Here is a 284,141-nt window from a genome sequence, read left to right as displayed (position 1 = left end):
ACTGCGGTACTTAAAAGACAAAAAAGAGCAAACCTTCTTTTCCTTCCTTTTCGATTTTAAATGGAGGGGACTTTAAAACAGATTTATGGGTCAGTTAAATATAGTAGGCAAAACTGATTCCCTAACCAACCATCCCTCCTCTAACTCCCTCCATCCCTCCCTTGTATTACTGCCACCCTCCCCCAGTTCCTTTCCCTTTGGACTTTTATAAAATGATATATCTCTTAAAAGGGATGGAACAGTTTCCCCAGTGGAATGCTCAAACTCAAATTGACAATTCGGGCCTTGTGATTTAATAGGCCCCGCCTTCCCCCCTTTCTTCCAATCACCTCCTCTCGCTGATGTCTTTCCTGTCTGATTTTCCTGACCAACAAGGACTTATTAAATGAAGCCTTAACTAAATCTCAGTTAATGAATTATTCTAACACCTACCATGTGATTATTGTAATTAATGAGCCTCGGCGTAGCTCCGGTACCTTCACACCAGGTTCCTTAAGTGATCATCTTGCACAGACTTAATGTGTTTGCTTTTGACACAGATTTAAAACTTCCTCCCCATCCCTTTCTACCACAAGCCCAAATGCATTGTGGGAATGGAAATCTGGGTCTCAAATTAATTTCTCTTAAGAGAGAGGGAAAAAATACCCATGAGTATTTATGATAGACTTTTATGCAATTAACAATGTTAGCGTGTAATACGACAGGACTGTTTGACCTCAAGTCGTTGTTTTGGGGTGCATATCTTGTCATGTTTGTTTTGTTCCTCGTTAAATATTCTCTCTCGTGTCCAAAGTGTTTTACTACAAATGTGTTTACCTCAACAGCCTGAGAGTTGTAAATGCAACGGTTAGCAGGTTTTCAGGCGCGTGCATGGAGGTGCAAATCTCTCTCCTCACCACAAGGCAGCCTCCAGCCAGCTCACAGACATGCACATGTACTTTTTTTGCACACACACACGTATACACACACTGGCTGGCTGGCTGACTGCTGCCTTCTGCTAATCCACAGCTCCAGCGCAATCCACTTTCAGGGCTGCAAGTGCGCCAAACAGGCCACAAGTTTGGTTCCGTATCCAAGATACACAGTTCCGAGCCATGTTTGAGATTGTGTTTCAGAAGCAAACACACAGGCAAGAAGTGTTCAAAGTTCGACTTGTAAAAAAACAGAAGCAGATCATTCCACAGAAAGGAGTAAAAAAAGCTTAGTGGTGTAAGCGCAAGTTCCTAAACCTTGGCCAAGCCTTTCATCCTGAAGCCAATGTATATGGGGCAAATATTTAAGTGGGCTTTGCATCTGTACCACTTAAGAAGATTCAGCCATATTTAATCCAGTTGCTCAGCTGAATTTCCCTCCAAGCTGGTAATTATATTTGAATGTAGCGCTAGCACGTTGGAAGTGTTGCTGTTGTTACAGATCTCATAGTAAGTCTTTAAATTTCCAATATGTTCATATTTTAATTCCAATGATTGGCCTGAAAGACATTCAGTATGAAACACTAGGAATTTTGTAAAAAATCACTCTAAAAACATTCAAATCTGGAAAAAATTAATACAATATTGCACCGACTTAATTCTAGTGAAGTGTATGCGCACACACTGCACGTGAATGTTCTATGTACCGAAGCAGAACATGTTTTTTTTTTTTGTTTTTTTCCTTGTCTTGTCCCTGCCAGCAGTGGACCCTCTCCAAGGTATCCTCTTTTGTGTAAAGATGTGAGGGCTACAAAGTTGACCTATGCAGAACTTCTGCCAGCCTGTGCACTCTGTGCCTGAAGCTCAAGGCAGCCCGGCCGGCGCTGATGAGAATCCCTATAATTGGCCCAAACCAGCGCACATGGCCTGAAGCTCCTCCATCACGTTGCCAATTGAGAGATTGGAGGATATATATGGAGAGCGAGCGTGAAACAGTGAAAAGCCAGCCGACCCGGCTCAAAGTGTTGCTACTTAATGCTTGCTCTAAAACGATTTAGTGTGGGTTCACTAAATTTGACTTGTGATGACTGGAGATGAAGCAGCTTACCCCCCACCCCCTTGAAGAATGTTATTTTAACAGGCGCGTTATTCTAAGGCTTGTTTATTTTCTCCACTGTTTGCCCTGCAGAGGTGATATGTATTTTCTCTTACGTGTGGGTATGCATCGAGGGTAGGATTAGGATTGTGCAAAATAAATTGACGGTCAGTTCCCCAACAAACTTGGAATGTTGCGCTCTTCTATTTCAAACATAAACTTGTCACTTGCCTTTGATCCCATGGTCAATCTGAAGGTCGCCATTAACTCATTCAGCGCCATTGACGGTTATCAAAGATATTAATTGGGTTGGCAGTGAATGAGTTCATTTTGGCAACAATGAGCTGAGTCGAGTGATTTATTGCCTCTATTCGAATGATAAAATATCATTCGACAGCCGACTGAAGGAATCACCACACCATCGGCCACGTTTTTGTTTTTCCCTTTTGTTATTTCCTTCACTTGTGCTTCTGAGCTTCATGAATTACTCAGTGCTCTTGTTTTTGCTTTCACTGTGTCTGAATGAATGACCGGGTTGCATAGTCTGCTATCTCCTAGCCACACTTCTGGGCCTGGCAGTAGGATCCGACATCCTGAGGGCGCTAACGTCCGTCCCTCCACGCTCGCCAAGCCTCCTCTGGTTTCTCTCGCCCCCTGTTTGTTAGCCATCCAAAAAAATGTCATTCATGGACTGGACGATTTCCATGCTGCCCCTTTCTGCCGTCCTCTGCCTCTTCCTTCATTCACCCTGCTTTCATTTTTCCACTCCAATCATGACACTGCATACTTTTGTCCCGAATTTCCCCTGCATGCGTGCTCGCTTCCTCTTATTGGCCTTTGGCAGTCACCCGCTGCATCGTGGTTTGGTGCAGAATGCGGGTTGACGCCATGTTGACACGTTGGCGGCTTGTTTTGGACCCCATGGGGACGAAAGACGCTGGCTCATAATGTAGTATATTAAGGTCGCAATTGATCATCCTGAAAAGGGACTCATTATCTCTTCAATACGTGTGGCTTTAACATAACAGAATACTCAAGAGTCAGTCCACAGTAAACTAAAAAAATACCTTGTTTGACTAAAATAATCGTGAAATCATGCAGAGTGGGGGGAAAAAGTCATCCTAAATTTCCCCTTCCAGTATAAATTAATAACACTTTTTATGGTTAAAAAGTCTAAATAATAGCCTTATTCGTGTGAAAAATGGCCTTAAAGGGGCCATAAAAGTTTTCAATGTAGTTTAACAGGTTGTACGTGGCTGCTACAGGTCCAACCCGTGGAGAATTATCACCTGACTCGGATGTTCCCCTCAGCTTTACGGAGTTTGAAGGAAGTCTGAGCTCATTGTTTTTGGACTCCAGCTGTGACTGTACTGTCTTAATGTGCGTTTAATTGTTTCGAGGTCACAGCAGGCAACTGTAACAAGCTGTAGACAAGCCTGCAGTTCCCTACCTGCACCGTATGCATTGAAGAAGAAGAAAAAAAAACACACACAGTATGTTTAATGTTGTGTGATGGTGGTTAAAAAAAAAAAAAAGTTATGCTGCTATCGGTGTCACAGTAAGGAGCGGAAATAACAATCAAAGAAATAAGGACAAACATGACCCAAGAGATTAGGATAAGAAACTTTATCCATCAAGATAATTCTTGTTTTATATTCAGGTCGTGTTTCAGTCCAATATCTTCCCCGTGCATGCAAACATAGCGAGCATAGTCAGTGGGATGGACAGACCCATGTTGTTATTGACTTTTATTGATGAGCTGTGTATGAGGATTGACAGCATGTGCATGCTAACAAATTGGGAAGAAAAACAACAGCTACAGTAGCGGGACCTCCTTGGAAAGTCCTGATTAATGCAAGCTCCTGCAGGCGAAGGAAGGAGGGATGGATGGATGGATGGATGCTAAAGAGGAAAGCCTGGCAGCTAGCTCCTAATGCTACAGGGAGAGTGGCAAGAGAGGGAGGGAGGGAGGAGAAGGATAGAGGATAACCGGGGGCAGGCGTGCAGGAGCAAAATACAAACACACTGCACACACGTGGGGAGGATTTTGACTCTTTAATCTTGCCCTGTGTTGCTTTGATAAGGAGCAAAATCCTCCCCTTACAATAAAGATAGAGCCGTTCTCCTTTTGTCTTAAAAGTTACGGGCATATTTATGCATGAGCTGTTTATTTGTGTCAGGCTTACAAATTAATTTCCTCCCCCCAAAAAAAGTGTCTGCCTAAGTTATGTCTGACTTTGCAGAGTTTGGAGACCAAACAGGCCAGTGTTTATTTGAATGGATCAATTTAATGAGAATGTAAATTACAACCTCTGCTTCAACTATGAGCGATGATACAATCTTTCTATCTGCCAATTGGGAGTCTTTGCAAAATTGCATGAAAAACGTCCACCCGCCCCATCGCGGGGAAAAAAAAAAAGCTTTTTCTGTTTCGAGCCTTCATGTGGGTTGTTTTTATTTTGTCAAAAATCCCTTTAATTCAAAATGTGGCCTTGACATAAGTCACAAAACACACAGGTACTCATGCTTGGGGTTTATGTTTACACAAGCCTTATAAAGCTGTCAGAGGTGCAGAACAGCATTTTTGAAGTGTGTGACCTTTTGGTCTAGCTCGTCACACGCAGACGTCCAACCGGACTGTCGAGTTGCCATTGCCTTTCTGCCACATTCCGCCGTGACTGCACACACAATGACATTTCTTACAATCACTTGTGTGGATTAGGAAGTCACTTTAAGCTTAGAACATGCAAGTGAGGGAACCGCAGCTCAGTCGAAACATATCTATGTCCGGATGGAAAGATCAATAAAGTTTCTATTGGGAGGATGTATGCAGGGTTGTGAGAGTAGAAGGAATATACGACTTTGTTGTGGGATTCTGTTGATGAATCTCCATTTCCAGTCATTAGTCATATTTTTCAAAGACTTTATAGTAGACATGTCTTTTTTTTTTCTCCCATCCGGAACCTCAAATTTCCTTACGAACCGCGATGAAACAATAAGACAGATTTTTCTCTAAACCAAAATCAGGTGTTGTGTTTGATCCTAACATTTATGGACACTATTAGGCAATAGAGATACAATAATATCTTTTTATTTGTTGCATTTGCTCTTACACAGTTACTCATGGTTGTAATTTATGGCTCACCTGCACTTTGTGTGATGTTTGGACCTACGTGGCTGTGTGGTAACTGTGCACAGTGGTGCTGTGGTTGAAAGAATGTTACTCGAGTTGAGTCACCTGATGATTATTCTCTTACCTTGTGATCAGCACAGTGGGAAGATCGCAGATACATCGAGAAGCACATCCACATATGCACGCATTCGGTAGAAAGGTGATGAGTCATGGAATGGGAGCTTTTTATTTCAAGGGCATAACATCTCCTGTTGATACAAATGTCATGTTATTAGGAGAACCGGAAGATGTTTAAAAAAACTGGGGGTGCTTATTAGAAAGAAAAAAAAATGAGTGGGCCCTTCATTCTAAATAATGATGTGTTCCTCCATGTTTGAGCAGTAGATGATTGGTCCTCATGAGACCTGTAACATAGACACCCTCAAAATAGTAAAAAAAAAAATAAAAATCCAACATCTTTCCATCACTCTTAGCGTCCGTTTCATTCACACATGCGTTTTGTTTGTTCACTGGTCTTGCACTCTCAACTGTCAAATTTGTTCAGTTGAACTGAGAGAACACAAGCCACGCTTTGAGTTCACAAACCAGATTATGCCATAATTATCTGGAGCAATATTCAGAAGATGCACATATTTGCACAGTTAACTGCTTGCCTTATAAATCGGCTTACCAACCAATGGCATCATACAAATATGCAAAATACAAATTGATTTTATTTACTGTATGATTTGAAAAGCTGCTGTTATGTCTGCTGGGCGTGGGCAGAAGTCAAGCCATGTGTTTGTGATCAGCAGCAACACATGGTGCAAGCGTGAGATCCTGAAGAGAAATAAGTGGAAAGAAGGGCCATACGTATTGGCAAGAAGAATGGCTCCAAAAGACCAAACAGATCCCATCTTTATGAGCAGGACTTATGTGTCTTTTTGGGGGATCAGGTTTGTCTTACAAAGCAAAAAAAAAATACTATATATGGTTGCCATTCTGTCACAGGCCTTGTGTGACAATGGAGCAAAAATCATTTCAACACCAGCTGTTCATGATTCCAGGTGAAATTTCACAAACCGTAAAATGAGAGAATCTCAAATTAGGTTTGTCGATGCTTACTCTATAAAACCTACCGTCCATTCTTGGATGATGTTTAATGCTATTGTATCATTTTAAATGACATGCTTGCGCTCACTCTGTTCGGTGGTAAAGTATTAAGAGGTGTAAAAAAAATAAAAATAAAATAAAATGCACCCAAAATCGGATGCATAAAGAAAGTAATTTTTAAATTCAAAATTTAAAAGCCACACCTAAAACATTTTGATTACAACCATGTCAAGAATTAACATCAAAAACTTTTCTCTTTGCTCAACTCTTTTGAGAAAACAAGAATTCCAGTAAATCCCCCCCAAACTCTTGCCTCTCCCTCATGTGTTTTTTTTACCATGTTTGCCAACATATGGCTATGTTTAATTAAAGTTATACAGCCACCATAAATGAAGTTGCCATTATGGATAAAGACACTTTATGGGAAGTTAAAAAATTAAGCTTTGAAGTATGAACCATATCATGACGACAAACAGTAAAATGCATTGAAATGATGTCCCCTTTTTTTTTTCCCTGTAAAACACCTGGGTTTGATGTTAAACTTTATTGTCCTAGTATATGTATTAATTGGTTACTATACAGGCTTACGTGGAAGTTTTACAAACTAAAAAGCACATTGGTAGCATATGTGTGTGACTTCAAGTATGAGAGTGTGACACGGTGCAACGGATTGCGAAATGGAAACAGCCTGAACTACTTTGAGTTCACTTGCCTGATTTTAAGGAAAGATGCTGTAAAACCAAAAACGGAGCGTCTGGCTGAGACAAAGCCTTTACAGCCCGCTCAGTGTGCGCCCATGTATTGAAAATGTCAGCCTAATACTGACATTGCCTTACACTGAAATGTGCACACACAATATTATGTAACATGTAAACCGTCACGCTAGGAAAAAAAAAAATGCAATAAAAATAACATCAGCGCTGAGCTGTGACTCTTGCAGTCTGCACTCCAGCGCTGAAGGCTTTGTTGTGGAGCCGGAGCCACAAAAAAAAAACATCCTTGCACCAGACTGCACATTGGCCACCAGTGCTCCCGCAAACATGCGTTCATTCATCAAATCAATGCATTCCCCCTCCCTCCCATTCACAGAGATCTCCTCCAGCATAGCAGAGTGCAAGCAGCAAACTGGAAATGTCTGTTGGAGACTTCATGATGGTTCAGCAGGCAAACACACTTCCCTTAAGGCCCTTGGGATAAACAACACAGCAGAAACACAGGGAGGGACTCACAGAGAGCGCTCGCTTCTATTTGTGGGATGTCTGTCTCATTGTCTATTTATTTTTGTGGACCTCCAAAAAGAAAACTAATCCCCGCTGATTTCATTTGTAGTCAAATAATTGCATTTATACTTTTTGATAAGCTTTTCTATGACACTTATGTAATATGCTACTGACAAATAAGCGCTGACGTACATTCGCTCATAGAATGATGGTGTCATCCTAGGTTGGCTGAGTGAGCAGACATTATCGTGGGGGAAGCTTTGGTGTATATATAGTCCTTCGACATCCTTTGAAATTCCAACTAGTGCTTATAGCAAAATATTTGTACGAGTACCGCTGTTTTTTGTAAACTACCGTATGCCATTCCCGAGTGTCAGAGTAGTTTAAAGAGAAGTTGGCCATTATAAAATAAAACTGAAAAAAAGTCAAGCAATTCATGCTTGGAAAGGAATGTCAGATATGTCATGGAAGCTGCATGGAAGTGTTACCAGGCAAATTATATAAATATATATTTAAAAAAAAAAAAAAAAGAAGATTTTACTTTATTTTTTATTCAAACTTTTTCCCCATTTTGCTGATTTGTCATTTAAATGAACAAGTCCTGTAGGGATCAATTATCTTTTCCTTGTTGATAACTTAATTATACAACACTGCAGCAACTACTATAGAGGCGATGAAATGAAGCAGAGTTATCTTTGGACGGAAGGACATCTTTTTCCAATGAATCAGTTCAATTTAATCTGGGCACTGCTTCGCACCGTCATGTTTTTGTTGCCGTATCAATAAATGAAAGAACTAACCACAGACTGAAGGTGCATCCGTCCCAGTCGTGGTGAATCAACTTCCCCAGAATGTCAGATTCCAAAGTGGATCCCCTGTCCAGCCCTTCCCCGGGCCGCAGATAAGAAAGTCATCCATCATCCGGCGGGGCCGCATTAATATTTAACTCTGGTTACCGAGTGTGGCCATTCAAACTTTTATCTCAAACCTTCTTTATCTTCTTTTCATTAAGTTCTCAAGCACTAATAGCCCTGCAAGTCTCCGCTGGGGTAAGGATGATGTTCTGAATAATGAAAGCTCATTATTTCTCCACAGAATGCTTGTTAATTCAAATGATGATATTAAAACTATAGTAGCCCTCAGCAGTTGGGTGATTTCTAGCATACTTTATCATGTATCAATATATACTCTGTTTGTCAAAACTGCCCCAAGCCTGGGCTGACATTCTCCTCCCGAGGAGTGGAGTGCTTCAGCGGGGTCTATAATACTCTAAGGTGACAACTGCCAGAGTTTGTGCCTTTAGGAAAGCGGGGGAAGGAGGTATGAAGACAGTGATGGAAAGAGGGATGAAACTCAGCGAGCCAGCTTCCATGTCTAGTTGACATTTTTCCATCATGTACACATGAATCCCCAACACTCCCCCTCTTCTTCTTCTTCCCATGCACCAATACACTCACATCTGTCATCCTCATCTGTCTGGCCTGATATTTCAGCATATTCACTTAAACACACACACACACACACCAATATAATGTCCAAGTGCACACACGTGAATATGAACATCCGTGGCTATTAACCTTTGAATATACCACTGTAGCATTTTTATCTTCAGGGCATGCCTTCTGCTCAAGGATGTTCGGAAAATCATTGGAAATTAATTAACATTAATATCTCGCTATTTTCTGCTGATCTGAAGGATTGCATCCACAAGGTGATGCGGCTTGTTAGAGCCTAAGTACTAAATACTCTCATGTTGGCTTATTATTTTTAATCATCAATAAAATAACGATTTTAGCAGAGAGTTTTTCAAAAATGTGTTTGGCAAGATTTTCAAAATGCTCCTCGGTGAAAAATGAATTTGAAAGGAACATTTGAATGTCACATTTGAAAAATGTAACTGGGTTAAATTAATACATAAAAGTGGTGCCAAAATATTTGTAGTGCTTGTGAAACTTTATGAACATCGATCTTCATCTCAAAACAAATATATCGTCATAATGTGACAAATTTCCTCCCTTAAGAAATCCTTTTTTGTGTGTGCGTGTGTAGCTAATTCATCTACACTCACGACACCCTTGTCAAGCCTGTCACTTAAAAGTTCTGAAGGAAATCTGTGCGGTGTGGGAACCAAAGACCAAAATTACACATGCAAATACACATTCAAATGAGCCCATAAAAGAAAAGAATAGAAAAGCAGTGTTTCAATTCCAATGAGGAGCTTGCTGGTCTAAATATATCCGTCTTATTCCATTACCTGAAGCGCAGCATTTATGTTTTGGCATCTCCTAAAAAAAAAGAAATGCCTGTGGTTCTTTGCTTGAATTGCATATCTGGGGGGTGTATGTAATGACAATATGTGTCAAATAGTGTGGAGGGCATATTTAGTCTGTGTTCCTTAAGACAACAAAACAAGTGAGAGAGGAAAAAAAAGGCCTTGGGTGTTGCACATGACATGCTTTCATAGGTGTGATTCTGGACACGCCTTGTTAACACTTGGCTGGATACAAGCAAAAGCTTATATCATCAGGAGTATCATCGCATTTGTGCATTCATTCAGTCATCTGCATTTGTGCGTCTTACTTTAGGCTAGTTGTGGTCCTATGAGCAAAGGGCCATGAAGCCCAAAACCAAAAAACATACAACACAACAAGAAGTCACGCAAGCCTAACTGGTTTAGTTGCCACTACAATCCGCCCGTAGGCCGACCCGACCCAACCCGACTATCTGTGAGCTTGTGCTCTGGGCGTCAGGTTTCAAAAGGAAACGCCTCAAGCATAATGTCACCAAGCCACAGGCCCTCAAGGCCTTGAGAGTATCTGCAACAAACATGACATGCATAGGAACATTTTGCCTTCAAATTCAACCACTCGTTTTGATACGTACATTTTGAGAAAACTGTTTTGAGACGTCCATGATATAGCACATCCCTTCAAATCAGTCTCCAAACAATGGATACTACCAGATCACCTCATGTCCCAAGTCTTTTAAAGATGCGTAGTGAGTACGGAGATACAGAAGTAGGCGTGCGGCCAAGCAGAGTGGACCTGCAGGCTAGACTGCATTAGCCTGGAATTAGATACACTCAAGCTTAGACTGGCACACTCACCATTGCTGCCACTACACAGGACTGGTCTGAAATGCGTGTGTGGACAGGGGGGGGCGAAAAGAGACGGATAGCTAGAGATACAATGTGGTTGTACGTTATTTTTATCGGCAAAATGAACTCTTTCCTTGTTTGAGACTTTGGATATGCCGCGTCTGCACACATTTACACCATGCCTCATGCCAGTCTTGCACAGGGCACAGAATAGTGGCCGTTATATATGATAAGTAACTGTACTTTAGTGGTGTAAAAAAAGATCGTCAACATTTTCATAATATTTTGTAAAAATGTTGGTACAGCTCATAATCACAGGCCGCCGCCCCCATCCTTCCTCATCCTTTTTCCCTTCCAGTTTGGAAACTGTTGTCCTACCTGATAATGGATTTGGTGCCCCCCCTGCAGGCATACACCGTTGGCAGTTCCTGAATACGACTGCCAGATCAATGGGAGGACAGAAAGGGAGAGCGTTATAAAGCAAGAGGGTGGCGGGCGGTGATGGTGGTGGTGGCGGTGGGGGGGTACTTTGTCGACACAAGATGAAGAAGGGATGGGACAGATAAAGCGGAAATCCCGTACGGTCTCCCGTTTGCGAGTGGGATAGCGTAAAGCCTCAGCCGTAATCTGTTGTCAAGACACAAGGCTGCTGTAATGTCTTCCATCAGCAAGTGGATTATGTGCAGGGGAATTGTAATTTACACCGGCTTCACTTTTATGTGTGGCTCAGCTTAGAACTTAATAGCATTTAGCGCAACAATGGAGCAGCCTGGTGGAGCCCAGACTGCAATGTAGCGCTCCACAAGTGAGCTTCCATTGAGGTGGAGTTGTCCCCAACCAGCAGACAATGAGATGTTCCCACTGAGCTAATTAGCTGACGCCTGCCTATCTATCTCCACACCACACATGTCCATTGTTGCTGTCGCTGCACAAATCTCTGCCCTGCTCTATCTGCACAAGCTATTGTTTGTGCAGGTTTCCTTCAATAATCCTATGTAACGCCTGCGTCTTTTGGCTTTGGCTTGCTTGCTTGCTTGCTTGCTTGCTTGCTTGGATCTGAGACCTGAAGTGACATGACCAGACAAGGCTTTAAAGAGAACAAGACGGTATTTAACTTCCTATAAATTCCTACATTGTCTTTTGTCTTCAAGGAATTATGGGCCTGAAGAAAGAAAGCAAGCTTCGTGTACGGAACTTCACTTTCTGCAAATACATACTTAAAAGAAAAATATCAGGAGGATTTAAAATTCACCATATCTTTAAGCTATTTCTAAAAGACTGTTTCTTCTCAAATCAAGCAGTGAAAAGCCTGTTTGGTTTTCCAAACTACGCCTTTTCATATTCAACCCAAACATTCTTTTTTGTAAAATCCCACACACAGATTCACAGTTACGAGACTGTTCAACTGTAGTCGTTAGCTCGCATTCCAACGTAAAGACGGAACAAACGCACCACCTCCAGTTAAAGAATAAAGGAGCGTGAGTGTAGCTTCCCTCCGATAATTTCCCAAACCGCATCGCCTTGGGGAATGCAGGTGTGATGGTCGGAGGTGTCCTGTGTTCTCTCAGGAAACAGGTGAGAGAAGGTTTGGAAGTGTGTGAGGGGGGGGTTGTTGGGTGATAGTTGAGATATTATACAAGATAATATGAGTTATGCATTTGAGACTCTGCGAAAACCAACCATGCACCTGGGAATTGCACGATAGACAGACAGACCATCTCCTGAAAGAAAATTGGCATTTTACATGAATTTCTTTGAGTAATTTATGACTCCGAGAAACCCAGAGAGAAGACAAAAGGCCTTCTCATTGCCAGACCACCCTCAATGTCTTCAACCGTGTTGAAAAATTGCATATCACGAAAAGTCACCGTAAGCTCGTAAATGATGGTGAGCGGCTTTATTAGAATTGTCATTAAAAAAAGAGCTGCTCCAGATTTTGCTGATTGGCTAGTATTGAATGCGACAGTCCAATCAAGTTGTCTTTTTTTTCTTTTGAAACGCCTTCCATCAGCTCTTTCCGAATAGATTTGTGAAACATTCCTATAACTCCACTCACTGCACTTCATTGGCCCGATGCTTTTTGTGCAATCTTTCCCAGTGATGTTTGGGAATGTTACAACGCCGCTCAGTTGCCAAGTGTACTTTGAGTCGGTAGCGGCTACTGGTATGATCATGTACGCCGCCTGCCACACCCCGAACCTAATATACTATCAAGGTATATGAGACGAATAAGTGCAGTGTTGAATAAGTAAAACTCCATTTCAGCCCTCTGCTCCATTATTAATACCAAGCAGGCTGAACTTTGATTAAACTACTCAAGTGTTCTTCCTGTGTGGGATTTTGATTAAGACTAGATTGTCTTGCAGCAGGAGAACATAGAGCTCTCCCTCTCTCTCTCTCCCTCTCTCTCTCTCGCTCTCTCAGAAAACACGAGCGAGAGAATGTGTTGCTCTCGATTCCTTTCCATCTTAAACTGGTTGGCCAATGGTTGAAATGTCTACAACAGCCACTTCCCTCTCTCTTGTATGTACCGTAATTTTCGGACGATAAGTCGCGTTTTTTTTCATAGTTTGGGTGACTTATACTCAGGAGCGACTTTTATACATATATATGTTTTATTCCACTTTTTTGGGCATTTTATGGCTGGTGCGATTTATACTCCGGTGCAATTTATAGTCCGAAAATTACGGTATGTATTTAATTTGAAAGTGACAGGATGACATAATTCAAACAATTTGGGACTATTTCTGATTTTCTGCTTGTGTTCAGACTGTCATGACCAGGAAGCTGCCTGATAACATACAAATGGAAATATCAAGAAACATCCAAAGTCAAAGTCAAAGTCAGCTTTATTGTCAATCTCTCCACACGTCACAACACACAAAGAGACCGAAATTACGTTTTTCTCTATCCCACGGTGACGAGACACATAACACGATAGACATACATGTACGCGACACAATATAAAAACAAGAAGGCAAAAATTCAAACAATCAATAGTAAGAGTGATGAATAAATAATAAATAAACAGATAACACAATAAATAACGGAGCCAGCAAGCATAGCGCAAAAGTAAAAAACATCATAAACAAAAAGGCACAAACAATAAATAAGAGTAATAACAAATAATAAATAATAAGAGCCAGTGTGCATTCAGACAGTTCAGACAGTAAAAGTACAGGACGCTACGCAGAACGGGGGAGCGAGTGATTTTTGTTCCGCTTTGGTAGAGGTGCGCGCTCTGCTGAGTGCCATGATAGCAATTTTTAAACTCAATGACTTTCCACAAATACACTTTAGCATTTTCAGAGGCAATCTTTGCAGGTGTCATCGTTACGGCGCCAAAGTCAACAAGGCTTCTTGTCACGTCCTTATCTTGAATCAGTCAACTTGATTAGAAACTGAAGTGTTTGACTTTCGAGTGTCGGTTTCTTGTTTAAACATACACTGTTGCTGAACGATCTTGATCTGTTTCACAAAGATAAACTGCTGTTTGTTTTGTGGTAGGAGCACAGTCCTATAGAAAGATTTTGCTGTCAAGAAGTAGCGTACATTTCAGCATTTTTACTTTAATTCAGTTTCATTCTTGTTATTTGATAGCAAATAATCTAAATATTTTTCCCTCTCTCAGTGTCAATGGAAATAAGCAGTATGTTTCCTCCTCTTGCTCTTCTTGAGATGAAACTATATCGAGACGGCAAAAGATTATATGTATGCATATCCCACATTTGTGCTTAGAAAGCAAGCAAGCATAAGAGTTTCCCTACAAGCATGATTTTTCTTCAGCTCTCTTGCCAAAGTCTCTTGACATCCAATGTTGCATCTTTGGTTAATTTCAACGGCCTGTTTGTCGCGCTAAGCCACCAGATCAATCCCCCCCTTATGTAGTGCACAAGTGGGGCGAGATGTCAACTTCTTTTTTTTCTTCTCTCTTCCTCGAGGTGCTTTGAACCACAACGTAGCCCTGCTCTTCCTCTATCCTCTCACACCCATTTTTTTTTTTCTCCCATGATCGCTTTATGAACACCTCCTCACGCAAAGCATCCTTCTCCACTTGGGGCTACTTCTGTTCCATTATGCATGGTGGCAGGATTAAAACTGTAGATGCAATGGTTTCCCCCCTTTTGGCGTCACGTGCACTGTAGGCACCGGGCGGCCAATGGCGTGCGAGCGTGGCGTGCAACAGGGCACCCTGCTTGGCCACCCACACATATAGAGGGGCACAGTATCAAACAAGGAACATCTGTGGCCACTGGGCTGTGAAGACCGGGAACAATGGTGGCCCTGGGGCAGCCGCAGAGTCCTGGCCCGTGCCGCAAAGGCTAGGCACAGGCTAGGGAGCCAATCGTGTACAAACACATGCACGCAAACGTTGTGGGATAACCAATGCACACACAAGGAAACAAATAGACTGGTTTGAATTTAGGACTAAAACAAAAACATTTGGGATGGCAGGAAGGAAAAAAGTTGCGGGGTAGGATTCTAAAAAGGACAAGGTGGATTTAAATGGAACAAACAAGTTAGTGGTCAAATAGGGAGCATTACAGGACATGCAATTTTAGTTTTCAAAAGAGTGGATCTAACTGTCCAAGTGTCCTTAACGTGCCCAAAAATAAGTATTTTATTGCAATATAGGACATCATGAGCGGATGGATTTGAAGTTGGACCAAAATAATGCTTGTCCAGTGCATGCTGAGGGAACATGGAGATTATTTTAAACTAAAATATAGTTGCATGTGCTTAATACGTTTTCAAATAAATGAATGTGTGTTTATTAAAAAGATTCTGAGCAACGTATGATTTTCCGCTAAATGCCGACGCGCACACACACATCCACGAAGACTACAGGTATGACTCACAAAAGCAGAGGTTCAAAGGTCCGCTGCGTGTGAGTGAGCAATGTTAAGATTCACCATGCGTCATGTGTCTGTAATGAGGAAGATGAAAAGAACAGAAGGCAGGTGAAAAAAAAGGCCTCTAAAGGCTGATATTAAAAGTGGTCAGGAGGGACAAGCTTTCACTTGACTTACGCTATTTACTGTATGAGGCAGCGAGGTTATTATCGTTACTTGAAGCGGCTTTCTGAGTGTGTGTGATGTGTTCCGCCGAGAGTCACTCATTGCGACATTGCAGTAAATGTCGAGAGGTAAACGCTGAGCTCGAAACTCCCCACAGAGACATATCCACGCCATTTATTCCTGCAAACTGAGATGATAGCATGTGCACAAACAAGCCTATTAATGCTGTGAAAAACACACACACACAATTTGAATAACATATTCCACAGCTGCCGCCACTCTCAATGGCCTCCCGTGTGGCTTTTGTGTGTCGACACGTGTGTGGACACGGAAACAGACGCACGTTCTCACAGCAGATCTCTTCACGTTATGACGTCACCTTGGAGATCTGCCCGACCTCCACCTTGTCATGTTGTGGTATCCCATGTCCACGATGAAATGCCCACTGACATGAATTATGACATGGGAGGTGTGCGTCTGGTGTGTGTAATATGGACCCAGGTGTTGGCGCTGCCATTAGGGATCTGTAGGCAGGTGGTAGTCTCTCTCCAGCTTGCTAGTGCGTCAACAAACACACATTGTGAGTCGATGGATTTGTTGGTGAGTGTAGGACCTTCAGAATAATTGGCAGTTGAAGGGTAGGAAATATCAAATAAAAACAACAACTCAAAGGATGAGAAGTGGCGTAGAAAATGGATGGATGACATTGTCAGCTGATGACTAGCAAAAATCTGCATATGATTGACGCCCATTGGAATGAATTTCAAAAATCAACCTCATGTCAATTGAATGAATGCATGACGTCCCTCAGAAGAGTGAAGGTTTTTCAGTGATGTCATGCCTTGTTGTTTGATGAAGTCCAAATTGGTCCCTCTGTTTCAAACGAGTGAATTCTCCCCACACTCTGAGCCGTGTGTTATTATTAGCCGCACACGGCCGCACTTTGACAGGGTGATTCATTTCAGCGGGAGACAGCCATACTGGCTACAAGTCATTTATTTGCACAAAGTTTTACATTTCACACTTTATCCTTGATCACGCACCCACACGCAAAGACACTTCCACATACAGCACGGTAAAGTCATCCATATATATTCTTTCTTTCTTTCCTGCAAAGTGATCCCTTCCTGTATCATCCGGCCAACAGTAAATCTTGATCCACCAGATAGTGGTGAGAACTACATCAAGAGACAACTAAAGAACATGCAATGACTCAAATCCATCACTTGATATTTGCTTGTCGGTGCTCTATTTCACTTAGTCACACACTGATACGGTTAGTCGCGTCCAACGGAACATCTAAGATCAGACAATTGGTTCCAGGACACCGGTCGACCATTGCCTTGTCCGAACATACGTATAAACGGGCAAAACATTTCATTGCATAATAATTTTTATCTACTCAACATCAAACTGTGGAGGCTCTTGAAGAAAAGCTGCTGGTGGACTTCTATGCAGTAAATAAGCCAGCTAGCATAGTTGATTTGATTCAACTTGGGTCTCCAGCTGACTGACATTTGACTTATGTCGTGTCTCCTTTGCCTTCCCTCCACATTAATCCTACTACCTTGGGCTAAATTCAATTCTGCCCAGTTCATTTATAGTTTTCATCCATGGCCCAGCGCCAATATTTCCTAGATTTGAAAAATAACAACAGAATGTCACTCAACTAGTCATTCTTTGACATCTCATAATACACGCCTCACCCGGAGAGTGACAAAAGCATGATGGATCGACTTACTGATCCACGCATACATACACTTTAGGGAGACATGGAAAGAGGCTGAAAGAAATGGGAGAGGGAGGAAAATAAAACCAGAGTGATTTGAGTGACAGAGTTTGGATATTTCTGTGGTGGTACGCTTGTAAGCTCAGGCACTTTCTTCCCTCCGAGGGACAGGATCTGTTAAGTAGCTCTCTAGTGCCTATAGTGCAGCCGGTACAGAACTAATTTAATCAAAGGTTACAAAATATTGTGGCGATTGCACCAAAGAAGGAATGTGGAGGGAGGGAGGGAAGGAGGGATGTGTCATTTCACCAGCCGAGCGAGCGAGCGAGCGAGCGAGGCATAGGCACGCTGCTTTATCTCAACAGAGTCTCCCAAGTCTGCTACTAACACATATTTCCATTTTAGCTGGCGGGTGTGCGAGCTAGGCCCAGATTGTGTGACTGACCGATCGGCGAGATGAGTGACAGCCTGCCGTGTCTCCAATGCACTGATCTAATTAGATACAAGATTGATCTGAACTGATTGAACAATCTGTGTATTATTGGAGTTGTACAAATACATTATACAAAGTAGTTACATATATTTCCTGTATTAAACGACCCAAGAGAGCAGAGGAAATGGATACAGGTCTTGTATTTATACTCAAATGAACTACTGTATGCCATCATGCTTTTAGGGGTAAAGTGGATTGTTACCAGCTGACAGTGGCAGCCATTGACGGAGAATCTGTAACTCTTAAAAAGGGTGTATTCAAAATTTTAAATGTAATTAAGACATGATGGACTATATGGTGTAATTATATTGCAGATTTTCATCAACAGACTGTATAATCCGTCGGGCCTAGATTCTCCCAGTACAGTACAAAATAAAAAAATCTGTATTTAGTGGCATACGGGTGCTAGCTTGCAATAAAAATCCAGACCATGCAAATAATACAATATCCCCAGTTAGCTTACACCTCATTTACCCATTTCGTTGGCGACACTCCTAAACTGATTAGTATTAAATCCTGATTTCCAATTCCCCAAAATGACACTAAATAGAACTGGAACATTTCTCACCGTATTTATATGGAAAGCTGCTCACCAAAGTGACGTTTGTATCAGCAGCCAATATTGCGTCTAGAGACTAAATAAATACAATTGATACATTACAGGATTAGGCTTGACACATCAGGGTTGAAATACCTCTCATTTTATAGCCAATGTGATTTGTCACTAATCATTCTTTATGTGAAATGGAATATTAGTTATATTTGGCCTGGGTTGCATCATTCCATCCATGCTGGCTGTTTCTGGGCAACTGTGGAAAGAAAAGAAGGAGGCGATGGGGGATTATCTTGTGTAGGGAATAAAAGGAGTCTTAGCAAAAGGGTCTAAATAAACTGCTGAAATTCACAACAAATATTCATATAATTGACCAAAATAGCATGACTTATACACTACGGAATACAGCATACACCTTGACGAATGATCTCTTGGCCCGGCTTGACAGTGATGTCGGGCTTTGCGCGGTGGTGGTGGTGGTGGTGGGGGAGGTTGAGTCGGGGTGGGCGTGTTTGGGGCTTACAGCCTATCAAAAAGGAATCAGCTCGCCTGCTCTGTGGGTGCAAAAAGGCGCATCTCGCCGGCTTTCACAGACCAAGATTGCTTTCACCTGCATTCCCCGGGGCAACGCGCAAAACACAGGCCTCAGCCGGCCGGCCTGCCAGTCACACACACACACGCACGCTCATATATTAGCAGACGCACATACAGTATGTCTTCCCCGACTACTCCAGTCATTCTCTATGACTCCCCAAAGATAAAAAGAGGGTGTCGTGTAAAATCACAATTATACGGACACGTCAGCGGACAAAGTTTGCGAGCGGCGCATGTGCGCGAGCTGATAGCTCGTGTGAGATAGTGTGAAAGCTGCATTCGCTTGATCTTCCAGGAGGTGGAAAAATGATGTCAAAAAGGCAAATCTGTATTTACCGGCAGACAGGTATCCTTGACGTGACAGCTATACAGTCATTATCTGCCTGTCATGTGTCGCCCGGGGCCACCCTGTCTTCTAGCGAAAGCCCGCGGTTCCCATGCATGAGACGCAGCCCTATTAGCTTACCTGTTTCCGATTCAAAGGGGCATCGCCGAGGCAAGAGACGCCAGAAGGACAAAACAAGGTGTCATATTTATGAATGTGTCAGCACGGGCCCTCCTGAAAGCCGGCGCGCACCATGAGCAATGAGACTGACAAGTTTTCCCGTCGTGAGAAATGATACCTTCAAAAACCATGAGGGATAAGAAACTAGAACCTGCCTTTGGGAGGGGTTGCTCGTAAAAGGCCTCGCTGCGTATAATTCAGCCCTAATTAGAGGAAACTCAACCTGTAACGCGGAGTAGTCGACAGCGAATATCAAATGGTGGATAATGACTGGATGAATTATCAAGGTGGAAGAGAAGAAGGTGTGTATGTGGAGGGTAGGGCTGTGACAGTAGTTATTACCTCAGCGCTGCTGACTCTTCAGGTGTGCTTTCAGGTGCGTGCACGTCCTGGGAAGTTGACAAGTCGCGAGCATAACCAGGTGCAGGATGTGCTCGGCTATATCTGTCTCCACCGCGGCTGCTGCTGCTGAACGGCTGCATAATTGTTGACAGTTGGCTTATCCAATTACAGATAAGAGCCCTGCATGTTCTGCCAAGGAGCCCTAATTAGATCAAGACTAAAGTGTGCCGTTTTAGCTGCTAAGAGTTTGACATTAGTCGCCAATAGAAAACCACCGTCGAACAAATAACGACACATGAAAGGGGGAGCGTGACTGGATGCTTAACTGGACAAAATGATGTTAATATTGGAGTAGTTAGCGATGGCAATCAGAAATGAGTTCCCAGTCATTCGATTCCGAGCAATTGTTAATTCATTTGGTTTGATTGAAGTTATGAATTAGCAGACCGACAATATGATTTTTTTTTTTTCCTCATTTGCCCAACATCTCTGCAGACTTCACAAAAGCCAAAAGCACTGCAGCCGGATCAATACAGACTAGCCGCTCAGAATTTATATCATCGGCCGTGGCATTGATCTTCATCAGCAGTTAAAAGTTTCTGGAGCAAAAATAGGGCAGCTGTCTCTTGTTTGCTTCTTCAATTTCTCCGAGCGCCGCGATCGATGCGCAGACGTTTAATGACCGAGCGTGTGGGAGTGAAATCTTGCTCCATCTTCATGCGGCTGCCATTCAGTAACCAAAAGTGCTATTTGATCTTCCCACATGCTCATTTTATAAAGGTACTACTTTGGTAAGAAAGACAAGAGGGGAAAATGTTTGTTTACTTACGTTGCAAGATGCTGTTGAATAAAAAAGAAATCAGATGGCAGGTGTTCTGGTCCACTTCTGTAGCCTAAAAGCCAAGCAGCTGGTAGGAACCTCAGGGCAGTGTATGTGTGCGCTCTTGTCTTTTAACCGTTGACATCTGACCTTTACTGTTTGGACATTTTGGCGAGTCCGCACTAAAAAAAAAAATAGGATGAGCTCATTTCACCCATGTATACAAACAGAAATAATTCCATTGATTGATTTATTTTTGATCTTGTGGTCCACTCCGATATTTACCGTAATTCCTTGCTCAGTTGTGAGCAACACGCTGTCGCCGCCGTAAGCTGTTCGCCTCAAGGACAATAGACCGAGTGACGAGTCCACAGCTTGAATGGGGATGTGCAAATGTCACTGAATCAGTGTGAATTATCCAGCGTAAAGATCAAAACACAATTAATGAATAAAATGCTGATTTTAATTGCGAGAGAGTTTTTTTTTTCATTTCTTTTAATTAAAATTAGATGATCTAATTGTGCAAAAACTTGCAGGATTGGTAGTGGAAGTAGTTTTAGGTGAACATGTTCATGAGCAAATCCATAAGGTCACTTTTGAGTCGCAGAACAATTTTGTTTGCGTGTGAATAAATACTGCAAAGCCATTGCTTATTATTTTTGTGATTACTTGAACTGCCTGCTGCAGTGTTTGTGTTGACTGTGGAGCTTGTTATTCGTGCCAAATAATGCGCTTTGTTGAAATTTTAATCACCTGCAAGTGCAAAACAAGAGCAATGCAATCAAGACCTAATTAGCTGAGCAATTAACACTTCTCACACCGGCGAGTGTGCCAAAGCTCACACGTTCAGCTTGTGTGATTGCACTTTCTTTTCTCACCCAGATTGGAAGGAATATGGTTTATTTAGCAGTAAATATTTGTTTCTTGTGGCCACACTAAACCACAGCCTGTCTTCCCATTGGATGATTATGGGTAACATTTCTCTTCGCCCCACAGAAAGGGCAAGCTTCACATGGAAACTTTGTTGGCCTTAGCAACAGTAACTCAGAGGCTGCGGGTCTGAATAAAAAGGTCAAGTAGACACTTGAGTCCTTAATTCTGACATGCTATTTATCAGTCTGCTGCGTATTTAGCAAAATGTTTATTCTCACATTTACACAATAAATCCCACAAACAACACCAGATAGTTGCAGCCATGTAAAAATGCTTACAGCCTCAGTTTGTGTCTTTGAGTTGAAGTGTCAGCCAAGTGGATGAGGTCACTGATGACTATTGATCAGCCAGCGAGCCTGCTCCGTCATGTAGGGAACAGCCATAGATTTGTGTGTCACTGTCTGTCTGACTGTGGGCCTCCAGGGGGGAGTGTTAGAGTGTGTGTGTGTGTGTGTGTGTGTGTGTGTGTGTGTGTGTGTGTGTGTGTGTGTGTGTGTGTGTGTGTGTGTGTGTGTGTGTGTGTGTGTGTGTGTGTGTGTGTGTGTGTGTGTGTGTGTGTGTGTGTGCGTGCTGCACGTTGGCCTCACCGGACTATCCATTACAGTCCAAAAACCAATACACTTCACTTCTACCTGAAAAATATGAACTTTATTCCCTGCATGGGGAGCTAATTATGACTGCGGCCCAAACCAACAATGACAGTGTCAGCTCAGTCACAATGTCAACAGTTAATCAATACATCAAGCTACAAAGATGACGGAGGGAGAGTTTGGGCTCATTTGTCCAAAGCCAGCAGCCTGCATGTTATTCATTAAACAGCAGATGCTTGTCTAAAATTATAATGCTTTTTATTCTAAGCAGATCCCGACAGAGCTGCCCACTAAATCCATTCCTTTCTCCAAAACAGATACAAAAGTCAGGAATCAAAAGAAGAATAGAAAAGGACTGTATATGTCCTGAGCTTGCAGCGAAATGTTCAAATTGATTATATCCTTATTGTTTTGGTGCATGCAAGTGGGTGCCCACACAAAAGACAGTCTGCGACCCATTTACAAAAGACGTCTTTCATACTTGGACTCGATATTAAACCCAAGCCACATCCGTGGTGGTAGTTCTGGTTAGGGTGGAATATTTGGCATGTACCAGGGAGCCATATATCTGGTCTGATTCAAATACGTTTGTAGTTTGCCACAATGACATCACCACACGCTCCAAGTTGTTGACATATGTGTCATCAACCTCATTTTGCGGAACTCCACAGAAGATCTTTTGTGGTGTGGTTGTGTGTGTTTGGGTCATAATCATACCTTCTGTCATGTGATCTCCTGGCAACAGGCACAATTGACTACAGGTTTTCCGATTAGCCCTCGACGAATGTTTGTCGCATTCTCTGTCGATGACAAATAATCACGTTTGAATGTACTAAACTATTTGACAACATGAAAACTGTCTAATATTTTGCTTAGCTCAATTAGCTGCATGGGAGAATCAAATATTTGGAATATATTTGATTCGACATAAGAACCAAACCACAGTATAATCAATACCTCTCAAGATGCCTGCTGTATAATTGTCGTCCAATAAAACATTTGGAAGTCTTCTTCTATTCTCATTAGGCCTTTGGAAGAATTGTCTGATGAGTGTTCCATTCTGTAGCCAAAGCTCTGATTAAAACTGCTGTCGTTCTCATATTTCTTTTTAATACCAAATCCATCAGATCAGGAGCTAAGACACGGGGACCTCTTTTTGGTTTTAATTTGGAGCATACTTGCACTGGGGAAATCATACTTTTTTATCTTGCGCTCACTTTCTCTTGAGATCTAGCAACTGGCTTCTGAGTTTACTCACAGCGCTTGGGCCTGCAAAGATGGCAGAGGAATCAAATATGCCTTTCTTGTCATATTGGCACAGCTTTCCCCAAAAATATGGCTATATATTTCAACATTTAGCTTCTCTTCAAGCCCCCCATCGTTTCCAGTGAAACGCCGCATCAGCTAATATCCAAGCTTGGTGAATTTGGATTTAAAGATGGAGTATTGCCCAGAGACAAAATTATTCTACGAGGGGGGAAGAAAAATGTTGGCAGAGAAAACTTGGTGCCATCTTTTTGTGTGCCTGAGCAGGCTGTAATTTACATGAACATACATGTCATTAGAATATTTATGATTTACAAATCTGCACCCACAAAAATATTGGAGTTTCGTACAATGAGTTTACATTCAAGGAAAGGAATGTGTGACGTCCATTTAAGATGTTTCCACCCCACCCCTCCTTTTGCTCTCTTCCCCTCTCACCATTGGAGGCAGGTAATTAGGAGTGAGCACACAGGGGTCGGAATTTGGGGGGTCGGGGGTGGGGGGTCTCTTATAATCTTTTGCTGAGGAGGCAGCTTGTCCTCTCCCCTGTTTATAACATCATCAAAGTTGTGCCTTGGAGGGGCCGCCAGCTTGGTTAATAATTTAGGTGTGTTGCCGGCCTGCCCGGCCGGCTCTGAGAGGAAGCTCGTACTTATTGAGTTTGTAAACCATCTGATGATTTACATGAACACCTTTCATGCTCATCACGTGACGGGAATTAAAACCCTCTGCCGTTGTCCACCTCTCGCTCTCTTCATCACTTAGGGTAGACGATGCTTTCTTTTCATTGGAGTAGGACGAAACTAAGAGAGAGGAAGCATCAAGGAAATATAACAAGTCCAAGTCGAACAAAATCCAGCCATAGTTGTTCGGGGGGGAAAAAAAAACCTTGGAAACGATTCTGATTTCATTATCAATACTATATCCGATTCTTTATTCTTTCTCTTTGTGGTTTTTAATCAATACAAACGGTATAGGTGTGCCCTCTGGTGTTTTTATTGGTAGTGCTCCGATTAACAAGCGTGTCTGCCCGGCAACACGTGGTTGTGTGCTAAAATAGAGTGAGCATTGGACACCAAGTCTGAATATTGAACTTCCACCCGGCAGCTCGCTTGGACATGCTGTTGGGAGGTAAACGTTAGACGCTCACGCCACTGACCCCAATACTGGGCATTTCAACAGCTGCCGGAGTTGATTAGAATTCAGCAGAGCAGGATCTGGAGCCGAGGGAAGCGCCCACCTAAATGGAACGTGGAATCTATGGCTTTTAAAGAGTAGTTTGGCCCTGTGCGGAAAGACCCATTTGAAGGGTGGACATGCTTGAAGTATATTTCAAGCCGTCTCTTCATTAGGGACAGAATAATCCGGTGCCATCAATAACAGATAGACACTAACTAAAAAGTGAACATTATCTTTGTACTCTGAGGTTTTGATTTCCATCTTTGTCATCTTGGTAGATTTGTATGTTTGCCAGTCCAATTAACAGCATTTCCTCCTGCCCTGGAAGCAACCTTGCCAATGAATGCAAATACATCCCCGGAAATGTGCAGGGTAAACAAAGTTTGTCGCCACATTTTTCTCGCTAGGCTTCTTCTGTCACCAGAGTTTTTTCTCTCCACTCTGTGTGGATTTAGATGGTGTCACTCTAATGGCTTTTACAGTTTTTAAAGAGATTATACTTTGGGATTACTACCTGAGCAGGAGGGGCTTGGAAAAATTCAGCAATGCCTTTGATGTGCCGGAGCGTAAACACAACCTGAGGCTACCTAGCGAGGAGGGGCCCCCTGCTTTGTCATTCAGAGCCCCGGCCGGCCGGCCGGCCGCCGGGCCCTTAATTGTGGCGCTTGGGACAAAAGAGAGGGGAGAAAAAGGTAACATTTTTCAGGGGAGGGCTTTTGCGGCACTTTTACATAATTGTCTAAATAAGAGGCGTAGATGTCAAAGGAGTAGACCACGTTTGCTCTTCCCTACGTCTGGATTCCAAAGAGCAACAACAACATTCCGAATTACAAAGAGAGCTCATTTACACTGTTAGTATAGTGTTTTAAATCATCCAGAACAAGCCATTGTGGGGGACCCATTACTTGTTCTGTAAAAGAGTCAGGCAAGATTCAATGCTCAGCTTCCCAGCGAAAAAATATTTAAAGCAACGGCTCCACTGGGCCTAAGCACAGAAACGTGGAGCTCTGTTAGCATTATGGCCCATGCAAATAAGCCTTAATGTGTCCACAAGGCCCTCTAAAGGCAAATACCTCCAGTCTGAGTCAAAGAGATGAGCTTCCTTCTGCTGCAGGCAGCCCTGAGCACCACACTAATGTCAATTAGCATTTAGGTTAATGCTTGTTAACTGAAACTTTGCTTACATTTGCTGATTGGATTGTTTCGTCCTGAAATTATATTTACTAATACTCATTTGACCCATTAAAGTTCATCAGCAACTCATTCACACGTCTAGTTGCACGTCCTGAGATTGGGTGTAAAAACTTTGTGTGACACCGGCTGTTGGGTATGGGTCCAAACTTTATAATTGACAATGCGAGAGACAAAGACATAGAGCGAGAGACCAAGACGTAAAACAGCCTGTCGCAACGGTTTTAGTCCCCATTACCTGGACTGCGAGTGGCTATCTTTCCCTGTCAAAAAAAGAAGAGGCAAATCAATATTGTCATTCACAAGTTCAGATTAAACTCCTCTTGCTTTTACTGCTGCCGTGTTCTTTTTCCGGGCCATTCAATCTGCCGTAACAGTGACAAATGCATCTCAATCGATTGTTGGCGGGATCAGCAAATTAACAAGTAGAATGTTTTTTCCCTTTCTCTCACTCCATCCTTTGTGATTTTCTTCCCCCTCCGAAACGGAGCAGGGAACAAAGCGATGGAGCAAAACACATAAAAAGACGGCAGTCATCAACAAACACAATAAAATCCTGATCTAGAAACTCTGTTTGCGAGACGAGGGACTATTGCCGCGCAAATGTTTTTGCAATTTAGACTCGGTTTCCACAAACCACTAAATGCCCTTAAATAGTATTGCGCACTTAAGGATTTCAACGGGGAAGTCGTTTAAACCAGTGCTTTATGTAGCCAGCAAATGATTTAAATATACCTCGATATGTTAAAAACAGCCTTGGAGATTCCTGCCGACGTTCACATATCGACAATGGGCTTCAGATGTAGACACAAGTATGTCGTGTATTTGCACGGCATGGACTCGCCGCATGTTTTCATAGCAAATGAAGGGAGCGAAAGTACCGCTAATGCTTGTGCAAAGACGCACCGACCACATTTGGCATAGACGGGAAAACCAGGATATACTATGTTGATTTTGACATCCTAACCAATTTGTACAAGGCCAGGAATACATTGGATTACTCTTCTGGAGAGAACCAACAAAAAGGCAGGGGTGGGAGTCGGTCATGCACCAAGTAAATCTCGAGCCGTAACCTTCGGGTCTCATGCAAGAACGGGAAAAACATAATCAAGTCGAGTCACTGCCAAAGTCACATCGTTATATTGTTTGTAACTTTTGTTGTGTACCCCAAATAAGTAGTGAATGTATCATGGGATTGTTTGGAGAGAGCCAATGCAACTTTTTGGTTGCAAGAGGTCCGGCTTGTGGGTCACGGGTTCACATTCTGACTGGATCAGCATCATGGCACGCTCAAGTGTTGCGGTAAGTCTCTGCTCCCATCTGCTTGAGACCGGTAGAGACAGAGGGAGATACCCAAATCCTCCTCCTCACCGCTATCTTATTGTCCGCAAACCCAAGCTGCATCTGCACATCTTAGAGAGGACTAGAAGTGTTTTGTTGTTGGATACAAGCTGATGACTGCAGCTTTGAGGAAGTCTTGCAAAAGCTTTAAAGGATAAGTCCTGGTCTTTTTTTGCATGACCTGCGATAGGTCAAAGGACCAGGACCAAAACTGTGTAGTGTTGAAAATGTACTTTTAGGAAATTCACTAATCGCCCAGGTCATGGAATGAACCCCACTGAGGGATCAATGTGTTAATAATATATTAAAATGGCATTTACAATCATGAAATGATCAATTTAATGATAAATATACCGTATTTATTCAAATGAACTTACAAAAGTAAAATTCTCAATTATGAGCATAATATGCTTTATTATGCAAACACCGTGTTTTTGTGCTACAATATTTACAAAATAAAGCTAAAGTTACTTTTTTTAAAGTACTTTATTGCAAGATTGGATGATTTGAGTATTAGGGGGAACGTGTGACACGTTCTTAGTCCCTCCGAGCGCTAATCTCCTCTTCCATCAAGGAACTGTGGTCTTGAATTAGAAAGGTCAGTGTCTCAAGAACCTGCCCGGGCCTGCTTTTCTGGATTTGGACACTTAGCAAGGGATGAACAATGAAAGCTTTGGATTTTACCAACAGGACAAATGCAGTAGCATAACACGCTAGCAAACCACTTACAAAAAAATATATTTGCCCTACCACACTATGTAGTCAGAAGCAGCCAAAAGTATTTGAAAGCCTGCTTTTTTTTTGTTATTGAACCTAGCCAGTGGAAAAACATTGTACTCCCACCGCGGTGCTGCCCGGTATCACCAGTCATGCCCTGCTCACAGCTGGAGCACAATGGAGGGAGGTGAAGTGTCTTGGCAAAGGCAGAAACTTGTTAAGAAAGAATAATGAAGGCGTTTCATTGACTTCCATCTATTTATCAAGCCTCAATATTGCAAGTGAAAAACATCAAGCTTCGGTGCGGTCCCGCACGGAACAGAATTGGGTTGACATGGCAAAGGTGAATTTGAAAAAATGCTGTCTGTGGTGTACGTTATGTCCCTTTGTTGATATCACGGTTACAGTTTGAGGCCGCGGATGAAGCTCATGCCAAAAACAAAAGTAGTCAGTTATAGGATCAAGACAAGTCTCCGACATGCTTTCTTCACACGCACGCACGCACAATGAGGTGTGTCCCCTTTTCAGTCACGTTAAGGCAGTCAGGTATTTACGCTACTGCTCGGCTTATCAGATTTCAGGAGCTCCCCGGAGGCGCTGTAACACAAAAAGATAGATAGTCATCCAGGCATGACCTCAGACATTGACACAACACACACTCACACATGGCAGATAAACGACGAACCATGCATAACATCACAAATGATGAACCTTTTTTATTCTTTTTATTAAACATCATCAGCAAACGCTGTGACTTTGGAGATTGGTGTGTGCATTGCTTTTGTTTTGTCCCCCGTGAAGAAAGCTGAGCTTCCACTTTTTGAATTCTATTTAGAAATACATACTTATTTGCTGCCTTGCCGGTTCTAATTGTATTATGGTTGTTATGGCAGGTGAGTGTGGCCAGCTTCACCTGGCTGACTGTTATTTCACATCAGCTCTGCCTGAGGGCTCGGACGCTTTTTATTCACTTCTAATCATTTGAAGGCATCTTTACCTCACTGCCTTCACTAGAAGGTAGACTGAGAGAGAGAGAGAACAGAAACGTGAGCCAGAGAAAAAGATGCATAACTGGAAAGGTGTGTTAAATCGTCTTTGGTGACATTTCAGTTTTCATCAGGACATGTTTTTTAAAGCTCCAAATAGTTTAGACTTACAACAAACTGGGGCAATAATATGATGATTGGCTCGGTGAAGGGTCAAAGGTGAAGTAATGTAGGTGACAGCTTGCACTTTGAAGTTTTGCATGCAGGTTCCCCCGCCTTTGTCATCCTCCCCGAGGCGCTCTGTTGTTCTCTTGGCTTTGCAGTCCCACCCTTTCTCTTTCACTGTCTTTTTCTTTCTTCACGCTTCTCTCCCTTTGCTAAATCTGTCTGCGGAGCCATGCGTTGCTCAGGGGAACGTGATTTAGGATGCCACATTTTATGCACCCTAATCTAAAATATTTTTATTTTATTGAATTATTATTATTATTCATTCTTTTTTTTTTTTTACACAAGGGTTACAATGTCAATGAGAAATAGATAATTAGAATTGATGTGTGCACGGGCCCCCTGCAGTCACTTCAAGGTGCACTTCAGCGTGGAAGCATGTGTACACAATACACACCTGCATGGTCGACACAATATACTCGAAGGTACATGCAGATATCTCCGACATGACCTGTCTCATGACGAGCTGCCAGTGTAGCGCATGTAGTTTCCCCAGAGCGCCACTACTTCATATTTGTCCCCGTTTATGATGTGATGAAGCGCTACCAGCACTTTCAGTATCGCTCCCCGGGTGGGAGACGAGAGAAGAGACACAAAGAGAACCGCGCAGCATGCAGACAGAGGGAGACAGAGGAAGGGAGAAGAAGACACTCCACCAGTGAGCAAAAATATGTTCGTGTTGGTCAAAATGTCAGATAACTGCAAACTTTGTGGTCATACAAGTGTGAAAAGAAGTTCACCACTTTCTAAGTTCTATTATCAAATGATGAAAACGCTTAACTTTTGTAAAGTGCGTGAATGGAGCTCTCATTTGATACACTACGAAACCCCTTTGAGTTTTTTTTAAATGAAAATTTAGATTGAATTGTGCCTTTAGCAGTTAAATTGCATTGATTCAATTTAAATAGTAGCAGTATCGTCATATCATTTGTCCTCTGGGGTTATTTTGGTGTGGAGTCAGAGGGGCTTTTTAGGGTCATAGCCGAGGGGTCATAGGCATTTTTCGCCCCGGGCTCTTCTCTTTAGCTTGAAAAGCATTTTTTGGTTACCTTCACAAATGCTTTTAAAGTTGTGTACCCTTGACACTTGTACAGGGTGGGAGGGTGCGCCTAAAAATGGCCTGCATCCCTGTATGATGCCCGACAGGTTTTTCCAATGAGACCAATTGTTATGGGCTTCCCATTCGTCATCCCTGCTCATGTCCCACCAACTTGTCTGACCTCTCGCTCTCATTCATGTGTTTCAAGTTGCCCACACATTGGACCACTAATGGATCCTCCGTCCCCCCCTCACTCACATGCTGTGCTCTCGCTAATGGACAGATGGCATCCCATTGTTTACTGAGCCAAGGTACAATGCCTTATCGGCCATAGCAGCGGAAACTGGGCTAGCGTTTATGCTTGACCCAGCTTAAATCTGCCACCAAAAAAAAAAAGGAGCAGGCGAAGGAAAGCGGAGAAAAGAATAACCAATGGAGATTGCTTTAAAAAAAAAAAAAAAAGCTCTCACTCCTGCAATATGATTTTTAGCTCTGTGCTTTCACCTCTTTGACCCTGGATAGTGTGTGTGTTGCGATGGTCAACCGACCCCCCCCCCATCCCCTCGCCCTCCGTTCCCTTCCTCGCCCAGCGCCCAATAATCGAGTGAACTGTGACAGCCGCCATCATATATAGCCACACAAGCACACATAAGCCTGGAGGCTACCACTTGATTTCTTGGCGATGGGATGCAATCAGCTCAGAGCCAATCAGTAATGAGGGTTAATCAGCTGATCGATCAGAGGAGAAGAAGAGAGGCTCTCTCTGCGGCCTCATTCATTCACCGCTGCAATTTCTTTTACTATAAAGTGACACTGACAAATGCCACGCTACTAAAATGAGACACTATGTATAGCTGAATGTCTCTCTCTGTGAATATACCATGGAAAAACACCAGCGAAGTCATTTTTTTCCATTTTTAATAATTACTGTATTTTCCACCCTATAAGGCGCACCTAAAAACCTAAAATGTTCTCAAAAACCAACAGTGCGCCTTATAGTCCGGTGCGCCTTATATATGGACCAAATTCCTAAATTTAAACTGGCCCAAAGCATTGTGTCATGAAATCAATCATAAATGGCCCGCTGAAGAGTATGAATCATGACTCAAAAAGACTATGGATCATTATTTTATGATTATAAAGTAATTTGTTCTGTCTGAAGTTGAAATAAAAAAAATAAAATGGAGAATGATTTGATTTGGATTAAAAATCGGACACGATGCATTAATGGTGCGCCTTATAGTCCGGTGCGCCTTATATAAGGATAAAGTTTTAAAATGGGCCATTCATTGCAGGTGCGCCTTATAGTCCAGTGCGCCTTATAGGCCGGAAAATACGGTACTGTTTGACTTTTTATTGGATGCAGGATGCTTATTTATTTGATTCTTTCCTTATCTGCAGCGGGTTATAGATATATCCGATATTTACCGTCATGCAGTCCAGATATTTTTCTCCCAATTTTTAACTAAGCATGGTGCCGTTTTTGTTGGCTACGCTACACACGTGTCCTCTCTGTAATCTAGCTCGAAAAAATGAAAACTTGCATTTCTCATCTCACATGTAGCAGTTGGTCTTAATTTGTCCAACGACCATTTGGAACACATTTTTTCGAGAGGGGGGTGGTCTGAATCGGAGGTCACTTGTACTCCTTCGGCACCCTGAAAGGACACTACATCACCACTACTGAGCATCCCTGTGTCAGCCCTTCCAACCCCCAGCTCCTCCCTTCCTCTCAGCCCCCGAGGGCCCGAGACCTGGGGAACCTTTAATTACCCACAGCCGCAGCTATGCTCATCGCCCACCACCGAATGGTCAGCAGGCTTTACTACTTTCCAAGCCATCAGAGTCTGAATAGGAAGCAGTGTCGGCGTGCAAGGAAACATCTCCGAGGGGGGGCACACAGAGAACGATAGGGGTATCATTGAGTGAGCCTGTTGGTTAATAAGCCCTGCGTCAGGAGAACTCACCCACCCCCCCCCCTGATGCCAAAAATGGCCATCAGGCATTATCTGTGGCCGCCTAATTTGTATGGTCTTTTGCAGACTGCACAGACAAGGTTGTTAAGCAGCATGGAGGGCATATGGTGGCACCATTGAAAACATGCTCTTGTCACTCATTGACAGAGAAGAAAAAAGACAAGTTTTAATGTCCGTGCAAGAGGCGGAGATCAGAGATGTTTGGCTCCAGCTGCTTGTTAGTCAAACACGATGATTTGGTCATCGACTCAATGGGAGGCCAAACTCGTACGGCCTGGGCTTACTTTTGTTCTTGACTCTTAAAGAAGAGCATTCAGTCAGTTCTCTCACCCCTTTGGTGTCATTTCTTTCAAGAACATTGAAAATAAGCTCAACTGAACAAGGAAAGCACTGCAGGTATTTTTTTAATCTCCTTTTGCTATTCAACTCAAGATTGTGCAGAATACATAATTGGAGTTTTTTAAATCATCATCATTATTAATCATCTATGCAGTTATTCATCTAGCTTCATCTTCATCACATTTCCCCCCCCCCCCCTTCCCCCCCATCATACTGTGGCTGAACAAGCCTGAGGCAAGAGAAGCAGCTCCTACTTTTGTTCTGTGTCCTATGACCAGTTATTTTTATCAAAAGTCACCCAAACAGCTCATTTTCCACCCCAGTCTTTTTCCGTTCCATTAACCGTTATGGTTAATTAGAACATGTACATCGGCTCATGAGTACAACTTTTCTGCAATCAATCATGATTGTAATGAACTTTTTCACCCCCCCAAAACTTATCTTATATATTATTATAAATAAATGATTTATTCTGTAAATGTTATGACGGAAATGAGCGTCTATCTGCCCATACCTTTGTACAAAAGTCGAAAAGTAAGCCCAACCGACTGGCAAAAGTTGAGTCTAAAAACATTCCTCTTCAGACACACGAGTTGACAACTTCCAAGAAAGAAAAAGGCTGCATTTAGGAACCCAAATCAGCAGTCCTGCTTCAAATACTGAACATCGCTACAGGGGATTCCCACACACCAAGCCTGCCTTGCGTAATATGCGGCGACAGGCTCACAAATGAGCCGATGAAGCCTTCGAAACTACCCCGCCTCAAAACAGCACCTTGCTTCTCTTTTTCATTATTCTATCTGTCAAGTATGATTTTTCTTTTTTTTTCTTTTTTGCAATGGCAGTTACTAAAAAAATGACAGAGTAGAGTGGACAAACTTTCTTTGGTACTCATCGTGTCCCATTATTCTGGGATGGAATTGACTGAAACAAGTGCAGAGCTCCCACTTGCCCCAACAACAAATTTTAATATTTTCTTTTTATTGTTAGCTTGCATTTCTTTGAAAACATGACTTTGTTTGAAACCGTTGGGAAACGCTGACCGCACACAATCATCTGTCCTCGATAAGAGATAATCATAAATAATCCATTCGTACAGTACGAATTTAATAATTAAACCTACTAGAATAATAGCGTGAGTCATATAGCGCAACTGTTAATTCCTTAAAATTACTGTTATTATCCATCCAATGTTATTTTCGGATTTTCGGCCGACTTATAAGTGTGGGAAAAGAACATGCGGTTGTCCAGTCCAAGCTCGGCCACAATGGTCGGCTTTGTCGGGCCTCACCTCCCTTCTGCGACATGTTGGGCGCCACATAGGGTTGGCATTGTGCTTAATAAAGTTACAGTGGCCCTAGGACGTCTCGACTTTCCTGGCTAGCACAAGCTTGGCACCGCCGAGGCGTGACAAGTTTAGACAAAAGGTCTTAATTGCCGCTTTTCTACAGGCCAAATATGTCGAGTGAGGTTATAGCCTACCGAGCACGAGCTGCGCTATTGTTTCAAGAGATTATTATTTACAAGAAGTCCCCAGGGCAGATCTTTGAAGTGGCTAATGATTTAGCCCAGTCTGGAACCACACCAACTTGCTGATTTATTCCGCCGTTTTTCCACCCTTCCTGTCGCGACGTTAGCCTGCAGTGCCGTTGATTTGGGTGGGAGGAGGGATACCTGCAGAGATCCTACCATGTCTTACTGGATGTTTTGATGGACGAGTGATCTCCAGCATTCCAGGAATTCGGGGCAGTGATGCTCCTTCTTTTAAATGACCCCAAGTTCTGGTCATTGGAGGAAAGGGCAATGAAGGCGTGGAGCGGTGATGAAGACTGACCGATGAGTTAAACATTCACCACAACTTAAAGAGTATTGTCAATTTAAAATGTATTTATTCAATTGGGATTCAATGTCTTAAAAAAGATTCATTTAAGGATTCAACATTTTTTGCTCACATAGGTTCATGATGTATTGAAGTTGCAAGTCGTTAATACTTACAACTTGCAGCATGTGCAAGTAGGAAACGGACAATTTGAAATGTATTTAAAAATATGATCCTTACAAATATTATTATTAAATATAATTATTTAAATCAATCAATTTGATTTCATTGATTGAAAATAACCTAAAACCTCCTCAGTTCTGCGCCTTCTAAATAACTGCATCCGCTTTGTTAGCTCTTGAAAGGCACAACAGTAAGCACATGGACGTGGCTTGACTGATGGCATGCTCTTTCCCCAAAGCTGCCGCGTCCTGTGTGTCTTACTCCCCCCTGCCGCTGTAACCCTCCCCAAGGGTCTCCACGACGGGTTGTGTATATGTGTGCAACTGAGTGTGCACGCACGCTGCATCTCCCTTGGGTGGGAGGCCAACTGCGACAGCTCAGTGTACAGGTAATATTCCGGTGGCTAAAAGAAGAATTCCCTAGAGAGGTTTGACACTTTGCTAAGGTTTTCTCCCACCGACAACGAGAACAGTTAAAAAAAATAAAGGTTTTTATTTTGAATGCTCTAGCAGCAATGTGTGCAGATAGGAGACTAGATTCAAATCCAAAAACCCTTAACTGTGAGATAGACCAGCTAATCACGTCAATGACTGTTAATTGCATTGATGTTTTGAACCTATTTGGAATGTCTGGCAGGATAGCACTCAGACAAAAAGCAGTATTAGTCAAATGGCTTGTCATTTGGGTTAAGGGGAGTTAGTTTGATGAGCTTCCATTTAAACCAGTGGAGTGAAGAATCAGTCTGAGGCAGCTAAGCAGCTATCCATCCCGTCGTTGTCTATATTGCCTCTTCTTGTATATAAACACAATTGAAATTGGCGAAAAGGGTAGACTGGCTAAAAGAAGCTTTTATTCATTCCCAAAAGTTCTGCGTCGACAGGTGGCGGTTTGATCGACGTAGCCAACTGCAGAGAATTATAGCAGGTGTTTTGGGGACTTTTAATAACCGCCATGTGTTTGAACATGCCCCGCTTTCCATGAGAGTAAGTGTGCATTCAGAGGACGGATCAAGGTGGATTTGCAAGCACGATCTTTGAATGTTCCTAGACGCCAGCGATTGGTTCGGCTGGTTGACGGAAAACCGGACGTGAAGAAACCACGGCGTCTTAAGCCGACCGCGGTTACGGGAACATTCCTTCCTGGGTGTCACAAGATGGTAGGCCCTGCCTCATACTTGCGTCACGTTGCAAAGACAAACAAGAATCTCTTCATCTTGACGACTGCTCCTTTTTATGAAGGAAGGTCTATCTTTGGACTATCATTTGACATCATTTACACATTCCTCCTACCAGATGCTCCCTTGTGATATGCTGTGTGTGTTCTCTCCCCTATTGGCTTCTCAATGCTTTGCTTTCTTCCCCTGTAGCCGACCCCCCCTCTTTTCCGACCCCATCGCTCGCACACAAACATATAGTCCATGTCAGCCACAAAATCTATTCAGCTAATGGAGACTGCTGGCTGAAGGGTAAAAAAGCCGGCACATGATTGTGGGTTCGACCCCTTATAGAAAAGCACCTTTTCTGTGGAAGGGGGAACAGACAATGCTTTGTGGCCCGTATAGAGGGAGTCTAGCCCTTCTATTAAAGGCACTGACGCCCAGCTGCTTAAGCACGTCCACCAAACTATGGAGCATTGTTCCGTGCATGCCCGCTTTGGTCACATCCCTTCCTTGATAGATCCCTAGTGATGGATCAATGGCCCAGCCCTGCTGGACGGGCCATGGGCTTCGCGGCACCCCACAGGTCTCACTACTGGGCCCGCTCATTTTGTGAGTGATCGCCTGTCACTCTCCACATCCCATGACCCGGAAGAGACACTGGTCTGGTCCTCTCAATTAAAGGCACACAGCAGGTCGCTGACTCCTTGTCGCTCCTTTTGTCAGACCACCGTGCAACAAGACAAGAAGGCGCATCCGTATTCAGGTGGCTTCGTGATTCTGATCGATTTAGTTTTACGAGCGGAATAATGTCTGCCATCTCATCTGTTTGGCGCAATTAGGTTTCTCGGAAGAGGCCTCGGCTAACATGTCCATCAGAAGAGGAGTTGCATATAGTTAGACCACTTGGTCATAAAGGTTATATTAGCGGTTTATGTACCCTAGTGCAGCATTGTTAATGGCAAATGGCATTTACTAGGTGCAGCAAAGGAAGGCCATTCAATCCACTGTATGGTTTATCTATCATGTCAAGCGCTCCATAAAAAGCCCTCACTAATATCAAAGGAGACGCGAGACAAAGGCTCCGTCTACCCTTGGGCTAGATTTAAAACCCTCTCTTGTCTTCCGTGCAGCAAAATGAAGAGTTGATATTTTCAAAATCCGTCCGAAATTAATCAAATTGAATTTCTCTTTGCCCCGTGCCTAAGTACTTGCACATGGACACACAAGAGACAAACACACAACACGCCGTTGTCTATGCGTGGACGAGAAACAAAACAACAAAGAAATCGGCACAGTGAAACAAACCCTATTAAAGCCATTTCAAGGTTTTATTTTGCATATCTAGTTCTGTGAAATAGTCCGACCGCCCTCCCAAAAATGCGCTGATTGATTTAATGTGCCTATTAGAATACAGTACTTAGCAACAATTTATGTAAAGCTCTGCAGGGCGCTGTCCCACCAGGCACACAATACACTACACTTGTATTTTACACTTAATGCAAGGTTTTTCTCAATTATTAAGAAAACATAACATAATCCTATAGTACGTATATATCATTTTCTTCTTGTGGACCAAATGTGCATTGGAGTATTTGAACCACCATGAAGTTAGCATCAAAATGAGGTCATCTGCTTTCTATTATTTATAAGATCTTTGGTGACAATAATTCAGGTAACCAGAAAGGTTATTGGCCAGTCAGTTGGATGTGTGGAGTGAATCGGAGTAAAACGACCAAGCCAAAAATTGCCTCGGGGGGGCGGGGATGTGTGCGTGCTAAAGAGAGGTGGTGTCACAAAATGTTGCCGCTTAATTGAAATGTGTAAGGTTCTCCGCTAATTACAAGCAGAACCACAACCTCAAAACAGATGCCACCCTTGTGCATCAATAAATGCTTATAAGTAACTTATTTAGGGCTGCCTGCCATGCAAGGAAATGGCATGACTTGAAGCACAAGTGCCCGGGGGGGCTCTTCCTCGCCTCTTTGTCTTGTCATCCTGCATCTTTTAAATCTATTCACTGCTTCAAAACAACACAGACAGACAGCAGCAGAGCGTGCAGGAGAGAGAGAGAGAGAGAGAGAGAAAAGCAAGAGGGGAGGGAAAGAGATCCAAATATTCACACTTTGCAGACAGTACAGTATTATGTTAGCCATCAAAGAAACGGAGCATTGTTTTGAAAGCCAAGCATATGTTTGATGAAAAGCAAGTGTTCTCTGAAGTTTGAAGACAAATATGTTCCGACTTGAGCGCTGAAAGACAAATTAGCTTGACAAGCCGGCGTCGTCGTCGTTTTTGTTTAGCGGATTGCCTTACGTGCGGCTTGAAAGTTGTCAAAATATTCAAGCTTTGTGATGTTTGCTGAGACTTTTTGGCGGCCTCGTCTTTGGTGACACTTTGAAACAGACGGCTTGACGAGCTTATCAATCACATCACGCAAATAGAAGAATGTCATGAAAGCTCAACCTCGACTTTCTGCAATTAGTGTCATCGTGGCCTGAAAGAAGTGTTGAATGCATGTGCTTGATGGATGTGATTCATTGCAACACCTAATGATCACTCCTATCAATCTGGAAGCATTCAATTGCTTAAGAAGAACAATTAATAATAGGGAGGAACAAAAAACCTGAAGGGTTATTTTTATCTTTTTAATGTAAGTCCAGAAGACTATATTGATGCCAAGTTAGCCCCAAGCAATCCAAATAGTTTCATAAAGGTTGGTAGGACTGTTTTTTTTTTTTTTTTGGTTCCTTCTTTGAAGCATTAACAGGAAACTATTAGCACTATTTGTTATCTTTGCCTGATTTGGATTGTACTTTATTTTTTTTGCTTCAAACAAGAAGACGCAGAGTGTCTGCTAAACATTTTATTCTGCAGCCGGCTGGCGATCCTTGCACTCGACACTCCACAAGCTATTTAAAGCAGCAAAGCTGGAAAATCAACTGTTAGTACCATTAAGGGCCTTGGCACATTCCCAAGCATTTACATACGTACTGAAGAAGTGTCTTGACGCATCACTGTCTGTTGTAAGAGCTCGCTGGCAATTCTGCTTGCTTTTGATCAGCCTGCACGACTGACCCCGAAGTGCAAAGCATTGCGGCGCTTCATACAAAAAAAAAAAAAAAAGCGGCAGGACACGTGCGAGCGTGCGTGTTCTCTCGACTGTTTGTACGCTTGTAGTAAACTCAAAAAGATGTTTTGCAATTGATGATTGTCCCAAAGAATAATTCAACCGCTTTGCATTTTTCATGAGATTAATTCCTCGGCGTGCGCATTTCCTAACCTCCCATCTGTGTAGTGTCTGCACCTTATTAACATAATTGGAATATGGATGATTGTGTAGAAAAAAAAAAGCAACAGGATCCGCATCATATGCTGATCATAAGTTGCACATCCACAAATACACACACAAACAGATACAATTTTTTTTTCATTTAATCTACCACGCATGGCCACTGTCTGCATGGCCTAATAAGGTGGAGGACGTTGTTGGGAATTGAAGAAGTGTGTTTGTGGGGGGTGTATTTTAGTGGGAAGAGCATGGGGGGGGGGTTATACTACAAAACAAGGGCAACTTTCCATGACATCACCCGGCTGGTATTAACACGTCGCCACGCTTTCCTCTTCAGTGCCACCCAAATCAGACGGCTACAGCATGGCGAGCGTGCATGTTGCTCGTTTATAGCCTCTCCAAGTGGCGTATTGCCAGAACCTCTGTTTTGCATTTCCTTCCAGGGCTAATATATCACATCCTTTTCTCACTCCTTCTTCTTCTACAAGGTTTGCTAGCCAATATCCGGGGTAGGCTGGGGGGGGGATAACTTGAGCAAATCTCTTTAAAACGAATCACTTAAAATGACTGACCACCAGCCTATATTATAATTGAAATAATTTGATGAGAGCGAGCACTGTGGAAATGCCATGAAACATGGCATAGCAATGTTACAAGCTGCGAAGAACCAAAAAGAGGAGTGTCATCGCTTGTAACTGCCAATTACAGCCTTAGTCAACACTCATGTGGAGTCTATAAAGTTTGTCAAGTCCAGTATGTGACAGTAAATATGATACAAATGCATATCGAGTGATTCATTTCACCTTGCGAGTAATTCTGGGTCAGGCTTTTAATGCCTTTAAAATGACTCACTATCTGTGGACGTTGGCCAGTGAACACACACACACACACACACACACGAGCAAGCCCCACCTTCCTTCTCCAATTGTACACACACAGCTGCAACCAACACCCCACATCGTTTTGATCTAATTTCCTCTCTTTTTTTCCCCTTTCTTCCTTTACCTTTCCTGCTGAAATTGATTTCTGCTTGTTTGCTTTGGCAGTAATAAGATCAACAGAAAGATCGTGTTTCAATGGCATACTGGGTTGAACCCCAGGCAAATGATTTGTCCAAACTTAATAATGGAAATACTTGGGATGTATTTGGAGATGTAAACAGTAGTTGCAATAAAAGAGTGCCCCAAGGTAAGGGCTCCTTCCTTTAAGTTGCAAAGCCTTTCCACTTATGTCGGCTGTACACACCTCGGGCTTTCCCCGAACGCCGAGAATAAAATGTATCCCTACTTGGGCCAGCCAAAAGGCACCCAATAAAAGGCGCTTTAAGTCAAGTGCCGTCTGAAGCACGCCATGTGTAAAGATGCAATTACAAGCGCTTTAAAGAGAAGGGGAAACGTCCATCTTCCCTTTTCGGATATTTTGCATCAACTATATTTTTATACGGGAAGGCCAGAACAATGCTTTTTAATTATTATTATTGTTAGAAACTAGACTTGATTATTGTTCATTATGAACATAATCCTGTGGCAGGGAAGTCATCCCAAACCACATTATGAGAAATTGAAGGTCAAATATTTGGGGCTTTTCAGAACAGTTCTTGAGAGGGAATTTGCATGGCGGGCTGTGACTGACCCACTTTGAATCAGAATGTAGCCAAACGCTTGGAATTGCCATTAATGCAGTATATTCAATGATGTTGAATGCTCTTCTACTTTGAACTCATTCCACCCAGTTAATACCGTTGCCGTGAATGAATGAGCAAAGAAATTAGAGGTGGCCCCATTGGTCAATAAGGGCCCGCTTCTTCCTTGGCCTTCAACTTTTCTGCTGCATGCCAAGGCATTTTATGCTTCCAACCTTGTGGGAACGGCTACAGGAAGCTCGAAACCTCAGCTCTCACCCAACACCGTGACCGATGACCTCGCAAATATTCGTCAGGATGAATGGACAAAAATTCCCACGGACTAAAATCTTGTATAAAGTCTTCCCAGAACAGCAGAAGCTGTTTCAGCTGGAATGAAATCATATAGTGTCTTTTCACACGCTGTAGGTGTCCCGATACTTTTGTCCATGACCTGTTCTTGTGGTCTTGGTTTAAACATGTTGTCAATCAAGGTTCTATTCATTGTGTGTCGCACACCCTGTTTGATTGTTAGTTCCCACCTGCTACTTTGCCATCAGCTCCACCCAAAATGCTGCATCTGCCAAATCAATGACACGCTTATGTTTGACCCAGCTGTGTCACCAGAAATGAATTTACTAACCGTCGAGTTGTTGGAGGGCACTTTGTGTCAGTCTTTGTTCATTTTCCTTCTGGTCCATACCTCTTCATTGTCTCATTTATACTCATTAATGTGACTTTAATTCATTTCCTCATGTAGGTTTTACACTTTGAAATGTCTGGCTACATATATTTGTTTCCAACCGTTTCCAAGCACCGAGAAAGTTCTTTTCCCCTTTTATTTGAATGGCACTGCTAACCGTGCAAGCTGGAATGCATTAAGGAGTATCAAGGCCCCAGAAAGGCTGTGCAGCTCCAGTCAGCAGTCGTCTTCCCCTAAAATAGTCACATTCACGGTGTGTTTAGTTCTGCAACATGCCCACTGTCGCATGGAGTCCTTGTGACCAAGCCGCAGAAATGAGATAAAAACTTTACAACTGCGTAAAGTTTGGAATAAATTATATTTCAAAAAGAAAAAAATCAAACACAAACAGATCACTGTAAAATGCACAAAGTGGGATGTGCGGATGTCTTGAAAATTAGGACACCCTTTTGAGAAAATCCACGCTTGAAGCCGCAGAACAAGTCTTAAGGCTAAACCATGTTTCCATCACATGCTGGATTTATTCCCTCTATAGGTTTTTCTTCATAAACACAATGCCTCTATTCAGCCCATGTGTTATTATTTTTCCATTGAAACATTAACTTATCTGATTAGTTCTTATTTGCGCTCGGACTTTTGTTTTGCTTTTATGAATTTCAGGCCTTTCAGTTTTTTAACTTAAACCCTTTTGATGACTGGATGCTGATCTAAATTTGGTTAAGTGTTCGTCAACACAAAGTGTTTTTTCCACGCTTTAAAATTGAAATATTACCACGCAATTACAGTGTAGCTAATTTCATTTACTGGCATTAGTTGAAAAACACTAAAGTAGAAGTTTTGCCGTCCATTTTTTTCTTATTATATATCAAATTCAGCTTCATTTATTTATTTGATCAAATATTAGCATTTATGTATAGAGCACAAATATTGCCTCAGTTATTGTCAAGTGGCCCTCACGGTTGGAAGTTCCCCAACTTGAAGAAGCTTCTTGGCTCCTTTTTTCTCTTCTGTTTTGAACCAAGTCTTCAATTCTGCAATCTCCTTTCACATACTGTTTGCTTTTCTCTCTTCTGCGTTTCCAAACCGCTGCTGATTAATTAAGAACCCCAAATCTGGCACCAATCTTCACAACCTGAGCATGCAGCACTCAACCAGAGAGGGCGCCTGTGCTCAGCACAACAATTATTCCAATACAAAATATTCTATCATTATAAATTGATTGTTAGTCATCAAAAGTCACTCGTGGTAATATTTAGAATTTCCAAGCATTTCAATGTGTGCTCTAAGGTTATGGATATTTCTATTGAAAATAATAAATGAAAATAAATTGAAATATAGAAAATAATAATAGTTAAAGAGATTACAAGAAATGTCGCTGCACTTTATTTTAACCTTTGAAATTGAAACAGAGAATAAACATCCTAAAAGTTGGCAAAATAAACAGCAGGGCTTATGTCCGTATTTGAGGTTGCACTCGTAAAACACCTGTTTGCAGTACGGGCGGGGGGCCTGAAAGCAGAACTTGTTAATAGGCGCCCATAAATTGGTCACTCCATTGTTCTGTCATCAAGTGGCAGCCTTTTTCTCATCAAGGAAAACTTTGTTGAAAATATCAAACATTTGCAAGCGTCAACAGCAGTTTGAACTCAAGTCATTTGCATCCCTTCGATAATTTACGCAAAATTCTTCCCGATTTGAATGGGAAAAAAAAAAAAAAATCTTCTCTTGTGGCACCTAATTCAACTGTGATGTCAATTAGTCATGGCTTTTGAACAGCCGCTTTATGGCCCAATGCTGATATTGGGATGAATGATGACATGAGGGGGAAAAAAACTTATCTGGATTTGGCTGCTGTTCACCTTTTTAGCGAGCCGAGCCAGCCGAGAGGACGGACTGCTTTTACTAATCACTCTTTTGACAACAAACACAAGCTGTTTGGGGCCAAAGAAATCATTGTAGCGGGTGCACTCATTCACCTGGGCACATTAAACACTGACTTTGTTTTTTAAAATACCCTTTCATATCTTTGAAAAAAAAGAAACTCAGTAAAAAGTTAAGTTGGAGTTTTGCGGTTGCATTTCTTTTTTAAACACATGTGCAAAAAAAAAAACAATGTCCATAGAAATAATTCTATCAATTTTATTTTTTTAATAGTAATTATGTTCCTATGGTAGTTTTTACTCCCACATTTTTTTTTTTTTACTACCTCATACTATTGTCATCCTTTTTGAGAAATCTGGTTTAGTGTAAATGGCCTTAACAAAACCAGTCACCCTCCTGATGCAAACAAGCAGGGGGGCCGACAATAAATTGAAACGGGGCGTAGGAGAAAAAGAGCAGCCGACAGAAAACAAGCCTGGACGGGATAGAAGGGAGACCTCTGCCTTCTCTTTTCAGAGGAGGGGCGCAGCTGTAACAAACCGAGTAACAAGCGGCCCAAAGACAAAAAGAAAAGGATCGGATCTCCTGATCACTTTGCCTGCAGTCAAACATCATCTATGCACACTTATACAAGAGGCCCTGCTTCCTTTGTGGGAGAGTTTGTTGCAGGTTCAAATCTGCTGTGATGGAAGGAGGAAAGCAAAATGGACAGAGCAGCATTCTGCATCTATAGTTGATGTCGGGAGGCTGGAATAAAAAGCCACCATGTGCCAATTGAGCAACTACAATTAACAGATTAGAGTGATAAAGAGGTTGCATGGCTGCGAGGCACCGAGGCTGCCTCCCCAGGCCCTCAGGCCTCCAACGGGAGGAGGAGGGTGCTGAAGCGCTGATGAAGGGCCCAGATAATCTCTTCCTCCCTCTCCCTCTCGGCCCCACCCCCTCTCACTTCTCCCCACCCAATCCTTGGCGTTCCGTGCCCTGGAGCACCTTTTGGCAAATACCTGCTCAATATTCTAGAGAATGGGAGGGGGTGGAGCGCTTGAGTGTCTGCACAGGGGAGATACAACACAGCGGAAAAAAAAAAAAAGCAGCCTCTTGAAACAAAACAAAAAAAAATCGCTTTAGCAGAACATCTGCTAAAGCGATTGCGGGATAAATATGTTTGACAATTATTGTTTACAGTGACAGTCTCAACAGCCAAATCACAAGCTCGCCATTTTCTCCATTTTGCAGTGAAACAGATGGGCCCCACACTGATCTATTAGCAAGGCGTCAAAAGATTCCCTCTCAGCTTGCTTTTATGTCTTCTTTGCATTGTCCTTACTATTTGCCAACAACCATGATGAGTGCAAATCAGATTTCTACTCCTCACGGGTGAGTGTTTGCTTTCCACCCCTGCGTATGTTTAATGTTCAATAAGTGTTTGTTTCGCTTGACTTCACATACGGTTATTGTATTATTGATGGTAAAATGCTCTCCGGTGCACTCCCAAAAAAAAAAAAAAAAGATCCTGATTATTCACTCTGTCTGTGCTTGTTGTTTTTGTTTGTTTACTTCTCCACGTGATAGCAAATACGTTTGGGACATTTGATGCATGTTCGTGGTGGTTCAACAACACAAATTATTAAAAAGTCTCTCTTTTTTTGGGGGAGAGCCAATATTGATTCCCATGCTACCTTGAGAGATCAACATAAGGAAAAGTTGTAATCATATCAAGAGAGTTACTTTTGAATGGAAGCAATGGCGGGGCCATGGGGCAACTGGTCTCAGACCAAAAAAATGTTTTTTCAGGATTGTAATCCAAAATTTCAGCCACCCCTTCGTATATACGTACAACTGCCATTTCAGAAATGTCTAGGAAACAACGTCCCTTTTGACATTTATCTGAATGGGGTTTGTCAATACAGAAATATCATTGTGGATATTTGTCGTTCAGTTTCGACCATCTTTCAGATATTGGAAATGAAAAAAAATCCAAAAAGGTCATTGTAACACATCAGAAAGGCGCTAATATCAATCGGCAGTATTAATTCCGGATAGTCAAACTTCCCTTTTAAATGTTGAATCTGTTTGACTTAGTATTGCCATAAACACTGCACAGGGCACACACTGTCTGTGTACACATGTGTGTGTGTGTGTGCGTACCCCCAGCTGACAGCACACATCAACAAAGACTGAAGGCGTTATCTACTGCTAGCCCCTTGTCCCCATCTTCCCGCACTCCAGCTCTGCTGTGAATCTGCCCAATCAAATAATGTGTTGGGAACAATTAACCCCAGAACCCCCATCGCTTGTAATTGGCACCTATTAGGGGGGCTGCGCCATTCCTTGCTAAACAAAGTGGTGAGGGAACAGCAGAGTGGCAGCAGCAGTGGGCGGTGGCGCTTTGATGGGTAAGCAAAGTGCGAGAGCGACGCATAACCAACATTTAATTATCAATGAGGTTTTTGCAACACTTTAAGGGGGCCCCGGGCGTTGTTTCTTTCACTTGCTGCTAATGGCTTCTTTTTAATGGGACTTGTGTTAAACACGGTGCTGCCACTGCAAAAGCCTTTTCGTTGAGGCTCCTTTTAATAAAGACCACGCACCTCATTCACATGGTTGACATGATGTGACTTCACCTATATGCTTTAATTAAAGTCTATCCTTTGACGTTTTAACTTTTAAATATCACAGAGTTAATAAGCTGTGTTTTTTTTATTTCCTTTTCACTTGATCAGACTTATAAATTTGAAGGCACCTGCTCATGTTGTCTGTTCTGATTGGTGGAGCATGAAGTTGGCTGTGTTCACACCCACAATGGCGCAAACACCCCTTTTTTAAACTCACCAACTTTAGGGATTACCGACACCTGGCTAACCATGCGATTTGCGGCGATCGTAAAAGCTGTCAGTCAGCTGTCGGGCTGATTTGTATCGCAGTGTAAAAACAAATTCATATGCTCACTGAACTGAGGTTTCGGCCAGTACGCACCTATGGTTCAAACGCCGAGGTTTTGCTAATGGTATATTTTTACCAAAGGTTTGTTCGAATTCCGATCCGCACATCCTCAGATACGGTTCCACTGTATTTAAAATGCTAAACTTCAGAAGCCCTGAGGCCTGATCCTTCATTCTGTGTAGCTCTTTATGGCCCGGGCAAAAAAAAAAAAAAAAGGGGGGATCAGACCACATATGACCCAGTTTTTTTTAGGTTTCTTTCAGGGGGAGGGGTCTTCAGAGCACCCTCCATCAGCACCAGCTCCTGTAATGTGTTCTAGCATATGCCAATCAAGGGCCTCCACAATGACAAGCTGGAGATGACACGGTTATGGTCCTCTCTGCTCTTCTTGGCTGCCCGCATGCCTCACAAGCAAGCAAAGACGCCAGTGATTATGGCATTTCAGTGTCAACTGGCATGTTGACTTTGACCAAAGCGCCGAGATTGACAATGGAGACATAAACATGTCTGATTATTTGGAGAGCTTGAGGTTCTGGCCACACAAGTGCTCGATGGTATTACGCAAAACTTGCATGCTGTCAGATAGCATTTACGTACATCCGTGGTAAGTTCCAAAAACCATGAAACATGAGGAAGAGTATGAAGTGGAAGCTCCAAAGTCAAAACAATATTCATACGTGATGTCAGTAACTTTCAGAGATCCTCCTGAAGATTAGTCTTTTTTTTTTTAAATTTTCTATTTCGACAATACCGGCCAGCGGATCTAGAGGGAGGGCTCCGCCAATGTGAGAGTGGACACAAGCGCCTACAATCGTAGCCAATCGAAGCACTGGCCACAGATGAGGGTAACCTCCATGAAAGAAGTAATAATTTAATTTTCCTAACATTTTACAATGTTTTTCTTTTTCCTGGCAATGTTTTATGGATCCTCTCATAGGCAGAGAGAGAGAGGGATAAAGTCAGCTAGAGAGAGAGAGAGCAAGGGAAGCATAACTGACAGTCCACTGGCATGAAAGTTAGACCCCCAAGCAAAAATAATTCACAGAGAAAATTACAGTTTTACACGTTTGCATGTCAAAAGGTAATTGGCAAATTGTTCTGCAGTGTCAAGTCCTGTTGCCAGTGTTTAGCCTGTGGTGGGATCAAGTATGTCTCTTCCCAGGCTAGGCTAGGTCAGCTACTGTTGCTAATAAGTCTTCTTTGGGCTAATAATGCCACTGTTTATCCTCAAGTCATCATATCCGCTGTTGTCATGACATATGAACAAACGTTTTATTTAAGGTATAATTAGTTTTAAGGTACAATTAGTCAAAAATCGCAAATAGTCAATGTCCATTAGCTTGTCTAATTGTCTATCTTAGTTCGCTTGTTTGTATCATCTATTATTTTATTAATTTCCTTTATTTATCTATTCCTGTGTTATATTTTTGGTAATATTTTGTTGCAATTATTACAGCTTTTTTTTACTTGCTTTGGAAATATGTAGTTGTCGTACAATAATGAAATAATATTAACAAAAAGTTGGACAATATATATTTGTGATTTTAAAAAAGCAAATCATATATTTGCCAAAATCTGCCATATGGAAGACTTGTTTTGGGGGGGGGGGGGAGATGGTGGGGATAGCATTCGTTAAAGGGCCAAGTCGAGAGTTGATTAGAGAGAAAACCAGAGAGAGAGAACGAGAGAGAAACACACAGACAGATAGAGAGAAAGAGGGAGAGGCAGAGACAGAATCTAAGTCCTTTATCATGGGGAGGCACAGCGTGGCCTGCAGCTATTGCTGGCCTCAAGCAAACTACCACGGAGAAGAGAAAAGGGAGAGGGAGGGATGGAGGGAGAGGGGGCGGCGGTGATGGAGGTGGCGGGGGTCTATCATCAAACTTCATAATAGCTGCTTGGGCTTTGCCACAGCTGCGCGGTGACCCTTTTATTTTGCTGTGATGGAACAGATAGCTCACTATGAAATAGTGTGAAATTATCATGTCTATTAATTCAGTCAGACATTCATCCACCCATCACACACACACACACACACCTCCCAAATCTTCTCTGTCTTGTGTCATTTCTTAGCCTTGGAAATGTCCTCGCAAATGCTAAGAGTGATTTTTCATCATTGATTCACAGACAATAAAGCCGCTGTGCGTGCATGTATCTGCCTGGGTATGTGGACGCGCGTGCGTGTGTGCGGGTGGGGAGGGGGCGGTTGCGGGGGCGGATATCCATCAACTTTAGCACAACTAGGAAACGAACGATAACACCTTTTATTACGGCGTGATTCATATTAAATAACGAATATTTTAAAAATATTTACTGTATTATTATTATTATCATTATTATTATTTAGATGAATTTAAGTTCGTTATATTAGACAACGAAACTTTAGCAACATGAATTAAATATGTTGTTATTGTTATTTGTATTATTATTAATTATTATCCTTTAACTGTCTTGTATTTTTGCTTTGATTTTACACGGTGCCCTTGAGCGCCTACAAAAGCGCCCCTAACAAAAATGATGATTGTTGTTATTGATATGCAGTACTTTTGTTTTTATTACCAATTTAAACACGCTCTAATTAATAGGGTGAGTGATTAATTGAAAGAGCACCAGGTAATATCAGTAATTTTATTTGAATGATTATCATTGTAATTATTATTAATGCCATTATTATTTTTTCATGTTATACTGCCATTTTAATATGCCTTGGTGATCATTTAGTGCTTAGAAAATATATTAGTGGTAGTAAGTATTGATATTTATATTATTGGCTACAGAAATTTCTCCTATGTGACGGACAGGAAACTTTATGCAAATGTTTGCCAATAATGCCTGCTGCCAAGGTGCGATGTTGTCAATATTAATGAGTGTTTTGGTAGTTCTTTAACATGTTGAGTCGTCGTTCTGCATAGTGAGCTGATCCGAATTTTTTTTTTAGAAGGGAAAAGAGAAAGGGTGAGCAAAGGCGTGGGGGGGGGGGGGGGGGCTTGATTGAGATGGCGTGTGCCTAGCTGACGGGAGCCAGTGAGGGACAAAGACCCAGCGAGCGAAGCCACGGCCACTGGAGCAATTATTCCTCCACGCTGCATTTGGATTAGTGCAATGGAAAGAAGCATATGTTTGGCCCGGGGCGACACTCTCCCCCCTGGCTGACTGCAGAGGAGAAGGAGAGAAAGAGAGAGAGAGAGAGACAGCGATAGAGAACGAGTGGGAGCGAGAGAGAGAGAGAGAGAGGGGGGGGGGGGGGCAAACTAGAAATTGAACGACATGAAGAAAGCATAATTGTAATCTGCTATTTTTTTGTATAGTTGAGGGATACATGCGTGAAATTGGTAACCTTGGCCATAATAGTGTTTGCCATTAAACAAATAATAGTAAAGCACAATATACTGTATGTATTTTGGGGATTGTGTTTTTGCATGTCATTTTTCATCATGATAAATAAGTCATTTTTTTCCCCAGTGTCACTTGCTTTGTTTATTCAAAGCCACTTAATGTTTTCTAATCGATTACCTAATGTCTCAAGTAATCAAGGGCGATTTGGCGGAGTCATTGACCTCTCTTGGCTTCTGAGCCCCGGCCAAGGGGCCCAAAAGGGGGTCAGGGCCTTGCAGGGGGGAGGTGTGGGGTATCCATGGACACTAAGACCCCCAAATGACGGCTGATGTCAGAGTTGAAGACAATTAGCCATTTTGCGCTTCATTGCAAAAACTTTCAAGTCCTCTAATTCGATTGCACCAATGAGCGTATCAAATGTCATTTAGTCTGCCTCTTGTCCGAGGCATTCCTTCAAATGTGGCTCACGCGCAACTTGAATTTGAATGCGTCGCGTAAAATGACGCATGCGCGCAATTCTCTTGCTTGATTGACAGTTTGACAAGGATTACTATGCATTATTGGACGGCCATTTAAAGTGCAGTACTAATATTTATGTCATGTTATTTATGCAACTTAAATTTTTCCCAGCGCGTACAATTCCTTTCCCATGCTTTGAAATTCTTTTTTGCACTCGACGGAACACCTGGACTCGGGTGCCTGTATTGACTTACAGTTTAAAAAGAGAAAGAAAAAAAGTGTTGCTGTATATGGTTGCAGGCAGGGCCTGCAAGCGGTACAATGCACACGACATAACGGCGAAGGCGCTCCAGGCTAATGAGGCCACGCAGGCATCCTAAAAAAAGTGTGGCGTGCAGGAGCAGTCGATTTACATTTTTTCCATATTTTTTGGGTAAAAAATTAGCCAGGCTGTTTTGATGGAATTAAATCTGTTTATTTGCCAGGTACGGGTATTGTATTTGTCATATTACAATAAGATGTATTATGACTCAAATAAATTATCTTTTTGTATCTTTTTGGGGAGAGGGGCTTTTATAAACTGTATTGTTAAAAATATTTTGATTAGTTTGAGGCGGGATGAACGTCACAACAGCTTTGAAATCGTTTGTCTTTTGCAGTTGCGCCCTCCACCTGTTTAGGTGGAGCCGAGTCAAATGACATCCAAATCCTCATTCAGGCTTGCACGTGATATGACAGTTCGTTAACGCCCCAAAGCCATGAGCACTCCCAAAAACCTTGCCATCCTCTTCATTTGTTGTACAACTCGTGTGGGGGGGTGCTACAGATTTTTTTTTTCTGATGCGTTCGTCTCATGTTCGATTCAATTATACCCTCGGTACGTTTATTAAATAATATCAGCTGTTTAATACGATTTTTGTATACTGTTGTTCGTTATAAAGTGACTGTTTACCGTAAGCAGGAGCAGCCGGCTAGTCTCCCTCTTCTACCCTTTTATGAGCGAGCGAGCGAGCGAGCGAGCTCTATTGTGCCCGAGGACAGGATCCCACACACACAAAGTGAGGAGAGGAGCCAACAAAAATACAACCCCATGACTGACAACAATGTTTCACCTGCTCCAATGCAGTACGTCGCAATAATGCAAAGGACAAGCATTAAAATAACTCCATTCATTCTCTCCTGTAAAAAAAAAAAAAAACAAATAAAACAAAGCCCAGCTGTTGAGATTGAAGTTGCAATATTTTCGAGAGCACCCCAGTGAAATATTCATAATCCAAAAATGAAATGATAAGAATGAGCGATATTACGCAATGGCTTTGCGTGCGTCTCTGCGCAACCAATCAAGCCTAAAGGCCACACGCAGCAGCGACGCAAAAAAAAAAAAAAAGAGAGAATCGCACGACGGCGGTGATTACACTGAGAGGCAAACAACATAACAAATATTTGATGCATGTCTTCCAACAATGCTGCAGACCAGCAGGGCTGTATATACACCCCAGAGAGTTCCCTCTCTCTCTCTCTCTCTTTCTTTCGCACACTTCAAACACTACTATATGCTCATTGCTGGCCTGCATACCAATCTGAAGGCTTTTTTTTTAACATCTTATTTTTATTATTATTATTATTATTATTATTATACTTGAGGGGGAGCTATGAGTTCAGCTCGTATTGCAAAAGCGATATCGTCAAGGGAGACTTAAACTCAATTACTGTACTGTTGCCGTTCACAATGGGAGAAATAGGCAAAAAAAACAACAACAAGCGGGTGGAAAAAATAAATAGATGTACAGATGAAGCGTATCAAATATTTATTTTTTCTGGGCAACAAAGGAATATAATACATCAGGCATTGGGAACTATTGCCAGCACGTGTCTATACAATAACAGCTAAAATCGCCTCCAATTTTTGGACATTATCGGACAGAACAAGATTAGGTGTATCCCAATAAAGTGTTTGGAATTCTTTTTTTTTTAGAAAAACAAAAAAATCAATTTATTGCTTTTATGGCGCTTCAAGGAGGAACAGGAGGGTATTTCTGATTGGCACGACACATTAAAATCTTGTATAAAAAATAGAAACCAAAAAAACAACACGTTCTCCTGGGTGTGAAATGAGCAAAGAAACGGAATAAGGATGATATATATATAGATAGAGAGAGAGAAGTGGAAGTTTATTTCTATTCAATTTGTTCACTTGCTTCAATGTCGCCTCAACATGCTACAAGAGGGCTGAATTGAAATATCCCAGAGAAATAAAATAAAAAAAGACCCCAAACTTCTGTTTTTTTTTCTCCTAAGAACCATTAAATCACATGAAGAACTAACCGAATATTAAAACCCACTAAAACAGGAGGCACCAGATAAATAAAAAAAAAAAAAAAGGTTTCAACAGACGCACCATATTTACAATTCCCATTAAATTACACATAAATAAATATATACATACATGAACACTGATTCCCTTATATAACCGTGAATCGTGTTGAAATTCAAAAGAAAAAGTTCAAGTTGGTCGCTTGGAGAGAGAAGAGAGTTTGAAGTGATGACATGGAGCTCTGTTGACTTTCTCCAAGTTATTATTCACAATACTGATAGAAGAATTCGGCCATCTTTGGGCTTCTTCTTTTCTTTTTCGTTTTTTTTTTCTTTCTTTTTTTCGTCTCACAAAATTCAAATGGGTAGCTGGATTTCAGTCCATTGCTTGCAGCTCTTTCAAAAAAAAAAAAGAAGGTGGTGGGAGAACATCAGACGTCTTTTGTGAGCAAACACACCTCTTCCACACCCTGGAGCTGTTCTTTTCTTTTGTTTTTTTTTTTATAACAACAATAATAATAATAATACAGCTGCTGGAAGATTCTTGTGTCGTTTTCCCAGCGAATCCAAAAAATTGGCCATCATTAGACAAAAGAAAACGTGGCAAGATCAGCAAGTGGCACGGTTTTATTTATAATATTTATATTGGATGGGTGGGAGAGCCCAGACAAGAAGAGGTGGGGTGGGAGGGGGCAAAAAAAAGGGCCCCCGGGGATTTGGCCCCTTAATGGAGAGGGGGGGGGGGGGTTGGGGGGGTATCACTTTCTGTGCTTCTCGTCTTTGTCGCCTTTAGTGCCGTTATCTGAGTGACTGTTGGGGTTGTTGTTGAGGTACATTTTGTCCATGGCTTTGATGGCTTCGGTCAGATAGTTCTGCAGGGCCGTGACGGCCGCGCACAAGGCCGGCGTGCCGAAACCGTGCGAGATGAGGCTGAAGTGGGTCAAGCAGCTCTGGATACCCGGTTCCAGGATGGGCTGCGGCCTCGAGTTCCCCAACGGCGAACGGTCCTGGGACAACAGGTCCGTGAACTCCTTGCACACTTGCCTGTGGAGACATAACCGCAAATGGCCTGTTAGTATGCTAATACGTAACGTGCGCTTGTGGAAAGGAAAAGGGGGGGGGCACATTTAGGTAGTAAAAAAAAAAAAGTAAATCACGTGACCAGTTAGTCATGTGACTTGCCCCTGCCTTATTTTTTACAGTTACGTTTTTTTCTTTGTGTTACAAAAAAAATCTAATGGCTCACGTTATTTTTTTTCAACGCAAGATCACGTGACTTAGCGACATGCTTCAACATTTTTTAATTTAGATTTATCTGCTCCTTTAAAGCGATTTTTTTTTTTTTTTTACATCTAATGCAAAATGTCCTTATTTTATTTTAAAACCCTCAAACGTAATTAGTATGACGTGACCTATCCCATCAGTGACAAGCACCTGTTACATTATACGTGTAATTGTTTATTTTGGGTGTTATTTTAATTTAAATGTATTTTTGTGTGAGTTTTGGCGACAATAAGAAAAAAATAATACCAATGCCAAAATACCAATGCATCTTGTGTCGTGATAAATATAAATTAATAATATTCGTTATTGTTATTTATTTAAAAAGCCTTTATTACACTACGTGACCTAAATGGAATATAAACATGTTCTGTTTCTTTTTTTTTTTTCCGGTTTTAAACAAATTTTAAAAGGGCGTGTTCGATACGAATGCAAATCAATTATAACGTGACCTAGAAATGACGTCATGAATTTGACGTGCGCTATTTTTTTTTTTTTTTTACATTACTGTTGTTTTCTTTCTTTTTCATTACTTTGTGCTTTTTATACTAAAATCACAGTAACGAAATCAGCCAAAATATTTGTGGGGGTTGTTTGTGTTTTTTTCTCTCGCTCCCAAATCGAATATAAAGGGACCCACGAAACGCACACGCTCTTTTTTCAAGTTTGTTACCACAACGCTGTTTCGAGGAATTTCATGGACAATATGTATTGTTTTTATTCTGCTCAACTTTTGCACCCCCACCCAAAAAACCCGAAATGTTTCTGCATAATGCGTGCAGCTGGTTCCTACAGATCATACACATGTCAAGCCCCGAGCTCATTAAAGCAGAACGAGAGTGCGCACTTACTTTGTAGCCAGTAGCATGTTTTTTCTTTGGACTTGTTCGTTTGGGTCGGAGTGTTGACGGTTTACATATTCAGCTACTGCCTTGGCGGGGAACTCGGTCTCACATACGTAACCAAAATCCCTGGCAAGATGTACCGCTTCGCCTGACAGGAGAGATGCAAGGAAAAACATTAGCTTCGATGCGTTTGTCTATTATTAAATACAGTGACACGGCAGTTCACACACAATGATGGAATTTCTTCCAAAACCGCAAAAAAATGCAGCCCGGTAAATGAAACGGAGACAATTTAAAATGACTATCATTTCCGGCGGTGCCGCGAGAACACGTTATTGTGAAGGCGAACAATACTGGATTGAAATATAGACGGAGTGTCCTATTAGGCAGCGCGTCATCGATTAGCAATAAAAATCCACAACCCATTAGCACACAGGTGAGCGCTCCAATCCCACGTTCGCTTCACATATTTTACCCGTTTTAATTTAATCTAACTTTTAGTAGCCTCCAAGTCATTGCTTTCAATTTCCTGCAGCACTTCCTGCCCCCAAGCCTTAACGCCACGCAAACATGCGTCACTTCGCATCAAATCTGTACTCAAGTCTAGCCTCCTTGTTTCCATGGTTTGAAGCAATCTCCAATGGCAGCGTTTTAATTATAGCGAAACTAATAGCAACAATTTATTCCTCCAAAATCCTCGCTTAAAATACAAACAAAACGATGAATATTGCATTAGTTTCTGCAACAATGATTAACAGGGACCAACTGAGCATCACCTCTTCTAAACTCACAGTACACCGCTGAATAATGAGGTCTGCAAAGCACCGTGCAATCTGCTCAATAAACATCTTCCCAAATAGGCTTCACAAATACGCAGTGAATATTTGAACATGTATGCAAACGCAAGTGCGGAGAAGTGCCATTCAAACGAGACGTTATTAATGTTTAGAGCAATAAATCAATTGACTTTTCGTCCACGTGGTGAAATGGGTTCAGCGGCACCCAATAAACAAGCAGCACCCAATAATTAACACGACAAACGGAGTCACCCCCTCCGCGCGTCAAAGTAGGCCAGCCGTGGACCTATACGCGAGGCTGTTGCAAGGGACACAGAAAAGCCACGAGAATTACCAGCACTTTCCACGCACGCACGCACGCACGCACGCACGCACGCAGGCAGGCAGGCAGGCGCGCGCGCATTCACACACACACACACACTCACACTCACACACACCCTTCATGCTTTATTACTTGCAAGGCAAAGTCGCTTCACATTACACGCATGAGCGCATATGCTGATTTCCAACACAGAGCGAGAAAAAGAGGGAAGGCTACAGAGAGCGGGGGGGGGGGGGGGCACCACCTGGTATCGCGTTATAAAACGAGATTTGCTGCAGCTCACCTTCTACTAGTGACGTCAGCAAGGTGACGTTGGCTGCCTTGCGTCTGCCCGCAGGTAGATTTAAGCCGATTTTATCCAGTTTCTCCCTCAAGGATCTCCCTCCATTCTTAGACTTGGCCCTGGAACAATAAAATGGAGCACACGTTCAGCGCGGTGGAATTTTGTGAGTGGGCTAATCTGCAGAGCCCCCTCACACACACTCATCTTTAGCAGTATGCAAATATTCCCAAAATGTCCAAATGCTTTCTGAAATGAAGCGTCAATTTTTCTTGAGTCCAGAATCCAAAATCTGTTATTGATCATAGGCTCTAAAAATAGTTGTATGCATGGCTTAAGAAGACAGCGGCTGCTATTTGGGTCAATTTGACTCAATTATTTGGTTGTTTTTCTCCAAAACGTGTTGCACAGAACCACCCAAAGAAAAGGAAAAGTGGCCCATTTTTTTATCTAGATATATTCATATTAATTTCTGATCTGTTATGTAACAATTGTGGGATGTGTGTCGTGGCACCATATGATGTTAGTCAATTTGGATTTCTAATTTAGCTTTTTAAACTCGACAATTTGTGAAACCTGTCATTAATAAAGGCCAAAAAGAGCTCGGCGTCTCACTGGCAGACACACTGTGCAAAAATGAATAAATAAAGCCCTAGTTAATAGGCAGCTCTATTACAGGCTGCAGCACTTCAGTAGACAGTTCACCAGAGACCAATGTTTTCATGTGTAATGCCTTCAGTGGGCCTATAGAGCTGAACCTCCATTAATTTGAGAGAAGGGGAGAGAGAGAGAGAGAAGGAGAGGGAGAGGGTGAAGTTAATATGGAATTTAACACACACCCCTCCTGCTTTAAATGCGGCAGCAAGGTGTCATGCTTGGTCGATTTTAATTATTCTTGGTATAGGGCAGAGAGGGGGAGAGACAGAGAGAGAGCAAGAGGGAGAGACAGAGAGAGAGAGTACAGTACGTATCATACTTTTTCCTCACCTCCTAAGCACGCCGCCTAGCAGTGAAGCGTTGAGGCATTCGGGCGGCGAGAGGCGTCTCTGTACCTCCGCCACTGTCACCTTGTATTTGGACGTGGAACTGAGCAGAGACAAGCGACCCGGAACCGAACAGAACACCTCGTTCGGGTTGACCACCCCGCCGAAGAGTCCATCCTTGTTGATGGGGATGCCGGAGACGTTGTTCTTGGATAAAGACACCGGACCTAGAAGGGAGGAGGGGAGGGAGGTTAAAGGGAGAGAGGGGGGGGGGGGGGGGGGAATTTGTGCTCAGTGAATTTCATGCAATGCAAAGCCTTAACTAAATGAGATGGGAGGTTAGAGTAGCACATGTGTATACTCTCAGCAGCTTTGCCACGCCAAAAGAAAATCAGCCTTTGGAAAAAAATATCAATTTCAAGTCACGGTACAATCACAGCACTTTTATCATCATTTGCTATCACATGCTGTTTTAAATATCTAGGATATGTCATCGATATTTTCAATGGTAAAATAGAGAGCTGAGATAGAGGGTGTTTGGTGGGTGCTGCTCGACTGGCCTTCACGCTGTTTCGGTGCTCATGCAGTAACCGGAGACAAAGAGGGACTGTGCGCTCTTTTGGATGGATCACTTGTGACATTAATGGCTCAGGGGAGCCTAATAGAGACAATGGGAGTCAAACGAACTCTTGAGATTACACATTTAAGAGGCCAATTATCATGTTGCAGATAAAGAGCGTGGAATAAAAACAATAGTGATAATAATGCGCTACAAAAATAAATAGGCTGATATCGCAAAACGCTGCTGGTGAGCGCCAATTGGTCCTGACACAACGCATTAACAATAAAAGACCCCCTCGCTGTATCACACGCATAGTATGTATAAAAGAGCCGGCGTAATCCAACTAAATTGGCTTCAAACCAGATTTCAAAACGCTTGTGATTATAGCAAAGTGCATTTTCATGGTCCTCTTTTTCCCCTTTCCAAGCGACACGCTCTCATCCTCCACACAGCAGGCCCAATGCATGCGCTCCATCCACCGTCACTGACTTCCATTTTGAGCATTTGGACCGTGCAGCGTGATTGCCGCTGTATTGGGCTTCCACCAACCAGCGAATCCACTGGCCATTAATACAGCGCCGGGCCTCACAAAGCCCACCAGCCCCTCTCAACTCATGTGCGCGCATGATGTGAAACGCTGACAGTAAATTCCATCAGCGAGAAAGACGAAGAGGAGGGGAGGGGGGGGGGAAGGTGCAACCCAGTTTGATGCACTTGGAAAGCATGTAATGAAAAATAGGCTAGCGCATATTAGGATCAGTCAGGCATTACAGCGTTGAGTTCTCTCGAGCAGAATTTTCGGTGTGTGTGTGTGTGTGTGTGCGTGCGTTTGCGTGCGCGCGCGCGCGTGTGTCAACTTGCAGAAACACGCATGATCTATCTCGGAGGAAATTGCTTACCTTTTTTAATTACAGTCTGGTCGGGAATGTGAATTCCTTGATCCTCAACAGGCTGTGACAGAAATGCACAAAAAAGAGCACATTTAGGCACAAAGGCGTAAAACATACATCAGCCACGCAAACGCGATTACACAAACACGGATCATACCCGTTTATTATTATTGCGCACCTTGCAGTGTTTTTTTTTTTTAAATATAAATAGCATACGCGTATTCTATTTTGAAGGCATATAATAGTGCAAGACAATGTCAGACTTAAATAACGACTCCGTGTCGCCCCATAATCCTGACCTAATTCCGCCCTCTCATCACACACACGCACATAAAGGCACACACTCATAAGGCAACTTCAAATCTAGATTGAATAGTAATTACGACAGCAGCCTATAAAAAAGGCCTATGAACTAATTAGAAGATTTTTGGTGTTTGTTTCCGATGAAAACCCCCTCTCCGTGAGAATCGGGGCTACGGACCGTTTTAACACGTGTTAAATCATTGCAGCATTTTGTATTATCAAAATTAAAAGTATTAATATTAGCAGAACAACCTAATAAACGAAACACATTGTGTCGCTATTTGGTTTTGATCCTCATAATCTTCACATTTGACGGGGATTAAGGTTTACGTTTTTTCCAAAAATAATTAATAAAGATTAACTTCCATTAGCAAATAATATGGAGGAATTGTTGAAATTATTTTTGCCGTATTAAGCGCGCACTTTGCCATAATAATCAGAAAACGATGTCACTCGCACGTCAATTTGTGTTAATTGTTTAATAATATGCGTTGCGAAGCAAAAATCTTCTTCTTTTTTTTTAAGTAAAATAAATGATTTAATGATGACGGCGCAATTTCTTGTGCGCGTTTGTGACACCAGTTTGGCACTTGAATTGAGCAAAAGAAGCTTACCTGGACATCTTCTAAAGAGTGAGGTATTCCATGGATTTGGATAGAGTCCGACAGTCCCGTGTCAATGCCGTGGCCGGACGGTAGGAGCACCTCCCTGCGGTAGTCCCGACACAGCTGGTGGGGCAGGCTGCGGTGCTGGTGCAGCAGGCCGCTCTCCTGCGCTTGCCTCTGGCCGGGCCAGCCCGGGTGCTGCGGTTGCGGCTGGGCGTGCAAGGAGTTGAGGGAATAGGGGTCGTTGACGTGCGAGTAAGGGTCCTGAGACTGCGGGTAGATGGGCTGGTAGGGCGGGGGGAAATACGGGGGCTGGAAGTCTGAATTGGGCGTGTGAGAGAGCGGCGGCGCGCTCGTGTAGGGACTCTGGCCCACGCCGCCCAGCTGAGGTAGCCTTGCCGTCCCGTTGCTGGTGCCGTCGTGGCGGTCCTGTTGATGCATACAAATGAATCCTCAAAATACATTTGACAAGCGTTCGAATAATCAGACTCTTTGAAGCTTTAAGCAAGGCCCGAGTGCACAAATCAAATGATTACGAGAATTCATTCACTATTTCTGAAAAAAAAAATCTCAATCTCTTTTTTTACACATTTTCAAAATTACGCATGCACATATTGCGCATGCACTGACAATTATAAAACAACCATATTATTACTGTGCACAGTAAATTCGTCAAATTTGACAAGCCAAGGTTCCAGCAACTTACCATAGCGGAAAAACTGTGCACTAACATCTTAGGATGTTTTTGAAAAATCTATAACTTCAAAAACGATTCTTGGAGCTGAGAGAAAGGCGATTTACCCCCTCCAAAAAAAAAAAATCCCCCCCAGAAAAAAAGACTCCCTTGCAAAAGATCGCGATGGCCCCGCAGATCAGATACGTGCCCCAGCAAGAGAGCGATAATCCATTAGAAATAATAAATTACATCCCCGTTGCGCTTCATTTGGATCTAATAAAAATAAAAGCATTCAAGGACGTTGGTGGATTTAGGATTGGACCCCGATCAAAAAGCCAAAAGTTTCTCTTCTGTTCTCTTTCCTTCCCTGCTATCACGATGCTGCTGTCCCCTCGCTCGAGCTCATATTAGCCGATTCTTCGTTTTTCCTCTCTGCTGGACTCCTAACAGAGCCCGGGCATGGCGCACCAGCAGTGGCGGAACACTTCAACAATAAAAAAATAGATATACATAAAGGAAGGGTGGGGGCGCCAGAAAGAATAGTCGGAAGTGGTGCGTGGAGCGGAGGACGCAAGTCAGGGGCACAAAGTCTGCGCTTAAATGACGTCCATTGAAAGGAGGAATCAGAATATCTAATCAGAGAGAGAGAGAGAGCGAGAGAGAGAGAGAGAGAGAGAGCGGGGGGAGCGAGGAGGGAGTTGAGAGAGCGAGAGACAAAAAGAGGGACATTCACTCTCCTCTGACGAATCACAACGAGAGGGGAGGGGGTTTAAAAGGGTCCCAGGCCAAAGCAAAGCAAAAAAAAAAAAAAAAAGATGTGGACGAGAAGAAAGAACGAAAGAAAGATAGTGTGTGTATGCACCTCTGAGGACGACGATATGCCAGCTCGGACCAGTTCATTTTTGTCTCCAGACCTTTTGTTTTCCACCTCAGACCCTGACACATCCTCCATGGATCCAATTAATCCACTGGGCACGCAAAAAAATAGCAACCAAAAATCTTCGGAGACGAGATCGCTCGGCAGGCGCAACTTTTCCGCACGGCTAAACGCACCTTCCCCGACCAGTCACGCATTTTTCCAATGGCCAAATCCCGCATGTTTTTGCGATACTTGCCATAAAGAAGAAGAAAAAAATACTAAAACAACCACGACGTGAAAGCAAACGTGGTTAGACGTTTCTTCTTTAATATTCGTTCCCTACCAAGAGCTGCCTGTCCCGTCAAACCTGGTGTGCTCTGAAAACACGTCCAACTGGCTTCCCCAGTCCAAAACAAGTCCTTGATATTACCGTCTAACTTTGTCCATGGCCACAACAAGAGCAGCAGCAGCAGCAGCAGCTGCCACTTAGTCTCAAACACATCCTCAAGCATGGGCAGCAGCAGCAGCATGATCTCACGATTCAAATTGCACACGTTAAAACACAATTTAATCACTCAATACAAGCCCCTGTGTTGCAAAACACCTGCCGAGTATAGTCAAAATAATTATTTAGATTCGATCCAAGGGTAGGTGAACACTTTTATTATTATCAGGTGTCATTTAAGATTAGGGGTACATTTCGGCAGTAACTAAGAATATTACAAAACATGCGTTCAAAAAAAAATGTTGGTCATAGGCCTGTGTTTTAGAAATGACGTTTAATGTAGAATATGGAGAAATAAAAGAAAGCTATTATGGAACATAATGTAGAATTCCTTTTTTGTATAATGACAATAATTTAGTATTATTGTTATTATTATTATTATTATTATTATTATTATTATTATTTTATTTTGTAGTCGTAGTAGTAGTAGTAGAAGTAGTGGTAGTACTGTTGATTAACACTTGCTTTCACTTGTCAAAAGTATGATACATTTAAATAACAATACAACACTAATGTCTATTAATAAACCCACGGCATTAGTTTTAAATATAGATCAATGAAAAATGTATGAATTGATGAAGAGGAGTCCCTTACCTCGCAATCTTCATATTTAATGTTATCAGTTAATTTCCAGAGCATTTTCATGGGACGCTGAGGTGACTATTGAGTCAAGGTGTCGCCCAGTTTTTGCACTCAGTCAACTGTGCTCCCCGCTCAGCTCCAAAACTACTTTTTATTGAAGCTCGCGCGCGCAAGCCTGTTTTTGCCGTTCCCTGTCTTGCGCTCTGAGGTCTCCCTCTAATGGTGAAAGTGGAGGGCTGGAGTTACGACTGCATGGCTCTCATTATCATATCAACTGCGATTCACCCAGACTCACACGCACGCGTGCGCACGGAAGTATTCATGCAACATTCGTGGACATTGCACAGGTATATAAACCAAAAAAAAAAATTAGAATGCAACTTTTGGGGGTTTGAGTGCGCGCGCATGGGGGGGGGGGGTCTGTGAAAACGTATAGGGGCAGCACGTCTTATGCATGTAGCAGCCAACACACTTTGTTGTCAGTCTTTCTTTTTCAAACTGTTATTTTAATCCCATTGAGAGCGCAGAGCTTGTGAGGCTATTCTTGTACTGTTATGGTAAAAAGGCTGAACATTTACAGGCGGTCCTCGGAGTGAGTACCTGTGTGGGTTATTTTTTGGGGACAAGGGGGTGTCAATAATTAACACAACAACATGGTCTCGTTTCATGTGAATGAGCGGATAAATGCAGCCTGGCTCGGCCCTGTCGCCGGCCGGCCCCTGCGCCCAGCCCTCACCTCAGTAGGATCATAGGTGAGCAGACAGGTCGCCCGCCACTCTGGCAAGGCGTTGGCCCGCTTCAAATCTGGATTAACATTTTTTTGGGGGTGGACGACCCCCCTGACACCTCTTCTTTAGTTGTTATTAATGAGACAAAGAGCAACGAAACTGGCTGACAATGACAGCATCTGAGTGAGTGTCTTTTAGGATTGGAAACTTACACCATAATATATTATTTTGCCTGAACTAAAAACTTGTAAATTCCGCAATTTTCCGCATGTACGTGCCATGTCATGTGCAAGCAGATTTAGATGTTAAATAATATACGTCCCAATATAGTACTTAAAATAAAAAGGTTAGCTATTAATAAAGTCAAAGGCATCAGGCTGCAAAATCCAATATATGCTGTCAATAATGCAGACAACGCGTAAAGCGCCATCTACTAACAAGTCGACACTTGTGACACTTTTCGCACGTTCAGCGGAGCTTTGTCTTCAAGCAGAAGAAGCACATACCTGCCATTCCCCAATTTTGCCCATAATTGACATGCTTTTCCTTCTTTGTCTTCTTCGTTCCTTGCTTTGTTTTGGTCGAACCGCCCGAGTCGTGAGCCTCCGGTCTCAAAGTAAAACCTTTTACTTTTTTTTCTACCTGGACCAGATCGTCTCACCTGGCCTAGGGAGGGAGGGGGTGGGGTGGGGGGGACGGGGACGGTGCGTGGCAACCTGTGAACGCATGCGCACTGGAGCGGGTGTGGAGAAGGAGAGATCAACCATATATGGTATATATACGTGAATTGATGTGGGATGCCTCCTGCATGTCATATGATTAGGCATTACTCTATTTTATTTTCATACAATTGATCAATATATTTTTAACAAGTTAAATATTTTAACATAATATATAGAAAATATGGACATATAAGTAGATCATATATATATATCATAATTAAAATGCTTTTGTTATCACGTAATATAATTTTTAAATTCTAAAACATTTGTTAAACGAGGGATAACAATTTATTTCACCCATTCCTTTTTCACGCGCGTGTGACTTTGAGTGAAAGGCGCCCCAGGTACACCCTGGACCAGTCGCTGTAATAATTCATTATTTCATTTTTACATTCCTTTCCGTTTGTAATCTACATGACTAAAACTTTTGTTAGTAATTAATTTATTTAGGTATAAATATAGGCCTACGATTTTGTCCACCGTTTTGTCACGTTAGAAGATCATATTAAACAAGTTAAAAACTTAAACCGTAAACATTGTTGGCTCCTGCACTTCTTTGCCGTGTCGTCATTATTTATTTAGCCGCTGTTTATTTCTAATACGTAGACCGCCCCAAGCCAACGGTGAGTGAGCTCCCACCCCCTTGTCTTCTTTGCGCGCATGTAAATGTGCGTACGTAAGTGCGCGCATCAACACACGCGCGCGCACACACACACACACACACACGCTGGCACGTGCGCTCGTGATGCTCGTACTCAAAGCTTTAAATTATATTTATTATAATAGTAGTCTTAATTATTCAATGCGTTTTATGTTTCTCTGTTGTACTGCATATTAATTCCGTCTTGTACCACTCGCTCTCAGACTACGCTGTTTTTATCTAATATAAGACATTTTAACAGCTGAACTAATCGAGCAAAAACTAAATGTGGTGAATATTGTTTTAAAACTAGAGGAGATGGCGACTGTATTTTATTTCCTTAACTAGCTCTATTTGAATATCCAGCCAGTTTGTCTGGAGCTTGTTATTCACCAGGCCCGAGGCGTATGATGTCCTAAACCTGCAAGCTGTCTTTAAGCGGCAGAAAGTGCACCTCGGGCACTTCCCATTAACATTGAAATAATTATTACAGCAACAATGGCAACAATGTTTTTGTATTTATCGATGTACTATTTACTATGTTTGCGGTTGTTATTGAATTGTTTTGGTATCGTTTTTTTATTTTGTTCTTGTCACCGATGTTACTGTACGTGTCAGACATGCTTTCTATATTTATAAAAAAAGAAAAGAAAAATATTTTTTTAAATGACACTTTATATCTAAATTGACTAAATCGTCCAACTTTTTGAATACATGTCATGCCTCTTCAGCAAGAATTGTTTTGAGCGAATGTGTGTGACCCTGATGTGCATAAATTGTGGTGTTCTTCCGCCACCTTTCGATAGAAAAGCATGAGGCACTCAAGTGGCACTTAAATGCAACTTCGTTTTATCCTTTGGCGCCATCTTGCGCTTAAATACAAAAGTGCAGTTTACGGCCCCAAAAGTGAAAACCTTCCGATTTTAGATTCAATTATACATGAATGAGTGGGATTTACAATTGTTGTTAGTTATAGAGGATCAGAAAATATAGCAAATAAATCATTATTATTCAAAAGTTTGGCAAAACAGAACTGGAAGATGCTTTTCTGCGTATGTGTGTTAATACTTTGGTATTACTGCCAAAATATAAACTGAATAATGCGTGACTTTTCATCTAGTGATGGGTTAAATCTAGATGCTTATTAAAGTATAAAGGGGATAGGGGTAGACAAAAAAGTATCCAGTATTAGTGTTTTAGCGGCTTTGCCTATAAAAACACAACTTCCCATCATACATTTCGCCAAAACGTTGTGTAACTACAATTAGCTTCCGGTGGGAAACAAGGAACAGGCAACAACAGAGGACAAACCTGACAAGCAAGGTTGTGTTTTCTTTTTCTGGGCAAGTGTTACATATTATTTGATCATTACATTGACTCTATGGTCGTCAAAATGTCACGCTAACTCGCTTAGTTTCTAAACGTGCATTGCTTTTATATGTCAAACAATTAAAATGCGTATTGCTCATTGGCTTGTCGTGACAGTTGGGCTTATCTGTGCAGCCAGACGCATGGAAATTTCAACTGTGCGCTGTGTCATCGTCTTCATTCTTTTATGTTTAGCTGTTTAGATATTAAGTACTTGCTGTATCTTTGAGTTTTTCTGCTATAATGAGGAAAGCATGCAAATTCAAAGTTGTTTCTATATTGTCTTGCGCATTGTGATCAAGTCAGCCAATTAAGTTTGATTTTTACTTCTTTAAGTATGAATAATTTTGTGCTGCCCTGCACAACCTTTATTCCTAATGTAGAAGTCGTGTCGTCTTAAACCGGTTTCATGTTTATTTTTTGGGTATTTTGTCACTTTTTAAATGTCGTTAAAATGAACAATGGGAACATTGGTACTGACAGGTTTCAAACATGTCTGTGGATTGGGTGGGATATGGATATGCAGCCCTGGTGGCATCAGGGGGAGTCATGGGCTATGTGAAAGCAGGTACGTGCAATTGAGTCGTCCTCCACGTCCGGGATGTCAGATGCAGGTGCTGAGCTCTTCTGTGTGGCTTCTTCCAGGCAGTGTTCCCTCCCTGGCTGCCGGACTTCTCTTTGGGGGTCTCGCAGGTGTTGGCGCCTATCAGATCTCCAATGACCCCAGTAATGTTTGGCTGTCTCTAGGTAAGGATTTATGATTGTGTTGCCTTTTCCATTTTCACATTGATAACGCGTTGTGGTGTGTTCCAGCTACATCAGGTGCACTGACAGGTGTCATGGGAAAAAGGTTCTACGGCTCCAGGAAATTCATGCCTGCCGGCCTCATGGCGGGTGCAAGGTAGGTTTGCACCGTTGCATGACTTGTTTGATTTCTGCACTGTCAAAGTGACCTGATTTTATTTCTTTGCGTTCCAAGTCTTCTGATGGTGGGGAAACTCAGCGTGGCGCTTCTAAACAAACCTCAGCAATCCTGATGAGAAGAACCATCACTTACGCACAGTCACGAAAATGAAGCATTAGTTTTAATTAGTATTAATTTCTGCAAAAATATTGTATGCATCCTGTAGACATAAAATATTAATTCAGCTCAATGCTTCATTTCCTGGAGTATGAATTACATTGTATGCTAAACTCATTTTGTACCAAAAAAAAATTGAAATAAAGCATCTAATTCCATTTAAATGTTAGTGCTTTTCTTTTTTTTTTAATTTATTTGTTTGTATAAAACATCTACAGAACAATTAACAAACATGACATAAATTGATGCCATCTGACATTACAGTACAAACTTGTACCAGCGAGTTACAAAGGTGAATAAAATTGGAGTAGAAACAATACTTGCTCCTCTTTCACCCTGCTACCGATTTCCACCATATTTTGAAGTCCAGTCGACTCTACCGTGGACCGGCTGGACAGCGGGAACTCTGGACATGAGATTCCCAGTTTTCCCCAGAACTGAGTAGCTGCTGCCTTTTGGCTGACTTCTTTCTGTCCTCCTCTTCCAACCATTGTAATCTAGAAGAAAATAGTGTTTTTGACATGGAGTCAAATAATTGTCAGGTACGTTTGGCTCAAATGAAATACTACTCAGGTGAGTCCTGTCTATTGACGCTAAACTATACGTCTATGTCCAAGTAAATCACAGCCGCTGTTTAGAAAATCACAATACCTTCATTAGTTTCACTCAAAGATGAGATGGATTTTGGTTTTGAACATTTGGTTTTGTCTCTTTTAATTTCTGGAGAAGAGGAAGAATTGACTGAAAGGAAGTGAAATGAGAAGAAAGACCTCAAGTGAGTTCAAATCTGCATGCGCATGCTTAAAAACAAACATTTGGAAATGAGATGAAAGTGGGAGGTTTCAGTCAAGCTTTAGTCGGTTGGACAGAAATACCCGAGAGGATTGTTTACCCGTGTGATGGCCGGCTAAAGGAGCCAGCTGGATCCTCTGTCCCACAGAGCCAACCTCTTTCTTTTGTAATGAAGGGATGTAGCCGGCGGATAAGTTATACTTGGTGCTCACAAAATTACCTGAAAAGGAAGGAAGGAAGGAAGGAAAAACTCATTAGAAGGTTAGCAGTCTAAATCATAGGTGTCAAACCCGAGGCCCGGGGGACAGATATGGCCCGTCACATCATTTGATGTGGCCCGCCAAGACAAATTGGGCATGGACTTCATGTCAATACTTAAAATAACAAATTGTCTTCACTTTTAAAAAATAGAGACATTGCTAGCAATTTTTATTACCAATTAATTTTATACCATTATGACAGCACACATCCACCAACCACAAGATCCTCATTTGTGTCCTGATGACTTCTCACCGGGATTGGCTCTGTTGACGGGTAATCTTGCTCCAATGGGAACAATTGTCTTGTTTACAGTGTTTGAGTTCTCCCACAAGTCCCGTAACGTCATACCGCTCAGCGCCTTTTCTCCTGACATGGCCTGCGTCTTGCCGATCAAACCTTGAAAAACAAACATCTGCCTCATTAGATTGTCGCACGAGTGAAGCAGTGGAGTCTTACCGGGCAGGTATCTGGACTGGCTGAGGTAATGCTGGCGCGCCGCAGATCCTGGCACATTAGGCTCCACTGGACCGACTTTAATATTGTTAGGTAGTTTTGTAATAGCGCTGAAGGAATACAGAGGTTTGTCTTCTCTGGGTCTGTATGATTAAAAAAAAGGAAATTGCATTTGTAAATATCTCGAGAGCTGGACAATTGACGTCTTAAGTTTCAGCACATACTGTGGCCGAAGTTTGTTTGAGTTCCTCTCCTCCTCTGAATTTCCCAAACTGGGTTTTTTTGAGTGAGAAGCAGCCATGTCTGATTGATCGAGATCATCCAAGCTGTCTGATGTCCTCACGACCGTCTGGCCCCAGCGGCGTCTTCCGTTCTTCACCACGCCCTGTCCACCTGGATCAATTTTGTTTTCATTGCCCAGCGATGCTGCTTCCTGGGGGCAGCCGGTCATAGTCAAGTAGCACGCTCGGGATGAATGCATCTGTCAGAGATTAGAATTCCAGTTCAAAGGGACTCACGACATGGTTGATGCCACCGGGTTTATTTGAAGCTTGAGGCAGGGTGATTTGCTGCAGAGGCTGTTGGGTGCGTCGGGGTGACGATTCAGACGCCTTGACCTCCGAGGAGGACTGTTTGGGCTCCACCCGAGAATCAGAGACCTGCTTCTGGATAGTTTGTCGAGCTTGGACCGTCTTGGTTTCTTGGCTGTGAGGACGGGGACCCAAGACCTGTCCGACCTGGAAGTACGGGTAACGCAGGGCCTAGCCAGAAACCACACAGATTATCAATACGGTTCTGTAATATTTACTAGAAGCCTTATTTGGGACGCTTACCTGTACAGCGGTGGGTCGTTTTTTGGGATCCCATTGAAGCAGGTCCTTCATCAGATTAATGGCCTCTCTGCTGGCATTGGGAATAAGCGTCTTCAAGGGGGTCGGCACACATTGAGGGAAGCGGAAGTTCATAGCTGAAGCCAGGTGGTAGCCCTCTGGCCACTCCAGCTAACAAAAATAATAAAATGCCTTATCATCATTTTTCATTCACACTACCCATGATTCCATGTATGATGAAGTATTTCGGTTTGATTAAATCGTGCATATTTGTCTCACCTTCTTGACAGTACCTAGGACTTGGCAGATCTTGAAAATCTCATCCACCTCACTGTTCCCGGGGAAAAGAGGCCTGAGTGTGTAGAGTTCTGCCATGATGCATCCAACAGCCCACAAGTCGATAGGAGAACTGTAAGTAGACGACCTGAGCAGAACCTCTGGTGCTCGGTACCTAGGCAGAAAAAATCATCTGGGTTAAATACAAGAGGGAATGCTTGAATACAAACACAAGCTCTCACCATCTTGTGGACACGTAGTCAGTATAGGGAGGTTTTGATCGGATCTCCCGAGCCAGACCAAAATCTGCTATTTTGACCAGTTCTGGGCCCATGCACAAGAGATTCTCTGGCTTCATGTCTCGGTGGAAGAAACCTGGAATCAATATTTGACATTCTGTAATGGTAGTTGAGATTTGCAGATACTACATGAGCAAAGATACCTGGACAAAAAGTCCAAATGTGAAAATGCTGAGTGTTGCTGTAAATGTCAGTATTTTTTGTCCAGTTATCTTTTTTAATTCTAACAAATGCAACTCAACTACTCCTACTGACAGAAGAAGAAGCGGCGACAGAGTAAGGCTACTTACCATGCTTATGCACAAAAGCCAAACCAGCTAATATTTGGAACATGATGTTCCTAAGTTCATTCTCTGAGAACATCTTATTCTCTCTAACATCAGGCCAAAGACAGGAAAAGCAAGAGAAACAAAACAAAAAGACCAAAGTCAAGAAAGGGACATGCAAACTAGATGTGTGGAAACATGAGCATGATTTTGTATTTTTTGTTATTGCCGCAAGACTGTCAAGAGGAATCCACCAACTAGTTTAATAGAAATAGGCAAGAGATATGTAAAGCCAAACGGCGATGGTGACTTCATAAGCTACAAGATTCCACCCAGTAATCAACCATTTTGCTCAGTCAAAAATCCATCTTCCGCTCATTTATCATTCCCCATTGATACAGCATTCAAATCTTAGAGGGAATCTTATAGTGTGAGGCCACTCATTTGGAACTGCAAAACACCTACCATGTTTGTGAATAAATGATAGACCTTGTAATATCTGAAAGCTTATGTTTCGTATCACTGATTCGGGGAATAATTTCCTTCTGTAAACAGAAGATTAAAAGAATTCCCATAAGTCACACGTCACATGGAACATCTTATTTTGGAATCTTACAAGTCAAATGTGATCATGTGAGTCAAATGAGTTACATTTTTGGGAGGAACAAAAAACTATGAATATTTTAGAAAGATAAATGGTAATAAAAATGGGAGAAAAGGCCATTTCTAATTTTAGTATTGACAAATTTGTCTTTGCAGGCCCCCAGGCCTTGTGTTTGACACCTATGTCCTCCTGGCATTGTAATATATTTCCTTACCTGTCCTTCATAAGCTGGTAGAGATTCTCCTTCATGTATTCAAATACAAAGTACAGATGATCATTCTCTCTGATAACTTCCTTCAACTTGACAACATTTGCATGGTTCAGCTTCTTGAGTGACTGGCAAATAGAAAGCAGTAATGTTACCTAATGCCCATATAGCCAGGTTACAGTCAGTACTAGTGGTAATTAAAAACCCTTCTTACCTTGACCTCTCTTAGGTTTATACATTCCTCCCATGAATAAAACTTCCTCTTCATTCTGTGAAAAAGAGTTGTGAACAAGGTAGACGAAATATTAGAAACATATTAAATCACATGATTTGATAGTGCCATTTAAAATTCAGGCAGAATTCCTGCATAGCTGAATATCTTTATTTGAATGATAACAATAACCAATTGCGTAATTGTGCATGCATATGGTAAGCTTCAATGTAAAGTCGACGTGTTTCGCAATGCTATTTATACTCAAACTCCCTAGCTCTTGTTAACACGGCACTCAAGAGAATATCATAATCTCCTTATAGATTTGCTGCCTGCCATTTTCACGCTTCCTTTTCCACCATGTCAGCAAAGTGACACACCCTCCTCCCCTCTACTTTCACTCCCTTTCACCACCGTGCATGTATTGTCTTACATAGTAACCAAACAATCAAGCTGCACACACATGCTTGGCTTGCTCATGTATTATTGAAGCCTGCTGAAACAAAGACATACAAACATTTTGGTTACCCCTGCTGATAGGCTAAAATAACATTAGACCAAGAATCAAAAGTAGTTTAAAAACATGTATTTCCCAATCAATTGGTGATATAATTTTCATTTCATACATCAGAGCTAGAAATCTTCCTTACCTTTTAATAGCAACAAGTTCTCCAGATTCGTTGCTTCTTCCCATCAGCACGCTGCCGTAAGTTCCGTCACCCAACTGCTTCAGGGTGGTGTAACGGTTCATCATGTCTCACAATGGTTTTATCAGCTTTTCAAAACTTATTTTTTAGATATCTCCTTTATTCTTCCTGGAGAGTTTGTGTGTACTTTCCCAAGGAAGTGGTTTAAATGAGGCGAAGCTCTGTGATTCAAAACACATCTTGGAAGGTTGGGGTGTCACCACTCGTTGTTAGCAGTCAGCCATGGCAAGCCTACGCAGAATATATATTTAATGATCAACTACTAAAGAATAATTTCCACAATGTGATTTTTTTTTGTTAGAAAAGTAGCTTCCTGTTTTTTTGGTCCCAGTGACAATGGTGTCACACTAGGACACGCACACCTTAAGTGGATGACGTAGCGAGCTCTCAGCAGATTAGGCCAACAGGGATGTAGATATAAGATAAGTTATATCACCGCCATGTCTAGCGCTAAACTGCTACTATGATATGCATGAGCTTTATTACAGTAGAATAGATTTAGAATGTAAGTTGGAATTGAGCTAAGCAATCAGGTGCAAAATGTATAGAATGAACCCAATAAAAGGCTAATTATAATTTGTATTTTTTTTTTAAATACAAACATGTACACTAACACATTTGTCATAATACTGACTTTATTCTCTCAGAATAACAATTATCCCCACTACCATTGTCATATTTTTAATGTGGGATTGCGACCTTATAAATTCCAGCTTTGATAACATTTGAATGATTTAATTCAAAAAGTCGAGCAAAAAATAGATTTTGTTCTATTTTATTGCTATTCTATTTTTAAAAAAACTTCAAGATTAAGAACACTGTGACTATTCAGGAAGTACAGCCGGAGGACAGATGGCCAGCCAGCCAGCCAGCACTCCACTTCACCCTCACATATGGCACCTGTTGTTAGCAGGATTTAAGAGAATTAAATTGTATCTATGTCCCATGACAGTAGGTGGCTCATCAAGGTCAATTGAACTGCAAAAGAAAAAACCCCGATTGTTCTACTCTATTACAACAGGTTGTAGATGGAGCAAATACTTTTACCCAAAGTCCGATTCTGTTCCTAAACTGATCTTAAAAATCGATCACCGTTTAGCAGAGGATGATAAAAAAAATTGTGGTTGGCATGTTAGCTTTTGCCAGCTCTTCCACAAGTCCAGCCTTCCACAAAGAAATGTTCTAAACTCACCTTTTTTATAGAAGCGTCTTCTTATATTCTGCTTGTTGGTGATAGCGACACTTTCTTTCCGTAGAATTTACGCAGCGTCTCGCATTTGCGGTAAGACCTTTGTGCGAGTGTGTGAGCATGCGCGCGTGTTTTTTGTGCGTGCGTCTGTGTGCGAGGGCGCTCTCCATGGTAACGAAAACACACTACTTCCGGCATAACAACGCAATGCATCGTGGGACTTGTTGTCTTTAACAAATAAGTGCCATGACGTAAAAAATACCTGACACCATTCTATTTTAATTGTAAAAGTATTCATGTTTTATTGTATCATCATGTGTATATGAATATGCTTGAAAGAAGGAAAGAAGGAAAGAAGGAAAGAAAGAAAGAAAGAAAGAAAGAAGGAAGGAAAGAAGGAAGGAAAGAAGGAAAGAAAGAAGGAAAGAAAGAAGGAAAGAAAGAAAGAAGGAAAGAAAGAAAGAAAGAAAGAAGGAAAGAAAGAAAGAAAGAAAGAAAGAAAGAAAGAAAGAAAGAAAGAAAGAAAGAAAGAAAGAAAGAAAGAAAGAAAGAAAGAAAGAAAGAAAGAAAGAAAGAAAGAAAGAAAGAAAGAAAGAAAGAAAGAAAGAAAGAAAGAAAGACAATTACCATGCACATGAGTTGTCCTGCCTCAGGGTGGTCTTTACGTCCTGGGATAAGAGACAGCTGGGTGTCAGAGGATAATGAGTGGAATGTTCTCCTAAGAGGATTACTAAAGGTCGTTAACGTGCAACACCACTATCAACGAAACCAGAACTTGTTCCAGTGACCAGTCAGCAGAAAGGCAATCATGGTGCAAGCACATTTCGCATTGCAAAATGATGTCTAGTGGATCCAAACTACTGATGGCTGGAGGGGACACGTTCCACATTTGGCCCCTGCATTGCAGAGCGATTTCCTGAAGGGACGTTTTTGGACAACGCAGGCAGGCATGAAGACTCGACCTGCTGGGATCGGGAACGCCAACGCCGACTGGATGGGCTCGCTGCCCCCCAAACTAATTGTCATGCCGCTCAAACACCTTGCAGTTCCAGGTGAGCCACCCCCCCCCCCCCCTCAATATATCTGGAATGACCTAGTTGTTTAAAACATGCGAATGCCACATGGACACTAGAGCCCAAATTCAAATCCATGACTCAAACCAGATAGCAATTTATTTTTGGACTAATCGACAAATTAACCTTTTTCATTGGCTCCAAGGAATCAGGCTCTCATCTTTTCATCAATTTTGGCTCTTCTTTTTTCCCCCCTCCAGGGTCTCATGACTCATTCACCTATTGGGTGGATGTTCGTGCTCCAGTAGGTCCTGATCAAAAAGTCTATGTCAAGTACCTGGCTACCATGTTTAGCGTTTTAGCCAAAAAGGTGATGGTGAAGTGGTCCATGACACAGGTACGGAATCTAAATGTCACCTTGGATTCTCTGTAACGGCGGAGGCTCACTCTATGCTCCTGTATATTTCTGCAGAATCTGTCGTTTAAGGAACAACTAGATGCAGGTATTCGCTACTTTGATCTCAGGGTCTCTTCAAAACCAGGCCAACCGGGGCTTGACATTTTCTTCATCCACGGTCTCTTTGGACACAAGGTGGGCAAAGGAGAAATTTGACGTAGCACACCAAGATGTGCCTTCTTTGCATCTGACAATACTTTCTACCAGATTTTGAGTATGAAATGTTTTCCCTGTTTTAAAAGGTGATAGATGGTCTTATAGAAATCAACTCCTTCTTGTGCAGGCACAGGAAAGAGGTAAGTTTTTATTTTTGTATTTATCACCAGCTTCAAAAATGTGGTGAATGGTGCTTAGCAGGTCAACCAATTGATGTTTGACACAGGTCATCTTCTTGGACTTCAACCACTACTATGCCATGGGGTCAGCCCACCACGAATACCTCATCAAAATGCTTCAGGAAGTGTTTGGAAGTAAGCTTTGTAAGAACTGTGACGTGGAGACCATCACTCTGGACTACCTCTGGAAGAACAAATATCAGGTCAGGTTCTCACGACATCAGTATTCATATGGAGTGATGATGATGGCAAGGGAGCAACGCAAAAGAAGAAAAGAGCATTGTACAATAATCGGCAGCAGGAGGCAGTATTTATTCAAATTCTATACAAATCCGGTGTAGTCCTTGATTTCTATAAAAGAGCACCAACTTTGTGGAAGTGCTAATTTTTTGCAGCTTCTTATCATTTAAAGACAGTAATTGACTCTTGCAGGTGATTGTTTTCTACCATCATCCATCAGCTCAGGGTGTCCCTGTCATGTGGCCTGGTAACAAGATCCCCGCACCATGGGCAAACACAACTGATCCAAGCAAGCTCATCCAGGTAAGTGTCTCATTATTGATAGTCATGTGAATTTTGTTAGTTCACGTTAGTATTAACTTTTCCCTATTATGAATCATCATGAATGAAGGAAAATGCTCACAAAAAAAAACCGCTAGATCAACAATAGCGGAAATGTTTGGCATTCCAGTGTACTGTTTTCGTTACGAAATCTCCATTTCTGGGACAATCCATGAATCTAGAATGACTTGTATTCATTTCTCCTTGGCTAAAGATTGCCACATCTCTCATTTCAATTCAACTTGATCTTATTTCTATATGGCTCAGTTGTCTCAGGGAACATCAGCCACATTCCTAACTTATTAAAAGAGCAAGTGAAGCGAGCACTGAGTGACAGGCAAGGCAAAACTCCTTCTTGGGAAGAAATTGTGAGCATACCTGATGTGGGGCTGCCGCCTTCTTCTTGATCTGAATTTGCTTCCATTTGCATTTTTCTGCTTAGTTCCTGGAAAGCACACTGAAGCAAAGAGCCAAGCGGGGCTCGTTCCACGTGTCCCAGGCCATCCTCACACCTCGGGTCAACACTGTGGCCAAGGGTCTGGTTTGGGGGCTACGGAATTACTTGGTGGAAAAGTAAGCGCTTTTGTCATCAAATTGGACATTTTAGGCCAGCACTTTTTTTTTTTTTGACTGAGAAGTTTCCTTGACTGAATTAATGTCACTAATGCTGGAGATACTGATGCAAATCAATTGGAGCACAAATCCTTCTTGTATTCACATTTTTAAGGAAAAAGTCAGTCACGTTGGGGGAGCGAACCTCCTGAACGGATGCTTGAGTAAGACAAGAGTTCTAATTTGGCACCTCTGAGGAAACAAGATTGTTTATCGCATTTAGACAAACGCACTGACTTCCTGGTTTTGTTCTGCCAGCCAAATATTTGAGAGAAAAGGGCGTCTGTCGCGGTTGTGATGTTTTCAACAGGTTTCCTTCATCCACACCATGAAATCAACATGATCTGATCTAATCCCTTTTTTCTTTGAACCAGAAACCTTCCTGCCATCATGTCCTGGGTGGAGGTTCAGAGGCCAGGCTTGGACGGGGTCAACATCATTACCTCTGACTTTGTGGAACTCACTGACTTTGCCAACGTTGTCATCAGACTCAACAACTTGCTGTTGTCTGAAAAAGAACATAAAGTGAGATGACAACAACTGGACAAAGGTGTGCCGCTTTATACCGCTTGCTTGCTTGCTATTCATTGTCATCACGAAATATATCCACCTGTCAAAAAAAAGCCCCGCCTCTCAACCATCTTGTTTTGTATAGATTGTGCAGGTGTGCCAAATGTTGAGGCCTGTGTTTGTATTAAGGATCGGCATAATAATAGATGAATTAATTGCAGAAAATCCAGTGGATATGTGGAGCTAATTTTCGCTTACTGACCAATTGAAACACAATTTAAGATGATCCCTTTCCGTTAAATTTCATAATTTGTCGAATTAATCATTCATTAGCAGAAATAAATCCAATGTCCGTTTCCTTGCATGCTTTAGAAGTAGTCTGGATCGTAATTTTTTTTACTGCCTGCTTGTGTGCTAAAGTTAGCGTTTTTAACCTTGAAACTAAGAGAGGCATTGTGGCTCTTCTACGCTTAAACAAGAAATGTATACAGTTAAACCTTGAGGGAGGAAATGTAGGGTTAAGGTTCACACAATGCATATAAATCACATGCAATGTATACATGGACAGTATTTTTGTTAGTGTTATAAAACAAAGTTTGGTTAAATATTTGAATGGACATTAATGCCTGGCTCATGACAATAATAGATAGAAGAGTCTGCACGTGTGTATTTCTACAAGTGCGATGTTGGCTCACTTATTACAAATAGTGGCAGTGTCTTCATTCCTGTGGTCTGAGCAGGGAAAAACACAGGAAAGGGATTCGAGGAATTCTGATAGGAAGGAAGAAGTAAAAAGAAGAAATAAAAGATTTGCTTTGAGGGGCAATTCCCAACAGCTGTTTTCCCTCTCAGTGGAAAGAACAGAAAGTTCCCGAGCGCTTTCATATCAGCGCTGCCCCTCACCTCTTATGGCCCAACCATGAATGCAGTCATTAAAAGTCACCGGCAAAAGCATTTTAATTGCGGAGTAATTACGCATTCCACGGCAGGCAAGTGGGAGTGGAAAAGGAGCAGCTCGGATTGATGATGAGCATTCCACTCTTGTTTACATTGGGCCTTGCTCACTCTAGTATCTTCTTATGTTTTGAATCAGCTCCCAGTAGTGGACACTCTAAAGTTGCTTCATCAAAATGTAAAATAACTGTATGTTCAATGTGGCAGCTGCTCTGTCAAATAAATTGTTTGATATTTGGGCTATTTCTGATTCTGTGGTTATCATCACAATTTCAGAAAAATAAAAAAAAATCAACAACCAATGGATGGACAGACGGACGGATTAAACCAGTTAGCACAATTAGACACTAATCCCTCAAACAATTATTTATGTCTGGTTTTAACACTAGTTTGACTTCTAACATGGCACTGATGCTGAAGTGACATTTTTGCATTTCATCGAGAATAATGTCACCCATGTGGCGTAACCTCCTGTGTGTTACAATAAAAAAAAAAACACAGCACACACTTGGAAGGATGTCCGCTGTGTCGAGCCACCACGTTTAACATCACTTTGCCAGCAAAAGGGTGAGTAAAGTGCACTAACCACTCATGGTGCCAACTGATGTCACACACATTTGTTCCCATGGTTGCTGCGGTATTTCAACAGCTGGGAAAACAAACCTAATAAAGATTTGCCCCAAATAGTATTGACGTTGCATCATAATATTTCTAGCCAAGACATTATGATCATTTTAAAACTACTGTAGATACAAGAGTACTCCAATTACACAATTAATCAGGCATCCTACTGAGAGGAAACATTTTTCAAAGGGTTTGGATTTTATTTTAAGACATATGGACATGAAAATGCGGTTGAAGAAAAAGGTCTAAAACGGGATTGGTTTTCAATCACGGGTTGGGACTGCTTCCCAAGAAAAAAAAACAAAATTCACCACAGAGCCTCTGAGCTCACATGAAAATTGTGAAATGCTGTCCAACGTTACCATGTGTGTTTTTGTGGGTGATGTCAGCTCATTATGGAAACACTTGAAATTCAATTAAGATGAACTGCAAGAAATATTATACTGATGATGCATTTTTCTCCCTCTTTTTTTTTTTTTTTTGCTTGATCTCAGATTTTTGCTTTTACCATTACACTTTCTAGTGATCCTTCATTTCACGGACAGGACAGAAAGGAACAAAGAAGATTGAGGAAGGTTGTACAGTAGCAGTGGTTATAATAAAATGCATGTTATGTCCCTAAATGACCTTGATATTATCTAGTGTAGGGGATGCATTCCAAGAGTACCAAGAGATGTTTAAGGTTTTGTTTTGGGGTTTGTGGGAGTACATTTTTTCAGACTAGGCTTATCATTTTGGACCCACAATAACACTTATCTCATTTTGCAGCCTAAATCCACTCCTGCGTGACTTGTGAATATTGTCCTAGTCCCAAATGCCTCGTGTTGTTGTCTAAGACATCCTTTAAACGTGTGCCAAATAAAACAGTGAAGCTCAAATGTAGAACTAGATGAATGAAGTCTAGACATGACAAGACATGCTTGAGATTTTTCAGATGGCGTTCATAGCTTGAGCAAAGACACTAGCTAGTTTAACTGGAGCTCTTCACTGACAGCTCTGTTATTTCGTCGTTGACCTTTCCAAATATTTTGCTTGTGGCTGCTTGAACCACTTTCCTGTTTGTATTGTAAGAAAATCTTATAACTTTATTGGAATTTGGGAAATAATGCCAAGAAGACTGCTTGTTTTATTTATTTATCTATTTATTTTTTGGGCACGTTAGCACATTCAATTCCTATCTGTAATTGACTTTGTATGTGAGCAGTGTTGCCAACAATCGCCTGCAACGTGATACGTGTCGTTTTTTTGGTTGCCATTGAATCAATCCAAGCAAAACCCGTAATGTAACATTTTAGCCATACAATCCTGCATTTTTCTTGTAATCTGACGACCCAAGCAAGGCCTCCCTCCAAGCCTTTTATCAGTGTTGTGGGTGAGGAAGAACGTTGACTCTTCTTCTTTGTCCTTCACTCCTTTTCTTCCCAGGCTAATAATTCAGCAAGCTTCTCTCTTTCATCTGGAAGCCAATGAGCGGTCAAGTTGAGGTGCTCTCTTAGCACCTGCCTATTATGTCTGTGTCCTCATGCTGTGTGTGTGAAAGACTCAGTTTGTGTGTGTGTGGGGGTGTTGAGTGTATGTGTGATAGCGAGAGAGGGACACAGAGAGAGAGAGAGAGAGGGAGGGAGAGGGAGAGATTCCCTCCCCTGGTTCCAGTTCTTCTCCAGCTTGACTTCCAGCTGCTGTCACATTCCTCTACACGTCGCAATTGGCTGAGGTTTTCTCTTTTTATTTATTTTTTTAATTTACTATTGTGGCTGTGTATATGCATGATCTAGGATGGAAAGTCTTCCACAAGTTGCCCACGCTGTAAAGGGGATGTTTGCGCTGTCAAGGAAAGGACTATAATCGCAGCAGACCACTTCTGGGAGCTCGGGGGAAATCTGTGAGGTTAAATCTGGATCATCGAGAACCTGGATTCGGTTCTGCATGATGACAGAAGTGGCTCGTCCGGCTGTAATCATGGTGAGTGTATTTTTAATACAGGTATGTTTCTTTTCTTTGCACAATGAACTCAGGAATTCAGTATGTTTGCACCCAAGTTAGGTGTGTAATGATTAATGTAAATTGCACAACATAGAAGAATGCAGGTGATAAATAAAAAACGATAGCACTGTACTGTAGTTCGAAGCTGTGACCCCGATGAAGTTAATGTTAAAACCAGTTTAGCAGACTTGATTGGAGGGGAGACAGTTTGCTCAGTACATTAGTCTTGGCTGTACTTTTGTCACCAGTTGAATGCCAGATAGAAAACATCTGCTTTATGGTATGCATGCAGAAACTAAGCTGTAAATGGAAAAAAAAAATCTATGTAATAAATGGCTGCCAGATGCTTGGATAGTGGAAATAATTCATTTTTCCCCCTCCATTTTATTTTGGTCACATCCATTTTCTTCTTATCTCCCTCGCTCCATCCTCTCTTTGTCTCCATTGAATCCAGCAATCGGGGTTTATTTTCCACGAGATTCGGGTGATAAGACTTCTCAGTCCCTTCTCGTCTCGCTATCGCATCCCCCGTCCACACCCCTATGGCTCCCAAATCCAAACATGACTTGATCCCTTGCATGCGGGACTTAAGGTGATGTGTGGTCTTTGCAGCGAGCGACGCCCACAGCCATGAGTTGAAATTCAAAAGCGAGATTTCCTCATCCTCTGAGTCAGCTGTTATAACAATGGCCTGTCTTTCCTGTGAGGATGCTGTGTTTCGGGACTCTTAGTAGTCTTCTATAAATGAACTTTGTGTTTGTGGAATTGTCTTTTCACCAAAACAAATATTGTACAGCTAAAGATATAAAAACAAATGTGTGTTAGTTCTTATTGCTTGAGAGCCTTATATTATGCTTTTCATCAACCCCTAGTCTTGTTGCGAGCTAAACACAGAGTGCTGTGATGACAAGAGAGGAAAATAAAAGCCTTTGCACTATCGGAGTCACTGGGAGAGGGACTCCGTATTAAATAGTATCTGTGATACAATGTCGGCTTTGTCAGGTGGGAGGGGGAGAGGGGGACGCTGGAATGTGAGGGGAGGGGAATCTTGGGAGACACAGAAAGGAAGAGAATGATCAAGAATAAAATGCTGTAGTTAATGAAACTAGCTGATGAAGCAGATTTAAATGTGTATAATTAGTGTTTTAAAGTCAAAACTGGACAGAAGTAGTTGGAGTGCATCAGGGATCCGCTTTGAGTACCTTATTGTTTGCGATGGGGATGGGCAAGCTGCCCAAATGAGGATAATAAAACTTAAAGTTTAACTTAAGGGGATAATATGGTAGCTTTGCTGAATTGCTATTTGTGTTTCTAGCAAACAATATCATCATATCCGTCTTTAGCACCTGAGCTTTGATGATATCAAATATCGGGTTGCCAGAAGTGCATTCTTTTATGTCTGGATCGAAATTGGCACATCACAGTGCCCTGACTCAACTAGAGCACACAACAAGACTGCAGCAAACATGTTTGCACCCGCCCACACTTGGGAGTTCACCTGGTGGAACAACAAAGAAAGTGTTCTGTGAAGGATGATGGAAGACACAAAAAGATAAAGAACAATACCATCATTCCCCAAAGGGTCTTTTTTTCATTTGTAGTGCTGCGTGGTCGTAAATGCCATCGTCCACTGTTGGCTTTGGATTAAAAAAAGATTGGAATGTGAAGCGTGTAACCTTCTGTTCAACAAAAGTAGATGATGTGTGACTTTACCTTGGGATGTTTATATATTGTGCATGCAGGGTCTAGGGGTGAGCGGGTTTGTGTGTGTAAAAAGGCAACGAGTGTGTTAAAGCTGCACGGGAAGCAACTTCAGAGAGGAAGTTGACGATGAATTCGGGAAGTGGCCTGGAGGCGACTTTGATTTGCTTTTCCTAAGATGGTGATGGTGAAAGCGTTGGAGAAGAAAAAAAAAAACATTGAATGCAAACCATTAAAGGTCTAATGATTGATTTCATGTCAAAGAAGGTTAGAGAAGAGAGAAGAGGAAGATCAGGGTGACGTTTTCTCCATTTCAACCCAAATTAAAAAAAAAAAAAAAAAAATCAAACTGTTGACACTCCCTAACCATGAAATTGCAGAACTCTATTCATGGAATATTTGATGCAGCTCTGCCCATGCATGTGTGCTTGTTTGTGAGTGCAGATGAACACTCATGTGTGTGTTTGTTTTGGTCTCAAGTGGTATCTCCCCCTTGGAATACTTTCACTCAAATCCATTTCTCTCATGTGCCAGCTGAGTATGCAATGCACAGCTGTTTTACAAGCACCATTATGTGGAGCTAATTATATACAATGTATATATTTTTATATTTTTGGGGCATCATCTATCTCTCATTGATGTTTGATGGATTCCACTTCAATACTGTGTCTATGTGGTTTGACCTGAGATGACTTGATTTCAACCTCTGTTGCAGGACTCTGAGATGATGTCACAACCAGAGTCAGATCAGATTCCTCCAGTGGATCACAAGGTGATGCATGAACCTTTTGCATGCATGAAGTTTCAAATGTCTAAACACAGCTTGGGACCCTAACCATTTTATTTTGAAGTTTGCTATTGTTTTATTATTTGAAAATGATTGAATTGTCTTTATTATCCATTTTACTATTACTTTTCCAATTGAACTTTGCGATTGTCATTGTTTGCAGTCTGCACCTCTGGATCTGATTGACACAGGGAAGGGTCTCAAGGTCCAAACAGCCAGCCCTCATCTGGTTAGCTTGGGCAGTGGGAGACTAAGTGTGGCCATTACCTTGCTGCCCCTCAAAGAAGGTAATGTTATATCGTAGAATCACTTACTCCAAATTGTTGGGTTCTATATTTTGGTACAGCTTAGTTTTTTACGCCAATGAATGTGGTTTAAAGAAAAACAAAAGTGTCTTTGGGTCAAAAGTTCTTTTGGAACAGCTGATGGCCACATTGAGTCATGCCATCCACTAACTTTTTTGTCTGCGTAGTTAAGTCCAGTATGTTTACAGTCTTTTTCTTTTTTTTTCTAAATGTTAAAGTTTGTTATTTTGCCAATGTTTTAATAGCTTTTTCATCTACTGGCTTGCCACTCTGACATTTGAGTGAGCAATCCTGACAATGTGGGAAAGAAAACAAAACCTCCCTTGTGCATTTTCGGATGGACGCTTGTTAGTCTCCAGGAATAAGCAGAAAATAAATGTATTATTGGATGTGATTAACTCATTCTTCATCTTCAAGGTGTAACCCGCATAGGGCGAGAAGATGCCCCAATTCCTCAAGATATCACCATCCAGGGTCCTGGAATCGAGGCGGAACACTGTCTCATCGTCAATGAAGGTCATTACCAGCTTACTTGAAATATCCAATAACAACAAATATTAACAGAAGGAAAAATAATTCGATTACTGGGTCAATGGAATGAACGGATCATCAAGGGAATTATTCATGATTTATGCGTTACCAAAACTAGCAATGTGATGGCATTTGTTGTTGGTATGCATCAAGTTAAGAGACTCATGTAGGAATATTTGAAAATATTTACTGATGTACTGTTTACAAATTGGCTTCCCTCCTCAGGTGGGGTAGTTACGCTGGACCCCTGTGGTCACCTCTGCAGTCTAGATGGGGTACAGGTCACGGTGCCCACACCACTCACACAGGGTAAGCTTCATTATTATTATTATTGTAAATTTAAATACATTTCATGAATCATGAATGACATAGCATGGAATGTAGTCACATGTGTTTTTCTTTTTTGAGATTTTTTTGTGAAAACAACGCAATCATTTAGTTTGACACAATAGAGAAAAGTGCAATGACAACCATAGAACTGGATATTTGACTTATTTTGACATAGCAATGGCCTGGAATGGAGCGAGTGAGAGAAAGAGAGACAGGGAGGGGGCATCTGTGGTTTGGTTATCTGCATTCCGATCCACGTGTACATAATTTATCCATGTTTGAATTCCTTTCAGTTGATACGCTCCATATATCTCTGTGAGTGTGTATAAGTGAGGATGTTCTCATGTAGTGTGTTGATCACAGCAGCGGAACTTCACATTACGTAGCTCTGGTTTTGCTTAATTCAGAATGGTTTGGAACTAACTGCTCTAATGACTCACATATTCCAGCGAGCATCCAGTGTGCTACATGTCAGAGAGATCTGCACTTTTGCACTTTTCCTTTAGTTGAATAGTTTTGCTTGTAGTGTGACATTTTGGGTTGAATATTAACAAGCCTATCTGTTTTCTTGCATGCCTCACCGATTCAAATATTGACATTGTTTTGCAACATCAGGAGGCATTGTGAAAAAAAAAAAACAAGTGTGGTAGAGTTGACAACTTTCCAACAAAACATTTTTATACTATAAAAAGTAGGATGAGAAATGTCAATGAATGCTTTTGTTGAGTTAAGCACACACCCCAAGACGCACAAGATGTTCAGGAAGTGATCTGTTTCATATTTAGGAAACAGGAGATTGACCCGTATTAGCTTCACTCAAACCTTATTGAAACAAGAAGTCACTGGAAAACTAGGAATGTGCTCATGCTGTTTAACACTTTGACTTATGACAACCACGAAATTAGGTCAAATAATACAGTGGGAATGAAAAACTAACTCTAACACACACAAAAATGCTGCAATACTAGTCAAAAAAGGTTTGAAATAATCTCCATAGCCTTTCTTTTGAAAGACTGTTTGCTTTATTTCCTTCACTTTCCGAACTGGGTCGTTCATTTAATTCAATTAAATGGGAAATCCACTTTTTACTGTTGTTTTGCCTTTTTCCGTTATTGAACTGCCCTCCATCGCCTTGCATGCTTTGCATCTAATATCACACATCGATTTCAGCTTATATTCGTGGAATCTTCTTCAAATTCTCTTCAAATATCCTTAACGTGCAGAACACCGATGAAAAAAAAAGAAAAAAGAAGGTAGACAAAAGAAACGTTGCAGGGGGCGTGGTTCCAAATCCTTCAGAGCGCTCTTCGAATGTACCAACTACAAACTGGAGCGGTGTTGCTTTACATGTCCAAGTGTAAAATCACACATTCTTTTTGTCTACATTTGCTATTTTGTTAAAACTAATAAGCGATCATTTTGAGCAATCTCTCAAGACCGTTCTCACTCCACTCCGCGTAGCGCTCCCCTTTTTTTTTTTGCAATGGCGTTGGTACAGTCCACAGCTGGATGTAAATCTGAACTTTCTACATCACTCTGCCCGAGTCGCGTCATTCTTTACATGGATGAACATCTGCAACACGTAAACTAAGAAGACTGAAGATCATCATATCTTCTTCTGCATACGTCTTATATAGCATGCACCATTCGCTGTGAAAAGCCAAAAGAAAGACATTTTCTTCTGTTGTCACTGAATGGGACTCAAAAGGTTAGTAACGGGGTTTTATTGGCTCGAATCGTCTGGCTTCGGATAAAAATGAGTTTTGCATTGAGAAGGTTAGTCCCAGCTGGTAGTGTATATTAAATTGCAGCTTGGGCTCTTGACTTGCGTGTTTTATGTTCTCCACCTATGGTTAAAATAGTTTACCTTGCGCAGACCTATTTTCGTGTTCCTTTATTCTGCAAAAATAATAATATAGTGGTGGTAGGGGGCGTTCTGTCATAAGCACATATGGTCATTTGTGTTCATTGTGACCATCTGTTGAGCCTTTTTGCCTACTTTGAGCAGCCATATGATAACATAGAATCTTCTTCTTGGATAATAAACTACTACAACTGATTGCCTGCAATTGATTCGCCTTGTCACATCTGTTTGCATGGGTCACTGGTAAATTGATTTGATCACACACTTTTCTCAGTCAGGACTTTTATATGTCGCTATGGTGTGTGAATTATTCTCACCTCCAGTTAAATTGTTTCATGTCACTTTTTTTTTTTTTTTTGTGGTCCATGCATGACAATAACCTTGGACATACCTTGGGGCGGAGTGGGTTGGATGTTCACTGGCAAGTGTGTGTGAAATAGACACACACTTGCTCCAGGCCGTGAAGATGAAATCTCAGCTTTTAGGTTACCTAATGCCTGAAAACAAACCCTGCTTCATTGTGCAGAGGGTTCTTGTGGTCCCCACTGACCCCCCATCCAGCACTCCATTAAATGAGCTGTTTTGCAAAATTTGCATTATTATCTTTTAATTGAGTTCATCTAGTAGATTATTGCCTGTTGTTGTAACCTCTTGGCTAGCTGTGTAATTGTGTAGTGTTGGCTGATGGATTGATGCTTTTTGGATAAGATGTGGATATCTGTTTTGTGTGTCTGCCTGTTTTTGTGTGTGTGAGACAGACTGACCGACTGACCCAATCAACAGCGACTCCCCTGAGAAAGACCAGTCTGTCTTTTTATGATGTTACTGCTTGCCTTGTGTGCCTTTATAATGTGGTTTTGCGGCCAATTTACACTCCCAATGGGAACCCGCTGGTGTGTCTCAGCATCTTTGTCTTGAATGAGCACATTTACATTTTGTTGCAACCTGAGACAACCATATTTTATGAAGGCATAAAAAAACAAAAGATTTGGAATTAACCGCTGTTTCATGGCCGTTCTCTTAGGGGGGGGCTATTTGGGTAAAAACAGCAGGAAACAAATGTGCAATTACAAGGAAAAAAAACAACAAATCAGCATCTGGTGTCTTCTTCTGGAGACCTGCAAAATATTGATTGGGTATACAAGCAATTTCAATATTGTAACGATTTTTTTTTATTCAATTGCAGCTTCATTTTTGACCAATTTTACTTAAATAACCTTTTATTTCTTTATCTAAATTTTTTATTTGTTCTATTGTGATCCCGAATTCTTGTTTCTTTTCAATGTGGCCCAAATACTTCCTCATACAAAACCTATTAAGTAGTTAACGTGATTTCTTCCAAAAGCAAATGTTTGACATGAACTTGGCGTAATTGGAGTGCTTTCCCTGTTGCTAACCAAATAGAGAAACAATTTAGAATTTCCTCTCCTATAACATTGCGGTAAGAGTGTAATTTAGCACATCTCGAGCTGGAGAAATTGAGTCCAGACTCAACTCAAAACAAGCTCCATCTGCATCCTCAAAGACTCCGAGGTTGGACTTTGTAGTCGGCAAGCTTTAATTATCTTCTAAAGGTCTTTACAGACCATTGCCAAGTTGAACTGTTCAACATGAGAGGCTGTTTTTCAGTAAACAACAAGTGGGATTATTAACCCCAATTTGTGCGATCTGATGTGGATTTGTGTGGGTAAAAAAAAAAAAAAAACATCCTGTGTGTGTTTATGACGGCAACCATCAATCGAGTGTTTGTGCAAGCTGTTCCGTTTTAAAACCATTTATAATCGCTTTCAAGGGTAACTTCATTAAGAGCGTGCTAAAATCATTCATTGCAGAATTTGTTTGTGTCCTCAGGAAGTTGAAAGCAGTGATGTGGCCCGTGAACAAATGAGGACAACACTCTTGCATGTATTTTAACAGCCGGCACACGGCACGATTTATTGAGAGTGGGAAATTTGAATTTTACAAGCGTGGATTGGAGGCGAGGTGTGCATGCCACATGTGTTTGGGGGACTACTGTGAGTTACAGCGTGCACGCTAGTGTCTGCCTATTATAAACATGTCGTGGATGTTGGATGCAATAAATTGTCTCTTCTCAGAGATCATCTTTGGGATGTCATTTGGTCATGGCGGCCAGGCAAAAGAGTGTTTACTTAAGTGTTGCTTTTGAATGCCCAGCTGTGCAGTCTCAACGTTTCATTTGTGTGGCCACATTGCCTTGTGCAGAGAAATTACAGCACTGCTTTTTTGGCATTCACATGATGACCTATTACTTCAAATTTGGTTGCTAAAGAAAGAGCGCAAGAAAAAATTGCACAAAGAGAGAAGATAAAAAGGAGGAGTCTGATTTTTATTTTTTTTTTTCTCTCCCCTAACATTCAGTCTTTTTCCATTTGTCCTCTCGCTATCCTTTTCCTGCTTCAGAGGTTTGCTATGACCTCAGGTCCAAGGAATCTGCTGCGCAGTAACTGTATTGAAGTTTATTTGGGTTAGGGTTATTTAATTTCCTGCTCTTATGTTTTGAATCAAAAGTGTGTTGTTTCTCTTTTAAAAGGCGAACCTTCAAAATAGGTAAGGGAGAGCGGTCGCTTGTTGTCATGTTGCAGTTATCTTCTCCACCAGAGGGCGCAACTAATAAGCAGAACGTATGCGTTTTATACAATTAGAAATAGAAATAATAAAACATAAAAATTAAAAAATGATGTCCGTATTTAATTAGTTACAAAATCCTCTCACCCCATAGAGTGAGACCAAGACTGAGCTGTTATTGTCAGCATCTGGAGTCTTTGCACAAGGATGGATAGAACTGCACAGATGACTGGAATTCCAATCCAGAATATCAATCATAGTTTCATCACCCAGCTCGCCTAAACATTCAAGTTGCCGTGTCACTGTCATTTGGACAGACTATGAGGAGGGATCTTTATCCTCTGTCCTTTCTCTTGTGAAGTATTTGGACAGCTGTGGCCGCTTGTGTGTATTACCGAGGTCCTGACCCTGACATCTTGTTTAATACCTGCCCCTTTCACCCTAATTGGTGGCCAGAGCAAACACTGCAGGTCTACACTGGCTGCTAGTGTAAAGGCATGCAAACTGTGACTAAATATGAGGCTGTATTCCGTTCTTCGGCATCTACTTTGTATCATTTTGCTTTCAGTTCCTTTCAATTTACCTTGCGTGTGTTCTTTCTCCAGGTTATTCCCTGTGTCTCGGTAAGTCCTACTTCTTCCGCTTCAACCATCCCGAGGAGGCAAATAGAATGAAGAGCATGCTTCCTCAAAAGAGCCCCGTGTCCGCCCTAGCCTACAATACAGGTACACAGAAACTCAATGCAATCTTTTTTTTCTATCCTCACATATGATATGAGTCCATTTTTTCCCCTTTGTTTCCCCTCTGAGCCTTTTTCTTTTCTCCTGCCACGTACTATCATCTTCATTCCAACCCCCTTCTCATCTTTTTTTCCAACATCTGTCTCCACGCATAATCCAAGACCGTCGACAAGTTTACGTTGTCATTAGCCGCGCAGGTGTGTGAGATTTGGGATTGAGTTGCAAAAATGTCGAAGAGCCGGCCGGCCGGCCGGCGGGTGCAACTTCACACTCCTCTATTGTTCCAAAATACACAATCTCATCGTTGAGCATGCTTGCATTTGAATTGGAATGTTTTGGTCAAGTGGGCGCCCCTCTGTTTGCACGGGGGGGGGGGACACAGCTGGCCTCCACTGTCTTTTTGGTGATTGATCGAGTCGTGCGGAAGTGTGTGTGTGTGTGTGTGTGTTGGGAGGGTGATCAAACTTATTTTAAAATATCTGCAACTTAACTCTGTTGCCCAATTTTAATATTCTCATTAAACCTAGCACTTGAGGAACTCGATAAAGAAATTATGAAGTGCTCTGCCCAGTACAATATGGCTAATGCAACCATGATTATTCAAAAAATAAATGTCAATGTGAACACAATTATTGTAGATACGTTTCCAATCGCAGAAACAGATTGTCTTTGACGGTCTTGGCTGTATTTATCCGAAGCCCAGAAATGTTCAGCATCATATTATTGCTTGCCAACACTCACAGGCTCACAGGAAAAGTGATTGTTCTCACACAAAGAAAGAGGGAGAAGAAAGAGGAGAGTTGATGCACACCAGACCTACAGTATAAATCTGCCCATTTATGGACACGCAAAACTTAACGGTGTGTGTGTGTGCGTGCAGTAAGATCTCATGATGCCTTTCATTTTCCGCCACATTTCTCTCTAGCACGTAAGGTTTGACATTCTCTCTCACAGTCTTGAAGACATTCAAGTACCCCGACCACACTAGGATAGCATCATTCAACAAAAGAGCCCGTTAAAAAAAATGTATACACTATTCAGATGTACACATAATACACAAGGCTGTTTATCTCCAATGGAGCCATTGTTGTTGTTTCGTTTTAGGACTTTTTTTTTTACGCGTGGTCGTTAAACACTGGGTGGTCTGAGCCTAATAGCGCCTTTTCCACATTAAGCCACAGCTAAATCAAAAAAAGTGCTGGTTTCCACCCAACTGGTAGGTGAGTCTTCAGCTTCAAAAAATGGAGGCAGGAAAAATAAAGAACATGCTAATCTCAGCAAAGGTATGTTTTGCCAAGTCAGGCTTATTGGTTTATGTCAACTTCAGCTGCAAGTAGGCACCATGACTACCATGCTCTCCCCCAACACAAATGAAAGACTGGGGCTCTTGAGAATATTTCAAAAATATGTTGCGGTCTCTTTCATTTCAAAAGCTATTTTGAGCAACTGAACTAAAGTTCAACTGTTTGTCTTGGATCCGAGTGTTTTGTTTTGTAGTGGGTACTTGCGTGCATAAGTGTAAGTATTTTTTGAGCTTGCCACGCACACACGTATTCAAAAAACATCGAAACAACATCCTTCCAGTTGTAAGATTTCTGCTTGTATATTTGTAATAATAATATTGTCTTTTCTTTTTCTCTAGACTACCTGAAGTTCAGCAGCGATTACAGCCACGCTGTGGTGGGCGGGACCAGCAGCACGCGGGGCATGCGCTCGGCCTCAGAGCTCCGTGATTTGATGGACACCCTACAGCGCAAGAAAAAGGCTCTGGAAAACAGCCTGAGAGCCAATGGGAACAGCAACCCGTCCTACTTCAGCGTGACTCAGGTCAGCGGTCATCGAGCACTGCCACAGTGGTTATTGTGTCAACTGTCTGTCAGGTTAGCCGGATTGTTTGCGCTGGCCTATGCCGACCCAAGTTGTATTTAACGTCCAAGTGTTTGTTTGGTTTGTCTCGGCTTCAACTTGTAATTGGTACTATGCTGCCCTCACACACGCGCTTTGCTCATTTGAATCTCTTTTAGTCCCCGCCCACCACCCCCGTCACATCACTTTCCTCATCAACCTACCAGGAACAGGCAAGACGTTTCTACGGTGGAGATCGGCCCCCCGCGTCGATGAAATCGCCCACCCCGCCGTGCCCATCTCGTCGTTCGGACCATTCCTCCCTGCTCTCGCGTGCCCCCATCGGTCGCAACCAGGACAACCCGGGCACCGGCGAGAGCCGACGTCTCCACAACACAAGCACTTCTTCTTCATTGTCAACGTGGAACGGCAGGGGCTCATCCACGTCTATATCCGGTGGCGATAGCGTACTCCTTTCTCTTCCTCCTTCCTCATCCCGCTCTCCGTCAAACGGAGGCGCCGTGAGCATGCCTTCGAGCCCCCGTCAGGGGCGACGTAGCTACGGCAACCAAGAAGCCGCGCCGAGCAGTCGAACGAGGAAATATTCTGCCGGTTCTCTGAACGGTATGGCAGGAATCGGGCACAGCCGCTCGCTGCCTCGCCTCTGCCCCTCCCCATCTCCCAGAGATAACAATAACGCCGTTCGGACATTATCCACCGCGCAGCCGCAACGCTCAGAGACGCACAAACTTAGCAAAGAGCATTACAACAACAACAACAATAGCAGTCTCGACCTCATCCACAACTCGAGGAACGCTAATCAGCAGCTCTCAAATAGGAATCAAGTCCACAGCACAACAAAAGGAGATGGTGTGGTGTCCATCTCGCTCTCCTCCCTTAAGATGCCCACCTGCAACGGCATCACTTCTTCCTCCTCATCATCTTCCCCACCTGATGTTACAATCCCATCCAAGTCGTCCTCCCCTCGTGTGGCCAAGAAACTCAGCCTGACTTCCACAAGCTCAGTGGGCTCCATCAGCTCCACGAGCACCACCAGCCCCGATATGGAGCTCTCTATGGGGGAAAGGAACAAAGCTTGGGTCGAGCTGGAAACGACTAGCTCCCTGGGCTTCGGACGCAGCGAGAGGAGGTCGTCGTTCGGAAAAGCAGGAGTGACCCCACCGGGTGGCTTTCGAGAAAGACGGGGGAGTATTAGCTCATTGAGCGGGAAGGAGGAACTGAGTGACTACCATCATCATCAAAAAGAAGAGCGACTCCGTGAGCAGGAGGTGGAGAGACTGGTGAGTTTCGCAAACACGCTTGACTATTGTCTTCCAGCCTTTTACAACGGCCGTCATACTATGAATGAATGCATGCCTGTCGTCTATAAAATTGTCTTCTCAGGCGTGCCTTACTCTCCCAGGCATCTGAACACACACATTGGTTGAGGCTAACCTCAAGACCACATTTGGCATGAAGCCCATACTAACAGGACTATTTTTAACCTTTCACTTTGCTTTTGTGTGTACTTAGTGTGTGTGTGTGTACTTTGTCAGTCACGTGGTGGCCTGCCCCAGTGCGGTTTGGGCCACAAAAATTGGTCAGAAGAGGCCAGGAAAATGAAAGGGCAGAGTCAGAGGAGCAGCAGGTGGATAAACATGCAGATGTGCAACGTAGAAATGGGCTGAGAATTCCACTAACCCTTTCTGGTAATTATCGAAAGGGAACTCTGCAGATTGCTGCATTACAGGACCCATTTGATAAATGCTATGAGCACACATTTGGGAATTTATGGAGGTCTTAATTTGAGAACTCTATACATTGAGCAGTACTGAACTTTGTGAAGAGGAGTTTGACTGTATTAGTCCTCCGTCTAGTGGTCACAAAGTGCAACTTCAGCATATTCATAGAGGGACAGGGGGGGAAAAAGCTGCCGTTATTTCAAATGACGTTTAGAAACATAGATTGGCACCATCTGGGCATTGTTTTCTTTTCCTGGCATTACTCGAAAGACCCCCGACAGTAGCTCGTGCCCGTTAGAATAGAACAAGGTGACACAAGTTTGTGGTTCACGTTGCACACTATAAATGGGATGCCAACATAGGCTCTAACAAGATTAGTATTTGGTTCCGAGATTTTTTTTCTGGAACACGGTTACCTAGAATGGGAATTGTTCTCCTGGCGGCATTTCCGGTGGTCTTGTGCACTGCTCGGAGCATACTTGACAGCTGTCTACCTCCTCATTCACTTCCGCTCGCTCAGTTTCTGGAGCTCTCTCTTGCGGTCACTCTTGCTCTCGCTCACACTCACACACACACATGTGCAACCCTAACACCTCTGACCCACATTCCTTTTCCCCGTCTTTCCCGTTCTAATATTACTTGATCATGCTGGTGCTTCAAATTGTCCCTCCCCTTTGCTGAACTCCAAGCCGCCGCAGCTCACACCCTGCAATTTGTCGCCGCACTCGACAGCGGCAACAAAAACCTTGCGCTCCAGGGAATGTCAGTCGGGGGGGAAATACGCTCTGCGAAGAATGCAAACTGCGTGCGGCGGGACTTGATGGGCAAAAGGGCATTTTGGAATAATCAAGGACTGTTTTTCGTCTGCCATGCTTCCACAGGTAGTGTAGAAAATGAGACCTCATGGAGGTCTACATGTGTTTCAATAGTTTTGTCATTTCCTTGTTAGTTTTGAAAGCACCGCTTGAGTAACATTGAACTATTATTCTCTGACATTGCGTGTGTGTGTGTGTGTTGTCCGTTTAGGAACGACAGCGTCTTGAGACCATCTTGTCCCTGTGCTCAGAGCTGGACCAGGATGGCGGCGGCTCGGTTACAAATCCAGCATCTGCCGTGGCAGACCTCCAAAAGATCAACCAGGAGCTTCAGAAGCTTCAGCTGAATGACACCGACGACGACGACGATGACGACACGCCCTCGGTTTTCTCCGACACCTCGTTCCTGAACGGCTCCGCGGGGGACAGACTCGTTACGGAGAACGGCTACTACGATGCGGATCTCCTGGTACGACAGAGGCGCAGCGGTGGTACTCGAGACGGCAGGGCGGAATCACCTGCTGTCAGTCTGCGCAGCTTCGCCCCGTCACCCTCGCCTCGTACACAGAGGGTAAATGTTTTGAAGATGATTGCATCAAAGTGTCCGAAAGATATCATCTTTGTATGAAGAGCAATGTGCATGACAAGGAAAGGAATAGAAGAATGCAGTAGGAACACCTTTGGCCTTCGTCAGCTTCTTTACAGATTAAAGTCTTGGTGTGGAAATCTGTTGAAAGTTTTTTCTGGCACGCATAAGACGAACCGCCCTTTTGATAAAGTGTCAACACATTTATATTCCACGCAGACAGATGAGAGATATTTCCAGCTCATTTATTAGGTTAGAGCGGGTTAAGTGTCACAGTTGGTGTTTGTGCACACGAGGCCTACGGGTAGATTTGTTTGATGTCAAAGAAAAGTTTCCCTTGGAGCAATAGCTGACATCAAATAGCTGCTGGTGCTCTGTGCTTTCATTCCTGTATTGCAAACAGGAAATGCTAGCAGCTCATTTGATTTGGATGATTGGTCATTTGACAAACGTGCTCAGATTTAGGGCCAGGAATAACCAGCAAGTCACTGAAACTACGATTTTTAGTCCTGAGAATTATTCTTGTGAGAATAGTTTGATAGCTTTCAACGATAATACAGAAACGGCGGGTTGTATCTGCACCTTATCTCTCCTTGATTGTGACAATTGCGTCATCAGGCACACGACGATGCGGTCCACCGCTTCGGACAGGAAGCCAGGCCCTCTGAGGAGGAAACGAGGAGAGTGGAGGAGGAGAGGATTCAGGTCCTAAACAACATGGAGGAGCTTGAGCAGAAAATTAAAGAGTTGGACAACCAAATGGAGGAATCTGCTCGTGAGGTGTGGACATTTATTGTTAACCATCAGGGATGGAATTCTTTCACAATGCATGCATGCTTCCATTTAGTAGTAACAGAAAAAAAATCCTGAGCTCTCACTCGAGTGATGTCTCTTTTTCTTTTGCCAAGGTGGAGGTAGAACGAGCTCTTGTTGAGGCGGAGCAAGAGTCTGAGTTAGCTGCCCTTCAGCAGGAAAAAGAGACCCTGGATACTCTTCACAACAAGATAGCTGACATGGAGAGCAAATCTCAGCATGAAAAAGACAAGGTATTCATTCCAATTCTTTGCGAAAACTATCAGGTCAGAATTAGATGGGCCAGTGGGACAAGTGGGCGGGGGGAGTATTTCATTGCAACATGGCAAACCAACAGGACGCGCGGGGGTAGCTATATATGCTAGTTGAGGACGCATTTATGTTTTGAAGTCATGTGACCAAGCAGTAGGTGCTAATCCTTTACAGGCTGTCTGTGATCCAAATATATATTTGCTAATATAGCGCTCACCCAGCCATCGTATCTCACACATGGACATTGGGGGGGGATGCCAATCTGCCTATGTGCCAACAAGCCCCTCGGAAGTGCATTCACGGACATAATTGCTCATAACAAAGGGAGAGTCAGATTGAATGAGAATTAGATGACCATTCGGTTTGAGAGTTGGTCGAGCGGACGATGGATGCCTGTGTATGTTCAAATTAATAACGTGTGTGAGTTAACCTGAGCCATTCCATATACGCATTCCCCCTTCATCACCCTGTCAAAACCAATATCTTGAGTAGATTTGAATTCTACCACCAATTTCCCCTCCCCTAAATGTTCAACTGGTCACCTAGATAACTAACAGTGACTCCCCCCCTCCCCTCCCAGTCCCACTAACTCTGCCATCCTCTCTGTGTCCTCTGTGTTTGTCGTGTGTGTTTGTTGTGGTGCTCCTCCACTTTGTTGTACGTGCATATATGGCCACGCGCATGTGTACGTACGTACGTATCAGGCGTGCCAGTTGCTGGCGGCAGAAAAGGGCAGAGTAGAGAGATTGGCTCAGATTGTGTATGAGCAGCGCTCCCAGCTGGACAGCTGCCCCGAGGCCACCAAGGAGCCCCTGCAGGAGCAGCTAGCCAGGGTCAGTAAAACACTCACCGCTCGCACATACATGAACATGCCACGCGGCGACTAGGTACGTGTGTCTGCTTGACACGCTTTTGGGATTTTTGATGGTGCGTTAAGATAACAGGCAAGAGGAGGAAGGCAATTGAGAGCAAGTGATGGAAATGGGTTGCCACGCACAACGATAAACACGGCAGTATTTACCGTACCTCTTATTATCCTTTAAACACAACGTTTGAAATAATAATATCACGTAAAATACATGCGAGTGCGTCAGGCCGAGCCATTTTTGTGTGTACGCCTCAGGACTGCGAGGCACTCGAGACAGAAACGAAGCGCTTCGAGGACCTGGAGTTCCAGCAGCTGGAGAGAGAAAGCAGGCAGGACGAGGAGAAGGAGACCCAAACGCAACAACTTCTCCGAGAGATGGCCGACTATCAACGGAGCACTGTGACCCGCAAGGTTGTGATAACGTTCTCGCCGGCGATCCCATAATCCAGCTGCAACCCCGTGAGTCATCTCCGACTCTTTCTCCAGGAGCGACTGTCGATTCTAAAGACGCAGGGGGCGGAGATTACTCAGCAGGCTGAGCGAGAGAAAGAAAGCTTCCTGAAGGAGAGGAGCAATCTGGAAGCCATGCTACAAAGGGTAATGTTGCCTTGATGACTTTTGTCTTTGAATTGAATTTTCAAACGGTTTCCATTTCCCAGGAGAAAGAAAACCTTGCGCCTCTTGATCGAAAATACGCTGACCTTACCGGTGGCCAAATGTACTCGTTAAGGGAGGTAAGTGTGACGGACAGCTGACACTCACACACACACAAACGATTCCAGGATGGTCCTCTTGTCCTCGCTTGCTAGGTTCCATCTCCTCCGGCTCATGCGTCTCTTAGCAGCAGTTTCCATGACACGGCCATTGTGGCAACTTCTCTTCCAGTCAGCTTGCACGACCTCCCATCTCCTCTCGTTTCCTCTCTTTTTTTCAAGAATAGTGAGGTACTGTCTTGATCTATCTTTTGGTTTGTTCTCTGCTCTTAGCTCAAGTTCCTCTTCATTTTGCTTCTGTCTATATGTCTACAAATCTATTCTAATATGTGATCCGAGGGTTATGTGACCGTGAGTGAACTCGGTGAGCTATACTCGCAGTTTGAGGGGGACCCGCCACATGCCCAAATCCCCACCCCGACCAATGCCTCCTCCCCTGAAGACTTTGGAGAGGATGAGGTGCGTGTCGTCATGGGTCGGCAAATTTCCTTTTCTCTTCATTTCCCCCCCTCGTCCTTTTTCGTTCAGTTCTCTGCTAATGTTATTTCTCCTCTCTCCCTCCAAAGCTCTGTCACTCTTCTTCCTCTTCCTTCCATCTCAATCCGTGCCCCTCGTCCAAAAGCATCTCTGTGCACTGGCCAGAGAACATGGTGACATATCGAGAGCCTTCCCCCCTCCCCGACTCTCCCCCACCCCCACTTCCTGTCAAAAAGATCCATCCCCGACACAGGCAGGTAACTTTTGTGCGCCAAATTGTGTTCCAAACCCATCTGTACACTTTTAAGTTTGTGCATCCTGGCACAATTTATGAAATAAATCAGAAATGGAACATTTCTACACAATTGTAGTCGGTGCTTATCAGAAGTGCTTCAAAAGTATATCTGCACAATCTTTTCGACAAACACAAGATGGCACCAAAATAACAGTTTGAAGACTCACTCAAAGGGCAGAATGGGACCACTGACTATATTTGAACATGAACTATCAAGTTTACAAACCTTTCATTTGTATTTGATCAGCATTTCCGGCTGCTGGAGGAGAGGAAGCGACCTGACAAAGATGGCGGCTCGCATCTCAGTGACACGTTACCCAGGAAGAAAAGCTCCACCATGATGCCCCAGTTCTCAAATGCAACACTTGGACGCAGTTTCTCTACTAAGGTAGGTATGACTTGAAATGAAATTTAGGTTAAGATTAAAACTTGTACTTTTTTTTATCATTTTAATGCTGACTTTTCCTTGCCTTAATTGTTTTGTGTATTTAATCTCAGGCCCATCCACCATTGGTACAGAGCACAAGCTGTGGCAGCATTCTTCCCCGGATTTTCTCCCTATGCAGCAAGGAAACAGAAAGCAGACGCCTGCAAAAAGGTGTGTAAATACAATTCAGTCCATTTAATGGAACATTTCAAACAAACCCAATAAAATCCTTACTGCTTTCCAGTAAGAATTTTATGTGTGGTTCTAGCAAACCTTTAAAGAGTTTTTTTCTGTGCTATTTTGGCCGCGTCTGTGTGGTCCCTCGGTCCCTTCGGTCTCTTGATCTGGCACATCAGATGGGTGTGTCCGGGATTAGTGGCAGATGCAATCAGGTTGCGTGTTTGTGTCTTCTTCCTGGAGCCAGAGGCTCAGCTTCATGTTGCTGTTATTTGTGCCACCGCTCCTCAGCATTGGCACCTTCTTTTTTCGGCATTTTTAAATCGAATGTTCCTGAGCCTGTTGCACGACAACAGTAAGGGGATTTATTGAACGTATTGGAATATCAGTCACACTGGCGGGACTTAGCGATATAAACCTGACGCCGGATGGAGAAAGTGTTCTCCAAGAGGGGGGGACGCAGACGGAGACAGGTACCAAAAGGGATGGCACTGAATGGAAGCGCTGCGCTAAAGCTCAATGTTTTTCATTCGAAGGTCAGCCCAGCTCTCGAGCGTCGTCCCAGACGAACGTCTACCTCAATGCCTTTGACTACCGTGACAACCGAGCCTTTGACACGATGAGTGTGGATAGCACCGACTCCATTGAAACCAGCGTCTCGGCGTGCTCTCCTGACAACATTTCCAGGTATGTTTATCGTGTGCTTTGAAAAGTCTTTTACATTTCTATAAAGGACTCAAAGTTGAAAATGTTCCGAACTATTTATTTCGAAAGAACAAAGACACAAGCCAATTTTTTTGTAGGTATACACATTGTCCAGCATGAATAGCTATTTTTTTTTTTTTTTATCACTTGACTCCAGTATTCTCTTCCATTGCCTTTATCTTCTCGCTGACTTTGACTTACTCTCCTTCCTGCCTCCGTCTTGTTTACACAGTCTAATGTGCAGCATTTATCCTAACGGTGCTGTGACATCATCCCATTCCCTTCTGGATAAAAGAGAATGTGTTTTGAACAATGTGAAGTTTTGAAAAGGAATGAATACCTCTACTATCAAATTTAAAGAATAAACCCCAAAAGTGTTTTGTGTGTTTCTAGTGCAAGTACTTCAAATGTAGCCAGGTTAGAAGAGATGGAGCGTCTATTGCGAGAGGCCCAGGCGGAAAAGAACCGACTCCTTGAGTACAAGGTGAGAAGACCTCAGATACATACTTGACGGATATGCATGTACCCACAAAATCTGATGACAACATGTTACCGGTGACCCTCAGGAGCGCGAGATGGAAATTCGCAACCAAGCACTGGACGAGGAGAAGAAGAGGCGGGAGGAACTGGAGAAGATGCTCCAGGAGGAGACCAGCAGGCGGCAGAAACTCATCGACCGTGAGGTGAAACTACGAGAGAAGCAGCGAGTGCAGGTGAGCGGGGGAATTAGTGGAGAAATGAAAGAATAACGAGCCTTCCATCTTGAGTTCATCTCGCGTGATGCAATACATACTCCTAAGTCTTTTCCCTTGTGGTCTAGTCCCGGCCCCTCACACGGTACCTGCCAGTGCGAAAGGATGACTTTGACCTGCGGGCTCACATCGAGTCGGCGGGTCACAGTGCCGAAACCTGCTTCCACCTGTCCCTCTCGGAAAAGACGTGCAGAGGCTATCTGATCAAGATGGGCGGAAAAATCAAGACCTGGAAAAAGCGCTGGTTCGTCTTCGACCGCAATCGACGGACGCTCTCCTACTATGCAGGTTGGACTTCAGGATCATTTGATATCATGCTAATCCAGTTACTTTGCAGCACGAGCGTAACCGACTATACGTGATTATTTGCAGACAAGCATGAAGCCAAGCTGAAAGGCGTCATCTACTTTCAAGCCATAGAAGAAGTCTATTATGACCACCTGAAGAATGCACATAAGGTACATGATGCAGTGTCTTATTTCAAATGAAAGGCGCCGTATGAGGAAAACTTGACTTACTCCGTCCGTGTCCTCTAGAGCCCCAACCCCTCCCTCACCTTCAGCGTCAAGACTCACGACAGGGTCTACTACATGGTGGCCCCTTCTCCTGAAGCCATGAGGATCTGGATGGATGTCATCGTTACAGGCGCTGAAGGATACACACAATTTATGTTGTAGAGGAATATCCCAAAACTTCTCCATGTTACGTTATTATTTTAGTAGTAGAACATCTATCTAGATCTTTTACCTGGACAATTTTCTGACAGCACCTCTGATTGACCTGTTACACACGCTTAACATGCCTGTTACTAGATGATGGAAATGAGATCAAATCAAAGGCTTTGGTCTTTACCGCCACAAGTGTAGTCAATCTGACGCTACCTCTTTTTGTTACGGCAAACTATTTTTCATGTGACGGTTCAATACGGATGAATCAGTGCAGTCAAGCATACTAATTTAAAAAGCTTTATATCACAGACTCAGACGATAGGTCAATTATAGTCGTAGTCAGAAGTTTATTCTTTTTGTGAAAACATATATTACCGTAATTTCTGGACTATACGCTGCCACTTTTTACATCAACTTTGAACCCCGCAGCTTATAGTTAGTGGGGCATATCTATGGATTTTTCATGATATGGTAAGAGGATTTGTTTTGGTAATAGAGAGAATATTTCATTTAAATCACCTGCGGCTTCTATATGAACAAAACTGAATGTTCCCCTAATTTTAGCTGGCGCGGCTTATAGTCCGAAAATTACAGCACATGGAAACATTTTCTTAAGCCAAGCTATTTTATTTTCTACTATTTTTCTCAGGTTTTAATAATGTGCATGCAAGTGTCATGTATTTAATCGATACGCGAAGGACTTCTTTTGTGTCTGAGCTATAATAACTGAACTTCTTATGCAGCAGCTCCAATGTGCCTTTCTAGTACCATCAACATAAACCACAGATGCACACTGTTGCATAGGATGAGAACATGGGCTCAGACATAAGACCACTTTCTCGAAGCCAGAAGTTGTTTTTAAAAGTATAGTTATAGTCACTAATCAACATTAGGATTCTCTCCGTGCTTAATGGATGGATGAATAGATATTTTTAATGCATATACAATAGTCTATATTTTAATAACTTTTTTTTTTATATATATATATATGCCAAATCGCCTGTGCTGACAAAACATAACTGTGGAAATAGTGGCTGCTTTTGAACGACCACTCGAAAGGGTCAAAGAGCGAGAGAGAAAAAACAAAGATGGTACAGTACGTGTAACATGTATATTACTTTGTATTAATAAGCACGTGGACATATGAGCTTACGTGCTTCTGATGATTGGGCTTTTACAGAAATGGTTTGCTCTTATTGCTACTAATTTAATGGCTTTTTGTTATTTGTAAAGTATACCAGCAATAGAAATTCGTTTCCAACGGTTGATCATGCTTGTAATCCACAGTAGTTTCGGTGCATTAATGTCAACCTTTTTCATTGAATTCTTGACCAAAGTTCATGTTGTAAGATCCATGTAAGGGTCATTAATTCTTTGCGGTGCCGTTGTTGATTATGTTTGGTTGTCCGTTCCAAGCACCTCTCTCAATGTTCCTGTCACTTTGTGTAGTTACTATATTGTCACTCTTTTAAAAAAAATGGCCCATGTTGTATTTGATCAAAAATAGATGCTTTATTTACATTAAACATCTCAGGATGATGGCCACTGCTGCTAAAATCTACATCTTAGTTAAACAGACCATTCAATTCTACCTCTGAGAGGAATTTTCTTAATAAATACAATATAATCCGTATTTGTTGCAGGAAAAAAATGACTTGGGCCATTATTTTAGGAAGGTGACTATATTCATGCCGTTATTGTTGAATAGCTAGTTAGTTTTTATATTCCATGTAAAGTAATAAACGTATCTAGTTTTTTTTCCCCATCAGTTCTATCTTTGGGGAACCCATTGTTGACTTTTTAGTCATCATAGCATAACTGCCTGTGCAGTACAAATATTCTTAAATTCCGTTCTGCATAAAAGTAACGCAATTGCACCACCGCGTGGTCAATAACGGTAGTTCATGCGCGCACCATGGGACGCGCCCAGCGCGACTGACTCGAAGCGGGTGAGTGATGTAATGATGGTGCGTCACAATAAATTGACACTTTGTCCCCGAAACCTTCCGACGTCTATTTTTAATCTATTATTGATTCGTTGTTGCAGTCCTAATCAATATCATTGGAGGGAATGATAATGCAAACGAAAAAAAATGTCAAATTAGCACGATCTTTTGTTTGGTTGATGGCAGTCGCGCAAGAAAAGTCAGTAAGTCATTCAAACTTCTTTTACGCGTCCTTTTCCGTAGCTAGTCAAATAGCGCACAATTAGTAGTCACTGGTAGAGCTTGCTGCACAAGCGTCAGTCAAGTCACGGTAGTGTTCACGTGATAAGTGTATATCCGGTTGCTGTTTCAAAATAAAGGTCAAGCTTGCGCCGTTTGTCCAACAAATAGTGCAGTGTGTCCAGGGGCGCACAATGATTCTTTTGTTGTGCCCACAGGCTTTGTTTCCTCGTAGCAGCTGTTTGTCACTTGCTCCATATGTGCACAATATGCCCAAAAGCTCAAACAGTTCAGCTGTATGTACACGTTCATGTTAGAGAAAAGGCCTTTGCGCACGAGACATTAATGCAGACATCAAGAATTTGTCAACGTGAAAAATGAATTGAAAATAATTTCCACATTTGTGTTGAGGTTACCTCCCATGCCCCATCTGCTGGTTTCCACACAGTAAGGACCAATGGAATCCCGAGATGTTGCCATATCGCTAGCGTCACGCAAGCCAGTTGCCATTGACAACACAAAGATGATTGGAGTCAAGAGAGTTCTCCACTGGCCAATTCTATCGAAACTAGTTTTAAATTGGTTGCTTATGTTTAAGTTTATTTGCTTTACTTTGAAACATAAATGTGAAAGGCTAGATGTGTTTTTAATGCGATAAATCTACTACACGTGCGACTGAGTTGCGAAATACCTGTTCTTTAATTATCGTCTCCCTTTAATGGAGGAATGAATGCATCATTTTCCAAACGTTTGTCCTTATTCCAGTATCCTCAATGGGACGTCTGCTTGAGAGAAGTTGACATGTAGAAAGAGGAGCAGATGAGGATTAAATAAAGAAAAGAGATGAGCTCCCGGCGTCTATTAACAAAACCGGAAGTGTTTAGCGGTAACGATTTTCCATTGTCCGGCGACTACCAGTCTCTTGTTTGTAAGGGCATCTGAACTGTATCTGCAAGAAGTAAAGAAACGATAATGATGGAGGAATTCGGCGGTAAGATCAATCACGATGTTTATTCTACTTTTGTGTGTTAAAATCCAGTTTGCAATTTTGGGGGAGCGACCTTCTATTGTTTGGCTTGCTTCTGTCAGGCTAGGGAGCGTTTGTGTGTGAATACGCTAGCTGCTATGCGATGGACGTGTTTGTCCGTCACTTGCATCGACTGCGACGATTCCGATTTCCATACGAATACTGCACAAGCAAGGTTCTTTGCAGACGCACATTTGATCTCCGACGTCAACATTGTTGAGATGTGCAAGTGTGTGTGTCAATGGTGCAAATCCACCCAATTTTAACCTTGCATTAGAAATGGACGTGCAAGGTTCAGGAACTTCGGTGAGCTTTTTTTGATCCGATGCTCTCATTGTATGTACGAAATGGAAAAGCGTTTAGGGGAATAATCGATCGTCATTTGTCATGCAGGAGCACTATGCATTGTGATCACATGATGCTGGAAGGCCTTCATTTCACTCACAGTGGCTCTAAGGAGGTCATATTAAGATGGAAGAGCAGGCCCTGTTTTTGTTGCTTTTTTGTGCAGCCAGCCCGACAAAGAATGTCTTGTGCTCTTGAGTGTGCGGCCACTTAGGCTGTCATTAAAGATGATGGAGCAAAAAGACCTTTTAAGCTTTAATGCTGACTCAAAGAGTGTCTATAAGAGTCTGGGTGTGCCTGGGTGTTTTTGTTGATAGCAGCTCTCCAATGAATGAAAGTTTTGTTTTTATTTTGAACCTATAAAAACAAGCCCTCAGAGATCAAACCAAAAATAAAAAGTGAAAAACTAATGAAACAATCAAACATGTTTGATGTACAGTACTGATGCCATCATTGACTTTTCAGATGGGGAGGCCCTTCCTGTTGGCGATCTCTCCCAGTGTAACACCTGTAAAAGAATGTTCCTCCCCAAAGTCCTGGTAAAATCAACACTGCTGCTAACATTCCTGAAGAACAAATGGAGAACTTATTCAGAGTTGCCCTTATGTGATATTCGGTGTGGTTACTGGGAAACGGCTTCTCTGTTTCTCTAGGAGAAGCATGCCAAAATCTGCCAAAAGTCAGCATCCAAACGAAGGAAGGTCTTTGACTCCAGCAGGCAAAGAGCGGCTGGTACAGATATCCCAACTCTCAAACCCCTAAAACCAAAGGTAAGACTACACAATAAGGGGTTAGCTTCAGTCCTCTCTGGCAAAGCATCCTTGAACGAGATGCTGCTTGTGATGTCCTTGCAATTTGATATCGAATAGTGGGCCTTATATTGATATATATGCACATATTTGTCCAAATAGCCTTTTCTTTTGTCATACATCTGGTTAAGAAGTCCTATGTGGTAGTACTGATGGAACAATTCTGCACGCCTTCAGTATCAGTCGCGCATCTACATCAACTCCACCTGTCACACTACTGCCACCAAGCGGTGAAAGTGTGCACATCTCGAGGAAGCACTCCGCCAGAAACATCCCTGTCCCAACAGTGCAATCTTTTTTACACAGTGCCATCAATGGAAGTGAATGTAAAATGTCCATTTAACCTTGAAGTCATTCCTTTGTTTGATGTACACATTTGCAACAAATGCAACTACTTTATATTTCAGTCACAAAGTTCATCTGCTCAAAAAGTAAGTTCTTTTTATTTTGTTTTCATTTGGTTTTAGATAACAAGAATCACTCTTTGAGCTGTAGCCTACTTCCTAACAGTGTCAAAGACCTGCAGCCTCTATCTATAAACAGCTTTAGACTTGCTATCTTCTCAGTGCATGAATTGTGTCTGATTAGCTCCCATGCAAACACTGGATTTGGAAATGCTTGAGGACAAAAAAATACTTTTGTGTTCATCAAATCAGAATTCAACATGTGTCCCCATCGACACGGCAGAATGATGTTATGACTGTTGCCTCATACCAGGCGGAGCCCCCAAAGAAGCCGTCCAACTGGCGCAAGAAACATGAAGACTTCCTCGCAGTCCTCAAGGCATCCAAAGCCAGCGCGAAGGCCATGAAGGAAGGCGGACCTTTGCCCCCGCCTCCTGCTCCGACGTTTGACCCGGGTAAGTCACTTGAAATTGAAAATTCATCTCTGATTCTTGTCACAAATTGCTAAATTGGAAAGACTAACTTTTTGTATACTAGCTACGTTGACATTTTAACGTAATGGCCGCCACAACATTTGGATTGTCATGAAAGTGACCCGCGTATTTTCCTCTCAATTCCTTTTTAAGACCTAGTCAAGTGTCCTTATTGTCAACGGAGGTTCAACGAAAATTCGGCTCAAGGGCACATTAAGTTCTGTCAGGATCAGGCTTCCAGGATGAGTAACAGAAACAAAAGCGAACCCAAGAAAGCTCCTGCTCGCACACAGGTAGTAGTTCTCCACGTATGCACTAAGGTCGATTTTGCAGGGCTCAGTGTGGTTCCTCTCTCCAATTTCCATTCCACCTTCCTTTGTCCTCAGTACAAGCCGCCTCCTCTTGTCAAGAAGGTCAACTCCGCATCATCAAGCATCCCTTCGGCTTCCTCCCGTCTGCCTGCACGATCAGGCCTTTCCCAGCCGACTGGTAAAAATGATGGATTTGAAATCATTTGAAACCTCCGGTTAGATAACATCATGTCATGAGCAAGAGCAGCACAACATCAGGTCACACGGTGTTCCTATTCTAGGAGTGCCTTCCAGTAAGACCTCCCCTGCAGCTTCAATGAGGCCGAGCCCGAGCCCGAGCCCTTCTTCCGGGTGAGTAGCGCACCGACGGCTGCGTTGGAATACAGGGTCATTCGTTTGTCCTCTTCCATTTCTCCCTTCCACGTTTACGTCAGTGTGGGGATAAAGAACCGAGTCGTGAGTTCTGGATACGGTTCTGTGAGAAACACTACGCCTGTAAGAGGACCACTCAATAGGAAGAAATTAGAGGACACTTGCATAACGAGGTGAGACATTTATCAGAAAGAGAGTAAAGCTACATGGGAAGAAAAGCTCATGCGACACAACCCTGGCCTCTTGTGGTCGGTCGGTGTATTGCATGAAGCGCTCCTTACCAACCATCCCTGCCTTTTTTTGAACTGCTCATATCATGAATCATCAATATCTGCCCTTGTGTTTGATTTCTCAGGGATGATGTCGATGGCAGTGTGGGCAATGGTGACGTAAAGAGCAAGTTTTGTCACTCGTGTGGGACCAGGTACCCCATAGAAGCTGCAAAATTCTGCTGTGAGTGTGGCATCAGAAGGCTGTGTATTTGAAAGATGGCTTTCCCACTCATGGTAATGAGTCAACGCTATTTTTTTTGCGCGGGTTTACAATTTAGGTTTTCCATGTAGATCAGGGGTCTCAAAGTCAATTTACCTGGGGGCCACTAGTGTGGGGTGAGGCTGGGCTGGCCGCATTGGGTTTCTTTTAGGCTCGGGTAAAAACCTTTACATCCCTGTTCTGAAAATTAAACCACAGCTTTCCAATTGTTCTGAACAGTGGCATATGTTTAGTTAAGTCACAAAAAGGGATGAGGTGGGAAAAGTGTTAAGCGCGGGTTGAATCAGTGGTGAGACACAATCATTTCCCCTTGTCGCTCAGTCCTCGCTCAAGCATAACTGTAACTGCTTCTCAATTTCATCATAGGAGAATTTAGTCCCATCAATAAGTGCAATCTCATTTACCGACTTAGGAAAATGTGCGTGTTAGGTGTTTTTTTTTTCTTTCTTTTCTTCCAAGCCCCTTTTGACTTTTAATGCTGATATTTCACAAACGGTAGCATTGTCTATAATGTTCCTTTTTTTTTTCCCAGCTAGTTAATTTAATTTCTTCCGTCCATATTTCAACTCCTTTTTACTGGGTGACTTTGGAGTTTGTTAATATTGTACCAAAAGTCAATTCTGTTTTATTTGCACATGTACCTTGTGTTTCCCCCCCCCCTTTCATTGATTACAACAAATATTCAACTCTCAACAGAATTGACTATTCAATCAAATCACTGTGTTTCAATTGAGGTATTTATCAGAAATGTGTGTCACTGTGCAAGAGCGCACTCCAAATAAATAGTTGGACTTACTGTCATGGAAAAAAACATGACTTCCAATTGAATTCTTGCTAATTTATCATTTGAACATGTTCAGTGCATTAGTATTTGAAAAGCACTACAAAGGTCATCAATCAATATTGGTTGCTATCAAAGTGGCGATAACGTTGGCACCTTCAAGCCTGGGCTAATCTTTGGATATTTCCGGCTGCTTGAACCCGACCTCTTGCGTAAGCTCTGGCGTAACATACTCTGCTGTTTGCATTACTGTTAGCCAAAAGCACATGGACCACTGCATAGTACGACTTTGACTGTTAAGGATGTGCATACTTCATGTTCATAAAATTAAATTGGGGAAAATGACGACAAAAGTGTGCACCTAAAGCCATGTAGAGCCTCCATGATTAAACAAATGTTTCTGCAGAAAACTTGGAGTGTATCCATGAAAGACAGCGACAAAAGAATCCATTTTTCTTATAAATATATTTCCAATATCAATGGCTTATATACATCACACACGTACGTGGGTTCAAATCAACAAACGGCAAGTTTAGTACGTCCAACATTTGTGCCGCTTGAACATCCCAAGTTACATCAAACATGAGAACTTCTCGGTGAACTCAGCCAACTGTGGCAAAATGAGCTTTTAAAACATCAGTCAAATGCATCCAGTAAGGGTGGCCGGCGTGGCACCGCTCGTATGACCTCAGGGATGCCGCGATGCACTCTCCGATTTCCCATAACTTGTCAGAAAATGATTTATGATTTACAAATATGTCTACGTGTCCCACGGGACTTTTGTAAATGAGTGTCTTGGCTCAATAAAGATTGGGAAACACAATCCAACTGATTCAAAGTGAAAGTAAAATTGCGCAACAGATTTTTTTCTTGCTTGAGCAGCAAACCCTGCAAAAGAGCTTAAATAATAGTTTCCCTTCTGTCATTAAGATGCCCCCCCCCCCCCCCTGTACAGTACAGTATATTCTGGATGAACTAGTAGCTTAGCTTGCGTTGAAAATTCAGTCATGCTCGGCCTTTGGATGTCCGCTGTGTAGCTCGCAAGCGTATCGAATGAGTCAGTTGCTGTACACCAGCCAAGAAGAAGCACGCGGAAAGAGAAAATGTCACTTAAACCAAGTAGGAGCTTCCTCTTTTGTAACCCAATCAAGGACTACGGAAGAATGGGTCGTTGTAAAAGTAACCCAAGCGGGGAGCAGCTATCAGGTGTTCCCTAAACGTGAATTCAACATCTCATAGCATGTTGTCATGCTAGATAAGATCCCGGCAACTTTGCAAACTTTTTGGGCCTCCCTGTTGAGTTTTCTCTGCTGCTTTTGATTTTTGCTCATTGCTGTCCTTCTCCTCACTTGGCGTTCTTCACTCTAGAAAACAGACGTAGAGCTTCATCGCAAAACTTTCAGACTCGTAATTAATCTCAAGTTTGATAAATCACATTGCTCATGCTAAATGAATCTACAATATTTGGATGTTTTGGCGGAAAAAAAAAAAAGTCAAATAAATTGCAGAAGTAGAAATGCATCTTAACTTACCAGTTTCAAAGAACAAGTGCACTCTAGCGAGCTTAGGACAGATGTGACCAGTCGGCGTGTGTGGTTAAATTTCATATTCCACATGTGGCACGTTAAATTGTGTAAGATGCTGACAAAATCCTGGAAAAAAACAAAGGCACAAAAGTAGCTTCACAAATATAAATTTAGACTTATCGAAATTGTTACAATGCATTCTAAGTGATGGTTTGTCACCCTTTTGGTTGAGTTCAAGGTTCTAATTAAACTATGACTAATGTGGATGGAAAGTGACTCACCATGTTGTTTCTTTGTGTACAATTTGGCACTCTTTGTGTATTCTCAATGCATGACGTGTTTCCCTGCAGGGTAACGATCCTTTCTTTCTTAATATGAAAACAGAAAAAGCAGTTATATTAATTGAACAATTACTTTGAATTCAATTCAATACATTCCGCATACACGGTTCTGACTCACTGCGTTGTTGAGATCTGTGTGCACGATTCCCGTGTAATCCTCTCGGAGTTCTGCGAGAGGCTTTTGGCTGCTGCAGCTCGAGGCCAGAGGTAGAAGCGGGAGAAGCAGGGGAGCGATGCACAGAAGATGCTTACGGGAGATACAACAAGCCAGTCAACATCCCTTTACGTTTGACCTAATTAACATTTTACAATTTAAAACTCAGGCTTATGATTGATCTTTTTACAATATACGAATGCAGTTTTGATTGTCCCGGCCACACAATGTGTGTGTGTAGTTTGCCGTGTTCCTAATATTTCGGTGTGAGCAGCCAACAAGGAAACGTGCATTGCAAGACACTTGTAAATATTCCCGTCAAGCATTTATGACCGCCGACCTTATGACTCTAAAGTAGGCTAGCATGCATGCATACTGCAAATAGGATGGTAAACTATGATCCAAAACGAAACTTTCAAACGGCACACGTACTGTAAATACTCCACCTATTCCCCGAAAAAGCACATTTAATTTCGCTTTCCTTCTGACTGGCAAATGGGAAGTGCTAAAAAAAAAAAAAAAGAAGAAGAGGCATTGGGACGGTTGGAGAGGATCAGACGGTCGCACCGGAGCAGCTCGGCTCGTCTGGCTTCTCGATGTTGTGCGACTCTCCGTGAGTTGCACGACTTACCATTGGTCATTCTTCATTCATAATCGCCATTCATTATTTTGGAGTTGTTAATGCTGCTTAGATGGTCCGGAGAAGATGCGGTTCACGCATGTCAGTGTACCGCCTCCAAAGGTGTCTGCACCGCGCCACACCGCACCGCGCAAGGACAGCTCAGCTCGGGTCGGGTCGGGTCGGGTCGGCTCGTGCGTATGTTTGAATGCGATCGCGTCCTGCTGTGGCTTTGTGATTTTTACTTCCGTGGCCACTGTCGCTTCCACTTTGCTCTCATATTTCAATCTGTGCAACTACCGACTCTTTCAGACGGAGGTGGGACTTTGCGCACCTTCTTTGACAATAATAGCCCATTCACAGAACGATTTTTAATCATCAAGAGAAAATGATCACCACTTATATTTGGAATGCACTCAGTGTGTGCATGTGTGGCGTCTTCAGATGAAAAACATCACCCACAGAAGAAATCACGGCCTTTAATTGTGAATCTTCTGACCCTATTTGTCAAGCTAGATTCACCCCCAAATCTTGAGGAGCTAAGTCATATATTTGGATGTCACAATAAGTCTGAATAGGCCCGCATGTACAATATGATTATTGTGGTGAGCATAACAAATGTTTTTGCCACACCTCTCAGGTCATTAAAGACGTCCGCCCAAATCTAGTCGTTACCACAGTAACACTTTTCGTGCGTCACACACAGGTAGGTTCTTTTTGGGGATTGTGGTATGATTCACTTTCCAAATATGTGGAGATATGTTCCAACAGGAATGCACGATGGTTGATTACGTCAATGGTAAATTGCATTCTTTTAATTTGCATTGCATGCATGACATCAGTTTTTAATATGACTTTTCAATTTCAATATAATGAACTCTGATATCTATGCCTCGCTGTAAAATGTCAATGGAAGGAGTTCATTTATGAATGCACTCGTGCAATTTCAAGTTATTGCATAAACTTAAACATAGTTGGCAAAGTCACACACAGACATGAGGGTGGGACTTTTAAAACATATCCCGTAATAGTTTCTTGCTTCATATGTGTAAGTGAAAGCTACAATTCCGAGTTTATTTCCCATAAGTGGCATTGCAACACTTTTTAAATGTGGCTATTTAAAGATTTGTGTTTCTCGCCAGTGTCTTTTTTTGTGTGGAAAAACGTCAAATTGTGTGTTCCTATGGAGGAGGTCAAAGGGGTACTTGAAAAAACAAAACTCGTACTTGAAAAAAATAAAACTTGAAACCGAAAATAAAAGTGTTGAGTTTGAAAATTAACACACACACACAAAAATCAAAATAAAAATACTCGTACTTATTTTCGAGTTTCACACTTTTGCCCCGAATTTGGCGTGGTACTAGCTGAGCAGGGCGTGGAATCTGACAGCTGAACAAGAATGCTTGCAACCACCCACGGAGACAGCGCCTTCATGGAATGACACGGGCATAGTGTTTTACATGCAGTATAACTTTTATGGGATGACCTACTAAATCGTTTCTTCTGATGTAATTGATATATGTTACCAAGTATTGATTTGTAATTATTGCCTTCTTTTATTTCACAATAGCAAATATGAAATCTCTACACGTTGTTGAAATGATAGCAGCATTATCTCTAATTATTTTGGAGGCTTTTTGAATAGCTACGGCATTGGGCTCAGGTTGAATTTCAGACCGAGAGCGCCCTCTAGCGACCTTTCTGCTAACATGCAAGGTAACAAGCAAGGTAATGAAAGTTTGCTCAGACATCGAGGATTAAAGATCTGATCAGCAGTTTATGAATAAAAACATGCCGAGGAGGACGAAACGAGCTAACTTTGGATAATCATTTGATAAAAACGGCATTATGCATCCATGGAATGGAAGGGAGGGGTACTGCACTTTGTTAAGCACATCTGGCACATGCGGAAATGATCCAATTTCACCTCATTTGCCTGAAATTGGACTGCACGCGCAGGTTTCAAATCCAGCCTACCACCGGTGGGCTTTAAGCAGAGGTCGAGCGAGCCCTCCCTCGTGCACCAGAAGGTAATGCACAAATAACAATGTCACGATGATGATGATTGCCTCCAACGTGAAGTAGCTGATTGCACCGAAATGCTCACTCCCGATTGCAGATGCACAATAGGATAGATAGTGCGAGTTTGCAAGGGAGGACGCCTCCCACGCACAGTTTGGAACAATGCACGGAAGAGGAGGGAACACCTGCCTGCTGCCTGCCTGCCTGTTGTATTGACGTTGCCGCTGCAGAGGGCGCGCCACACCACACCAGCACACCAAGCCAGCACAGCACCCGATTGAAAGGGCGCAACTGACGCGTGCAGGAGCGAGCGAGCCGCTTAGTGAGTGGCCGAGCGAGACAGAGAGCGGCTGTCTGCCTCCTTTCCGGCCGGCGTTCTTCCTGTCACCGCAGTGCTTCTCCAGCGCCTGCACACCTCTCTACCTCCCTCCCTCCCTCTGCTCCTAAGCCCTCGAGCTACCTGCTCTTTCTTCATCTTCCCATCATTCGTCTTCCTCCACCTGCCCCACGCGGATGCCTGAGTCCTTTTGCAAACTGCAAATGCACGCTGCATCCTCCACATCCCCGGAACCAGGACGAGCCGACCGGACGCGCTCTTCTATCCTAAACTGAGGCGAGCACGCTGCGAATTGGACCCCGAGGAAAGGCGCACTAGGGGCGGACGGTGAATTGAGGAGACGCCGGTGGCTGGGACGGTGGCCACGAGCTCATTTAGGTAAGTCTTGGCGTGATTTTATTTGATGCTTTTAAACATGGAGGATTTAAATGGCATGTTGTCGCCCATCACAATGGGACGTGCAAAATGTTTGTTGGACACACTTGGCCATGTATGGAGGAGCTTATTCCAAATCTTTTGTTGCCCTCAAAATTCCATCAGACAACATGCATACTGCCTCAATAGTGATCCGATGGCATCATTGATTTGTATTTGAAGGTACTCTTGCGTGAGAGAAAAGGAACTAAGTGAAGTTGTGCTTTTAATACACTGCTTGCTCTCAATGAGTTCCGCAGATGATTCGGGGAAATGTCCGTGTTTCTCATCACCCCTTTCGCCTTACTTGGGATGATAAATAGACATTTTGCAGGAGAGGGATTGCGCTGGCAGTTTGTCAAGGGCGTGCAATAGATCCTGCTGATGAGCTGGAGGGAGAGGAGGATGAGCAGAGGAGAGGAGGAGGAGGAGGAGGGGGGTGGGTGGGTGTTATTAGACATGATGTGGCTACATGCACAGCCTCCTGCATGTCAGCACTTTGACAGGTACATGATGGACAGCATCATCATGCAGCGAGCAGGGGGAAAAGGTTCGATTATATACGCCAAGGTCTCACCGTATGGCATTGAACTCTGAGAACATACTGTAAGTGTTAAAAGAAAAAAGAAAAAAGCTTTGCTTTGGAGATTGCCAATGTTTTTCCTCTGACTTGAACTTAAATGCAGTGTGGATGTCCAAAGTAAAACACGAATCGTGTGTCATGTTGAGGGGCACTTTGGTGTCCCTCAAGGTCCAATTTACATGAATGTATCTCAGGGGGCAAATTACTGGAGTCCGACATTACTACGTACGGTCCCAGACAGTAGAAGTTAATAGTCAAGGGTATAAAAGCTACACAGTGGAACCGTTAAGGTCAACTCAGTCCATTCTCGGAGGCTGAGGATTTTCAATTTGTTTACACTGTATTTCAAACCAATTTTCCTTGCAGGGTGTAAAGGAAATAGAAAATAATCAGCTACAGACTTTTTGATCTTCCTGTAAAATAAATAATAAACAGATTTAAAATGAAATCAGCTTGTCTCTGAAATTAATTGACAATTTTTTAAATTTCATTTAGTTAATGGAAATGTTTAGTTATAGTTATTTTGTTAGTTTTCATCAAGGGCCTTTTGTTTTTATTGAGATAATTCTGAAGATTTTTTGCAAGCCATCTGTTATTTATTATTTATTTATTATTATTTATATATATATATATATATATATATATATAAAAAATCACCTATTTGCTGTTTTGAAAACAACGAGGCAAAAAGCAGAACATAAGCCGAGGTCATTTGCCGCTGGCTGAGCTGAGGTCTTGTGAGATTTGCTGACCTCAAAATCTGAAGTTGTTTTTGCCCATGAATGTTCCAAAGCTGTCTCCAACTTGGCTGCATCTCTAATGAGCTGTATAGAAAATGGAGGCATGCAATTACAAATGGTGGCATTTGAGGTTCCGCTTTAATAAAGTGAGAAAGCGTTTCACAACTTATTACCATCATCAGTGCCATATTTCTCTTTGTCACAAACCCCCTCTCATGCGCCTTCCTTTCCTGTCTCTAGCGGGCATGTGAAGTCCCCGTCCTTTGGTTGCGGACACAGATTAGGCTAATTCACACAGCAGCGTGGGATGCTTAATCATTATGCAGCGGCGGCACAACACAGCAGTCTTTATAGCGTTGTAGTTGAGACGGGGGGGGGGGGGGGGGGGGGGGCAAAGCTAGCCGCCGGTGCCTATTGATCGGTCGGCGCGGCTGCTGGCTGACGTCCACGAGGATGGAGTGCTGACGACAGTCCAAAGTGCTGCCATGATGAGCTGGCCTCGAAAGAGGGATGCTGATGACCGAAGAGGCGTTTGCATCAATAGTTAGTCCACCTGGAGCCATATACTTGGGGTTGTTTCACGTCTCGCCACTTTGTCATAAACTAGTCGAGACGCGGCGGACACCAAAATGACCTTTACTTCCTGTCTGCTTTGATTTTCTTTTCCCCGGGAATTATCGGAATAGTAAGACGACACACTAAGTGTCAGTGAGTGAGACTCTTTTGACCTCCTCTTTAAAGTTTGCAAGGCCAGGATGTTTTTTTTAATTTTTTTTTTATTTTTTTTTTATTAAGCACTTAAAGAAATTAGATGTAGTCTGTACCTATTTTATTTACCCCCCCCACCAAATTCTTCAGAAAACACAGATTGATTACATTTTTCCTGCAGGGGATGGGTGGAAATTACCATAATTCGCGGGAGGGGGCGAGGGCAGTGCCCCCTCAGAACCCCTTCTAGCGCCGCCGGTGTAGGCGAGTGCCATGTCAGGGCCAGAACCAATTAGAGGAAATTTTCAGCAGGTCCAAATACAAAGTATTTTACATTTCAAGTGACACATTATGGACCACAATTGAGGGGCAGAATGTGAACGCTTAACTGTCATCAGCATTCCCTCCAATAGCAAAACAGTCAGTCAAAAATACTGCAGCATATTTCCATCATTTCTGGAATGATTGACGAAAGAAAAAAAATGAAAAAAGGCAAAGTGGGACATTTAAGATTTGATGCTTTCTCTTTCATCTAAGCATATGTCATGGGTGGACCGCAGCCGAGTGACACGATCTGTGAACTTGCCCGCTGCTTTGATTGCGTTTTGATGGACTCGTGGGAGGTGTTGACAGGCCCCATACGCTCATCAATCATTCATGCTTTTTCTACGATGAGCTCTTTTAATGACATTTCAAAAAAAAAAAAACACAATGCACAGTCGCTAATGGACACTTTTACAATGTTCCCCATAAGGGTTGAAGTGTTACACGATTAAATACACGTTACGCGCCATTAAACCTGTAGCATCACTCTTCTTTCCCCTCACGGTACATTATAGCATCTAGCGTGGCCGTCCCACGAGGACATATTTAAGCAATGATCTATCTTGCTCTTAATTGTGTCCATTCGAAAAACAAATGTGTAATCATTACCGTTTTCTTCATAAGTGCTGACGACAGCGTCTGGCTGCATTATAATGAAAATACTTTTCAATGACTAACATAGTTTAATGGTCATAGAGTGCAGATCCTCGCATTGACGTCAGGTTGTAAATTTAGCACGTTCAACATCCACTTTGACAAGTGAAATATGCTCGTAGATGAGTTGTCCTCTAAGCTTGATGCTATGATTAGTTGTGGACTACAAGATGAAGGTTCAAGGCCTTCAGTTTGGAGTGGCAGGGATGGCCTTGAGTGGCAAGAGAAATCCTTCAGTGGATGGCCGGCTTATCACTGAGCTTTTGACCTCTAAGAGTCAATAGGGCTGTGTTGATAAAAGGGAGAAAATGAGAGAAGTACATTTATCACTTTAAAAATATCCCTTGCCTATTATGAAGCTACTTATCGTATCAAAGTGCTTGCACTGAATCATTTGTGCATGCTCAATGGTCACAGGTTGTTACACCACAAATGCATTGGTGGTTTCTAGCATGTTCATTATGTAAGTGCCCCCCTTAAAAAAAAAAAACAACCCTGAAATTGTTGTGTAATAGTATAACTGCTAAGACGTGTCAATCATTGGATTATGCATAGGGAATTTGCGCCCCCTTGTGGAGTCATCTGTAAAAGGGTGGGGGTCTTAACATTCTAATGCTTAGTTTCCTTGTTTTATCTTTAATTATTATTTCTTAACACTACAGTGCAAGATGTTTTTTTTTTAAAAATGGTTTGGTTCAGAATTCAAGATATATTTAAAGGACCTTAAAAGGAAGTTTCATTTTATTCTTCTGCTTTTATTTCTTCTTTGCCATTTGGTGCCCTTCTACTCCTTCATAGTTGTGGCAAAAATGTTTTATTATAGTAATTTTACTTTGCAGTGCAGCAAGCCCGCACTCACCGGAGAGCTCTTTCAAATCTTTTATTTTACCAATGTGGAAACGTAATCCTTTTGGTATGAGCATTTTTCATTTTGTAAAAATGAACAGGTGGCCCTAATACTACCCCACTTCTTATGAAGCTCATGTATTGGCTGACTGGAGATACGACTTTCACTTGCACCCTGAAGTATCCCTTCACCATCTGCCGACCTCCCGGTTAAAACCAAAAAAGGGTTGTCAAACTTTTCCGAGGTAGAACATGTGTCATTCTTATCATGAGAAAGAGGTGTTGAAAAAGATTCGGCCTTGACGTTAGAAACTCTGCAGATAATGTGCCAAACAGGATTTGTGAATAAAATCTCAGGTGAAAGGGAAGAAGTGTTCAAGATGGATAAGACTGTTTTAAATCCCTTCAATCATGTGTCACGAATTTCACGTGCCGGTCAAAAAGTAAGCTTATGTGGATTCTGCACCATCTGAGTGCCCTTCAGCTTTTAATCTCTCCATTCCAAATGCAACGTACTCTTTTTGTCATTTGTAAAGGAAAGCAAATGTCTGAGGGCTTAGGGCGTCGTTTAAGTTTCCATCGAATTTGCCAGAGTCGCTTGACAGTGCAGGAGGTTTCCAAAGCGTCGCGCCATTCACATTGTTGTTATGTGTTGTACACGGTGTGATTAATGACAGCCAGATTTGGAGATAGCCATGCGTCAGCGTTGGAATGGTTCCAGCAAGGCAGCAAAGTGTGTGTGGATGCTTTCTAGTGTGCTTTCTGCTCCTTCTTCTAATGAGCTAGCCACAGATGGGGCTCCCTCCATCATCATCCCTCCCTCCTCCACCTCCTCCTCCACTCTATTGTCTTCCCTATCAGCCAGGGAGACAAAGAAAGAAGTCAAGAAATGATAGTGATAAAAAGAGGAGAGCGGTGAGGAAAATGTGAAGTGACAAAACAGCGTGAAGGTACACTGGGTTAAGGATGCAGGTGACACAAGGGGGAATTCACAGGAAGGGGTAAGTGGTGAAAATGATGGGGAGATGGAGTGGAAAGTGAAAGACAGGGAGGTGGAAAATGGAGAGCTGGTGATGAAGAAAGGAAGAATTCTCACACGCCAAAAGGATGTGAAATGTAAAGTACAGTATATGGAAAAACGTGCAGATACAAGAGAGGCCACGGCGTCACATCTGGGGCTCACTCTCCATACTTGATGAGCTGTATTAATAATTAGCTCAGCTAGCAGGTGCGCCCGACTTCATTTAGCATCAAAGTGGAGCGTTGGATGCACAACGTGCAACATTCGTATTTCTGCAAGGCAAACCAGCAGCACAATTGTTGATTCTCATTGCCGCTTTCTTATCAACACTGATATAGAAAGCATGGTTAATAATAACGATTATTCATCGATTAAATTTATTCAGCTACCAAAAGTGTCAAAACTACCACAAGAGGAGCACGGGTTAGGTTTATATATTTTTTTGACACCTACAGCCAATTTAAGGCTTTTTCACACTGCATTTTTTTTTCGTGCCTTCCACAGCGGTCGGGCATAAGCATGTGGTTGCTAAGCTACCAAATAGGTTTCTATGCTGTTAACATTTGCTGAATTATATATGACAGATGCGATAGAAGGAAAGCGTAGGTGCCTCGTATATGGGGATGCAGTGAATGATAGGGAATATGAGCAATTCAGTGGAAAATTATATGGATATATTTATTAATTGTGCCCTTCTCGACACTTACTTTTGCGTACATTTTCCACAGGACTGAATTCATTGAAGAGTCTGAGGAAATGATTTTCCTTAAGTTACCTTCTTCAGTTATCTGACTGTCATCACAAATATAACAGGTGGTGATTTTATCCACCCCTTAAAGCAGGCAATTATACTTTTATTGGTAAAAAAAAAAGTTTGTTTACAAAATAAGCTTGGATGGATGGAAGGATGCTAATTGCCAGTGCTGTTTTCCCCATACATGTGATAATCAGCAGCTGTGGAATTCCTGCTGACAACTTCCCCGTCATGAGAATAATCGTTGAGAAACTGGCAACATTTTTTTGTGTGTGCAAGCAAAACGCCGTTGTCACTCAGGTGGCATCACGCCGTCTACTAAATTGTGTTTGACGTTTTCCTTCCGTCTCGTGCATGGCTGAGGGTTGTAGGATGAAAAGTGAACGTTGATTTCACTCATCTGTGTCTTGCGCGGATGTATAATTCATGACAACAATCGCCGTTGCATATCATTCGACGTACATGTTTGGCGGCTCATGAATTACAATTGTGTTAATGCCTCGCCTCTTTTGTCTCTCGCTTATGAGAAATGCCGTGAGTAACGTTTCACTGTATTGTATCATATTTTAAAGCATGATCTTTTTTTCTCCGCCCTCTCTTGTCACACTCATTCATTATAAATGGAGTCTAGTTGGTCGGAGATACAATCTGTGGTGAGTTGTGGGTTTCAGATACACACCAAGTATAAAGATGTGTGCCTTGAACAATATTTTGAAGTCCGCAGTGAGGATCAGAAACGAGTTGGCGGTTTGGCTGCTTCACACAAACAAAAAGCTTGACACAATTTGGAAAAGTGATGGTGACTTTTCCAATGCCATCTGGCATTTAATTTGTGCAGTCATTTATTGTTGCCTTGGCCAGGATTGAATGTGCATGATTTGGCTTTGCTAATTAACTCGATTCTGCTGTCATCGAAAGACCATTGTATGAAAGCACCCCCTCCCAAAAAAATTCTAACCAAAATACCACAGCCTTGGACGAGAAGCAAGCTTAACCGCAGCACACTGTTGTTCAGGCCAATTAGGCTCGCAATGCGCAAGCTTTCGAGTGGCAGACAGGCATTCTCATAGGGAATAAGAAACCAAACAAATCCTTTTGAACAGACATGCACAATATCTGTCTTCCTCCGTCTCACTGGGCCGTGCGGAGACAAGACGACACAAACAGTTGAGCTTATTTACTTTCGAATTGCACACATGTCCATGTCGCAGCCAGGGAATGGAATGCGTGCATATTCACTGATGTGATTATTTCAGATGATATTGGACTTTATTGGTTTTGGACTTAAGTGATATATTTTTTGGGATCTCATCATTTTTTGATATCAATGTCCAAGAGAGAAACTAATTTACCAGGGAACACAAAGTCAATTAGGACTAAAGAAAGACCAATGAGCCCGTCGACCTTGTGTGTTTATGATCGTGACCAGACATTTCAATACGCATCTTGTCTTTATCCATTTATCATAGCAAGTCGGTGCATTTAGCGGTTGAAGAATCGTCAATCGCTAATATCATGAGTCTTGCTTTGATTTCGTGGAGGCACAGCCCAGCGTGAGAACCAGCAGGTTTTGTGCCTTTCAAAGTATTACCTGATGATAAAGTCTTAAAGCGAAAGAACACTGCTTCTCTCTAGTTTTTAAATACCTTGAAGAATTCCATTTGGACATTCGTTTTTGTATTTCTGCTAGGTATAGCCCATTTGTTTACAATTTTGCATTCTGTTCAGCATTGCTCGCAGCTGGACCCTATCCCAGCCGAGGCTACACTCTGAATTGGTTGCCAGTCAGCCACAGGGCACACGAAGAAAGAAAACCATTCACACTCGCATCCAAATCATCCCGGAGTGGGAACTGAGCCCAATCGGGGCTGTATGGAAGTCAAGCAATACAAGGTGCAATCAGTACCTGCAGTCAGGTTGCGTCACTGACAAAGACTACAAGAGGCCGGCCACAGAACACCTGCTGGCCTTCCAACTCTGTAACACGCATGACCACCTAATGACGATATCCCAGTGTGAAGGTTGGAACGATAAAGGAAAACATCCTCCCACCTTTGCTGTCTTGTCTTTGTTCGACACGCTCCAGGCTAAATTGAAGGTCAGAAGGTTCCCACCAAGGCCCACTAGTAGTAGTAGTAGTTGAGAATCCATGGCAACTACCTGCCAGGTCACTCTAGTTGCCATGACAACACAAAGATCACTGGCTCAACAGTATAATATACCGGGAAGTACCGTCATTTTCGGACTATAAGTCACGTTTTTTTTCATAGTTTGGGTGGGGGGGCGACTTATACTCAGGAGCGACTTATATACATATAAATGTTTTTTTATGGCTGGTGCGACTTATACTCCGGTGCGACTTATAGTCCGAAAATTACGGTATTGATTGTGATCAATGAGTGGAGCTACCACCTCCTAAAGTTGCCCACTATCAAAACAATTCTATACATTTCTTGGAACAAAGGTGTGGTGAGATCTCGTTAACTTTGGCCTCCAGGGGAAGCGGCTGATCTATCTTTACAGCACAGTGACCTCTCCAAGGGGACATTTGAAATGCTAATTTAATAGCGTCAACCCGTCATATGTGAGCGGACGACAGAAGCGTGACCCGTGATCCTCGTCATGCTTGATTCTCTGAGGCGGTTCTGTTGCTCTATGCCCAATCAATAGTGTTGTTATGAAATGCCAGGGTGCCAGTGTTAGCCTACAAACACAAGGTTAATAAGGCCTCTTTAGTGCACTGTGCTGCCATAGTCTACTGGTTGGATGTTATTACCAAGCTGAGCACAAATTGGACAAGAAGGCAAGCTACTAATAATCTGTTTTGTGTCAGTCTATTCTAGCCAATTACAATCCAAGCCAGTCTAAGAGCATCAATGAGATCTGTGTCACTCACAAATGAGACTACACTGTCGATTTGTAATTGAAACGTAACGTAGTGTGAATCTGTTGTGGATTTTTCATGTCAACTTAATGGAGAGAAGAAGTTTGAATATACTCTACTGTAGATGGCTTCATCAAACAATGATGATTTGAATTAGCATGTCGGATCATTAATAATACGCGGCGTCACATTCTTAGTTTTAATTTCCGCTGATCCTTTTCATGACTTCAATAAAGATAAAGCGAATGAGTTGACCTCATTTCAGACGGCAGCAAAGGATGAACCTTTTTTGTCAAAAAACAATGGTGATAAGAGATGGAAAATATCCATTGTAAGCAGATGAAGAAGTTATCCTTACCCAGCTTTAGCATTTTGCTGCAACATTGATCCATATTTGATGTCTTGCCCAAGGGCAATAGGATTGTAGTCAAGAATCAGACAAGCATTTTTGGGTTTTGAACCATGATCCTTTGCTCCAAAGCTCACGTTTTTACAAATGACCATATTGCCAAATGGAAATGAAATCAATGTCAGAAAAGTGGTTAGGGTTATACGACAAGGTACCAATTTTATCATGAAAATATTCTGACTGTCAATCAGAGGCAGAACAATGAATAAAGAGTTCATTTTTTGACCTCTGTGGAAAGACGGCAATATCAGTCGGGTGAGAAAGTATTGATGTGGACAGATGTCCCTCGGAAACAGAAAGCTACCCGTGTCAACAAATGATCAGAATTAGAAAGAGAAGGTTCTTTCCGTAGAGGCCCTTTGCGCTTCCCGAAGCTCAGCAGTGGGCAGCAGCTGCGGAATTAGCCGGGAAAATCGGCTTGATGTTGGCTCCCGCGGATATGGGCTCCACCGTGCGAGCTAGATCCCGACTTGGAGAAATCTTCTTAAGGGGAGCTTGCGTGAAAACACCTGCGAGCTTTAACATGTGCCGTTCACGCTTCTAAACAAATCGGACTCGCTTTCCTGCCACGGACACACGGCTTTGGTGATCTCTGTAGTTGTTTTCAACCAGTCCTAAAATGACTGCAGCCATACAAATTGGATTTGCGTTGGATTGTGATCTATCTTTCTTTCCTTATCAATCTGACTTTCAGAAACACTCCGCACACACATTGCTGGGGGTCAACGTCAAGCCGTGAAGCTTTACAACTCACCAAGGTCCTATATGCCTCTTGTGGTAATAGCCTCGACTAAGAACATCATTACCCCCCTGAGGAAGTGCGATAGACAGAGAGGAAGAATCCACAATGAGGGAATCGCACTGATGTACAGTGCTGGGCAAAAGTTGTTTGAGCTACGCTCTAACCAACACCTCGAATGCAACCAGGCCCAACTTTTTATTTATGTACAGTAATTGTCATTTAGCTCAGCTTGTTCCACGAAGAATGACGAATAGTAGTCAGCTGCAATTATTCGGAAGGGTGGATGGTGATGCTAAAGTGACTCAATCGGTCGAAATAAATTCCTCTCTATGCTCAGGATGAATGTTTGCGAAAATATCCGTGAGGGTTCAAATGAACAAAAATGATTTGAATGACAATGTTGACCTTTTAATGTGGCGCCAAAATTCCTCTCTGAATGTTTTAAACTGCCATTTCCATATTGGAAGTAGGTAATTGGGACCAATTTGCCCAGCTTTGTATCTGTTGAGGTTGTACACTCTATTTTGCCTTTCTTTAAAAGCCTTATGACATTTTTGCCAATCTGTCCGCTCATTATATTGAATACAATATGGCACAATAGTCATAACGGTCTGTCGAGACACAATTTTCTTTTCTTCCCAAGTTTTGCATTTCAACAGCATTGGAACTCCCCGGTTCTTCTGTATCGACTTGAATTAGAAACTCGTGTCTTTGAATAGCAACTTGTTGCTTTTGAATGAGTCAGGAGCATCTGACTAACGCCCTCCAATTATTCCCATCCGACGTGGCTTTGTGCATCCGACATTTGAAGCATCTATTTGTCTGCACGTAAACACATTTTGTCCTTCAACAGTTAGAGCGTCAAACCATCTGCCCCTGGGCCTTTTGGCTTGTGACAATGGACACAGCGCTCTATTGTTTTGCCTGTGATTCAGTTATTACACAGAGATTAACACAGTGGAAGATGCCACTGACACCCAGGGGCTTTGGACTCAGCGACAGAGTGACAAAGACAGGAGAGCGAGAGACTTCTATCTTGTCTTCCTCCCTCCGTCTGTTTTGCTGTGCCTCTGACAGACACGTACATACTTGCACATGATGTTACACGCTTATCCAACCATTGCCAAACAAACAGTTGCAATTACGATTCAACCCGACACGCACACACACAGGCTGCACAGTCGGCCGCCGACTTCTCCGTGTCCAGCGGCTGATAAGAGAAACGGCAGGCCAGCGGCATCCGGTCTTGATGTACACGCACACCATTAGAATTGTTTGCATGAAAGAGGAAAAAATGGTGGAACTTTAAAATAATACAAAGGAAATTAGGAGAAGCCATGCAGAGCTGCACAGAGGAGCACGCGAGTGAGCGAGAGGGTGACGTCATGCAGGAAGGATGAGGCAAGGTTCCAGTGGGACCAATTCACTCCCCTCCCCTCCTCCGACAGATGTATGGCACCTTAGTGTGATCAAACACAAGCAGCAGGAAGATTTTGTGCTGGAGGAGCGCAGGAATAACATCTGTTGCTTTATTAGATCTGAATCATTCTAGTTGCTTTATTTAGCTACATTACAGAATGATTGTGACCTAATATTAGAAATCACCTCCTGTTCAAGCTACAATGTCGGTATCAAACATACGGATGAATTAATACAACTCTTTAAGGAAACGGAAAAACAGCCAAATAATCATTTTAATAACCTGCTTTCATATTTGCTGTTGAGTAGCTACATTTGAGAGTATTTGGAGAATTTTAAATGGGAAGAAGGTATCCAAACTATTCATTGATCATCACAAATAATGATCAGTAATTTGATAATCGATTATTCATTGCACCGCTAATTAAAATGATGTTGTTTTAGCTGGAAATGAAAAAAGAAAGGGGGGGGGGGGGGGCGAAGGGTAAATTGCTAATTAACAAAAATCTCTCTCATTGTCACACACCTATTTGGAGTCTTTTTTTCTTTCTTCCAAACTTAGAAAATAGTACGACCTGTTCCAGGGTCAACACCTTGTCAACTTTGTTGACATAAATATTATCAGCATTATGTGCTAACCAGCCTCTACCGCGTTGTTCCAAATAAACATTGAACCCTGACAGTTTTAAGTTTTACCTCTGCCAGTCTGGCTTGCCTTCATATTTATTTTTCATTAACAGCTCGTGATTGAGTGTGTATTTTGCCAGTGCCGTCACGCCAGGTGTACATCATGCGTGTATTAAATGTCAAAGGCTGCAAGGGATGAAATGTGTGAATGTTGTATCCCCCACCCTCAAAAGCTTCCAGCAGGGGGGATTCTACCTCCGCCCCCGCAACTTCCCCACAACCTCCAGACTGGCAAACCACCTGGATAAATTTCCCACAGAAACATGACCATATCTATTCTTTATCTCAATCCAACTTAAAATCTGAAGGGTGTCATAAAATGATGACGTCTGTGTCAGAGCAGAAAAGATTTTCTTCATTTTGAGTAATGTGTCTTCCCGACACTTCAAACTAATCGCTGTTGTTTTCACCCTTGTAAAAGCTTTTCAAACAACTGTTATGTACATTTTCATGGCAGCAGTATATCAAAAGTTCCTTGCTCCTTTCCTTTTCTATCCAGCTTGTTCAATCCAGTTTCCTTTTTAATGCAGCTTGTTTAGGAGACTGACCTGTCAGTTCTGATCTCCCCCTCTCCAAGTAGCTGCCCTACTTATTTAGAGGAGGCGGCGAGTGACATCACATTGGAGATTGCAGGGTGAAATTTGAACGGGAACAAGAAGTGCGGTAGAGGCAGAAATGGGTTGAAGAGGGACGCTTGGATTTATGTTTGGCAGCTTTTTGCTTTTGTCTTGTCACTTTTGTCAATAGGCTAGATATGCACCTGAGAACTAGAGATGACTAGGTAGTATCTCCTTTTGAACGCTGTCACATCTACCATGGAATCCACCGTTGAGTTGGAAATGCGGCATAAAGGCCCCCATGAAGGTGAGGAGATGTGGGCCAGCCCAAAACAAAAAAAATAGCATTACTTAATGAATGTGGAATTGCTTGATTGAGCGATTGGTTTAAAGCGCGTATAACAAGTTAAAAATCATACTGGCCAAGTTTGGACACCCTTGGTATAGATCGATTGTCCCGCACAATATGTCAGCTGGATAAAGATGTCATTTTGGTGTCAGGCGACACTCCTTTAGTCCGTCTAGACTTTCCTTCGCTTCTTTTACTTGACTCCCTCCTTCTATTCCAGTGTCAAAAGAAGTGACATTATGAGGGAAATTCTGCGGGGAGGAACGTTACCAAGGGGCTGTGTGACAAGGACAAGAAAGTTTGGAATTATTTTTACCTCTTGTGTGACTGTGAGGGAATACATTTCTGACTTTTTCTGCTGATGCTTTCTCCAGCACGTCTGTGAATACACACCCTAATCTAGGTCAACCTGCTTCATCGACTGCAGCAGCACGCCGTGCGTGCAAATGCGTGCTGTTGCACACTCCAGGCTACCACAGACAATAAATGCATTTTCACAGTATCGAAAGCCATTGAATGTTACTATTTTGTACCCGATGACTTGTGATAAACGATGGACATCAGAGTAATAAAGTTGAGCACATCATAGGAGCCAAAGTAGGTGCAGGTATCGATTGAACGAGTGAAAGTTGCCGCCTTTGAGGCCGCCGAAGAGCAGCGGGCCTTAGGCGTGAGATCACAGCCGTGTGTGAGCCGCCTCCTCAATGAGCCAAAGAGGCCGCTGGAGACGTGAGCCACGTCCACCTCCAGTCTCATCCTCGGGTTTCTTCTGGGCTTTACCCTGGCTTAACGCTCCTCCAGAGGGAACGTAAAACCCGACATGCATTTTCAAGATTGGCGCAGGTAGATTTTTCCTTCTCTAGCTGTTAGCACATTAGGTTTGTGATATCTTGCTAGCAGCTGGAATCCCCACGTTGATTTATTTTTGTCCAAATCAATATGTACTGCAAGAATGACTGTGACAGAATCGACAAGTGATCACAGCTTCTGTCGCTCCTGCAAGTTAAAAAAATAAAATCTATTTATAGCTTTTGGAAGAGCACGCATATTATGTGCTTGCCTACACATGCGTACAATTGTGCACCTACTTCGTCTCTGCGGAGCGCAAACCTAATGATGCATTATTCAGAGTTTAATACGAGACATTGCGCGGAGGTAAATTAGAGCCATCAATCACGGGAGACGTTTGCATGCGCCGTTCGTCAGGGGATCATTTTAGAAAAGCAAAAAGAGTCTTTGGCACCTGAAGTGATTGGCTGGCAAAATTGGGCGTGAAAGTGAAAATGATGGTTGCTTCATTTTGAACCTGGCCTCATTGTCAGAGCATTAGCGCTATTAGACATATGTTGGAAATGATTACTGTGTAAGCTCCTGAGGATGCTTAAGTTGGCAATAAGGGCAAAAAAGTAAGAAGAAGAAAAAAACATTGCTAGCTCAGATTAACAACAAGCAGCATACATCTCGGAGTGCAATTAAACGTGTCCCCATCTCCGTTAAAATGGGGTCCCGGTTGCATTGTGTTCCACAGTAGAAGGTGCTGACAATACCTGTGGCCGTGTGAAGCATTCTGGCCTAGCACGGCATTGTGACGCGTGATTGGAAACGTCTTCTCGTGGCATTATCACCAGCTTTGCAATTTTCTCGGCACAGTAGCGGTCAGTGCACGAGGGTTTTCTATAGAGGATCACTTTTCATAATGATCCTCCATTGTAGCTCATGTAAACAGTTTTGCAGGGAGTTGAAATTGAAGAATTTGCTCCGTCTGCACAGGATGTAATTGCATCTGTTGTCGGTGTGTCGCGGCGATAAAGCCGAGCAATAATCGAGGAGATCTGATGAGCCGCACGCCTCAAAACGCCGTTACTCAATGTCGGTAAAGCTCCCACTCCTTTTTGCGAAGGTGTTTAATAAACAGCGGAGGCTCCGAGACGCTCCTCTGCTCTCGTGTTGTCTTAACTCGGGTCTTGCTTGCTCAGGATCCAACGTGCGGTGACTCATTTGCTTTTATAGAGTCGAGATGGCAGGCTCAGAAGTGCTGTTTGTCAGCCAGAGTGAAAATATCCATCTGCAGGCTGCCTCAGCAGCATCTTTTATTTACCGACGCCACCCTGCCTGCCTGGCCTGCTGTCTCTGTCCGCTGGCGAGCAAACCAACTGATAGATGGACTCGACGTTTGATTTGCAAACCTTCTGACTTGTTTACGGTCGCTCTTCATGCTAATGGATTAGTTGCCCTCCATGGAGATGCTATCACCCGGCGTGACTGTTGTCAGGCCTCCTACCGAACCATTACTAAGGCTCGTTTTCTTCTTCTATTTAAGTAATTGCTCAGTAAGAGTTTTGTAGATTGCATGGAATGATTAATCGTGTCTTAGTGGAGACGCTGTTTTTAAATTCGGATTAAAGTGATGGCATGTTGACCTCAGCTATGGCAAGTACCGTAATTTTCGGACTATAAATCGCGGTTGTTTTCATAGTTTGGGTGGGGGGGCGACTTATACTCAGGAACGACTTGTATACATATATATGTTTTTTTTCACTTTTTTGGGCATTTTATGGCTGGTGCGATGTATACTCCAGTGCGACTTATAGTCCGAAAATTACGGTAGTACCTTGCGCTTTCCTTCTTTCATTGGAAACAAGAGTTTGAACATTCAGAGAGAGTGGTTGCCCCATTCGTCTGACCACAAAATCAAAAGTAGTCCCAGTGGGACACGTAAGGGTTTCATTTTAAAATGCTACTCTGGCACGAAATGAATGCCAATATTGTTTGAGCATCCTTTGCCTTCCGTAGCTACGCTTGTAATTGTAAGACGGCTCTCATCATTGCCACGCTTAGCGTTAATGTGCGTGGGCCCCAGCTTTGACCTAAGAAAAGTCGGCGCAAACTTGGATGTCAACATTAGACATTGTAATTGGACTGATGAGTCAGTCTCCCAGGAAAGCGAGTCCGCTTGGCTCATTATTTACTCTGCTCTATTGACAATGTCCACTCCCTGTGGTCTCTTTGCTCTAAAACTTGCTGTCCTACTTTCCCATTTCTCCCAGAATGTCGAGCGAGCTTTTAAAGAAGATGAAATATAAATGTCAGTTGTTTCCACCATCCCTTTGCTTGTGTTAAAGTTTGAGCGAAGCTTCGATTTATAATGACGTAAAGGATTTGTAGCAATCACGCGCACTTTATAGACTTTGCCCCCTCCGTGTTCAATCAATGATGAGGCTGCAGTCTGGAAAATATCAATTCAGAATTCATCAGGGTGTCAAACTCCAGTTGGATGACGTGGTTGAAGATGGGCCAGATATCCTAGCAAAATGTCAAACTCGTATTAATTCTGCATTTGAAGCCTGGTGTAAGCTGTCTGAATGGATGAGACATAAGGAGGGCGCTGGCTGCAGAAAATATGAGTCTGCTAACATTTAATTTCACACTTGTGAGACGTCAGTGTCTCCGCCACGTCAAATATGTCTTGCCTGTGAAGGCCTATACGTGGTAGACAGCTCAATTTGGAGCCATCAACCATATGTATCTGCTATCGTGTGTATGCAGGACTGCTGATGAACAGTTATTTTTCTTTTTTTGTAACATGGGTTATTCCTAGTCAAAGTAATTAAAATGGTGATCATTTGCACGTTTTATTTTAACAAGTCGAGGAGCACTCGTGAGGTGACAGACGTTCGCACAAGAAGTAAGATTTGGTGTTGCAGGGCGATTAGAATAGCATCACTTTGAAAAAAGACAAAAATGTTGTGTATGCCTACGTGGTGAAATGACGCTGTTGAAATAATGGCGTTTCGTTATTTTTTGTTTTTGAAAGGAAAGCTTCGACTTTCACTTTAAACACGATGGATTAAAACATTGTGTCGAATCATTAAGAGACCTTCATTGCATTAATCAAGCTAACGCAGTAACATTGCTTTTACTAATTATATTTCTTCTAGCTGTAAAAGACATGTCCAAATACATTTGCCTTGAAAGTTCTTCTTTTTTTTTTTTTATCATTTCAGCCATGCCCGTGCCAGAGCAGCCCGCCGAGCAGGAGAAGGGCGCCATGGTTCCCCCGGTGATGTCAGGCTCCAATGGAGACCGGTCAGAGACTGAGACCACCTCCTCTATCCTGGCCTCAGTCAAAGAGCAGGTAGTGACATTTCCTCTTCCACGTGACAACGGGCCTCAGGGGGAGCTTTTACATGTGCACTGAAAACTGACAAACCAATCCTTTGACACAATTATAACATTTTAGGGCTTAAAACAACTCTCAGCAGTCTCTGAACAATAATCGTGTATTGCTCCATCTTTTACCTCATTCAATTCTCTGAGCTATAATTTAAGAACTCTTTCTTTTTCTTCTTACATTTCAAACAGCTTTCCAGGAAGCTCTAATGGTTTTCATCATGTTGAGTATTTTACCGTCTGCTGTGTATGTAAGAACTTAAAGATTGAAAGAGTGCCAGCGTATAATGGATGGAAATAATGGTTTTCCAAGCAGACCTAAATGGAATGGTCATTAAAAACTATACAATTACTCGACGTGCTATTTTTTCTGTAGCTGGAACATGACAAGAGGCAAGGCTAGGTGGGGGGGTGACAGGGGAAGTGTGTATGCGTGTGCGTGTGCGGGCAAGTTTTTTTTTTCTTCATCTCATTTAAGCAAAAATCAAAATTGTCAGACACAGCGGCGAAGCAAAGGCATTTGACGATCCCAAGTTGCACCCTGAAAAACAAAAACATTGCTTTCGCACTAATTGCATTGGGTGATTGGTGATTCGCTTTGGACTCATTCATTGTGCGGCTCTTTCAGTAGTTGGCATATGCAGTGCAACTAACTTCAGAAGCAATAAATATGTTTTTATTTTAATTAAACAATGATGGAATAGCCAATTTGCTTTGTATCATAAATTGTTTCATGTACATATTAGGGATGACCATTTCCATACATTTGCTGAGGGAATAATCATCTGATGGTGCATCTATTTTCTATTCACTTGATCCTCATCAGGGTTGCAGGTAACAGGAGCTTAACACTTTTTACTGTAGAGCTTTTTTATAGCTGCCATAATTTAATGGACGATTTTGTTGGCCAGGGCAGGCTAACTTTCTAGGGCTCGACTGTGAGTCAGTTCTGCCAACAGGAAATGAGTCTGACTTCTAATTGGCATATTCTCCGACGTGTAAATTTGCAGCTAAAATGTCCAGCATTAACATTTTCCCGTACCGCTTCATGTGGAACCGTTTTGAGTTTCTTGAGATGCTTTGCAGGACATTGCATCATCTCTCAGGTTGCCTCAGGAGAACTTCAGCAGACTCACCGCTGCCAACATGCTGACAGTATTGCTGCGTAGATTTTTTGTTCAAATTAAGGTTTGAATGGAAAGGAAACTGTGTCAAGTCAGTTGGATTACTTTATTTGTTACTTTCAGCATCAATTTACTCAGAATAAAGTATGTTGGCTAACAAGGTCAGTATGACCTTCAAATGTATTGTTGCGTACTCCAAAGGTAATGACAGTCAAGGAATAAACAATGATTAATTACAACCAGGGTAATCTGGTGCATTGGGATGGGTCCATGTCATGAGCATCAAAGACACCGAAGGACACAAGAAACGCCTTAGCTGGATTATTTACCTCGAAATGTCCCCCGAGGTTGTACATTTTTTATTGTGAGTAGTCAATTCACTGCTAATTTCATGATACTACTTTTTTCAAGTAGAGCGACCGACCTTACCAATGGTTATAAAGAGAAGAAGATGAATAAAGTTGACCTCGTCACTAAATATCGATATCCGAGCCGTCTCTTTGAAGCTTATCGTCATTGTTAAATAGTACATAATGTTCTGAAGTCTGAGCTGAATGATTCTGCCATTGCTTGTGCCATCGTGGAGCTCTGCCTGAATGTAGCACAAGCTCCCATAAATTTGCTTGGTTTTCTTGAAACAGCAGACTTGATAGTTCCAGACAAGGAGTGCACTTCATTCCATGGCCACAGTTTGACCCTGGAACGCCTGATTTGCATTTCCAGTTGTTTGACTTGCCACTGTAGCATATTTTTATACAACTGCATCTTGTCTTTGGTCTTCTCAGCAAAATGACTCATTTGATTAAACTACACATGGGTTCATCGCCTTGCTAAGCTTGTTGCATGTGAGCTGAAAGTCTGCATAATCCACAAATCCACCATCAAAGGTTCTCCACTGATGGCGTTTGTATATGTGACAGAAGCAAAGTCTTGTTCAGCGCACACGAGCTAATACATTCCAAACCCTCGACGCTTTATTGTTGACGTTTGGCCTTTCAAAGGAAAACATGCTCCTTGTGTTGACTATACAGAGTCGCTTGGCATAACCTTGAAGTCTCCATGGCACGGAGAAAGAAGTTGAACCTTTGTATCCATGACTATTGTGGAGTAGGCATTCTTGTGGCAGGCAGGCAATGCGTATTTTGAACTTATCTACAGTACACTTCCCACTAGAAATATCAATATCCCCCTTCCACTGCACCCAGGAAGTCAAATCTGTCCTGCTTGCAATAAAGGAGCTTTCTTCCTCCCAATTTTGTTCCCTTGGCCTTCAGGACACAGGATACACTGATAAACGGCGGGCGCTATTCCACCTCCGGGGAAGTAGCCCAGGTGTGGACTGAGTGGCTTTTAAACAACACAAAAAGCTGCCAAGGTGACTCGTAATGATTTTTCACGCGAGGTGTGTCACCGCAATATCTTTTCACATCCCCCTGCTCGGTGAAAAAGGAATGTGCTCCTATCTAAACGAGCTGCGAATGAAAGTTTAATGGAAATTTCCCCACATAAATTGATGCACTTATACTTTGTGCATATTTAAAATCACCATTTCTTTCTTCCATTTTCCTTGACCTTAACTTGTACCTTGCATCAGCGCAGCATATTGGATAAATCATTGTGGAATATTGAGGGGAATCTTTTTTCTCTTTAAAGATCCAAAGCTTTTTGGATTCATGTCCGTGCACCCTCAAGTCAGAAAACCCATTACATGTTGGGCCTTGTTATGTCACAGTCAAGATGATCTAAATAACACCGCCTTCACAGTTTCTTGTCTTGGCAGCGACTTGAGCAAAGATTTTTCATTTTATTTTTCTGTGTGGGGAAACTGCGCAGAAATGACAGATATATTTTGTACCACTCCCGTATAAAAGGACACGACACCCCTCCCAAAACAAATCCCGTCTTGTGTTTGTAGGTGAGAAAAGTCCAATTGTTATCTGTAGAGCACTAAAAAGGAGAAGGATGGGGAATTTAGGAAGAGGAGATTTGGTAGGTAAATTAAAGTGGGCTGAGAAAGCCAGCAAGAGTGTGAAGAAAAAAAGCTGGTGGAAGCCATCCAGTCCACAGCTGTCCAAGTCCAAATGAAAGAATCTTGCCAATTACTGTTTGAAGGTCAATCAGTGAAAGTGGAATCGCAGTACATTTCTGTTTTGTGCACTCTGTTGCAACAAAGATAAATGATCCAATACAAACAGTGAAAGGCTGCTGAAAAGCTCTCAAACAAACTTTTTTGGGAAGAAGAAAATCAAACAAAAGTCTCCTATATATGCATGCTCAGCTTTGCATGTTGTTCCACTTATCGAACGGCATAGTCTTCTCTTAAAAGCACATTTTTTAAAAACAGTTGTCGTGCACGACAGCGTTTCTCCATTTGAAGTGTTTCGTTAAAAACGGTGACATTTAAAGATTGTCTTTTTGCGCCACGAGCAAGCGAGAAGTGGGTCAAGAGCACGGCACAACTTTCCAAGAACCATGCCGCAACATGCCCGAACTCCAAAATAATGTGTTTATTCGTTACGTGTCGGTCGTCTCCTCCCACATTTGTGCCTGGTCATTGCGGAATGATGCGGGATCCTGTAGAACTCGCGTGAACTTTGACATTGTTAGACATCAAATCTAATGAGGTGTGAAATCAATATGTACACTCCAGCCTCACTCGGGGCATGCTGGGTAATGGAGTGTCAGGAGTGCTTTGTGGTGGTTTTAATCACAAAGACCTTGGAATATCTCCTTGTAAACAACTCCCTGAGATACTGTATGTGTGATTACTTTCACCGTAATTCAAACTAACTGCGTGTCCATCTGAAACAGTTGTGCGATTGTGAAACTCTGCATGACGTGTGCCTGCGTGCTGCGTGTTGTCAGTGGCTTAGCATTGCTCCCCCACCTGCTTTTGTTTCATTAGCCTGTAACGCTACGTATGACTCATGTGAAGCAAGCGCTCGTTCTACTAATCACTCCGGCTACCTCTACTCCCGCTATCCTGGGAACGCCAATGCTATTTTAAATGTCGTGTGACAATGATAATAAAGATCTATTCTATGCCGGCTCACAGCATCTGCATGCTGATCAACTTTGTAAGAACGACAAGCGAAAAAAGCCAAAGTCTCACGTCAAAAGTCAAAGTCTGGTGAATACTAATCACGTGTCTAATTGGAATAACAAAAAGTTGCACTACAGGACTCCTGGCAAGATTTTGGAATGAAACCATGTGTTGGTTAGCTGCCAGAATGAAGCAGTCAAAGCAGATTTCATGCAGCTAGGGATCAATGGAGTGATAATGAAGGATTTGGCAATGATTGGTAAAATGCTGCGCACCACTTGCCTGCATCCAGCAGAGGCGCTGTTGACTCGATCTCAATTCAATTATCTCTAAAGTAGCTCAAATTAGCTGGTGTTGAATCCGACGCTTATTGAATAAAAAAAATAAAATTGTTTTTAGCAGAATAGAAGCGTTCGCTTTTATTTGTTCTTGAGTTGTCACTAAAGTGCTGAACAAAGAATAAACATTCTCACAATAGATGAGCTATTAAATTGAGTTCTTATTTTCACTTTTGATCCCAAAATGATCAAATTGATAGGACTATGATGGAAAGAGCTGTAGCAGAGATACTTTTACCCATTCCACCCGCTTCTTTCCCCAAAAACATATTTCTTCGCCGCAGGATAACTAATTATGGATGGCTCACGTGGGCAGATACACAGTAAGCCTCAAATATGGGAATATATTTCGCCCTGGATGTGTGGCTGCATTTCTATGAACAAAGACACTAGAAAGTCTCGCTGAGGTTTTATAAATAAAGTAAGCGCGATTTCAGAAATGACTGTGTGATGTAGTTAAGGTGTCAATCAAAAATAAGCTGATATTTTCCATGCAGCTTGTTTGCTGGATCTCATTAGGTTGTGCAGGTGAATGCATGCATTTTAAAATGTCTACGTGGGTTTGTTGTGACAAACATCTTTTTCTTTTTGTCTCCTGAGAGAATGATACAAAAGTACTGAAAGTAGTCAATTCCAGAAGACTTTGCCCCAGTTTCTGCTCAATTTATTTAGGTTTGGCCATTTAAGATGAACCCTTAAGAGGGCATTTATGGAAATCTTGACCGCTATACTAACTCATTCTATTTATCATTACCGTATTTTCCGCACTATAAGGCGCACCGGATTATAAGGCGCACCTTCAATCAATGGCCCATTTTAAAAGTTTGTCCATATATAAATCCATATATTTGGACACGCCTGCCGCAGTGGCTCAATATTGGTCCATATATAAGGCGCACCGGATTATAAGGCGCACTGTCGGCTTGTGAGAAAATTGGAGGTTTTTATGTACGCCTTATAGTGCGGAAAATACGGTATATTAATTTATTATGTATTTATATTAGTAGAACATATTTTTCTTTCGTTGAATAGTAACCTTTTCAATAATTGTTTTTTTCCTGGGTGAAATTGCGTGGTTATTCGCTGACAATGGAGATTAATACAGCCCTTGCTACAAAATTGGTTTATTAAATGAGTTAATTGAGGAAGAAACTATATACCGCCTAAAATAGTACTCGCAGGAGATGACACATTGACAAAGTACAAGCAGACTTCTATTTTGGGTGCTGTTGTCTTTTTTTTTTTTTTTTTTTGTAGGCTTCCGCATGACTCATTCCCTTTCTCATCCAAGCATTGGGATTTCAATGTCAAAAGGGAAAACATTCTGTCTCGGCAAACAACCCAATTCCCCTTTGCACACACAAATTAAATGATTTAAAATAGCAACTAGTAATTGAACTGTACTTTCCTGTTTCAAAGTGAATTCAGGTCTTCAATCACTTGCCTTTGTTTTTTTGTTTGTGTCTGTATTATATAGTGCCCATAGCTTTCTCTCCCTTTGGCATTCTAAATAGATACATTACTCCCGTACACTTGCCTTGCCGCCACTGTTGACATATTCACGGCAAAGACGGTGGCTGATGAAGAATGGCTCTGTCATTGGGCTTCTCTGGGAAATAAACTAAAGATCACTCCATCTTTTCCTTCCCTACATTGTTTTTGTTTTCTTGCTTGAGATTCCTTCACTCATCATTCATCCGCTAACTGAATTTTTGCCTCAGTGGAATTATAAGCCATCACCAGCGCGAATGCGTCACGCCGTTGCTCTCCTCTCCCCCTTTGCGTCAAGTTGGAGATGCGCATCTAACCGATGCTAATGAGCTGGGTTTGATGTTGTTTACCGTGAAGACATTTGTGCTTGCTCTGGTGAGTGTCTTTGCTAAATTTGCCCATCTTCACGCTGCGTGGAAATCCATCAGCAGTAGCTTGGAGGCAATGTTGATTAATGTTATTTCATATTGTTTTGTCATGAACTTCTTGTGGAATATTGGATTTGTCTATGAGCATTGATTTATTTGTTTCTTTCTGATGGCAGATAAGAGACACATCACATTTAGATGAGTTAGTAAGCCCAAAAATATCTCACCTGGTACATGATGCATGCAAGTAAAGCTCCAAAGGCCCATTGACGGATGGCTAACACGTACGCATTCCAAAGAACAATGTATTCCTTTTGTCCGGGGATCAATTTTTCATCATTTTAATGAAAGCTGAGCAAATATAATCAAAGTAATTGCATAAATAATTCCAGGCCATTGCTAAAATAACGACCATTATGATTGTGTAGAACACGCTGGATTCGCCTAATCAGGAATCGCTGGGTTCCTGCTGCTCATGCAAATAATTTGGGTCATACGAATCCTCATCTGTGCATTAACAAGCAGCCTAACTACATTGATTTCTTCTTTCTGTTCCACCTCAAATCTCCTGCCACGCCGACAGGATCCGAATCAATCCTGTTTAGTGTTGTTCCTCAAGTTTGAAAGGTTGCACTAAATGACAATTGGATGGATCTCAGGACTGACTCATCCTATCATCATTTTGAATCGTAAGACAGTTGTTTTCTAAACTAGTATCCCCACACATTTTGCCCCGTCACTGCCTTCTAATTAGCATCCCATTGTATATCTATACTCTTGCGTGTTGTACTCCATTTTGCAAATCATGCAGAATGAGCTTTTTAGTCACACGGCGTACACTGGACATGCTCAGCTGATGCGCCAGCTGTGATGGGTGCTCTGTCACTGATGCATTGCTGTTAATTAACTCCCTAAAAGAATTTCACTTGGCATTCCCTCGGCACACTCGACAATAAACCCAATTAGAGCAAGCGCTGCATTATCTGACCACATGGTCGGAAGCTTGTCAACAGGCACACGCATGCCGGCTTTAGGTTGCATGGGAAGGCGGAACCGTCAGAAGCTTTTATGTGGCACATGTGACTAAGAATACTGAGGTCATTTTACTCATCTTAATGATTATGTTGTTAAATTTTATTGTTGAAAAGCCACAAGCAGGCGTTTACACACTCAACCAAATAAAAATAGCATTGGTAAACTGGGGGCCTGTACAAATTGACTTCGGCCAAACATCCTGAACCGGTCTGCAAATAATCACAGGGGACATGTCATCCAACATCTATGGATACATTTTTTCTAAATATGACTTCCAATTAAATACAGCAGGAAGCCAATCCAGACCATAGCAATGGCTGAGGTAAGCGGGAATGCCTGATATTCTGCAAGTGTGAGGAAGATGAGATGATGATATAGTGACTGCAGAGGAGTGAGCGTTTACCCTGTGGGCTCAAAAGGCTAAAGGTAAATCAGCAGACAGCACAATGTGTCACTCTGCATTCTGTCAGCAACACGGGCCAGTTATTTGTGGAGGACGCCAGCTATATACAATCTTAATGCTTTTGTTTTTGTCTTTCTTTCCTTCTGACGCTGCGTTGTGTTTACATCCCACCATTAAACTTGAGTCAAATATATATTACCCAGAAAGCCTTGTTGACATTTCATTCCGTCTTTTCATCCTTTCACTTTGAGGCACCCGAGTTGGAGCCGAGCGAATGCGGTGCGCACGCCGCCCGCATCTGTGTGTGTGTGAAAGCAGATCTGTTGCACGTCATCTTCCTCGCTTCCGCACTTTCCATGTCACACCCTAATGAATCCTGACTTTTATCGCTCATAATGCCCCCCAGAGTGTTGTTGAACACTTAGGGCACTCATAGACACGCACGCACGCACAAACACACACACGCACACACACAGCCATGCTAAGGCCTCCGGAGATATGAAAAGAGCTTGGACGGTCGCTATGTGTGAAAGAGAAGATGAGTGGATGGATGCATGAAAATGTGGGCACAGAATGCTCTGTAAGGATGCATAGAAAGGTGACACTGAGGTGACAGAAATAGATTTATACATATATATATATATATATATATATATATATATATATATAGGATGCTCAGATCCACTCAAATTTGTTGGTTTGCATGTTATCGCTCAGTCACATGTTTGTCCCTCGTGCCCTCTCCAGACTTTTTGGAGCAAATGCCAAAACGCTAGAGTGCTTTCTGCTCAGCCATCAACTAGATAACAACATCCTAAATGGATGCTCTTTGCAGCACCTAACATGGGATCAGGAAGTGCGAAAAGCATAAGTGGGGGTAATCATCGCCAAGCCTCTGATTATCCATTTATTCATCATTTACGTGTATCATATCTATTGCATCAATTGTAGTATGTAAACTAGAAAAGCAAGCAATTTGACAATTAGCAGATTGTCAGTGTCCAAAACTCTCGCTTGACCACGTGGAAAGTTTGAGCTTTTTCTCCAGAAAATTGGATGTAAGGGCTCGTCATGGTTTGACATTTTGTATTTTTACGTACCGTATTTTCCGCCCTATAAGGCGCACCTAAAAACCTAAAATTTTCTCAAAAACCAACAGTGCGCCTTATAGTCCGGTGCGCCTTATATATGGACCAAATTCCTAAATTTAAACTGGCCCAAAGCATTGTGTCATGAAATCAATCATAAGTGGCCCGCTGAAGACTATGAATCATGACTCAAAAAGACTATGGATCATTATTTTATGATTATAAAGTAATTCGTTCCGTCTGAAGTTGAAATAAAAAAGATAAAATGGAGAATGATTTGATTTGGATTCAAAATCTGACATGATGCATTAATGGTGCGCCTTATAGTCCGGTGCGCCTTATATAAGGATAAAGTTTTAAAATGGGCCATTCATTGAAGGTGCGCCTTATAGTCCGGTGCGCCTTATAGGCCGGAAAATACGGTATTTTGGACTGGGTACATTAGGCATTTATCGTGTTGGAGTACCCATGACCTGAAGCTGAGAGCAACCTTTCACACGCCAGGCAGCACATTTTCCAGCCGTAATTTCCCCCTAATCTTTTGACAGCGCTGATCGATAATACCATAATGACCAACAGCCAGTCCCCCGACATATGTGAAGCCATAAAACAAGCTGCACATATCACAAAAAGTGATGTGTTGACAATTTTTTGGTGATGTTACGGTCTCTCACTTTGCCATGGATTCTTTTTTTTGGTTTTGTTTTTACTGGCATATTTCTGCTCCCCTTGTTAGTTGAAGGAAAGAGGGGCGGTAATAAATGCTGCTTTGCATACTTAGACCACCCCGAGCTCGATTAACAACAGAAACACATGTGGGTGGTTAACATCATATTTGTTGTGATTGCAGCCTGCGTGCGTCTCAGCTTCTGCCAGTTTGCTTCTGCCCTGCAGGTACGCGGGGACTAGCGACCTCGTTGATGCAATTGAAAATGTGGCTTTTTGACTCAATTGCTAAACGTATCGTGTCCATTTTATGGCCTGGTCAGTTTGTGTCCGTGTGCCTGCGTAGAAGCGGATGCGAGCTCAGCATTTCAAACTGCTGAGTCTGAGGGAAGGTGTCACATGACAAACCTAGGGGACATTCTTTGTATGCTGCCCCTCACTTACACCTTGTGACCCGTCCCTCAGCATCTAGCCTTCCTCTTCACTCAATGTATGTTATTAAATGCTAAAGCTAATATGTGCAGCTCTGCTTACCTTTGAAAGTGATTCGGAAATTGTGCAGATTGCTCAACGACATGTTTTTTGAAATAGACACATAACAAAAGATTGACTTTGGTTGTTTAATTTCACACTTGATGTGTGGGCAGACATTCAAGAGACCCAACTATCTGTGTACAAGCAATACGAAAGTCTATTTCCTCAATTTGTCTGCTTTAATGGAGCGATCCCGGATGAACTGAGGTCCTACGCAAGAGCATCCAGTATTTACGGCCAGAAAAAAACATAAATAACTTCCTTTTCATTGTGCCACTGGGACAGCCAGGTAATGTTTGCACAACGCGGCCAAAGGGGGAAACCTTCCCTCATTCTGAGCCCACCACAGTAGCACGTTTTGCATGGTGGGAATTGGCGGTGTTTGCAAATAATCACCCACTTTGTGTGCGGCGGAATAATTTCCTGCTCTCCTTCCACTTTGGCAACACGGGAAAACTCTTAGAAATCCTGATGGAGTCTTGCTTTTTCTTTTTTTTCTTCCTCCCTCTTCCCTTGCTCTCTTTCATTTTCAAACGTCTGCATGTTTAAAAATAGAATAACTCAAATAGGGTGATTCATTTCACTCACTTTACACATCTCTTGCTGTAAATGGCTGTGGCACGCCCTCGAGAAAGCTAAAAACACAATGACCAACTAGTCGACGTCACGCTTTCAACATAATTGTGGAGTTGACTAGTCTGTGCCACAACTAGTGCTCCTACTATATCTTTAATTCAGACGGTGAATGCCCTGCATCGTTATTTTTGTGACATTTAGCGGCGCCAGATAGTTTAGTTGTGGTCCTCATCGTCGGTGACAGCAGTGATTCTTGGCAGAGCGACAACTGACTCAGTCCTTGGTGCCTTTCCAAAAACGAGACACGGCGAGAATTTTTGTCCTCCTCCTTGGCAGCGGTGCGCATTACAGCGACTGTAGGATACTCCTGCAGGTTCAAATGAGGCAGCAAAAGACTTTTAAAAGCTGACTGACTCATTATGAAGCTTGCCCAGTAACATTAAGCACATAAACAATGCGCAGCTTTATGGCTGCACTGTAGCTGGAAAAACATATTAAACAACACCAAGTGTCATTGAAATTGAGTTGCTCTTTTTTATTCTCCTAACATGTGCAAACGTGCACCATCAAATCAGACTCGATACAAGATATATATCTAAAAAATATATATATATGCATTTACGGAGCTAGAAATAATATTGCAATTTCCTCTTCTTGGCTTCCCTGCATCCCGACATAACCCCCCACTGCTGTCTTCCAATTCATGGAATGCACGGCTCTCTGAGCCCCCCCCCCCCCCCCCCCCCCCCCCCCGCAGTCTTTCCCCCAGCTGTCATCACCCACCGTATGAGGGGAGCCCAGAGTCATGTTTTTACCTAATGATGCATTGCCAAGAGGGGGGGGGGGGGGGGGGGGGGGGGGGGGGAGCGGACTTGACAGTAAAGAACCTCTTCTCGTTTGCGAGCATGCACACATACACACACGCTCATTTGCCAGATATACGGCAGGCGAGGATACACTGGAGGCACATACAGTAGAGCAAAAGCAACAGCAGTCTTTTGGACACATGCAAATTTTCAATAGTAGGAAACTACTTTGCAACTGGGGAAATTCATCTTTGACATGTTGAACCCAGAGTTAGTGTATGTTCTTGATGTGTGGTATATGTTAAAAAAAAGAATAAACATAAAAAAATGATTGTTGTATAATTTATTTCTATTATATTTTCATTTACCACATAACTGAGGCAAAGCTGTTTCCATGGCCAGCGCAGATTAGTTGGCAAACCCTGACTGTGCTTAACCTGTTACGTTTGATTTAGCGTAAGAAAATTATACTTTGCTACTGAAAGGAAAGCCCAGGAGTAAAATGAATAAATAAAAATTAAAAAAACACACGCATAAAAATATTTCTTGCAGCTACTTTTTTTCTGCAAATATAAATTTTAGATTCAAGATTATTCCTAATTTGTGTTGCTACTGTTCCATATTAATTTTGTACACTGGTCTTAAGATGGATAACTTTTAGATGTACAAAATACTTTTTCCCCCTGCAGACTGTCAGTTGCTTTTATAATGAGTTAAAGTCTTGGGATTTTCAAATATGTCAGCCATTTGGATAACAATGTATAATATTGCAATGTGCTTTAGGGCAGGCTTAGCAAAGTGTCTAGAATTGGATTTAATATGACTGTCAATATCCAGTCATGCTTTCACTTAAAGTACGTCAGATATAAGGCTTTTCCGTGATTTTTTTTTCCCAATATGTATTTTTAATAGAAAAAATGATAAACATGTATGATAAAGTCAAATGAACAATGTCATGCAGTACTTCCATCATGCATACGTATCGTGTGAGATTGTTTGTTTGCCTTTAATTTGCATGCAGATTATTTCGGCATTAGCTTATCTCTCTACCCCTCCCCCAGTTCAGATCCAGCCTCTCTCCTCTGGCTTTTCTCTTCCAAGCGTCTCATCAGTTTTTCTCTCTCTTTCCCTCTTTCTCTCTCTCTCTCTCTCTAATGAGATAACATGGCCACAGTGTTCGTCTTCCATTCGGCGACAGCCTCTGCGTTGCCAATTACTGCACAGTCGCCAGCTTTCTGTTTGCCTTTGGAGATTATACGTATCTCTGTTTGTGTATACAACCTGCAAATGAGACGTGCCGTTCAAAGGGCGGAGATACGTATCATCGACAGTTGCGCAATATATGCTGGTGCTGGTGCAGGCTTGTTTACTTGCAGACTATGGAAATCAATCCCCCCTTGGTCTAAATATCAACATTATTGACAATATTGACTCATAACGTTAAATATGCAGCCCGAGTTTCAATCTTGAGAAATATTTATTCGGGGAATTCACCCCGGAATTTTTAGAAGAACTGCTTAATATTGTAGTGGTCACTCGTAAGTTTACTAAAAAAACAAACATGGATTTGTTTTTCCCTTCTCATACTAGGAAACGTGTGTTCATGAGACATTTATCCGATAACTATAATGAGCGTTTAATGCCATAATGCGTCACACTTGATACCATCATTGAATCTAATCTTTTTTTTTTCTTCTTCTTCTCTCATGACATACGGATAATTACCTCAAATCGGCTTTTTCTTGACGCTAAAGATGCACTTTGCATTTCCTTCTGTGTTGATTCTCTTTATGGTGAATGGGCCACACACACGCGCACAAAAGGTCCTGTTTTGAATTGTGAATGGTTTATTTAAATAGTGTGAATGAACTGTCGAGAAAGAAGCTGCCGGAGATGCTTGTTAAGCCTTTTACCGATCATAGAAAGCTGCGCCGAAGGGCCTGTCTGTGATTCTATCCTTGTCATGGCTGTCGCTCCCGTTTAGGCTTGCGGCCCCCTACATAATGTCTCCAACACGCGCGTAAAGACTCCGAAACACATGCCCTGGACAGCTCCGTCTGACACTGCAAACATGAAGAAGTTGAAAATATACAGAACATGCTTGCAACTGGCATTTTAGTCCGACTCAGAGGTCAAAGCACATCTCAAGCACGTGGTTACTTTGACAATTCTAAAGATACATTCACTCACACCGTCAACGTTAAGCCTCCGTAGTCAGTGACCTCGTCTTTTCAAAACCAATAACCCTGTGTCTGTTTTTGTCCGTGTATTTTCTCCTTTCTCACCTTCTCCGCCTTAAGAACGCAATTAAATTCCTGAAATGTTTGCTTCTCTCTTCACCAAAGAATTGGTCAAGTGCTGCTTTTATACTGGAGGCATGTCAACGACAGGCTTCAAGCAACCTCCAACTTTGTAGCCTGGACTGCTTCATTAACTAGAGAGCCTTTAGATTTGTATCCAAAAGTGTTTGCGTCCACTCGGTTGCATGAATGACTTGCATGTAGCTAATCTATCAAAACGAGTGCTTGCGATGGCTCATGGATGGATGACCTTTGGGGCCTCCCTAGGGTCTTGTCGCATCATGCAGGAGAGCTGGACCATTTATTCGACCCTGCTACGTTCAGGGTACTTTATATTTCAGGACAACTCGGTGCTTGTCAGATGCAGCACACACTGTCAGGGCACTTCAAGCAAAGCCAAGTCCACCATCCCCCAAGGTGCACTGCCAGTAAATGTTAAGACAGGTGTTTACATATTCACTTTTACTCAAGTCGATTTCCCCAGCTGATCTGAAATTTTTTAAAGTGCAGCTCTATTTCTAATCCGCGGGCCACCAGCGCTCTTGCCGAATGAATACATCATACACTGTGAATCATGAATAACAATTTGAAGTGCTCAAGTATTCCTGATCCCAACCTTGGGTACTCTCCGTAAGTCTTACCCAGCCAAAAAAAATAAGGTGCAACCGCTGATATATACCACACCTCCCCCTTTTTTTTTTTTACTTTTTACAGAACTGACACATGCTGACTGGATGTATTACTGGGCCCAGCTATGATCGCATATCTGAGTATGAGCGCGCACATCCACGGACACACGCGCGCACACTCAAAATTGGACACATACTGAGGCGCAATGGCATTTAGGCGATGACATTTTCCAAATGACATTTTGTCTACGGCCAAATCCATACTCGGGGAGCATGAACCGTAACGCTGCCGTGGAACGCCGCTGTAGATCTGCACGTAAATGCCCCCCCCGTAATAGACCAGGAGCGATCGAGCCTGATCGATTCCCTCTTAATCCACTGTAGGGCTTTCTAGTGCCTTTCAAAACACAATTCCATTGAATCGATCATCCATCTGAAGAGTTTTGACCTTGCAAAGCCCTTACTATCGTTTTTATCCATGGACAGACGCGTTCTTGTTTGCATTACTGCTCTTTCTGTGGCCGCATAAACCTTTCATTTACTCTAATCAATATGTGGTGTCAGACAGCCAAATACCTTTTGCATCTTTTTTTTTGCTAATGTATCATGCTGTCTGAAGACAAAGGATATGACTTGCTGTAACGAGTAGGTAAAGACTCAAAGATGTATTACATACAATTATTCAATTGGGTAGTACTTGACATGATGGCCCTCAAGACTATACAATAGTCCGGCAGACTACAAGAAAATAATGTATCCACATTTCCGTTATAGGCTTACCAATAAACAAATCACGTCTTATTATTGGCTCCAACTGTCTCATAAAACCTGGAAAATGAAGAGTATATCATTTTCCGGCTTGCAACAAAGCTAAGCTAACCACCCTCTCATGAATACGATGAGGTCTGAGTTAAATGAGGGGAAACTTACAATACAAACACTATGCCGTGTGATGCCATTTTCAACCACTGCTAACAGCAGCCTAATGGTGTGGCCTGTGATTTTTGTTCACCCATTTTTAAGATTGAACCAGCTCAGTGAATAGTCCATTTGAAACAATGGCCAATCACTGCATAATATACCACATGTGAATTCCCGGAGGGGAAGAATTTGGAGATTGTTCCGTGATCTGTACGTGAGATCCAGACAATCTGTTACTGGGGAGAGATAATCACAGACGAGTTAATCATTAAAGCTGCTCAACAACACCGATTCAATCACACATGCAAAAAGCCATTTAGGAGATGGATGAATGTGGGGAAATGATGTGAATAAAAGCTGCCGTAAAGTTAAGGTGCAGCCATTTAGAAGTCATTTTTGTTTGCAGACGTGTTTGTTAATATGTGCAAATATGATGTCATGAATTGAATATTGACCCGACTTGTTTTGAATCGCAAAATTGAAGGGATTTACTATTGCTGCACCAATATAAAGAAGATTTCCTATTTTCCCGCATCATGGCAATCCAGAGCACATTTTATCCATATACTTGTCATGCATTAATTCTACCAGGGATGAAACTAAGCAGACACGTTGAATGGCTTTAGTGTTTCTCAGCCAATTTTGTATTCTAGATTGAGAAAATTGCATCCTAATCCCTTTTCTTTGAGCCTTTATGGCGCCCCAAAAAATAAATCATTCCACTTTTAATGCCAAACGGTGTATTAATCTCGGAGCATTTACATTTCTACAGGCTCCTGCGTGTGACAAGCGACACTAAAGCCACCATAAAGACAGAGGAAGCTGAGTCTGCATGCATATCTTTTTTTTTGGGCCAGTTTTGCAGTTTCCTGTTTCCAGCCCTGAAATGCATGCAATTGTACCCGGCCCCGCCCCCTCGAGACACACAATAGAAAAGGCGACAGACAGCAGCATGGATAAGAGAAGTCAGAGGCAAGTCAGAAACAAAGAGAGATGTTTTCATTTTGTCCACTGAGCTTCTAAATAATTTAATGAGGGGGAGATCTGTCAGCGTGTTTGTGTGTTGAATATTTATAATGCATATGAAACTGTTATGGGCCAGCTGCTAGCAGTCTTGCATCTCAGATCTCTTGCCTTTTTTTTTTTTAAAGGTGTACTCCAATTTGAAGAATCTAAAAGTAGTGTCAAACACAACAAATAACCCGGTCCCACTCTGAAGCGGTATTGCTGGATATGTACTGTATAAAGAGGCAAGCTGTGCTATTTTGTCTGCTACCTCTTCTTTAACACAGACAGGAAAAGTGGAGGTATTGATGCTATAATTGGCTAGAAAAGTCATCCTCGGAATTTAAAGGAGTTTCACTGGCGATGCATGAAAGAGTAGCAGCACATCATCCTCTCAAAATGTGACCAAGCGCCATCTATTTCAAACATGTGCTCTGAGGCTGTTTTCTGGAACAGCGCCTCGGAGTTAAATAAGCAACAGCTATCCCCAAAACAGAAGTGACAGGGTCCTCCACGAGGATTTTTGCAAAGTCTCTCTTTGTGTACATCAGCGTGTCTTGTCCATAGGCCAAAGTGAAAGGGGCTCTTTTAGCGCTTCCTGTCGGGAAGGACTTGATTTCTTTGCATTTCAGATGATTTGAGAGTGTGAGACGCTTTAACATCAGCTCTACCTGCTCAATTCTAGCAACTGTGAAGAGGGTTGGGCTCAAAGCTTCCCCTAGGCTGGATATTTGCACTTTCCCTTTCCCTTTCCCTTCAAGGAAAAAAAGCTTGATCTTAGTTGTTTATTGGACTCTGGCTCATTAAAAGTATGATGAAAGTTTACTTATATGTTGTCAGGATGTTTGGATCTTCTGGTTGTTGTTTTTTCCTAAACATGGTGAAAGTAATTCATGAGCGCTCTTTCTATATCCGATAAAAGCTTATTTGTTTATGTTGACGATGTAACAGATTCTGTTTCCTTTCAACAAAACTCTTGAGATGATGCTAAAAGCGGCTCACAGAATTCAGCTTCATTATTATCCATGTTTTTCCAAGTGCACAAGTCTTGGTGGTAAAAAGTCTTGGCCCGGTTTAGAGCTGAAATGTTTTATATGCTATCGGCTCTTATTATGGATCAAACATGACAGTTAATTAAAAAAGCGGCTTGGGGCTAATGCTGCAATTTGGCCACAGTTGTTTATAATAATCTCAATTAGGATTTGCAAAAGGGTTTGTTTGTTTGGGGTGGTGCACATTTATTTTAAAACAGCTGTGCATAAGCTGAGAAATAGAAGAAGGCTGATTTGAGGGAGAGAGGTCATTTGATGCCCCCCCCCCCTCCCCTCTTCTTTATCTTGAATCTATAAAGGCCCAACATCAAGTTTCCTCCCTGTGGCCATCATCTCATGTGACTTTCATCAGCACAGCCACCACCTCACTGTCCTCGCCTGCAGGTATTGGCCCACCCAGCCTGCTTGACTTTGCACTCATTAAAATGGTGACAAGTCCAAAAGGAGGGGGCATGTCTCTGAAATTTGAACCCCTTGAAAAAAGTAACATGTGACGTGCGTCGAGTTGGCTGGTGTTCAGTATGCACCGAGGGTGATGGAGGAGAGCTGCGCGACCTTTTCACCGGCTCACATTCACGTGTATCTCCCCGCCCCCCATGCACTCCATCCTTCCACTCATTTTTCCCAATGCTGATTGAGGATGGAGAAGGAAGGGTTGAGAGAGGGAGCATCACGTCTCAAAGAGAAGGTCAGAGCTCTGTTTGATAGCCTTTTGTCTCCTTTCCAAAAACAGCGCCGCTAATAGCTACCCATAGGCCACTTTATAATGATTGGGCCTTATCTTCAGACACACACAGAGACCATCAAGCGCAGACACCAGCCAGCGTCTTTATGGTGGCGAGCAGGATCATTTGTCTCCAGTGTAGAAAGAGCCACATTTGTTATTTTGGGGTTTTACACTAACAAAAGTGAAAGGGAAGGGCTGCTATTTCTCCCATTCAAAGCTCTGATATCAGGGCTATGTTATCTTGCGCTTGGTTCCAATCATGTTGAGCCCAAACACAATCCATTCTCGTGATATAACAAGTGCTGGACTTATCAGGTACTGTACATTGTGCAAAACTGTAAAAGTCCAGACTGTAGTTTGCAGCACAAGACGGAACACGATGGATAAATATACGTAGCTGTGTGTCATCTGTTCCCAAAAAATGGAATTGTTGACACTTATATGATGCACTAATCAAATTTATTCTTAGCCTCACACCATTGTGAAGATGATGTATAATTTCATCATTTGATATGACACAAATAGATCTCCTACTTGCCAGAGTGCCGAGGTGTTTTATCGGGATAGCTAAGAAGGCTCAGAGGATCCTGAGGCATTGTGTCATTATTTCCATAATTCTGTTTTTGTTTTTGCCTTTTGCATTTTGACACCTTGAGGATTTGCCTCTGTGGCATTTGGAAGAAAACGGAGCACAGGTGCCAAGTGAGGCATTTTTATAAAATAATGATTCTCTAATTCCTTGCTGTTTGATACACTGTGCTCAAATTAACTAGGGTGACTGGATCTGCTAGTTCGTTTTGTCGGAAATTCAAGTGAGCAAGTGCTCGCTAACCAACTTGCTGTTTTCCTTTTTGGCAGCTGCGGCAAACTTGAAAAAAAACATGTGTGCTAATGGAAGGCATGAGAAAAGGGCTAAGAAAGTGTGCATATTGATGTGTAAGTGCTTCCTGAGAATGTTGGGGGAGATGAATTGCATTGCACTGTGCTGTAATTTTGAGGAGCTGAGGGGATTGAGCTTGGAGACTTGAGATAGCGACTGGGGGGGATCAAGTCATTCAGCGCTTCAAATGGCTTTGAAAACCAATCAGACCAGCGCACGCTTTCTTTACAACTCTCTCTCTCTCTCTCTCTGCATGTGTAATTCACTTGAATGAGAATGTGTATATGCACGCGCTCATTTGATCGTTCGCGTCCAATTTCAGCTCAACTATTTACGACTATATTATTTATAACTAAATAAAGTAGCCAAGAATACGCCTAATATACTTATCAGACCAAACAGGGAAGCTCGACACCTTCGGGAGAAGTTGCATCATATGGATTATAAATTGCAAAGCCGATATACCATTACCGTCTCTGAATTGCACCCACATGAATTTCGTCACGAGTCTTCGATAGTCTGAACAAAAGGTGAAGCTCTGATGGTCTTACTACCTTCAAACTAGTATGCTGAATGGACTTGGGCTGCACGACATTCACATCAACTTGCATTGTCCTAATTACAATATAGAGGTTTCTTCCATGGTCTGCACCATATGTTGGTATGAGAATATTGTGTGATGATATGGTCTGTGTTGTTTGGTCCAACGTTGGCATGACATTGGAGGCCATATTGTCATATTTCCACCCAGAAATGTCCAGATGAGACATGTGGCAATTAAAATGGTTTAGCTGTAGTCTTTGTCCAGCCTCGCATTTTTTTAGCACATGATTGATGACATCATGACACATAACGATCCATAGCTTTAAATAACATTGTTTTGATCAGCTCCATCTGCGTCTTTGTTATGTGGCACTACATTCTAAATAAAGTATGCACTAAATAATAAAGCCAATTCTCAAATGATACATCCATGTGGGGATAGAACAACCCATGGAAGAATTCCACAAATGTCTTCATTAGACTCATTTATGCATTTTCAAAAGGAGCTCTCCAGCTACGCAAGTGACAAAGTCAACAAAGGGATGAACAAGCTATTTTTTGCATCTGGACTATTTTCCAACCAATCACAGCTTCTTCCACCTACTCTAACATGGCAGTGAAATAAAATGATGACACCTCATTTCAGACGTTGCATTGCTGTCTTCATGACTGGAGGCAAACGTTACATCATGTCGCAGGTTGTACTTAGTTTGCACGAGGACATACTTTTCATTTAAATGGACGCAGAGCAGTATGAGTAGTCATTTAAGAAAGAAAACAATTATGTTAAATGTGGAGAAACACTTTGCAGTCAGGGCCCATTATTTGGACCCTGTGTAATTATCGGTGCCATTTGTTGTTGTTCTTTCAGACATAATTGGCTATTGACCCTTATTTCAAGTGGGCTCTAACGCTTTCAGCCCATTCTTGCACATTTCCATTGAGGAGTGTAGACCTGACACAGTGTCCTTGTCCTTTCCTCAACGTAGTCTTACAGCAACTCTTCCTCTCTTGTGCTTTCGTCCACTCTTCTACAGGAGCTGCAGTTTGAGCGCCTGACCCGGGAACTTGAGGCCGAGCGTCAGATCGTTGCCACCCAGCTAGAGAGATGCAAGCTGGGATCGGAGGCCGGCAGCATGAGCAGCATCAGGTGACCCTTTTTTTCCTTTTGCATGTGTCGCCTGTCTGTTTTTGTAGAGCTATGAGTGCCTCTGCTATCAACAAAGCTGATTTCCATAGCACCGTGTGTTATCGGTTTCCCAAGTTCTCGTGGAGGGTTTAGTTTTGAGCTTTCACCCTCTTAAATGACCATATGAAGTCCAGCAAACTTTCCGCTGTTGAACTTCTTTTCCGACGATGCGGTTGTGCGAGTCAGAAATGGATGAGCAGATAAGTGTGACCTACATGCTAATGAGGGAGTTTAATACTAACATTCCGACTATCGTGCTTGCCATCTGCTCACATTAAATCACCTTCCTCGGAACTAGAAAAATCCACATTGTGAATCAGGTAGAAGGTTGGATTTAACTTGTTTACTTCTCAGAGTGTTCTTTGGGTGTGTGTTTTTGTTTTCGCCTCTTGCGCAAAGTCAAAGTGCCAACATTCATATGAAGGCAACGTTCCTCTGACTCCCTGCAGCAACTTATTGTACATGTACGCAAGCCTGGAAGGGGTCCAAAGAAAGACGCCCCGCGGAAAAAAACAAAACTTTGGAACTGTTTTTTACTGCTGTTGAAAAAAAATAGTTTGAACCCAAAACAATTCTGCTGAATGGTAAACTTTCTTAACTTGTGGCATGTACCGGGAACACATTTGCCTGATGCTTTAGATAATGTCTACATGAACAACCTGTTTGTGGGGGGCAGCACTAGCCTGTCTGCTGTCTCATGGTTGCGTCATCCTTTGCTAATCACACCAGATCTAGAGGATTAGTTGCGCTTATGCCCGCTGGGAGCTCATTATGCCGCTGAGTCAACGTTGATCCCTGCGTTGCACTTAAACTTGTCAATGCGCGTTAACTTGTACGTGTGATGTGCGTTTGACGTCCCTGTGTGCGCATCATGTGTGAATTTGTCCGGCTTTATTTCGCCTCACTGCCTTGATTGACGTTATCCTTTTATTCCAATTGTTCCCAGCGCTAAGTAGAGATAAGAGTGTCTATGATATGACTGTGAATGTCGAATAGCTTTTAGTGAAATGCTGCTGACCTTTCTGTAACATCAATACTCATTTTCCTGTACTTCAGTAGACAATCCATGACAGATTGCATCTAAATATACAAATCTTTTCTTTTAACCAGATAGACTGAAAGCTCAAGCTGAGCCTGCTAATGTGACTTTATATGGTATCATATCAAAGATGTTATCATTTACACAGTGCATGCATGTGATCTGAGTTGGGGTTTTCGATTGAGTGTTTAAGAGCAGAGACAACAGCTTGATTTTCATCATTTTCTGTTTTTGTAATCATTCAGATTTGACAGAATTGTGAACAACTTTGCTGAGTCAACTTATACTTTTTTTTTTCTTCAGGGTTTTAAAGTTTGATAGCCAGACCCGAGTATTTATTTGACACGCAAGTGAGTTAGATTGATGTGGGGTTGTCTATCTCTCTTTTTCTAGTCAAAATAAATGGTGTGTGTTCTTGTCAGTCGATGTCTTGAGTCAAACAATTCAGGAATCTCCTTGGACTGCTCTACAGAATAGTTGAGCTGAAAGACGGCGCTGTTGTGGGACCAGCCCTGCGAACATCTGTTCACACTGATCTGCTGGCGTGCAACACAGCAGCACCGTACAGCAAGGAAACACACATCTGCGTATAGAAACGATATGGGCTCACACAGGGGCTAATTTATCATATTTCTAACATTAGTCGGAAGTGGCAGCCGGTGGGGAAACTCCTTGCTCCTGCTGTCTTGCGTGTGCTTGACTGGCTGTGTAGCTCTGGGCCTCTTTTTCTTTTCTTTTTTTTTTTAAAAAAAAAGAAAAAAGCTCAATCACATAACTCACAGTTGATTTAGCTCAGTTGGAAATGCCCCGAAAAAGATAAAAGCGCAAATGGTGCAAAGATTGGCCTGCATGACTTCACTGAGGAATAAATGCTTTCAACTCTCTTTGATACTTACCTGGTCTGGGCAAAAACGACTTAACTGATTTAGAGAAAACTTTGTTAAAGCATCGACGTGAGCCAAAAATACTCCAATGTCTTTTTTTAATTTTTTTTTTATGGGAATCCATATTAAGCTAAGAATCGAAACAGATGATATACTGTACTTTATACTCCAGGGATAACCTGTCCGCTGTGTTCCTGGCCAATAAAATTGAACACATAATACTGGAGATTAGTAAAGGAGTGCATCTTCCGTGAGTGGGCTTGCTTTTGTCTTTATGTAATTTTGGTCTCAGAGGGGGATAGATAGACAGACAGTTTTCCATGCTGAGGGTGGTAACGCTGCACAGAGGTAGCGGAGGAAATGGAGAAAAAAGAAAAGGAATGAGAAAAGCTAATAGATAGCTTTCATTACCCCATGGCAGCACCACAGAATGGCTTCATTGATTTATTATTAGTATTTTTTTATTTATTTTTCGCTCTTTAGTTCTTGCTTCATTTGTCCTCTGACCAATTGCTCTCTACCCTCTCCCATTCATTGCCTTTTATTTTGAAATCTTACTAGATTGTTTGATATTTACATATCGTTCTATGCCTGTTTCATCCTCAAAGACCCGACCACAAGTGTCTCTGACAGTATGGGTTTCTTATGTATTATTCATTCAAAGTCTGCAGGATGTCTCCTCTGCTTTTGTTGAGTCCATTTGCCTTTCACAACCGTATTTTGGATCGTTTGATTAACAGATGTTATTATTGGCATGGTAATTGGTAAACAAATTAAAAATAATAGTAATAAAACATATTGTCATGTATGGACTCGTTTACTCGGAAGTACATTTGTCTTGTAACTTTGCCTACTAAATATTTGGCTGCTTTGGGCATGTCACAGTGTACGTATGTGCATCATCCCGTCATTTATTTATAATGCTTGAGGGTCATAGCATGTGGATTTGCTCTATACTGTCAACAGACAGATTCTGGCTTTAGGCTCCCCCTTAGGTTTTAGCTGCAGACACAAATGCAGAAAACAGAACCAAAAATACGAACGAAAACAGTGATGGATTCTCGTCTTTGCACATTATTACATTACCTGTATCCTTTCTAAAAAGTTGTGCCTGACTGCTGACAGCTTGAATTTCATGCAGGGTAATAAAAGTTTCTATAATTTATCAATGTGGAAGACGTGACAGAAAGGAAATCGAAGGCATCTTAATAACCAGTCATGGGGACTTTGCGAAGGATACGTTACTTTTCAAAGCATCAAGCTCAAAGTCACAAGTAGATGGGAATACTGAGAAGTGTGAGGTGTAAAGTTCATGTCCTCAGGCTATAACAGCTTTTAGCTTACACATCTTTCAAACTCCCCTGAGGCAAGGTCAGTGGAAGGTAAAAAGTGATGGATTGTATTCATGAATGTTTTTGCTGTGGTGTGAAAAAGAAATCAAGAGAAATCCAAATGAGTTAGTAGTCAGTCTGCGTGCGCACGTTTCCCCCAATTGCGTGCTGGGGGATTCGTTATTCCAATGAGGAAGTGCCATCAAACTATGCATCAAAAGTCCCTTTCGCGACACATTTTACAAAGTAGTAGTTTGATTTGGAAGACAACACAATAGACACAAGGCAATGACAACATTTGTGTTATTTGTTTTGGTCAAAAAAGATTTGCTTGAGAAATATTTTGTGTTGTTCCCGTTGCCCTATGGGAGCGATGATCCTGTCAGTCAGTGGATTTGGCATAGCGAGGCTAGTTCTGTGCAAAGGTCATCATCATAAGATTTGTTGTTTTAACAATGCTGTAACACTAACAACTATTTACTGCTGTCATTCTTTCGCCCAGTGCAATCAAAGCATACTGTTCAAACAGAAGAAATACAGAAAAGGTCAAACGTAGATGAACTGGACTAAATGAGTTCATTTGTGATTTAATGTAGAGGGCGGGACGGCCGCATACCGACAATATTCCGATTTGAACCTGCGGTTATCATTTCAGCGCTTTTTACATGCTCCTTTTTCTGTCCCTGGTCACTTTCCTATTTTTTGCCCAGACTAAAATACTATCCAATTAGATTCCTTTATCTCACTATAGCTCACTCTCCTCTCTCAACTTGGGTGATAATAGAGGGATCCATCACACCATTAGCTGCAGGCGGTTTTATAAGCTCAGCAAAACGCTGCATAGAGAGAACTCAAATTATAGGCCATAGACTTGCACCTTAAAATATGCCCCATGTTGGCATTTGTATGTGTGTGTATATGTGTATGTGTGAATGATGATAGCAGGAGTCACGCTCCCTCCTAATGACTGATGATACATTTCCAGCAGGGGAGGAGAGAAAAATGGTGGCAGGTGGGCACATCTCTCAACCGACTGCCGGGACCAATGTCTATCGTTCTGTCTGTGTCTATCGTTCTTGTTTCCTCGCACACTTTGATCTATTTGTCTCGTGAATTACATCTTTGTGCTTTTTTTTACTGGCACAATAATGTATCCTAAGTGATGGAAACAACCAATTTGACTTAACTGAGATCATTCCATTGGTTAAAAACAATCAAAATATTTATGATTATTATAGTCAGTTTTATTTTTAGATTTGATGTGTTTATTTTAATTTTTTGTAGCATTGTTGTTATCAGCTGTTGCTGTTAATATTATTATTAGAAGCAAGTGTAGCAATAGTAGCAATTATGTTACGGGCAGTATTTTTTTTCCATCTGTCCCTCCATTGTCCTGGTTTTAATCAAGGTCAGGTCATGGGGACAATAGCCCAAACAGGGAAGCCCAGACGTCCCCCTCACCCAGCTTGGGTTATCCCCGGGGCCTCCTCCCTGTGGAATGTGCCTGAAACCCGAAGCCATCCTAACCGACACCTCATCGATGCAGAGGAGCACCTAGGATTCTTTCTGCACCTCACTAGCAATAATGCACAGAAATAATGTGATTGGATTTTGGATGCAGGTTTGGATATTTGCCAAGTAAAGATTTATAAACAGTTAGAATTTTGGGAAATTTTATGTGTCCAATATATGTTAAGTACGCTTAGCCAGTAATCTGATACACTGAAAATGAATGATTTCTCCGCTAAAAGCACAGAAATAATCCAGCTCAATTTCTTAGTTGCGTTTTCGCCCGATCTTTGTTGGGGTAGATGAATTGGGTTCTTTCCAAGATGTCAAATGATGTCAGCGTTGTTTTGATATGACGTGCTTTGCCAAATGTTCATCTGTCTGTCATTCAACTTGTGACTGTGAAGCCTGATAAATGGGCTGTGTTTATTTCTGTCAGAGTCAGCAGCTGGTGACTCCATGTCAGCGGCAAAGGAGATAGAGGCCTTTAGGGCAACAGTAGCATTGGGGGAGTGTGTTTGTGCTTCCCCCCACTCTGAGGGCAATTTGGGGAGGGAGGCTTGGTTCATTAAACATGCAAATGAATGCTTATCTTCCTCCAACACCAGATATTGCTGCAAATAGATAAGAAGCAACCATAGTTGGATGCCAGAGAGGCAGACGTAGAAAAGGGAGAGGAACACTGCAAGCAAAACATTGACGGTGAATAGCAAAAATTGAAAAGAGTGAGTGCACACTTGGTGGAATGCCATTAGCCACATTGTTTAAAAAGTCATTTCCGCTTGTAAATTATACAAGACTGCACCTGATGGCTATTCACCAACTTTTAGCACGCTGGTACGAAGCAGCAACGTAATTCATCAGTTTTTTTTTGCATAGTACCATTATGTTGGTTTGCCCTACAGACCACTGTGTTGATCCAAACCAGTTGATAAATGTGCCAGAGATGTATAATAATAGCGTCCATTCCTTTATTTTTTAACCTCCTATCCATAACGCTTCAGTGTATGGGGATCATCAACTTAACTCCTTTGGTGCTTGTGTAATGTTTGGAAAAGTCCTTTATTGTGCATTTATGTGGAAATAATCGGCTTTGTTTCTCACACAAGATCAGGAAGTATGTGTTTAAAGCATTTCTCGCTTGTATTTTTGCGGCTGGATGCTTACAGTGACATTTTCATCTGCGGCTGAGCGAAAACTTTACAACCGGATTAATTGAAAGCGGATTAGAAACGGTTTTATTAGAGAGAAATAAGTGCTTTGGAGAAGAAAAATACCCCTGGTCGTCTTTTGGGATGCCACCGCAGAGTAAACAAAGAATGATAGTTATCGCAGAACCAGAAATTAAATGTACTGAGCTTGGCTGATCAATGAATGAAATATTTACATTGCACAAAATGTATCAATTCCATCCCGAAAAGTTCTACAGTTTCTCCCTTAATTTGAAAGTCTAATAACTATAAGCACAGAAAAGAAGACCGAAATAGACGGAAAAACATTTGCCATTTTATCCAGCACGATTCCCGACAGGGATCCTAACACATGAAATCAAATCAAAGACCAGACAAATTATTTATAAGATGAATGCATTGAAAATCAAAATAGTCTCTATTTTATTGCCTGACAAAGAATCGTATCCGAGCTAGCAAGATAGTAAAGCGAGTGTAAATTAAGATGAAAAGTAGCCACGAAGGCTACGTGGTTTTAGATTGTCCCGTGATGAGTGATTTGGTGCTGTTGGGACCTGAACTGGTCTCTCGCTTGCTGAGGTGAGTGCGAAAACATAGATCAGAGGAAGCAAAGCTTTTGTTTATCATGCTTTGTTGACATTGGAGCCTTCAGGTTACAAGTTTGGGGGAAAATAACAAACATCTGCTCTGGCCTTGTATGAATCGAGATAGGATTATTTGCAACATACTATTTTGTGGGTGAGTCCAGCTCTTAGCAGAGAGACAGACAAATCAGCCTCACCCTGTTGTGTCCCACTACCCAGGTAGCTGCAGCCTGTTTGTGCGCCCTCTGGGTTTTAGATGAAGTTGTTGAGTCATTGTAGTCTAGACGTGATGATATACTATGATAGCTCGACCGGCCACTCTCTCTCACTACTTAATTAAAAGCTCCTGTCTCACGGTTTCATTGCCTGTCACATCCGATCCTTCTCATCCATCAACTTCATACGGCTTCCAATATATTCCCACAAACTGTATCCATGCAATCATGTGTGTGTAGCTTGATCAAATTTGACACCTCCACACACCTCCACTGAGTGTGTTTTGCGGTCCGCAATGTTATTTGTCTCCATGTTGTGAAACATTTGCTGTCAAGCCAGTAGTTGCACTCGAAAAATGGGAAGCATGAGTAATAGGTTCGCAGTGAATGACAGTATTATTGTTTTCTTATTGAGTACTCTTTTGATGGCTTGAGTGATGGATTTGATAATAGTGTACATCTATTCAATTTGCTCCATTGGGATTCCAAATGTTACCTGTTGAGCGGCAGCGTGCACACAAGATTAAGGTACCGATATCTCTCTTTTTTTTTTTTTTTTTAACACATCTTTAGCACGTCTGTCTCACAGAGAGGAATTGAGTTCTTTCTTCTCCCTCTGCTCCTCTCATAAAAATCATATTTCTGAAGCAGCTAGTTCAGGGTATAAGAGCCGAGCTCCTGAAGTCATTAGGGATGGGCTCCAGTTATCCACAACCTTAATGAGGATAAATTGCATAGAATATGAACGAGCTGTAGTGTCATATAAAGTGAATTTAACCCTGGTCAAAAGCAACTTTTAATTTTTACTTCTGTGTGTCCCTAAATGTTTTTTGACGCAGATTTTTTTAATGACTTTATTCTCACCTATCGGGTTTTTGAGATCATGTTTTGTTTTGAAGTTTGACCTATAAAAAGTTGCACAGTGGGGAACTTACCATGCGTTTGATTGTATAGCAAAGACATTTCAGAAATAAATGACACCCGGTGATGAATTATTTGATGAGTATTACTCCATATCCATATTATGGAATAATATTGAAGAAAAAAAAGTGGCATTATATCGGGTACCATTGCCTACTAAATTCATATGTGACCTTTAACCTTGACATCAATGTGGAGCTACCATAGCGTTCACAAAAAACTAAAGGGGTCATGAAGAGGGTCTTCTTCCAGCACATCCATCAAACACTTTGCCACTGTAATGGTCTTCCTCTGAAGCAAAAGTACTGATAGTGATTCCCTCTAAATCATACGTTAGATTATCCCCCAGCGGCTTGAGTGATTTAGGCTGCCTGGGCCCCTAAACCTCGGGATCCAACCAAGACATCAAACCGCTGCTCTGGACTGTGAAGCCTGACCGTGTCGCATCAAAGTGAGTGTGCGCATGAGCGCTTCACAGTTTGCCGTGTGCGTCTTTTGGAGAGTGAGAACAGGGCGTACCTAATTTAATCTCCATGATCTTGGCAAAGGTTTTGAATAGGTCACATGCAAGCAGCAGGAAGTTCTTATTGAATTGAAAGTGAACGATAGATACCCTTCCCTTCTTCACAACATGGTGGTCACATTCCATATAACTCTCCGGTCCGCTGAAGGATCGCTCCGTGTCGAAAAATGGAGATTGACAATCAGTCATAGGTGACTCCCACGGGGGAGCCTGTCTGACGAACACTGATGACAAGATTGTTGAGTCCTTGCTTTCTGTATTACTCGGTGGTGTGCCATCTAGACAGCTAATACATTTTAATTTTTTGCCTTTAAGAAAGGCAAGACAATGTTTTCCCTGACAACTCCTTTAAAACATAAATGAAACATCCAAACTTAAAATCAGCACTATTCTAAATTTCCACAGTTTTATGGATCTAGTCAGAGTACTTTTGGGCAAACAATGATTCATTATTTGGACTTTAATTTCCGTTTGTGTTCGGCAGCACTGTACTCTTCCAGTTCATATGCAAATTTGTACTGTTAATACTAAGACAATTTAGTGAATTGTGTCCAGTTGAATTGGCCTCAATGGATCCACAAATGCATGTATCCCATATTCATATTTTCTATTTGCATCACCTTGTACCAGCTTGCTTGTGCTACTACGCACGCATCCTTTAAACAGTGCATATGGTAAGGTTCAACAGAGGCAAAAAAAATCCATTCGGAATAGCATGGCCCAAGCATTGCAATTGAATCTTGTGATTTCGAAGACCTTAGCTGTTTTTTTTTCTTTTTCTGCTGCCTCATCCCAAACACAATTGGAAATGACTAAAAAGGCTCAAAATAGAAAAAGTGGGAAAAAACGGTTGAAAATTGTTTTTCTCTCGTGCTGGCTTGGTGCCAGTAGGAAAATGCGGCCTTAGACTTGCAAGCAACAATATGAACCCTATTTGGATGAGCACCAAATCTTAATAGATAACCACTTTATGAATATGTCCATCATTAATTTTAATATATGAATCATTTACAAATTACAGGAAGTCGCTAAGCCTCTTTGGAGTTCTATCAATATCGTAATACAAATTGACCAGAATAGCCTGCTACATGAGATCAGGTGATACTGTAATGTACTTCAGAATCGGTGAAGCAGCATGTGGCTCATTGCCCAATATGTTCTCTCTCACATTGTTTATATTAAGATTTAATGGTCACAATGCAATACACGCTTAGCATAACGTTGTATTAATACCAAACAACTAGAAGTTTGTGAGGTGCTTGCCTACGAGAGAAAGCTGCACTCTGCATATACGTATCTCAACAGAATTTTTCAGCACCAAGCTCCATTGTTTCTTTTCTTTTGTGTGTGTGTGTGTGTGGAGGGGGGGGGGAAATGTCACTTTTTGTTGCAGCTGTCACTCGTGCATTGAAGGTAGTTTCAGTCAAGACTTTGACAAGTTGCCTTCTATTCCAGCCTGACCATTTGAGCTGTCAAAACTAATAAAAGTTTCTCTTAAGGCTTACTGGGAGCAAAATTCTGCAGCACAAAAAAAAAAGTAGCAATAGTTTGCACGTCGACATGGACACAAGACGTCTCTGTTGCACGACAATGCTTTTGTACTTAACAATCCCGAACGTGCCTTTTATCTGGCGCAAAGTCACACAGGTTTGATACAAACAAAAGGTAACACACACACGCAGATACACGTCGCACAAAAGACAAGCTGGCAGGTTGTAGTTATCATGTCACCCTGTCATGCTGACAATGATGAAGCCTTGATGATGGTTGTTATGGCAACCGACAGTGGGTGGGTATTGTCATCGACAGACAGATCTACAAATGAACCAATGCTTCTGAACCTTAAAACTGAGTTAATGTTGTAACGGCAGATACAATATGATACAATATTAAAATAAAAAAATCTTATTCATAAAAAGGCATGAAAAATAAAACGCAGTTTGCTTTAAGGAAATTTAATTGTCACAGCAGCAATAGATGATGTCATGTCATGTGTTTGTGTGTATTATGATTTCATGTTCATTAAAGCACTTGGTTACAGCTACAGCTGTTGTGAAAATTGTATATAAATAAAGATGTATTCTAATGTATTTATTAATAATGTATGCACAACCAATACAATACAAATAAAGATAAAATGCAGCGTTTAAGAGGAATTAAAAGGAACTTACATCTATAGAAAAAAAGGAACATTTTGCAAGTTGCTTTATGGCGATTAATACATAGGCAAACAGATTTGTGCTACGGTAGTAATTGTATACAGTAAGTGAAAAGAGGGAAATACAGTATATTATTGCCGATGATAATGATGAATTAGTATGTGCCAAATATGTGCTGTGTATGGATCAAGTATTAAGCATAATACATATTTGAATACTTCAAATTATCCATGTGAATAATAATATATCATAATATTGATAGTAGATAGCATTAAATAGCGTATATATATATCAACCACTGTACATACATGGACCAAATGTTAGTGTATTTATTTTAAGTGCAGCCGAGGGTGCGACGGGGGCGGTGGTGCTTCCTCTCAGCCGGAAAACTGGGGTTCAAGCTAGCATGTCAACAGCCATCCATCCTGCTAATTCAGCAAGGTCGGCACATGATGCCGAAGGCCTTGCAGCTTCTGTTTACACTCCAACTGACCTTGGCATATCACATATGACATTTAACCATTTATGAAGGGCGTGGGTGCAGTTTGAAAGAAGTTTTGACTAAAAGTTTTTGAGATGCCATTTTTTTTTTCCAGCCTACTGTGCTCGCTGCAGAGTGTTGTACGCGTCTATTTTAATGTTGCACGCCGCCTTCAGATTCTCCAAGGTTATCTGCATTTTCTCTTTTCATGTGTTTTTTTGTGCTGGTGCCACATTCCCAAAACATTTTTTTCTAAAAGTGAAGGAAAGAAGCTTTGCTTGTGACACAGTACACACATTTTACCAGACCTCACAACGACATGAATTAAATTCAAATGTAAATGTGTAGTTTTAGTTGAGTGATGTTTGATTAGATGAGCAGAGTAGTACGTGTGCAGTTATGTAAAGCGTCTCTTCATAAGTGGATTCCTATTTTAAGAAAGTGGCAACCTGTTGGGGTTCAAGTGTTGCGGGCAAAGTAGAATGATGCTGCTGTACTTTCATTTTTTTCAGCCTTGTCTCAACTCTCGATCGTTTTTTCTTGCTTGTTTTCTTACTGCTTAATCATTCTGTTACTAATGACTTCTTTTTTATAAATATAAAGTAATGCAAGTCATTATTATAGGTTATATAGAAAAATAAATGACATATGAACTTACAATTGTAGCATATACATTTGGTTATTCAAACATTTTCATCTGTCTGGGAACTGAAAGGGCGGATTGTCTGCGAATGTATCATAGCTGATGATGATTTAAATGGAAAACTTACTTAGTCTGCATTTTCCTCTCATAGTATTCATGTTTATATTCAAAGATTTCATCCTTTTTATGATGAATAAATAATCCTGGATTTCTAAGGACTCTGCACCACACATGAATTTCTGCTTCTCTTTATAACAAAGTCATGTGTATGCTTTTCTTGCAGCTCGGCTGATGAACAGTTTCGTTGGAACGCTCAAGGTAACTAACAGTTACCGCTTTTTTTTTTTTTTTTACATTTGCTGTTCTTTGTTTGATTCAAAGTATCATTGATTGTGTTGTACTTTCTCAGCGGATGGACAAAAGGATATTGAGGATGAGTTGACCACAGGTTTGGAGTTGGTGGATTCCTGCATCCGTTCCCTCCAGGAGTCAGGAATCCTTGATGGTGTGGAAAGTGAGTGTGTTTATCGACAAAATGTTGTATGTGCATCCCCAAGGATTTCTGTCTGTGTGTGTGTGTTTGTTTTCAGATAATAAGAGTGAATTTAAAAAGAGCCTGATTGAACTTTAATTATTTCCCATGTTGCTCTCTTGACATTCCGCAAAGCAAACCTGCACGCCAAAACAAAGCACAGTTCGAGCCAAAAAGCACTAGAGAAGAACTCATTTGAATTTTTACTCTTTGTATTTATTCTCAAATAGTTCATTTGTAGATAATTTCTTCATTTTTTTTTTTCCAAAATCCTAAATTGCGTCAAAATTTAAAAGATCAAGGTCTCCTTATCTAAAAGTGGTTTTCACATTTCCACTATGAGAAGGCATTTTTACAGAATTAGGAAAAACAAGAAGCACTTGCGCTTTAGCTTCAAACGTTTGATTTGGTCAAAAGAAGAAACCGCAATGTTGTGAGCTCCAAACTTTAAAACACACCGTAGATATTCTGCGGAACTAGACTTCCTATTCGCGAGCACTTATGCTAATTTGGTAATGATAGCAGAGGGTACAGCTTGCTGTGACATATTTTCATTTCTGGTTTATTCCGATAAGAAAGTGTAAGTACACGCAATGTAGCGAGAGCAGATTTGAAACATATGCTTGGTGGAAATATTGCTTTGTGAAAGAGAATGCTTTTGTGATAGCTCCCATTGTGATGCTCCTGCTGTTCTTCAAATGCACATATCCCGCAAGCATCTCGCTCCATGCGTGGGTGCTGATGAATTCAATTCATCGTGTGGTGTGATAGAAGAAGAAGAAGAAAAAAAATGTCACATTTTCTCCATGTGTCTATTCCGAGTTATCTTAGATATCTTTAAACACACACACGTTTCATTTCATAGCGTTAGAATGCAATGATAAGCGCAAACACACACACACTATTAATCATAAATGCAAGTCACACACACACATTCACCTTCAGTTCCACAACTGAGCTCCAAACTACCCATGGCCAACCCACTTTGCAGGAATTTGGAAACAAACATGTACACTGTACATATTTTTTTCTTCACACGGGTAACAACAAAGCTCTCTTTGACGGTTTCGGGAGCTCCGATTCACACAAAGTCGTGGTTAATAATTCATGACAAGAAAGGGATTGCATGGGGATGGGAGAAGACAAGTGTTTTGTGAAGGCAAGAAGCCGAGGAGGTTGATCTCGGTTTTCGGGGAGAAAGTCGTCGGATGATAGAGACTGAGAAATAAGACTGCGTTTGTTTTTCTGGGGTACTGCACGCTCATGGTAGGCTTGAAGAGGGACTTGTGTTCATTGTTTGTTTGGTATTGTGGTCATGGTTCATTGATTCTGGAGTCTCTTCCTGCCAAATGAACTCTTGAGTGTACCACGGCGAAGCTTTAGAATAATTCAGAATGGATTTCAAACCAAAAAAATACTCTAATTAAAAAATGAATAACTTTACAATTTCCTTCTTAATATTTATAAGAACCTATTTTACTAAAACGCCCTGTGTATTCTGAGCTAAGCACTGCACCACCGTGCCGCCCTTTTTTTTTCTTTTAATCATTTCATTAATGTGGTGCATCCACCATGAGAGCTGTAATTAGGCACATCACAGGCATATCAGTCTTTTTGTCAGAAATGCAAAGAGACAGCAAAGGAGTAAAAATAGTCACTTAATGAAATATATATGAGAAACGGGAGCACAAGTCACAGACCTAACTGCCCTTGAATGAAACACAATGTGATATCAACACAAATGCACTCATCCACACCACTGGCTATTGAGAGGTTTGATAACGGTGACCTATTTAATCCCACTCGCATTTTCAGATACACTCGCTGGCCAGTCATTTGATTCAGTTAGGTAAGCAAAATGTTAAAAATACTTGGTGTGGAATACAGTGTAGTAAAAGCGGAATTTTCATTTCATTTGTTCACGATAGAAAAATAGGTCATGCAGGTGAATTGTCCATTTGTGTTTGGTTTTAGTTTGTCAGTGTGCCTTTAAAATAAAGCAGAGTATGATTTTTTTATTATTATTAATGTTTTGGAATTGTTAGTCTAAAGGAATTATCAAATAATTGAGACTACCGAGGAGCCCGGGGCACAAAGCGAGTCAAAGCAGCTTCAAAAAAGTTGCTTATTCTCGATTCCTCGCCAAAGTCTAACATCCGTGCATTGTGCAAAAGAGTTCAAATGGAGGTTTATTCAAGTGGAAGGCGCCAGGTAACTTCCAACACGTTTCAGCCAGGAAACGTATGGAGTTGTTCTGTCGAATACAACTTCTTTTCAGCCGTCCTCCTCCTCCTCCTTCCATGTTCTCTGTTTCTTTTTCCCTCTGCTAATAAATTATGTATGCCATCGCCAACTCACTGAGTGCTGCACTGCTGCACTATCTGCTCCAAATTGTGCTCTCTCTCCCTTTCTCTCTCCCTCGCTTCCCCATTTCACTCTTTGCCTCTCAATCACTCCCCCTTCATCCCCGGCTACTCTTTGAATCTCTCCCTGGTCTTTTCTCTCCTTACATACATGCACGCACGCTCGCATGGCAAACTCAACCCCCCACCCAACCGACTCCCGTGTGTGTCCGTAGGACCGGCGCTCCTCTCCCAGAGTTCCTTGCAGCTCAACTCCACCCCGGAGGCTTCGCTCCAGTACTCTGCCAGCTACCATAGCAACCAGACCCTCGCCCTTAGCGACAACATCTCCGCAGCGTCTCCTCAGCGCAGCGGGCAGCTTGGAGGAGCCGTGCACAGCTATAACCAGGTAGGAGATGCTGAAAAGCTGAGCAGTCAAAACATCATCATCATTTTAACTTGCTGTTGACTTTTTTACTAGTTAGAGCACTTGACGGGTTCATTTGAACATCCTGCATGGAGTTTTGCGACAAGATGTTTTTATGGTAGCTCTCGTCGCTCTTCATCTTTTGCTGGCTTTTATTTCCGCATCAAACAATCGCACGCATCTCGTGCATTCCCGTCATGCATTAATGAAGAGGTTCAGAGCTGGCATTTCCAACATGGTTAAAGGTGTTATTAAGGAGACCCGTAATAAGCTGTTCAACCACACACACACACAATTAAGAGCAATCCAAAGCACCCCACTGAGTGTTGTGTTTATGAGGACCTGAGAAATAAAGATGCAGTGGAATCCACATCATAATCACAGCAGTGTGTTAATGAAGAGTAATTCAGCACGTCAACATTTCCAAGGTGATGCATGATGGCTATAAAAGTGCTTATATGCCCACCAGGGGCGTCGCAAACAGACGCTCAAATGCCTGCCGTCGTTAGTAACTGCAGTATTTGGGCCTTAAGTTATTCTTTTTTTTAAGTTTCCAGGCTTTTGAAGATGACATGATTCCATATTATTTCTGCCGTGGGAGTGCTTCTTTCTTCACCTCCTTCTTATCTCACCATTGTTCTGTGTGTTTCTATGGCTCTATGTGTAATGGCCTCTCATGTTTTGGCCTTGTCAGTGTAATTGGGCCAGAGCTGTCAGAGAGGGTCACGAATTGACTTTTTCCCCAAGCTACCGCTGCAGCTCAATTGGGCAGATGCGCTCTACAGTCATGTCCACTACGTGCATGCTTTTATTGACATGTGCTGTGTTTGTCTTGGAAGAGCCTGACTCGGGGATTGTTTTGATATTTTTGTTATTGTGTGTACACGAGGACTTGTGCCATTCTAGGTTGATTTGGAGCAAAAAAAAAAAGAAAGGAGCCGGTGCTCCTCTGCAGGGTATTTCTAACCCTGAGAGGCTTTGCTTTAATAATACATGCATATATGGCACCTCAACTACTCAAGTATTTTAGTTGCAGAAATAGCACTGCAAAGGTGACATCCAATACAATGGAGAAACTTTGCTCTGGCCTGCTAATCATTTCCTCGCCTTCCTAACGGCACATCCATTTGTCGTAACGCTGCCTTTAACGTGATCGACTTTCCTCGATCATTATTGAAGTCACTTTTAGGTGCCGTATTTCATTTTTGCTAGCAATTGGATTTGTAAGCTAGTATGAGTTCCCATGATGATTATTCCTTGGGTGAATGTTGATGAAGACGTGATATCTGACTGGGAATAGACACTTTTAATTAGTTACTCCTAAAAAACATTATTAATTGGAGGTCTATGTTAATTTTAATTAATGTGTGTGAGGGTGGACTGACATTTTTGTATACTATATATATCCTTATTTCACCCCAACATACAATATTGGTTCTACAATTTGGAAAGAATAAAAAAAAAAGAAAACATGTTTATTTCTATTAGGAAAGTCATGAGGTTGTTTTGATGTGAATTTGTAATTTATTCATGAAGGTTACATGGAAAATAAGACAATTTCAGCTAATAATAATGAGCAGCTGAGGAAGCTGTTAAAAGGAAATGATAATTAGGTGGGCTCCAATTGACAGAAGTTGTACCACCAAGAAGTCTTTATGTATTAAGTCATTGAAGTCACAGGCTGACACACCATATGCAAATTTGACATGAGAGGAAGTTCCAGAGGTGTGAGCCTTTCAAATATCTGTCTTTTACATTCATGGAGAGTGATGCGTTCCTTTTTTATTATCACAGTATTATTATTTTTTTTATCATTTCAATAATGGTTATATTGAATTAATTAATTTCGTTAAATGAGATGTAAAAATCTGATTACAAGATTTTGAAGCGACACCCTCCCCCTTTTGACTGTGGTCCTAATTCAACCCTCAGCTATGCAACTTGTATTTTGTCTTCTTCATCCAGTGAAAGTTTTGCTGAGCAGGCATGGCCTTTTTCCACTGTTACAAAAATTCTGCATACGTGTACACCCTTCGCACACCTCTTTTAGATGCAATTTATTCTTGCCATTAATTGAGGTGAGCCAGAAAGAAAGTAGCTTTTCTTTTGTGTTATTTTGTTTTGCAAGGCAAAGTGAAATGACACCAGTGCTGCTTCAAGGTGACTGTGTGCTTGCGTGATGCTCTATTATAGCTGCTCGGGTGAGTAATAATGTATCTGGATCACCTTTACAGCTTTAAGTATCAACATAAGGCTGCGAGGCTCAGCCGAGCACTGGCATATGTCCTCTCCCTCCCACCGCTGTGTGTGAAGACCAAGGCAGCAAGTTCTCATGAGAATCCAATCAGAAATTGTGCCAAATGTTGGAAGTGAGCATAATGTGTTGCCACCTGCCACAAAACAATTGCTGAATGCCGATTTGTAGAAATATGATGTTGATGTGTGTTCTGCACGCGGAAGCCGGTTCATAGTTATATTTGGCTCGCGTTCAAAGTTTGTTTATTCGTAAATGTAGTTGAAATCTCAACATGGTGCCAAAAATGGTTTTGATGTGTATTCCGCATGGATTGTGCATCATTCAAAAGCCAATAGGCCGTTTAATGCTAATGGGCTCTAATTATAAGAACCTGGTTGTTTTATTGAACATTTTTCATGATACATACATGATCATAAAAATTAGAGCGTGCCCATGGGATACACTGTGGAGGACTCCAACTGTGCATTTGTAGTTTTTCAAAGAACAGGACACAAAGGAAAACATTTGTTCTCTAATTGCAAAGCATTACTTTGTACTCGGGAATCCAACGAAATTCTTGTGGGGAAACGGCTCACAATAGACCTCGTGGCTAGCATTTTATCTTGGCTTCAGCCAGCTTGACAATAGCTGATATCTTCTTTTGATTTGGATGTTGGGTAGATAAAGCAGTTGGAGTACAATCAAAACAAAACGTCGGTATGAATTTGGATTTAACACCGAGGGATTTGAATCACAACTTTATTTAACTTTGATGGCTTAAATAACGAGTGATGGGGTTTACGTGACAATACATGATATTAAATATGTTAATACACAAAGCCTTTGCAGTTGTCTACTCGACTTTGAGTAGGTGGTACAACAAGGCTTAATGAGAGATTATTTCGGTCAGAGCAGCTCCTCCGAGTTCACCGTCTGCTTCCGAGAGTCTGTTTGAATCCCCCTTCTGTGTTCTGTAGGGATTTCATCATGTTCTCTCTGAGGTTCATGCAGACCTCCTCGTGCAAAGATATGACTGAAGTCATTGTGCATAAAAGTTTATTAATGCTCCCTATTCTTTATCTCTTTCTGCCTTTCTCCCCCAACCTCTCACTATGGAATTATTCATCCTTCGTCCACTGTATTTCTTCCACCAACCCCCTAGGTGACTTCGAGCCGTGCAGCCCAGCAGCAACAATCACAAAGTGGGGCAGGGTCGGGTAAGTGTTCACCTCTTCTCTTTTTCCAGCCTCTGGTCAATTAGCCATAACTTTTATGATATTAATGAATCAAGCTGGCGGCCCGTGACAGTTTGCCGAGTTGCTCAAATTTGACGACACTGACAGTTATGCACGGCACCTTAGATAAAAAAAAAAAAGAATACTTGTAAGATGGTGGAAGTGATTTACGACAATTTATACATGAGGGGTGTCCAAACTTTTCTGCAGCTCATTCAAAACGATGCAGCGCACGTTCTCTGTTCTATTTAATTAGAAGACACACGTTATACAATCATGTTCGAGCCATCCAGCCTCATCTTATCCATCCATCTTTTGACATTTATCTGGAGTCGGGACCCTATGGCGTCCCCTATGCCTGATGAGCTACGACTCTCGTGCAATATAGGTCTACGCTCAACATCAATTCTAGTCTGGGTGCTTTATTGTGTATCACCTGCACATACTAATGAGCTCTAATCAATTGAAAGCAATGTAGCAAATAATGCTCGCTTTGGATTGACACTGTCAGAGAGATACTGTGATTATTGTTGTGGCGGGGGAAGAGAGAAAATGTTCACAGTATGATGAAATTCTAATGTTTTCCACTGCAAACTGTGCTTAATAAGTCACTGACAGTGTCAATCCAAACTGTTTTTACTGTCACCGCAGCCTGTTGTGGTGAATTTTCTTGACAGCAGGTGCGCCTGCCTAATGATGTGGCCAGTGAGTGTTTGTCGATGGTGGATTGGGTTTTATCAGTCATTTATTGATGTCTTTATTGAAACAGGAATGGCAGCAATGCAATTGTTTTTTTTTCTTTCCTTTGTCCTGAAGGCATCTATTACTCCAGCTCCACCTTACCGGCCCAGCGTGTCAACTCGCCTCTTTGTGGCGGGGGAGGCGGTTCAGGGCCAGGTTCTCCCAATAAGCTCCAACGCCTGGGATCGGCGTCTGATTCTCTGGGGTACTCCACCGCTCAACGCTTGCCTTCCTCCTCCTCCCCCAGCAAGCAGTGTCCCGCTAATCGACTGGCTAAGTCATTCAGGTACACGGGTGACTGGGAATGAATTGCAGTGGGAAATGGGATCCCGACCTTATGTTGGGTTTCCCAAACTGTGGGAAGAAATTTAAAAGGTTGGTAAAAATCATTTTAAAAAAGGATTTTGCAGATGAATGATGTTTGTTGTCTCCTAGTACCAACGTTGCCGTGACAACAGGGGGTGGTGGAGGTTCTCCCCTGAGGTTTGCCTCTCCACCCAACTCCACTGGTGGAGGGGCAGGATCATCATCACCCCTTCATCAGGTAAAGACCTCCCTCAGACATACTCTGGCTGCCAGTTGAATGTAGTGTTAAGAAGTACCACATTGAGCATTATCTGTCAAAGAGCAGCTTTTTATACTGTTGTTCTAAATTTGAAAGCCTGTTTACAATGGGCAAAGATGTGTGGCATTTGAGCTCACCGAGTTATATAATGCTAAGTGCTTTCAAGAGATTTCCACAAAGTGACAATTTCCATGCATAAAGCCCCTTTAGGAAACTTGACCACGAGCAAATGGAAATAAAGGTGTGCAAATGGAAAAGTACAGGAAGCAATTGTAGCAAAATGCATATACATCTGGTTGTCAACAGAGAGTGAGTGAAGTCATTGGAGCCGTTTCTGCAATTAATCTCGCCGACTCCCTGAGCTTGTTTAGCAGTATTTGACTGAGAACTACTTCTTGGCGTTGCAGATGAGCTCAGGCATCGGCAGTTATGCCACTTTGTCTCCCAAACGGCTCGCAGCTCACCATGCGTCCGACCAGTACAAGATTTCCCATGAGCTCTACGCAACTGCTACACTCCAGAGGCCCGGCAGTCTAGCAGGTGAGACACCCGTTGCATAAATTGTTATCGTAGGCATTGCGACTGTAAATTTACCACTCATTTGCACTTGCTTGGTAAGTCAGCACTTGCAGTGATTCTGTTTGAACAACTTGCTTCAACTGATCTCAATGGGAAACTTTATTTGCAATAACTTAATCCTGAGTGCATGCTGTTTGCATCATAAAACTTTTATTATCTGCATGGGCTGTATTGTATATATTAGCAGGTAGGTTGCTAGGTACTTTATTTACCTCTCAGGAATTCTTGGTAGTTATTTAATTAATATGAAATAGTATTATCCAGCCATAAATTCAACAAAATCTCAGATCGCTGCATTACCTCGGCATCCTATTTTTGATATTAACTTGCCAATTAAATCCGTTTTTTAACGACTTCATTAACAAAACGTAAATCAGATTGTTGTTCTGGCTCAATGTTCATATTATGGATACGACATATTTGGAGTTCACTCGGAAGAGCTATCAATGAAAACTTGCGTCTCCAGCGGAAGCATTCTTTGTGGGAAAATCTATACGGATATCAATACTACTGTGTGTGTACGGTAGTGTGTAGGCCTAGTGTTATTTAAGCACCTGGGTTATGATGGAGCCTCTTTGCTGCATATCAGTGCCTCGCTCAGCCATTCCGAAAAAGGTCAAGTGCTGCGTTTAAGTCGATTGAATTAACTGATCTGTGAACGACACCCTCGGCGTGTTGTGCTTAGTTTCTTGAGATTTACGTCCTTGGGATTTTGTTGGATTGTGTCATAATTATGACATTAGCGTTGAAGGCATTTAACTGCAAAAACTATGAACTATGAAAATACCAGAAGAAAGAAAACGCTACTGATGCTCTAACACTGTTAGACTACACTTTGCACTAGCGCTTCAAAGTCTTTATTTCAATAAAACACAAATAAAAGTGCTACTGACAAGTAGGTATAGTATTGTTCCGCAAACAACAAAAATAAAAGACTAATAATCATAAAGCGCTACTGACAAGCTGGAACAATAGGACCCACCATAGTGGAAACTAAAAGTGACAAATGAGAATGGAGTACAGCAAGGAGGGATACCGGAATAAGGCCAGAACTTAGCAGGGAAAACAAGCAACACTATGAAAAAAAAAAAAACATCTGACAAGGCGCAGCGTGGAATACGGGCCACAATCCAGAAAATTGTAAAGATAAAGAAACGGTGCAGTGCAAAGTATGGGAACAGTCTCCAGTGCTTCTAATTGCTTGACTCCTTTGTTGCCTAGGGGACGACACATTGAAGAGCCAAATGAGAGAAAAAAAAAATCAACTCAGAGTGAATCATGACAATAGTCCACTGATTAATTCTTCCCATCTTGACTTAGTAACTCATAGAAAATTGCAAAGTGGGATGAGGAAAGAAAGTCCTTCATGTGTAGTAGCAGCGACACTTGAATGGTTGACTTTGAATGATGTTGCCTGAGGCACAGTTATGATCCTTTTGCATGGTCAAGTATAAAGCTTTGCTCTATTTCAGAATTAACTGACCATGACATTTGCTGGAAGTACATATACAGTTGAGTTATTGAAAAAAAAAAAAAAAAACTACTCTTGTTTCCTCACTCCCTTGTCATTTGGTCGTCGTATTTTTCCACGCGGCTATTTTGAACAGTGTGTTGTGTCACTCAACTAATTGTAAAAGAATACCAAATAGACGGCAAAACAATTTAATGTAATATTTGCTTTGAATTATTTCCACACAGCAAAAACCACAAAGGGGCCAACGTTCATTCATACATTTCATAATTCTTATTTGACTGAATTAAACATCATGGGACGGCTATTTTCGGCACCATTTGTTTCTTCTTTTCTTTTTCCCTCTGCGAAGAAAGAGGTCAGTCCAAAAAGATGATTCGAGAAATAAAAACCAATTGATAGAGACTTCAAAGACGAAGGGAGTCGTGCTGTTAAGTGGGTGTGTCTTGACTCTCTATTAGCTGGCTAACTTGCAAATTCGGACACTTTCTGTCTTCATCTCGGTCGTTTCCCGCTGATTTCTCGTCTCTGTCATCGCAGCACGACTCAGTGGATGTCACAGATATATTCTTTCTCTGTTCAATAGCTCTCCATCTTGTGCTATGTCGTGTCTTTAATGCGAGACGCATGTAAACAACCCAAATTGATCTTTCAAACCAATGCGAGTGCCCATAGTACCGCTTTGCAGTTCTGTCCGCGGGGCTTCCCTAATTGCAATAGTATTGAGATGAATATGGATTTTGCCAGCAGTTTTTCTCCTCATTAAAACAAGAATGAAATGTTTTAATGAAGGCTTTATTGGCAGAAAGGATTATTATCCTTAGTGGCTTATTCGGTCAGGGTTAGATATATGGTAAGGGTGAATCTTGGTAACCAACATAATTGTCTTTCTCACAAAAGTCACCCAAGACTGCTTTTATGCACCTGTACAAAGTCGAAGGCACTGAATTATCCAAAATGTATTGATATAATACTTAGAGGTTTAAATCATGGAAGAGGGCTTGTTCCTCCTCCTCCTCCTCAGAGGCCAGAATCTCCTCTGCCATCGACTGAGAGCTAATGTGACACGATAGCTCCACTGGACCATCGTTTGCGCTCGTTCCTTCTCATTCACTCTCACCAGTGGCTTTCTCTTGCGAGTGTGTGCGTGAAAGGGTATATAAATTTAGATTTTCTTTTTCTCCCAGTTATTTTTTGACTCCTGTTTTGATCTTTTCGTCTGACCTTGTCTTCCGCTTGTTCACCAGTGTAATCAACAAACACACGCTGTCAATGTTTTGGCCGCCCTGTGATTTTGGACCTGGTGCCAAACACAGGGCCTCTCATTATTTTTATCGCTGACAAACAGCAAAGAATGAAAAGCAGTGACAGTCTTCTTTCTTTTTCTTTGTTATTACCTTCTGCTCATTATCCATCATGGTGCCTGCTGTTGATGACCTCCTTATCAATATGTAAATGGTGAAAATCAAAGTCAAAGTCAGCTTTATTATTATTATTATTATTATTATTATTATTATTATTATTAAATTGGTGAGGTCTTGGAGTAAAAGGGATACATTTGAACCTATTCATGCCTTTTCTTATTACTGTACTCTATTCTCTTCATAACAATACATTTGAAGGCCCTCTTCAGTCTTGAAGGTCATGATGATCCCATAGTCATATTTTTTCATGGACCTTCTGAAATCCGTTTTCCTCGTCTACTCTAAAATCAATCTGAGATCTAGAGGGTGATTTTACAACTTTTCAACTTTTCCCTTTCCTTTCTTCACTCCAGGCTCTCGAGGCTCCTACAGTAGTCAGCATAGCCAGGAGCCCCTCCGACCTTTGGGGTCCCCAGAGCACCATATAGACCCCGTATATGAGGAACGCGTCTACCACAAGGGTCCCATGAGGAGCCTCAGCCAGGGCCAAGGGCCCGACACCGGCCCCTACCGCAACAACACTGGTAGGCAGTTTTTACATTGGCCTCTTTCAACTTTTCATAGGTTGTGCATTTGCATCCAATTTGTTCAGGTTTTGTTTCATCTTGTTATATTGAATGTTGATGTCTAAGCCTTGCTGCCCTAGTTTATTATGAGATATTTTTTTTACTTGAATAATATATGCCATAAAATAATCAATCAAACTTTGGACTTTCCATAAAACACGATACTGCACATTATTGACAGTGTCAGAGAGTTTTTATTTGACGTAGTCGTTTTCAACGGGGGGACGGAGCGACACCCCGTCGTACTATCAAGCTCACGTTCACTCTAAGACGTCTTCATTCCCTCAGCTTCCCTTTGTAACTCCATTGTTGCCAATGTATTTTTAATAGGGCCTCACTGCGCTTATCTCAGTGCGGGTTTAGGTACGCTGTGCTAATCCCATTAACATTATCATACCCACATGAAAACACCCAAGTCGGTTCCGCCATGTTCACAGCTCCCTTGATGTCATTAGCCAGCCTAGCCTTAATAGCTATCATTAGCATATGGGTCAGAACCATGGTAATAAATATGGCACTCCATTGAAGTTGATCAGTTTCACTCACTCCTTTGGCGATGAGAATTACCTTGAAGCACATAGCCCTGCTTTCTAGGTACACTTCAACATTAATGGCTCATCGGGTGTGCTCCTCTTCTCACGACAGTCTCGCAGCGGTAGAACTTTCTTCCTCAGAAGCCTTTTAATTCAATAAGTGCATGATTGTAAGAAAACACACAAAGGAAATTTGCACAGACGCCCCAAAATATCAGTAGGAGCTTGTGCTTTTAATTACAACCCTTGAGCTTCATAAGACGCCTCTCCAAAATTTCCCAGCCTAACAATTGTTTCCATACTCAATTTAAACTCAAATACATTAGCCGGTAGATAAACAACAAAGCATCGTTAAGAAGAGAACAATTTAATATTGCCTGTTCCGTGACTATAAGAAAATCAAAATTGGATTTGTATTACATAAGCGACTGCACATAATGAACTGATAAAAGAGCCGTGCTGATACAGTGACGACTAAGTCATTAATTATGTGACATTGCTATTTCTTGGCAACGGCAGACTCGCATGATTAAGCTGCAAGGATTCAGTCGACAAATTATCACTCATGATGGGAAGAAAAGAGGGCTAATTTAGCCCTATTCCGTCAATAATTGTCAAAGTTGCATTCTTGGGAACCCTGCATGGTGGATGGCATTTATTCAGGAAATGCGGGCTATCATTATTGGTGATGTGCTCTAGGTACTTGATCATGGCACCCACTGGGTTTGATAGGTGGACCGAACACTCGTCCCTATCATGTTCTGTTTTCAAAGCAAGGAGATGACTGACCAACTTCAGCTTTCCTGGGATGCTCTTTTTTCCCTTTCACACAAATCTATTATTGCATGTGTGTGGGCATTGTTTCAGTGTTCGCTCATGGATTAAACCAGGCCAAGGCCCCAGAGGAGCGCAGGTTAATGTGGCCTATTTCAAGAGATGATTCCCACGTAGAAACGTCTTTTGCTTTCACATATGGTTTCCTTTGTTGCGATATCAGTATGGTTTATGGGGTGCTCTCCCCTTTTGTCTTTTTCTCTCTCAAACAGTGTAACGTAAGACCTATTGCTCCGCTTGCTACATTAACATGATACAAATTGATTTTGAATGTGGCTTGCCTTTCCTTTGTTGCTTGCAGTTCCTTGCAAGGTGTGTTTTCCTTGATTTCAAGCAGCGCAGTCAGGAAGCTCCCGCCGTTCACATCCCTTTTGTTGTCTTACAGATCTCATTAGCCCCTCTGTATGAAAATCAATCATTTGACTGTTCTTCTTAATCCAAAAAGGGTATTCCAAAGAATCCAGTGAATCCAATTTGATTGACAGACAACGTTTTAAGGCAAGAGAGTTGAGAGCAAGGATGAGCTCATCTTCAGAGGAAGGAGGAGGACAGGAGGGTGATAAAGATGGAGACAGTTGGGAGGGAAATGGTGCATTTATTTGGCTTCTTCTAGCCAGAAGGCAGGAACATTTAATGGCACCTCTTAAATGGAGAGAATGATTTCCTTCCTGGAGAGCAAGAACGGTAACAAAAAAGGGATGGTGTGCACACGGAAATATTTTAGTAACCCTGATCTAAAAATCATTTTATCGATTGCTGTTTTCATGGGGGTTTTTTTTATTCACAACTGTGGTATTTTTTGATAACCTTATGTTTCGCTTATAAAGCATCGTGAAGTACCCGATTAGATACAGTATTGACCGTGCATTTTAATATTTTATATGATTCTGGAATACATTATTGACGGTTTTCCAGGATTGCGAAATCTTGTTGAGCACTAAGTAGTGTTTTCTCATCCTGATAAATGCATTTGGGCGATGGTGCAATATCTTTGGAGCCTTTAGCCAAAGCAACTCCCCAGTCACTGTCGTGTCAGTCTCCAGGCCAACTGTGATTAGATACCTTTGGCTTGGATCAATTTCTGCTTGGCCCTTGATTCTGCTGGTTTATTGATAGACCCTCTGTCTTTTAAATAACAGTAAAAAGTCAAGCTGGAAAAGCACTCACATAGATTTCCCCCCCCCGACCTTAAAAGATCCCTTTCTGTATTTATATTTGTATGCTCGCTGGGTGATTTGTGATAAAAGCTTGGACGCTAAGACGAACCTATTTAGAGTCTGTGAGAGCCTGGACAAAACCTGGACCAGATTGTTTGCCCCAGTCATTGAGAGCACTAAATAAAACTCCAGCACTATTTATACCATGTAGTAGAGAATCTCTATTTCAGGAAAATGTCAAAAATGATTAATGCTCATAAAAATAGGCAGAAATGCTTTGGAATAATCTATGATCACCAGCAATGGACGGTTCATACTGTCTGCTTGCCACTGAGGCAGCCAGGTAATACTTGGCCAAACATTGATGCATATCCTTGCTTCCAGGCCCACCACTGCAGCGAGTTCTGCATGTTTTGCAGATAAACACGGACCTATTTATGTGCAGTTGTCTCAAAAAAAATAAATAATAATCAGATCTAATTTTCTTCGCATTTAAATGTTTTGAAAACATTTTTTCTGATTACTTCCAGTTATCTAAGTACAGTATCATGAATTGGAATGCCCTATTTCATATAGTAAATGGTGTCAGCCCAATACATAGAGACACAAACAATAACACTTTGTCCTTCTTCTCCCATGGACATTAAACCTGCCTCATCCAGACAAGTGTCCTACAGCTGCAACACTCCATACTGTATGGCTGTATGTGTCAGCCATTGCTTCTAGCTCTGGAACATCAAGAGCTATGTGTTGGCCCTGGAGCTACTCCTAGGGATTTAAACTAGGGAGAAAGTAATCCTGCCTCTCCTCCATAGCCAAGCATGTGTGTGTGTTTGTGTGTGTGTGTGTGCACACAGGCCTATGTGTCTTCACCTTTCGCTGATGTGGCCAAGGTTATATCTGCATGACCTCAATGCACTGCACACAAAAATGCCCCAGGGGCATACATGTTTAGACCATGTCAATCACGTTGATATTTAGAAGTTGTGAGCCAATGTGTGTGTGTGTCAGAGAGTGAGAGAGGTTTTGTGTAATCGTGCTGAGCGTCGAAGCGTGTCGAGAGAAAGGACATGTCCTCGGCTCTGATCACAGAGTCTTCCCCTGCTACAATAGAGGCGGCGCGATGGAGAGACAGAGGGTGATTGTGAAGAAAGGCGAGAAAAACATGGGATGAATAGATGATGAAGAGAGGACGGTGGGATAAAGGGGGAAAAAAAACAGGAACCGTAGAGGGAGTTCAAAAAAGAGCAGGGGCTGGGGATTGAAAGGCATGAGGCGGGTAAGATGGATGGGGCGAGGATGGAGACGGAAGGATCTGGAGGGAGGTGAGAAATAAAGAAAGGAGAGAAAAAGGCAATAAAGCCACGAGGGCAAAATAGACTGACGTAGACAGAGTAGAGGAAAAAGAAATGCGGGCAGAGATGAAAGTGAGAAGGAGGATGGATACAAAAAGCTCTGAGAAGTGCTTTGAGTCCCTTCAACTTCTATACTCCTTTCCGCCCATCTTCTACTTCTCTTTTTAAGCTCACTGGTGCTTAAGCTAGCTGCCTAATTGTGTCAAAAACCAAATAAATGGCGCTAATCTGCTAGTTATTTGTTTACGTAACACCAAAGTGAGTGGGAAGCAAACATTCCACATTTTTTGAAGTATGAGTGAAGGTTTAGATTTATATTATTTTCCATCCCATTTTTACAGACATTATTTCTTTGTAAAGGTCAAGGTACACCATTCTAATATATATACGGAATAGCATGTATGCATCTTTAAATAAGACCCCCCCCCCCCCTCATGCTGATTTCCTCCAGGCAGGCCCAGCCAGGCAAAGGTCAAGTTATCAGCCAGAACACACCGTGACCGAGACAAATGACACTTTCACACTCGGCTTTGTTAAGGTCGGAGAAAAGGAAACAAAGTAAGAAGATTGAGTATTCCACAAAATGTAATGTCAAAGAACTATTTCCAACTCGATCAAAGTGAAACTATACTATTGAATTGGCATAAAATGCTGCTCACCTCATTTCCTTTCATTGCACCTGCCCTGGCAATCACTTTTCCTGTTTGGAGATTTGTCCTCTTTCAAGAAGGTGCAGTTTTACTCCAACACCACCGGTGTTAGCCTAAAGCTCCGACTACTAATGAGACGTTCAAGAAGACGGACGCATCACTGAGACAATTTAAAAAGGGGAGAAAAGAGCAGGATTTGTTTCTGATGGGAGTTCCTCTGCTTCATTAGCCTCTCTTATTCTGGGTTGCCCACTGCTCTGCAAGCGTTTCATCCCCACACCGCTTTCCTTTTTCTTAAACTGCAACGCATTCCAAGCTTTTCTTTTCTATCACTTGTCATTTATTAAGTCCTCAGTGGGCCATATTAAAGCCATGAAAATTGTTATACAACAATCAAAGTTGTTCATGCATTTAGTACACTGCTGGTTATTATAGTTGCCGGTGAGCTGGAGACTTTTCCAACTGACTTTGAGACCATAGACGATGAACTATTTATTCATTTACAAGCGTCGGATCTTTCCCACGGAGGTTTTATTTGATTTTAGAAATGTAAACCGTCTTGGATGAATTGCTATCACTGGCCGTTTGCCCACCCCAAATTCTCCATCATTATAGTTTCTTTGCTTTTTTCCTCATATTTAAACTTGATGTAAAGAACTCTTATTATTTTTGATGTACCTTCATCGCATATCGCATAACGTGGTGTTTTTTCTCCCTCACTCGCTTGTCTGATACAAGCAATTGAAAAACACTAATCACGGGTTGCTGTGATGTGTTAAGCAGGTGAGTATGTGAGTTAGAGGGAGTGATGACAGGGAACAAGTGTGTGCCACATCTCAAGAGAGCACTAACAAGCAAAGTACTCTGAGGCCGACACTTAAGACAGCCGAGTATGTACACTTACCGGTCGGTCACTTGATTAGAAACGGCGCTGACATGCTTGTTGTTGTGCAACTGCATGGGAAAATACACTTTTAATATTTAGTATGTTGTGACATGACAGGAACAACATGTACGATGGTTTTACAAAGCAGCTGCAAGCATAGTGTTAGGATCGCGTTGTCGTGCATAACCGCATTGCGTCCCCCCCTTGATACTTGCTGTCTTATTTTTAACGCGAGAGAAATTAATACTGTCGTCGTGCTCTATTGAGGATGTAGTCATTTGCAATTAGCGACGCCCTTTGACTTACCAAACAAAAACCGGAATTCTTATCATTTGAAGATCAGTCGAGGTCTTGTTGGAACACACATAAACACACTTTCGAATAATACCGCAAACAGTAAATACACCCCCCCCCCAAAAAAAAATGTTGTCCTGCTCCTAGACCATGTGACCTAGTTTAATCATCATCTTCTTAAGACAACATCTCTTTCAAAGATATGCCTGACTCGTAGCCACAAGGGAAAAGCTGCAAGGAAGCCGATGAGTTCCGGTATGTCGGATGTTTTGCAGCAAATAACCTTCCGGTCAACTGACAGGTGGTCACTCAACAATCTTGTGTCCTGCACTTGTTTGCGTTCCGCTTCATCAGTTCTGCTGAGGCTGCCTTTGTTCTTGCCTTTTCTTCAAAATAGTCTTTTAGGATCTGGTTTCAAACGTTATTTGAACCGATGTATTACAAATTGTTGGTGAAAACATCAATACAATTGATATATCATCATGTCTCATTCATATCATTTTACAAATGTCTCCCTCTTTAAGACACCAAATACAGAATTCACTGGAATGAATGTGAATTTCCAATACATTACAGATCACTTTACAATGAACAAGTGTGATCAGGAATTGTTTATTCACGTCTGGCATGTTGACTGATTTCTAATTCAAGTTCAATTTTTAAAGGCTAATCCTCCTTTAATAGGAGTCTGATTGGATTGTGTTAAAGCTCCAGTCAATCACGAGCCTCTCATTGATCCCCTTTGTGATTTATCGCATAGTCTTTGAAGATCGCAGTTAAGTGTCCCTTTGCATGTGTGTACATTTGTGTGTGTGTTTTTTTTCTTGTTGTCTACCTTGCTTCTAATGACAGATGAGATGGATCAGCGTCCACACGTCACACACACACACACAGACACGGCCACACACATGCACTCGCTATTTCTTGGAGTGTTTTTACAGCCCGAGAAACAAGGCCCCCAGACTCACATTAACACCTTGATATATCGCCACTGCTTTGCTCCCACACAGCACAGGAGCAAAGGAAGGTGACAGCTCCAGCGGCCCAGCAGAATGCTTACATCACCAAGCAATTCCCCATTCAGTTCCCATCTCTGGCTAAGCACATAAAGCTTGGTGTTTTTACATTTGGTTTTTATGCTTTTCAGTCGTTACCGCTCGCGAGCAGATGTCTCATTATTTGGGCGTATAGAAGTTGATCCAGTTGTTCTCCTGCTGCATAACAAGAAAGAAACAGTGGCTAGTTTTCAAGTGGGGTTTATTTTCTATTTCAAAATGTTCCTGAAAATGTGAGTGCAATTCTTAGTAGCAGTTGTTTCAATGATTTTTGCACAATATTTGTCATTCCCTGTCTCTCTCCCTCTCTCCAATCCCCGCGGTAAACATTGGTCTTGTTGCTAATCCTGGGCATGTGGCCAATATTTATCAATCCATATGGAGACATGCCTGTTTGTCCCTATCCTTTGCTCTCTTCTACTTTGCTCTCCATCTCACCGACTGTCCTTGTAGACTTCTCCCACCGTCTCCATGAGCATGTCCTAAGTTATGTCCTTTGTCCCTACTTTCCCGCCATAGCTCCCTCCTCCCCTGGTGTCGACTCCACCCCTTTGCAGCGAACAGGGAGTCACGGCACCGGAACGGGAAACTACAGCCGTGGCGGGACCCACAACTATGCCACGGTGGGACCGGGCTACACATCGAGCGGGGGAGGAGGGGACATGTACGGCTCGGACCCCTACGTGGCCGACCCTTACCGCACCTTGCAGTACTGCCCCTCGGTGGTGGAGTCACCTTACAGCAAATCTGGGCCGGCCTTGCCGCCGGAAGGGACCTTGCAGCGCTCACCTTCTGTTGACTCCATTCAAAAAGACCCCAGGTAAGATTTTCTTTCACAGTCAAATGTGTCACGCACGAACTTGGATCGGATTGATGCATTCGGAAATCGCAGGTGAACATAGATTTATATTTCTCGGAATACGCCTTGGCGAAATATCGATGAGTGACGACACAGAGCACACTGAAGAGGAAAGCTGCTCAGGTCGTGTTGTCTTGATGAGCCAAGTGTCAATAACCGATAAGAGGAAAGCTGATCAGGTTATCCTGTCTTGATGAGCCAAGTGTCAATAACCTTGGGTTATGAATGTAAGATGATAAAGAATCATCTCAAGAATCTGATCAAAGGAGCTTCGGCACCTTTATTGTGATTCCGAAGGAAATACTGGTCGTGCATTTAGTTTTGACACCATTGTGTAGGTTTACCTGCGCTGCACAAAATTGCCTTGAAATTCTCCAGTTGTGCTTTTTGTCAAGCCATTACAATCTCTCGCTCTGCTTCATCTAATTGAATTGTAACTACAGAACGTGTTACATTTCTCTGTGCCACGAGGTTAACTGACTGCCTACTCCGACTCCAGTCTTTCTTTTTCAATAATTGGATCTAGCTGAGCTTGCATGGAGTGCTAAATGAGTTAGGAGCAATTTAGACTCGAGGAATGGCAGGGGCTATTTTTTGCATGTGCACCAATGCGTGTACATACAATCAATGTAATCTGCGTAACATGTTTTTTTTTTTTTTGGGTGTGCGTATGTATGTGACTGCTGTCAACACTGTTAGGGGTGCCATGACAGCTGCAGAGTAGAAGTGAGGACACCAAACTCCCAAAGCCCTGATAGATGATGGGAGTAAAGGAAGGTGGTAGATGAAGTAGATAAGGGGAGGAAGGATAAAGGAAGTAGGAAACGGGCCCAGATGAAGCAGGAAGAAGAGGCGTTAGATAAGCAAAGTGTGAGAGGAGGGGATAAAGCAGCGAAAGGAAGAGGGATTTGGTGAAAGTGGATCAATGTGCATACACTCATTGCTTAGTAGAGTAGTGCTTTTATAATTTAGATTAGTGGTTGCCTGGATTGTTTGTTGTGTGCCGTCTCCTTAAAGCGCTAGAAGAAGTAAGGGCACACAACAAATTGCTAAATACAGAGAAGACTTTGATTAAGAAGATGGAAGGAAGAAGAAACAAGTAGTGAGGCATTGTGGGTGGGGTGTGTGAGGAAGAACAAGGGGGAGAGGAACATTAGCTCAGGGAGAGTGGGAATTAGGGACCACTAAGGTGGAAGCGGTGGGTGTGGATGGTTATTGTTACAAAGCTTAAGAGCTCAAGAGAAGCACAAGTGTGTTACTAACGTCTTGAAGAGGCAAGTTTGGCCTAGAGAGATGCCGATTGATGGGAAGGCAAATGGAAGACGCAACGCAGTGATCAAAAACAAGGCTGCCGTATATTGTTTCTCCCATGTGTTTGCTTGACTTCACCCTTATACAAGAGCCAATAAGCCCCACAGTGTGCTACCGGGAGAACACGGACGTGACTTTCTGTTGATGTTTTTATTAGGTAAGACTTTTTAAGGGTTCGGCAGTAACATACTGTGTAAAGATAGCACGACATATGGGGCTACATCTGGAATTTCTTTGTAAGTCGTATGAAAATGCTCTATCCATCCATCCATCCAAGTTGAAACATGTTCTTTTTCTTTTTTTAATTGTGTGCCGACGGTAGATGCTTTGTTTGCTAACAGCTCTGCTCCATTACAATTGAAGGCACTCTCTTCCTTGCTAACATGGCCGCCACTTCTGCCCATACTTTATTTTGATGGGAAAGTCGCCCATGCCAACCCGCAGGCTGCCACAGTGACATGCTTTTTAGCCTGCTCTAGTGTACTATAAAATCTGTTTATCTATGACAAGGAGAATAGCACGAGCTAAAAAAATAGACCACTCTGTTGATGGCGCTGCAGCATCAGTAAGCGCTTTTTATTGTGATTTATGTGTTTTCGAAAAGCTGAATTGAGCACATTGTTGCTGTTACATGTGCACTAGTGTAGTTTTTTTTTTTTGTTTATGTGTGAGTCTACAGATGGGACAGATGCGCTAGATGGAAATTAAGGCAGCGGTAAACAAAGTGCACACTGTGTTTGTATGTGTGAGAGGTTCTGGACCACAGGATTATATGCAAACTGGGGATTCCACAGCCTCTTAAGTGAAAGAACCTGCCACTGCTCTGTTTACTACACCACACCTGGGGATTACTATTGTCTCAAGTGCAGGGAGATTTCTTTGCCCATAATAAACATTTGTGGCTACTGGCTACCAGCCACATCTTCTGTTCTCTATTTAAGTGCTTTTCATAGTTTGTGCACTGATCTTACTGCAGCAGAAGTAATGGGAAAATGTGCAATAGTAACTGTTGGCTGTGTTTTAAGAGGCTGTGTATTTAAATAGCACTTATACAGGAAGTGGAATGTCATGTCAATTAATACATTAATAATTTGTTGGTGTTTTTATTTTACTTTTTAACTGTGTGGTCTGCTAGGTTTAAGCGGTTTCAGCACCATGGACAGCAACATAGTACATTCTGATATGCAGTAGCAGTAGTAGTAGTAGTAGTAGTTGTCCATCCCTGCGATACAGTAGATGCCATTTAATGAATAGTATCAATCTATATCCAATCAGTCAAGAGGTGGGCAAAGGTAGTCTCAGCACCACGGACAGCAACACCCGTTCTGATATTCAGTAGTAGTAGTAGTTGACCATCCCTGCGATACAGTAGATGCCATTTATCGAATAGTATCAATCTATATCCAATCAGTAAAGAGGTGAGGTGGCCAAAAGTAGTTTCAGAACCACGGACAGCAACGCCCATTCTGATATTCAGTAGTAGTAGTAGTAGTTGTTGTTGCCCATCCCTGCTATACGGTAGATGCTATTCCATGAATAGTATCAATCTATATCCAATCAGTAAAGAGGTGGCCAGAAGTAGTTTCAGAACCACGGACAGCGACACCCATTCTGATATTCAAGTAGTAGTAGTATTTGTTGCCCATCCCTGCTATACGGTAGATGCTATTTCATGAATAGTATCAATCTATATCCAATCAGTAAAGAGGTGGCCAAAAGTAGTTTCAGTGCCATGGACAGCGACACACATTCTGATATTCAGTAATAGTAGTAGTTGCCTATCCCTGCTATATGGTAGATGCTATTTAATGACTAGTATCAATCTATATCCAATCAGTCAAGAGGTAGCCAAAAATGTGTCTTTGAGAAAGTTTTGTGTTTAGAGGATGGGACAGTCAACATTCTTTGATGACAACCCCGCAGTGATGGAATGATTTAAAGAGAAAGGAATCAAGGAGACATTCAGAGGAGAGGACACAGTCTTTTGCCTCTCAGCATGGCCCATGGGTAATTTCCACTCCTCATGAGAAATGCATGCTGGGATATGGTATCACCTCCAGGGAAGGGTAATGATGCTTTGCCAGAACCTTGGCCCAGAGGCACAGCTGTATGCGTGAATGAGGGTGCACAAGTGTGTGCGTGTGTATGTGCAGCTGTGGCTTGGCCATCGCCCCTGCCTGTTCTGGGTAAATTGCCCATTGTAGTCATTTTCCTTTTTTGAAGTGGCCTATCTATTTGTGTGCCTGTGTGGGGATGTGTTTGGTTGACCTTGGGATGAAAACAAATGCTTGTGTCCCTGCCTTCATCTTTTCTTCCCTGCTCTTGCCTCTGGATCGGAGTACTGGCCATACTGAATAACAGACATATATTGAATGGTCAGGGCTTTTTGTGGAATTTGCAAATCCATCGTAAGATGCTGCTTATTGTTAACATGGATAGAAATGTGATGGAAGTAGTCTTAAGAGTTGAGGTCTTTTTTTTTTTCATATGTCGTGTGCATTGTTATGAACATCAGTTAGGAGCTCCTTTAATGTTGGGCACTGGACCACCATCAATCTTTGCTTGTAATTGTCAGAGCATGTGTAAATGATTCATCGGTGTCTTTCCAATTCGTCACGGCCGTACGCTTACGTTACGTATCGTCATCACCCGCACCATTTCCATCATCTCGTCGTCATCGTGTAAATCTTTGAGCAAACGTTGCTGCACTTTCCAATTTGCTGTCTTATTGCTCGAGTGTAAACTAATGAGCGGAGCAGGTGCACTAGCCACACACTCCTTTATGAGATTTCCGTCCCTTTTGCGTCATGTCACTATTTTTATCTTTAGCTCACACACCTGCCAAATTATTAACACTCACACAGCACCCAATGTTTTTATAAAGAGAGGCTACAGGGGAGTGCGGACGCATATTTTGTGTCTTCCGATCATGCACTCTAGTCAAAACATTTGGATTTACAATCTCTCTCGATTAGGAGGCAGGTTGTCACCTTTGCCTCTACTTATCGGGCTTTTTTTTTGGCGTTTCAGTTTAGCCTCCACTCTGCCCTCTTTCTGACAGCAGAGAGAATGTAAATACTGCATGAATTCATGCTCACAGGAATGTGCGTGCGCATGTGGGAGTGAGAGAGAGAGAGAGAGAGAGAGAGAGAGAGAGAGAGGCAATAAGCTTGGAAAAGGAAATCAACGTGTTGGGATTGTGTAATAAATTGATGTTGCTGTTGTGTGAGTCTGCCGGACGATTATTGCGTTACTCCCGATGACCCCCTTTGTAGAGTCATGTGACCATAATTAGTGAGTTAATCCAGTGTAATTCAACAACAAATCACAGCTTTTAAAAGTCACAGACACCTCGCTCTGGCAAGACATTATAAACAATTATTTAAAAAATAAACAATGCCCTGCGATTGGCTGGCGACCAGTTCAGGGTGTTGCTGGGTTAGGCTCCAGCCCGCCGGCGACCCTCGTGAGGATAAACCGGTTCAGAAGATGAATGGATGAATAACTTTCGTTGACAGTCAGACATTTATCAATTTAAAATAGTGATTTGAAACTGCACTGCTACCAGCTTTTCTAATACACTGTTCCCTTCCTGCTTCACGCTTGGGTTATTGCAGATTCACTCTATTGTGCGTTCATCATAAATTCATCTATTGAAGTTTTACCTGGCTATTTTGGCATGTTTTCCTGCAGGAAAAAAAAAAGCACTAAAGAACACAGCATTGCATTTTGAGTTAAATATATTAAAGTAACCAGTGTTTAGAAGGGTAGGGACTTATTACATGTTATATAGAGAAATACAATCCAAAAAAAGCTGCATTGTGTCACAAATAAATATATATAAATATATATCATGTCCCTGCAAAAGACACACAGACAGAAAGAAGCACACACATCAACGGACAAAAAGATGGAATCCAGTTTGACCTTAACGTGTCAGACTATCTATGGATAAATTGTAGTTGTATGCAGCTTGTGGATGTGTAGTGTCACACTGAGCTCAACCTTCATTAGACCTGTGACATAAAGCTGCAATTTGTCAATTAGGCGCGCACGCGCACACGCAACGCCCTCATTAGCATTATCGGCACGGAACGAGCTCATCTCTACTGTCTCTCATTCAGAAGCCAGAGTGCTTCTTGTTGAGGTGATTGCATTGGGGCTTTCAAATCAAAAAAACAATGGAGCCCTAATTTCTCATCAAACGCTCATTCTTCCATCAGCTTAATCTTCCCCTCTCACTTTGATTGGCTGAGGGCACTAGATGAGGATTTTGATTGGATATTTTGCTCACTTGTGTTTGATCATGGCTGCGGTTCAAGTATCGCCTCTCCGTGTCACAACCATCTCTATTATTCGTGTGGAAGTCTACCAGTGACCAGTATTTACCAGTATTCATAAGTCAGTAGGAATCACTTGCAGTAGATAAAATAAAAGAAGGAAGGCTAAGTGTTAAATGAATTGATAACTAAACTCCGACCGCTCCTGTATTGGTGTCCGTCAGCGGCTCACACTAATTGGGTCGCCTAATTTGCTATTTTAATATTTCAAGTCACAATCAATGAGATTTTTCCCTTCATCATTACATCGTTCTGGGAGCGGTGCATGATTCTCGAGGTCACCTCAGTCTAATGTGTACGTTTCGCCCATTTGATGAATCGCTGCGTAAACGTTCAGTAATTGCACTATATCAAAGGGGAATTGGACTGAAAATGTGTGCTCAGCAAATACTCGATGGGATAATAATACTATAAACATGGGACTTCATGACAAAAGAAAATGTCAGCTTCAACGGATGATTCGATGAGGCTTCAAGTTTTGTGTAATCAGCTAAATCTTCCCGTGGAATCATAACACACATTACTCACTCAAGCCACTTTCATAAAATAAATGGATAGCGCTGTGCCATAATAACACATTGAAACAATCATCCCACTCCTACTGTTTGAGACAACTTCCTGGATAAGAGCTGCTGGATCCAAAATTGCAAAATGTGATGGGAATCTCCATCAGATATTGCAGCTGGTTGTGAAGAGATGCTCCAGCGATCCAGATAAGTGCGTATAGCATATTGGCTTATTCAAGTGAGCAAAATGATTAGAATAGACGTTATTAAATGATTTCATTTTTTTTCCCCCTTCAAAGGTATGTTTGCTCTCATACATTTCATGGTTTCCTTTTTTCTGCAACCTTCATGATGTCGGCGCCAGTTTCATTCCACACCTCATATTCTTGCCACTCAGACTCTTTGTTAGCTTTCATTCATGCTCCGTAGCCAGCCATCCATCCCAGACCGGAAGAACCTTGGAGAAAGCCTATTGATTTCTTTTTTTTTTCTCTCCTTGTCTTGGTCTTTTTTTCCCCCCAACTCATCTAATATAGAACAAGGAGAAGACTAAGATAGACAGTGTGGATTTTCTGGGATGAGCAGACAATTGTAAGGATAGAAAGTCGCATCTGGTGTACTGGTCCTAACGTGATGAGCTTGATAAAAGAAGTAATATGTACTCCTCCGCTCTTCATCACATTCCTTGATCTCATTCATGGCCTTCTCTTTTCTTTGCGATCTTTTTTCTATTTCTACCAAGAGTGGGTTTTCTTATACTGACTTACTTCCATTTGTCACTTTCCAAATGTGAAGGAAGGAGAGTGACAAATTGGAGGTTGCACTAAATACCGGTATCATTACGGCACCACCAATTTTAGGGTGCAAAAATGACTCGGGACTATAATTTCCCAAGTACTGCTACTTGGTTTTAAAATATTGCATCTGAAGAGCTCCAACTCGGTGACAGACGTGGCTGGTGTGCGGAATGTCAGTCATCCGAGTCACGCAAACACAAAGATAGAAGGTGGAAATATCAAAGCCACTATTGCGACAGAAGCAAATCTCACTATTACTGGTTGGAATGTCAAACATGAAGTAGTTCTTCAATTGTTCTAAAGTTTTCAAATTTTGTAGACAGGTTGCACGACACCTTGTATGCTTTTGAACTTGGAAGTATTTTTCCACAATATTTTGGTTCAATTCAAATGTCTTTGGAGGTTCCACAGGGTACAGTCTTAGAACCATGCATCTTTCATATGCAATCCACGACATTAAATGTATTAAAATACCATATACATGTGTTTCTTATGTTGAGTCATATTAGAATATGCGTGTGTAATATTGTGGCTAAATGCACTAAGAAGATCCCAGACAAAAGAGAGGAAATGGAAGCAGTTTTATATTTGACGGCCAGAATGATTTACTAGCCAGTGCTTCAAAAAAAAAAGAAATGCTCAGCTTAGCTCCTTTGTCAAAGTCAAACTCTTATTTAGCTTCTGTGGAGTAACATGCAGACTTCTCATCATCGTGGCTATAAATGACCGAAGCTGTTTTTGGCACTTTTTCCTCCCTTCCCTCCCTCCAGTATCTCTTCATCTCTCATTCCAGCCACTGACCACTTTCATTCCTCTCTCCATTTTAGTGCCCTCAAGATGGATGTTCAGGTTCTAATTAGCATCTGCTTTGCTATGCGCAATGCTTTCCCGTCCGCCAATCAGTTACCCGAAATGACAGGCCTTGTCCAATCAGATTAAGGCCAACGAGACACACTTCCTGTCGGGAGCTGTCTTTTCAAATGCGTTGCGGGCTCTGAAAATGAATGGCAATTGAACTGCGAGGGCAAAAAGGACGTCATCAATTACAGCGGTGCATATTTACTACCATGCACTCCGACAGAGTCCTCCTAAAGTCACGAGAAGAAGCTCAACGTTAAGACTTACAATGTCACGGTCGTAATAATAAAATCTTTATATATTGTGCAAGTCCATTTTTAAAGAATTGTTTAACATCTTAATTGCCGTTTGATCATTCGTTAAAGTCGACTCCACTAAAATGGCTGTCTGCCCAGTCTTTGCTATAAACATGGTTGAGTTCGACATTTTCTACTCTTCTTCTGTTCAGCGTTGCATGCGGATCAATTGAAGCCGATCCCAGACGTCAATTCAATTCACACGTATGAGAAATTCCGTGTACATCACTCGGAGAACATGCAAATTTCACAGCGAAAAACTTGTGACCGAATTTTGAACTGGATCCAGGACGCGCCAAGCGCCTCCTGACAAAATACAAAGCCTTTATCAAATAATAAAGCTTTACACGCCGTTTAAAAATAGATCTCCCATATTTGGAGGCATTGAAGCTTGTCGAATTTTGCCAAGAGAAAGCTGCCTTAATACATATTTAGCGTGAACCTTGCGCTTTAGCTGGCACGACTCTTGTCGCCACTTTTGTGCTGTTTCACGTCACTGGCACGTCGCCCAGCAGTGTGTCTAACAGGTTTGTAGCGCTCATTAGCACCAGTGTTGACTGCTGTCCTGTCTGAAGGCTGTTTACTTCTTTATCATTCCCTATTTGAAAGAGAAAATTCTTTTTATTTTCCCTCTCTTGTCCCTGTGGGCTTTTCCGCCCATCCTCCCTCGGCGTTTTCCTCTCCGTGTGTTTGTGTCTCGCACTCCCTACCAGGCCTTTTTAATTAATGGTGAGCCATGATGCTTATCTCATCAGCAGATCTCGCTGCTGTGGGCTTGGAAGGGATGGATCACATACTCACGCACACACATCCAGCTTTAGATATAAACAAAATGAAAATAAATCCACACTTTGGAAACAAACAAGTCATGTGTGTCCACTTCCCAAGCCTTAATCAAATCTTGCCATTTGTACACCCACATCAACAAACTGCCCTGATGTTATCTACCCATGTGATTTAGTGTTGTTTGAGGGTCTCTCCTCCTAAACGCCGTCAGCCCCCCCCCCCCCCCCTGCCCTTCTCTAGGTTGGGTCTTCCTATCGCTTCTCCACCTCCCTCCATCAGCCATCCTTTCCAGCTGAATGAACACTTATCATTTGGCAGATAAAGACCCGTCCAGGCAAGAGCTCACTTTATCTCAGAGAGCCATGTTTACTCCTCGTGAGCGCTTGGCTTTGCAAGCGTGCTTCACACACTGCGTGCTCTCGATCCAGGAGAGAACACAGCGTGGAGGCCAGGGCCATTTCCAACTCCTCGGGCAGGTCAATTTTGCTGTATTTACCCAATTTTCATGTACGGGCAACTGAGGAAAATAAACCAGGATATCAAGATGGGGGATTATAGCACACGCTATTTCGGCACACGAGAACAGCAAAATCAATCTTCGTCGAGCTGAATCGATGCAGGTTGCAAAATTTCAACAAAGGCTTTTGTGGGATCGCACTGGGAGTTTGCTGAAAGCCAGTTACTTACAGAGTGCTTATTAAAGAAAATAACATGGCTGATTGTGGACACATCCCCGCCCACACTGTCTCACACACTCATCATTTTCTCATTCAGGGGACCAATACAGAGAAATTATCAGCTAGGGGGGTACTTCTAGGAGGGAGCCCATTTCCTGCGTGTTATTTGACTTTATTTACTCTTTCCAGTGTGAGCACAGAGGTGGAAATTGATGAAAGATAGCACATAGCGCAAGTCAAGGTCCAGTGCTGCGGTGTGAGTTGTTGACTTTTTTTAATACGACACCTAAAGTACGGCTCGATAATTCAAGGAAGGAAGATCTGAAATGTCAACATTTATACCGTGTTACTTGTTATCAGTACCATGGAGAGAGGTGACATCATTTGGGGGAGGGGCTTAAAAGGGTCGTGTGCACCTCAGCGGTCCGATTCCCATCTACAGAAACTCTCCGGTGTTCATCAAAGTTGATTCTGTAGCCTTTTGTGTGACAGAGTGTTTGTCTTCCCTCTGTTAATATCGGCAAGACGCTTGTTACCTCTCCCAAGGAGTCCAAACGTCTCCATCTGTCCTGTCTGCACAGGGAGTTTGGCTGGAGAGATCCAGAACTGCCAGAGGTGATCCAGATGCTGCAACATCAGTTCCCATCTGTGCAGTCCAATGCTGCCGCATACCTCCAACACCTCTGCTTTGGAGACAACAAGATCAAAGCTGAGGTGAGTGTCTGCATTGTCTATAAAACACTGAGGGCCATTCAATTCCTCTGCAGAGTTATGGTACGTAAACCAAGCTGTTGTGGATTATAAACCGTCTGACTGCGTTCCTTCAAGTTCTCCTTTCTATTGATTTGTTTCCACCGTCCAAGACTTAACCCTGAACTTGTGCCCTCGTTTCTCAAACACAATTTTGGATGGAAGCCCTCAATCGGATACATCATGGAAAACTTTAATAAGACAAGCAGCGATTTAACAAACAATGTTGCTGCACACCATTAAAGACAATGATTTTAAGTACACTTGAGACAAAAACGGTCCAATTCTAATGCATTAGCAATTATTCCACTCAACTCTTGTTGCCTTGGAAAAAAAACACAACAACTTAAGTGTCTTTTATAGTGGATGCAATTAGCATTTGTAAAGGAAAGCATCCAACAGTGAGGCAAATAGAAACTCTCTAGTGGATGGCGTTTCTTTTACCGCTTTGTTTGAGTGTTTCATTCAAGGTCCAAAGTGCACACAAGAACACTTGATCATTCATCGTTACGTGGGGGAGAGCCAATAAACAAGCTGCCCCGCCATGCTAGCCGCGTGAAAGGAAATACAAATGCTCCTGAATGAAATCTGAATGGATATTTAGAAGTAGGATTGTTTTGTTCCGTGCACCTTTTAGTACGTTCTTCAAGGCTGTCCTGCTGCCTACCTTTCTTTCAAAGAGAGAGAAAAAAATCTCAAGAAGGAAAGATAAAGAAGTTAAAAGCACTTCTATTACTTATTTCAAAATATATATAGAGAGACTTTAATTTCCCTCGCTGCCAGCTGCACTGCCTTGTGTTTCATTCTTTCAAAATAACACCATTATAGACCAAGTGGAATATTATTAATATCTTGACCTTGCTGGGCGACCTCTTCTGGGGATTCCCATGACAATATCTCTTTGATACTCTTTATTTTCTTATCTGCCCCTTTGCCCGCTGTGCTTTATTTGCCCCCTTTGTTTAAGACCACCGTGAAGACAAATGGACCAATAAAACAAGCCGCAGCCAAAACATTGCTGACTCCTGAACAGTCAAGGATAAAACGTGTCAGATAGGATTAAATGTGAAAGGGAAATTATGTTTTAGGGAGATACCCTTTTTAATCTTTGTGATGAGATAAAAACAAATTAATGTTAAATAGGATTTTCCACGTTAATTAAAACCGGTGTCAAATGTTCAGTAAGTCAGAACATTTGTGACCCTGGTTGCTCATCTGTTAGGATTTAATGGAAATATGAGGATGAAGTTAATTTATAGATTATGGAATCGGTTGAAAAGGCATATGACTGCTGATTTGATCTGATTATGGTCGAGTTTTTTTTTAAAATATTTTTTAATTTCACATTTTATCCGTTCAGCCAAGAAATGTAAATGACACAAAAGATGGAAAAAGTCTAATTGGTACTGTGGAATTTAAAATCAGTCAGTCATCGTAGAGTAAATTATAGTGATAAAAAAGCAAATAAACGTTTTTTTTGAGCCGATATTTTTTTCCTCCCACGTACCGTATTATTTTTTTGTCTGAGTCAAATTTCCAAAGAGTCACACGGCGTAGATAAGATGATGATTAATGTTCAAATATTTCAAAACTAACGTGCTGTGGCTGGCTGGCGTGGATGTCATTTGCTCTGACACATTCACCGGCATTCTGTTCAATGCTACATTCCATTTGTACACATTTTATTTGTCATGTGACGGACTCTGTATCACATTTTTTATCTTCTCACTTTGCTTAAAATATGAACATTTTTTTTTATTTACTTACTTGCTTGATTAGATGGCAGGGTGTGTTTTTGCATTGAGCATCTCGAGAGGCATGCTTGTCTTTTTTTTTTTTTTTCATAAGAACATATTTGGTAAAGACAAGCTGTCAATAATGGGGGCCAGTGGTGCCCCTCCACCATAATACATATTCACACCTTGAGCTTTGAGCATGTTCCTAGCTCATGATGCTTATGCCACGCCCACAGTATGTTTGACTTGTTGTCTCGTATTTGTCACTGTCGATTTTTCCTTGCAGTGAACCCTTCTTTCCGCTCTCTGCCTCAGTGCAAATATGACATGCTTAACGGTGGCCCATTTTGGAATGTCCCTATCGGGAAATCACTGCTTGAGGCCACAAACTCAATTAGGCAAAAGGTGAAAGGTTTTCAAATCAAGGCAAACTGTGAGACCAATGAAAAAAAAAAAACTCTTGCGTGAGAGCCTGCTTGTCTGCTTGCATGCATGTGTGATGGATTCGAACTTGGGAGGTGGGTGACACGTCTTCACTCTCAATCAAGCGGCTAAACATTAAGTGTGCCGCTGATGTTTGTTGACATTCCATATGTGGTGACTCATGCACACTAACACACTTGTTTGTGTCACCCGTGCATAATGTGTATCTGGCCGGGATTTGTTTTTAGTCTATTTATGAATTTCTTTTTTTTTTTAACGCCTGCAGGACCTCCGAGTCCCCCAATCCCGGCTGTCGCTACCGCTAAGTGTTACCACAGCAATGCTGTCGCTATGGGTTACCGATAGTTGTGGCTGCTGCATAACAGCGGGAGACAAAGACAAATCAATCCCCGCTTCTAATCGTCTTTACACGGAATAAAGGCATGGTGGTTTTGGAAAGTCATGTCGGTATCGCTCCGACAATGCAAAGTAATATCATGATGCCTTTCATAGAATATGAGATTAGCTACGAAACAAGGGAAGATGTATTGAGGCAAAGGGAGGCAAGGAACAGAGCTCAAGATTGCCAGGCACGAGGAAGCAATGTAGTCAATACAACAAGGTTAGTTTGCCATTCACGGGCAACCCTTAATCCGTTTTAATTGAATAGATAAGCAAAGTCATTTTACCCGATAGACTCCTGCTGTGTCATCAAACACCTCCGTCCTCTCCTTGCCCTCCATTGCACTCCTCTTTTCTTCTTCACCGCCTCTTCCTTTTGAATGTCTTCTCACTTTAAGGTAATCAAAGCTACAGTTTGTTAGATGTTTGTTTTTTTAAATCCACGGCCAAAGTCGCTTTTTTGTCTCTGCCATGCTATAAGGCGAAGTATTTCAGAGAAATAGTTATCCAAGGTGGACAGGGAAGGTTTTCTATCATTATTGTCACCAACTGTTCTGTATCTTTAGTGTTAAATCAAATTAAATAAACAGATTGAATTGTTCGGCCCTAAATCCAGCCCATCACACCAACTTCCATGCGATAACGCCAACGGGGATTTCACAAGCTCTTTGCTAAAATGAAATGTCATTTTTATCATCTATATAGTCATCGCTCTGAAAATGGAGGTAAATGATTGTGACAATATTTCAGCAGCGCTGGTGATCACAGCAGTCATTTAGTTGTGATCAGGGCCCCACCCCTGTAAGGTCACCGAATCCGTGTGTAGAACCGCCACAATAATTGAGAAGGCAAGCTATAAAGCAGCGTGCAGGCAGGCAGGCAAGACATTATGTGTCTGACCCAGGTCCACCACTAAAAGCAAACAGGCTTTGGGGTGCAGACAGTGAAATATTTATTCAACCCAGATCCCATAAACTTTCCTTTTACACCTCTACAGTTGTACTCCCAACCAAACACAAAGTACATGAGTGTAATTGCACTTAGAATTTTTACTGCTTTGTTTTTGTCCAGCTCCTTTATTTTACGTACGGCCTAGTGACCTACGTGCAGTCGAGTGTACCGCTACATCGTTAGTGACTTCAGTACAAATGACAGAAATGTAAAGACTGAGGAATCAGTGCAGTGATGATTTTTTTCTATGCGTGGTCTAGATCCGCAGACAGGGAGGCATCCAACTACTGGTCGACCTGCTGGATCATAGGATGAGCGAGGTTCACCGCAGCGCCTGCGGAGCCCTGCGGAACCTGGTTTACGGCAAGGCCAACGATGAGAATAAAGTGGCCTTGAAAAACTGCGGAGGGATCCCAGCACTCGTCCGTCTTCTGAGGAAAACAGGAGATGTTGAAATCAGAGAGTTGGTCACAGGTATGATTCAACACACACACACACGCACGCCTTGGAGCTGTAGCGATTTGGAGCATGACCTTGCTTCTTTGTATCCCCGGAGGAGCTTTTATTGTGGGAAAAATGTTTTTGCATTACACAAGATGATTTGGACACGTTGTATATGTCGAGGTGTAAGCTGTGAAAAATCTGGGGCACGTATGCGTTATGCAACGTATTCGTGCAGGTTGTGAAATGTGTTTTCTTTGTATTTGAATGGAGATGTTCAACGCAACGCTTCGATCCTTTCTCCAAGTGTGTTTTCTGTGTCCTTGCCATTCACACTAGCGCCGTTATTGACGTCATTGGCAACTTTTACCTCAAAGCCTTCAATCAACTCCAACTATTCACCAAGGCTGTTAAACTTTCCACTTGATTGAATTTCAAGACTTTATCCTCATATTCTATATTCTCATGTGCATTCAACTTTCATCCTTCTTATTTGGCCTTTGCTTGTGTTTTATTAGCCGGAGTGTGATTCTACATGAATGGGTCTTTGGGTTTAGACCGTGTAATTTATGCTGTTGATATAGTCAACGTACAACCTTTTCAAAGCAGTTCACGTGTTTCTGAGGATCAAACACATGGTGACCCATTCACAGTTGCAAATCGACATAGAGCACTCCGATAAAGCCCGATGGGTGAACCCAATTCTTGAACGTCTCATCCGTACACATCCACAGCCCCTCATAGGTCGCTGGCTCTCCGAGGAGTTATGTGAATCACAATAGCGACAAGTCGGCGAGGGATTTTGAAGCTCCCTTTAGAGATTGTTCAAATACTAATAATACCCCACCAGAGCGCTGGAGAAACAAAGGAAGAATGTGGGTGAGGAGAGAAGAAAAGAGCAACATGACAGGTTTTCATGACTGCGGTTCATTGAACAACCTTTGTGGCTTGGCTGAAAAGATAAACTGACAAGAGAAATCCAGATCGAGAAAATCTGCCTTTCTAACTTCGTATAAATTCTATCTAATCTAATCTAATTAGAGACTGACATTGAAGTCAAAAGAATCACATTCAGTTCTCATTTGATTTCCATTCCTTTTCAGTAGCTCAATGTTTTTCGAATGAGAAAAGTTAATTGGTCCATCGGAAATGCATCAGGACGCACGTAGTGGTTGTGCTTCTAATCTGAACCGATAACCGACGCCTTCTTACCACCCACTCGTTCTTCTTACCACCCACTGGTTGACAGTCGTATTGGATTCTATACGCTTTGATTAAAGGCGCTTTGTAGGTGGAGGAAATGAGACAGGAAACCTTTTACTGTATTGCACTGTCCTTTCTGAAGTTTAAATTCAGACAAGCTTTATTGGCATCCTGACTCTCCGTGCGAGTGAGATAGGAGGAAGTTGAGGCTTCCGGGCCTGTCAATCAAAATCCGCTCGATGCCGAGGCTCTGGGTGTCAATAGGAGATGCTATCCATGCTTGCGGGCTCACCTTGAGGTGCTGGACTGTGACATGTGGCTGGCTGCAGCTTTGAATCTATTTTGCTTTGAATGCTCTCCTTAGCTGAGAGAGGTAGAGGTGACGTGCAACAGTTGTGTCGACTTATGTCCAAAATTCATTATAATCAAGAAATTCCAATATGAGATGAGTTAATCACTCTTTTTGGAGATTTGCTGTATCATTTCTCATCTTTGGCTTTGGTTTCGACTCTGCTCTCAACTAATTCACACGTAGCCACTTCGATGAGGCCTATTAAATGAAACATTTCCACTTGAGTCCTAACAGGCCTGGCTCCAACCTTACAAGTCATACTCTCATTTATTCATGAATTCATGCAATCATCCCTACATTCCCCCCCAAACCACCAAGCTCCTTGGAAACTGTCTGTCAAGTGTCTGGAGGGACCCAGTTGGAGCCAAGAGAGAGGCGGATTAGAGAGGACGAGATAAAGGAGGGTGCACACACACACACACACACACACACACGCTCACACACACTGGCTGGCACACAGAAACTCTCAAATGATGTCATTGTCTGTTGGTCACCTGACTCCTGCAGGGCCTGCGGGCTCAGCGAAGCATGGCAGATCCATGTTTCTTGAGCAGGCAGATGTGTGTGCGATCGTGTGTGTCAGACCTGAATTTGGCCAGCATGGCACAGTGGCAGACGCAATGTCCTTGTCCTAGAAAACACAGCAGCGTTTACTTTTTTTTTTTTTTTCCCTTTTTCCATCTGCTGGCACTTTACAAAGAACACATCCATGGCTGCTACCTGATTGCAATCACCAACCAACGTGGCTAATCACTTAAGAAACACCGAGTTGTTTTTCAAGACGGTTGACCTGTTGTCCGCAGTTGCAGCTCTAAAATTTGCTGTTGTAAAATAAAAAAACATGACACCAATCACATTTTTACACGTTTTATGGTTTGAATAAAAAACTACAATTAAAAAGACATTTTCCGGCAGTCTTACCAAAGCAACAGGCGGCATGATCGTTTTATAGTATAATTCAAGCGTGTCTGAAAATGAAAAATAAAATTCGAATAAGACCGTTGAGATCAACTAGATTTGCAAGTAAAGAAAATGCCTGGAAAAAAAAATATTTGAATATGATGATGAGTCTGTTTTAGTGAATACAGCGTGTTTACAAGTGCTTGTGACAGGGGAGCATTTGAGAGAGAGGGGCTTGAGGGGTGAAAAAAAGAGGTTGGTAAGTGCTAAGTGATGGCAGATGTTGCCATGGAAACACATGCACAGAAAGGTACAAGCCCCTTCCTGATTGGTGCCACATAGCAGCAACGGTCATCGCCTTATCACCCTCCTTGTCCTTGTTTCCCAGACAGTTAAACAGGCACACACAGGCAATTATCCTCTTTTATCTTCTCACTCTTGCCTGATTTGACACAATTGCCACATTTCATTCATGCACAGATTGATCCTGGTTTGACTTTTTCATTTTTAGCAACGCAAACTTGTGCTATTTCAAGATGTTCAAGCTGTGTGACTTTTGAGTTCTGACACCAGAGATATGGGACTAGATAACATTCAATTGAATTCAACTTGTTGTTTTTTTTAACTCACCAAAGCAATATGACAAAGCATGTGTCATCTTTTGTCTCCATCTGTTGCTGCCTGACTAAATTATGACTCGGCTTGTCCTCCCCCGTGTTAGTTCATTGTCACCAACTTTGTCAGCAGTACATGCAGTTGTTAAATGTTCTAATGTCGATCAGACTCATATGATATTCAATTCAATTGAAACATCTTGTTTGTACGGCTTGCGTCTGCACATTGTTCTATGGGCCAGTGCATACTGTCGCTTGCGTACAGTCTGGGCAAGGCACAAAATGACTTTTCAATGCATCACAAACGCCTAGTAAATCTTAAGGACTGCTCCTGGGGTATAAATCGGAGAAAGTGATGTCAAAAAGTGATAAAAATGTTTTCCCCAAAATACCAGCTGTAAAATCCCTCTCCAGCGTCCATTGTGGCCTCGAGCCCAGTGGTGTGTCCTCGATCACTTGAAAAAAAGTTTCAGGCTGTCTTTCTTTGTCACGTTACTGTGAGCGACAAGCTCCAACATTCAAGTTCACAAAATAAAACGTTTTGCCCTTCGTGTCACCGTCTGCTTAAAATTCCAATCCAATATGTGCCGGTAAATGTCAGGTTAGCAGACGATGAGTTGAGCAAGTGGGAGAGAGTGTGCAGAACCATCAGAAGGTTTTAAAAGTCAAATATTTTCAGTTCAGTCGAAATGAATGACTTTAATCATTCCAATTTGCACGCGCAGGGGTTCTGTGGAACTTGTCGTCATGCGATGCTCTCAAGATGCCAATCATCCAGGATGCGCTGGCCGTGCTGACCAACAGCGTCATCATCCCCCACTCCAACTGGGACTCCTCCCCCAATCACCATGACGACCGCAAACTCCAGCTTCATACTTCCCAGGTGTTGCGCAACGCTACCGGTTGTCTCAGGTAAAAGCACCATGCACTCGCAAGCAGACATGTTAATTGTAACAAGTGTGGTCAACACCCATTTACTCTTTCCGGACACATCGTCGATGAAACACTGTTTGTAAATTACCATTTCATTTTATTGATTCCCTGCAGTCATAGTATAGCAGCATGCATAATTCAAAGTTGTTTTATTAGCTTTGCTCGTGCATTCTCCATTATTCAGTTTTAGATTGAAGACCATGGGGCGGGTACACACTGCTTGATTAGGATATACGTATATATTTTCTTTTAGGGAATCTGATAACAAGCATATAAAATAATTGAGTGTGACGAGTCCAGGGTGTAAAATTACAAATATTTTATTGAGGTATTTTGTTGTCCATGATCAATGTATTCATGAATGGTAAACAAATCTGTGCACAATTTAAACTTGTACTCCTTTGATGCATGGTTCCGCATGGTAACCATAGCAACAACTTTTCCCCTTTATAAGTTCTCCTCCTCATTTCCAGACTTTTTTTTTGTGCCTGATTAAACATGCTTCTGGCATTTTGAGGCTTGACATCAAGAGGTGACACCCTCTAAAAAGCAGCTGAATGTCCTCTAGCATCACAATGTAGAGCTACTTGATCTTTGAATCTATCATTTCTCCAAAGTAATATTTGCTTGAAAAGGACATTTAAAAACAGTCCATTCGGCAGATGCTTTTTTTTTTTTTGCACACAAATTCACGCGCGCACATACACATTTTCACTCACAAAGTATACACAGAGTTATCGTTGCAGACACTTGGTGTACTATGAATGCTTTTCAATATCCTCAATTGAATACTGTTTACCTCCCTGCAGGGTGCTGGTTCACAGCCAAGACAGACAGACTGAGGAGAAAAAAAAAAGACTCATTTTTTCCACACTATATACACTTTTTCTGTCTGCGGTTCTATTTCTGGGCTTATCGGAATCCCACAAATGTGTGCACACACACAAACACACAGATGCATACTCATGGATGTCTCCTGTTTGCTCCCACTAAGACTCCCATGCAAGCGTAGAATTAACGACTGGATGAATCGAGACGGAGTGTCATCACAATGAATTTATTTTCTTGCTATTATTTGTTTGGGATTAGATGTGTGTGTGTGAGGGAACTGGTGATGACCCTCTCTTGTCCCCACGCACGCACGCACGGAGGCACGCACGCACAGGCAGACGTTGGACTAGTGTGTCGAGCCACCTCACACCAGCTGCTCTCATGTCACTCGCTGGTCATTTGTTCTTTGAGCGACATTAGAAAGCCATCTGCCAACCATTCATTGGTGTCCATGTGTTTCCTGTACAAGTTGGACGCTTGCATGAGTAATAATCAAAAAGAAACTTTTCGTTTACAGAGGAAATAGCTCGTCAATTTGCCATTTGAAAAGTAGGGGGATTTTTTTTCGGTGGGAAAGATCATTCTGAGCCTTGTTGGATTGTTTTCAAAGCGCTACATATGTATCAATGTATTGGAGCGTAGATACGGAATTCAAGCGTTTCAGTCTTTTCCACTGGCACAGAAGGACTCAATTCTGCCTTTAAAAACAATTGAAAGATTGAAGTCAAGCTAAGATCCCAATTTTGCAGTTGTTGATGAAATATATCACAGAATAACTTCTTTGGAATATTTAGTTTCATAAATAAGTGGAATTCGACACACAAGTTCTTCAGTATTCCCTAATGTCAAATATTTTCTGCACTTTACTTTGTCTATGCCCTACTTTCCCCAAATGCATTGATCAAAGGTTATTCCACGGCAGGTGACATATTTTTTAAAAACGACGTGATGTATAGTCTAAGAAACGGCGTGCAATTTATCAGTCTGACCAAGCCAAAATAACGCTGGTTGTGAATTGCGAACGGGATGCTTAATCATCTTCTGTCATTCTTCTCACTTGGCAATTATTTAATGATGCAAGCTAATGGGTTTGACTCAATTAATGAGGAGTGGCATCAGATAGGACGAGGCGCAAGTCAATAATGGAATAGTTAAAGAGTGGAGATTACCAGTTAAATTCCGAGAAAATCTCAGGTGCTTTATCACGGAGACACACACACACACACACACTCACACGTAACTGACAGCCAGGGTATAGGCGCTCTCATTTCCTTTCTCACTGATGCATTACGCATCGAATTTTCCGTCTGAATTCGACACACGGTCAGATTACGCCATTGCTGCTTTGGGTTTCACATTCCAAATGGAGCATCTCTTGAAGCGATGATCCAAGTGGTTATGGTGACATCTCACCATCTCACCATCTTTGCGCCTCCTGTTCTCCGAGCACAATATGTGTTGCAAGACATATTTGCAAAGCCAGAGAAGATGTTTTGTCAGAGAGGAAAATAATGTATTATTATATTATACTTTATTATTATTATATTTTGCCCTAAAATGTGAAGAACATTTCAAAAAGTATGAGCTTTTACTTCTGGCCCAATCACTATGGACTAGTTAAAAAAATTATTAATTATTTTATTTATTTCAATAGAACATTCCCATTTTGGTATTGGTAGCTGGGGGACCAGAACTCTACCTGGTCTAAAACAGACGTTCCAATTCTGTCATGAAAGGTTTCAAAGTCAGGCATGCACCTTTCTTCCTCAGTGTTGTCAGTCTTTACGCGCTTTGACTGCAGACAATTGTCACTTTGAAGCCAGTTATGCAAAATGAGCTTGTTTGGCCATTAGCATTCAGGGCTGGTGAAAACGACTTGACCTTCTCTTGGAAAGCACGAGACGTTACGTTTTAATTGAGTTCTTGTGTCGTTCTCTCACCTCATTCTCATGGCAACAATGAAGGATTACCCTCATTTCATAGACTAGTCAAAGAGCTGTGATCTCTTAATAATGCCAGCATGATGAATGGACTCCGCTGCATACCATCAATACATTTCTATTGTCTGTCATATGTGTTCACCGATATGGCAAAGTCTGGGACGTGATTGACTAATTAGTTTGATCATTCTTTTGATGTTATTGCGTTTCTCATCTCTGCAAACCTGTGATGGTGGCATTTCATGAGAACAGTAATTCAACAAGAGCCACGACCGTCTAACATTACATAGGAGGTGAGCATATGTCGGGATCCGACGTAGGCTGCACCCTTGGTGGAGAAGAATATATAGGCCGACGGGGGCCAGCATTGATTTGTGATTCATATTGGCATTATGGAACTTAAGATGGATTGTCGCAAACAGTCTTTTTTTTTTTTGACTGGCTAGAAATGAAATACAATTCATCTTTTTCAGCAGTTCTTATCAATGCAGTGCTTTTACAAAGCGCTTCAGGTAGACTGAACATCGAGTTGGCATTTCAAGGTCCTGATGCAAATTTTTGTGGGATTACATTCACTCCAATGCATACATAAATCAAATATTAACTTCCAGAGCAACTATAGCAATATTATTCCGTCGATCTGTCTGATTTCTATAGCGTGTGTCCTCGTGGTATACTCGGGACTCGGGTAGGTCAACCTTTGAGACATGCATAGCTTGCCGAATTGTAATGCACCCCTTTCCAATGATATCGGGAAAGGCTTCACTTGGGCGCCCACTTTCAGTGTCACTCTTTCCGTATATACCTGGTGTTATCTTCTTGCCTCCCCGTTTAGAGCCATATTAAGCTGGTGTTTATCAAAACACACACTCAGTCGGCGTGTGTTTCTTCCAGGAATGTCAGCTCCGCAGGTGAGGAGGCGAGACGAAGGATGCGGGAATGTGACGGCCTGACAGATGCTCTGCTCTACGTCATTCAGACCTCTCTAGGCAGCAGCGAGATTGACAGCAAGGTGCGTGCGTTCAAGCGTTAAATGTTTGCATCCAATCACTTTGCTCTAATGTCGTCCCCCTTTGTTGTAGCTATGCAGAGATCAGTATTTTGGGATTATTTAGTAAGCATATTACTTCCTGGTTTATTGAGGATGATATGAGACATTCCCAACAGGTCAATGCAGTGAGCAGTTGCTTTGACCCAAATTGAACAAAGGTTTCCCTTGTTCTCACTGAAATTCAATGTGTAAAAATGTGCCACCTCTCGACTAAATTTTGTATAGATTAGTTAAACAAATCTACTCCAAGCAATCCGAATAAAAGCCTCTCGCTTTCGCCGAGTGGAATTCTCCAATGGCACCGAGACTAGTGTTGACTTCTGCCAGGGCAAAACAGTTCTAATTTGGAATGTCACTAAATTATACACGCCTTCTTAAATACCCAACTCTTACATCGTTTGTTTTAATTTTTTTTATGGAGAGTGGAGTTGAAAAAACTGTCAGTCATGTAGGTTTAAAACAATTTAAAACAGGCAACAGGCAACAGGCATGTAATACAAATACTTAATATCCGCTATAAGTCTTTTTAATTCCATATTGTGAAGTTTCCTCTGGCTTGTGTTTTATTTTATAGTCAAATAGTAATGATAGTAACGGTAGTCTACCTTACGGATTGCCCAATAAAATGTTGAAAATTGGTGTAGTATTTCACTCTTAGGAGTTCATTTAAAGAACATTTGCCAGTGTGTGATATTCCGCTTGGACCAAGCCTGCAGCCTACGTGCGCTCTGTCAAAGTATGTGTTGGCCAGTCGATATCACATAAACAATGTTGTGGCTGGCTGGCTTCTCAAGGTCTCCCTGTCTGCCAGGCTCTCTAAATGGCCTCCCTTAATCACTGTTTATCCGCCCGCTCCTCTCCACCATCTGACTGCAGCCACCAGAGGAGAGCGGCCATTGCCTGGCTAACAAAGACTGATTGACAGGTGAACTCGCAGGCGCTTATTAGCAAAATAGCCATAAATGATAGCCGCTGCCGCCTTTGCTTTTGCACTTTGGCTGGTAGACTCATTTAGTTGTTGTGGGCTAAAATAATCCAAAGAATTGCTTTCAGTTCCCCAATGTAGATTGGTCAATGGAGAATTGAAAGTGTATAATAAACTCACTCAACACTATTAAGTCTGCCTGCTTATGGAAAAAAAAAAAAATATAAAATAAAATTCAAATTCATAGAAAATAAAATAAATAAATTAATACAATTATATCTATCTATCTATATATATATATATATTGATAGATATAGATGTATATAGATACATATGGGACACAGAGAGAAAACAAGAGAGAGGTATAGATATATAAATATAGATATGTAGATGTGTTATCATCGCTGAGTCTTTATTCACTCAACTGTGCAGCTGAACAAAGAAAAGAGAGCATGGAGCCCAAGATGGAAATGTCAGCATGAATTGGAACTAATGCGTAACCTGTGCATGTTTCTTTAGCAGGATGCGGATTTCATGTGACTGCAGCTCGGCGGAGTGCGACGTTGTTTTGTTTGCCGCGTCTCCCGAGTGTGTTCAATTACGCTCCTTGCTTGTTCTTGTGTAAAGTGCTGGTCTCTTGGCATAAAGATGGATGATTTGTCTTTGTTAATTTCCACTCCGTTGACTTGATGACACCCCGCTTTCAGAGACGTACTAAACGTGCCCGCATGGACTCAAGCTCACATTTACACATAGGCGTGATCTCACAGTCACTTGTTAAACGGCGTGTTTGAAAATCGATTGGACCTGTCGGGTTTCCTCATTTTTGCTCACCGCCTTTCAAAGTCAGAACTGAACAAAACACATATTTGTATTACCTGTGGATAATCCAGCCTCTGTCCTCCCACTCTCTCCATCAAGTCTGCCCCTGGGTAGAAGGCGGATAAAATTGCTGCTGGTCGTTGAGGGGGAAAAAAAAAGAAAATGCTTTTATTCGCGGGCCCCTACTTCCACTTTGAGCTGTGTTCTTATTTAAGTGCACATCGTTGGAATCTATTCCCTCATCTTTCTTCTTTCCCAACTCAGACTGTGGAGAACTGCGTTTGCATTCTGAGAAACCTGTCCTACCGCTTGGCAGCCGAGACGTCCCACGGCCAGCAGGGAGGCTTGGAGGAGTTGGACGGCCTCCTTTGTGACTCCAACGGTCGCGATGGAGAGAGCTCTGGCTGTTGGGGCAAGAAGAAGAAGAAAAAGAAGGGTGCTGACCAGGTAAAAACAAAAAGTAAATTCCCCTCGGTTGTCAATTGAAAGAATTTCACTTAATGCGGTAAAGCAGCAATACGATGCCTGATTTGCAGGAAGCCTCTCTATAGAAGCTTACTTGGGTTAGGATGATGCAGAATGCCCCAGCGCTCAAAGTTCTCCTTTCACTTATTCACATTCATTTGTCGCCAAACGCTGTGTTCTGGCACACATGGGTCCAAAATGTAGAAGCCAACTTTCACGATGAAGCAGGAACACGATGTCTGTCGTCGAGACAGGGGACGGTTCTGCTGAATAATTCAGAAGAGGAATGGAATCTTTAGATCACAAACTATGTGGTAGATTCTGTTGAAATGCATGAGCCTCTTTTATAACGAATTGGATCACAGGCAACTTTTTCATTCTTTCGTGGCACTTTATTATCAGTCAGACCTTTTTTTTTTTTTTTTAATGGAGCTCTTTTCAAAAGCTTAATTGTATCTTCGCCTCCCTCCTGTCTACTCTGTTCCATCTTTTTCAAGTTAATAAGCTGAACTTTGCTTAACTCTGGTGGGTTAAAAAGTCAGAAGCACGCGTACCTTTTACGAAAAGTGGCAAATATACGACCTTAAAAAAAGATCCTAAAGCCATTCCGTATTGATCGGGCACTCACTGGGTTCATGTGATTCATGTGTGCTGTATCGATTTTGCATTGCAGCGTGGGTGAGATCGCATCATTTCTCTTACAAATGAACGTTATTTTCTCGTCTCATTCCTTTTGGCTTTTGGTGAGAAGTAAAGATTTTCTTTCCCTTCCTGGCGGCAACATTTGCTACACGTTGTGACGTCCTACCTGCAATGGATCATGGATAATGGAGAAGGAAATGAGGTAATAGTAGGCACAATGCCAGCTTGACGTGAGGGTAGGCGGCGTCAACTTAAATGCTAATGTAGTCCCCCTTAATCATTTATTAGAGTCTCTGACAGCAAGGCCTAAGAGCAGCGTGGGAGCCTGAACTAAAGCCAAACATTCTTAATTGACTGCTGCGTCCACGTAAACCCAGTCACACAGTTGTTTGCCTCCACTCGTAGTAAGAACAAGTAATTCGCTTTAGAATTTTCTATACCACCCAAATCTGGGTCCATTCTTGGATGGATTTTGTGGTGGAGGAAATAGAGAGCCCTGACCTCAACCCTATTAGCCACATTTGCTACATCCTGTTTGTGCAAATCCAATAGATTTTTGTGGCTTGTTATCGCCCATTGAAGTCAATCATAACACTGTAGGTGTGAGGGCTTTGTTGTTTCCTCCGGAACTCGGATAATAATGCACCTTTTGAGCGTTTCATATAAACATTATCTATTCCTATTCACGTAGGAGGTCCGCGGGCAACAAACGTCGGTAATAGGTTGTTCTGTGCAATCTTCAAACTGTATGAAGTGTTTGATTTGGCCATCAGAGAATTGATGTAAATAAAGCATACACACACACACTCGGTGTAAAGCGCACACTTGCCTAGTTTACCATAAAGTGGGTAGGGAGGGAGGGAGTGGGGGGGAGCAGTTGAGCGGAACGAGAAGGTCGACCGCGAGGAAAACTCAAAGATGAGGGAGAAGCCTGGAAATAGAAATGGAATACAGGCAAAGGTTTTATTGGGATGATACGTATGTGGCATACGTACATGAAAGAAAAGCAGCAAAACATCGAGACAGAGAGAATTATAATAAAGTGGGACACAATCTGAGTGATTAGTCGGGAAACGAGAGAGCGAGAAGAGGTGACAAGGCGAGGGAGCGAACAAAGGGATAGAGTTGTGCTGAAGAGGTGGCGCTTAAAACGCTTCGGGTTTATTTCTCCAACAGAAAAATGCAGCTGCTGTATGAATACACCTATTTTATTTCATCCTTCCTTAATTGTTGTGTTTATTTTACTATTGACGGTAGAAATGAAAGAAGGTCAAACTGTCATTTGGTCTTCAAACAGTCTTATTTGTTTTTTTAAGTCATATGAAGTAACACATTTCATTTTGGGTGTGAGCTCAGAGTTTGAGGTACAATAAAAACAGCGGACAAAAGGAGAAGAAAAATGAAGGAATCCATTATTAATCTGTTATCTGGGTTTGCTGAGCTCTGGGGTACAAGACACAAAAAGAAAAAAAGTGTGATTCTGCTCTTGTCAACAATAAAAATGCTCCCCACCTGCTTTATTTGTGTCACCTCTCTTCCTCCTCCTTACTACAAGCAAAGGACAGGGCCTTCTGCCCTAACAGTGACAAATTGATACATATTGCTTTGCCGTGTCCTACTTTACATCAAGAGGAAAAGCCACCAGACCAATGGTTATTTGGTCACTTAGCAACCAGCGCCAACTATGGCCAAGCTTGTCCTTATCCTCTTCTTTCTCCTCTCTTCCAGTGGGATGGCGTTGGTCCCTTTCCAGAAAGCGTGGATCCCCCCAAAGGGGTTCAAATGCTCTGGCACCCCACCATTGTCAAACCCTACCTCACCCTGCTATCTGAATGCTCCAATCCTGACACCCTGGAAGGAGCAGCTGGAGCCCTGCAAAACCTGGCTGCTGGCAGCTGGAAGGTAATGCTGGCAATTCTTGCCCATCTCCGACAAGACAAAGCGTGGGATTCGTGAATTTAGTATATTCACAGACATCAATTCATTTAGAGCAGAAATGAAGAAGTCTATGATTTATCTTATTTAATAGTCGGAATGGACTTTCATATAAAGCCTCAAATCTGAGCCCACATAGGAGTCCACCCAAGGTTCAACAGCGACTGGCTAAGGAAGCAGCTTGTTGGTAATAATGAATGAGTCATGCAGTCGGGCCTTGGGCAAAATTGGAGATCTTTTTTCGACTTTGTTTTTGTGCAACAAGACAGAAATTGAGAAAGCGTCACCTTGAAATGACACGACTCAAATGGGTCATTGTTGGTTGCAAATGGGCAATGTGGGAATGAGGATGTGGTTGACAACTTCCCTTGAGATTTGTTTTAGTTTGAGACTTGTACTCGAAGTGAAGGACACATCGCGGACAAACGTAATAGCTCCGCAAATGTAGATATGTGTGGCTGCTTTGGTGAGTTTCTTAGAGGTAGAAGAGTGGGAAAGTAGATGGTACACTCAAGGGAAATATGTTTTATTATTTCTCAGATAAGGCCAGATTTTCCAAAGATGAGGACATGCTCTTTGCTGTTCGCCCTTTTTTTTTCCCCAAGCTATTTCCCTCGATTGGGGTTTGGAATAGACACTAATGGGTTGAAGTTCAAGTGATTTGAAAAGGCAGATGATCGTTTACATATATCCATTTCTCTGCAGATGATCCACAAGGTGGCAGTACTTGAGGCATGGAGAAATCCATTTAAGTGGTCTCCAAGCTCTCAAGACCTCTCTGCAGTTCATATAATTCTCTCAAATAGAGTCAGTTGTATTACTTGAGCCTTTTATACGGCCCCCCAAATATACTAGTTCCCTCTTTGAGCTCATACTGAGAATGAGTCAAAAGGCTTGCTTACTTTTGATGGTATACATTTCCATCCCATGCAGAGTTCCTTGATGCACAATGGCTTAACAGCTTGCTTGTATTTTTTTCACAGTGGTCCGTGTATATCCGGGCCGCTGTCCGTAAGGAGAAAGGACTTCCCATTTTGGTGGAGTTACTGCGGATCGATAACGACAAAGTCGTGTGCGCCGTGGCCACCGCTCTAAGAAATATGGCGCTGGACATCCGGAATAAGGAGTTAATTGGTGAGTCTGGATCATGTGATTTGCTTCTGTGTCTGCTAAAGGCCTTTTAATATGGCCTCTTGTCCACAAGGGTTAAAAAAAAAAAATCTGGGAAAAACTGTGTCTTAATGGTCACAGCTTGGGTGTGTGTTTCTTTTCCTGCAACAGGCTTAATAATGTTTAGCCCATTGTTGAAAAACATGACGGCAGCAGCAAAATTCACTCAAGAGTCTACAGAACGATTTTGTCTGGCATTTTAATGAAAGATGAAGCCAAACTGATTGGGAGATTGACAGGAAAAAATGAGCTTGTCTGTTCCAATACTTGTGTTTCTGCCTGTCTAATTATTGCAGCTTTTTTGGAGGGCTCAGTGGTTTCTATAGCAACCACGCTTCCCTCCCTCACTTGCAGGGAAGAAATTCAGGAGTCTCTCCGGGCTCTGTTGATGTGGTAGAAGAACACAGAGTAATGCCACTGTCAAAGCAAGCGCCACATTCCCATGCAACATTTATTTCGCTGCTGCATGGTAGCAGATGGCTTTCCATTCATACAGATGCCAAGTTTTTACTTTCATGACTTAGCGAGTTCGTTTGGGCTTCAACAATACTTTTTGTCACTTTACGTACAGAACTTTGTCAAAGCTTATAATGCGTTCAATCAATGTAAACTAAAGCTGTTAAAAAGGCATTGGCGGCAAAGCCGCGCGAGCTGTTACATTATCGACCTAAAGGCTCCATTTAAATTAATGGAGGGGAAAAAAAAGCTCCTCTTGTAACAGTCACGGAATTGGATGAGCTATCTTTTACGATGGGAGCAATATATGATCTCCTCTGGAAATGATTAAAAAGTTAGCTAATTGATTCAAATAGGTGACGGCAATTGATCAACTTTTATTGCACTGCTTAATTAGCCTCTTCAGCGCAGAAAGAGAGAGCAAAGAATTATGGCAAGAGTCCCCTAATAAATACGACTTTTATGGAAAGAGTAATGAATAATTTAGTATTTTCAAACTCAAATCGCTAAAAAATTAAAGACTTGTTTGTTGGGTCACAAGTCATAATTTTTTTTCATATTTTTTTTTCGTTTGCTCCAACAATGAGGTATTTCCTCCTTCCGGGGAGTTTTGGATGCGCTGTAAAATATGGGGGACAGAGATGACAACAAAATCTGGTTCGGAGACGAGCGCTTGCTCTGGGCAAGGTGTGACGTGATTGGTGGTGACAGCAAAGAGGTAGAGGCCAGACACCACGAGCCCCCATCTTGCTTGGCCTTTGAACACAACTTTTATTAATACGCACGGACTCAAAGCTCACAGCAAACTGCTGTTTCTTTACATCAAGGCAAAAGCTATCCTTGGGTGACCAAAATGTTTTCTCGCTGGTCTTTTGCCAAATAATGTTGACTTCTAGACTTTGATGTTGTCACTGCTTGGCTTGTATGAAGATTTGAAGGTAAATAAACAGAGATGGGATTTTTTTAATATAATCTGGTGGCATGTTGAAGTCATTAGCGTCATTTATTTCATCGCTTTTTGTCTTTCATACCTGTGTGCGCTTCTTTTGTTTCTGATTTGTATAATATTCGATAAGCCCATGAATGAGTCACATTTAGCGCTCTCCCGTCCGTCTTTGCAATTCTTACCCGTCGACTCGGAGATGGCAATTTGACACACATGATTTGGGAATGCCAAGCAGGCGTCGCATTATTCCGAATAGAGCAGCTATTTTGTGACGCTCTTCATAAACACACGCCGGGCTTACCACCAAAACAAAGTTAATGCCGGGTGAAAAGCGATTAATTCAAAATCGCTATTAATTCAAGACGCTTAATTAATTCACAGCTCAATTTAATTGGGTTTTTTCCACTTGTGTTTTGCAGAAATCATTTCATTCAAATAGGGGCAGCAATATTTGGGATTATATGAAATATGTGAAGTCAAATAGAATGTAACTGTCAAGCAAAATGACAAGTCTATCAACAAATGCTCACATGGGCTTTTCTTTTCTCTTTTTGTTCACCCAATTCCCCTCCCTCCATTCCCCACCCAGTAATATTCTTTCTCCAACCGTAGCTTCTTAATTTGACGCCCACATCTCTCTAACTAATACAGTTTCAGACATGAGCTCATAACATCACGCTCTCTCTGGGCCTTTGTGTCTGGCCCTGATGACGCCGTCGCCCGACACGTTACCGTGGAAACGGCAGCAGTGTGCCGCTGGGATTTTGCTAAGTGCTTCAACGCAAGTGTGAGTGGTTGAAGTCAGGAGTTGTGATAGGCAGATGTTAATGACATTAAAAGACTAAAGGCTGAAACATTCAGGCACCGGGAGGGTGAGCGTCGCACGGGGATCATTGATCTAACAGGTCCAGAATAGTTTTAGTGAGAAAAAAAACTAGTCAAAAGATGATGGGCCTCCAGCATAACATACTTTTGTGTTTGCATTGGAGGTTTTTATTCATATTTGGACCTTTTATCACTAGTCCTTGATTTTTAATCCATTTCGCCTCACAGTTCGATCCCACATTTCTAATCATATTTGCATTTTTGGCTTGTTACTTTTATTCCGGTGCCCCCTCTTGTCAAACTGACATATAGTCACATGCTCAATTCGATCATAAGATCATCAAGACTTATGATAGATTTTCATTTCTTAAAAATCCATAGGTAGGCCGGCTATTCTAGATGAACAAATAGTGATAATTGTTTAATGAATATATTTTACTCTCATTAAATAGAACACTTACATCAATCCATATGCTTCATCTCACATAACATCTGTCTGAGACAATTACCTCCAATTTTACTTTCATCACATTCTCCTTTTTCCCCCTCAGTAAACAATCAAATCACTCCATTGTTGCGGGTAAATGGATTTCTTTCAATCAAATCAGCCATGATGGCAGTGATAAAGCGCAGCATTCCCGAATGGAGCAGCATAACACAGGAATAAATTAGCACCTCTGTGTCCCAGATGGTTGAGGCTATATCAGGGATCATGTCATAAACATTGATCAACGGAAGGAAATGGAAGAAGACATTACTTCCATAAAAGCTGCTACTCACTCAGGGAAAAATAGATCTTCATTTGCTCGCTTTGTATTATTGCTGTATCAGCACATTGAGGTCACCAGTGAAACAGGTTTGATGGTCCCAATTTACATGTGTGACAAAATTGACTCGACTCAAATCTCTAATGTGGTAAATAAATAAATAGGAATAAGCCTAGCAAAAGATGAAGCTTTTATATTGGCTTAATTTTGCATTGACCCTTCTATGAGCTTGATAAAGGAGTCGTTCACTTAATCAGTACTTGAGTCAATAAATTGTCAGTCACTGGCACAGTCAATTATGTGGCGCGGCACTCGCTAAATTAGCTGGTCACTAAGTTAGTCATGCCGTGGATGAATTATTCAGCCGGCCGCGTCCAAATTCATCAAACGAAAGCCGTTGTGAGGAAGTGAATCAGTCGGTGGGATTCGAGTTGGTCACATCAATTTGTGTTGTGGGCTAAAAGACAACAAGCGTTTAACCTCTGCTTATCCTGTCAGGCTGAGATAACGCTGGCTCAATTAACCCACTACTCATTCTCATGGATAGTTTGTGTACTTGTGTGCATCACATTTATACGCACACACACAACAGATCTCCATCAGTGTTGTATGATTGTATGTTTGAAGGTTAATAGTGCCATTGGAACATCCTGATTATTCTCCATTCTCACTGAGGTCTTGGGAATTTGATTTTATTGAGCCAACATGTGCTGTTGAATATCATCTTTTTCATGTTGAATACTCATACAAGTGTCAAAAAAGTCAAATCAATTCAAACGCACCCCGATTAATAATTAAGATCTTATGTGATGTCTTGCATAACTTCACGCTCTGAAGATTCAAGTGACTTGAGATGCATATTTTTTTTCTGGCTGTTTTGCCCCAATTACAAATTGTACATCTTTGGGCTCAGTCAAATTCAAAGGCTTCACTGTTCATGTATTTATTATTATTATTGTTATTATTATTATTATTAAAAGTAATAATTAAAATCTACAAGCTCTTTGGAGTAGCACAGATAGTGCTAGTTTGGTGAAATTCTAATAAATCCTTGTGAGTGGAGGCCCAATAGTTCTATTGTATAAATGGCTCCACAAATATTCCATTTTATAATTGTTTTGGGGATGTGAGGGCTTTGTTGTTCGATTTCATTGCATCCAGAGAGAAATTTTAAGTGTCCACTAGAGGATGGATGGATGGATGGAACTTCCTGTTTTTAGCCTGAATGCTTCTTCACAGAGGGACGTATTTTAAAGTACATTGTGACTCTGTGTAATGTTTCAGTGTTTATGCACTTTGTGTCCGAAACACAAGTTCCAGGAAGGACTGATTTGTTCCAGCAACCCTCAGTTGAATTCAATTTCCACTTACTTGGTCAACTTTTGCTCGAGGAACATTTCTACCTTATTCTAATGACGATGTTGAACATATTCAACTGTCACCTCAGTATTGTGAACATGTGACCTTTCCAAATAAATGTACACAAATGGTTGACCTGACATGGTCTCTAATTTGCTTGTCATGTCACTCCCATGTTTTCACAAGTTCTTCCGCATTGGTGTTATGGCTTTTCCTATCCGACTGAATCTCCCGCAACTCCTTAATTAGTCCAAGAGCTAATCCTTTGAATGTCATTTCCTTCTCTGTGTCTTCATATGGCAGCCTATTCAGTGAAATATGGCAAGGCGGCCCAGCCCCTTTTATTGCATTCTAAGCGTGAGCGTTAATGCGGCCGGCCGTGTGAGAGGATTTACAGTGAGCCCTCTCAGGCCAAAGCTTTATGGAGTTATCCAAGCACTCAGTCGCTGCGCAAGACGTTTGCTTTATTACTTAGACACTCAACGGATCTGTTAACTTGTTAAATTTCCTTCACAGCACTTCCTGATTTAAGTCCATTGAGTTATTGCCGAGTCGGAGTGCGTGAGCGTACAGCGTCGTTAAGTCATAAGTGTTTGCTGTACTTGTGATTTCTTTCAAAGTTTGCAGAAATGAGGTTAAATACTCACACATTCCCTGTGATCTGCACTTTTTATTATTTATTTTTTTTATCAAATAGTGGCTACATGAGGAAAATACCAGACTGAATACATTTTTAATGGAATATTTTAATATTCGGGTCACCATTGATTGATCAGGAGTGGTTTCCTCCTATGTGTATATGTAAAAAAAAAAATAGACCTATAATTTTTTCATTAAAAAAAAAAAATGAATTAATGAGATATATTTTCCTTTACCAGGTAAATATGCCATGCGGGATTTGATTCATCGACTACCAGGCAGCAGCAGTAACAACAACGCGAGCAGCGGCGGGACCTCGAGTTCTGCAGGTCCACCCAGCAAGGCCATGTCGGATGATACGGTCACTGCTATCTGCTGCGCACTACATGAAGTCATCACCAAAAATATGGAGAATGCCAAAGCCCTCCGGGACGCTGGTGGGATTGACAAACTGATCGGCATCGCCCGCAGTAAAGGCGACAAGTGAGTGTTACCGAGTTGACACATGAAGGTCACTTTGATGTTTTGGAAACGCTTGAGACCAATGGGAGCATATTTTTAGGACGGAGAGAATAGGAATCGGAATGATTAGACCAGATTAGCCATTTATTAGTTCAAGACTTTGCTTCATAAAGCAAATTCATTTTCGTCACAGATACATGTGCAATTATCGCTCAAATTTGAGATTGGTTGCAAAAAAAGGAATGTGTTTATCCAGATGAATAACCGAGCTCAGGAGATGACAACCAGCAAGTCAGAGGTTGCCAGAAGTGACATCACACAATGGAGAGAGAAAAAGACATTGAGAGAGAGAAGGACAGACTATTCACAGAACTTTGCTTTTATTGTCTTTAACAAGCGGAAATTAAGCAAAGGTTGATGTTTGTTACCAGTTCATTTTGCAAGCATCTTCTCGAGAGGGACATTGCTTCTGAGCCGAAACCTTCTGGAGTCATTTTGTAGCCAAAGTGACCAGGCAATGGCCGCAAGAAACGGCAGGCAGGGAGGGAAAAGGTGGGGTCTTCTTAACTCCTTTGGAAACTGCGTTAGGGCAATCAGTCGCCGCTGAAAAGAGCAATGGCCCTCTTACTCTTAAAGAGCCGACCGACAGCCTCCACATATCTTTCCAAGGTGATATTGACGGCAAACGGAATAACAGTTTGGGATGTTATCAGAAGTAATGGGGCGGTGGAGATGTAACAATGAACTATCTCCCCTCAGACACTCGGCCAAGGTGGTTAAGGCGGCCTCTCAGGTGCTCAGCAGCATGTGGCAGTACAGAGACTTGCGCTCCCTCTACAAGAAGGTAACGCACTGCTGTCATGATGTATACCCAATGCTGTATTCATTCTCCACTTCATATTGACGCTACCTCCATTTATAGAAGCTTAAACAGAGACGTCAACAGTTAAAACAGGGTCGAACTTGCTAAGCCAAACAGCAGCACCTAACAGCTTTAACTCTGTTGCTAACCAAAACAGCAGCACCCGGACCGCCCGGCTCAACTCAAGTGTGTCGAGTCTTGCCGCGTGCAAAGGAACAAACGTGTGTTTACGTTAGTGGAGGAGTTAACGCTCCAGTGAACACTGATGGACTTGCTCCATTGTGTTAAGTGCGTCCATGTTATGTCTTGGAGGAGTGACATACAAGCTAATTGAGAAGGTGAAGTGAGGGGGGAGTCTTAACTACCTCTAAATATCAGCTGGGAAAATGTCTCCTTAGCAATGAACGTGCAGTGACGTCAGCGACCTTTGCGCAAACGAGAAGGACCACAGCGCAGTTACGTGTGTGCGCAGTTTGCTATCTTTGAGGTCAGTCAAAGCTCCAAACTAAAGATCGATGGCTTCTCGAACTGTTAGTAGCATGCAGCCCAAAATCAATCATGTGTTTTACTGTGTGTGTTATTTGCAGCCTATTATTGTTGGGCTCTTTTTTTGGCACACCAGGCTGCTTCTTATCACCCATTGAGACTGAATGCTAGTAACACAGTTGGCTATCAGTAAACTTGCTTGCCATTCATCGAGAATCTTGTTTGTGCATCACGCAACTCGGATGATTGTAGTGGAGGACTTTTTTTTTTGTGAGCTTGTTTATGTAAGTTGCATTTTCCACTCAAGTGCCATTAACAACAACAAAAAAATGATTGTGTTCTTTTTAAATGACAAATACCTTGTCCTTGCATCTCGATGAAGTTCAGTTCACAGAGTTTCGATTGTCTAACTGCTGCTCACAAAATTGCTTTTAAGAGCTGATGAAAATTGTGCCTGGTAAACAGTTTTACTTTGCTGAAATCCACTCATGGGCTTTATCATCAGGGTCCAGAACTCTACATCCTTCCCTTGCATGCACATATGAGGTTATGGATTTTTGGGGCAGCCCAAAATCCTGAGTGTTTTGAGACTACCCAAATTCTCTCTGAATAGGCAGTTTGTGTATGTTTGTCCTTCTGTTTGTTTTTCTCTCTTGTGTTTGACAGTCTCAGTAGAGTTTCGTACTTCCTATAGCAATTCCATCGAACAGAAAAGGGGATTGCAGTAGAGGCAATGGATGTTAGTTGGCTGACTACCCATAAATAAGAAGCAACTGCATGAAGAGAGCATCTGAGATGACTTGACAGATCAGTGGTGCCGTAGTCATTAATAAACCAAAGCCTCAATCTGTTTTCAGCAACACTGGTGCTTGCCTTAAAGATAAATCATGTTTAAAAAGTCTCCAGTGTGTTTTCAAACGGCAAATTCATTTGGTTTCCATGACTTCTGTCCTCATTTCGTGTTTGCGTTCGTGCTTGACTTGCTCGCAGGGACGCCGCCAGTCCACCATCCGCGTCGACAACAAATGTCCAGTATTGTTCGGTCACAGACTGATGAGCAAAAACAAAGTGACAACGTTTTCTTGATTGGACCGCCAGGACTTAATCAGACCGCACACACTTGAGTACTTTTTGGTCATTTGCGCAAGTGAGCTTTTTTGCCAGTTGTGATTCAGGATGTGAGAGACGGTCTGTCTAACAAGTGTGGCAGATTCTCGGTATGGTCCGGGCTTGTGTAATTGACAATGTGACTGTGTGTTAGTGTGATATGACAAGGTCTGGAAGGTGTGTATGTGTGAGGTCACACTGTGTATGACGCTCGGTGTACACCTGTAAATGGAGCGAGTCCATTTGAAAAGAAAATGTCATAGCGTGCCGAGATATTCTTCTTCACAGGCAAGCACCGTCGCTACATCACAGTTGTTTACTACGGTGGAAGAACTTTGGCTCAAAACTTATTTTCAACTTTTTTTGTTTCTCATCCAGGGTAATGATTAGACGAGCAACTTGAAAATGAACTCGCTGTCCTCTTTTATATGAGAAAAGAAACAGCAGGAATGCAATAAAAAATCAAAAGGTGCCGCCATGATTCATTTGGAAGCTAGCGACGGTATTTTCGTCAAGGAAAATAAAGCACGCAAAAGTCAGGTCGAGCATCTGACACCGTGAAAATCTGAAAATTTAAAGATTAAGGTTGCGAGAGAAGCACTGAACACACAAACATCCATTTGAGTTGTTAGTGCTACCATCACGGTTTGCCTTGCAGCTGCATGACCTTAAACTAATTCTGCAGCCACAATATGCAGAATGGTTAAGCAACACAATCACTTCCCCGCCCCCACCTTCCTGACATTTGCAAGAAGCGGACCCTTCTTTTTTTAACCTTAACTTAAAGTTGACCCCTATTGACTTCTGAGCCCTGAATAGGGAGCAGGTCAGCCAAGAAATATCCAAAAACTCCTGACTGTGAGGCAAACATGCTAATAACGATTTCACCTAATCTCCAAGCCATACGTATTCTCCTCTAGAATCAATCTTGTGAATGAAATCACCTGAATGTTTAACAATTGCTGGTGTGGCCCTGAAAGACCCTCACGGCTCAATCGGAGGTCCCGATGAACGATCTGCATCCTCATTGCTCCCATCGCTCACCGCCAAATGCATTCATTATTCAATACTCAGTGACTGTGTTCATTTGAGTAACATGACACTTTGACAGGGTCCAATTGGGTGCTAGCAGCATGTACCATCAGGAGGTTACATGGCTTATAATGAGATGTGTGCTGGCTGGAATGGATCCACCTTTTGATGCACAGGGTGTCTGAGGATCCACCTTCTATTTGTCTTCATTGCTGCGGCGGGAAAGTCAAGGGAGGACACAGCCTCCTTCTTGATCCATTGCTCTGGACGGCTTTCTGCTTGCCTCGCTCATTACCGTCTTGCCATTAAATGGGCTGTCACTTGCTTTTTCTACCTTTGCTACGTCATACTGATGAGCGAGTTTCAGTGTTGCTCCTGATGGCATGCTCAAGGACACGGTCACAATGGCTGGAGTTTGAACCCCCGACCGAGCATTCTAGCACTGAGCCACATCGCCCTCCACTTACGTACTTGCTTCATTCCTCTCTGCTCTCATTACTTGCTGTCATCTTTTGTCCTCCCCTCATCTAATTTCTCCTCCTCGCCTGTACTTCCACTTAAATGCTTCAGCCCAGCACCTCCCGACCCCAATGTATGCACGCCAGAAGCCGTTGCTAAGCTCATGCCCCCCCAGACAGCAAAGCAATGATGGAGCACATCTCTTCATTTTTTTTTTTTCATCATCTACTTGTGGTTTGTATTCAGAGGTAGCCAATTATCTTAATGCTAAATTGAATTGGGTTCCAGCTCTGTGATTGTTGCAGACTATCATAATCCATTTTTGAAAAGTGCTTTGCTCCAATCACTGCTAACCCAATACACACGCATGGAGAAAAGCCATTGGCTCGGCAGTAATTATTCATGGCAACTTGTTGTGTTAAAATGGCCCTGCCAAAAAAGTAATAAGATGATGCTCAGGCTTGATGCGAATGTCTTCAATTGTGTTGGCCAGTTGCGCTGTGGGCGGTTTTCTTGTTCCTCTTCAGAATAATTGTTGATAATGAAAGAGGTGATTGATGTGGTTATGTCCATTTTTGGCACAGCAGAAGATAACAACTACAAAGGACAATTGTTGAAATGAAGCTGTTGCTTTTTCAACAAAGTGTTCATCATAAATTTACGATGACTTTGGTTCAAGCTAAAACCTTTTTGTCAATAATAATTTCTTTTACATCCTGGGATAAATTCAACTATCTATTGCATCGCACTTTTTTTTGTTTTGCTTCCTAATGTTTCCATCGAACTGGAGTATACTAAAGAATCGTGCAAAAAACTGTAAAAAGAAAAAAAATGCAAAAAGCTTATCAGCCAAATATCTTACAACCAGTTGATTTTCAATTGGAATAACTTATATCTCAAAATGTTTGAATTTCTACGCAGATAGGTGAAGATAAACAAAAAATGTCATGCTAATTGTCTCCTCTTGTGCATTTGGACTCCAGGATGGCTACTCCCAGTATCACTTTGTGGGCTCCGCCTCCACAATAGAGCGAGACCGACAGAGACCCTACTCTTCCTCCCGAACTCCCTCTGTATCCCCCATCAGGACGTCTCCAAACAACCGTTCCGGTGAGCAAATCATGGTCAAATGTGTGTATGCTCTCAACATCGTACCATAATTGCAGCAAAGATATTTGCAGTGAAATTCGTCTTCCTGTAAAGTCATTCAAGTTATGATTTAAAATTTAATTTGAACTAAATGTAACCTTGTACCATCTTAGACTGCTTGCAAAGATCACTGGGACCTTGCAGAGTTCACGTTCATTTACAAAAGTCTTCTTTGAACTGTTAAAGTACTAAAAATACAGGGTGCAAATCGGTTCTATTTCTCACAGTTATCAAAGATGTCATACACATTCATTGACTATCTCCTTCTAAGTTCTTTTTGGTCCTAATGTTTGGGGTTTTTTTTTTTTGGTACTTTAGTTTTTCTGGAATGGTTTGATCTGCTTTTTTGAAAGTTAAAATATGGGTTCATAATTTGATCTATTTAACTAGTTTCTTCTGATTTATTTCATTGTACCCCACCACTGGGTTACATTTGCTATTTTTTGATAACTTTTGTATGACTTGAAATTGCTGAAACTTTACAATCCATACATGAATAATCATTGAACATTTAGCAGTCCGTCTTCAAAGTTGTGCTGACCGCTCACATACTTAAAGCACGATTACTTTCACTTGAGCCCGTGGCCTTCATGCTTTGCAAAGAGCGCATCAACTGTTAGCATCCGTCGTCAAGGAGCCTTTAGCTGCGCTTTCTCCGCATCAGGCTTAGCAGGCTGATGAGGCAGAAAAGTACTTTTCCTTCCTCCCGGCTTAAGGATTCTTCAAGGACCCAGCAAGGGATCCATGTGTGTGTTCATGCATGTATGTGTATGTGGTGACAGCAAAGAGAGGGATGATAAACAGAGTGTGAGAGAAGAATTAGGTATTAAACCACTGTTAATGCAGGGATGAGGATTTGACCTTGGACGCTGACATTGAAATATTCGTCAGGTTTGTGAGCGCTGTCATTTCTATTCGCTTCTCCTCCACCGTTTTACTCTTCCACTAATCCTTCTTTGTCCCTTGAACGTCTGATCGCACGCAGATGAATGTGCATCTGTATCTTCTGCTTGCATACGCTCCATGATTTGGCACCCTGGAGACGCATCAAAAAAGAGGGAGGGGGTAATGATGGTGGAGTGTGTGTGTGTTAGAGGGTTGGGGGAGAAGACGGTTTGGAGGGGAGGTGTTAGGCTGTGCCGCTGGCAGGAAGACCGAGCGAGAAGGAGACCTTTGCATCCAACACGGCCGCCGTGGGGCTCCTGCTGTGTTTAGAACTGATAGAACAAGGCTCCCAGCTAGACTGCCACGGTAACCAGGGGTGTTGGCAACATCTCTGTGGGTGTCAGGTCACAGCGCGCTCCCGAAAGGAATCCACCCCAAGGTGTCAAAATGATATTTTCAGCCCTCTCTTCTTGTGTTTATCTTGTGGCCAGAGCTAGTCATGTAATTATCATTTGAAGAAAAACATTCATTCTGCATTGTGTGACTTCATTTAAAACCTTCAAGGCTGTTTGTTGTTGGGTAGGAGTAGTGACATCACCAGCAAAAGTCGTCAGCACCACTCAGTCTGCACTCAGCAAACATAAGAAATCATCGGTTATGCGGCTATGGAGTGGATCGTTTGTACGTCATCGTATTAGCCACCCCAATTGACTGTAGTTCTTTGTAATGTCCTTAAGAAGATAGAGCTCTGTTTTTGGATTAAAGTTGGCCTCGCCTCGCCTCGCTTGTGTGAGCATACAATACGGTCTCTTGTTAAAAACTGGGAGGCAGATAAGAGAGGGTGAATTTTTCTTTTGCTTTTAAATGTCAAGCACAGAAGACTTGAATTGTAATAGGTAGTCCTTTTGTGTTCAACTAAAAAAAAGAGAATTTCGAAAGACACGTGAGAAAATCAGTTTTAAAACCTATTCTATTTGGGTAGTTTTGCCTCACTGCTGTCATCATGATATAGGAGGGACGCCGAAGAGAACAAAGGCTCTCTTTTTTTTTTTTAGTTTTTATTTTTGAAGTCTTGCATTGAAGTGAGGAAAATGTTTCCTTCTATCCAAAGGGAGACTTGAAAATGTGATGCACTTCCTCATTGTATAAGAGCTCAAGTTTGATTGACACAGCATCATTTAGGCCTTTATGCTGTATTCAAAACAAATTCAAAACTTTTGTCCTAAAATCAAATCTCAGGGCATGATGCAGTAAAGTTGCAGTCGCACTTACCTGCAAAGTCAGACTGGACTATTCCAGACTGAGTATTTTTAGAGTGTCCTTCACTTTGAAGCCTCTGGCTAATCTTGCAATACATTAATGCACTACACATATGTGGAGTGGTTACAGGAATGTTTAGCTAAGCAAACTGAGGGGGTTGATATTCGGGCGGCCAAGCAGGTAGGTAGGCAGGCAGGCAGCATTCTGGCAATCCCGTGTGTCAAGATAAGAGGGACTGAGTAAGCACTTTGAATATGCTATAAGGGGATTACATGGTGTGTGTGTGTGTGTGTGTGCAAGAGAGTAAAGTGAGAAAAGGGGTGAGACATTTCGGGGTAAATCTGCAATTTAAACTATTGTGAGTGCACTTGTGCAATGATGCATTCACGTGTACGAAACTGAAAAGGTAACACAACAACCGGTCAAATATAATCCCCAGAACAGTGTCATAAATTTGTCTGGGTAACCTCCAAACTTTTTCATCAATTTTGATTTGTTAACCATGAGCAGTTTGTCGTAGGTGACCCTATATCCTGACATGGTAAATGTCAAATAATGATCACGCACCTGGAAAAGCCAGAATGCATCCACAAATGTGGCCATGCAGAGGTGTGAATTCTCATGCTGTCCTCATTATTTTGCATGTGCGTGCGTAGCAAGCGCTCCGGCCTCTCCAAGAGAGATGGTGAGTCTAAAGGAACGCAAGATGGACTACGATTCCACGGCAACCAACGCCGGTTTCCATAGCAACAAAGGCGAGCACACTTCCCGGAAAGATGGCATGGCAGGTGTGTACAAGGATCACGCGTGTGTGTTTTGCGGCTCGTTCTTTTCAGCCACTCGCATTGTTGTCGGTTTTTTGGAAAGCTCTTTGTGTTTTTGTTTGGTTCGTACGTCATCACTTTTCTCTCTTTTAGCATCTTTGCTTTGTTTCTTTTCGTCTTAGTTCCTTGAGGTGTATGGGAATGAAATGAAATGGTTTTCATCTTTTTAGCCACTTCGCACGTACATGTCATTAATAATCTGTTTTTTCCCCCCATTTAAGTGTCCTGTGGAACATCAACATTGTTCCGAAACTCATACCTGACTAGTAGTGATGATATCAAACCAATTCAGGTGAGTTAATAGTCCAATTTTTTTTTTTGGAATGCATTTCTACCCCCTGTCAAATAAAGATGGAACACAAACAGAAGAGCAACACGACAATATAGTAGACCTGGTCATTTGTTTTGAAATGTATTTTGTATCACAATGCAACAGATGTGCATGTTCAAATGAATATGCAGCATGTGGCCACCGCTCTTTTCCTTTGGTGTTTATCTCCACTGCCTGAAAGCCTTTTCTCCCATCACCTCACCTTCCACCTCCCTCCATACCTCCCTTTGCTGCTCTTCAACCACCCACGACCCCTCAACAGGCCCCCGTTCAGCCCTGCACTATACCCCCGCAGCCTCAACAGGACAGCCCGTCAACAGCCATGCTAAAAGACTACGACCACTACCCACCCCCTCCCTCCTTCCCCCAGCCTCTGCCTCCACAGCCGCCCCCTCACAGCCAGAGCAGGAGCTTCGACGAGGCTTACTTTGAGGAACAGGGAGCGCCTCCGCCGACCCAGCCCCAGCCGCAGGTCCAAGCGCAGGCCCAACCCCAGCAGCCTCCCAGCACCGCCGGGCCTCCTCGGGACCCCCGGGAGGACCTGCGCATGCATCTGGGCCTCAAGTCCACTGGCAACTATGTAGACTTCTATTCAGCCTCGCGGCCGTACAGCGAACTGAACTACGAGACCAGCCACTATCCAGCCTCGCCTGACTCATGGGTCTAATTAGACTGAGGATGATGATGATTTGAAAATGTCTCTGTGTGTGGAGGGGATTTTTTTTTTTTCCAAGCACATCAAGTTTGCATCGTAGTCTTGAACAACCTGACAAGGACTATTTATGCTCTCAAAACAAAAAGCAAGAAATAGTAGTCGTCAGGGTCAAGTGACAAACAGTGCATGTGCATGCATTTTCTTTTTCTTTTTTTTTTGTTTTGTTTAACCACAGCTCACTTTGTCTTGAGTCTCAGCCCCGCTCAACCGAGTGAGTGCAAGGCGTGCAAAGAGCCAAAAACACAGTGGGCAGAATAAATAGAGAAAGAAAGCAAAGACAGGGAGATGACTAAAGAAGAAGAGACAAGCGAGGGATGACTGTATAATGGCGATGGAATGAGTAAAGGCATTTATTCGCGGGAGGAGTCGTGACCTTTAGTTGAAGGCAGCGAGAGCTGGAGAGGATGACTTGCGCGAGGCTTCTGGAGGAGGTCAGGAAAAATGGAAGCACAGGAGGAGAAAAGTGGGTCTTTCCCACTTCGTCTAAACGTAGCACTGATTCGAACCCCTGCTTTGCGTCTCCATTTATTTCAAAGGAATGTCATTATTTTTTTCTACTTTTTTAGATTTTTCAAGATGTCATTTTATGTATTGCTGATGTAACTGTGCGCACACTACCCCCCCCCCCCCATGCATTTGTTTTTAAGAGAAAAGCAGTCGAAAAAAAAAATTGAAACTAACACAAGACGCAGACTTCATCACCGCGGTGGAAGTCGGCACAATGTCAGCTTTGCAGTATTTGTGATTGTCGACCTTCATCCAATTGACTATTCTGGTGCAAAATGGAAATGCACACGTGCAGAGAGTTGTTCAATTCCGAAGCAAGAAGTGCTTTTTCACTGCCTAAAAAAACGAAAAAAGAAAAAAAAAAAAACATTTCCGAGCACAGTGTGTGTGTTTGGGAAGGTTCGTCTTGTCTTTAGCGGGGAGCTTCGTCGGGAGTAAATATTGTACAAGCCAATGTAAACTAAAGTGACAAAGGACAAGATAAGCTTGCCAAACTTTGACCCCTGGATGAAGGGACTTTCTGTCTCGCTTTCCAGACACTGACTGGATGTCTCGCTCTGCAGTTTGTAACTTTTTTGTGGCTATGCCCCCTGATCTGGATCTTGCTGGGAACTGTGGGTAACTTCCCTTCGATGTGCTGTCCTTGGTGTCAGCTGAGCAAATGTGGGCGCGTGTGGGGATGAGTGAGTGTGCATTTGTGTGCATGTCGGTGACAGAATGCGTGGCCTGTGCGTAGACGCATTAACTCGGGTGAGCGTATTTATGCATGCATGTGTGAAGTAGTGTGCGTATGCCTCTGTTGTGTGTCTGTGTGCGCGCGCGGGTGTGGGTTTCTGTACAAACCAGTGTCCACGCAAAGCATTCCTACCGACAGTCAGTCTGGTTTTGCTAATCACGGTCAAATCACTAGAATGAATTGTTAATATAGAATGATAATATATGAATATAAATATATAATTTTTATGTGCAGATATCCGTGTCACTGAAGCGCAACCAATGTTTGCAGAGGGACAAAAAAAAAAAAATAACATGACGTGGTGTACAAACAGAACTTTAGTTCATTTGCTCTAATCGTGGAAACTGCGGCTCCCTGGCGCCCCGCCCGCCCGCCCGCCCGCTCGCCCGTCCTTCCCCTGGATGGAACTAAAGAGAAATCCTACCTGAAGAGGCTCAGGCTCTGGTGCGAGTTGTGTGTTGTTGTGTATCCATGCTTCTTAAATGACCCTGCTGAGAAAGGACCGTACTTGAACACAAGGAGAAATCATAATAAAAAAAAAAAGGACTCTTTCCAAAGATGTCATTGAGTCTTTTTATGTGAGTTGAAGTGGTGGAGAAAGATTGGTGCACTTATACTACTTTTCCAAGAGCTGCTCTTTTTCACTAGCTGGTCAAAGCCAAGCTTTAAGATCACCTAAAAGTGTCTACGTTTACATGGCTGAATTTTTTTCTGAACATGAAGCCTTTTTATTCCGATCAGGCTTTTTAATCCGAATAAATGCATCCGTGTAAACATAGCCAGTGTTTGCTGTTCACTGTTATGATGAGTTCCGAGGCAAATTTCATAAATATGCATGTGCTCACCACAACAAGATAATTATTAGGTACACAATCCAATTATATAAAATAAGAGGTTTGTAAAATTGGTCTCATTTACAAGTACTAATTTTCCGTTTAACAATGTCAAAGAGGAATTGCATCATGTTTTCGTGCTTGCCGTGGTGCAGAAATGAACGGTTAATAATAAAATAATAAATATAACTAATAATAATAATAATAATAATAATAATAATAATATATTTGGCTTATTTTTATCTTGGAGACAAAACGGTCTGGTGGGTGAATTTCACAATCAATTTATTTCCCTAGTTGTGGTCACTGTGACATTTCTTCTCAGATTCCAAAGTCTAGGACTTTGAAAGTCTCAATAGTTGTTAACCGATGTCGATATGATGAAACATCATGGTCCATGTCTAAATACAGTAATGTCATTTTGCGTTGCCTTTGGCCAGATTCTTCCATCCAGCAGCACTGTTAACATCTTGATCAGCTCCTAAACATAATTAATGGGAGCTTGACTGACAGGCTATGTGGGAACATTTAATGTGACTGTACTTTGTATATCACTGTTGCTTCCTCTGATAAAAACCTAATATACTTCCGCGGCATGGCAGTTAGCTATGTCGGAACACGATGGGGGAGCTTCTATTTCACTTTGATGCTGGCGTGGAGTGACAGCTCTGCGTTGATGCCGCTAATAACAAGGCCCAAATTACCATGGTGACAGACTTACCCAGGATACAGTAATGCTTATTCGTTAATCATGGTTGACAGAAAAACTGAACAAATAATGAGTTCTTTTTTTTTTTTTTTTTTGCTGCTGCAAAAGTGGTTTTCAAATTTTAAAGGAAGCACTAAAGCCAAAACTAGACTTAACCGGTTAATATTTGAGTTCAAATAGGATGCTACATGTTCTCGTACGAGCCGGCTGCAGAAATTGGGCACTCTTGAGTCATGTAGAACTTTTGCCTCCCCCCCCCCCCCTTCTCCAGTTCTCATTAAAAGGTTTCTGCTTCAAACATTTTTCGCTCTTAGGTTTTCACCCAGACGACCCCCTTAGATGTGCATCTTCTGCATTTTTTTTTCTTGACACTTGGAAGCAACACCGACAGCCTTTGATCAGCAGCACCTTTAAGGTGGATTGAGGAGCACTTATTTATGCATTCAGCAGATCCGAAACAGCATGTGGTTAGCATTTATGAGCAGACGTTTGCCCAGATGAAGTGTTAATATTGACTATTAGCTTTGCACTGCTGTTTGTCAATGCTGCCTTTTGTTTCATGATTTGTTTTTGTTTTTTGTTGCCGTTGGATCCGTTCTGGGGATGATTAAACCGAAAAGCTTGAAGGAAATGAGAATTCCCAACAAAACAGGAGATAGCTTTAGAAATGAGGCTGTTATTGGCTCTTCACTGTCAACAAGAGGTAAGTTTAATGTGTGTATGGGGGTGTGAGGCCGAGTGCAATTTCTCTCTATTGTTTCGATGACGTTTAAGATTGCTGTTTGGAGCGACGGTATTCACACCAGGTAATTACTTTTGATTGCCAGCATATTCCGTTTAATAACCACCCTTTATGGTCTAGCTCTCCATTCTTTAGAGACAAACACTCCGTTGACTCGATTACAAATATTTTTCCAAACATGGCTCTTCATGCATGTAAGTGATGCTGCAGGAAACCCAGCTGTCTCCTGCAGAAATGGGTGTGTATGTTCGTGTGTGTGTGGCTGTGCGTGTACCCCTCATGTGCATGCCTGTCCAAGGCGTGATTTCGTGCATTTGAGGGAGCACGTGCATGCGGGTGCATGCACCTGTCAGCTTGAGCAAAAGCATTCACCTGTGACGTCCTCATTCTGTCTCTCTCCAAGACGTCGACCGAGTGCCCCTCCTCTCCAAGGCCCCGACCGACACACGCAGTTATCAACCATGGGCAGGTGTTGAGATCGCTGACTTCTGAAAAGGATTCCACCCTGAGCTGCTTTAATGTGCACCATGGAGTTACACTCTTGAGTAAATGACTGCTCTGAGTCGCAACTCTTTATATGACATCTGAGGGGGAAAAGGTCAAGGAGAACATGGAGGGAGTGCCCAAAATGGCACATAAAGGAAAGCAGAGGTAATGGTGGAGCTTTAGATGGAGCTCTCTGTTATTTTTCTGCTTCAGGGACATTACAGACCATTCCCACAGGGCACAAATCGCTCACATCTGGAGAGTAAAATAAATTGAAGTGCTACTTTTCTTCTACATGAACACAATTGTCAATGCAATTTTCATGGGAGGCAGCAAAGAATGGTGGCAAATCATGTCATGTAATCCTCAGTGCAAGCTTTTCCTCGACGCTCTATATTGTGTAAAGTACGATTTCTTTCGTGGACATGTTTACCGTACATGATTAATGAGAAAGTGCCAGATGGATGTGTCACTCAGTGCTGATTGAGTGTATCGGTAAGTTTAAAAGTAACGTCTCTCTCTCTGCTTGACGTATTCCCTGCTGATGTGTTGGCAGTAAAAATCACGTCATAATCAACTTGTCTTGTTGAATCAGAGTTTTAGGTTTAAAATTACGAGTACATAATAGAACACCGTTCCCAAGTCATTGTCCTAACCTGTATGTGAACCCCTGGCATTTTGATTTGGTGTCAGCACTCTCCTCAGGGGACGGTCTTCTTCCAATTTAGGCCCAATATTTTGTCAAGACTGCCACTAACGCTGTGCCGTGCAATTTTCAGCTGTATTCAATGGTACTTTTAATTAATGGACTACTTTAAGCTGATGCTGAGACAGAATAAAATGCAAGTAAGGAAATATCGTGCATTTCATACCAAAGGTAATTCAATGTGCTTTCGGTGATTAAAACATTTACAATGTGCTTCACATTACAAGTGCAATTTTTAAAAGCATATACAAAAAAAAAGAATTAGACACTAAAAAGCAAAGTCAAGAAATAAAAAGTAGCTTACTAAAATGAACATCCAATGAAAGAAGAACATTTCGAAAATATTTACTATATTTAATATTTGCAACATTTTTAACGTGGATTTAAAAGTGCTGCAACACGGACTTTAAGCACTTTCTCATTAAATAGAAAATGCTTTTCCTTGTATTGCTTTACTCTTTTTTGTCAATAAAGTTTTGTCAATCACGTCCTACGTCATGACGCACGCTGAACACGTGACGTCATGACGCATCGTTCCTAAACAATCCTCAGGAAAAAGCCACGTTGACGACTCTGGACTGGAGTTCCGTCCTGAATTCAGGCCAGAATAAAGCGAGAAGGTTCGAGTGTATGCTGTGATTTGTCATCGACATCCCTTAGAACCTCAAGTATGTCGTCTCCACCGAAAGAAAAGATCGAAACCAGGGGTGGACACCCTCCAGCAGGTAAAGCTACTAATGGTTGTTTTTATTTACAGTCTATGCTGATTCTCAAGGCCTATTGTTTCTACTTGTGTGTCATGTGCTTTAATGCACTTAAATAGCCACATAGCCGTGAAAACAAATCACTTATCAACAAATGACAACCTTAGTTTTGTGTTCGTGGTCGACAATTCACTCAGTTGTGCACTCCTTATTTCTCCCGTGTTTTTACAACCGGAAAGACGAGTGATGCCACATGAGCGTCTCAAATCACAGCACGCAATTTGTAATGATCACTTTATTATTTAGACAAGAGCGTAGTGACACTGTTGCAGTGATGACGTGGAGGTCAGTAAGCAGCCAGATCCGTGGACAGACAGACAGACAGACATAACGTGGACGTGGACAGGCCACGGCGGCCTCAGCAGCTGCACTGATAACACAGTCAGATAAGGTGACATTCCAATGTCAGCTCTTTTGAGTTCAAAGGTCATTGTCAAGTACGAATTGCTGCAATGCACATGCTATGATTTTAAAGAAAATACTTTCTCCCTTCTCAGTGAGTGGTACATTCTTAAATATGGTCAAAGTGGTGCTCACTCAGCAGCAACTTGAATTAGCAAAGTCCGTTTTTTCCAGTTTCCATTTTAGAATTAGGGAAGGCGCCTGTGCAAGCAAATTGCAGGCACTCTCGAGCCCTGCTGCATGTAAACGTCGTCAGCGATGCTGTAAGATTTGTGATTGGATAAGCGACGTTTTTTAACATTTGTTGCAGCCCACGGAATGAACTATTCACTCCCCCTCATGACTAGAAATGTCTTCCCGAAACATGTTCATGTTGCAGTCAAGGCCGGAGGTATGAGGATAGTGCAGAAGCACCAGGCGACTCCTGTTCCGGAACCCCCACCAAAAGATGACGATGAAGAGCAGTATGTGAGCAGTAGGTAAGCCTAAGTAAAATGCACAAACACTCCTAACATAGTCCAACACTATTTTTCCAGTGTAATAGTGAATTCCCATTTGCAAATAGTTTAAATTGGGTGCAGATGGTTTATTCACATGCTGCATGATCAGGTTGTGTGCTGATGAGAGCTGACAACCGCTGCACAGCAGAGAGATTTACCATCACTTCAGTAATTTTATGCATATTTTTTGGTCACACTCAATTATATGCACTCGCCATCCATAGCATTAGATACACCTGAGCAAACTAAATATATATATATATATATATATATATATATATATATATATATATATATATATATATATATATATATATATATATCTGCCTCCGCCAAGATAATAATGCTGACTTTTGATAGACTGAGCTGCATCGTTCAGAGATCTGTTTGTAACATTTTAGCCTTCTTGTGGAGTAAAATCAGGTTTACATATCTGGAGAAATGCAGTGAATTTTTTTTTCAACTGTTATCTCCTCAAAGTGAGATTCAAAAAATAAATAAATATATTACTGATATATATAGTATTATCTCTTGGCTGTTGTGTAGTTCCTCACTCTGTTGCGCCACAGGATATGGAGTCATATTGTAAAGCACGGGTGTCAAACTCAAGGCCCGGGGGCCAGATACGGCAATTGTGCATCAAATTCGTGTGTTGTTACGAGAATTGCAAATTGTCTTCACTTTTAATGATATCTTCTTTTTTTTCCAATATTTGACCAGTTTTTACTCGTCTGATTTGAAAACGAGTTATTTGTCAGTTTGTTTTGTAGCTTTGACTGTATATAATATGAGGTGCTCATACATTGATTTGGGTTGACAGTCATAATGGCCCTCCGAAAGAAGCTATGACTACAATGCGGCCCGCGAAAAAAATGAGTTTGACACCCCTGTTCTAAAGAGAGAAAGGAAAACATGTGTATGGTAAGTGGCTTTAAAAGGAAAATGGCTCATTTTTACTCTTCTCTTTGTCCACAAAAAAAGTTGGTGTGTGGAGCCATAGTTGCACTCCATCAATAAAACCCCCGCTCGAACTGTTCCCTCCATGAGTCACACTGATGGACGTCAAGCTGGTGTCTAGTGGGTAAATTTCACATCAGCTGCGGCCACTGAAGCGTTGTAGTCAGGGGAGCACCTGCCCAAACCAATCTCGCCCAGATGGACAGATGGGGCAAAGGGAGGTGAAGTGATGGCGAGCCCTGTTTACATGGCAGATGAGGAGGAAAGTTGAGGATCAGAAGAAGACAAAAGGTCAGCTCCATGTAAGGAAATATTACAGAAGCCAAGGGTTTATCACGTGTTTTTTTTTTTTTTCCCTCTCTCCCTTCTGAGTTAAAGTTAAGTGGCGAGATGCCGGCAAATGAAGAAAGTGCAGCATGCGTTAGTTTCTATGGCAACCGCCTCCTTGCCCACGGCAACAAACTTTCTGCACTGCAGAAGCACGGCGCTGTGGGTGGGTCGAAGAGTTGCTGCTTACAAAAAAAAATGTATATAATGACATATTTTACTCTTTGAACTCTGAGTGTTGTATTAACATCCTGACTTTCCTCTCTCACCCTCGGACTCTCTTTCTCATGCTTTCTTTCTTGAGGCAAAAGTCCACAGCTCTCTGCTTCCCCCTGCAGGCTCTGCACACCAACATTTAGTCCAAAAAAATGTCTATCATCAAATGTCAATTCAGTAACTTGGGTAGTAATCAGTGGAATTCAATGAAACTAATTAAGTCATAGGTTTGGGTAATTGTGCTCTTATTTACAGGCGCCCACTGATTTTTTTTAAATTGGTCAAATTCATGTTCTAAAACTAGTAACTTCAAAAGAAAAATGAAAGACACCCGGAATCAGTTTTACTATCAGTAAAAAAAAAAAAAAGAAAATCCTCATATTTTTCACTTCAATGAATTTTAACTGCTACGTATACTATTATTAAAGGTTCCTAAATGTCTTTGAGGGGGATTTCTGAAGGCAGTCACCATTACCGCGGGGTGACGAGGCTGTTAAATTAGACGGCGGCGCTCGTTTGTCACGTCAAGGTCAAGGCGTGCGCTCGTTCCGTTGGTCTTTTCTTCTGCCGTCATCCCTTTCTTTTTGTCTGCGCTCACCCGCCTCCAGCCTCCTCTGTGATGATCCATTATTATTGTTATGAAGGCGTTTGGCTCCACGTGTCCTTCTCTGCCCTTTCGGCCTGCTACGAAACATTTTGTATACTTTGCTTTTCTCTTTCTGTTTTCAGTCCACCCAAGGCCCCGGTGATTGTGTCTGGAGTGGTTACCAAGGTAACACGCACACGAGATTTAATATTAATGTAGTGGAAATACAAGTGCTTGTAATCTTACAATGAGTTTGTACGGAATATAACGGAATGAAATTCTAACTTAATAGTCCTAATGAATAATGAGAGAAACATAAGGGAAGAAAACTGGAGCAGATATTAACAGATTCATGATTTTATTTTTTTTATTAAAATACTCCATTCCTCTTTGAAATAGCAATGTCCCTCTCTCATCCAATTTGTGGTGATATTTTTTTTTTTTTTTTTTATATCAGTAAGAGTTTGCGGCTGCAGAGCAGATGGCGGCTTTACCGTTACCCTTCACGCACTTGGATTCTTGTAACATTTCCTATTTGCTTGTGACATCCTTTTGGCTGATGCTTTCAGGGCGATAAGGACTTCACCCCGGCTGCTGCCCAGGTGGCGCACCAGAAGCCCCAGCCTGGCATCCCCAAGCTGCCCCCCTCTCAGCACATCAACCAGCACATCCATCAACCCCGCAAGTGAGCCGGGCGCTCGCTATGCTGTGGCCATGCTAACTCCACCAGTCGGCCTTCCCAATTGAACACGGTTTCCTGCTCGGCACACGTCCTTTGATTGACCGGTTGCATTATTTTTTTTTTTTTTTTTTTGTTAACTGTTGTGTGATGTGGAAGTTGTCTGTAGCAGTGGCCTAATACCAATATTGCCATTGTTTCAATCCAGTCCTTATAAGTTGCCTGACTTCGGTGCTGCGCTAATTGTCTTGCACTTTTGTCTCCTTTAAGTTAAATCTTTTTGAAAGTCATCATTGATGTCGCTCACACGAATCAATACAATAATCGACCGGTGAACCAATTAATAAGGTGAAAGGCTTTGTACGTACAACACACCAAAAGACCCTAACAGCAAATCATAGAGCCCACGTGTTTTGGATAATATAACAAAAAAGTCAAAACGCAAAAAATATTGTCATAGCCAGACAGTTGCCACATTGCACGACAGCCACAAAACAGAAAATGAGCGAGCGTTCTAACCAATAAACATTCCGGCAGTGCACCCACTAATTGGTCGGGTTCTAATTAAGGCGAGATTCCTTTGAACTGAATTATTAGTGTCTTAAAATAATTGCTTAGTTAGCTGTGTCAACTGTTAACTAGATCGCTTTTGCATCCTCCTCAGCTCTGCAGTGTTATTCATGGCATCTGCACATGCAAACTGCTTGAAGCAAAGAGAATCCAGCAGTGCCTGCATGCTTTTGTTTTTATTTCAGCAGCTAATGAAGCCAAATCCTTTGTGAGTGTATGTATACCTGATACCAGAGACTGTAAAAATGGGACCCATTGCCTCCCTGCTTGGCACTCAGCATTAAGGGTTGGAATTGGGGGGTTAGATCACCAACTGATTCCCGAGCGCGGCACCGCTGCTGCTCACTGCTCCCCTCTCCCCCAGGGGATGGATTAAAATCACACGGGGATGGGTTAAATCAGTGCTTCTCAATTATTTTCTGTTACGCCCTCCCCCCCTAGCAAGAAGAAAACTATTCGCGCCCCCCCTCCCCAACGTGACTATCCTAACTTGTCTTGTAAGTCGTAAAATGTTGCACTGTCGCAAACGTGACAGAAGTAACAATGAGAGCGCCACTGCCCCCTGCTGTAGTAAACGCGCAATTACACTTTATTCTAGTACTGCCAAAAAAAAAGCCTGTTCCCCAGGGTCACACGCGCCCCCCCAGGAATAGCACCGCGCCCCCCCCCACTATTTGAGAAGCACTGGCCTAGGTGACTGATTCACAATTTGGTTTTGTCTGATATCAGAGATTAAATAAAGAAAACCAACTGGCTGATTGATTTGTTTTAATTGAGAGGGAAAAAAAACAGCAAAAGCATTTCACTAGCTGACCAGGAGATGGCGACAGCGTGGCATCTGAAGACCATGGATTGTTTGTTCTGCTATAGCCTAGGTGACTGATTCACAATTTGGTTTTGTCTGATATCAGATATTAAATAAAGAAAGCCAACTGGCTGATTGATTTGTTTTAATTGAGAGGGAAAAAAAACAGCAAAAGCATTTCACTAGCTGACCAGGAGATGGCGACAGCGTGGCATCTGAAGACCATGGATTGTTTGTTCTGCTATAGCCTAGGTGACTGATTCACAATTTGGTTTTGTCTGATAATAGATATTAAATAAAGAAAACCAACTGGCTAATTGATTTGTTTTAATTGAGAGAAAAAAAAACATCAGCAAAAGCATTTCACTAACTGACCAGGAGATGGCGACAGCGCGGCATCTGAAGACCATGGATCGTTCTGCTATGCCGGTTTAAAAAAAAAAAAAAAAAAAACGTAATTAGCTAGGGGTCAAAGGTCAAAGTTTACGGTTCAAAGTTCACCCAGGGGTCAAAGGTCGGTTCAAAGTTCACGGGGTCATGTGCACATTTTCGATTTTTAAAGTTCAGGATTCAAAGGTCACCCAGGGGTCACCACGGGGTCACCACGGGGTCACCACGGGGTCACCGCGGGGCCACGGGGTCACCACGGGGTCACCGCGGGGTCACCCCGGGTTCAAAGTTCAGGGTTCACTTTTTTTTTTTTTTTTTTTTTTTTTTTTTTTAGGTTAACCTTTATTTAAACCAGTGCTTCTCAATTATTTTCTGTTACGCCCCCCCCTAGCAAGAAGAAAACTATTCGCGCCCCCCCTCCCCACCGTGACTATCCTAACTTGTCTTGTAAGTCGTAAAATGTTGCACTGTCGCAAACGTGACAGAAGTAACAATGAGAGCGCCACTGCCCCCTGCTGTAGTAAACGCGCAATTACACTTTATTCTAGTACTGCCAAGAAAAAAGCCTGTTCCCCAGGGTCACACGCGCCCCACTATTTGAGAAGCACTGGGTTAAATTTTACCACACCCAGGTGTGTGTGTGACGATCATTGGGACTTTTTATTTTTTTTTTTTAAAGAGCAACAAGTATGCATGCTGTTTTTTTTTGTTTGTTTGTTCCCCCCCCATGTTGTTCAAGCTTTAGCAGACCAAGGCCTGGATAGAGCACGCTAAACAAAGCCCTGCTGCCCCAAAAAAGCAGATATGTAAATTGAAGATTGCAAAAGTAGGAGCATAATGGTAAAAAAAAATACATTCCATCTTTCTGGTTGTGTGCTAGTGTTCATTTTAGCACAAGATTGGTGTGTTTTAAACCTATCAGGACACCATGCACTTACACGGATTGGTCACAGCACTCATGTTCAGGAAGTAAAAGATGTCGACACGCTTTGCGATGAATCAGAAGTAATTTCCTTTTCAAATGAAGAATTTCAAAAACTCTTGAATTTCACTGTTGCTGTCTTTCACATTTCTCTTTGAGTTCCCTCTTCAAATGTTTCAACTGGAGTTTGGTATTGGTTGTGCTTGTCATAGTAAATAAGATAAGATAAGATAATCCTTTATTATTCCCTCAATGGGGAAACTCCTATGTTAGCAGCAGTACACTTAACATATAGACACACATACGCATGCGGGGAAGGGGGTAAAAGATTTTAAGAAGTAGAAGGTATATATAATTAAAAAAAAATATGGACAGTGTATACAAAATACACAATACACAATATACAGTGGAGATAAAAAAATATTAGATAAAAAAAAAAAAAGTGCAAAAAAAAGTGCAAAGAAAGCAGGTAAAAGAGTGTGAGGTAGACAGATATTGCACATAGTGTGATTGCACATATGGTTATTGCACGTTATGGCATGTTATTTTGTCCGTTAGCTACGGTGATGGGCCTGGTTGTACAGTCTGATGGCAGCAGGGAGGAAGGACCTGCGATGCCTCTCGGTGGTGCATCGTGGGTGACGAAGCCGGTCGCTGATGGAGCTCTCCAGGGCTCTGACAGTCTCATGAAGGGGGTGGAAGACATTGTCCATGATGGAGGACAGCTTAGCCACCATCATCCTCTCCCCCACCACCTCCACCCGGTCCAGACTGCAGCCCAGGACAGCGCCGGCTTTCTTCACCACCTTGTCCAGCCTCTTCCTCTCCGCTGCTCCAGCAGACCACCCCATAAAAAATGGCGGACGCCACCACAGAGTCATAGAAGGTCCTCAGGAGGCCGTCCCTCACTCCGAAGGACCTCAGTCTGCGCAGCAGGTGGAGTCTGCTTTGGCCCTTCTTGTATAGGGCCTGAGTGTTAACAGTCCAGTCCAGTTTATTGTTCAGGTGAACACCCAGGAACTTGTAAGAGTCCACAATCTCTATGTCCGTTCCCTGGATGTTCACCGGCGAGGGGGAGACTTTGCGCCGGCGGAAGTCCACCACCAGCTCCTTTGTTTTCCCAGAGTTAATCTGGAGGCGGTTCCGCCGGCACCAGTCCACGAATCTGTGATTCAGTTCTCGGTACTCCGTCTCGTCTCCGTTGTTAATGAGACCAACGATGGCGGAGTCGTCCGAGAACTTCTGGAGGTGGCAGGTTGATGTGTGGTGGGTGAAGTCAGCTGTGTAGATGGTGAAGAGGAGGGGGGCCAGGACGGTCCCCTGTGGAGCTCCTGTGCTGCAGACCACCGTGTCAGACACACGGCCTCCTGTCCTCACAAACTGCGGTCTGTTTGTGAGGAAGTCCAGGACCCATGATGTCAGCTGCTGGCAGGCTCCAGCATGGTGCAGTTTGTTCCCCAGCAGTTCTGGCTGGATGGTGTTGAAGGCACTGGAGAAATCATAAAACATGATCCTCACAGTGCTTCCAGCCCGCTCCAGGTGAGCCAGTGACCTCTGCATGAGGAAGATGACGGCGTCCTCAACCCTGATGCTCGGCCGGTAGGCGAACTGCAGGGGGTCGGCGGAGGAGCTCACCAGGGGGCGCAGGTGGTGGAGGACCAGCCTCCCCTGGGTCTTCGCCAGGTGGGATGTCAGGGCCACCGGCCGGTAGTGGTTGAAGTCACTGGGGCGAGATGACTTGGGCACTGGTACCACGCAGGACGTCTTCCACAGCTGTGGTACCCTGTGCAGCCTCAGGCTCATGTTGAATATGTGTTCCACGATCCCGCACAGTTGCCCGGAGCAGGATCTGAGCAGCCTGGAGGTGATGCCATCTGGACCCGTCGCCTTCTTCACCTTGAGCCTGGCCAGTCCTCTCTCCACCTGGGCTGTGGAGAGCACCATGCTGGGTGGTGGGGTGGTGGGTGGGGTGGGGTGGGTTGCAGGGGGGATGGTTGGTGGGTTCGGTGGAGTTGAGAATGGGCTGGGGGGTCTTGGGGGGGGTGTAGCAGGGGGCGGGGTTGAGGTGAGAGTCCTCGGAGCAGAAGAGGCTCCAGTCGGGGGAAGTTGCAGCAGGGCTGGGTGGGTGGGGGGAGGAGTGGATGTTTGTTCAAACCGGTTGAAGAACCGGTTCAGGTCATTCACCCACTCCTGATCCCTGTCCAGCGCAGGTCTGGAGTTGCTACGTCCTGAGATGGTGTTCAGGCTCCTCCAGACCCCGCTGACGTCGTCCCGCTGCAGTTGGTCTTCCATCCTCCTCCTGTAGTTGCTCTTCCCCTCCCTGATCTTCTTCCTCAAGTCCCTCTGCACCGTTTTCAGCAGGTCCCTGTCTCCCGATTTAAAGACCCTCCTTTTGTCCCTGAGCAGGTCTCTGATCTCAGGGGTGATCCAAGGTTTGCCGTTTGCAAAAACTCTGACTGTTTTGGTGGGTATGGTGGAGTCTACACAAAAGTTAATGTAGTCCGTGACGCAGCTGGTGAGACCGTCGATGTCGTCCCCGTAGTCCTCACAGAACACGTCCCACATCGTGGTCTCAAAACAGTCCTGAAGAGTCTCCAGAGATTCTTCAGACCAGATCTGTCTGGTGTGGGTGACTGCTGGTTGCCTGTGCACCAGAGGCTGATACAGGGGGAGAAGGTGGATCAGATCGTGATCAGATCTTCCAAGGGAGGGGGGGGGGGAGGGGGGATGATGTATATGCCTCCTTAAGGTTGGCATAAAAAAGGTCCAGTGTTTTATTTCCTCTGGTACTGCAGGTGACATATTGGCTGAAAGTTGGAAGCGTGGATGAAGGAGAGGCATGATTGAAGTCCCCGGTAACAAGGAGGAGGGCATGTGGGTGCTGTGTTTGCAGCCTGCTTACACTGCTGTGCAGGACATCGCGGGCTGCGTCGGCATTAGCATTTGGGGGGGGGGACATACGCAGTTATCGCGATAACGTGCGAGAGTTCCCGCGGCAGGTAGTGTGGCCTCAAGCTAACGGCTAACAGCTCAATGTCCGCGCTGCAGAGTTGCTCCTTGATAGTGATGTGTCCAGGGTTACACCATCTATCGTTCACAAACACAGCAAGCCCCCCTCCTTTCCTCTTACCGCTCTCTCGTGTCCTGTCTGCCCTTATCAGGTTGAATCCGTCCAGAGCGACGACAGAGTCCGCTGTTTGCTCCGTTAGCCAGGTTTCCGTGAATAGCAGCATGCTACATTCCCTGTATTCCCGTTGGTGCCGTGCCAGCGCCGTTAGCTCATCCATTTGATTGCAAATGGATCTCCCATTCCCGGTGATGATGGTGGGGAGTGCGGGCTTAAGATACAGAGAATCTTGATGTTGAATTTATTGAAGAGTTGAAAGAAAGAAAAAAAAAGTCTCAAGGTTGATTTATTGTCATACTCTAATGCTGCAAACAAGTGCATCCTGTGCTCAGCTGGTGTTTTGGAAAAGAAAGAAAGGTGATGGGTGCCTTGTTTGTTTGTTGCAGGCGTGGCGCTTTCTCGGGTAAGCCACTATGCCTGCTCGTCCAATGGCGCTTTGCACACTCGCGTACCACATGACAGGCCACTGCATTAGGGAACAATCATGTAGTCAGGTCCAATCTGGTTCGGTCCGACCTGCAGATTCGCTCTCTCCAAGCCATGTCACGGTGTGACTGACTGGTGGCCAAACGTTCTCAGCGCCTCCTGGTCAATCACTAACAGGAGTTAAAAAACAATTTAATCCGTATCATCTTTTTTTTTTTTTAAATGTAGCCCTCTGAATAAATGATAGATCCGGGTCATATCGAGAGGAGAAGGAGGAGGAGTATGTCATAATCTCAGGTTCCACTGGAGGCCAACAGCTGGTTCAGCAACACCCATGACCTAAATATGATGTAATTTATTCAGTGTTGATATACTAGTGTAGTCAGTCTAAATATTTGAACGCATTGCCTCTGTTGTGCTTTCTTAGGCTTTGCCACTATTCCAACGATGACTATTTTTAGAACTGGAATTATTGCTTCCATTTATTTTATTGCTGCCACAGTTGTTTCCAGTTGTGAGTTAGAGGATGAAATCCCTAAGGCTCTCCACTAAGCATGAAAAGAAGATGAGCCAAATGAATCGACACATTTTCTTTTCCGGCATCCAGCACCCTCCCATTACGATTTGTAGGTCACTGTGGATACTCCGAGATGTCGGCAAAAGAAAGAAAAAGCTCCTTAACCCTTCACCTGGAATGGACCCTGATGGAAAGCTTGAATATGCAAATTTGTCAATCCTACAACACAATCGGATGTGCTATAAACCACAACAGCTTTGAAATGATAGTAAAATTCATTTATTTATTACAAAATACAGTATTTTCAACACGTCATTGTGGAATATGTTGCAGTCAGATTTGCTACTTATGTTTAGGGTCTTTCTGGAAAATAGTCTAGTACAAATATGATGACGTTTTTTTTTTTTTTTACAAAGGTACTGAAGCTGTTTTCGTTGTGCTTTGAGAGACTTTTTATGTTTGTGTTTATACTACAAAAACGCTGGTGTGAAAAAAAAGTAACAAAATACAGGCTTGGCCATTCGGGCTGTTTCGAAAAGCAATAAATATGAAAAATAAGTTAAAGCTCAAAGCACTTTCAAGTATATCTATCCCCTGGGTCATCCTTATGTGACATCATTGCAAATAACATGAGCGCTTCTAAAACTGGCAGCAATCGTATAGTCCTCTTTTAAAGTTCATTTCATGACACAGATCAAATCATTTTCGTGTTAATGGAATACTGCTGGTAAGTCAAGTCACCCTGAGTCAAATAACGTCCAAGCCATGATGCGTTTTTGGTTTAGAGTGCAAAAAAAAAAAAAAAGAAGAAGAAGCTACTTCCTCACCCCAACAGTGAGTTGTCTTTTGTTTAATGCCTCCAGCCTCCTTCGCTCAGCTTCCTCGGCTTTCCTCCTCTCCTCCTTGAGCTCCTTATATCGCCACTTGGGGATCTGCAGCAGGTGTCTTCCTTCTTTGGTGCTGCTCTTCCTGCCAATCTTTTCAGGTTCATAAGTGGCTGCGGGGGCCTTGGACACTCTCACTTTGGGTATGGTGAATCCCGGCCGAACGCTGCTCCTCCTAAGCAACGTGTGCAGAGGAAGCAGGCTGGTCCTTCGTAGCTCCGTTCCGTTATACGGCAACATTCCCAGGCTGGAGCTCCTTGCCCGCGGCGCCGTGTTCTGCGTCTGAAGGCTGGCCCGACGCTCCCATGACGGCTTGGGTACCACTGTGACCCGTGAGTTCTGGAACAGTTTGAGGTGGCTGTCCGCCCTGTGAGGATTGATGGCACTGAGCTCTTTGGCTCGCTGATGGCGGAGGATCTCGGGAACGGCGTAGCGCCGTTTGCCTACGCTCGGGGGACTGTCGGGACACACCTAAAATACAAGTGGGCACCGGAAGGCCCAAACTTAGATGAAAATGTCCTCGTTAAAAAAAGAGGAAGTGATTTTCCAGCGTCTCACCGTATGACAAGTCACGGCGATAAATGGACTCCTGATGCCTGTGGTCACAGACACCAGGTGGTCGATGACACCGGCGTCCTCAGGATTGGTGACGTTAGCAAGGGTGAAGATGTCACGCACCGTGTCGGTCAAGCGCTTTATACAGCCTCGGGGCTCCCGGGCTTTGGCCACCATTGATGCCAAGGGTGGCCATTCTAGACTGAGAAAGTATAATGTTGTAGTTGCCTTCCAAACATCATGAGGGGGAACTTTGATTCTTACCTGTATGCGTCGCAGATTTGACCCGGAGTGCATCGTTCCATCAGTCGGCCCATCACCCAGGCGGTTTCGTAGCGGCCAGTGAACACGGCCCACTCCCTGGCGGTCATTTGGCGGCCGCAGTCTCGTGCATTTAGGGTGGCCCCTGACAGGAACAAGGCAAGGAGCATTCAGGAAATGACTCACATACTATACTACCAACTTCCTCATTGACAAGAATTTTCACATTTCTGGAGTTCTTGGGCTCTCCAAAGAAAATTCCGCGGTATTCCAAACAAATCCGACCCACCCGCCATCATGAGCGAGCGCACGCATTCAACGCGGCCCTGCATGGCAGCTTTCATGAGAGCAGTAAAGCCGTGACAGTTCCTCCTCTCCATGTCCAAGCCTGAGTAGTAGTTGAGTAGGTAGTTGGTGATTGTAATGTGACCTAAAGACGGGGAACAATAGCCCATCATGATATTTTTAGAAATGATTTTGCATGGTTTTGTGTTTGCGTGACTTACCTGCCTGTGCTGCAGTGATGAGGGCCGTGTTCCCCTCGCTGTCTTGCCAGTTAGCGTCCAAATACGGGCACTGAGACAGCGCTATGACAACGTCAACATAGCCTTGGTAACAAGCAACCAGCAGCCCTGTCTGAGAAGACAAACAGTGAATTGTGTTGTTGTTTTTTGAGACGCAAAACATTGCCCAGCCATATTGGGCGCTGAAAGATGCAAAAGTCAAGCACAGCAGCGCTGGTAGGCACGGACCTTTACGACATGTTTTTAGTGCAAACCGAGACATGTTGAACTCGGCGGAAAAACAAGTCGCCCGTCTGATGTTGTGTGCCAGAGAAGGAGTTTGTGTGCCTACGTGTGAATGTCGCTCTGTGCGGGAGTGGGAGCTCATGTTTACCACGCTGACGACCCTGGAAAATTCAACTGAAAGTAAAAGTAAACCTTTTCCTGCCCTTCTAAGCCAATACAAACAAGGTCTGTGATAAGTAAATAGAAAGTCATTTAAGGCCACACTCTTTTGGAGTGTTTGAATCGAACCACAATACAATGACTATAATTCATCCATTTTATTGACAATTATATTTCCTCTCTCTCGTTTTCTTTCTCTCTCAAAAACACATACTGAGGCGAAATCATTCCTACTCATTTAAATAGAAGCACTATATTTACACTTCAATTCTAGTTTAGCCGCATGTTTACTCATTTGCATGGAGCCAAGCAAGACGCGCATTGATGTAAACAGCTCCAGTGAAAAGCATTAAAAGCAACAACCCAAAATGATCTCCCAATAAATAAATACATTTAAATATTTTTGCAGTTTCTTGAAATAAAATCACCACCGCAGAGTTTTCGGTATTTCCCTTAGTGCAGGCTACTTAATAGAGAATTTATAGCCCATGCGTAATGGACATGATGTAAAATAAACACAACTACTAAAACAAGCCAGGCTGTCATCTGAGTGCATGTAATCGCATTAGCGTCGTCAGGCCCGGCCGGGAGCCTCGAGGAGACAAAGGGGGAATGTTTGTTGGGAAGAATCGGTGGATTGTCTGGAAAATGTTCACTTTAACTGCATGGCTCTGGTCCACGCACAATTGTTTGCATGTAGAGACCTGTCTCATAAATGCGCATGTGTTATTTACTCGGCAAACTAGTGTCTTACTCTAACACAGCATGGTTGTGTATGATTTATTGACCTCCTGTCCACATCTACAGTACTGGCTGGATTCTAAAGCAGAAATATCATCCCCTCCACACACCCAAAGCCATTTTAAAAGCAGTCCAAACGAGACAGAACAGAAACAGTGAAGATGATTGTATGTGTTTTTTTTTTTTTCAAATAAGAAGGAAAGCAGGCTAAAGCAGTTTGGAGACTTTCATTATTTTATGCACGTTGTGTTCAATTTAAGATATTTTGCAAGAAAGTGATTGAGAGTTTTATGGCTGCAATAAAACCTGAGGGTTTTATATGGCAGTGATCACGACTTGATTTGACGGAAGTTGCGCTTTTCCTGGGATTTTACTTTATTATGAACAGCCGTCAAATTTATCAATATTTCATTACAGATATAGAATTACAGAATAGCTTACACGTATTAATATGCAGATGCACCTAAAGTAAAGCTCTTTTTTCTTTCTTCTCACTTTCTGTCATGTTTTTACAGGAGGCTTGTTCCCGTTTCATGGGCGTGGCCGTCTTGGAAATGACAGCTGGACTAGTTGCTACACTGATGGATCTAGAAAAGTGCTGAGTGAAGTAATGGACTTCCCCTTTGCATTAGAATTGGAACCAACATGCACATTGTATTTCAAATTTTAAAAACTGGGAAAAAACTGTTATTGTTATTTTATTTATTTTTTTAAACAAAACCCTTAAATAGATTCCTTTTGTCGCTGGGTATATGAATAATGTAACAGTACAGCGACCAGACCGGAGGCCAGTGTCAGTCAATAATGAACGCGTTAACACTCCTGTCTGGTGCTATATTAAATCACATGTGCATGACTTTGATTTTTCCAATCAGTTACATTAGCTGGGCTACTTGCAATAATACTGCTTGTACTGTTGTCCTGCAAATAAGATTCAACACATACAATCTAACAACATTCTGTATGAATTCTTCCTTGCTGCATCCCCCCCTGTTTGGAAAATGTGGTCGACAGGAGGCGAGCGGGGGGCTAACGAGAACAGTGGCCTCATTTAAACTTAATGGATTCTCTGTGTGTGAGTATGTGTGTGTGTGTGTTGAATCAGGGACACAGTCTTTCCCAGAAGGGGTTAAAAGGACACTATGTCCCCATATATGCGAGTAAAATATGATGTAAAACAGTGGAGGAGGCTAATGGAGTTTTTTGCCAGAAGGGACACTATAATTAAAAAAAATAAAAGTGATTGAATAAATAACCAAATAACAAGTAACAGTCAAGGTAGAACGCTGGTCCTACCATATCAGTCTCACAGGCATTTTCAAAACACAGATGACTTAGTTTCACTTTTAGTTTCCCGTGAATTCATGATAGGGACCATTTGATAAAATGATTCACTTTACATGATTCATTTGGGGGTGAAATTAGAAGTGATTGTCTTTAACTTTGGCTGACTGTTCAAGTACAGTCAAGTATGACACGGGGGTCAGTCAGGCTGTATCCTTCCAGCCAGGCCTTAAAATAGTTCGGTAAGCCTCTGTACAAAGCCTAGGCTTAATTATTTCTCTCCGGAATCTGATGCACCCTAGTGAACTCATCCGAGTGTGTCAGCAAGATACAGCATGCAAATAAAAGTACAAAATGGCAGTAGTTATATATCCATCTGTCATCTATTTGTCAGGTCATGTCAGTTGTTATTGTCCCCGTAATTGTGTACACTTTATATGTAAAGACAGACGAACCAGAATATATGTATATATATTTGTTATAGATTTTTTTTTAATAAAAATGAGAAATAATTATAATTATGGTAGTTTAAAAAATACTTTACATTTTACATTCACGATTTATTACATAATTAGTGTGATTGTTATATTGTTGCATTAATCATCATCATCATCATTTGTGATAATTGTATTATTTGTGTGTCCAATTTTCCAATTCAAACATGGCCCCATTATTTGTCTATAAAGTGCAGGTTAAAAGCCCTGGCCATGCATTGCTCAAGTCAACTGTAACTGTAAATACTTGATGTTTGTATGAGTGACGTGCATACCCTATTGTTCCGGTCCGTCTGCTTGACCTCGTCCTCCGCAAGCCCATGCCGTATCATGATCCGGATCATAGCCGGGTTGTTGGTGCAGCACGCCCGGAAGAACGACACGGCTTCAGGACTCGGCGGGGACAGCGAACGATCAGAGTGCACGAACGCATCATCCGGAGGGTAGAAGGAGTCGTCGGACGTGATGCTCTTGGTGTCGCACAAGTCCTCAAAGTCAACTTCTTCGAACTCGTCGTCCTCCTCCTCGCTGTCTTCTTCATCCTCACAGGAGCCAAGGTGGTCTTCCTCCTCACCTATGGTCGGGTGGACTTGAACGATGCCCGCGCCGGTGCTTTTCAGCTGCTGCAGCTGCTTGACCCGGAGCGACGCTGCGACTCCTCCATCCCTGTCGTCCGTGATCAGCACCATCTGACCCGGAGCGACCGCTGCCAGACGAGCCGGGCGCGGGCATAGACTGGCCGTCTCCTCCGGGTTGGACTCCAATCAAACGTGCTCGCTCCAAAAGATTCTTCATGCACTCATTCGGTGGCGCGCTGTCGCTGGTGGTTCGGATGACTTCGTCGCGTGCCCATCGTCAGTCTTCGGAGTTCCGTGCACGCAACATCAATTTGGGAGCGGCGTGTGAGAAGGTGGAGAACACAATTGGAAAAAACGTGCACCCAAACATGACATGTAGGCCGGGGAGATGGAGAGAGAGAGAGACACACAAACCGAACATGCAGTTTTCTAATCCGATTAGTTGGACCCGGGACAGCCCCCTCTCCCTCGCACAGCACCGCCCCTCCCTCACTTTATCTCTTTCGCTCCCTCCTATTAAAATCCATGCACGACGGTTATCCTTAGTGTACGACAGAGAAAAAGAGGAAAAAAAAGATTTGCAGTGCTGCAATAAAAAGTGATAAACTGCGTTTTTAGTTGATCAGGTGCAGCCAGGTTGGTATTTCATTCTTCTCCTAACAACATCAATATGACAATATTTGCTTCTTATAATTAAGCATTTCCTTCAAATGTGATTTTGCCAGGTTCCTGAATGTCACTTGCTTGTGACCGTCGCCTGTATTGGAAAAAAAAAAAAAAAGCAAATGCATAACAGTCCCAGTGTGAGCCTATTAATATTCTACCTTGTTCTATGCCCCCCCGTTGAGAGCTGGGATTGATCTCATGTGGCTGGCCCATCATCGCTATGGTACCATTAGGCATGGTGTTGTGTGGGTGACAGTCACCATTGCTCATATTTACATGCAGGATTTCTTTTAAAAGCAAAAGCCCACAAAGAAGCTCAAAATATTGCCACTTTACGTGAATGTGACGTAAAACATTGCCTGATTTATTTATTGAAAGTCAAAAGAAGTAAATGGAAAAAACATGTTTTTATACACACACTGCAATGTAGGACCTAGACAAGTAGTAATTAACACAACTATAGCCACAGCATCAATTTTAAATTCAACTTTTTTTTCTTTTTTCTCATGTCGAATCAAAGCAAACCAAAGTCATTTGGTAGATGATTCAGACGGCCACAGAGGGCTGTAAAATTCAACGGCTGTCTAGCGTGGCTCTTTCTTGTGGACAAACACAAGTGTACTTTCCGAACCATTTACGGACAAACCAGAAATGGGAAGTTGTCGTTTAATTATGGGGGCGAACAACAAAGTCTTTTGGGACCAGAATCTCAGTCATGTGCTTTTGAGATTTAGTAGCGCAGGTCATATGTTGACAATTTGTATGTTTAAAACAGGGATGGGCGAGTAGCAATGTCAGCGATCGGCATCGGTGAAAGAATAAACAAGTCTTACTTCACTCTTCTACGATGGTGAAAAGTGTTCAAACTCTGTTTACAATGTAATCACTTGAACTTAAAATAGAGAATGACAGTTTAAGTGTGGAACCAATTAAACCTCTACGTTATTTTTTATGGGAAATTTAGTTTGAAAATTGAAACAGCTGGAATGGATTTTGGGCATTTACAACAGTGGCCTTTTTTTGCGAAGCTTACCTGAATGGTTCTATGATTTATTGAAATTCTCTAACGACGTTCTCCCAGTGGAACACTAATTAATAAAATGTCAACTGTTTTTTTAATCAGCTCGCAATGACCCTCAATTATTCTTTTTTATAGTGATGTTTGGTCATGTGTGACAAAGCCATTCTCAAACACAGTCAATACAAATAGCTTCTTTTATTCTTAGCATCTTCCTAAAGATGGAAGAATAATAGAGACATTCTGGCATTCGTGCAAACACACAAATCTCTGTGTAGACACGGGCAAACGATAACAGCCATGTCAACAACTCAATAGAGAGTTGTTTGAATTGTTGGAAAAGAGTGATTAACTATTGAACAAAATGCATGGTTAGTGTTGTCTCAGTAATGAATTAAGCATCTTCCAAATATGCCTGGATGATGACATCATCAGTACTTCAATAAGATTAGAGGGTTACAAAAGGGTGGGAGGGGTTGTGCTTGACTGATTACTAATCACGGTAGTGGTTCCCTCTCTAGAAGATTGCAGATACTTAATACAGTTCCACAATGACTTTTTTTTTAAAATAATAAATACTGAGCATATGCTGGCAGGCATTTCAAGATTACACACTCAGAAGTCATGACACTGTTTTGTCCGATGAGTCACTGGGCGGCTGCATATCCTCCCGATGGATGAAGTCAAGAGGTTTGATCATGCCGTGCTGCGCTTTTCTGCAACATTGCCGTGTCACAATGAGTAAATTGTAGCCAATAAAGTGACTGCGAAAACTTCTCTTGGGTACAAAAAGCCTCCATCATGCTGTTCTGTAACATATTGCGCAACAGCCAGGAGGCCTTTTGTGTCCGCTCGCTCCTATTCTATTTTGCACTACATGTTGCAGTTTTTTGGAATGGTCAAGAAGAGGTGTTGCTATCTTTGCCATGATATCATGTTTCAAGGGTTATGAAACATGACATCACACGCAAACACTATAAGCTGTATTAGCTGTGCGGTATTAGCCGCAAGGTCATCTGTACGTCTAATGATGAACTCTGGATAATCCATTTGACACTGATCCCCCTCTTGCTACTCATTAAAAAAACTCAAACCTGACTTAAAGCCAAATAATGGTGAATGAAGGCCTGCAAAGATATCGACCCGTAATTGGGAGCAATGTGCTCGAAGGAGCTCTGCCAGGCCAATTCATTAACGGTGTCATTTTGTTGAGTCTTTTTTTTCGCTTTCTTTCCTGCTGATGTAGAAACTCCCAAAACAATTCCGTTCTGCTTCTTGCTCCCAGGAAAGAAAAAGTGACGCGTCAGAACACTAGCTCATTAGGTCGTCTGAGGCTGCAGGACCTGGCTCAACGCCCAAAGTGTCTTTTGCAGAGGTCACAATGTTCTCACTTGTCACAAATCTTGAAGAAGGTATACACAGCATGCAAAAACATCAGAAGGAACTTACGCTTGTGGCTCCAGACTAGCGAGGAAGCCGTTGATGTGGCTCTGCGGCATTTCCGGGTCCAGGTTAGCTAGGTAGGTGCATAGCAATGAAAATATCTCAAAGGGGATCCTTGCAGCTCCCCCCTCCTCATCCTCAGTCAGGATCTCACAGGCCACCTTGAGGGCGGTCTTGAGAGACTTGGAAAAGACACAAACACAGCATGTTGGGATACGCACTAAAGCACCGGTAATACAGAGCTTGACTGCCCTCGTGTGGTCAAAGTGTCGAACAGCATTGACTTTTTTCCAGCTCAACGAGCATTGAGCACATCATCCGCAAGTGTTTGCCATGCTTGGAATGTACTGTCACTCAGTGTGGATGTCATTGGAGGCCATTGCCCGTGAATGCTTTCCATGACTTTAAATGAGCTACTGTGCTCCCTCCCTCCGTCTGCCCGCCCCCTTGCAGTAGTACTAATCAATTCATTTAAATCCCTCATGGCCTAGCTAAATATCCGTTTTACATCTCAAACAAAGTCATCATCATGCAAAATGCTTACATCTCCCAGAGCAGTGCAGCCCAGCGCAAAAAACTCCATGCAGCTGACGTCCATGCCAAAGTTGCCCAGTATCAACATGTTCTCCAGCTGCTCCATGGGCAGACATAAAGCTTGCCATTTGTCCTGCAACGTCGCTCTGTCGCATGTTTCTGCAGTGGACAGCTATACAGTGGATCAGAAACATTAAAAAAAAGGCTGATATAATAACGACACCCTAAGATAATGTGATGTTTTTTGCCGTCTTAAAAATGTGAAGACCAGTGAAAATACCTGCTTGTGAAGCGTCTTTAGCAGACCTGGAGTCAGCATAGCATCTTTGGTTTGGTTGTCAAAATTAAGCTCTAGCCTCTCCTTGACTGGCAGCGTCTCTCCTTTCGCCAATGCTTCAAAGTAGCTGTCAAAAATGAGCATGTGATTAGTTACGAGGATTAAAATTCATTTTAATTTCTGTGCTAAGCTTCACTGGCCAGTAGTAGACCAGAGGGGGTACACATATTCATTCAATTATTCCTTGTAGGTCTTACATTTATGAAGGAGAAGCCAGACGTGCAGTGACAAATAAGCTCGTGGGATCCAATTAAAGCCAATCAATGCAAATATAATAGACGCACAGGTCAAAGGGCGCCCAGTGATGCTGCATACAGGCACACAGAGATTCTAAAAAAATAAATAAAAAATAACTCACGCTGCAGACCACACAAGAAGGTCTTTGGGCTGAGTTCGGATGGCTGCTTTTGTGAAGTTTTTAAGGACTTCAGGCAATCCCGTCGGGATTTTGATTTGCTGGGAACAGTACATGGTCTCTGGAGGAGGCATGGCTGCAAACACAAACGGAGTCGAATGAGCGACGACCAATTATTTGATTCTTGAAATTGATAGAAGTGGCATCAGGCAGCCAGGTGAACATCTCGTGACGTAACGCAATACTTTGCATCAATATTACGAGCACCTTGATTAGCAATACTTCGTCGGTGATGTCATGTAAACGTCTACTTATTTGGATTAACCCTGATGATTGATAAGAAGCAGTCGGTTTAACAAAATGAAGCCGTCGACGACTTTTAAAAGGAATTCGTTGAGTGAAGAATTTGAAAAAAGACGGAGCACTTTGAAGAATAATAGTAGGTACATCGGGATTAAGCACTCAGACAAGGATGATTTTTTTTTTCTAAATACAGGAGATGATATTACCTGGACTGTTGATGAGCGGGAAATGTTGATAACAAAATGTTTGTAAATCCTTGAACGCGTTTCGGCTAGCCAAGCAAAGTCTTCATTTGCAGCAGCATGGTTGCCAAGCGACGGGCCACGCCGTCCGCTTTCTCGCTGTTTGGCTTCCGTTCGACACAATGTCGCCCCCTGTCGGTATGGAGAGTACTACATCTTGCAAATACAAATCTCCCACTTAGTGTAAAATGTACTCTTTTAAACAGTACAAGAGGGGGGGAAAAAACATTATTTATATCAAAATAAAAATTGAAAAAGGGGCTATTATATTGCAGATATGTTTTGTTTGTATAAATACATTAATCTTATTGCTGTATTTATAAGTGAAGAAAGGTTAACCATGATAAACTTAATTCTGTTCTTGCAAACTTTTGTTGAAGTATAATGCCACATCAGGCAAAACATCGTATACAAAAGTTTATTATCAAATGACTTTTTGAAAATAGTCATACACATTAGTGATTGAAAAATAAAACTACAACAACCAGTAATAATGGATTTTGACATTGACCTCCAAAAAATCCTCAACAAAGAAATTCATTTTCAATGGTACACATGCACAATAGCAGTCACAGGACAAAAGTATAAGACAAAAGTTTATCATAATTGCACAGTGCATCTCAAGATTTTAATTATTTTGGGATACACAGCACATCTTGCGTAACTGAAATCATTTGGTAATATAGTCAAATAAATTCATCTTATCTTCATTTAAGTTTCATAGTTATTTTTTTTCTTTTAGTCAAATTAGGCTTTTTTTAAATCCAGGTAAAAAAAAAAAAAAGCTTCATTTTTCTGACTAAGAAAGAAAATCAACTACGAAACAAATTGGTAAGCCTAAGGCAAAGGAAAGAAATGATCAATTATCAAGATTCACTCACTATCGGGATACTTTGCATTTTGTATCTCTAGATATAAAAATAAAAGTATGCCTAGCTGGACTCTTAATTGCCCAACTATTAAACATAGCTCAATTCTCTGGACGGAACTTTGGCCAAAGTCGAACCTTCCCAAAAGCGATGTGGTATGTTCATGTTTAACATTTCATTGTCGATTTCATGACTAAAATGATTTTGGTCCTAGGTCATAAATGACACTTTCTAATGATGTAGTTATTGTTCTTAAATGGTGATTTCTAATGTGTGGCACATATGGTACCAAGCAAACCCACCCAACAGAAGACCAGAGTTAAAATATAGAATGGAATGGAGGGGAAAGAGGCAGTGGAGAATAGAACAGGAAATCCTAGAGCAATTTCCATCCCTAAAGTTTGTCCAGTGCTTGTATGATTTTTGGGAAATAGTCTAAAAAAAAAAGCTACAAATCACAAGCTTCTTTAAGTCTTCTATCGTTTGCCCCGTTTATTACCAGCGGGGGGCTTCTTGAGTTGTAGCAGAGGCGCCCCGGTACCAAAGCCGGCAGCAGGCGGGTTGGACACCCCAAAGGTCAGTCCAGCCGAGGGGTTGATGCCAGGGTTGCTGAAATTAAAGCCTGAGGTGTTGGTACCACCAAAACCTGGAAAAGGCAAACAGAAAATGGAAAGAATTAGGGGGAGGAAGAAAAAAAAAAAAAAAGGGTTGTGATTTCACATTGTACCCTGCCTGCAGAGTCAAGACACCCGGTCGGTGCTGAATCCAGAAAAGCAGCCCGAGAGCATAAACAAGCTTCCTCCATTGTGGGGTAGGTTAACAACAACATAGGCTATGGGAGTAGATCAGGTATTCTAACAATCATTCTAGAATGTCTATTAAGATCATTTCCCAGTATCAAAAATGACATTACTAGAAATCAGTCGGAATAACTGCTGGATACCGACCCAACTACAAGCCTCCTAAAAAAATACTGACACACAGCATGTCTTCTTCATGCCAACCAATCATGCATGGGGAGTTCCATTCCACATGTACCTGCACTCAGACTGCCTCCTGTGGGCTTAGTGGTGGTGGCGAAGGCAAAAGAAGAACCCCCTGTCCCCACCCCACCAAATCCTGGCCCTGCACCAAAACCTGTAGGAGAGTAAGACAATGGCAGTCAGTCAGACGCCCGAGCACAGCTTAGACTTGGTGAGCCTGCACAAGATAGCTAGAAAGCTAGCATGGGCTGTACTGAACGCATACAGCATGGCAAAGCAAAGAGAACCAATCTGGTGTGCGTTCAGACCACTTTGCATTTCAGGTCGAGTCGTTTTTTGTTTTTTTTGCATGAATCCAAAACTGCCATAACACAAGAGGAGCAGCTTTCTGGTGGTTTGAACGCACATATGCCTTACACCAAGACGAAAGTGGCAAGCCAAGCTCAGATTCAACACTCACTGCGACCTCACACAGTCACTATCAAACTTGGAGGAGTAAAAAAAAATGAAAAGAAAAACTTAGGCAATACCTCCCAAAGTGGTCGAGCCCAAACTAGTGGCCACTGCTGTGGCAAAGGGGTTGCCAAACCCTCCTCCCAAAGGTGCCAGCTTCCCTGTGGCACACGAAGACATTCTTTACTCTTTTTAAAGCTTTCTTTGACAGCATCTTCCCCTACTTACAGACTGATAATACAAAAACTCAAATTTGCCACAGATCAACAAACCTCTTATTTTTCTCATTAAAAAAAAAAAAGTAGATTTTGAAAGTACACAGTTATGCTAGTACACAGTGGAACCTCCAAAGTTGAGAAAGTACCATACTTTTTAGAATATGAGAAACTTAAAATTCTATATTTTTCTGAAAAATCTAATCATTGCTATAGAATAAAAATCACCTTTTGAAAATGTCCTGCATGCATGTAATACGACGGTAAATGAATGTGTTTAGCAAGGCTCTTATGCTCCCAGCAAATTCATTTGAATGTAACTGAAACATACGTAAGTGTACAGCTCATAGACTAAGAAAGCGTTAACCTACTGTGATGGCATCATGTGGGGAAAAAAAAATATATTTTACACAACTCAAAATATGATTTCTGGAGCACACTAAACTATGGAAGTTCCACTGTAGTTAAAATACGTTTAAAAAAAAATCTAATCAACAGTAAGGCTACTTTAGTTGACTGTGTGAAAACATGTGGCTAGTTCTTTCACTCCAAAACTTGTCTTTGTTTCTCTCATAAATTTGCTTCAGCTGAAAATAAACACGGACAACCACTTCTTTGTTTAAAAAAAAAAAGTTTTATTGTCAATTAAATATGCAGGTCAATTTACAGAAACAAACAAGTTTAGAACAACCGGTTACTAACGGCTACTGCTACTAACTGCATTTGACAAGTTTCCAAAGAGTCAAGATTTCAGAGTGAATGAACCAGCTTCTGTTAAAAAAAAAAAAAGCATCACACTGTTATTGAATATAGTTTAAAAGGCACACCATATCATATATTAAATGATTAAATATACTATTTCAACAGGCATTGGTTATATAGGTTTAAATACAAGTCAAAGCATTGAAGCGTGAGATAAGACACAAGGATTTGGCATTTCAGGGCTGACGCTCACTGTAAACTTCTAAAAAAAACATGTCAGTGATAAGTTAGAGTGGAAGTCGTTGTAGGTTTTCAAACCAGCAATACTTGAAACCACTCTCCATCAGTGTTGCTTATCTCGTGAGTCATTCATGCACATTCGTTTGTGTGTCGAGAACTCAACAGTCCTTGTCAATTAACTCAGACCTCTAAGAAGCCATATTGAGAAGAAAGGTAGTTTATAAAAAGAATAAAATCATAGAATAGGAACAGTCTGAAAGGCAAAGTACTCGAATTAGCGCTGACTGACTTCAAGTACCAAACAGTGTTAACACTAACGCAACCAGTGTAGATGTCAAGCTAAGTACGGCGGTGGAAGACGTGTTAAAAAGATTCCAATGTATGATTAAAAAAAAAAAAAAAAATGTGGTCAACAATTTTGTGCCCGAACGCCTCCAAATGCCAACTATCTGTACTTAGTCATAATAACATTAATTACAAGCTTCAAAAAATCGTTTGTGATGACTGCCTAATAATCCTGCAATCAAGTATTTCTATTTCAAATGAATTCAAATATTACTCAAAATGAAATTTCAGCAGTTGGCAACCACGACTTCTCTTGATTTCTATTGAACAACAGTGTTTTCACAATTTCGCTTGTAGTCCTGAGTCATTTGGCACGTTTGACTTTTACGCATAGTAGCACAAATGTAAAGATCGCTTTGAGCCAGCACCGTGTAGCGTCACAGTTTCAACAATCAACAACAACAACATGTATTGTTGTTTTGTCCATGACGCCATCTCTCATCATGTAAACAGAAGGCAATAAATACTGAAAGAAAGTCTAATAAATGATGACAACTCACGTTGCATTCCAGAAAATATTGCTTTTAGTTCGTACCGGCAAATGTATGGATTACCACTTCAGAGATGAATAATACCCGACATCACAACAACGATGTCACATCACACACCGACACCGAACGGGTCAGTTCATCAAAACGAGAGCAGGCCTGACACTTCTTTGCCTGTTACACAGGACCCAAAAAAAGGTGGGGGAAACACTCAAATCTATAACTATTGATACGTCGACACAATTCTCAATCTTTCGTGTCCCAATATTACAGGACTCAACTTCAACACAAACACTAGATGTGTATCAGAGTGTCAGCACAACCCCAAAATAGGTAAAAATATCACCTCATTGCCATTATAAATATATATTTTTTTTAGTCACGTAAATACCAGCTCATTGCTATTGTCGACCAGGTAGGCTGCTGCCTTTTTAGATTGGTAGTGTTTTGGATACAATCCTCACCCCTGGTAACCATTTCGAAGTGTCCTTGAGCAAGACACTGAACTCTAATTGGTGGCGCCTGGCCGTGCCTTGCATGGCAGCAGCCTCCCACTGGTGGAATATCTTAATTTTGTTGAATAAAGGCATTCTTCTTCAAGTGTGAAGTGTTCTATTCCCGCAAAAGAAAATAAATACGTAAAGCTCGTGCAATGAAATTGTGACTGGATGAGCCCTATTCCCAGAAAGGGCCCACCTACTGAGGCGGAAATTCATGGCGTGCAAGCAGGGACCATGAATTATTGAAATACTGAAAGACATTTGATTTAGTCGTGCCTATCCCTTTTACAGAATGCAGCATGGCGCTAATACCCAAGCTCCGATATTTCACATATGAGCAATGCGGAGCTTAACAGTTTGGTTGTGGTTCGACCAGAATCGTTTCCACTGGAATATGGAAGCTTTGGCTACAAAGATGTGAAAACTACAACCAGGTTTATTCAAGTGTCGGACCGATGGGGGGAAAAAAAAATAAAATACTGCCACTGCCTCCACAGTGCAATATTGCTCTCGAATCTGCACCTTGATTACTGATTCTTCACAAGAAAGACAAACAAATGTCCACTAGTGTGCCCTGATGTCACGGTAAACAAGCTAAAAGTCACTTATGAAGTTGTGCTATGAAGTGCTCAGCTGGGATTAGTATTGGATTATTTCTGTGCAGATTTCACCAAATATTTGACAGCACTGTATGTACAACCAGTAAAACGTGTGTGCTGGCCAGTTTGACTGGTTTGAATATATCACCAACCATAATATTGTTTTAGGTACTTAGTGGAAAATGAAATGACTGCTGTGTGATGCTAACAGACCTTGTGTATTTTATACCACGTAATAAGTGTTTTTCTTTTTTTTAAGAGGTGCCTATTACTGGCCGGACCCTGTACAACAATAGAGGCATGCTTCAGAACCACCGTATTTTTTACGGCATTATTTAGAAAATAGATCCTACATTTTCCAACTAGAAACAACCGAGAACTTTATTAAAATCAGTCTTGTGGAGGTCATGAACAACAGACTAAAAGGGAAAATGAAACTAAAACAGCTGCCACGCCTTCATCACTCACTGTTAGTCCAAAAGTCAAATACCTAGTCATGGAAAATAAAAATACTGATACTGATAAAGCATAGAATAAAGTGGAGCAATACTATTCTTGGCCATTCCAATTATTTTGGCTCAGTCGGGGTAACAAAGGTTTCCACTTAAACTGGTATTGTACCGTAAGGCGAGTTAGATCAATCAATCCAGCCCATAAAGTGAGGCATCAGAGATGTGACGGTAAGGCATAAAACTATTTCCAATTAAGGAGAGACATTTTTCCCTTTTCTCGACGGATTTCCTTCAAGAATACAAGCAAGAACTTTTCCCTCCTTTTGACACCAATAAAACTCGATACTCATAAAAACTGGTGTCGTCTCAAACTAGACGAGAACATTCTAAAACTTGTAGGCAGTCAGACCTGTAGTTGGCTGCTGTTGCTGGGTCAGTGTGGCTGCCATGGCCACGGCTGCAGCATTTGGCACACTTGAGAATGGGGCCGGACCGGTGGCGACGCGTGGCGCGCTCTGCCACTTCCTGTTGGACGCCCGCTTGGACTCAAAGACGTCAGTTGAGTCCCCTAAAAAGGCCCGGCGGTAGGTGAGGTACTGGTGCTTTAAGATCTAAAAGATAGGACGGAAGAAAAACAGACATATGATATGATGCACAACAATAAAATACAGCTCTCTCTATGGGTACGTGGGGAAAATAAAATCGTTTGATGAATTTAACGGTCAAACGGCATGTTAGCAGTGGCTTAGGTACAGTTCAGATGTTTTTACTTGGGTGTTTCTCAAATATATTCGGTTTGCCGCGGGAAAAATGGTGAGATGCATGAAAGACTTAAGGGTCATTCCGTAGACTTTGTGCTGACCTTCACGTTCTCGTGTACAGACTGAAGCTGGGCGGCCTGGGCGACAAACGTCTGATACAACTTCTGCATGGCCGTGGTCAGGTCTGGGAAGAGGAAGAAAAGTGTTCAGCGAATATAAAAATGACAGCCGGTAGACAGTAGTGTTAACGGCTCTGACCCTGAGGGGTGATGTGAAAACCACTACTCTGTGTGGTCAGGTGATTTTCCAGCTCTTCAATCTGCTGTCTGTATTGCTGCAGTTGCACCTCAAACTGCTCCACCAGGCAACGGAAATAACTACACAAAAAGTTGTATTCTCTCCATGAATGACTTGACGAAATGAACTCAGAGGAAGTTGTGAAAAGCCACTTACTCTGAAGGAGCTGTGTTTTCATGCTGAAGTCCAGGAGGCGTCTTTTGTGTATGAAGTGCAATGTCCGCGTTTTTCAGCTCCTTCGTTGAGTGAATAGACGGTTTCAAATCATTCGAGGTTGAGGTGGAGGATTGTCATTCCAAATACATTTACAGAAAAATCATTTATTGGTTTATAAGTACGAGGTGTGAAGGTTACGTCTGTAGCTACCGTACCTGTGCAGTCTCCAGCTTTAGCTTGTCAATCGCAAGAGCCTGGCGCTGCAGCCCACTGGCACTGACAGAGAGAAGTTGCCTGAGGGTCTTGATGTCATCCTGGACTTTGGCTATTGCCTTAGACGACATCCTGCCGATGTCCTCCTGGACCTGTTTCTGTTCTTTGACAAACTTTCTGGGGGGGAAATAAGGAAACACAGATTTAGACTGAATGAAGGCAACCATTGTCACAAAATAATGTAAAAGAATTTAAAAAGGCACTTTTAATTCATACTTACCGGAAATTCTCAACATCTTGACAAATGACTGGAGGCAGGTTCTCATCCTTTAAAGCTTTACTGTCCCTTAGAGGAGGAGAAAGATCATTTCGTATTTGCGGCGTACGGTATGTACACGGATGTGCATGACTTACTGGGGATTGGCTCCAGATGAGGCGTCACTCTTAGAGGAGGCACTGAAGTCAACCCCGCCCAAGCCAATACTGGGAGCAGGGGCTGCCGGGGCTGCTGTTGAAGTGCCTAATAAAGAACCTAATGTTAAGCCCCCTCCTCCAAGAGCGGTCTGACCCAAACCTGCAATATACAGAGAACAGACGGACGGGCTGATGGAGCAGTCTGAATCATATCATGTTTCGTTTACTAACCTGTAGCCAGCGTGCTGGAAAAGAGACTGGCACCCAGTGAAGGAACCGTTGCGACAGCTGCTGCGCCTGGCGTGCTGCCGAGGCCGAGCCCGAAGCCCGTCACCCCGGGCTGCTGTGGTGCCGTTGATGTCAAGACGGAGCCAAATGATAAACCCGTGGCAGCGGGGACAGACGTGGCGCTTGTGGTAGCAGCAGTGAGGGAGAACGGCGCCGCTGAGCCAGTGGGTTTGTTGAAGGCTAGGCCGAAGCCACTTGAGGCTGTTGTACTGGCCGCAGCCCCTGGATACGGGCAAGAATTATAACTTATAATATCCTGTCTTAACTAGCAGTGCTTGAACGTGTGGATACAATACATGAACTACTGCCTCCACAAGAGAAACTGCTTATATTCTAATTGTATAATTCTTGACCATTTTGCGAACAAACCAGACACCTGGAGACTGTTTGAAATGATAAATAAGACATCTGCTTTAAAACACATGCTCACCTAATGTTAGTCCAGCAGCGGGAGCAGCACCTGAAATAAAATAGAAAAATAAATCGGGTAGCATTTAAATTGAAGAAATGACAAAAGTGCAAATAGATGGCGATAGAGATCAACAAGTAAGTAACCCACACAACTAAGAAAGAAGGTTGCAGTGGTGTAACTTACCTGCAGCAGGCGTGTTAAATGAAAACCCTCCAGAAGGTTTCTGACCAAAGAGACTTCCTCCTAGACCAAGTGATGGGGTGCCGGTGGCGGTAGTGGCTTGGGTGGCACCCAATGCATTACCAAACGAGAAGCCACCAGTACTAGCCGGAGGTGCACTTAGAAAAATGGGAGAGTGAGACCAGTTCTTCAGTTGGGTCTGACGAATCATCACAGGCTTTACTGACATACAGGTTTACGTTACCAGGACAGACTCTAATATTAGTTCGAATTTAAGTCAGACGACAATGACGCCCCACTCGTAAAAATATTTTGTGAAATGGCCCATTGGTATTTCATGTTAAGCTAGCTCCAACTAGTGTTGCCTACTTACGCTAGCTTGTTAGCATTCGTTTCAATTACCTGGTTGCTGCTCCGAATGAAAACCCCCCTCCAGTGTTGGTGGAACCGAGTGTTCCCGTCCCAAAGTTAAATCCAGACATCGTGGTATGAGTACTAAAGACCTTCAAGGGCAACTCTGTACTTGAACCACATTAGCAAAGCAGCAGCAGGCAACGAAGCATCGCCGATAGCCTGCAAGTTAGCTTCACAGAAATTCCCGCGTGTGGGCCACAGCATGACGTTCTTCTACTCATGTGACGTGTGGTCCAAGCTTGCTATACAGCTGTCGGAAGCGTAAGTGTCAAATTCCAAAATAAAGTTAAACCACATCATTAGTAACAAAGTACAAGTCACATTCCTGTCATATCTTACCTATAGTTTAATAAAGAATTATTACCGTAATATGTAATTTAATTAAGTTGTTTATTTTATTTCAAACTTGGTTGACAGTTAAAATCTGCTCTTCTTTTGAAAAGCCATACACCTTTGGCGTAGGCGTGACTACCGATCGCTTTACGCGGATGCCAGAGTCAAATAATTGACAATAAACATACCGAACGCACCCGACATCGTACTCTTTGATTGTTTAACACAATTTAAATACGATTTGATCAATGATAGAATCATATGTGGAAGGCGTTGCGTGAACTCTCAAGTCGCTGACAGCTGTTACGACCCGGAGACATGGAGCACATCCGAACCCCGAAGGTAGCTAACATTTTCTAGCTAAATGCAGTAAGACAGTAGCTCGGCCTCACATCGAGGGTGATCATTGAAAACAACATTTGTTCTGTTTCATTTCATATTGTGCACCCGCAATGCGTGTGATATGATCGTGTATCCATGCAAGTGTCGCTAGCTTGCTGGGGACGTGACAAGCATCTGTTTTGTTTCACCTTGCACCACTTCATTTGTACTCTTTAAACTGTCACACCCTCAAGATATTGATCCACTTAAAACAAGTTGTCAATGCAAACCGAATTAATAATTGCATTGCATGAGAAAGCACTGTTCCTGCATCACTTGTATGAATCTTTGTGTGAGTGTAATAATATTGCTCTTATTGTGACATTAGAAAGACACCACCCTCTGAAAAAAGCACTGGCACAAAATTGGATCGTCAAAGTCAGTCACCACAGGCTAAATCGCTTAAAGAAGATCAGGCTGAACGCTACAGATTGTAAAGAGACCATCAAGGGGCGCTGTTCGTGTTTTTAAAACATGCATGATTGCAAAAGACCTGCTAGCTATCATTATTTATAATTACCACCCCTACATTCAAGTATGTCACTTGCATCAGTTAAACAATTAGCATAATTGTTTTAAGGAGAATAATTGACACCATTACAGCCCTAAGCTTAAATGCGTAGCCAGTGACTTCCTGTATTGAGCATAGTTGCTCTCATCACTGTTGAGACAAGGACAGGAAAAAGGAAACGGAGGAAGAATGTCTGAGTCACTAAGAATTGCTGCAATGATAAATCATCAATTTCGACTGTTTGCAGCAATGGCAGACAAAAATACCAACGACCTTTTGGCCACAGAAATCAGCTTGGTTGAAAGAACAGCATGGCTGTGTGTGCACTTTTCTGGAGACATGAGCGTACAACCCTGCTTATGTAAATCTAACTCGGGAATCACAACTGCTTTGCTGTGTAAAAAATGTGACACGAGTGAATATTTAACTCGTTCCTACATGAACTGATGTGCGTGATGACACATAGACAGAAGTTGCATTGCAGATGGAGTTTGTATTCAGTTAGTATTTAGTTGTGTTAGCGGATGGTGAGCACCAGGTGGTCAGGATTAACTAGCGCTCCGGCTGGCATCATGCTGCACAAACACTCTCTTCAAGGTGTCAACCTAAATCCTCACCCCACAAAATCGCTCCCAAATGACGTCCTTGCATCGGTATGTCGTGATTATTTTGGCATGCTTGTAGGTGGAGCAGGTGCGCCTGTTGGACCGCTTCAGCAACAAATCCACTAACGGCACACTGTACCTCACAGCGACGCATCTCATCTTCGTGGAGAGCAGCTCCAACAATTCAACGTCTGCCGGGCAAGAGGTTTGGGTGAGTGGATCGTGATGGTTTGGATTTCAAATGCATCCCTATCATTTCAGATCATGCCTTAATAATCCTCCTCAAAGATGTCCATTGTAAAATAAACCTACAGCCGTCATCCACTCTTCTCTGCAGATTTTGCATCACCATATCGCATCCGTGGAGAAGCTCTCACTCACCACCTCAGGCTGTCCACTGGTCATTCAGTGTCGTAACTTCAGAGTGGTTCACTTTGTGCTGCAGCGAGAACGCGACTGCCATGATGTTTACAGCTCACTTTTGCGCCTTCTGCGACCTGGTGGGTTTCACTCCAAGACACTAACTTCATATCTTGTCTGTGTTGACCATTTCCTTCCTTGTTTGCAGAGTCGTACGAGGAGCTCTACGCCTTCTCCTACAATCCCAAGCAGAATGACCAACAGCGTGAGGAAGGGTGGCAGCTCATTGATTTAGGAGCAGAGTTTGAGAGGATGGGTGTTCCCTGCGACCAATGGCAACTCACGGACGTCAACAGAGACTACAAGGTCCATGATGTTCCGGTTCTGTAAAACGTGACAAAAAATACACTGGGGCAACTATTTTTGTTATAAGCAATAGCCAAGTACCTGTAGATGTGCTTTGAACAGTAGGGAACACACCATTAAATGTGTTACGCATTTAGTCCAGAAGGGAGCGCTAAAGCTTCAGCAGTACCCCTAAAATGGAGCATCCCAGTTCAAAATGAGATAAAAAGCCCCTTTAGCATGTTATGTAATCATTTAAGAAAGTTTGCATGCCTTTCTTCTCAGATTTGTGAGACCTACCCACGTGACCTGTACGTCCCCATCACGGCCAGCAAGCCCATTATTGTGGGCAGTTCCAAGTTTAGGAGCAAAGGACGATTCCCAGTGCTCACTTATTTCTATCAAGAGAAGAAGGTACGTGAACTTGATTCGTGTAATCTTTCATGAATTAACGTTGCAATATTGTTGCCGTGTGTCCATCATGGCAGGCGGCAGTGTGCCGATGCAGCCAGCCTCTCTCTGGCTTCAGTGCACGCTGTTTAGAAGATGAGAGCATGCTACAGGCCATCAGCAAGGCTAACCACAATAGCCGATTTGTGTACGTCATGGACACACGGCCAAAAGTAAGACCAAACCTGACGACTACTAGTAGTCGATACGCCGCGGCCTTTTTAATCTCACCACTGCCTCGCAGCTGAACGCGCTCGCCAACCGAGCGGCGGGCAAAGGCTACGAGAATGAGGACAACTACTCCAACATTCGCTTCCAGTTTGTGGGCATCGAGAACATCCACGTGATGAGGACCAGTCTGCAAAAGCTGCTTGAAGGTCCAACACCGCCCGCTGCTTTAAATAGCATCTGTTTGCAGATATTGAACTTGAGCGATCTGATTTGTTGGTGACCCTCAGTGATTGGAGCTCGCTCCCTCTCCATGAGTGACTACCTGGTAGGACTGGAGAGCTGCGGCTGGTTGAGGCATATCAAGGCTGTTGTGGACGCAGCAATCTTCCTGGCTAAGGTAAATGTCAAGACTAATGTATATTGTGAGTTATATAAGATTTGTAAATGAAAATGTGAGGCATTAACCATTGACGTGGGCTATATCTATCATTTACTTCTCATCCAGGCAGTGACCCGGGAAGGAGCCAGCGTGTTGGTTCATTGTTCGGACGGGTGGGACCGAACAGCGCAGGTCTGCTCCCTGGGAGCTCTGCTCATGGACCCCTACTACCGCACCATCAAGGGTTTCATGGTACCTTTGACGTTCTTGCATGTTCTCGATTCCTGCTTGCCACCGTCTCACCTTGTTTGGTGGTTTTAGGTGCTGATCGAGAAAGACTGGATCTCATTTGGTCACAAGTTTGCAGATAGGTAAGTTGGCAACTTTTTTTAAGTTTCATTGTTAACTGTGTAAATGGCAAATTACTTTCCTTAAACTGAGTAGCATTTTTGATCCTGAATGAATAGTTACTGTCATGTAAACTGCAACTTTTAGGTGTGACCAACTGGACGGAGACCCAAAGGAAGTGTCTCCTATCTTCACTCAGTTCCTGGAGTGTGTCTGGCAGCTATCTGAGCAGTTCCCTCAGGTGCGTGTCTGTGCGCCACATGCAAGGCGCTTTTACTGTTATATTTTATCTCGAGTTCTTTTACTCTAGGCTTTCGAATTCAGCGAGTGGTTCCTGCTGCAGATCCACGAGCACGTTCACTCATGTCAGTACGGAAACTTCCTCGGCAACAACCAGAGGCAGAGAGAAGACCTTCAGTGAGTCTACATGTTAGAATTTCTCATTCGTGCCATACACTGACATAAGCACGTAGAGTATTATAAAAAAAAAATGACAAATCAAAACACCTAGAAAACCCTCTGACCATTACACTGGCAAATTCAATATGTGGTTAGCCTCCTAAAATGTTGTGGTGTTAATATTGATCTTGTGTTTTTGCGTCCCAGGCTACGAGAGCGGACTCATTCGTTGTGGGCGCAACTGATGAGCGAAAAACAGAACTACTTGAATCCGTTCTACAGCCCCGCATATGCTGAAACGCACCCTGTGCTGGAGCCCTCCACATTGCCCTACCATTTCAAGTTGGTACCCACATTTGTGCACTTTTTTTTTTTTCCACCATTACCAGCCGTTGATATTGTCTCTGTGTGTAAGGTTTTGGAGAAACATGTACCACCAGTTTGATCGCTCCATGCACCCACGGCAGTCCATCCTGAAGACCATTCTAACTGGGAGAGAGAACAGTCGCAAAGCGGAGAGCAAGCTCCAAGCACTGGAGAGTGTAAGCGAACACACACGAGTGCTGCTTGAATCAAAGTGATGACACCAAAGTCAACTCAAGACTTAAGAAATGAGGACTTTTGTCCCCCAGAAACCTCAAACGTACCACCGTTGTGACACTTGGGGATCCATAATAATTTTGTCATCCCCTTCTTCTGCATGTAGAGGCTCCACCAGCTCGGTGTGACGCCGGTCGTGACCGCCAACCTCCCAGCGGCCCCTCCCACCAGGGATCATCGCTCGCTCGACAAACCCCTCCCACCGCGCCCGGACTCCCTCATCCTGGGGGCGCCCATGAATCACAAGGAGGCCCGTCGGCAGCAGGAGGAAGACGAGCACGAGGAGGTCGGCGAGGAGGCCACCGAGAGCGCGGAAATCGAGCGGACAGTAGAGGGCAGCAGCGGCTCCGGGAGCCGCAAGCAGAGCTACGGCGAGCTGGAAGGGACATACGATAGCGATGTGGCCAAAGAGGAGCCGGCGATTGTGAGTCTGGAGTTTGGAGTGGCACGCATGACCTGCTGAGAAACGGGGAGGGATATTGTGAGGAAAGGACAGGCGCATCATAACAATTTACTGAAAAAAGCTCTTGTTCTTCACGTGATTATGTGCTCATTACAAAATGGTCCTCAATGGGCCATGTTCTATATGTCTGTATAGTCTAAAGCTCTATGGAAAGCCTCATTATCATGTCATATCTTACAATTGTAGAAATGCATTTGCTTTTCTTTTTTTTTTTAAAATGAATGTTGGGATGCACTATCGAATAATAAATGAGAAATAATTCATCCACTATAAAATTAGTTTTGCCTTTCATTGTGTGTGACTGCATACTTGATTTACAAAAAAATCGGGTTGAATGCATGGACATGCGTGCTGTCCTGAGATTTGATGACGAATGTCACATTAACCAGATTAGGATAGTAATCCTTTTTTTTTTTTTATACATATATGTAATAGTCAATCCCCACAGAGGGCTCGCAGCCAGTCTAATCTTAGATCAAACTGGAAGTAAGACCAAACCAGAAATTTCGGCCGTGCTCGTTATTCCATTGGCTTCCTGGTGGCTGAGGATAAGCCAACCCTGGCTCGAGGACCTTGAAGCGCTTCAGCTGTAAACAGTTGCCACCATTGATCATTTGATCCTATTTCACATCTCACATTGATCAGATAAGCAGACTGACTAATGCACATTGATCCTAAAATCCTATTGGTTCACGTCAACCATTCTGATCATCAAGTATTTTATAAAACAAGTAGTTCAATTGAAAGAACATTAGAGGATGAAATCATCATTTTCCTAATCGCAGTGGAATTTTCTTTTGTGACGCTGGTTGACGACCAACTTATTTGAATTGAAAATAAATTATCCAACAGGAATTGATGTAAAATTCAAATGCTCACACTGGCACCATCATAGACTGTGCAAAAATAACTTTAAGTACCTTGTATTTTTACTCTATTCCCATTTTTGTGAGTTTCTTGCTTAATAGACATTTCTTGAGCCTAAGAATTGCGGCATACAGATTTGCCACCTGATTGGATTTACTCCCTCAATCAGATTACAAATGGCAAAAGCTGAAAGATGCGCGGATAAACACGCTTGGCATGCGTGCAGCCATCTTCCATGCAAATTAGACTAGTCATGGTTTATTTGTGAAGTGCTTCCCAATGGTGCTCAGGGTAGCTGAGCACAACACACAGTACATTTCACTCTTTCACGCTGCCTCTAAATACTTAATTGAATAAGTGCTTGCAGAAATGAACATCTTTCAAAGCTCCACTGAAAAACATGCACACAACTCTCAATGACCTTGGGAGATACGTAGCAACAACAACTCTGGGTCCTGAGTAGAATCCTTTGTTTGGCCATGCTATCACTCATCAATCAATCCGCCATCTGCTGCTCAGCACTGAGCTGACCCGCTAGCATGGCCGAGGGGCTTTCTGCACTAGTAAACATTGCGTCTACCTGAGAAGCGGCACTCGACGGGGCAGTCGCCAGCGTGAGGAGGTGATGACGCCTCACGGGTGAAAGCCATGCGCTTCCTCGCCTCACCCAGGGGAAGCCCTTTGGAAAATGTGTTTGTGTGTCGCCCCGCCCGGGGGTGCATGAATGCAGACATTGTTTGATAGCAGTGGGCTGGAAGAGGAGCGCCCATAGTGACTGAGGAGAAGCAGGGCTGGGAGAAGGATGCTTGTAATTAGGTCGGTGGATCGGGGAGATTCATGGGGGGTTGGGTGGAATCACCAGGAAAAAGCGCACCCACAGTAGATCAGGCCTGAATGGAGAACACTGGGTGACAAAAGAATAGCTCTAAATCAAATCATGACTCAATCAGATGTTGGATTCAACTCCATAGCCCCCACCCCCCCTAATTATTCTTCCCACAAAACAATTCTAAGCTTACAACTTTATAAGAACCATCTCGGGATTTTATATTCTGAATGCACAACGCAAGGTAAATAAAAGCTGAAATGAATTAGATGCGTTGATTGCTCGCCGATACTTGCCTCTGCGGGTCCATATGGTGGACAGTTCAGGACCATATGGTCAATAATAACTGCTTTAACGGTATAAGTGCTAAGTCTGAGCTCTTTCTCTGACCCCAACAGTGTTGAAAAATGTCTCTAAATCTATATCCCGGCTTAAGCCTGCTCATATTGTTGATCAGCAGCCTGGCGGGTGCCTTGGCCAACTGATTCCGGCTTTTCGGCATGGGCGTATTTTGTTTATCCCCCATAGGCAATGTTTAGTTTTTTTTTGCAAAAATGACATACACTTGAATATACTATAACTTGCGAACCCTAAATTATATATTTTAATCAAATAATCAAGTCGTGAAATTAGTTGAATGTAATATTTTTACGTCAGTATTGTGGTTACTCATTTTAAAACTATGGAAGTGTATTCACTGGATCGACCCCAATATTTTTTTTAATATGTTTTATGCAATATTTTTTATTTTGTTTATTCTTTTTTTCAGGTGAATGCAATCCACTCCTGCAAAAAAAATATATTTTTTTAGGGAAGGTGTAACTTAAATGTATTCATTCGATATATTTGTGCACACGCATTGAGAGAATCTGCAGCAGTGACGGAAACAATGATGGAAGGGTGTGAAAACTCATGTCTTGTTTTGGGGGGGCAATAGTGCATTGGTGACTGGGAAGGTGGTGGGGGGAGGACAGACTCCGGCGCCCTGCCAACGTTGACGAAAGCTGCTTAGCCCACCCTGTTGCCATGGATACAGTGAGGAGCAGCACCGAGAGTGAGGGAGTGAGCAAGAGGGAGAGAGAGAAAGAAAAGCTGCAGGCATGCAGGCAGGCAGGCAGACAGGCAGGCAGGCAGAGTGGGAGTGAACGAGCTTTTGGAAGCAGCGTGGAGAGAGAGAGAGAGAGACAGACAGAGACAGACAGAGAGAGGGAGAGTGGATGCGCATCCAGAGAAAGCCCAAAGGGAGAAGGAAAGTGCTAGTGGGAGCCCGCAGAGTGGGAAGCCATAAAGCTACACAATGGAAGTGCAGACGGAGTGTGCGGACCCCACCGCGGCCCCTCCGTGTGACCCCCAGCCGCCTACCGGGAAGATCAACAAAGCTGCCTTCAAGCTCTTCGCAAAGCGACGTACCGGCTCCGGAATGGCCAGCTTCTTCTCCTTCAGGAACAAAGGGGCCACGCTGAACGGGACCAACGGGCATTCGGACACTGGGAATTCTGTGAATGGGAACGCTTCAATGTCATCGGGCGAGATGGTGAGAAGCAAAACACACGATGGGCTCATCGGGTCCAGCAATAACGCTGATGTACAGAGAGGGGAGGGCTTGTCCACGCTAGAAACAGGAACTGTCAGGTCTCTCAGTAAATCTTTAAGTTTCTTTTCTCTACTGCGACGTGGGAGTCTTAGGTCAAATGAGAACAGTGCGGGACTGGTACGAAGAGGGAGGGGCTTGAAAGGCTTTTTCACTAGCATCCGCTGGCGACGTAAGGACAAAACAAACGAAGGCGACGGGGACGAGTCGGAACCCCGGAAGGAGAAGGATGTGGATGCTGCGGCCGCTGAAACGGCCCAGGATATCTCTCTCATCCTTGAACCGACCCCGAGTGGCAAGACAGAGGCAGAATGTAACCTCCAAGCCGTCGAGGCTCACAGTAAGAGTGTTCCCTTGACGGCCACGCAGTGCGTGGCCATGCCAGGCCCATCTGCTGAGCCAGATTCTCCCTCTCCGTACACACCCAACGACTCCCCTTTGCACCCTGCCACCAGCAAAGCCAAAGCCTCAGTCTCCAGCCTCACCCCCTCACTCGCCACACCCCCTTTGGAGTGTTGCAGCACCGGCGACCCTCCTTCGGAACCCTCGGTGGACCGTCTGTGTTCTCTTCTCTTCAATGACGTCACATCGCTTAAGAGCTTTGATTCACTCACGGGCTGTGGGGATATTATTGCCGATGCAGAAGAGGAGATGGCTGGCAATGGGGGAAGTGGGACGAGTAGTAGCAGCAGTGGCGGGGGCGGCGGGGTAGGAGGAGGCGGATCGGCTGTTGGGAGACCGCTTGGAGTCACCTGCCCCCCGACTCGTGGATCCCCATCAAAAGTCCCTCTTTCTTCCGCGCAATCTGTATTCGCCGCATCTCCTGGTCCGGCTTCACTTCCTGCTCGCGCCCGGGTGCCCCCCGCACCTCAACCACCCGCAGTGGGCAGTGGGGTGGTGGCTTACATGGGTGGCGGGGAGGAAATGGCCAGTCCGGAGGGAGTGGACGATGCTGACATGCAGGGGCTTTGGCATATGCTGCCTTCCACTGGTGACAACTCCCCTGCTTTGCCCCGATCACTCCAACCCGCCTGCACCACTCCCACCTCCACCTACCCCCTTCGTACCCTCACCTCCACCAGCTGCCAACAATCTTCAACCAATATATGTGCAGATCGTAAGACGCTACAGGTCAAATCTTTGGGCCTCAGTAAGATTCCAGTGGTGGGTGGAGTAGGAAGTCGAGCGGCCAAACCCCTCCTACCTCACGCTCGTCATCCGGCATCACCTGGAGACAAAGAACCGCTCAGCGACGAAGGCTACTGGGAAACACCCTCGGCAACACCCACGGCGACACCTGAGGAAAGTGGGCAGCGGCACCAAATGTCACGTGACAGTTGCTCTGGGGAGCGCCTGTATGATTTCTACAATGACCCGGAGGGGCCGGAGGGCGATGACGACCAAAACAGTTCGTCCTCCTTGTCCACAGAATATAAACTCAGCCCTCCTTCCTCCTCGTCCTCTTCTTCCTTCCGCTCAATGAAAGGCAGCGCCAGTCTTCCCCGGGAATCCAAGATCCCAGTCAGCGCCAGACAAACCCCGCCGCCTCAGTCCGTAAGCCAATCAGCACTCTCGTCTGTTCTGGAGGCAGAATTGTCGCCGCCAAAGACCCAAGCACTTCCTCGTACCAGAATCCCCGTATCCAAGGTACCCGTGCGTCGTCCCGGAAACAAACCGGGCCCCACAAGCAGAGCCTCGAAGAAGTAGTTACTATTGGGGGCTTGAGAGGCTGACTCCTGTGCTGTTTTTTTTTTTTACAGAGCCAAATGTTTTCCTTAGCCAAGAAAAATGTTGCCCTGTGCGGTTTTGAATCTTAAAAGATCCCCGTCCCAAAAGGTTACAATTGAATAAAGATGTTGTTGTTTTTTACCCTGAGAAAAGTCGCAAGGAGACTCTCCAAAAAACCCAGATTGTGTTTTAGCACTCACTGGAACTTGGAAGCTTGACCCTTGACAATCCATGAACTGTGAAAAGTTCATCTCTCAACTACCTGCAAAAAAAAAAAAAAGGCCTAGCTGCATGTTGGAGGATTTCAAAGCTCCAATTCATGACTACATACTGCAAAAATAAGCTGCTTTTATAGTCTTTTATGACGTTACAAATTGAAATGAATTTCCTCTTGACGATCAACAATATGACCCTTGAACTATCCCACTTTAGAGCCAAAGTATCTTTCCTTAAATAGTTTGAAACAGACTGGAATGTCTTTTTTTAAGATGAAAGTTTTGCATCCTGATTAAACATTTGCATGTAAAACAACAATAATATAGCACCGATTTCAAAGCTTCTCTATTTGTGGAGCACAGAAAGTCACACTTTGACACTTTGCATGCAAAGACTTCAATTATGGAGCGTTCCAGCTCATCGTAACTTTCCCGATTGCAGCATGGGGAAGGTTGGGACACAAATGTTTTACTGTATGTTTTTGGAAATGTGCTTCAATATGGAAATCTTGATGCATTGATACAAACATGACTCTTTGTCTGCATTCAGGGCTGCACATGCAAAGGTCAGGGAGCACACACACTTGCACAAACACACGGCAAAATGTGTTGACGGCTTTCTACACACGTGCAAAAACAACATATCTGTATGTAGTGCTTTTTTTCTTCTTAACAGCTTTTTTTTTATATCCTTACTCTCCTACTGCACGGATTCAAACTGTGACTGCTCCAGTTTGCTAATCTGTTCATTTCCATCTGACAAACTGTAGTGGGACTAACTTCTTCCAGAATATGCCTGCCTCCGACTCCCAAAAATGCAGCAATGAAATTCCATCAGGGTTTCAAATAAAGATTTACCTAACCATTCCTATTATTGGACTGAAATGTTGAAAAGCCATTGGTGAAAAAGTACATTGTAAAAAATGAGGGGCTATTTCAGGTGTGTCTGAAAAGTGAATGTAGCTTGACATTTTTGTAGATCATGGATTAGTAGCTATATATTTTTGTGTGTGTCAGCAGGATTTTATAGGAGCAAAGCAAATGACTGTATCGTTTCTAATTCCCCCCTCGCCCATCCCCAAACGTGTTTCAAACATGAAGAGCCCCCCCAAGTGTATTTTAATAGTGACACGATGCGATCAGGTATTTTCTTCGCCCTCGATTAAAGAGAGGGACTTTTATATGCAAAGCCATTTTAGACTGTGTGCATTTTGTCTGCTTCGAAAACAAGGTACCCTTCCATCACACTTGTGATTATTGATTGATGGCAGGGCTTTTGGATTCACATATCATTTACTTGGCTGATGGTAAAAAGTAACCTGAGTCCAGCGCGAGCATTTTCTTGCTAGGTACAAAGAGGTTTAGTATGCAAGCATTTTTCTTCTCATGTATGTGTGACTGTTTTTAGGAGAGGGTTGGGTGTTTTTTTTTAATTATTTAAAATGAAGTTAAATATTTCTACTCAAATGAGGCAATTTCTCTCCACATCAAATGTACCTTTACAATTTTGTTCTGGTTTCACGTTATTCTTCTCACTCTGATGATCACCCGAGACACTCTTTCCACTATATATGTGAAATATGTTATGGGCTATTTTTCTGCCTTCTTTCATCATCATTGGCCATTTGTGCAATCATCTAACACAATGAAAAGCACATTTCCATTTTCCCTTTTATTTTGCTTGAGCACCTGTTAGCCGACAGTGTGAAATCTGACCGTTTTCCATATTTAATGAATAAAAGTGTTTGTTCTAAAGCGTGGCTTCCCTCTGCTCTGTGAAATCAATGTTAATATCATGCTCTCATTGTTTAGCGTCATGGCAAATCCCTCGCAGCATTTGTTCGCTTCCCCAAGTGTCGTTGTTGTGATGGCATCACACTTGCTGCTTGGTCTTCCGAACATTCGGTGAACAAAGCTTTTTATTGAGCACTCCAAAAAAGGCCTACCGACTGATTGGCACACATATTCCACATGAGACTCATCAATAATAATCAAACGGTGTTCAAATTGTTGTTATGGTGTAGGTAGGACAGCAATTGGTGCAGTGCAAATCCCTTTTGAATGGTGCAGCAATCCCCCCCTCCCGGTTTTGGCACACAGAGGTTTACGTAAAAAGCTTATATAAGTCCATAACACAGACTTGTAGAAGGCCCATCAAAGCTAGAGTGATGCTGACAGATGCGTGAGGCATACTTGCACATCCTGGACCGCTTCCTCTTTGGTTGTAGGTCAGATAAACTGGTCAACCGCATCCCTGCAAGAGGTGACATTTTCATTTGACATTTATTTTCTTTTTAATGGATGAGTCAAACTTTTCCAGCACTTTTAGATGAACATAATCATTCTTTATTTTTTCAAGCAGTGATATTACCATTACCAGTAGTTATAGAATCGTTTCGAATTATTGCTGTTCTATCGAAGATATGTTTTTAGATTTTAATTTCAATAAAAAACATCTTGATACAGAGATGCTGTCATGTAAATGGGACACACAATGTGAATCATGCTGTAGGCTGCTTTGATATTTAAAACAATAGATGAATATATGTTGGGGTGTCTATCTCTGTGCCCAATTTCAAAACTCCAAATGCTGCATGGCAGTCCATGCACATGGGTTCCCATAGTAACCGCAGTAGGTCAGCCAATGAAAAGAGAGGGCTGGGCAGGAAAAGGGCTCCAAGAATCTTTTTCAACGTTGTGGTGGCAGCTGGCACACCGTGTGACAGTTGTTGCCGGAGAGCCTCTCGGGCGTCGTTATTTAACACACCCACTTGTCAATAATTCATTGACGCTTGTGACTTTGTGAAGGAAGCACCATCATCACTGCCTTTGATTTAACATGATGCATTCTTCAGGACTAATGCAGGTACATTATCTACACAAGGTTTACATGTTGAATGTACAGCATCCACATGGCTAAACCAAACATTAGTAAAAAATAAAACATATTCTTTCTTGACATTTTGGCTCGGGAAATCTTCATATCCAGCGGTTGTGGTCCCAGATCCTCTTAGTAGTGTACTTGTTGAAATGCTTTGTCAATAAGGACCATGCTTGTCACCCAGCTTACTTTTAAAGTCAGCTTTATTCTTTCATAGAGGCCTTTCTGTATATCGAGCTTTCCATAAAAGACAGGGATGTCAAATTCACGGCCTGTGGGACGATAGTTTTCGGCCCTCGCCTTAACATGAAGGTTTAATGTTAGTGTGGCCCGCGATGATTTCGATATGAAAGGTGGTGCTGATTCCAATGTGTCTTTTTGCGAGAACATAGTACTAAGCATAGCAGGCCTACAAAGCTCTTGTCTAAAGATGTAATGTACACTTTGAGATTGTTACTAACACCCATGAAGCAAAAAAGGCCAATATTTAAGACGGACCACAGTATTTTCATAGTAGCCCAAAAATGAAATATGCGGCCTTTAATAAAGACGCTTCGAGACGTCCTTTTATGCAACAGCGTTCTCTAGTGGTACAGTTGTACAAGTGCATTTTTTTTCGCCACCATTTTCTTAGCAAGTCAAGACAATAGGATCTATAGGCATTATTTTGCAGACTCGCTTGGGGAAATAAGTGCACCGAAGCGATACAATTTAAGAGACGCAGAGACTAAAGTAACAATCACCGTACGGCACAGTTAAGACATCAATGAGACCGTTTAATGTGAATAAAACATGCTATGTAGTAGGACAAGCAGTTTGAAAGAGCATATATTTAACTACTTGGCAATACTGATCAAAATGCTGACCTTTGCTGCTACTAAAGTCCAGATATCATTTAGTGATGTCAATAAAGAGGGACGCAAATGAGGAATGCAACATTTGTCTTAGTTTCGGGTCATACGGGTTAACTGACCAACGTTGCCATGTCATTAAGATTAAAGATTAAAGTCCCAATGATCGTCACACACACACCTGGGTGTGGTGAAATTTGTCCTCTGCATTTAACCCATCCCCGTGTGATTTTAATCCATCCCCTGGGGGAGAGGGGAGCAGTGAGCAGCAGCGGTGCCGCGCTCGGGAATCAGTTGGTGATCTAACCCCCCAATTCCAACCCTTAATGCTGAGTGCCAAGCAGGGAGGCAATGGGTCCCATTTTTATAGTCTTTGGTATGACCCGGCCGGGGTTTGAACCCACAACCTTCCAGTCTCAGGGCGGACACTCTACCACTAGACCACTGAGCCGGTCATCACAAATGGGCACAAATTGCATGTTTTGCCAGAACCACAGCACATGCTGATTCGGCATGGTCAAACCATATACTATGGCTCATTTATCTTTACATAAGCACATTCTGTTCTCACGTGGCTGCAATGTTAATGCAGGAATGCAACAGAACCGAAGATCTCCGGGGTGAACTTCGACTGTGCTTATTTGTTACGATGGAGATTTCTTTTTTTTTTGTTTTTTTAAATCAATGATGCAAGTATTTTTTGCAAGTAGAAAAGTAGAAGGACCTCTGTCAAAAAGAGTTATCAAGAAAAAAACAACAACGTGTAAGTGCTTATGCTGGACCGTACTGCAATATTACAATTTATCACTAGAGTGCACTGATGGACTATCAATAAATTTAGTGGCGGTGGCCCACTGAAAACAGACACACAAGAGCATGCACACACACACACGCACACACACGCACATGCACACACACACACACACACACACACACACACACACACACACACACACACACACACACACTAATGAATAATGAATGTTCTCCCTTTGAAGAAGCTTTTTATCCATTTTAAAGAATCCACAAAAGTAATATTCAGAATTTTGACAATGAGGAATTTTATCTTCTTGATTTTTGCAACATGAATATAATTCATTGGCCTTGCAGTAGGGCTGCACGATTACGGCCAAAAGGGTGACCACAATCATTTTGACAAATATTTCAATCATGATGATTAATCACAGTTATTAATCACGATCAGGGAAACATTTGTTTTTTTTAAACAAACAATAATCGCTTATTCAGGCATCTAAATGTAGTCGTAAAAGCGTGCGTTGGCGCCCAACGAGATGGTTGGCTACTGCTTGATTAAATAGCAGTGGGCACATTTCAGTCTTTTTTAGTACATTTCTACGAGTTGCATGAAAAGATTTGAATTAAAAACAGATCAAGTCAAAGAAGGAATACATAAAACACAAACTGTAAATGCCAGAGAATAGATTTACTCACATCAGAATGTCTTACATTTTCAGCTCGCCATTTCATGTAAATTAGAAACAGGGCTCAACAAAGTATGCACACCCCCGCACCGGTCCCAAAAATATGAACATTTTTTTGGGACGTTCACAACCACAGCAGTCATAGAGACAGATGTGAACATGCAAATGGACACGCAATCGCTCACACACACACACAGTTATCCTTTACCGCCACTCTTAAAACAGCTACACAGCCTGGAGAACTCAGCAGTTTAGAGAAACATGATGCCCTAACCATAAAAGTGTGTGTGTGTGTGTGCGTGTGTGTGTGTGTGTGTGTGTAGTTTGGAGTGGTCTCAGCTGCCCGGGCCATGCTGCAAATGGCAGCCAATCAGTGCTAATTCAAAATCAGAGTGCTTTTGACGGCTTTACCCCAGGGAACAAAGCAGTTGTGTACGTGTGTGTGTGTGTGTGTGTACTGTACGTACACTCCACCTGCTTCTCATTGCCATATTTTTTTTTTCTGGATATATTCAGCCTGAGGTTAAACTGATAGATGATATGTACTGTAAAAAGTAAAAGCAGATTTAATGCGATACGAGTTGGTCAATATTTTGCTTCAGTCAATTCTTTTTACAATGGTAATGTGCTAAAATTGTCAGCTGGGCTAATATTTTTGTTTTAGCAATTTCATTTTTAAAAGTATGACAGTAATGAGAGAGGAATATATATATATTATTTAAATAACTAAAAAAATCTGACATGGGATGCAGCAGTTTAGTTGCTATTCCAGCCACTTTCACGTAATTATGAAGAGGCTGAGATGGCAAGTTTAGCTCTTAAAAAAAAAGTTGGACATGCTTAGAGGATGAAAAGATGAGGGGGAAATAAAAGTGCCAAGCACCATCTATTTCTCTCAATTCCAAAGTGACGTGAAGTTGGCCTTCTCCCAATAGGCACTGAGGTGATGTCAGAGAGGAGAAGAAAGAAAGAAATGCACAATTAGGGCCCTCTGACACTTGTTCTGCAGACCAAACTAGCTCCTCCTGCAGGTATCTGTGTCATACAGTCACTGGGCTTCTTGTGTCCTCAAAACACCCACACAGTAGCTGATTTCACTCTTCATTAACATGGGTTCTTCCTGCAGCGCCATTTTTATGCTCATTTATTTTCAACCATCATTTAAAAAAATTCCCCAACGAATTGACGTGTTCTCTGAAGCACTGCTACGTTTTCTACACTTCAGCCATGTCAAAAAAAAAGAAAAAAAAGAATGGAGCTTTTAATCCATGCACAGTCTAGGATTGCCCAATTAGTTACGTGTGGAGAAATGCACTTAAACACATGCATGCTTTTAAAGTATATAAAACAGTATGACATTTTAAAAAGAAAATTGCTTTCATTCAAAATCACATATTGAACAAAATGGCTTGGAAATGGAGCAGGAAATGTTTTGACACAACAAAACCTTTACATCCACAAATGGATGGAAAGATCAGAGTAACAAATAAAAGGAGCATAAAGTGCATTTGGGGAAAAAGACATGACTTGGCAATACATGCCCGGCGGCAAAATCAACAGCAGCACAAGCAAGTTGAACCCTTAAGTGTGCAAAAAAAAAAAAACGGCGGACTAAATACAAGCAAAATGATTAGACAACAAGGAGAACCTGGACAAGACACGAGTGGCCTGGCCGAGGGAGGGAGCTGATTGGAAGACACAAGAGAGCTTGATCAGCGCAGGCGGAAACAAACAAAAAAGAAGAAACACCATCTTCAGTGCCACTTCAGCTTACTCCATGCTGCCATTGATAAGGACTTTCCAAAAGGGACTGACAAGTTGGACATTTTGAAAAGTCAGGAAGAAAAACAGGCCCAGTTTCTCCCAAAAATGACCAAGCACTCAGAGACTGTCACTATCAACTGGCTTGGAACATTGCACAGACTAAAAAAGCCATGCAATGAAGGGGAGTAGGTTAAAAAAATTCCTCAGTGACATTGTTGAAATCATCCATTAAAACCAATGCTATCAGACATCCAAGAAAAAGAATTGCTTCGAGTAGCAACAATGAAATACAAGCCGGATTTGAAGAGGATTGTTCAAGGCGAGGAATGCCGCAAGTCGAACGAAGCAACGTGCATAGTAAGTGAAAAAACGCTATTTTTTGTTTGTGGACTTTGTTGAACTTAGAGTTTGTCTGTGTGAGACAATGCACACAATGTTCTGTGGTCTTAGTGCAGTAGGAGTCCATTTCTGTCATCATGTTTGACGTCACAAAATACATTTGGCTGAGCAGACGTGTGTGTGTGTGTGTGTGTAAGAGGAAAGTAACAGTAAAAAATGTGGTTCTTAGTCCCTGACTGGTTTGCCACCCCTGTTGTATGTAAGCAGGCAATTCTGAACAAGCCAGCTCTTACCTGAGTTGCTCTTCCTCTGCTCATCTCTCTTTCTCTTCATGTCTTCTTCCTCTTGACATGCGTCACAATTTGGCTTTTGCTCTCGAGGGATAAATGCCAGATTACATGGTGTAGTATTTTTATCCGTAGTACATTAACGCAGGAAGCTTACTGCATCAAAGCTTACACACGCACACACGCATGCATACGCATGCACCAAACACACACAAACACACACACGACTGTAACGGAAAGAAGAGTGTAAAGTATCTCCTTTGATCACTTCCATCCTTCCTTCATCTAATTAACACACACACATACACACGACAATGTGTTTTATTGGCGGTAGAAAATGATGTGAATTTGTCTCATGTTTTACTTTCGATATTGCAGACATTCCAAAAAATTTGGACGTTAACGTAATTACGGAGTGTGCAGTAGTGTGGTCATATAAATGACAAATGATATAGAGCGCTGATGTCAAACTCGAGGCCCGGGGGCCAGATACGGCCCTCCACATCATTTTATGTGGCCCTCCAAGACAAATAGTCCGTTGTGACGCTGCTACAAGAATGGGGACAAGCTCCTGGAATGGTTTGTGTTGTTTGATAGCGCCTGAAGGAGTTGGTACCCAGAGTTGGGTGAGTCCAATGAAAATCCACTCTAAAGGCACAGTTCCATTTTAAGCTCAAGTAGTACGGCAGGTTTAAGATCACGGAGGGCGTCTGGCTAGCTCATCACATGCCACGCTCCTCTCGTTGACCTTTTGGTGCCGTCGGCCCGTCAATGAGGGCAGGCTGCGCTCCGTTCTCACTCCGTTGTTGTGTTAAGAGCGTGACTTCACTCCACGAGGTCATTCCGGAGAGCTTCAAGTGGCTGTGAGCGGGTGTTGGCTTTAACGATGGATGGAAATGTGTGTTGTGTTGTGTTCGCCGAGTTGTCGAGCATGAACGAGTGGCCCGGCCCCTTCTCGTAATTTAGGTGAAATCAATACACATCTATGCTTTAAGAGGCTCACTTCAAACCTTTTATGTCACATCCAATCACAAATAGAAAAAGTTGTTGTCTTTTGCCCCTTTTAATATTTTTCACGTGTATTTGAAAATTCCTAGTTGCATGGTATTAAGTAAAAAAAGGAACAAGTGGCAGCCCCCCGCTGTTTATGCGCCATATTTTCTTTCCTTGGGTAAATGAGTTGAGTGGGGAGGTGGATGGCGAATAAGCGTCTGTCTCTGATTCTCTGCGTGGGGCACGTACAGTCCCACCAGGGGTGGCTGACAAGAGATGACTCCCGCTTACCACACACTGAGAGAGCTCCTCTTCTTCTTTAATCTAGCGCCCCCGCTTTCCTTTTCACCCTCCATCTAAATTTCTCTTAACTATGACATGCAAAAGCGCTCCCGCCCATCCAAACCTCCAAACTAATCCTTCAGCAGCTCTTCTGGGGCGCCGTGCTGTTTCGGGGGTCTTTTTTTCTGACGTGAGGATTTAGCGTCATCATAATGGTGAGCAAACACCTGTCTAATGAACCTGATTGCGACGCACCTCAGGCTACAAGACCGATCCTGCGGCGTGGCGCTGAGATTTAGCACAACAGGCTAAATAGCTCTGCTCTTGCAGGATATTGTTGCACTTTGGTGTCTTTCTGTAAATCTAGGTTTAGTGGGGAGTAATTGAGGGGAATTGAGGAGTCAGCTGTCAGAGAGGGACAAATCTGTAAAAAAAAAAAAAAAAATGTTAAGAATTATAGCTTGTACACGGTTTATGGTAGAGCTGAATTCAAACATGTCTACACGTAAGACGTATTTTTTTAACAATATAGCTCACGCACATGTTGCAGAAAGAAATGACCTTGAAAATGAAACCAAAACATTTTTAAATTGCTGTTTTCTTTTGAACAACTTCCAGAAATGTTGGCCCTGAGTCGAAATCATGGCCATCTGACACCATGGGACCAAAGTTAATTAGAAAAAGCCAAATTAAAGGGCAAACATTCCAAAGCACTGGAACCTGATCACTCCATTTGACTCCTTAATGAAGATCCCGCTAGGCTCTGGAGTTCACTCTCACAATGACCCGGGCCTTGTAACCATCCGCTGGTTTGCTCCCAAACTGTCTAACTCCCTCCGCACAATGCTGTCTGACGTTGACTTGCTGAGCTTGATCAGAAGAAAATGGCCGTGCCAAAGAGGGCCGTGTCCCGCCGACGAGCCTGACAGGAACCCTCAGGATGTGGCGCACCTTTCAAGTGGGGCCCAGATGGAAGTGGCACCATGCTGTCAGAGGCTCTGTCGTTAATTAGAAGACACTGTCGCTGTGGTGTGGCGAGGGCGCTGGGACGTCACGCTCAATTACGGCCAGGTTGTAACGGGAATTTGTCTCACTTCACCTGACGCTGGCCTCTTGCAGTTTACTTGGACTATTTCACAATTAAGCAGAAGAGCAATTAAAATAACCCGTTTTATCTTCACGTTTTAAAAAGTCTACACACCCCTGTTTGAATTCCATGTGTGCATACATGATAAATCCATTGCGCAATGGTTCACTTTATCTCTACAGCCCGTATAGAAAATGAAAAGATGATTTAATATGGCCCATTTAAAGAACCCAATCATTTCATTTGTTTTTTTCTTGGAACACAATACTCACAAGAAACCATCAAAAACTGGACAAAGAAGAGTAATAAAAGTACTCCTGTGTTGTTTGTGTTTATGGGAAACTGCAAACAAAGTTTCTCATTTGACCTTTTCAATCAAGTTCTGTTTGAGTCTTTACTTTTGTTTGCAGAATTTTACTCGACTCGACACAAGCAAAGCACTCAGCGACCGATCCCCATCTGTGAACACAAAGGGAAATGGCTGTCAAGTCTGAAAAGAAATTGCGTACCTGCATTTGAAAATCCATTAGGCAAGGTGTACGAGCAGCCGAGAGGAAGCTGATGAAAGGACTGACTCTTTTCATGGTGCCATTGCGTGTTTGGAATTTTGGTGGACAAACTTTACCCGCAAAGTTTATCGACAAACATTTATAGCCGTACGGGTACGGACAGTGGCGAGATAATTGCCTTGAGCCAATTAGTGACGTGAGGGGCGGGTAGGAGATAAAATTGTCTATCCTCTGCATAACGAAGGCACGTCCTCTTCAAGATTCGTCAATCTGCCGTTCATTTTAGGAAAACATGATGACAAGAACAGCACTCTAAAAAGAGCTACGATTGATAGAAAAGTGCTTATTGTTTTCCCGAATCACAATTGCCGCTCTTTGTGTTTCTTTCTCCTTGCATGAAAACCAAAATGGAGACCTCGGCTTTTAACGTCGGCGATGGCTTGGCTGTCGAGAGCCTGGCTTGTTTTACGTGACTGCACTTAATATCCATAAGAAGCGCATGAAATTCTGAGGCTCCCGGTTTTTAGGTTGACCTCATCTGGTGATATTCCTCCCTCAAAAGCACTCCAAGCCAAATGAAATCACTCGCTGGAAGGATAAGTGAGGCTTGCAAATGACCAGAGAGAAGTGAAAGATCATAGAGCTCGCCTGCATTTCACTGCAGCTGCAATCCAAGCCGAGGGAGGAATAGAATGAGTCAATTAGTATCAGCAACCTGCAATTCTCTGCTGCCTGCCCCCTTTTAATTTAGAAAGGTAGCTCTTCTTATAGATTTTCCACCAATTTGCTTGCCTCGTATATATGATTGCCTTCAACTGAAAGGGCGGAGAATAGATCACCATTTGCTGCTAATGTCTTTCTTCAAATGCATATGGTGCTGCTCAAGTTCCATTTTGTTTTTGAACTCTCATCGACGGAGAAGGTCCATACGGAATTATGAATACAAAGTTGCTCAAATTTTCCTGAAAAACAATTTTTATTTATACACCTGCATTTCACGAGCAACACATTTTGTTATTAGAGGAACGAATAGCGTACTAATAATCTCTTTTCATGGTGCTATTTAAAACTCAACGCACACACGTACATAGACGCTCTCTGGTCGAATTGAACAGACTAAAAGATGGACGATCAAGGCTTAAAATACCATTAGCATGCATTTATGGACATATTTAGGCCACATTAAGTGCCCATGCAGCAATCTCCAATGTAAATGCACATTTGCATATATTATGACTTGGTGAGCTATGCAAATAAGCTAGCTGCCTTAATTAGGGATAAAAAGTAATCTTCCCCCCGCCAGGAAGTTTCCCCGGGCAAGTGGAGCACTTTGCTGTCAACTGGGAATTAACTAAACAAAAGCGCTGTGAAAAATCACAACTTTGCTCTCTTGTGATTAATTCCAAGTGTTTTTCTAGTTAATAGTGTCATGGTTTGGTGGCTCGTTCGGTGCTCTCAAAGCTGCTCAACTGCGGACTCTGCGGAAACGTTCGATTTGATGCGACGTTTCTGGGTTGGCTAGATGGCATGTTGGATTAGCTGCTGTATTAATTATGCTCTTAGACAATCAACAGCTTCACTTTGATGCCAAGCTCCTCGCAGTGCATATCCGTGAAACTTTTTTCCCCCTCCCTCTATTTAAATATAGTCCTTATTTTGCATACCAAAGGGACACATACAACTTGTCAAATTAATAGTCGAGGCTTATAGCATGGCTTTCTGTTTATTTTCCTTGAAACAAATTCGCCTCGCGCACAAGTCCTATAATAAGGACTCATCCGCTTGCAGTGACAGTTTTTTTTGGGGGGTGGGTGGGGGAGATTTTGGGTGTGCACTAACTTCAGAAAAAAAAAGTGTCGTTCGTGTCCTTCAATATTTTTCCCTAACTGCTTCAAAACACGATTAATCAAAAATCAATTCACACGGTTGCTGCATTGTTAGGGTCAGTTATTATGCCTACTTTCCTTTTGCCCAATGGGTTGTAAAACCCCTTGCGCAATGGAAAACACTCAATTGTCTGGGTGAACCCAAACTTTTGAACGGTACTGTACTGTATGTCATTTTTTTCACGCCAGAAAATGTGCGCGTGCCCTCCTACATCTGTCGGCCGAAATCATGACAGTGATGTCACGTCACTGCTCGGCCTGCGTTTTAGAACCACCTCGGAAGAAGTTCTACAGTTACATTGCCGAAAAAGTGGAACCGAGAAGCGTTCTCCTTATCGGTGTGGAACCGATACAAAAGAAAATCGGCTAAAGTAACCTTGGCTTGCATGCACACTGGGAGCAATTCTTTCACATGATGGATGTGGCACACTGGCCCGTCAGCGTCGTGCCCCTGCTGCTTTTAATTGCCCTATCAGAGAGCTGGAACATTTGTTTTCTCCGGGGCGGTTAGCTCAGGTTAGCTAGATGAGAAGTCATTCCCTCTTGCTCACGCACGATGGCAATCACTTGAAGACACACGCTTTCTGCAATCCCTTCTTCCGGAGATGATGAATTTCTCTTATTTAAATCGTAGTTTTTTGGTTAGCGAGGTGATGCAAAAACAACGACGGGCATTTACAAGCAGGGTAAATGAAAGTGTTAAATCTGGTGCAGATCCAGTTGTTAGGCCTCGGTGGATTTCTGTGCTCAACTGTCAATCTTAACTTAAGCTTTGATTGTGCACTTGATCATATGGGGAACAGTGCTCAACCTCAGAGTTGATGGCATTGTTGTCACAAAAGATAATAACACTGACACCTGTAAGTACGCACTCTTTGTCATGCTCCGCTCTAATCTCAACAACTACAATCGACGTTTCGCAAAAGAACTGTTGTGCTGACGTGCATTCATGACAAAACAATGCATTTGTTTTTTCCCTGACAGATAAAGCGGAAAGAAAGAAATAGAGAGGAAAAATCAAGTCAATTTTGCTTCGGCTTCATACGTTTCTCTTCAGTGACAACACTCGTCTTTGCTGTTGAACTCGCTGCCAAAATCGGTCCCTGGAGATGCCAGTAAAGTCAGACAAATCGAGTCAGAAGTATCTAACTCTAAACTCAAATCAAAGTTATGCATGTCGTCTTGACGCACTTGACTTGTTTGGCTATGCGCAAATGTGATTCGATTAAAAAAAGAAAAAAAAAGAAAATAGGACAAAAGGTCTCATCATAAACAAAAGCTCAGCTGAATGAAATGTGCAATATGACCGTTAGGGGGCAGTGTGATACCATGCAAGAATGCATTTGCTTCATTCCATAACTTCACCTTTTGCCTTTTTGTTCCATCCATTTTTTGTATGCCTCTCTGTCGCCGTCTCTGCACACACACGCACACGCACACACAGTCACATACAGTACAACTATGCATACTCACACACGCACACACAGACCCCCCCACACACACATACAGTACTGACACACAAACGCGCAGTAATCTCAGCTCCCTCCGCTCAATTATGAGCTACAATGCGTGTAATTAGAAAAGAATAAAATGCATTTCAGCTTTCATTAATGAATTTCATTGATTGGCTCCATCTCTTTGTTTCTTGCTTTGATGAAGTTAACTTTACGGGGAATAAACAGCTCAACTTGCAGCTGCGGACGTGCGTGGCAGCGACCAAGCATGTTGTCTTTGGCAAGGTGGCTATACTGTGTGCCCTAAATAGGAATAGGCCCTGCCACAAAGCTAACAATGGTAATGGAAAAAAAAGAAGATCTGAAACCCAAGAAAGAAGTAATAAATCATGGGACGGCGGCATTATGGTAAAAAGCAAGAGGCGCTGTTTAAAAAAAGCCTCTGTAAGAATAGATGAGGTGAGGGGAAAGGACATAATTGCTACTCTGTTTGGGGACATGTTGCTGCAATAAACCGCACAACTATGACTAGAAATAAGGGAGATTCCATAGCAAGTGTGCGCTATATTCCACAGACTGTCATGGATGGAAGCACTTGATGATGCCCAAACCTTTTGTCTTCACGCATCCAGAGCTTGGGCCGTATGTATTTGTGCATGTGTGTGGCGGAGCAGAGGCTCTGTGTCAGCACTGCTGTGCCCTCAGTGAGCCGCTCTCTAATTACAGTCTACGGTTACAGCGTCCATCTCCTCGTTTAAACTGGCCGGCCAGCCGGCCGGTCCCAGTGAGCCAAGGTAAGCCACATGGCTAATTAGACAGGCCAGCTTCCATCTCTGCACCCAAACGTCCAGGTGGGCGGGGCATGAGTAATATAAAGATGGCGGCAAAGTGTCAGGTTGACATTTGGAAGGTTAAGTTATTATCAGAAGTTAGGAACACAATAGTGGCTGCTGTGTTGTTTTGGCCTGGGTTCACTAGCGTGTGTGTGAGGAACCGGCGAGGTTTTACAGTGTTGGTCCAAAGCTGTTTAGACACCCCTGAATGCATTTCTTTAAGCCTGA

At 42.5% G+C, this 284,141-nt stretch overlaps 13 protein-coding genes and 1 long non-coding RNA gene across 24 annotated transcripts; 8 read left to right on the top strand and 6 right to left on the bottom strand.

Moving 5' to 3' along the window:
* Positions 1–4,536: 4,536 nt before the first annotated feature.
* Positions 4,537–10,460, bottom strand: LOC133143487 (uncharacterized). Its single transcript, XR_009710428.1, has 3 exons — positions 10,336–10,460; positions 5,265–5,388; positions 4,537–4,685 (listed from the first exon to the last, which is right to left on the bottom strand). It is a non-coding gene; the product is annotated as an uncharacterized LOC133143487 (long non-coding RNA).
* Positions 10,461–51,571: 41,111 nt separating this feature from the next.
* tfap2a (transcription factor AP-2 alpha) lies at positions 51,572–62,971 on the bottom strand. 4 transcript variants are annotated; one of them, XM_061265697.1, is made up of 7 exons: positions 62,816–62,971; positions 58,969–59,388; positions 58,061–58,112; positions 56,604–56,826; positions 55,620–55,738; positions 54,224–54,365; positions 51,572–53,135 (listed from the first exon to the last, which is right to left on the bottom strand). In XM_061265697.1, exons 1-7 carry the CDS (start codon positions 62,846–62,848, stop codon positions 52,850–52,852), a joined length of 1,275 nt encoding a protein of 424 aa, XP_061121681.1. In that variant the 5' UTR covers positions 62,849–62,971; the 3' UTR covers positions 51,572–52,849. The 4 variants fall into 4 exon arrangements, with proteins under 4 accessions (XP_061121681.1, XP_061121680.1, XP_061121679.1 ...); XM_061265696.1 differs by lacking the exon at positions 62,816–62,971 and adding an exon at positions 61,594–61,741; XM_061265695.1 differs by lacking the exon at positions 62,816–62,971 and adding an exon at positions 60,498–60,913.
* A 1,949-nt stretch (positions 62,972–64,920) lies between these two features.
* tmem14ca (transmembrane protein 14Ca) lies at positions 64,921–66,284 on the top strand. 2 transcript variants are annotated; one of them, XM_061265701.1, is made up of 5 exons: positions 64,921–64,994; positions 65,523–65,607; positions 65,685–65,786; positions 65,853–65,940; positions 66,019–66,284. In XM_061265701.1, exons 2-5 carry the CDS (start codon positions 65,532–65,534, stop codon positions 66,074–66,076), a joined length of 324 nt encoding a protein of 107 aa, XP_061121685.1. In that variant the 5' UTR covers positions 64,921–64,994; positions 65,523–65,531; the 3' UTR covers positions 66,077–66,284. The 2 variants fall into 2 exon arrangements, with proteins under 2 accessions (XP_061121685.1, XP_061121684.1); XM_061265700.1 differs by having other exon boundaries at positions 64,926–65,014.
* mak (male germ cell-associated kinase) lies at positions 66,238–72,364 on the bottom strand. The gene is made up of 14 exons (XM_061265694.1): positions 72,220–72,364; positions 70,971–71,258; positions 70,324–70,378; positions 70,116–70,237; positions 69,763–69,842; positions 68,975–69,107; positions 68,736–68,907; positions 68,460–68,627; positions 68,145–68,387; positions 67,851–68,059; positions 67,630–67,769; positions 67,426–67,569; positions 67,013–67,132; positions 66,238–66,617 (listed from the first exon to the last, which is right to left on the bottom strand). The coding sequence occupies exons 2-14, from the start codon at positions 71,072–71,074 to the stop codon at positions 66,460–66,462; spliced, it is 1,848 nt and encodes a 615-aa protein (XP_061121678.1). The 5' UTR covers positions 71,075–71,258; positions 72,220–72,364; the 3' UTR covers positions 66,238–66,459.
* Positions 72,365–72,917: 553 nt separating this feature from the next.
* On the top strand, positions 72,918–76,769 carry plcxd2 (phosphatidylinositol-specific phospholipase C, X domain containing 2). Its single transcript, XM_061265971.1, has 8 exons — positions 72,918–73,268; positions 73,490–73,626; positions 73,702–73,821; positions 73,929–73,982; positions 74,069–74,224; positions 74,454–74,564; positions 75,025–75,155; positions 75,569–76,769. Exons 1-8 carry the CDS (start codon positions 73,166–73,168, stop codon positions 75,726–75,728), a joined length of 972 nt encoding a protein of 323 aa, XP_061121955.1. The 5' UTR covers positions 72,918–73,165; the 3' UTR covers positions 75,729–76,769.
* A 2,055-nt stretch (positions 76,770–78,824) lies between these two features.
* On the top strand, positions 78,825–101,246 carry phldb2b (pleckstrin homology-like domain, family B, member 2b). Of its 3 annotated transcripts, XM_061265658.1 has the most exons (23): positions 78,825–79,244; positions 81,682–81,738; positions 81,917–82,040; positions 82,476–82,574; positions 82,815–82,898; positions 87,975–88,094; positions 89,752–89,936; positions 90,134–91,255; positions 92,723–93,082; positions 93,716–93,877; positions 94,006–94,143; positions 94,867–94,995; positions 95,286–95,441; positions 95,517–95,627; positions 95,690–95,764; positions 96,763–96,903; positions 97,014–97,113; positions 97,656–97,806; positions 98,218–98,308; positions 98,391–98,537; positions 98,645–98,864; positions 98,949–99,034; positions 99,113–101,246. In XM_061265658.1, exons 1-23 carry the CDS (start codon positions 79,209–79,211, stop codon positions 99,251–99,253), a joined length of 4,035 nt encoding a protein of 1,344 aa, XP_061121642.1. In that variant the 5' UTR covers positions 78,825–79,208; the 3' UTR covers positions 99,254–101,246. The 3 variants fall into 3 exon arrangements, with proteins under 3 accessions (XP_061121642.1, XP_061121643.1, XP_061121644.1); XM_061265659.1 differs by lacking the exon at positions 94,867–94,995; XM_061265660.1 differs by lacking the exons at positions 78,825–79,244; positions 81,682–81,738; positions 81,917–82,040; positions 82,476–82,574; positions 82,815–82,898 and adding an exon at positions 84,452–84,627.
* Positions 101,247–102,176: 930 nt separating this feature from the next.
* zc2hc1a (zinc finger, C2HC-type containing 1A) lies at positions 102,177–106,470 on the top strand. 3 transcript variants are annotated; one of them, XM_061265845.1, is made up of 10 exons: positions 102,183–102,400; positions 103,247–103,320; positions 103,435–103,551; positions 103,998–104,021; positions 104,308–104,449; positions 104,621–104,760; positions 104,854–104,956; positions 105,060–105,129; positions 105,213–105,323; positions 105,506–106,470. In XM_061265845.1, the coding sequence occupies exons 1-10, from the start codon at positions 102,382–102,384 to the stop codon at positions 105,633–105,635; spliced, it is 930 nt and encodes a 309-aa protein (XP_061121829.1). In that variant the 5' UTR covers positions 102,183–102,381; the 3' UTR covers positions 105,636–106,470. The 3 variants fall into 3 exon arrangements, with proteins under 3 accessions (XP_061121830.1, XP_061121829.1, XP_061121828.1); XM_061265846.1 differs by lacking the exon at positions 103,998–104,021 and having other exon boundaries at positions 102,177–102,400; XM_061265844.1 differs by lacking the exon at positions 102,183–102,400 and having other exon boundaries at positions 103,288–103,320; positions 103,435–104,021.
* A 3,063-nt stretch (positions 106,471–109,533) lies between these two features.
* On the top strand, positions 109,534–224,834 carry ctnnd2a (catenin (cadherin-associated protein), delta 2a). The gene is made up of 26 exons (XM_061265843.1): positions 109,534–111,093; positions 111,183–111,800; positions 128,518–128,648; positions 149,250–149,362; positions 161,164–161,198; positions 161,290–161,394; positions 163,991–164,163; positions 167,580–167,634; positions 168,469–168,679; positions 168,829–168,937; positions 169,366–169,498; positions 172,786–172,956; positions 180,282–180,582; positions 190,774–190,906; positions 194,715–194,928; positions 198,690–198,876; positions 202,563–202,680; positions 204,731–204,913; positions 207,302–207,475; positions 208,492–208,642; positions 213,910–214,153; positions 214,892–214,976; positions 219,062–219,188; positions 222,029–222,160; positions 222,418–222,488; positions 222,790–224,834. The coding sequence occupies exons 3-26, from the start codon at positions 128,520–128,522 to the stop codon at positions 223,192–223,194; spliced, it is 3,759 nt and encodes a 1,252-aa protein (XP_061121827.1). The 5' UTR covers positions 109,534–111,093; positions 111,183–111,800; positions 128,518–128,519; the 3' UTR covers positions 223,195–224,834.
* A 3,642-nt stretch (positions 224,835–228,476) lies between these two features.
* dap (death-associated protein) lies at positions 228,477–233,720 on the top strand. The gene is made up of 4 exons (XM_061265962.1): positions 228,477–228,686; positions 229,507–229,606; positions 231,857–231,899; positions 232,283–233,720. The coding sequence occupies exons 1-4, from the start codon at positions 228,632–228,634 to the stop codon at positions 232,400–232,402; spliced, it is 318 nt and encodes a 105-aa protein (XP_061121946.1). The 5' UTR covers positions 228,477–228,631; the 3' UTR covers positions 232,403–233,720.
* Positions 233,721–239,405: 5,685 nt separating this feature from the next.
* Positions 239,406–245,241, bottom strand: ankrd33ba (ankyrin repeat domain 33ba). The gene is made up of 6 exons (XM_061266240.1): positions 244,552–245,241; positions 241,356–241,485; positions 241,139–241,279; positions 240,853–240,994; positions 240,592–240,790; positions 239,406–240,504 (listed from the first exon to the last, which is right to left on the bottom strand). The coding sequence occupies exons 1-6, from the start codon at positions 244,963–244,965 to the stop codon at positions 239,965–239,967; spliced, it is 1,566 nt and encodes a 521-aa protein (XP_061122224.1). The 5' UTR covers positions 244,966–245,241; the 3' UTR covers positions 239,406–239,964.
* A 121-nt stretch (positions 245,242–245,362) lies between these two features.
* On the bottom strand, positions 245,363–249,828 carry ropn1l (rhophilin associated tail protein 1-like). Its single transcript, XM_061266241.1, has 6 exons — positions 249,717–249,828; positions 249,211–249,343; positions 248,796–248,919; positions 248,526–248,687; positions 247,988–248,163; positions 245,363–247,254 (listed from the first exon to the last, which is right to left on the bottom strand). Exons 2-6 carry the CDS (start codon positions 249,339–249,341, stop codon positions 247,161–247,163), a joined length of 687 nt encoding a protein of 228 aa, XP_061122225.1. The 5' UTR covers positions 249,342–249,343; positions 249,717–249,828; the 3' UTR covers positions 245,363–247,160.
* Positions 249,829–250,156: 328 nt separating this feature from the next.
* Positions 250,157–258,973, bottom strand: nup58 (nucleoporin 58). 3 transcript variants are annotated; one of them, XM_061265675.1, is made up of 14 exons: positions 258,722–258,973; positions 258,323–258,477; positions 258,158–258,187; positions 257,671–257,949; positions 257,440–257,599; positions 257,306–257,371; positions 257,028–257,202; positions 256,813–256,892; positions 256,618–256,736; positions 256,461–256,543; positions 256,008–256,209; positions 252,135–252,218; positions 251,660–251,758; positions 250,157–251,267 (listed from the first exon to the last, which is right to left on the bottom strand). In XM_061265675.1, exons 1-14 carry the CDS (start codon positions 258,799–258,801, stop codon positions 251,098–251,100), a joined length of 1,782 nt encoding a protein of 593 aa, XP_061121659.1. In that variant the 5' UTR covers positions 258,802–258,973; the 3' UTR covers positions 250,157–251,097. The 3 variants fall into 3 exon arrangements, with proteins under 3 accessions (XP_061121659.1, XP_061121661.1, XP_061121662.1); XM_061265677.1 differs by lacking the exon at positions 252,135–252,218; XM_061265678.1 differs by lacking the exons at positions 251,660–251,758; positions 252,135–252,218.
* Positions 258,974–259,184: 211 nt separating this feature from the next.
* Positions 259,185–264,353, top strand: mtmr6 (myotubularin related protein 6). Its single transcript, XM_061265674.1, has 15 exons — positions 259,185–259,408; positions 260,643–260,774; positions 260,901–261,063; positions 261,132–261,289; positions 261,554–261,682; positions 261,757–261,891; positions 261,963–262,095; positions 262,177–262,286; positions 262,395–262,520; positions 262,590–262,639; positions 262,764–262,857; positions 262,927–263,033; positions 263,223–263,357; positions 263,431–263,557; positions 263,722–264,353. The coding sequence occupies exons 1-15, from the start codon at positions 259,385–259,387 to the stop codon at positions 264,076–264,078; spliced, it is 1,980 nt and encodes a 659-aa protein (XP_061121658.1). The 5' UTR covers positions 259,185–259,384; the 3' UTR covers positions 264,079–264,353.
* A 2,559-nt stretch (positions 264,354–266,912) lies between these two features.
* On the top strand, positions 266,913–271,015 carry amer2 (APC membrane recruitment protein 2). The gene has a single exon (XM_061265191.1). It carries the CDS (start codon positions 267,069–267,071, stop codon positions 269,067–269,069), a length of 2,001 nt encoding a protein of 666 aa, XP_061121175.1. The 5' UTR covers positions 266,913–267,068; the 3' UTR covers positions 269,070–271,015.
* Positions 271,016–284,141: the final 13,126 nt, after the last annotated feature.

The sequence above is a fragment of the Syngnathus typhle genome, linkage group LG19 (genome assembly GCF_033458585.1).
Source record: "Syngnathus typhle isolate RoL2023-S1 ecotype Sweden linkage group LG19, RoL_Styp_1.0, whole genome shotgun sequence".
Taxonomy (NCBI): Eukaryota; Metazoa; Chordata; class Actinopteri; order Syngnathiformes; family Syngnathidae; genus Syngnathus; species Syngnathus typhle.
This window is presented reverse-complemented; position numbering and strand designations above follow the sequence as displayed.

Coding starts and splice junctions, on each gene's coding strand:
- tfap2a (XM_061265695.1), bottom strand. CDS start 60,587: ATGGAGGATGTGTCAGGGTCTGAGGTGGAAAACAAAAGGTCTGGAGAC. Junction 56,827..58,060: donor CCAGACTGTAATTAAAAAAG/GTAAGCAATTTC, acceptor CCTCCCTTCTAG/GTCCGGTGTCTTTATCCAAG. Junction 54,366..55,619: donor GCTGACGTCACTAGTAGAAG/GTGAGCTGCAGC, acceptor CTCTCCTGTCAG/GCGAAGCGGTACATCTTGCC.
- tmem14ca (XM_061265701.1), top strand. CDS start 65,532: ATGTCTGTGGATTGGGTGGGATATGGATATGCAGCCCTGGTGGCATCA. Junction 65,608..65,684: donor CATGGGCTATGTGAAAGCAG/GTACGTGCAATT, acceptor GGCTTCTTCCAG/GCAGTGTTCCCTCCCTGGCT. Junction 65,787..65,852: donor TAATGTTTGGCTGTCTCTAG/GTAAGGATTTAT, acceptor GGTGTGTTCCAG/CTACATCAGGTGCACTGACA.
- plcxd2 (XM_061265971.1), top strand. CDS start 73,166: ATGAAGACTCGACCTGCTGGGATCGGGAACGCCAACGCCGACTGGATG. Junction 73,627..73,701: donor TGAAGTGGTCCATGACACAG/GTACGGAATCTA, acceptor ATATTTCTGCAG/AATCTGTCGTTTAAGGAACA. Junction 75,156..75,568: donor CGGAATTACTTGGTGGAAAA/GTAAGCGCTTTT, acceptor TCTTTGAACCAG/AAACCTTCCTGCCATCATGT.
- mak (XM_061265694.1), bottom strand. CDS start 71,074: ATGATGAACCGTTACACCACCCTGAAGCAGTTGGGTGACGGAACTTAC. Junction 68,060..68,144: donor CCGGTGGCATCAACCATGTC/GTGAGTCCCTTT, acceptor GGCTGCCCCCAG/GAAGCAGCATCGCTGGGCAA. Junction 67,570..67,629: donor CCAGTCCAGATACCTGCCCG/GTAAGACTCCAC, acceptor TTGTTTTTCAAG/GTTTGATCGGCAAGACGCAG.
- amer2 (XM_061265191.1), top strand. CDS start 267,069: ATGGAAGTGCAGACGGAGTGTGCGGACCCCACCGCGGCCCCTCCGTGT.
- nup58 (XM_061265675.1), bottom strand. CDS start 258,801: ATGTCTGGATTTAACTTTGGGACGGGAACACTCGGTTCCACCAACACT. Junction 258,478..258,721: donor TCATTCGGAGCAGCAACCAG/GTAATTGAAACG, acceptor CATTTTTCTAAG/TGCACCTCCGGCTAGTACTG. Junction 251,268..251,659: donor AGGAGGCAGTCTGAGTGCAG/GTACATGTGGAA, acceptor TGCCTTTTCCAG/GTTTTGGTGGTACCAACACC.
- zc2hc1a (XM_061265844.1), top strand. CDS start 103,671: ATGCACATATTTGTCCAAATAGCCTTTTCTTTTGTCATACATCTGGTT. Junction 104,022..104,307: donor AAAGTTCATCTGCTCAAAAA/GTAAGTTCTTTT, acceptor GCCTCATACCAG/GCGGAGCCCCCAAAGAAGCC. Junction 104,957..105,059: donor AGGCCTTTCCCAGCCGACTG/GTAAAAATGATG, acceptor TTCCTATTCTAG/GAGTGCCTTCCAGTAAGACC.
- ankrd33ba (XM_061266240.1), bottom strand. CDS start 244,965: ATGGTGCTGATCACGGACGACAGGGATGGAGGAGTCGCAGCGTCGCTC. Junction 240,791..240,852: donor CAAATCTGCGACGCATACAG/GTAAGAATCAAA, acceptor ATACTTTCTCAG/TCTAGAATGGCCACCCTTGG. Junction 240,505..240,591: donor TCGCCGTGACTTGTCATACG/GTGAGACGCTGG, acceptor CTTGTATTTTAG/GTGTGTCCCGACAGTCCCCC.
- dap (XM_061265962.1), top strand. CDS start 228,632: ATGTCGTCTCCACCGAAAGAAAAGATCGAAACCAGGGGTGGACACCCT. Junction 228,687..229,506: donor GGGTGGACACCCTCCAGCAG/GTAAAGCTACTA, acceptor TTCATGTTGCAG/TCAAGGCCGGAGGTATGAGG. Junction 229,607..231,856: donor GAGCAGTATGTGAGCAGTAG/GTAAGCCTAAGT, acceptor TTCTGTTTTCAG/TCCACCCAAGGCCCCGGTGA.
- phldb2b (XM_061265658.1), top strand. CDS start 79,209: ATGATGACAGAAGTGGCTCGTCCGGCTGTAATCATG. Junction 82,899..87,974: donor GCCCACACCACTCACACAGG/GTAAGCTTCATT, acceptor TTCTTTCTCCAG/GTTATTCCCTGTGTCTCGGT. Junction 96,904..97,013: donor GACGCAGTTTCTCTACTAAG/GTAGGTATGACT, acceptor ATTTAATCTCAG/GCCCATCCACCATTGGTACA.
- ctnnd2a (XM_061265843.1), top strand. CDS start 128,520: ATGCCCGTGCCAGAGCAGCCCGCCGAGCAGGAGAAGGGCGCCATGGTT. Junction 168,938..169,365: donor CATCATCACCCCTTCATCAG/GTAAAGACCTCC, acceptor TTGGCGTTGCAG/ATGAGCTCAGGCATCGGCAG. Junction 207,476..208,491: donor TGGCTGCTGGCAGCTGGAAG/GTAATGCTGGCA, acceptor TTTTTTTCACAG/TGGTCCGTGTATATCCGGGC.
- mtmr6 (XM_061265674.1), top strand. CDS start 259,385: ATGGAGCACATCCGAACCCCGAAG. Junction 262,096..262,176: donor TCTGCAAAAGCTGCTTGAAG/GTCCAACACCGC, acceptor GGTGACCCTCAG/TGATTGGAGCTCGCTCCCTC. Junction 262,287..262,394: donor CAGCAATCTTCCTGGCTAAG/GTAAATGTCAAG, acceptor CTTCTCATCCAG/GCAGTGACCCGGGAAGGAGC.
- ropn1l (XM_061266241.1), bottom strand. CDS start 249,341: ATGCCTCCTCCAGAGACCATGTACTGTTCCCAGCAAATCAAAATCCCG. Junction 248,164..248,525: donor GCTGCACTGCTCTGGGAGAT/GTAAGCATTTTG, acceptor GTCTTTTCCAAG/TCTCTCAAGACCGCCCTCAA. Junction 247,255..247,987: donor GCTAGTCTGGAGCCACAAGC/GTAAGTTCCTTC, acceptor GCAATGTTGCAG/AAAAGCGCAGCACGGCATGA.